At 43.1% G+C, this 288,358-nt stretch overlaps 5 protein-coding genes and 1 pseudogene across 13 annotated transcripts in view; 3 read left to right on the top strand and 3 right to left on the bottom strand.

Moving 5' to 3' along the window:
- Positions 1 to 3,239, bottom strand: part of LOC311100506 (uncharacterized protein) — a gene marked incomplete at its 5' end in the record, with an annotated part of 5,954 nt that extends 2,715 nt beyond the window's left edge. Inside the window, 3 exons of the mRNA XM_084141428.1 lie at positions 1 to 2,941; positions 3,041 to 3,089; positions 3,205 to 3,239. The exon at positions 1 to 2,941 is cut by the window's left edge and continues 77 nt beyond it. Of these exons, the coding sequence (XP_083997554.1) occupies positions 1 to 2,941; positions 3,041 to 3,089; positions 3,205 to 3,239 (3,025 nt within the window). The remainder of the gene's footprint in view (positions 2,942 to 3,040; positions 3,090 to 3,204) is intronic.
- The window catches only part of LOC311100987 (dystonin-like), a gene marked incomplete at its 3' end in the record, with an annotated part of 186,503 nt that extends 85,260 nt beyond the window's left edge, over positions 1 to 101,243 (bottom strand). For 2 of the 5 annotated variants that reach the window (XM_084141990.1, XM_084141992.1), the window contains exons 1-26: positions 23,177 to 23,971; positions 19,142 to 19,308; positions 17,550 to 17,662; positions 17,030 to 17,136; positions 15,387 to 15,506; positions 14,794 to 14,889; positions 14,553 to 14,680; positions 12,994 to 13,087; positions 12,667 to 12,821; positions 12,014 to 12,473; positions 11,686 to 11,832; positions 11,446 to 11,517; positions 11,173 to 11,334; positions 10,443 to 10,547; positions 10,076 to 10,171; positions 9,859 to 9,984; positions 9,488 to 9,640; positions 8,932 to 9,213; positions 8,458 to 8,641; positions 7,081 to 7,238; positions 5,465 to 5,643; positions 4,879 to 5,017; positions 4,498 to 4,691; positions 4,109 to 4,355; positions 3,897 to 4,004; positions 3,705 to 3,803 (exon numbers count right to left, since the gene is read on the bottom strand). In XM_084141990.1, the coding sequence (XP_083998116.1) occupies positions 3,705 to 3,803; positions 3,897 to 4,004; positions 4,109 to 4,355; positions 4,498 to 4,691; positions 4,879 to 5,017; positions 5,465 to 5,643; positions 7,081 to 7,238; positions 8,458 to 8,641; positions 8,932 to 9,213; positions 9,488 to 9,640; positions 9,859 to 9,984; positions 10,076 to 10,171; positions 10,443 to 10,547; positions 11,173 to 11,334; positions 11,446 to 11,517; positions 11,686 to 11,832; positions 12,014 to 12,473; positions 12,667 to 12,821; positions 12,994 to 13,087; positions 14,553 to 14,680; positions 14,794 to 14,889; positions 15,387 to 15,506; positions 17,030 to 17,136; positions 17,550 to 17,662; positions 19,142 to 19,308; positions 23,177 to 23,878 (4,593 nt within the window). In that variant the 5' untranslated portion in view covers positions 23,879 to 23,971. Of the gene's footprint in view, positions 1 to 3,704; positions 3,804 to 3,896; positions 4,005 to 4,108; positions 4,356 to 4,497; positions 4,692 to 4,878; positions 5,018 to 5,464; positions 5,644 to 7,080; positions 7,239 to 8,457; positions 8,642 to 8,931; positions 9,214 to 9,487; positions 9,641 to 9,858; positions 9,985 to 10,075; positions 10,172 to 10,442; positions 10,548 to 11,172; positions 11,335 to 11,445; positions 11,518 to 11,685; positions 11,833 to 12,013; positions 12,474 to 12,666; positions 12,822 to 12,993; positions 13,088 to 14,552; positions 14,681 to 14,793; positions 14,890 to 15,386; positions 15,507 to 17,029; positions 17,137 to 17,549; positions 17,663 to 19,141; positions 19,309 to 23,176; positions 23,972 to 32,130; positions 32,224 to 36,885; positions 36,964 to 41,949; positions 42,040 to 55,705; positions 55,768 to 100,804; positions 101,019 to 101,129 lie in introns of those variants that run through there. The other 3 variants (XM_084141991.1, XM_084141994.1, XM_084141993.1) reach the window with 2 other exon arrangements.
- A 5,586-nt stretch (positions 101,244 to 106,829) lies between these two features.
- LOC311100689 (E3 SUMO-protein ligase ZNF451-like) lies at positions 106,830 to 128,833 on the top strand. 3 transcript variants are annotated; one of them, XM_084141644.1, is made up of 14 exons: positions 106,852 to 106,898; positions 107,448 to 107,520; positions 109,448 to 109,531; positions 109,681 to 109,794; positions 109,928 to 110,036; positions 110,232 to 110,382; positions 110,491 to 110,617; positions 111,187 to 111,346; positions 111,647 to 111,794; positions 122,247 to 123,757; positions 123,865 to 123,942; positions 127,694 to 127,771; positions 128,319 to 128,346; positions 128,571 to 128,833. In XM_084141644.1, exons 2-13 carry the CDS (start codon positions 107,470 to 107,472, stop codon positions 128,330 to 128,332), a joined length of 2,625 nt encoding a protein of 874 aa, XP_083997770.1. In that variant the 5' UTR covers positions 106,852 to 106,898; positions 107,448 to 107,469; the 3' UTR covers positions 128,333 to 128,346; positions 128,571 to 128,833. The 3 variants fall into 3 exon arrangements, with proteins under 3 accessions (XP_083997769.1, XP_083997770.1, XP_083997768.1); XM_084141643.1 differs by lacking the exon at positions 128,319 to 128,346 and having other exon boundaries at positions 106,830 to 106,898; positions 107,461 to 107,520; XM_084141642.1 differs by lacking the exon at positions 128,319 to 128,346.
- A 232-nt stretch (positions 128,834 to 129,065) lies between these two features.
- LOC311101135 (BAG family molecular chaperone regulator 2-like) lies at positions 129,066 to 131,405 on the top strand. The gene is made up of 3 exons (XM_084142201.1): positions 129,066 to 129,270; positions 129,824 to 129,933; positions 130,672 to 131,405. The coding sequence occupies exons 1-3, from the start codon at positions 129,146 to 129,148 to the stop codon at positions 131,064 to 131,066; spliced, it is 630 nt and encodes a 209-aa protein (XP_083998327.1). The 5' UTR covers positions 129,066 to 129,145; the 3' UTR covers positions 131,067 to 131,405.
- A 4,869-nt stretch (positions 131,406 to 136,274) lies between these two features.
- rab23 (RAB23, member RAS oncogene family) lies at positions 136,275 to 153,856 on the bottom strand. 2 transcript variants are annotated; one of them, XM_084142305.1, is made up of 7 exons: positions 153,342 to 153,856; positions 146,622 to 146,862; positions 142,274 to 142,359; positions 141,355 to 141,511; positions 141,099 to 141,181; positions 140,907 to 140,999; positions 136,275 to 139,944 (listed from the first exon to the last, which is right to left on the bottom strand). In XM_084142305.1, exons 2-7 carry the CDS (start codon positions 146,774 to 146,776, stop codon positions 139,811 to 139,813), a joined length of 708 nt encoding a protein of 235 aa, XP_083998431.1. In that variant the 5' UTR covers positions 146,777 to 146,862; positions 153,342 to 153,856; the 3' UTR covers positions 136,275 to 139,810. The 2 variants fall into 2 exon arrangements, with proteins under 2 accessions (XP_083998431.1, XP_083998430.1); XM_084142304.1 differs by lacking the exon at positions 153,342 to 153,856 and adding an exon at positions 151,257 to 152,035.
- On the top strand, positions 150,348 to 265,499 carry LOC311100901 (DNA primase large subunit-like; annotated as a pseudogene). The gene is made up of 13 exons: positions 150,348 to 150,423; positions 152,391 to 152,497; positions 152,699 to 152,805; positions 154,062 to 154,192; positions 163,847 to 163,932; positions 164,111 to 164,230; positions 216,782 to 216,849; positions 223,334 to 223,406; positions 225,087 to 225,264; positions 252,021 to 252,147; positions 252,487 to 252,569; positions 260,408 to 260,476; positions 264,987 to 265,499. The product of its transcript is annotated as a DNA primase large subunit-like (transcript).
- The last annotated feature ends 22,859 nt before the right edge of the window (positions 265,500 to 288,358 follow it).

The raw sequence follows: 288,358 nt of genomic DNA, 5'->3' as shown, positions 1-288,358 counted from the left end.
GTGTTAACAAAAGCTCAGTCTTCAGTTTGGCAACCTCATTGTCTTTGTCACACTTATGGTTGGTCTCCACTTCCTTTACAGTCCTATGTTCACTCTTAATTGTAACTTTTTCTTGAAGACCTCTGACCTCCTTGGCATATGAAACAACCTGCTCATTGAGGGATCTTGCTTCCTTTTCCTTTATTCCTAGTTTCTGCTCACTGTGTGTTAACATTTGTTTAAGCTTTGTGACCTCTTTTGAGTTTTCCTTATAGATGTTTTCCAGCTGAGTAATGCTAGAGTTAAGTAGCATTTTCTCTGTTTCTAATTTAGCAATTTGCGATTTTGCTTTAAGCAAGTCATGGCTAAGAGCAGTTCTCTCATTTTGTACTTGCTGCATTTTAATATGAAGCTCATCTATTTGCTGTAGAGCCTCCTGCTTTAACTGCAACGTGCTCTCATTTAAGATTTTCAACTGTTCAATTTCTTGCTGGAAATACTTGGTGTTAATCCCGGCTGATTCTGCAGTGTGTGAATGCTCTCTGGATTTCTGATCCATTTCCAGTTTGATATGAGACTCCTGTAATGCATGCTTTTGACTCATCTCAGTCTGCATTAATTGCAGCTGTCTCTCATATCCCTGCTTCTGAAGTTCAAGTTTGCTTTTCAAGTCCTCCAGCATCGCTTTACAGTTCTCAAGTTGGTCTTCCAGCTTCTGGGACCTCATTTGCAAGGCTGAACCTTCCGTTTGCTTTCGCTTAACCTCCTCTTGGGCTTGTTCCAGCTTTCCCTTGAGCATGGTGACGTCAGATGCCAATGAAAAGGTTTTCTCTTGGGCTGCACTTCTCTCCCTCTGAAGAACAGTGATTTCCTGTTTGAAACTGGATGAGGATTTGTCAGAGCTGGCAGTGATTTCTTTCATTGTCAACCTACTCTTCTGAAGATCTGCCTCGAGCTCTTTGACTTTAGACTGGCAGATTTTCCCTTCCTGGGTCACTTTTATTAATTCATCTTTTGTTCTTCTCAGGGCAGAACTCATCTCCTCGAGTTCTGCTTTCAAGGTAACCAGTTCTTGGTCAGCAATTGTCTTGTTTCTTTGAAGGGCACTGATTTCCTGCTTCATATTCACTGTAATTATTTCGGAACTTCCAGTCATTCCTTTCATACTCTGCTTGCATTGCAAAAGCTCACCCTCCAATGCCTTCACTTTAGCCAGATACCTCTGGCCCTCATTTGACTCCTTCTGCAGCTCTGTCATTGCTTTCTTCAGTGTAATGTTCAGATCATTCACTTCCCCCTTTTGCTCTTGGACTGTCTTATTGGCCAAATTCCTCTCGGTGCCAACAGAGCTAAGCTCAGCCTTCAGATTCCTGATTTCCTTCTCGTAGTTGGTGAGGTTCAAGCTGAGAGCTTTGTTTTTCTGCTGCAGTTCAGCTGTTCTCTTCACCTCCTCGTTGTAGTCCCTCAGTTTGATCTGAAGCTCATGGGACATCTGAGATTTCTTTAACAGCTCCTCCTCAATGATTTTCACCTGAGATTTGGTGCCATCCACCTGAGACTTTAATATGTTGATTTGCTGATTTTTGCTTCCCATTTCCATGGTGATATTGTCCAGTTGAGCTCTCGTCTTTTTCATGTTGACTTCCAACTCCATATTGATCTTCTTAAGCTCATCTACTTTCTTCTGCAGTTGCGCGGCCACCATTCCACCTTTCTGAAGTTCTGCTTCCAGGTTTTTGGATTTGAGTTGTACATCTTGTTCAGATCTTATCTTTAAGTTGAAATCCTCTTTGGTTTTTTGAAGCTGTTGTTTCCAGTTCTCCGTTTCACTTTTCAATGATTTCATATTTTGTTCAGAGAATGATTTTTCTCGTTGTAATGACTCCACACTGACCTTAAGACTTCTGACCTCATTGTCTAATGACAAGTTCATTCTCGTCAGTTCACTGATCTTGAACTTCAACTGGTCTGCCTCAACCTGTGTGGAGGCCAGCTCTTCCTCTAAACACTGCATATTGTGACTACTCTCCTGTTCCATGGAGTTCCTCCAGAGCAGTTTTCCTTGGTTGATCTTTAACTGTTCCTTCAGGCCTTCAACCTCTGTCTTGTGGAACATTGCTTTCTGTTCCAATGAAGACTTATCCCTCTGGAGAGTTTTGACTTGCTCTTGAAATACATAGATGGAATTTCGCAGCTCTAAAGATTCCTGTCTGAACTCCTCTGACTTTTGTCTGTCTGATTCCATGTCCAGCTGAAGGTTCCTCAACCTGGTATTGGCATCGTCCAACAGCTCTGTGAATTGTTGCGCTTTGTCCTCTGCTATTTTCTTTCGCACCAGCACAGAGTTCAGTTCTGACTTAAGTGTCTTGATCTCAGTCTCTGCTGTTTTCTTCACCATGGCCAGATCCTGTTTCTGCTGCTGGACCTCTGCCTCCACCTCTGCATGGATCGTCTGGATACTGTGGGTGACAGAGGAATGTTGCATCCTCTGCAGTGTGCGATTGTGTTCCTCAAGATCCTGAACATCGCTGTTCTTCCTCTTCAAGTGGTCCTCCAGTTTCTTCCGGGCCAGGGTGCTCTCCTCGATGTTAATCTTCAGCAGACAAAGACTCTCCTCTAGAGAAGACCGTTTGGCCTCTGACTGCTGGAACATCTGTCGTGCGTTACCTAACTCTTGCTCAATGGCTGCTTTGCCCTTCACAACCGTCTCTAGTTTCAAACGGTACTGCTGAGCCCCATCCTCGGCCTTGGACTTCTGGAGGGTCAGGTCCTCTATGGTACTCTTATGCGTCTCTGCCTCTCCCTGTAGAATGGTCAACTGGGTTGTTCTCTCAGCCAATGAGGTTTCCAGTTCCTGTACCTGCTGCTGGAGCTTTCCAATCACCTCCTCCCCTGCTGCCTTTTGGAGCTCCCAGCTCTCTGTCCAGGTGAGGTACTCTGTTCTTTCTGATGCTTTCCTTTTCTACAATGCAAAACATAACAAGTCATCCACTACCTCATACTTAACAATGAAAATAAAGTGAAAGTTATGTTCATGGTATGATTATTCTAACATGCTTACCAAAGTGAGGATTGTTGCAGCGCTGTTAATTGTCCCCAACAAATGCCACCTTGAGAGACTGTTTCAGACTCAATGAGATAGAGGAGACAGCTTCCTCCCAGAGAAGTCACCATCACCAGAAACAATACAAAAGAATGGCTCTTTTGTATCAGCGTTAAGCAAACCATCTACATTCATCAGTGCTGAATGGATGACACATATTATAAACTGGTTGGTTCGAGCCCTGAATGCTGATTGGCTGACAGCCGTGGTATATCAGACCGTATACCATGGGTATGACAAAACATTTATTTTTACTGCTCTAATTACGTTAGTAACCAGTTTATAATAGCAATAAGGCACCTCAGGGGTTTGTGGTATATGGCCAACATACCACGACTAAGGGCTGAGTCCAGGCGTTGCGTCGTGCATAAGAACAGCTCTTAGCCGTCGTACATTGGCCATATACTACACTCCCTCGGGCCTTATTGCTTAAGTATAGCAGTGAAGAGAAATAAACCCTTTGAGTTGAAGCATCATATTTATGGCTTTAAAGGTGAGGTTCCCATTAATTCAATATGTCTGGGAGTCAACCCTGTTAACACAATAATGTGATGGGGAGAGAAAAGGCATTCCAAAGTATGCAAAGCGCTTCTAACAATCTAATATTTCACCAATCCCCTACCTCTTCGCCTTCTGTTCTCTTCAACGTCTCACTTGCAAACTTTACATACTGCGTCATGGAGGTGACTACGGCCGTGTAGCGAGTTCTGAGCTCCATGAACTGAGGTGAGGGTGGAAAACAAGGGTCACTTTCCTTAGCACACACAGCACACTCAGCACCTAGTCTACTACGGTTCCATTCCAAGGTTCTCACCTCCTGAATGATAGCATCAGCCGAGTTCTGCATCCTCCGTCTCTTGAGCGGGGACTTGTGCTGGGAGTCAACCATGGCTCTGTAGGTCAACAGCTGTAGCTCATAATCCTGAAAACACATTGGGGAATATTACTAATCTGGTGTTCAAGTGCTCTTCATGCAGACATATCTGTCAGATGTTCCAGGTCAAAACAGTTACAGAGATAACTTACTTTAGCGCCAGATGAGTACTGCTCGGAGTACTTTTGGCATTCATCAATTCTGCTCTGCTTATGTTCCATTTCTGCAACGAGGACCTTCTGTTGGTTTACCAGCTCAGCGAGCGCCTTGCTGTCCTCTGGCTGCTTCTCCTGGGTCTTGAGCTGAGCAGCCTCCATTTCTCTGACCCACTCATCCAGACTGCTGTAGGAGTCTTTGTAGTACTTCAGAGATTTACTGATGCCCTCCAGGTCCCGAAGTCTAATATAATAAAGGAGCCTTAGTATTCGTAAAAGGTTATTTTTACATTCCCCTTGTTCAAGTAGTGTTCCTCACTACTATTTACTGGTGTATGGAATCAAACTCTGTCGCTCAACATTTGAGCTAACCTGAAAACACTAACCTGCTCTCAATCTGGGAGTGGACATTGTTCCACCTTTCTTCCAGCTGGTCAGCCTTCTCCTTGTGCCAGTCCAGGTCAAAGTCCCGCTCGTTGTGGGCCTTGAACATGCGTTCGCTGATGCCACGGGCCTTCTGCAGCCCATCCTCCAGGTCATGGAAGATCTCCCTCTGTTCGTCGATCTCTGAGCGCCATTGCTAAAACAGAGTAGAGCGAAGTGATGGCTCAACTATGAATCATGTCTTAATAGTGGCTCTCAAGGACCGGATGCCACAAAAGAACAATTCATCTCCATCAATCATTTTGCCAACCTGAGAGAAAAGACTAAATAGGATATATTGCCATTTTAAATGTCTATAAAAACCTAGTACCAAGGGAGCTTACCTTGAGTGTGCTGACGACTGTGTCGATGGAACTCAGGTCAGAGTTCACGGCGTCTTCCTCAGAGAGTTTGGCCTCATAGAGCTTCACTAGAGCCTCCGCACTCTGGCTGTGCCTCACCACCAAGCTCACTGTCTTCAGCCTGCAGAGACACCACAGAGACAGTGTGACATTTTGTAAAGCATCTGTAAAGTCCTTATAAAGGGTTTATGAAGGCTTCATAAAGGCTTTAAAGTTGCGTTTAAAGTGGGACGATAAAAACTAATTGCAAATGCCTTGTTGATTTAGAATGTGCTGAGAATATTCTAGCCCTCTACTGAGGAGGACCATAACAGTGTCTGAGCCCTCTACTGAGGAGGACCGTAACAGTGTCTGAGCCCTCTATTGAGGAGGACCGTAACAGTGTCTGGGCCCTCTACTGAGGTGGACCGTAACAGTGTCTGAGCCCTCTATTGAGGAGGACCATAACAGTGTCTGGGCCCTCTACTGAGGAGGACCATAACAGTGTCTGGGCCCTCTACTGAGGAGGACCGTAACAGTGTCTGAGCCCTCTACTGAGGAGGACCATAACAGTGTCTGGGCCACTTACTTCTCAAGGTAGATGGCAGACATGGAGTAGACTTGGCTCATGCTTTGGATGAGGACGTTGAGGTCAGAGGAGAGGGTGGGGACAGCGGGAGAGGCCCCGGCCTGTCTGAGGAACATCTCACACTTCTCCTTCACGGTCTCCAGATCCTCCTTCAGCTGGTCCAGCTCTGCCTTCTTCTTCTGCAAGGGACAAAGTTGGAGAGGTTAAGTCAATGTGAACCGATCACACCTGGGTCAAATACATACAGTACATGAAATACTTGATAATTTCTGAGGTGTGCTTGGTTTGTCTTGAAGTTAACACTTATGAGACTATTCCGTTGGTTCCATTGTACCTGGCAAAGTAAATCAACCACAGACGTATTTTACATAATGTATTTGACCCATGTCTGGAAAATATAAGATTAATAATGTGTATGACAGAGTGATGATACAGCCTGAATAGTGAGTTGTAATATGACAGAGTGATGATACTGTCTGAATAGTGAGTTGTAATATGACAGAGTGATGATACAGTCTGAATAGTGAGTTGTAATATGACAGAGTGATGATACTGTCTGAATAGTGAGTTATAATATGACAGAGTGATGATACAGCCTGAATAGTGAGTTGTAATATGACAGAGTGATGATACAGTCTGAATAGTGAGTTGTAATATGACAGAGTGATGATACAGTCTGAATAGTGAGTTGTAATATGACAGAGTGATGATACAGTCTGAATAGTGAGTTGTAATATGACAGAGTGATGATACTGTCTGAATAGTGAGTTATAATATGACAGAGTGATGATACAGCCTGAATAGTGAGTTGTAATATGACAGAGTGATGATACAGCCTGAATAGTGTTGTAATATGACAGAGTGATGATACAGTCTGAATAGTGAGTTGTAATATGACAGAGTGATGATACAGTCTGAATAGTGAGTTGTAATATGACAGAGTGATGATACAGTCTGAATAGTGAGTTGTAATATGACAGAGTGATGATACAGTCTGAATAGTGAGTTGTAATATGACAGAGTGATGATACAGTCTGAATAGTGAGTTGTAATATGACAGAGTGATGATACAGTCTGAATAGTGAGTTGTAATATGACAGAGTGATGATACAGTCTGAATAGTGAGTTGTAATATGACAGAGTGATGATACAGTCTGAATAGTGAGTTATAATATGACAGAGTGATGATACAGTCTGAATAGTGAGTTGTAATATGACAGAGTGATGATACAGTCTGAATAGTGAGTTATAATATGACAGAGTGATGATACAGTCTGAATAGTGAGTTGTAATATGACAGAGTGATGATACAGTCTGAATAGTGAGTTGTAATATGACAGGGTGATGATACAGTCTGAATAGTGAGTTGTAATATGACAGAGTGATGATAGTCTGAATAGTGAGTTGTAATATGACAGAGTGATGATACAGTCTGAATAGTGAGTTATAATATGACAGGGTGATGATACAGTCTGAATAGTGAGTTGTAATATGACAGAGTGATGATACAGTCTGCATAGTGAGTTATAATATGACAGAGTGATGATACAGTCTGAATAGTGAGTTGTAATATGACAGAGTGATGATACAGTCTGAATAGTGAGTTGTCGCCCTACCTCTTGCTCTGTGATGCGCAGGACACTTTGCTCCAGGTCGTCTCTGTCCAGTGGGGTGCGGATCTGTCGGATTAAGTGCTCCTCTTGGGCCTCCAGACGCATGCGGAAGTTACGCACCTCAGAGATATACAGGTTGTACACAGACTCCTCGTGTTCCTCTGTCCAACACAAGACCACAGAATAAGTACACCTCTGGCATCATTAATACAATCTGGCACCATTATTGCAAAGTGTTTACAAACAATCTGTTTATTACTCATTAATCATGCAGATTAATTAGTGGGCAATCAAGCAGATCAACACCTACTTAACGTTGTCTGCAGGAGATTCTACTACCTTTGGTGACATAACACCAATAATCTTAAACAGACAATCATAAGTCTAGGGGAAATGTACACCATGCTTCTACATCTGCATTGCTTGCTGTTTGGGGTTTTCGGCTGGGTTTCTATATAAGCACTTTGTGACATCTGCTGATGTAAAAAGGGCTTTATAAACACATTTTATTTGATTTGACATTTTATTTTATTTGACACACACACACACACACACACACACACACACCCCCCCCCCACACACACACATCTGTACATCCACACACACACAAACACACTTTTCCTACAGTTCTGGCCATGGGAACCCGGGCAGGTTCAAACATAATTCCATAAGGTATTAGCTTTATGCCTAATAGGCTTAAAGAACTATGTGTTTTCCTCGAGGACTGCTGCCAAAACATGTATCAGCAAGCTCCTGTTAGCAGGGACAGTAGAGGCTAGCTAATAGTTGACATACTTTTGTATATATAGTGTATCTTAGCTTAGCCTTACCTCTCTCTTCAGACTAGCATAGATAAACCTTGCCTCTCTCTAGACTAGCTTTGCTTAGCCTTGCCTCTCTCTGCAGACTATCTTAGCTTAGCTTAGCCTTGCCTCTCTCTAGACTAGCTTCGCTTAGCCTTTCCTCTCTCTGCAGACTATCTTAGCTTAGCTTAGCCTTGCCTCTCTCTAGACTAGCTTCGCTTAGCCTTTCCTCTCTCTGCAGACTATCTTAGCTTAGCCTTGCCTCTCTCTAGAATAGCTTCGCTTAGCCTAGCCTTGCCTCTCTCTAGACTAGCTTCGCTTAGCCTTTCTCTAGACTAGCTTCGCTTAGCCTTGCCTCTCTCTGCAGACTAGCTTAGCTTAGCCTTGCCTCTCTCTGCATACTAGCTTAGCTTAGCCTTGCCTCTCTCTGCAGACTAGCTTTGCTTAGCCTTGACTCTCTATAGACTAGCTTCGCTTAGCCTCTCTCTGCAGACTAGCTTAGCTTAGCCTTGCCTCTCTCTGCAGACTATCTTAGTTTAGCATTGCCTTTCTCTAGACTATCTTTGCTTAGCCTTGCCTCTCTCTGCAGACTTGAGCAGCTCCTCGTAGTAGTCCTTGCAGGCCAGCACCTCTCTCTCTAGCTGGGAACAGTCTGCCACAGTGAACACCTCTGACTCCTTGCTGTCCTCCAGGAAGTCCTCAAAGTGGGACTGCAGGTTGCTAAGGACCTGCTGGTGCTCGCCTGGCAACATGGTCTTAATCTGGGGAGAACAGGGGAAAACACATGAGACAGACCCACACCTTGAAACCTTATAGAAATGTTCTCTGAAAAGGTACAGCCAGCACAAACTGCAATATAATGATGAAATTGCAGGTAATGTTGGTGAATATGGGAAACATTAGGCTCAATAACAGTAATTATCTTTTCTGTGAAGACCTAAATGAGACGATGACACGTAATTATACCTCTATCACTGTAATACTAGGGTTTAAGTGTTGCTAATGGGGACTTATCTTGAGAAGTAGATTAAGTAGATAAGCATTAACGTACTGAGGAAACGTTCCAGTTGCGGATGGCTCTGACGTCAGCCATTAGGTAGTGCCAGGAGACCACGCTCTTCATTTTGATGTGGGAGTGGTGCCACAGAGCCAGGACATTCTGGTACAGCTGCTCAATTCTGCTGGCCTGGTCCACAGCCTCCTTGTTGGGTGGAGGCACGGTGAAGCAGACAGAGGGTACCATGGCCTCGTTCCCAGACGGACTGATCACCTTCCACTTGGCCCGGTGAGAGTTACTGGCCAGGACACACTCGTCATCTTTATAGATGGTGATCTAGGAGAGACGAAGTGAGACATGACAAATCAAAACGACTCTACCATTTCACTCTGAAATCTATCCAAATCAACTCAAAGTATCAAACTTTTGATCTGCTATCTAAATACATCTACCTCGATTTAACATGGCTATAAACATTCCTTAGAGATCAATGCACATCTTGTTACTACAGAATATAAGTGTGAAGACTCAAAGTATGCGACTTGTGATGAACTACTTGAATAGACCGAAAAAGAACAGTATTACATATCTTTAAAAAGAGACATAGCACCTCTATTTGTCGGTAGTCACAGATGGCTTTGACGGGTATGGAGGACCTGACAGGGGTATCTGGGTTCCTAGGCTTGAGCTGGACGATGGCCTTGGCCTTGCCCACCAACCCAGCCACTGTGCTGCGGTACTGGAGGAGCTGTTCCTTCTCATCCTGTTCCAGCACCAGTCAAACACAGGGGGATTACGATACCACACCAGCTCTCACAGGGATAGTTAGTTCATCTTTAATGGTAGGGTATTCATTTGGAACCATATTTGGATTTCTGACCATGTCAGTCCACGAGATTGATCCATGTGTCTCATTTAACAACATAGTTTGGGAATGTGGCTAATGATTGTGTACCAACCAGTTTTTATTTGCCAGCTTACCATGGACTCCTGAATGTGATCCTCCAGCTTGTGTACGCTGCTTGTCCGATCACAGCCATACTTTCTTTGGATGTCACCTTGTAGGCTCTTCAGGTAATCCGTGGACTCTTTGGCATCATTGAAAAACTATATGGAAGGGAAAAAGATGATCAGATGAGCTTTTTGCAACTAGCAGGCCTCCATCCATTTGTTTGAGGAAAGCAGATAACAAACTCACCTCAAAATAGACTGTGTTGTCTTTGAGGTGCTGCTCCACACAAGAGCAGAGCTGTAGGATCCAACTCCACTGGGTCTGCATGGCTGCTTTGTATGCCTGGAGTATTCCACACATAAACATGTTAGAATTAAAAATACTGTATAATTGTTCTTGTTGGAACAGGTTAGTGAAGCAATTGAAATATACAATATTATTGAGCACTTATGCCGGTTTTGATAGCTGAAAATGAGTAATAATATTTATATTTTAATGGACAAATTACCACATTATCTGACAATTACAATCTAACGGATTTATCATAAAAGGAGTTTATATCACATGGTTCTGGAGTGGTTATGTGACATCTGTAAACACAGACAGGGCTTACTTCAATAGTTAACCTGGCAGGGTGGTTCTCCTGCAGAAGGTTCTCTGCCCTGTCCTGTACAGACTTGATCACCTCCTCCTTTTCATCCAACTCTCTCATCAGATCCTAACGAGAGCGAGAGAGAGAGAGAGAGAAAGAGAGAGAGAGAGAGAGAGAGAGAGAGAGAGAGAGAGAGAGAGACAGAGAGACAGAGACATCACACTGCATCCACGGAATCCAAACATGGCCTGAGAACAATCCCCTCCCCTCTACTAACACCATGATTTGCAGGAGCACGTACATGCATTTCTAAATGCCAGCTGGAAATAAAGTAGTTTGGAGAGATGTCAAACTGATTAACTGAATCAAGCTGAATAGAACGTCAGTAATATAGACTCCCAGTGGTATTTTCTAATGGTATGCTGTAAGCCCAAAACAAGCCCCTGTAATTCCTTTCCACCTATGCGAAACATGAGAAAACACATCACCCTAGGAGATATGATCACCTCAAGGTCCCTTAGGTCTAGAGAGTCAAACCCACTTCCTTGTGGAAAGGCTATACATGCCAATGGTGGATCCATGCCATTAATGAATAGCTCTACGGTTTCACTTAACCGTTTATAATATTCAACTCATTCTAAAATATCTACAATAATGAATATGAACTGAGTTATGCTCAGATGTGCCCGAATAGCCAAATATTCTATTAACAAAATAGAAATACAATGAGCTGAACAGTGGAGGGACTCACAGCGTGGTACTCTGTCTTCTTGGAGATGTTGCCGTTGCGATCGCTCCAGTCGAAGGCGACCTCCTCCTCCTCTTTCTCATTGAGCCAGATGAGTTCCATGGTGGCTCGCGACACAAAGTCATGGAGGCTCTCCAGGTTCTTCTGACGCTCCCGCGAACAGTTCTACAGAAGCACAGAACCATGGGAAATAGAATCTCCATGTGGTATTCAACAAAGCAGTGAAGGGATTATTTTGTTACCTAGGAGTGCCAAGGATTTTAATAGGATACTTACCAGTAACTTCCCATACTGGGTTTCTAATTTGTCCAGTTTCTCAGAATAACCTAGTTTTTGGGTCATCTGAATCTGAGATAAAGAGACATACCATATGTTTATATTTGTTGCCATTTAAAAACCTTGCAGCATTAAGGAGTTTACACTCAAAACAAAACAATTGAATGTGATGCACAGAGATATTTTGAAGTTTTTTCCAGACTAGAATATCAGAATAGGCTGACAGTTGCTTGTACATACCTCACTAAGTTTGGCTTCTTTAAGGCTCATTTGAAATTCTTCGATGGTTCTGTGAACCTCTTTGTGGTTCTCTAAATGTGTTTCCACACTTGGCAAATCGGACCCCCAATCTCCACGATCCAACTGCACCTTCAAAGGAAGACAAAACTATTCAGAATTGGTCTCAAATGTCTAAATCACAAATATCAAAATGTACAGAATTATACTAACATTATAGTGAACAGGTCTCTTGTAAAACATATATTTTAATCTCAATGAGACAACCTGTATAAATAAGGAAAAATAAATAAAATCGACAGCTGACACCGGAGCTTCGCTATGTCCTCACCTGCATCTCCTCCACCCAGTTGATCAGGTCCTGCACAAAGTTCATGTTGACCTCATCCTCGGTCATGTTGGGGTCCACTAGCGAGGACTTGCCCAGGGGCTTGCGGATCTGCATTTGTTTGAGGTGCTGGAGGTCCCCCGGGTCCATACCTCCGCCCCCCATGTAGGCCTGCACCGAGCCGGGCTGCATGCCGCCGGGGGTCAAGGCGGGGCTCAGGGCAGGGGTGAGGCCCGGGGTCAGGATGGAGGTGAAGGTGGAACCGGGGGTTCCCAGGCCTCCAGGGGTGAGGGCTGGGGTGAGGCTGGAATTGAGGTTCGAGGAGGAGAAGCCTGAGTTAAGACTCTGAGTGATGCCTGAGATCATCATCTTGGTCTGTTCGGTTGTCAGGGTGCGTCCTTGGCTGTACACAGAGGAACACTCTGCCCTCAGGCCCAGCAGGTCGTCACGAAGCTTGGATACCCTAGATCATACACAAAAGTTACACAACACACAATGACATGTTTATTAATATAGTTCATGATTTATCATTTATCAGTTTACATGAGGTGCTTATCATTCAGAATGTTTTGTTGTTGAAATTCCCTACACTATGTTACAATCAACATTTCACAACAAATGTTTCCTTAATTTCTAAGAAAGCAGTGAGTTTGTACCTTTGAACAAGCTGATCAGAGTAGTAGTACTTCCCGTCCAGTAGAATCTGGATATCCACCACCTGCTGTCTCAGCAGGTTTTCACATTCCAGAAGGTGCCCAGCAGTCTCTGCCTCATTCTGGAACTGGACCCCAGACTCTAACCTCTTAGCATCCTGAGAATTTTTTTTGGGTCATTTACTTTTCTATTACAAAGTTCAATAACAATAATGATATTAAAAAATAAAGACACACAAAATTTGCCTCAACAAATAAACATAAGTAAAAGCAGGACCTGGAGTATTCTGAGGTTGTGTGGTAAACATGCTGTTCCAATGTGGTACTTACAGACTGCAGAGCTGCTCTTGCTAATGCTAGTTTGTCCTCTCCTGTGACACAGTCCCGCTGGACCCTGGTGGCAATCTGCTGCAACATTTCAAGCCTAAAAGACAAGTCAATTTACATAAATATTGTACAGAAGTAATTTTACCACATAAACAAAACAGATGTGGCAATGCAGTGCCATCAGAGTTCCATTTGAAAATCGCCTCTGCAGAAAAAAATCAACAACAAGAAAACTCTGACAGCCCTGACTTCTAATGGTTAACCTCACCTTGGTCCATAGAAAGAATTGTTATTGAGAAACACTGGAAAGGCTGGGGTGCTGGAGAGCAGTGGCTCCATGGCTGGTCCTGAGAGGTTCTCAGAGGAACCCAGGCTGGTCAGAGTGCTGTTGCTAACTGATGAGACACTGCTGTATCCCATGTTGTATGCCATGTTGCTGTGCATGGTGGAAGACTATAGGACTATACCGAGCCACTCAGAGAATCACACTAACTAGCTAATTTCTCTTCCATCTAAGACAGGAACTCCAGCACAGACTCAGCCCCAACGATATGCGACACACACACACAGGTCCAACTGGCACAGAGGGTTTTCGTCTCCCCTCTTTTATAGGCCTGTACTTGTCCTCACGTTCAGGAACCCACCCTTAAAGAATATGTTGCCCTAGGCCACAGAACCTCATGGTATCATTTGCACAATCCATTACAGGTTCAGACAGTAACAGTTGATGGTAACAGGAGTCATCTTTTTTGTGTGTCTGATTAGATCACCATGGGAACCAGAGATGCAGACATTCCTTTTCTCTTTAACAGGGGGTGTGGCACTTACTACTGGGCCTCTATTGGTCTGCATAGACAATCATTATCTACATAATATCACACAACATTACCTGATATCAACAAGCCAGGTGATTTCCAACATAAATAGTACCTGCAGTCCAAGAATGATAGATGCATGATGACATGGTAAGAGTACAAGAGTTGCCTGTGACTGTGTCAGAATGTCAGCTCATAAGCAAACTGATGTTGACAAAAAATTATGGGCACACCCACCATCAGCACTTAAAATCAAAAGTACCTAAAAAAACATCACTGAATAGCTTAAACCGATAGGCATGGACTCACACCACAAGTAATGCCTACAAACCTGACAAGAGACATGGACAGTGTGTTTTAGATATAAAGAGATACGAGAAAGACGCATGATTTTACAACACCTCAGTTTGAAGAACTCAGCAGTTCACCAAACCACAGACCACAACATGTAAAAGTGTAAAGACTATGTAATTTAATGAACCTCAGAATAATCCAATTACTGCACATCCTTAAACAGAAATATGACACTAAAGTCTAATAATAAAAAAGGGTGTCTTAAATCAAGAGCACTCACCACTGACCCTGAAACCAATCATTAAATACCTTTTGGCATAGTCATTGCAATCGGTTCAAATCTTCAATCTTAGTTAGCTCTGACTTATTGCTATCATGTAAGTATGGGATCGGTATTATAAATCACAGCAGTGTGTGGTGCTCCTGCAGTATGAGAAGGATGATCCTTCATACCTGTCCACCTCAGGCCTCAGACTCTTCTCTCTCTCCAGCATGGCCACGATCAGTTTGCCCCATTCCTTCTCCACATCGTTGGGGTGATATCCCTGAGGTAGCTGGATACGACCAAACTCGATCCACACCTGTACCCCAACACACGCACAGCAACATCTTAGTGAAGTTCATCGTAGTTTGTTGGTTCAGAAAGAGTTTACAGGCACTAAAGAACAACCGAGTGTATGTCGCGGTAGCATACCTCGAGCATTTTGTAAAGATGCTTGATTTTGCTCTTCTCAATTTCTTTCAGCGGGATTTCATTCTCTTTAAACTGCAAGTACTGTGTATAAAGTGCCTGTAAAAAAATAAAATAATAATAATTTTGTTCAATGTTAACATAGCAAAATATCTAAGAAATATAGAATCAATACATTTTGTCTATGCTATTACATATTCATCTAATCTCAGTGTGTATACTCACACTCGTCTGCTTTGAAATGGCTGTACCACACAGAGCTCCTGTCGTCTTAGCAGCTGTGGACTATTTGAAGTAAACGGAGAAGCTCTCTGATACCCGTCAATATCGCTTTAATATTTCATTAACATGAGAGGGACGCTACTTATTGGCTATTTGAAGCCTCAGAGAGCTTGGGTACTTCGCCTCAGGCTTTCAGGGCCAAGCACTATAAACTGATATCCAGCTAACTGAAAACCAACCAGACAAACACACCAGACATTGGATGCTATTTGGAGGTAAATTCTTGATCAAACTAGGGCTAGTTCTACCATTCAGTATGGCTGAAAATTCAAGCTGCATTTGATCTGTAATCAAATTGTATTTTTTTGCTTTACCTTGAGTTCTACTGGGTTGTTAGGGAACGCTCTGTCTGACATCACTGCCACGTTGTGTTTGAGCCACTGGCTCAGATAATTCACCATGTTCTGGTACTCTACCCATTTTATATCAACATCCTGTCAAGAAGAAAATCAGATTATTAAACATATCAGTTTTCATCCTTACATTGGCTCATGCAGGGATGGGTGCATTTTCTAAATGGACCAAGTTCTTGGTGTAGAGCGTATTGTGTCGTTCAAGCAATACATGTTAGAGCTATAGGGCATCTGCAAATATTGGCATTGTACAATGTGCAAAACAACAGCTTGTCATAATATTGCTTTGAATATTTCGTACTATACAAACTAATCTACAACAAGAAGTACAGATGTAGGAACATAATTTGATAAATCTGTTGCAGGAGAACTTTCCTGCAACGCAGGAAATTTAAAACTTGTAGTGAATTTGAGGTTTAAAAATGCTTCTGACATTTTTTATTTCTACTTTGAAATTTTATATCTGATTTTTGCTTAGGAAAAATGTATCAACCCCTACAAAAATGTCCATTAATTATAATCCACATAATAATTCACATTTACTGTGGCTGCAGGATTATTTTCCTGCAGTAGCAAACTGGGTCAAATTAAGATCCTACATCTCTAGTTAAGGTTCTTTACTGTGGTTACTAGAGTACTCACAGTTTAGCATTCTTCCATAGCCTCTAAACAACATTTACACAATGTTCTGGGAGGGGTTCCAGCACTTAAATATTCCCTTTAAGCATCCATCTCAGGCTTCCAGACTTATTTGCCTCAACAAAGCCAGACGGAATAAAATGCCTTCTCTTAGACATATGAGTGATGCAATGGAATGCATATGTGCATATAACATCCGTGCCCAATCACAGCCAAGAATCAAGTTTAGAATCGCAGTCGAGATCCAAGTCAAGAATAAAGTCAAGAATGTATGCCAAAGTCATGCCAAAAGATGTATAACTGGTGTGAGTTCAAAGGATGTAAGTGTGAAATATACTGTACATGCAGTGGTTGATTTAACCATGGTGAAGTCCCATGGTGATAATCAAATTCATAAAAGCACATTGTACTGGTTTTGCTTTCAAGAGGACAGCATAGACCGCAGTCAATGGCTACAAAGATACAAGTCAACCCATGATGACAATAGGAAATTGTTGCTTTGTATTGAGATGTGTATTTTGCCTTCATCATACAGTATTTGAAATATAAAACTATTTTCTAACTACATTTACATTTTAGTCATTTAGCAGACGCTCTTATCCAGAGCGACTTACAGTTAGTGAGTGAATACATTATTATTATTATTATTTTTCATACTGGAATCGAACCCACAACCCTGGCGTTGCAAACGCCATGCTCTACCAACTGACCTACATCCCTGATGGACACATAACCAAACTTGTGTTTGGTTATGTGTCCATTGAACTTGAGAATGATTGGACTGCAAATAATCATGTGACATTGACCAGGGCTACAACAATGTGTACTGTTGGGGGTACTGGAGGACCAGGGTTGGGAAACACTGACGTAGAGTGTACTGGGTCATACTGAAATCCGATCCCATAACTCTACTCACATAGGACACTTAAGTGCACCGTACAATAATCTGTTCATCATGTACGTACATTTGCATTGATACCGTCAACACCATCAGGTACTTTAGGGAAGACATCATACAGTGTGGAGACGTATGTGATGACCGACTTCTCATCAGGAGTCTGCACATCCACATCTGGTGAGAAAAGGTGAAATAAGACCCAATACACAACGTGATCGTCGTAAGGTACATGATACAATGGAGTATTTATAATCACACATGAATACAATGGAGTATTTATAATCAGACATGAATACAATGGAGTATTTATAATCAGACATGAATACAATGTTTGATTTGAATCTCATGTATCTCATCTACGTGTTGTGTCTTTTTCATTTTGTAAAGCATCGTCCATATAATAAAACAAATAACAGTCAGTAAGTAAAGCTGTGCTTAGAAGACATCTCCTCCCTCTGGTAATAATGCATTGCATTTCTTCCAGCTGATTTACCGTAGCAGAGAGGTGTCTATGGCTTGGAGAATGTTAACCTGCAGTGGCAAACAAACCGTTAGAGAAGAGCATGTGGATAAACAGAAGAACTCACCCTCAGGGTCCAGTAGTCTGGCCACCCCAAGCCGTTCAGCCACACCAAAGGCCTGTTCTAAGTTTGACCGGCTAGTCTGGGCCGACACTCCGGCCATATCCACCAGGTCAGGCCTGCAATGGAAGAGAACATACCAGTGGGAGCTCGTTAAGATCGACTGCTTTCTGTTTTATGAAATGTTAATATGCGATAATGTTGGAAGAGACAGGGCACAAATGTAGTATTTTGGCAAATAATCATTTAGGGTGGTTTGCATTGTCATGTTTTAGGTTATTTCGGCAGTTTCAGCACACACTATACTTCTTGAATAGTTTTGTTTAATTAGCAAGGAACACAAATATTTGTTTGGAGGAAAGTTTTAGTGTGATGACTAGCAAATGTAATATGAGCCTGTAACAAAATGTAATATAAGCCTGTAACATAATGTAATATAAGCCTGTAACATAATGTAATATAATCCTGTAACATAATGTAATATAAGCCTGTAACATAATGTAATATAAGCCTGTAACATAATGCAATATAAGCCTGTAACATAATTCAATATAAGCCTGTAACATAATGTAATATAAGCCTGTAACATAATGTAATATAAGCCTGTAAAATAATGCAATATAAGCCTGTAACATCATGTAATATAAGCCTGTAACAATTTAATATAAGCCTGTAACATAATGCAATATAAGCCTGTAACATAATGTAATATAAGCCTGTAACATAATGCAATAAGCCTGTAAATAGTAAGCTAACTACAGAGGAAATGCCTAGGGACAGAGTGCAGTCCCAGACTTTCCAGTGAAATAAATCTGTTTTTGCTCAAGAGACAAGGACAGTTAGGCCAGCCCAACATAGGTCAATGGTTAAGTAAAACATGACCCACACATACATCAATAACTTGTGTTTGGTTATGTGTCCATTGAACTTGAGAATGATTGGACTGCAAATAATAATGTGACATTGACCAGGGCTACAACAACGTGTACTGTTGGGGGTACTGGAGGACCAGGGTTGGGAAACACTGACGTAGAGTATACTGGGTCATACTGAAATCCGATACTATCTAACTGAAAAGCCAACAGCCCCCTAATGACTAGTCAAAACCACTAAGTACTGCCTCATTGGAAAGATGGGAAACAGAGAGGTCTATGATTCAAAATGTGGTGGTGAACCGCAGACATGACTCAGCAAGTCAACAGAGGAGGAAAATAGTTATGTTGTTATGTATATTGTTGTTGTTATACACTGGGAATATACTTCTAAGGTGATATTACAGTTAAACCCTGATGAAAGACTAATGACGGGAAAAATGTTTGAAATATCCATTAAAAAAGCATTGTAGAGCATTCAAGAAGGCCACTGCGCTGGAATATATTTTTCAAATAAAAATATCGGTGATACAGGGGTCTCTTTTTCAGATACAGGTTCTGTATCTCAAGTGTTTCCTGTATTTGTGAATGATGGTGTTACCTGTATTTGTGAATGATGGTGTTACCTGTATTTGTGAATGATGGTGTTACCTGTATTTGTGAATGATGGTGTTACCTGTATTTGTGAATGATGGTGTTACCTGTATTTGTGAATGATGGTGTTACCTGTATTTGTGAATGATAGCGTTGAACAGCCTCCCGTCCCTCCAGGAGGTGGTGAAGTTGTCACAGCGTACGCCGACGTAGCCCTCGGTCATCTGCTGGGACCACATCAGCAGACGCTCCTTGGCTGTCATGTCCTCCGACTCCCCGCAAACATGGATCTCCGAGATCTGGAGAGGAACAACACAAACAAGTTAATACAGCTGTTAGTGTCATTACACCTACAGCACAGGTGTAGGATCTTCATTTGAGCCAGTTTGCTACAGCAGGAAAATAATCCTGCAGCAACAGGAAATGTGAATTATTATAATTAATGGACATTTTTGTAGGGGTTGATAGATTTTTCATAAGGGAAACATCAGAAGCCTTTTTAAACCTCAAATACACTACACATTTTATATTTCCTGCATTGAAGGAAAGTTCTCCTGCAACAGGGTGATCAAATGAAGATCCTACATCTGTACCATCAAACACCTAAATTACCATCAAACATATGGATGAGACAGACCAAAAAATACTTCAGGGACATTTTTCAGATGTCAGGAACAGCATTACTAGAGTCACACGTAGAATAACTAATAACAACCTACATTTTCTAACACACATGATCATGTGCTGAATGAATGAATACACATGATAATTGTCTGCACGAAATCCAAGACATACAGTACACCTCCATATTTCCATATTTGGTTGTAAAATGTAAAATTGGCAGTGTAGACATACAGCTGGCTAATAAATAAGGCATTTGTTGGCACGGGTTAAAGAGTGAGGGTGTAATGACCTAAAACCAAACACATTCCCCTGTTGCTTCAACTCAGTTGACATCAGGTAGCAATTACATGTATCTGGAGCTGGAAGAACAACATCATCACCTCTGACCTTGACAACAGGAAGTGACCTTTGAACCACTCCTGCTGTGTTGTCATGTTTCATGTTTCGCTTAGGCAATGCTGACCTAGTTACACTTTCACAATCTGGTGGATGAGCTAGAAAAGACGGACATTGAAACTAAGGTTGAGAGAAATAATGTGAGATATTGTAGCAGCCTTGTTCAGTAGATTTGGGGGCATGCTAAAAGGATCATATAAATTGCTCAAATGACCCACATGACCACAAGGTTGTTACACTTTCCTATACTTGGAATTACGTCATGGGAAATAGTGGTCTTGCCGCGATAAGCTGCTTCCTTTGGTTTTTACATTTACGTTTTAGTCATTCAGCAGACACTGTTATCCAGAGCGACTTACAGTTAGTATATTCATTTTAAAGATAGCTAGGTGAGACAACCACATATCACAGTCGTAGCAAGTACATTTTCCCTCAGAGTAGTTATTAGCAGTCAGTGCTAGTGGGGAAAGACAACTACCTTATTTTCTCTCTGTTTCCCCTTTCTTTCTTTTTTTTACATCAAATGGAATATGGGATATTTCTCAGAACTGCTGCTGTATGCATATCAGGATTACTCAGATTAACCACTAGGTTTTAACAGGCACATTTGACACATTTGATTGTTCATTATTGTGTTGGTTGACGTATTCTACGTGATCAAGTGCAAGTGGGTCTAAATTCAATGAAAACTGGTAACTTGTCTTTGGGATATTTTACTTTAGAATCTGAAAGCTGGAAAATGGAGTAGCAAAACACAGACATTGACATAAACTGTGTCTGAGAAGTAAGTTGCATGGACTCAGTAATCATAACATCAACATTTCAAGGAGATTCAAAGAACAAATAACCTCTCCAAATGCCAGCTGTTTATCACTGAAGTATACTACATCACTAAGATCAAATAAGTTGACAGCAAACACATTGTATACACACAAAATTATTATTTTTTTCTCCATAAAACAAGGTTTGATAGAACCCTAGTAGCCAAGCTCGAGCTGAGGTGAGGCTCACAAGAAACACTGCTGAGTGAAATATCTTGTGAGGAGAATGAATAGCAGTGAAACAAGTTAGTTAACTACACAGCGCTTTGTAATGATCTATGTGTCCATGTGTTGTATATTACAGCTCTACATCACAGCATGTGATGATGCCAGTTATGCTGCTGTTTGACTCAAAAGGGATCTTCCACTATGTCATTGCATAAATATAGTGGTCTTCTGAATGGTTTTAGAGAGAAAATGGCGGTTAGCAGTCTGCCAGTACAGTATAGGGAAAGATTGTGCCGTGAAGCCAAATCACACATCAACTCAAACACTGTCTCCATGCAACACCACTGCAATGGAACAACACTTCACAGAAGAATGAAAACATACGAAAGCATCTGTACAGATGTAGGATCTTATTTTGAGCCAGTTTGCTACAGCAGGAAAATAATCCTGCAGCAACAGGATATGTGAATTATTATGTGGATTATAATTAATTGACATTTTTGTATGGGTTGATATTTTTTTCATTAGGGCAAATCAAGTCTGAAATTTCAAAGTGGAAATTACAAACTTTAGAAGCCTTTTTAAACCTAAAATCCACAAGTTTGCGTTTCCTGCTGTGCAGGAACATTCTCAGTAACAAAACAGTGATCAAATTAAGATCCTACATCTGTATCATGTAAGACCAACCAAACCAAGTCACCAGCTGTACAGTATTATACAGTTACATCAGGGCCATAACCAGGGTTTGAGTTTTAGTGAAGTCCGGGATGGGAGAAGGGGGGTTGGGGTTGAACCTGCAGTAAATGAGTTCAAGCTTTACCGCTATTTGGAGAACAGCAAAAAACAAGCAAAAAGACCACAGCCAATATCACATTGGTTGCTGTAACTTCATTCACCTCTGTCCATCTACAAACACATTGTTAGCTATACAATTGTAATATTATACCCTGATAGAGGGAAATATGAGAAATGAGTCACACTGACACGTAGCATCAGTGACGAACAAAAACCTATGACATTTTTAGAACTGTATTGTTTGCATGTTGATTGCATTTTAATGTAGGCCTATAGGGGAGATAGGCCATGTGGAGATGTTCATATTGAAACATATCATCTATTTTTGTTTGACAAGATTACTACAGATTTATCAGGGGACCCCACATGGGGCTGTGGCCCCAAGTTTGGGAACCACAGTGCTAACCTTTCTCTCTGCTTGCATCCTCTCTCTCTCTCTCTCTCTCTCTGTCTCCTCTGCTTCCTCCTGCATGCATTGAAGCCTACCTTAGCCTCACCACTGAGTGCCACATGCCCACATCACTGTTTGTCTCAGTGGCCTATTCTCTATAAAGCAAATGTATTATGTAGCTTATTTTTTATGTAGCATAGTTTTTGCTGCTGCTGAGGTAGGCTCCGTTTAATGTTAGCTTCTTACTTCATCCTTCTAACTGGCTAAGTAATACTAGCCAGAGCCCTTCAACGTTACTGCAATAGAAGTCTCTAGCCACCTGACTGACTGACATATCTACAGTATAAGCGACTATTTACCAGTTGTGCACTCATTCTCCGAGAGTCGGATTTTGTTTGTTTGGGGATGTCTGAAGACACGGCAGGCGACGCAGGATGGTTTTTAAATTGCCTTTTGTCCGGCATTTCACAAACACACTGTCAGCAGCGTCTCTAGTTGGCTACTTGAGCAGACTGTGAGCTGGGGTAGCTCGTTTCACATCTCAGGCGCTCAGCCTGTGCTGCGAGAGCGCGGAGTTAGCCGTTTCAGAGAGTGGTGAATGAGCTGCTAAATAAGCACATCCGGGAGACAAATCCAGGGGATGCAGGCAAACATAACGAACAAACCAGTCTTCCTGTTTCCACTCGTTCGCAAAGAGGCAGACGAGATTAGACCTGTCAGATCAAGAATATATGCGCTCTGAGCTTTGATCAACGCTGGGAGCGATATTTACATGCTGACCCGTTTTTCTTTATTGGTACAAAATATATATTTAAATGTTTTTCAAATTAGAAAACATTACCGAGGTCAGGAACTCGGTGTCCTCATATGTAGTTATGGCCATTGTTACAATAGCAGGCTACTGATACAGTAGCACATTACATTTTAGTCCACACATATTGGCTGGCTATAAATAGCTTGTGCTTGGTTTACCTCTTGTTGGGCGGATGTACACTTTGCAGATGCTTGGAAAGACGGCAGATAATCTGGAGAGAGGGACCCTCTTCCGAAATAGCAGGTGTGGGCCCTCCTCCTCTTGTGAACTTGAGTGCTCCATATGATTTTGGGGAGCTCTTCTAGGTTCCCCGATCTGTCGTTGTCTCCTCTCAGGGTCTGGACCATATGCTCCACGGCTCCGAATGTCACCGCCCGCCTCAACTTCTTATGTGGCAGCTTCTTTTCCAGCAGGCCGTCCTTAGGAGCGATACTCCTGGAGGTCTTGGTGATGCCATGGAGCTTTGCCTCTCTGTCTGTCTGGTGTGCTGAAATTTGGCTCGACTGCAATGCTAACTTCTTCCCAAGAGGAACTTTGTGGACCTCCCCAACATTTGGCCTGGGTCTGGGTGTCTCCCCTTCCGGTGCTCCCTCCATCCCAACCTGGCTCTCCCTGATGCCCATGTCTGCTTCATGCTGGAGCTCTACCCTCCTGGGGATATCCTCCTCACTCTGGACACTCTCTCCCCCTAGGCTACGGAGTGATTCCGGCCGCTGAAACTCCCCCAATTTCCTCTTCTTCTTCCTTTGGAAGTAGCGCCGGCCACGGAGCTCTTTGGACTTGGGGCTGAGCGGAGCTTTGGTGGGGTCCACATAACATTCCTCCTTGGGGACCCGCACACAGCCACACACGTTGCCCATTACCCTTTCTATAAACGGTGTTTAGTTCCTTCTAACTGTAGTTTTCACGCCGGGATTCCGCTAGTGAACTTAACTTGATCCAGAGCTCCATTATTCCACTGAGAGGCAGCCATAGTTCTCCTCCAAGGGGGCGGAGAGGAAGTGATGGCAGGCAGCCCGGCAACAGACCCAAACACCCCTCCCCTCCACACAGAGATGGGTTGCCTGGGGAGAGAGAGTCTGTCTGTCTGTCCGTATGCCTGCCTGTCTGTCGCAGACTCCCAGAAGAACAAAGTTGAGATGCCCAGGCACTTCCTTCCGTCACTGCTCTCTTCCGTTACTGCTCTCCTCTCCTCTCGACTGCTCTGCTCTTAGGAATCCTCTAAGTCTCTAACCTTTGAAATGTTTCCTTGGCCCGGCTAATCCAACACAAACACCATAAATGCACCACCGGAGAAGAAGAGGCACAGCCACGTCCCAAACGATTCTACCTCACAGCTGACAGAGAGAGAAACAGCCCCTGACTTTGAATACCACTGCCTTATGCATTACTGACCCATTACTAGCCTCCCACGTATAGGCTACTTTCTGTCCCTAACACTAAAACTGAAACTAAATCATATAAAAAACAAATATAAATGTTTTTATATAACTTTAAATAAAAACAAGTAAATTAGATTTTAAACTAACTGAAACTAAACTAAATTTCCCCAAATGTATCTGTCTGTAACGAGGCTGCCTGTCTGAGGGGGGCAGGGTTGGCAGAGAGGGAGAACAGCAGGACAAGATCAGATGGCTGGCGGGTGTCTGCTCTGCCGGCTGATGGCCACTGATTATACCGTATGGGAAAACTTTGCTCAGCAAGTTGGTCTGCCCTGATAGGCCGTACCAAGCAGAGAGAATCCCTGCCTATCATAGGGGCTTTTAAAATAACAGGACAGCATGGGTCAACAAAAGCAGTCGACGCAAATCCTGGCAGCTAACAACGCACTATCACTTTGTCTATCTGTATACAATCGCAAAGCCAGAAGTGGGGCTTGAGTCCAAAGGTTTAAACAAAAACTATTTACCAGCTATACTATACGACCTATAGAACACACATAGATTATATGTAATTATATATGTGACTTGTGTAGCAAGTACGGTCCATGAAAGGCATATAAAGCTTGTGATTTCTGTTTAGTATATTCAACTAAATGTTCCTAACTATCACCAGTGAGTTGACAGATAGTTAAATTGGCAAGGCCTCAGGAAAAGCGTTTATTGAAATAGTAGAAATCATTTATTTGCATAGCCCAACTAAAAAGAACTGTCCACCAGGCTCTGACACTATTCTGACGGCAGTGACATTTCCCCTGAAGGTTCCATTGCTAGGCCCTGCAGTTGACATACTGTATACCTGGCTGGCTACAGTACATTCGAAATACACAGTATACTGCACAAAAGCCAAACTACTTGATCAACCATAACACAAGAGCAGCCTATATTTACTTTCATGGAAAATCTGCTTTATATGTTAGTGTGTATATACACTGAACAAAAATATAAACACAACATGTAAAGTGTTGGTCCCATGTTTCATGAGCTAAAATAAAAGATCCCAGAAATGTTCCATAGCCTCAAAAAGCTTATTTCTCTCAAATTTGTTTATATCCCTGTTAGTGAGCATTTCTCCTTTGCTAAGATAATCCATCCACCTGACAGGTGTGGCATATCAAGAAGCTGATTAAACAGCATGATCATTACACAGGTGCACCTTGTGCTGGGGACAATAAAAGGCCACTATAAAATGTGCAGTTTTTTCACACAACACAATGCCTCATATTTGAGGGAGCATGCAGTTGGCATGCTGACTGCAGGAATGTCCACCAGAGCTGTTGCCAGAGAATTTAATGTTCATTTCTCTACCAAAATGTTGTTTTAGAGAATTTGGCATTACATCCAACTGGCCTCACAACCGCAGACCTCATGTATGGCGTCGTGTGGGCGAGTGGTTTGCTGATGTCAACGTTGTGAACAGAGTGCCCCATGGTGGCGGTGGGTTTATGGTATGGGCAGGCACAAGCTACGGACAACAAACACAATTGCATTTTATCAATGGCAATTTGAATACCGTGACCAGATCCTGATGCCCATTGTGAGGCTCATTTTGTTTAAGGTATCTGTGACCAACAGATCTGTATTCCCAGTCATGTGAAATCCATAGATTAAGGCTTAATTTATTTATTTAAATTGACTGATTTCCTTATATGAACTGTAACTTAGAAAAATCTTTGAAGTTGTTCCATGTTGCGTTTATATTTTTGTTCAGATATATATATATATATATATATATATATATATATATATATATATATATATATATATATATATATATATATATATATATATTCATGTGGTGTTTAAATAATATCTGAGTTTTGACATACTGTAATTTCTCATTCCGTGCAAACCAATGTGGAAAATATAATTACAGTCTTCCAGCATTGAATAAAGTCTTAAAATACAGGCCTATATTTCACTGACTCATCTCAGATGTTTTTTTTTGCAACATCATTCTACTTTAACCTTTCATCCTTTTTATTCACCCGTCTAACAGGATGTAAGCGCTCCCAGCAAATGCCTGTCTTTAATCTCTTGTTGGATCTTCAGATGACGAAGGCTAGAGAAGGAGGGAAGAGAGAGAGACATGTTCATTAAAGTAAGATGGCAGACTCAATCCTATCACATGTAGTATGTCCCCTGGTGAAACAAGTCCAAAGCCTCCATAGATTGGTTTCTGTCAGCGAGATTGGTTTTCGTGTGCCTCTCCGGCCCCCAGTTTATTGAGACAACTGACAGGACCTTGAGCGTAACCCTTGGAGACTTTGACTGTCAGTCAGATGACACTGTAGAGACCAAAGAGCTACAATATGATGATGCATCATCATGGCAGTGTATGCAGGTCTCACTGCATCGTCACGGCAGTGTATTCAGGTCTCACTGCAACATCACAGCAGTATATTCAGGTCTCACTGCATCGTCATGGCAGTGTATTCAGGTCTCACTGCAACATCACAGCAGTATATTCAGGTCTCACTGCATCGTCATGGCAGTGTATTCAGGTCTCACTGCATCGTCACGGCAGTTTATTCAGGTCTCACTGCATCGTCATGGCAGTATATTCAGGTCTCACTGCATTGTCACGGCAGTGTATTCAGGTCTCACTGCATCGTCATGGCAGTATATTTAGGTCTCACTGCATCGTCATGGCAGTGTATTCAGGTCTCACTGCATCGTCACGGCAGTGTATTCAGGTCTCACTGCAACGTCACAGCAGTATATTAAGGTCTCACTGCATCGTCACGGCAGTGTATTCAGGTCTCACTGCAACGTCATGGCAGTATATTAAGGTCTCACTGCAACGTCACAGCAGTGTATTCAGGTCTCACTGCAACGTCACGGCAATATATTCAGGTCTCACTGCATCGTCATGGCAGTGTATTCAGGTCTCACTGCATCGTCACAACATTATATTCAGGTCTCACTGCATCGTCACGGCATTATATTCAGGTCTCACTGCATCGTCATGGCAGTGTATTCAGGTCTCACTGCATCATCACAGCATTATATTCAGGTCTCACTGCATCGTCATGGCATTATATTCAGGTCTCACTGCATCGTCATGGCAGTGTATTTAGGTCTAACTGCATCATCACGGCAGTGTATTCAGGTCTCACTGCGGATGTGCAATATGCTTCTTATTGTAGTGATTACAGCAGGGACTTCTTGTATACATCATGTAAACACACCTGGGAGACTGCCTTTGTAAACCAATTCTCAACAAAACAATCTGGAATGCTTCAATCGCTACAGTCTATAGCTTCACTTCCTATCATACCATAGAAGGTGATGGATGAATGACAGATGACATTCCTAAAAGGAAATATATCATATAATTAACACAATGCCATTGGACGATAATGACTGAATGGCTGGACCATCCTACTAAAGGTAATAGCAACTTGCTCCTCCCAAAATCTTTCCGATAGAGTCACGTAGCATCAAAACAGGGTTGGGTTCATCACTATGTCACACTGCTTTTCTGCCAGCTGTATATTTTTTTGTATTTTACCCCCAATTTCGATCTTGTCTCATCGCTGCAACATCCCAAAGGGCTCGGGAGTGGCGAAGGTGGAGTCATGCGTCCTCCGAAACATGACCCGCCTAACCACGCTCCTTAACACCCGCCAGCTTAACCCGGAAGCCAGCCGCACCAATGTGTCGGAGGAAACCCTGTGTAGCTCAGTTGGTAGAGCATGGTGCTTGCAACGCCAGGGTTGTGAGTTAGTTTCCCACGGGGGGCCAGTATGAAAATGTATGCACTCACTAACTGTAAATGCTCTGGATAAGAGCGTCTGCTAAATGACTAAAATGTAAAATTAAACACTGTTCAACCGGGGTCAGCCTGCAGGCACCTGGCCCGCCACAAGGAGTCGCTAGGGTGCGATGAGCCAAGTAAAGTCCCCCCCGGCCAAACCCTCCCCTAACCCGGACAACGCTGGGCCAATTGTGTGCCGTCCTATGGGACTCCCGGCCACGGCCGGTTGTGGCACAGCCCGGGAATGAACCCGGGTCTGTAGTAACGCCTCTAGCACTGCGATGCAGTGCCTTAGACCGCTGCACCACTCAGGAGGCCCTGCCAGCTGGGTTTTAACTCCACACTGAACTGATCAACATGTTTTCCAACTGCCCGGCAACGCTGAAAAATCAAGAAGCTACAGGCCCACAGTCACTAGCTAGTACAAATTCCCAGCGGCATGCGCAAGAGTGACAGGGGCAGGTGTAGGCACACATCCCGCTAGCTACCTGGCAGTATGTTTTATGATTCCAAGCATTAGAACATTCTTTCATTATTGCCATATTTGTCCTTCTTCAACAGGAACTTCAAACGAATCACTTTCAAATTATTCAGTCTCTTTTTGTTTTTACCAGACCTCATGGAGTCTGGGGTGTCCAGGCAATAGAGGAGAGACAGGAGAGATGTTGAGGCATGCAACTGGACACTACAACGCTGCTCTCTGTCTTTTGAATTGGTATTGTACACTTATGGAGAAATACACTCCCCTATGTATTTAATTGGACAGTGAAGCTAAAACTTTGGCTCTATACTCCAGCATTTTGGATATGAAATCAAACGTTATATATGAGGCGACAGTACATAATGTCACCTTTTCTTTGAATTAGTTTTGGTTGTGTTTCGGATTATGTTGCGCCCAATAGATATGAATGGTGAATAGTGCATTGTGTCATTTTGGAGTCACTTTTATCGTAAATAAGAATATAATATTTTTCTGAACACTACATTAATGTGGATGCTACCATGATTACGGACAATCATGAATGAAGCGTGGATAATGTTAGGGAATAGGGTAGTTTAGAGATCACACTACAGCTCACTACCACTTCCACACTCCATTCCCCCAGGGGGCAGCAGCAACCTTGTCCAGGTGCTGAGCCTGGTTGATAAGCACATCAGGTGCAGCCAATCAAGGAGAAAGTCAGTGAGAGTCCCAGCTGGAAAGGCTGTGAAGCTGCTGATTTTCATTGGTGGCTATGAGGCCTTTCGTTTGGTTATGAGTCTTTAGTTTGGGCACAACCTTTTCGTACATATTTAGGTTTCGTCACCATCTGAACAAATAATAATCAGCTTTGACTGGCCGACCAAGAGGTGAAGAAGGAGCTGGCCCTAAGGGAAGGTGGCTGTCTCCTGGGCGCATGTACATTCAACACCTGGTTGCATAGGCTTACTTCTCATATTTATGCATACATCAAATCAGGTTACAGACCAGGTAACTAGGCCTAAGACCCCTAGGCTTAGCGAATCAAACAATATTAGCAGGCTAGTTAATCGGTTTTGTAACATAAATGATGACTGAGGACGTTACAGAAGCATAAATATATCATACCCTCCCCTGTTATTGGTAATGGTGAGAGGTTAGCATGTTTTGGGGGCATGGTCTTTGTGCATCTCAGAAACATATACTATTCTTATTTATAATAAAGGTGACTCCAAAATGACACTATACATTATTTACCATTCATTTCTATTGGGCGCAAAATAATCCGAAACACAACCAAAACAAACTGCAAATGTATCCAACAAGTTTGTAGAGTCACAAGCTTGATGTAGTCATTGCGTGCTAGGAATATGGGACCAAATGCTAAACTTTTGACTACACTTAATATACTGTATAAGTGAATTTGTCCAAATACTTATGACACCTTCAAATGGGGGGACTAAATACACAAAGTGCATTAATTAGTAAACGGTAAAACTGATATGTATGAAAATATCCTAAAATAAAAGGTGACATTTGATCTCAAATCCAAAATGCTGGAGTTACGAGCCAAATTAAAAGTGTTAGCTTCACTGTCCAAATAAATACGTAGTGGAGTGTACAAACTAATGCAGATAAACTATGGCTTACTGTAAGTGCATGCTTCCTCTTGTCTTTCTACCATGGTGTGGTTCTAAGTTAGGGAGTCATAAGGCTAGCTGCTGCTAACATTCCTCTCCCATACTGTAACCCAGTGGAGTCAAGCTTGCAGGCTGACTCTGCCAGATATATTAATAATCCATAGCAGGGGCCTGAGAGAGACAGAGAGACAGAGAGACAGAGAGACAGAGAGACAGAGACAGAGACAGAGACAGAGACAGAGAGAGAGAGAGATAACTAGCAGTGTGCCAGATATATTGTGCCAGATATATTAATAATCCATAGCAGGGGCCTGAGAGAGACAGAGAGACAGAGAGACAGAGAGAGAGAGAGAGAGAGAGAGAGAGAGAGAGAGAGAGAGAGAGAGAGAGAGAGAGAGAGAGAGAGAGAGAGAGAGAGAGAGAGAGAGAGAGAGAGAGAGAGAGAGAGAACTAGCAGTGTGTGCTTCACTAGGCCTCAGAAAGGCAACAATAGATCCTCCTAGTGCTGCTACTGATGGTACCATCCACCCCCTATTGTGCAGGCGTGTGTATGTAGGTTGCTGGTTTGAATCCTTGAGCTGACTAGGTGAAAAATCTGTCAATGTGCCCTTGAGCAAGGCACATAACCCTAGTTGCTCTGGATAAGAGTGTCTGCTAAATGACTACAATGCATCCATTGTTTCCATGTGAATGTACAGCTGCAGCAAGACAGTCTGTGTGGTACTAGACAGACATGGGCACAACTGTTCTCAGGGTGTGGGGCCTGTGAAAACACTGGAAGGAGGGACACTGAAAACAGATGAACTTTAGGCGATCGTCAGGCTGAATAAAGGGACACTTCCTCTAATAAAAACGATCTATTTTCCTGCACTTATCATCACACAATACATAACACTGGAGGGAGGGACATGTTGTTTGCATTGTAATGTCCAACCTCTTCCCTCCACTGAAGCACAAACAGTACACAGACCTAATGACCATTTCAGCTCAGATAACTATTAAGCTCGGGGAGCGAGTGCAAGTCTTCAAGTGTCCAGCAAGGTTACTAATCAGGCTATTGCAACACCATTTTCAACATCCACCTGTCATTGTCACCGGGTGATTTCACTGGGGAGCTTTTACATTTGTAAGTGGAGAACTTGAAAGACCCGTTACTACCCTAAGTGAATATCGACACATTTCAATCACCAGTCATCAATAAAATATGTACAGAGTAGGTCATCCTTCTTATTCTATCACTTTTAACAGCCATTATAACTGGGGCATGTATGTGCCAGCAGGCAATCAGACATAGACGTAGGCCTACATTACAATAACCATTGGCATGACACTTTGTTAAGACTGCTTTGACATCTTGTGGCCAAAGAAGGAACAACAGCTATACAAGGAGAAACTGACAGTTTAGATTGTTCAAACTGAACCAAACGTCCCACAGTATGTTATGCAAGCTAATCCCAAAACATGCGGTGCTGTATTGAGATTAAGCAACACGCTAGCTTTTCAATCACACTGGCTTCAATATACTAGAATTTACTGTAGATTTAAGAGAGACATAATACCTCAATCCAGAACCCCTTAAATGACAACTATCTTACTTTGGTCTAAACAATAACCACATCTCATAGCTCCATGCATGACATGTCATCCTAATCATAAACCAAATTAACAATAATAACACACTGGAATATTCCCATATACTGATTCTTATTTGCTGAGTAAAAAATATGGAGAAATGGAGAAAGGATCGAGCACAGTGATTCACACAGCCAGAGAATGAAGTGCACAGCATGTGTGATTTGAGACTGAATCTGACCTGAAAATGCAGAATTATGGTCCATATCAATCCCAGCGTCAATTTGGGATTCCCATCTGTGATGTCATCATTCCGGATGTTAACCAGCTTGACCTGAGGACAACAGTTATAAACAGCTGTGTAATAAGCATGAAACACACAAGTGATGCATTCCAAACCTTCATCAACTTCTACAGTATAAGAAATGTTTCATATCAATTCGCAAAGCACCTTTACTCTTAGCACGCTAAGGTTAACATCCCTGAAGAACTGCTGAAGATGTCTCTATTTTTCAAAACCTAATAATATGTCTTCAACTGGAATTTGTTCATCAGTATTAGTGTCGTACTCACTGTAACAGGTCATTTAGAAATCCTCATTAACATAAATATGCATAAATATTCTGAGGGTAATGTCTATCTTCTTGGAAATCCCCAAAACAGATTCTCTCCATCTGCTAGTGCTACCACCCTCTGATGACTCAATACTATACACGTCAGCTACTACAGCGAATTAAATCACTGCAACACTTCACAAAGAGCTGCAGTTAGTTTCAGAATGGGTGGCAAGGAATAAGTTAGTCCTAAATATTTCAAAAACTAAAAGCATTGTATTTGGGACAAATCATTCACTAAACCCTAAATCTCAACTAAATCTTGTAATAAATAATGTGGAAATTGAGCAAGTTGAGGTGACTAGACTGCTTGGAGTAACCCTGGATTGTAAACGGTCATGGTCAAAACATATTGATGCAACAGTAGCTAAGATGGGGAGAAGTATGTCCATAATAAAGCGCTGCTCTGCCTTCTTAACAACACTATCAACAAGGCAGGTCCTACAGGCTCTAGATTTGTTGCACCTGGACTACATTTACGTTTACATTTTAGTCATTTAGCAGACGCTCTTATCCAGAGCGACTTACAGGAGCAATTAGGGTTAAGTGCCTTGCTTAAGGGCACATCGACAGATTTTCACCTAGTCGGCTCGGGGATTAGAACCAGCGACCTTTCGGTTACTGGCACAACGCTCTTACCCACTAAGCTACCTGAGACCCTACTGTTCAGTCGTATGTTCAGGTGCCACAAAGAGGGACCTCAGAAAATTACAATTGGCTCAGAACAGGGCAGCACGGCTGGCCCTTAAATGTACACGGAGAGCTAACATTAATGATATGCATGTCAATCTCTTATGGCTCAAAGTAGAGGACAGATTGACTTCATCACTACTTGTATTTGTAAGAAGTGTTGACATGCTGAATGCACCGAGCTGTCTGTTTAAACTACTAGCACACAGCTCGGATACCCCACAAGACATGCCACCAAAGGTCTCTTCACAGTCCCCAAGTCCAGAGCAGACTATGGGAGGCGCACATTACTACATAGAGCCATGGATACATGGAACTCTATTCCACATCAGGTAACTGATGCAAGCAGTAGAATCAGATTTAAAGAAACTGATAAAAATACACCTTATGGAACAGCGAGGACTGTGAAGAGACACACACACAGGTACAGACACACATACACATGATAAGACACGCACTCTACACATACGTACACATGGATGTTGTATTGTAAATATGTGATAGTGGAGTAGTAGCCTGAGGGAACACACTAAATGTATTGGGTAAAGTGTTATGAAATGTAATGTCATGTAATATTCTAAATGGTATATAACTGCCTTAATGTTGTAAGAGTCTGGGATCCATAATAAATACAAATAGCAATTGAAGCGGTGCCAATAAATCCTAGTCCACACCTACAGTGAGGGAAAAAAGTATTTGATCCCCTGCTGATTTTGTACGTTTGCCCACTGACAAAGAAATGATCAGTCTATAATTTTAATGGTAGGTTTATTTGAACAGTGAGAGACAGAATAACAATAAAAAAATCCAGAAAAACGCATGTCAAAAATGTTATGAATTGATTTGCATTTTACTGAGGGAAATAAGTATTTGACCCCCTCTCAATCAGAAAGATTTCTGGCTCCCAGGTGTCTTTTATACAGGTAACGAGCTGAGATCAGGAGCACACTCTTAAAGGGAGTGCTCCTAATCTCAGTTTGTTACCTGTATAAAAGACACCTGTCCACAGAAGCAATCAATCAATCAGATTCCAAACTCTCCACCATGGCCAAGACAAAAGAGCTCTCCAAGGATGTCAGGGACAAGATTGTAGACCTACACAAGGCTGGAATGGGCTACAAGACCATCGCCAAGCAGCTTGGTGAGAAGGTGACAACAGTTGGTGCGATTATTCGCAAATGGAAGAAACACAAAATAACTGTCAATTGCCCTCGGCCTGGGGCTCCATGCAAGATCTCACCTCGTGGAGTTGCAATGATCATGAGAACGGTGTGGAATCAGCCCAGAACTACACAGGAGGATCTTGTCAATGACCTCAAGGCAGCTGGGACCATAGTCACCAAGAAAACAATTGGTAACACACTACGCCGTGAAGGACTGAAATCCTGCAGCGCCCGCAAGGTCCCCCTGCTCAAGAAAGCACATTTACAGGGCCATCTGAAGTTTGCCAATGAACATCTGAATGATTCAGAGGAGAACTGGGTGAAAGTGTTGTGGTCAGATGAGACCAAAATGGAGCTCTTTGGCATCAACTCAACTCGCCGTGTTTGGAGGAGGAGGAATGCTGCCTATGACCTCAAGAACACCATCCCCACCGTCAAACATGGAGGTGGAAACATTATGCTTTGGGAGTGTTTTTCTGCTATGGGGACAGGACAACTTCACCGCATCAAAGGGACGATGGACGGGGCCATGTACCGTCAAATCTTGGGTGAGAACCTCCTTCCCTCAGCCAGGGCATTGAAAATGGGCCGTGGATGGGTATTCCAGCATGACAATGACCCAAATCACACGGCCAAGGCAACAAAGGAGTGGCTCAAGAAGAAGCACATTAAGGTCCTGAAGTGGCCTAGCCAGTCTCCAGACCTTAATCCCATAGAAAATCTGTGGAGGGAGCTGAAGGTTCGAGTTGCCAAACGTCAGCCTCGAAACCTTAATGGCTTGGAGAAGATCTGAAAAGAGGAGTGGAACAAAATCCCTCCTGAGATGTGTGCAAACCTGGTGGCCAACTACAAGAAACGTCTGACCTCTGTGATTGCCAACAAGGGTTTTGCCACCAAGTACTAAGTCATGTTATGCAGAGGGGTCAAATACTTATTTCCCTCATTAAAATGCAAATCAATTTATAAAAATTTTTACATGCATTTTTCTGGATTTTTTTGTTGTTATTCTGTCTCTCATGGTTCAAATAAACCTACCATAAAAATTATAGACTGATCATGTCTTTGTCAGTGGGCAAACGTACAAAATCAGCAGGGGATCAAATACTTTTTTCCCTCACTGTATACACCACAATGGGGCTCTATAGTGTGGTGGTTTATGTACTGCTACACAATGAATGTGATGTCATGTTGTCATTCTAATAAACTAATGCAGTTTAATATTGTTCCCTACATTCAAACATAGTCTACATTCATCATTCCATATGCAAAGTATTTGTATTGTAGTTGATTGTCTGAAACTGCTACTGTGCTGGCTTTCAACCTAATTTGATTGAATACACCCTGATGTTTAAAACATTGCCTTTCATTGATATGCATGACAATCCCTGTCATGAGCGGAAATAAATGCAACTTTATTTGATTATGCACTGAATTCTTCTGATTCAGTTGTTCAGCAATAGTGAAACTGGAAACAAAGGCAATTTACATGGGCATAGCTGTTTGTAACATCCAATCTTATCCCTTCCCACAGTTCATTAGAATTGTGATGGCACATCTACCCTAAGTATGATACTTTATAGCCTTACATCCACAGCAGGATAGAACAAAGGCAAGTGAAATTGTAATTTGTCTGTTTATGAATATGAATGAAGTGTGACTGGGGCCTGGTGTGTCATTAAAACAATGGCATAATTGAATGATCTATGAATCCTTTGTCTCAGGCCTTGGGTTGCTTTCACTGACGTCATGTCTGGCAGGCTGTCGCTGAGCACTGCACACTGTTCTCCATCCCTATCACTTCCTGACTGTGGTGGATGTGGGGGAGGGCCAAACAGAGACGTAATCACCCTTGGGAGATGGTTTCCGCATGTCCTCTATTGAGTCCCGATGAGGGCGGTATTGAAGCCTTTATGAGGTAATGATATTGGCTAGCCCTGTCATGTATGAGCAGTGTTACCGTTTTGATGTGGACATACAGTACCAACACGCTCTCACTGTCTCACTGCAGAATTAGACGTTTATTCACTTTTCTTCAAACATAACATTTCGAAGTTGCTCCAAACGTCAATTTTCGAAGTGTTTTTGACACCCTCGGTTGCTCCTGCCGCTCTGTATCGTTCCATTTCTTCTAACATCAAATTTCGAAGTTAACGGTTAAGTTTAGGCAGTTATTCTGAATGGTTAAGGTAAGGGTTAAGGTTTGGTATAGGGTTAAAACAGTGTCCCCTCCCCCATTGGGATTGAACATGAAACCTTCTGATCCAGAGTCATGGAATTACGCCCATCCCCGCCCATGCACTAGCCTACTTGATTGTAACAGCGCTCACTGTTGCCCCTAGTGGTCGGTTTTGAAGGCATTTCCCGATGACCTCAGGACATGGATAGACGTCCAATTTCGAAGTCAATCTTTAACGATCTCCCTGGACATACAGTATGCTTGTTTAATAGCTTTACATGACGAATTGGTTAACAGAAATTCCTCTACACATTTTATGTTCTAGCATTCCGGCACATGTGATTGGTTCTTACCTGCCGCCTCCTTAAGAAGTCCAGTGCTATCTGTACATTCTGGAGTCTATGGAACCGCATCCTCCCTTTCTCCCGAGGCTGTGGGCATAGAGGAGGAATGGGAAGAGGGGGACATGTTAGTGACTTTGCCATGTGGTCTCTCCCTTTCCAAGGACCAGGGACTCACCACACCATTAGTAGTATGAGGACACAGGCAATGCTGCTGCCAGGGTCTTACCCACTCGTCTGCTGAGGGAATGCGAGAAAAAAACAAAAGGGAGGGAACCAACAAATCCGGATCCAGGGTGGTCATTGCTGCCCAATTCCACGTTAACAGAGTTACACTGAGACTCACATGTTACAGTTTAGAATGTATGTCAAACAAAAACCAATGATTGCAAAGTAAAACAAACCATACAACTCTATGCACAATAATTACTTTTAACAATTTCCACTGAACATTTTACAAAAACACATTTACTTGAAGAACATTCTCTTACCAAACTTTGCATCTGCACTTTTCTTCAAGTTCTTCATTCTTTTTTGTTTGACATACATTTTAAATCGAAAAATCTGAGTCTCTCTCAGTGTCACTGTTATCGTGGAATTGACCTGCTACAAATCACTGCTATTACTACACAATGTATTTACTAGATAGAAAATACATTTATCTATGTCCTCCCAAACTGAACTGACAGAACACATCATCTGACATATTTCACCATTCACAACTACAGTAATAACTAATGACAAAAGGCTAAACATGAAGCTATAAACAAGTGGGTCTGAGTGATAAACTCATTCCAATGAGGACCATTGAAACAAACAATAAATACATTTTCTAAATCCAAAAAGCATCTAGGATTAATTTAGCTGTGCGGTAAAACACCTGAGAATGTGAATTCAGGACACGACTGAGCAGAGAGACAAACTCCTGTGACAGACACCCGTGGACAATGGGAGGTCACAGCGTGAGGTAATGAGATGGAAACTGCGTCACAAGCCAGCCAGTCCCCTGACAACCCAGGATTGAGCTGCAGCACAGCCCTCTGGATTCAGTCATTACTCTCCTGGCTGGCCAAGAGGCGGAGGAATCCCTTTCACCTCAATGGCGGAGTGACAACATTCACAAAAGCCTTGTCCTCAACGGCTCACTCTCATTTAATTTGGCACGTTCAGTCAAGTGGCTTTGTTTTGGTATACACTGAATACAATAGAAAGCCACTATTTGATGAAAAATGTCCAATGGTTCATAAAGGTTGACATTCAGTTTGATTGTATGGTTCAATGATGCACAAAGCTATTGAGGTTGGACTTAAAGACCCAGGCGGAGATCTTATGAATCACATAACAATATGATTGAGTTGTACCAGCGCTTGCAATCCTATCCAAGACTGAAGTGCATGGTGTTTCTCTTTCACTTTACAATGGCATGCACAATACCACCGTTTTTTTGTTGTTGAAAAAACCCAATGAATTGAACATGAGCCTGGGCCTTTAGCTCATAAGCCAAGCACATTTCCATCATGGAATCCATATCAGCTTGTCAGCTAGCATCTCTAAAGCAATACAGTGGGGCTACTCCCTATTCTACACAGCAGCATCAAGCACAGTGTTGCGCACAAACTTTTATCATAGAATCTAAGAGAAAGAAAACTTGACCTAGCCATATAAACGGATTGCTATAGTGCTTACTAGGGTCCACTAAAGTAAAAAGCCTGCGGTGGGATTGTTGTTCCACTCTCATTAATGTCCACGGAACGTGCTGCATTAGTTGTGTTACAAGGGGGAGGATGGCGAACCACACCTACCCCCTTATCATCATCCTGCGCATCTCCATGCTGCTCAACCGCACATGCTTCTGCCGAACTCACCAACCGCAATGTCTTGAGGAAATCACGCTCCCTTGGCTTACCAGACCGAGTTAACGTGAGCGCAGGAAAGAAACACACAAGTGGGAGACAAATAGACATGGACACAAGTTGGACAAATGAAAAGGAGGACATAAAGTGAACAGGAAAGAAACATCCAATATGGAAGAGAGGAGGAAGAGGGCAGAGAGGAAACAGGATGTAAACAAAAGAAAGGAGATATCTACTTCGAGGAGAAAAATCAGCTTCACCTATTTTAGAGGGAACCTAATTTCTCCTCACATGAGTTACAGAGATCCTGCTGCACACCACCAAACAACGGTGATGTCAAAAGTCAGAAATGATTGTGATTCATTTTCATATTCTAATGCAGGCTTCTCCAACCCTGTTACTGGAGAGCGCCAACGCTAATCTAGCGCACCAGATTCTAATAATTAGCCGGTTGAGAAGCTGAATCAGGTTAGTTACAGCTGGAAGGGTAGCTCTCCAGGAACAGGGTTGAAAAGGCCTGCTCTAATGTGATGACATTTTGAGTGATCCGAACTGAAGTGATAACAAACAGCCTTAATCAAGATTCCTTGTCTACCTCTCCTTTCCATCCATCATTTCTATCAAGCAGTGTTTTGTTTGGAACACAATGACATCACAAACATTGTAAACTAGCATCCCACTGGGCACAGACGTCACTTCAACGTCTAGTTTTGATTTAAATTTGGTTGAGTTGTCAACTAACGTGAATCTAATATGAAATCAACAAAAATGTTACCCTGTCATTGGATTTAGATTAAAAGTTCGGTGAAAAAATTACTACATTCCCTTACGTTGATGACTTTTTGCCAATCCAATCAGTTTTCCACGTTGAGTCAACATCATCATATTGAATTTTTGGGTTGAAATGACGTGGAAGCAACGTTGATTCAACCAGTTTTTGACAAGTGGGATTGCAGTTAGTTTCCCCCTAGCCTTGAAGCATACATGGTCTTGGGGCGTTTTCACATATCTGATTGACACTATAAATGTAGGATATACTGTATATGTGGACTTTAAGTGTATGTAAAAACTAAATAAATTCTGGTCCTTGCTCAAGAGGTTCAGGATCTAGGACCCGATTGATAAACAACAAAGTGATATAATATGTCTGGTAAAGTGGACCCTGAACTTTCACAAAAATGTATTGTGTGAAGCAAATTGTACTTTTGGAGAATTCTCAAGAAGGCACTGTGATACTGCACCAGGGTACAGATTAATATATGGAAACGCCCTTTACGTTAAATCATAATCACACAATGGAATTAATTGTGTTACCTTGGGGTTTAGCAGCAAGGCAAACCATAGCCTATAATGTAAATCTCAGTTCTAACTTTTCTTTCAAGAACACAGGTACATTTCCAAAATTAAACCGTCTAGCACAATGAAAAATGGCACCCTATTCCCTATAAATCAAATCATATCAAATATTATTGGTCACATACACCACCATTCAAAAGTTTTAGAACACCTACTCATTCAAGGGTTTTTCTTTATTTGTACTATTTTATATTTGAGATTCTTCAAATAGCCACCCTTTGCCTTGGTGACAGCTTTGCACACTCTTGGCATTCTCTCAACCAGCTTCATGAGGTAGTCACCTGGAATGCATTTCAATTAACAGGTGTGCCTTCTTAAAAGTTAATTTGTGGAATTTCTTTCCTTCTTAATGCGTTTGAGTCAAACAGTTGTGTTGTGACAAGGTAGGGGGGGGGGGGGTATACAGAAGATAGTCCTATTTGGTAAAAGACCAAGTCCATATCATGGCAGGAACAGCTCAAATAAGCAAAAAGGAATGACAGTCCATCATTACTTTAAGACATGAAGGTCAGTCAATACGGAACATTTCAAGAACTTTGAAAGTTTCTTCGAGTGCAGTCGCAAAAACCATATGATGAAACTGGCTCTCATGAGGACAGCCACAGGAATGGAAGACCCAGAGTTACCTCTGCTGCAGATGATAAGTTCATTAGAGTTACCAGCCTCAGAAACTGCAGCCCAAATAAATGCTTCACAGAGTTCAAGTAACAGACACATCGCAACATCAACTGTTCAGAGGAGACTGTGTGAATCAGGCCTTCATGGTGGAATTGCTGCAAAGAAACCACTACGAAATGACACCAATGAGAAGAAGAGACTTGCTTAGGCCAAGAAACACGAGCAATGGACATTAGACCGGTGGAAATGTGTACTTTGGTCTGGAGTCCAAATTGGAGATTTTTGGTTCCAACCGCCGTGTCTTTGTGAGACGCAGTGTGGGTGAACGGATGATCTCCACATGTGTAGTTCCCACCGTAAAGCATGGAGGAGGAGGTGTTATGGTGTGGGGTGCTCTGCTGGTAACACTGTCTGATTTATTTAGAATTCAAGGCACACTTAACCAGCATGGCTACAACAGCATTCTGCAGCGATATGCCATCTCATCTGGTTTGGGTTTAGTGGGACTATCATATATTTTTCAACAGGACAATGACCCAACACACCTCCAGGCTGTGTAAGGGCTATTTGACCAAGAAGGAGAGTGATGGAGTGCCGCATCAGATGACCTGGCTTCCACAATCCCCCGACCTCAACCAAATTGAGATGGTTTAGGATGAGTCGGACCGCAGAGTGAAGGAAAAGCAGCATATGTGGGAACTACCTCATGAAGCTGGTTGAGAGAATGCCAAGAGTGTGCAAAGCTGTCATCAAGGCAAAGGGTGGCTATTTGAAGAATCTCAAATATATTTGGATTTGTTTAACACTTGTTTGGTTACTACATGATTCCATATGTGTTATTTCATAGTTTTGTTGTCTTCACTATTATTCTACAATGTAGACAATAGTAAAAATAAAGAAAAACCCATGAATGAGTAGGTGTTCTAAAACGTTTGACCGGTAGTGTACTCATATTTAGCAGATGTTATTGCGGGTGTAGCGAAATGCTTGTTTTAATTTGAGAAAAAAAAAAACGTTATGGGCTAATAATGTAAGACAAAAAAACGAAATACTGCAAAGTTGCTTAGGAGCTAGAAGCAGAGCTGTCATGTCTGTTGGCACCATCTTGTATTTTTGCATGGGCTCTGGTAAAAAGTAGTTCCCTACGGAATAGGGTTCCATTTCAGACATACCCTCTGATTCATCATGCACACATGATGAGGAATGATAACAGGCTAGAGCTACATTACCATGACAACACAGTACTCACCAATGACTGGCCAGTCAGGACCTCCAGCAGTGAGATCAGGTTATGTCCATCTCGTAGGTCTTCATACAGGTCATTTACATGCTTTCGTACCTAAGGCCAGAGGAAAGGAACATTAATATATTAATATAATATATGCCATTTGGCAGATGTTTTTATCCAAAGGGACTTACAGTCACGCGTGCATATATTTTACGTACGGGTGGTCCAGGGAATCGAACCCACTATCCTAGCATTACAAGCGCCATCAAATAAAATCACATTTTATTTGTCACACGCGCCAAATACAACAGGTGTAGACTTTACCGTGAAATGCTTACTTACGAGTCCTTTCCCAACAATGCAGAGTAAAAAAGAATAAGAAAAATTTGCACAAAATAAAAAAGGAAACAGTAACACAATAGAAAATCAATAACGAGGCCATATACAAGGAGTACCGGTACCGAGTCAATGTGCAGGGGTACGAGGTAGTTGAGGTGATTGAGGTAATACAGTATGTACATGTGGGTAGGTTACTAGGCAATCAGGATATATAATAAACTGAGTAGCAGCAGAGTATGTGAGTGTGAAAGAGTGTGAAAGTGTGTGTGTGTGTGTGTGTGTGTGTGTGTGTGTGTGTGTGTGTGTGTGTGTGTGTGTGTGTGTGTGTGTGTGTGTGTGTGTGTGTGCGTGCGTGCGTGTGTGTGTGTGTGCGTGTGTGTGTGTGTGTGTATGTGTGTGTGTGTGTGTGGTGTATGTGGCATCAATATGCATGTGTGTGTGTGTGTTTTGTGTGTCAGCGTATGTAGTGTGTGTGTGTGTGCGTGTGTGTATGTGTGTGTTGGAGTTTCAGTGTAGAATGTGTGAGTATGTGGGTAGAGTCCAATGAGTGTGCATAGAGCAGGTGCAAGAGAGTCAATGCAAATAGTCCATTTGATTAACTGTTCAGCAGTCTTATGGCTTGGGTGTAGAAGCTGTTCAGGAGCCTTAAACATGATGAGAGTGCATACCTATTGGGATACTAAAATCAGACCTGTGTCAAATAGTATGTCAATTTAGCTTGGAGTTTGCACTTTTGAGACTACTCTATTGGTTCCATTGTAGCGTGTAAACTAAATCAAGTGCATTTCAGGTATTTGAAAGTATTTTACATAATGTACCGTATTGGTCCGAATATAAGACGACCCTGATTATAAGACGACCCCCCGTTTTTCAACACAAACATTTAGAAAAACAGATTTGCAGACTAGATTTGCCGAACAAAGAACTTCATTTTATTTTAAAATAACAATATTAAAAACACAGTGAATTAAACACAAAGGCAAACTATGTACAGTATGATTCAAAATTAATATCAAGCAATAATAAAGCAACATTTTTAAATAACAGAGAAAATACAGGCCACACATTTAACTAAACTTAACAAAAATTCGCCAAACTTCTCCTCCGATGTCTCTCTATCCCTCACACACGTCCTCTGCCCCGCTGTGTTCGCTCTCGCTGTCATCGCTCCCCAGCTGCTCCGCTTCCACCGGCTCCTCCCAAAGCACGTCGTCCTCGCTGCCGTCCAATGCATTTGAGATGCAACATTTTTTAAAGCCATCGATGATGCTCTGTGAGGGAATAGCATCCCATGCATGCAGGATCCATTCACACAGTAGACGGACTGACGGCTTCTGTATTTTCCCGGTCGGTGTGAGTGCGTGGTTGCCAGACAGGAGCCACTCTGTGTATTTTTTTCGCAGGTTATCCTTGAAAGGCTTGTTCACAACTACGTCCAACACCTGTAGCTGGCTTGTCATTCCCCCTGGTATGATCACAAGATCCCCGTTCATTGCTCGCACCTGACTTTTCACGGGCTCAGTCAGATACGCATTTGAGCTCTCTGGCGATTTCCAGGGCCTTAACCTGGATGACAGCTCTGGTAATGGGCATTCCCTCACTTCTTTTTTCCCTGACATATTCAAAAACCCTCCGGTCAACCTCAATGAAACGACCACTTTGAGGACCACGGAAGGATTTTCGCTGACTGTTAGCATCTTTTAGACGTTGTTTTTCTGCTCGCCATCTTCTTACATTACACTCAGTGACCCCGAATGTCTTGGCAGCTTGGCAGTTGTTAGATGACTCTGCCTTATTGACAACCATTATTTTGAAATTGGCATCATAGCTCCTCCGCTGTTGTTTATTGACCTGGCCCACTTTTGAGCCACTTGTCTCTAAATGGTCAGCCTGTCTTTCCATCTTTAAACACCGGTAACGGGCTGGTTGTTAAGGACGCCTCTTCCCTCCGTCCGGAACGAATTTTTGGCGCCATCTGTGCCCGCGAATGTGTATTGACATTTAAAGGGAGCGCCGAAGAAGAGAAACTGCGCTCTGAATACTAGACCCCGAATATAAGACGACCCGACTTTTTTGGACCTATTTCGAGGGGAAAAAAGGCCGTCTTATATTCGGACCAATACGGTATTTGACCCAGGTCTGATTTCAATCTCAAAGCATTTACAGTATATTGCCTGACTGAAACTGCAATTAGGCTCCCTTAAATTACATTATGTTGACATTTCCTGACCGTATTTTAAAGGCTGTGATTTATCACCATATAATTAGCATATTTTACAAGCTTAACAAATACAGGCTGAGTGAGTAGTCACCCATACAATGGTAAAGTAAACTTTGACAGAAAAAGTACAGACATTCAACCTTTGAATGTGCTCTGGATTAAAGTTAGGGTCAAATCATTATACTACTATCATTCCTGCATACAGAGCAGCTGCCCCTCCCCCTTCCCATAATTCAATCTGAGCCGTTGATATACTTCTACTCTGTCAAAAACAAACAAAAGCCACGTCTCTCCATGTGCTTCTTTTAACACATGCTGACCTTTTGAGTTATGCATAACCTGTTTCAGAAAACCTGACTAACAGGGGCTAATCTGTCTTTCTTCACAAAAGGCTTGTAGTGACAGTGATAGCACCGTGCTGAGTTGGTTATATAGTTAGATGAAAAGGAGAAGACTGGCCAAAAATGATTTACAGCACAGCATGTCAATTTAAACAAGAATCCAAAAAGCTCCACTGACTGTGACTGACATGCTGCAAAGAGGCTGGGAATCAGGGTTATATGGTCTTAACATTTCTCTCAAAGATGTAACAGCAAAGGCTTTATCAGAATAATTCCAATCAGGTTCCTGGCCCCTCCCCTTCAGAGACTAGAGCCCTGCCTCTGAATAACAGAGGAAGCACATATCCATGGTTCATCCTGCCCCACACTCAACAACTCCAGACCAGTTCTAGGCTTTCCAGTAGGCCCATCTCCCTTTCTTCCTGTCCTGAATACCACCAGGCCTGTGAAATCCCCCGGCTGCCCGGTGACCAGGCGACAGGCTCCTCTCGTCTCCACCACATAACCCCAGCTAACAGGCACAGTTGTATTGTTTGTATATCGTTGTATTTTAAATTTGTGTGACTGTCTTTGTCTATCAGTGTCACGGATTCAGCCGAGGCTGCTCCTCCTCCTTGCTCGGGCAGGCTTCGGCGTTCGTCGTCCCCGGAGTACTAGCTGCTACCGATCTATGTTTCGGTGTTTGTCTTGTTTGGTCTTTATTGTTTACACCTGTTTCCAATTATGTTGCATTGTATTCCCTTTAAAATCCCCTGTCTCTCCTAGTTTATTATGTGTGATTGTTTTTCGTGAGGTCGGCAGTAGCTGTTGTGTGCGAGTATTGTTCCTCCCTGTTAGGAGGTTTTTTGGTTTTGTACTTTCTATACTGTGTTCAGTAAAGTACGTCTGCCAGTAGCTCGGTGTCCTGCGCTTGACTTCGTTTACCGCATACACGTCAGCCTGACAATCAGTGTATCAGTGTTTTGTTACTTGTCATGTTTTGTGTTTTCAGTGGACCCCAAGAAGAGTAGCTGATGCTTCTGCAAAAGCTAATGGGGATCCAAATAAACAAATACACAAATAGTTGTGGGGCCAAATTAGTCCCGCTCCCCTGTTACTAGTTTACCTATACCAGGTGGCAGGCTTCTCTTGTCTCCACCACATAATCCCAGCTAACAGGCACAGCTGTGGGGCCAAAATAGTCCCGCTCCCCTGTTACTAGAGGGTCAGCCAAATATTTCCCCCCCACTGTTACTCAGCACCGTTTAAATCCAGCAGACAATGTCCCTGGGGGTAAGGCATGTTGACCCAGGCACAGATGATCTAGAGAATGATTTTCTTTCCTGTGGCACAGTTTACTCTCAAATTCAGATATTAAAGGCCCAGTGCAGTCAAAAACGTGATTTTCCAGTGTTTTATTTACACTGAACAAAAATATAAACGCAACATGTAAAGTGCTGGTCCCAAGTTTCATGAGCTGAAATAAAAGATCCCAGAAATGTTGCATATGCACAAAAAAGCTTACTTCTCTAAACTTGTGTGCACAAATTTGTTTACATCCCTGTTAGTGAGCATTTCTCCTTCATCAAGATAATCCATCCACCTGCAGGTGTGGCATATCAAGAACCTGATTAAACAGCATGATCATTACACAGGTGCACCTTGTGCTGGGGAAAATAAAAGGCCACTATAAAATGTGCAGTTTTGTCACACAACACAATGCCACAGATGTCTCAAGTTTTGAGGAAGCTTGGAATTGGCATACTGACTGCAGGAATGTCCACCAGAGCTGTTGCCAGATAATATAATTTTCATTTCTCTACCATAAGCTGCCTCCAACGTCGTTTTAGAGAATTTGGCAGTACGTCCAACCGGCCTCACAACTGCAGACTACGTGTTACCACGCCAGCCCAGGACATTCACATCCGGCTTCTTCACCTGCGGGATCATCTGAGGCCAGCCACCCAGACAGCTGATGAAACTGTGGGTTTGCACAACCGAAAAATGTCTGCACAAACTGTCAGAAACCGTCTCAGTGAAGCTCATCTGCGTGCTCGTCGTCCTCACCAGGGTCTTGACCTGACTGCAGTTCAGCCTCGTAACTGACTTCAGTGGGCAAATGCTCACCTTCGATAGCCAATGGCACGCTGGAGAAGTGTGCTTTTCACGGATGAATTCCGTTTTTATCTGTACCGGGTAGATGGCAGATGGCAGATGGCATTGTGTGGGTGAGTGGTTTGCTGATGTCAACGTTGTGAACAGAGTGCCCCAAGGTGGTGGTGGGGTTATGGTATGGGCAGGCATAAGCTACGGACAACGAACACAATTGCATTTTATCGATGGCAATTTGAATGCACAGAGATACTGTGATGAGATCCTGATGCCCATTGTCGTGCCATTCATCCGCCACCATCACCTCATGTTTCAACATGATAATGTCGCAAGGATCTGTACACAATTCCTGGAAGCTGAACATGTCTCAACAGACATGTCACCAACGCTACCGAAGTTCTATCAACACATTGACTGTAGTACTCGCTCTGGGAAAACACTAGACCACTGCTACTCCCCCTTTGGAGATGCCTATAAGGCCCTCCCCCGCCCTCCCTTCGGCAAATCAGATCGCGACTCTATTTTGCTCCTCCCTTCCTATAGGCAGAAACTCAAACAGGAAGTACCCGTGCTAAGGTCTATTCAACACTGGTCTGACCAATCGGAATCCATGCTTCAAGATCGTTTTGATCACGCGGACTGGGATATGTTTCGGGTAGCCTCTGAGAATAACATTGACGTATACACAGACACTGTGACTGAGTTCATCAGGAAGTGTATAGGGGATGTTCTTCCCACTGTGACTATTAAAACCTACCCAAACCAGAAACCGTGGATAGATGGCAGCATTCGTGCAAAACTGAAAGTGCGAACCACCGCATTTAACCATGGCAAGGTGACTGGGAATATGGCAGAATACAAACAGTGTAGTTATTCCCTCCGCAAGGCAATCAAACAGGCAAAATGTCAGTACAGAGACAAAGTGGAGTCGCAATTCAAAGGCTCAGACATGAGACGTATGTGGCAGGGTCTACAGACAATCACAGATTACAAAGGGAAAACCAGCCACGTCGCGGACACCGACGTCTTGCTCCCGGACAAGCTAAACACCTTCTTCGCCCGCTTTGAGGATAACACAGTGCCACCGATGCAGCCCGCTCCCAAGGACTGTGGGCTCGCATTCTCCGTGGCCAACGTGAGTAAGACATTTAAGCGTGTTAACCCTCACAAGGCTGCCGGCCCAGACGGCATCCCTGACCGCGTCCTCAGAGCATACGCAGACCAACTGGCTGGACTGTTTACGGACATATTCAATCTCCCCCTATCCCAGTCTGCTGTCCCTACTTGCTTCAAGATGTCCACCATTTTTCCTGTACCCAAGAAAGCAAAGGTGACTGAACTAAATGACTATGGCTCCCTAGCACTCACTTCTGTCATCATGAAGTGCTATGAGAGGCTAGTTAAGGATCATATCACCTCTACCTTACCTGACACCCTAGACCCACTTCAATTTGCTTACCGCCCAAATAGATCCACAGACTATGCAATCGCTATCGCACTGCACACTGCCCTATCCCATCTGGACAAGAGGAATACCTACATAATAATGCTGTTCATTGACTATAACTCAGCCTTCAACACCATAGTACCCTCCAAGCTCATCATTAAGCTTAGGGCAATGGGTCTGAACCCCGCCCTGTGCAACTGGGTCCTGGACTTCATGACGGGCCACCCCTAGGTGGTGAAGGTAGGAAACAACACCTCCACTTCGCTGATCCTCAACACAGGGGTGCATGCTCAGCCCCCTCCTGTACTCCCTGTTCACCCATGACTGCGTGGCCAGGCACGCCTTCAACTCAATCAACAAGTTTGCAGACGATACAACAGTAGTAGGCCTGATTACCAACAATGACAAGACAACCTACAGGGAGGTGCTGAGGGCCGTGGCAGAGTGGTGCCAGGAAAATAAACTCTTCCTCAATGTCAACAAAATGAAGGAGCTGATCGTGGACTTCAGGAAACAGCAGAGGGAGCACACCCCTATCCTCATCGACGGGACCGCAGTGGAGAAGGTGGAAAGCTTCAAGTTCCTCGGCGTACACATCACTGACAATCTGAAATGGTCCACCCACACAGACAGTGTGGTGAAGAAGGTGCAGCAGCGCCTCTTTAACCTCAGGAGGCTGAAAAAATGTGGCTTGTCCCCTAAGACCCTCACAAACTTTTACAGATGCATCATTGAGAGCATCCTGTCGGGCTGTATCACCGCCTGGTACGGCAAACTGCACCGCCCGCAACCACCGGCTCTCCAGAGGGTGGTCCGGGGGCACACTGCCTGCCGTCCAGGACAGCTACACAGGATGTCACAGGAAAAAAATATAATCAAGGTCATCAACCACCCATGCCACAGCCTGTTCACCCCGCTATCATCCAGAAGGCGAGATCAGTACAGGTGCATCAAAGCTGGGACCGAGAGACTGAAAAACAGCTTCTATCTCAAGGCCATCAGACTGTTAAATAGCCATCACTAGCCGGCTACCACCCGGTTACTCAACCCTGCACCTTAGAGGCTGCTGCCCTATATACATAGACATGGAATCACAGGCCACTTTAATAATGGAACACTAGTCACTTTAATAATGTTTACGTACCACTTTACTAATCTCATATGTATTTACTGTATTCTATTCTACTGTATTTTATTCAATGCCACTCCGACATTGCTCGTCCTAATATTTATATATTTCTTAATTCCATTATTTTACTTTTAGATTCGTGAATTGTTAGATACTACTGCACTGTTGGAGCTAGCTAGCATGTCTCTACACCCACAATAACATCTGCTAATTATGTGTATGTGACCAACACAATTTGATTTGGTTTGATTTGATTGAGCATTTCTGGGATACTCTGGATCAACGTGTATGACAGCATGTTCCAGTTCCTGCCAATATCCAGCAACTTCACACAGCCACTGAAGAGGAGTGGGACAACATTCCACAGGTCACAATCAACAGCCTGATCAACTCTATGCGAAGAAGATGTGTCGCGCTGCATGAAGCAAATGGTGGTCACACCAGATAATGACTGGTTTTCTGATCCACGCCCCTACCTTTTTTTAAGCTAACTGTGACCAACATATGCATATCTGTATTCCCAGCAGTGGAGGGTCCTCAGAGGAATTTAATAAAAAATAAAAATAGTGAAACATTAAAAAAGTTATCCTTTTTAGATAAAACTATACTAAATATATTCCCGTCACCAAATAATTTATTAAAACGCACTGTTTTGCAATGAAGGTCTACAGTATCCCCAGCAGCACTCTGTATGGTAGCACCATGGTGTAGCCGGAGGACAGCTAGCTTCTGTAATTATGACAACTTCTGGAGGACATCCTCCAACCTATCAGAGCTCTTGCAGCATGAACTGACATTGTCCACCCAATCAAAGGATCAGATTATTAATCTAGTACTGAAAGCATAAGCTACAGCTAGCTAGCACTAAAGTGCATAAAGTGTGGTGAGTAGTTGTCTCAGAGAAAGACAATTGTTGAACAGTTTAGAACAAATGTATGTTTTCCTAAATTAAGGAGAGAGAGAGAGAGAGAGAGAGAGAGAGAGAGAGAGAGAGAGAGAGAGAGAGAGAGAGAGAGAGAGAGAGAGAGAGAGAGAGAGAGAGAGAGAGAGAGAGAGAGAGAGAGAGAGAGAGAGAGAGAGAGAGAGAAAGATATTTGGTTATTTTTGTATTTGCTAGCCTACTCAAATACCCGGCTCAAGCAGATGGATGCTATTTTAGCTAGCTGGCTATGGCTATCCAACACTGGAACTCTTCCAAGTCAAGGTAAGCTTTTGGTTTTATTAATTTATTGACACTGGGGCCCACCGATGTAACTGCTAAACTGCTTTCTGACTGTACACTGTACTGCATGATTGTAGCGGGTTTACTAACGCGTTAGTTCTAGTAGCTATGTTGACTATGACGTGACATCGATGTAGGCTGTGTGTAGTAGTTAGCGGTCATGATATGAAGGTTTGGATTGGAAAGGTTTTTTCCCATGGTTACAGACAAATGTTTGTGTGTGATCAGGGGTGTACTCATTCCGCCAATTCTGTTGAAAAACTTCAACAGAAGCAAACGGAACGAAACGGGGAAAAACATACCTGAATCTGTCCAATAGAAATTCACATTTGAATGTGCCACTGTCACCTTGATTACTAAAAATTCTCTCGACCTGTGCACCTACGTTGTAAACTTTCATTCATAGGCTAGGTTGTAGCAACCTCATGATGGGTACAGGGATAATTCAAGTATCATGTAGTAGCCTAAACCCATCGATGTTAAATTGAGCTGGGTGGATGGAATATGAATGACAGTCATCCAATATGCTGTAATAGAAATAAGGTCATGCTCTTAAGAAAAATGATCAGCCTCCCTCATCTTAAACGGCACCGACCGCCACTGATTCCCAGTCATGTGAAATCCATAGATTAGGGCCTAATGAATTTATTTAAATTGACTGATTTCCTTGTATGAACTGTAACTCAGTAAAATATTAGAAATTGTTGCATGTTGCGTTTATATTTTTGTTCAGTTTAGGGCTGTCCCCGCCGAAAAAAAATATTGATCGACCGAGAGTCGTCCTGTTCTTTCGACCAATCGATTGGTCGAAATATTTAACCTTATTTTTCCAAATATAGACAGACACACCCTATGTATTTGAATAAAATCAACTACATGTGAACTGAGCTTGTCTGATGCTTTAAGCACACCATTTGATTAAATAACGAAGACACACAAATTACTCAAGAAAGAGCCCGATGGTCACACTGTCTTAAAAAAAATGACAGCGAGTGCCTGTTACCGAAATCCCTCATTTGTTTAGGAAAAACATTCCCTATTCCCTCAACCCTTGCTCTCTTTACGTGAAACATGTAAGCATTGCATGCATGTGACCAATAGGGCCTGACCTATACCCTATCATATAAATTGGTTACATCAAACTCAGAACACATTAACACATGACAGACAAATGGATGCGGAAGACGTGAAAAATAAACTTAAAACGGACAAATGTTTACTGGTTGCTCAGGAGGGAAAGGGGAAGTCAGATCTGTGGAAGACATTTTACTTAGTTGTGGAAACTACTGGAGATTTGTGTGAGTATTATGTGTGCCAAACAGTTGCCATTAGATTACAATATTATATTTTTTTCTGATCATTTGGAACAGTGTAATCAACACTAAATAAATAAGTCTGTTCTAACGAAAATGAATACATAAAGACTTTATTACAGCAGACTAAAAACAGTTGCAAAGCTGTCATCAAGGCAAAGGGTGGCTATTTGAAGAATCTCAAATATAAAATATATTTGATTTGTTTAACACTTTTTTGGTTACTACACGATTCCATATGTGTTATTTCATAGTTTTGATGTCTTGTATTCTACAATGTAGAAAATAGTAAAAATAAAGAAAAACCCTTGAATGAGTAGGTGTTCTAAAACGTTTGACCGGTAGTGTATGTAAATGTTATATTTCAGTTTTGTATTTTTTATAAATTAGCAAAAATGTCCCAAAAAATTGTTTTTCGCTTTGTCATTACGAGGTATTGTGTGTAGATTGATGAGGAGAAAAAACAATTTCATACATTTTAGAGTAAGGCTGTAACAAAATGTGGAAAAAGTCAAGGGGGTCTGAATACTTTCTGAATGCACTGTATATTGAAATATAGGCCTAAGTAAGTTACGGTAATAAGACTAAACAGGATGCGCTCTTAGGCCTACAGCTCGATGGTGGTTATACAAGGCTGCTATACAAAGCCTACTAATGATAACGACATTATTTATTATTATAATGATGATCATAATAATTGTAATAATACAAATAAGGATATCAAGAAAAGGGAGGGTATAGGAGCGAGAGCTGCGTGCATATTATGTGACAAACAGGTGCTGTTAGATTACAATATAATTTTTCTGCCTGTTAGGAACAGTGTAAACAACATTAAATAAATTATAAGTAATACCAGTCTGAATAGCAAAGATTAATAACAGCAGAATCTGTGAAATTGGTTTATCCGACATTTTGCAGTTGCATGAGGCTTGGAGCTCACAGAATCAGTAGGCTATTAATTAAACAAACACTCAAACAGGCAACAGAAGCAAGATCTGTCTTATTTCTGTAGATACTGTATAAATGGATGATTTATAAAGGCAGGCACATTTAACAGTTAGGCTATTGATTATAGACCTAATTAAGTTGGGGTTTCATCAATTCTACAGCGCACTGAAGATGTTTGTATGTTTCAGAACCGCGGACAGCAACCGTATCCAACGCGGGAGGAAGTGCATTTGTTATAAAATAATATTAGATTTATTAGTGTTGCACCATTATTTTTTCAGAATATAATAATATACAATTTCAGTATCACATGTCTTAGAGTGATGGACTGTGCCATCCCCGTGTTCTCCACAATGGATTAGTCCACTGAGACAGGTGTCTTGTGCACCATTTTTTTGCGACCAACAGTCTATCAACCAAACATTCGACCAGTCGACTAAATGGGGTCAGCCCTAGTTCAGTGTATATTTCCACACTATAAGGTTGGAATAATACTGTGAAAATTTGAAAATTATGATAATGGCCTTTTAGTATAAGAGCTGTTTGAAAAGACCAACTGAAATTTCAGCCTGTTTTGATGGGATGGAGTTTTGGCCTTCCTAGTGACATCACCAGGCAGTACATTAGTTAATAGACCAATAAGAAAGAGAGTTCCACACCTCTCTGCCAATAACTGTTTTCTCCTCCCAACTCAGACCACTCCCAGACAGTCTTGCTTGAGAAATTGCTCTTTACTAAGAATCTATTTTTGTTTCTTGTTGACCATTTAAATGAAAACAATCACAGTAAGGTACTTAATTGTTACCCAGAAATTATTTGATATTGAGATAAAAACGGCTGCATTTTACCTTTAATATCTGAGGTGATTGGGAAAAATTATGAAAATATGACATAATTGAACTCATATAGCCTTGATATTCCTCCTCCATCTGTGGTATAAACAGAGCCTTGTAATTAATGCCACTGTTACAACATTACTCAAACTATCCAGCACCAATGCCCTAGCATCATAAAAATGTCACAGCTGTGCCATGTGTTAGCTTAGTGGGTTTACAACACCAAATCAAGCAGGCTAAATCACTTGAATATGTGACAAAAAACGGGATTATAACTTGCTCCCTAAGCACGTTACACAATAAACAGACACGGATTTGCATGCATAATAACGAATTGCCTTGAAATATTTCATGCTTGCTCATATACTGCCTCACAATATCGAAATTAATAATTTGTGAAGACAGTGAGACAGAGCATGCAGACAGTTGTTGCTCTGCCTCTCTGACTAGGTGTTCCCTAATTCCACATTCCTTCTGAGTAAACAAAAACGACTCGGTACATGTACACTGCACCATGGGATGGGTGGAAGAAGACATGTAGCCAGGACTGACACTGGCAAGCTAGCAAAAACCATCTCCCATTGGCACCTCTGCTAAAGATCTGTCATCAGTAGTGGCACTAAGTGGCTGAGGATAAACAAACGTATTTAATGGATTATTCCCCTTATCAGGTAATTACACAGTATATTTAATCGTCATGGAAACTGACAGGGCTAAAACATGAAACAGCCTGTCTTTCCATTATCATTACCATCATACCATCACTCTTTTATCTGTATGTTGTATAAACAGTAACCATTTCAACACAGAATGGCTGAAAGGTGATGACAGAGAGGTGGAGGTACAATACGGTAATTAGGCAGTGAGGCATGTGAGAAATCCTCTACCTATGAGACCAGACTCATACACAACAAGAGTCCTACTGCCATGGGAAAAGCAAAACAGATTCATCTACATGCCTAGACTGAACCCAGCTACCACTGTAACTATGATGAATTGGATTAAAGGAAGAATCCACTCAAAAACGATATGTTGGTATTGGACTTTCAAGAAGCAAAGTGTCACTTGCTACATCATCATGATAATTTGGCAAATGACACTTTTCTTCTTGAAAATCCTATATCTTGAAAACTTGACTGCTGACATGCAAAACATTTTGGGTCTGTATTAACAGTGGACTAATGAAACAAACTACCAACATATCGTTTTTGAGTGGATTTTTCCTTTAAGACTAGTGCAGGCCACAATATTAAAACAAAGGCCTAACTTTCTCTCTCATATTACAGTAAGTCTCTTAGTAGATCATTGAAATGGAAGGCCAAATAAAGTCTCCCCAATCCAATAAAAGGAAAGATTAATAGAATTAATGGTACACTATTAGAAAAAATGGTTCCAAAAGGGTTCTTCGGCTGTCCCCATTGGAGAACCCTTTTTGCTTCCAGGTAAAACACTTTTTGGTTCCAGGTAGTAGAACCCTTTTGGGATCATGTAGAACCCTCTTTCAAAAGGGTTCTACATGGAACCCAAAACGGTTCTACTTGGAACCATGTAGTACCCTTTCCACAGAGGGTTCTACATGGAACCAAAAAGTGTTTTACCTAGAACCAAAAAGGGTTATCCTATGGGGACAGCTGAAGAACCCTTTTAGGTTCTAGATAGCACTTATTTTAATAATAATAATAATAATATAATATGCCATTTAGCAGACGCTTTTATCCAAAGCGACTTACAGTCATGCGTGCATACATTTTTTTGTGTATGGGTGGTCCCGGGGATCGAACCCACTACCTTGGCGTTACAAGCGCCGTGCTCTACCAGCTGAGCTACAGAGGACCACATTTTTCTAAGAATGTGTTTCTAAAAGAGGCTCTGTGGGCATACAATTCTTACCTTCAGGAGATGTTGGTTTATCCATTTTGTAAAAGTCTTTTTCTGCACTCTGTCTCTTTCATCTGAGGAAAAGACACACACAAAATACATTTAGGAAGGTACTTTACATACAGTACATACAGTAAGCATCACAGGAGGATGCAGAGGGGAGAACGGCTCATAATAATGGCTGGAACGGAGCTAACCATGTGTTTGATGTATTCAATACCATTCCAGTCATTACCACACACACACACACACACACACACACACACACAGCACACAGCACATACACACACACACACACACCATATCACACACACACACAGCACATACACACACACACACACACACACACACACACACACAGGGAATGGTAATTTACATGACAAGCAGAATTGTGACATGGTATGTGTGATTTACTACATAACTCTACAGTTCTTTAATGAGCCCTTCATTCCTTTTATCAATATCCAACTACTGTATACATATGATTTAATTATGATTTTTATTCGGATCCCCATTGGCTGTTTAAGAAGCAGCATCTATTCTTCCTGGGGTCCACACAAAACATAGCACATGAAAAAAAACTAAAAACATTATTAGATAAAATACGACTATCCTAATACGCTTACTTACACATGTGGGTTCATTTCCAGTGAATATACTAGTCTCCAGAGAGATTGATATTTTTGGAAGGGTAGTTGAAAAGAAGTAACTTCTATGCATGAGGCCTAGCTTCCATTACTCATGATTCAGTATTGTACACTGTCGACCACATTATTTTGTTTTTCCTGTATCCATGACATCCAGGCTGGCCGCTTCCACATGCAGCCTCTAACAGACATCAGTCTCTCTGGGATAGAAAATGGAAACATAAAGGCTCAATTGTGAGCTGTCAAGGCAAAAACTATCACCAGGTATGCTACACAGACAAAAACATTTGCTTGGAGAATCTAACAACACAGACAAAATCCCTATTTTATATTTCTGTATCATTATTAGCCTAACAAAATCCATTACTGCACTGCAACACTGCACATGGACGGTAGGCTACTGGTCCTGAGACACACAGCTTGGGGGAGAGACCCTCCATACTTATTACCTGTCTCACACAGGAAGACTGAGAGAGAAGGCTGCAGAGTGGGATTCAGGATTCAGGCCAGATGTCTTTTTTTTAAAAAATCTCTCTGCCTAAAGGTCCATCTGATACAAGCCCTCATAGGCATTATTTGACACCAATCACAAGCCCAGAAAATCACATTAAAAGCATGACATTAAAAACATGACATTATAAATTTCACATTAATCAAAGCCTCTGGCTCAGCTTTGAAAACAACCACAACAACAACAACAACCCCATGCAATCTGCATCTTCTTGGGCTTTGTAACCAACATGCAAATATCACAGAGAAGCTAGTCCTTTTACAACGCAGCATTTTAACACAACAGGATTTAGCTTTGGGAGGTTTTAAAGTCCCCCTCTAAACGGGAAACTAGGGCAAGCTTCAACGCTCAGTCAGCAATTGAAATTCTCATCCCGGATGAGGATTGGAGGAAAGCGAAGCAGGAAGACATATGATACTGACCCATGCAGCACATCAACGTCACCAGGTGAGCGCTGAGCTCCCCCTCACTCCCCAGCAGGTGCCACATCTCCCTAGCCATTGTTAGCTCCCGTGGACTCCGGAGAGAGTGCATCATGGTCCCGGCAGAGGCATGGAATGTGTGTGAGCTACCAGCGTTACTGAAGGAGCAGAAACAGACTCCTCCTGTCTGCCTACTTCACTGCCTCTAAGGCAGCCTGCCGCTACTACAGTTCTCGTCAAGCCATCCTGAACAAGTTCTGTCAGGTTTTCCACCGCAACTCAATGGTTTTTTACATGGTTAAAGTTTACTTAAGGCCACAGCACAATGCTATTGAGGAACTAATAAGCAGGGGCGCAACTTTCACCGGGGACAGGGGGGACATGTCCCCCCCCCCCCACACACACACACACACACACACATTCTGAAATTGCATTTTTGTCCCCCCCCCCCAGTTTTATCATTGGAATGTGATACAAAATGAGGCAACGGTGTGCTTTAGGAACATGTGGACGCCTCAGAGTGGTTTGGAGTGTTTATCCGACTGGATAAAAAATTTATAATACGTTTTTAAAAGTTATATCCCCCCTGCTAATAAGGCTCCTTAAGAAAAGGAGCAAAGGTATTTGTCAGATTAGAAACAGATTTTTTAGGATGACACTTTAACCTGAAAAGGGAAGGCATCAGTTTGGAGAATACTTTTGCAGTAGAACATAGGAATAGACATAACAATTAAAGATTCAATATGCAGAAATCGCTCCGTCATTTCCTGGTTGCTAAAATTCTAATAGTTTGCCTAATTTCCGTTTATCTGACAAAAAAAGCAGTCATTGTGTAGAGAATCATTGTACCATCTAAACAAGTGTGAAATATATTTTCCATAACTAAACAAATTGTATTTTCAACTGTTGGAAGCTGGTGTACAAAACCAAAAGTAAAATATGCAATACAAAACATAAGAATGGGAAGCATAGAAATAGTGCACATAGAACAGATCTACCACTTCTTAGACTTTCTTTCAATGAGAATGACAGATCTATAACTCACATGTCACAATCGTCGTAGAGAGTAGACCAATGCGCAGCGTTAGTTGCAAACATATTTATTATCTTTAGTGATAATACAAAAACAACAAAACGAAAACGTGACGTCCTCGGTATAACACAACCGACACGGCAACAAACCAAAACGGAACAAGATCCCACAAACACGAATGGAAAACAGACTGTTTAAATATGGTTCCCAATCAGAGACAACCAGCCACAGCTGACACTCGTTGCCTCTGATTGAGAACCACACTGGCCAACATAGAAATACAATACTAGAACACGACATAGAAACACAAACACATAGAAACTACACACCCTGGCTCAAAATATAGGTTCCCCAGAGCCAGGGTGTGACAGTACCCCCCCCAAAGGCGCGGACTGCGACCGCGCCTCAACAAAACCCAAACAGGGGAGGGCTGGGTGGGCATTCCTCCTCGGAGGCGGTTCCGGCTCCGGGCTTGCCCACCACCCTCCAATAATCCCCCCGTAACGCCCCTGGTCCGGTCCCGCTGGCTGGAGCTGGACTGGACATCGAAGGAGCGGATTGCTTAAGCTCCGTTGTGGAGCAGCTGACCGGTACCTGATCAGGCACCGGTGACCCAGGCACGGGTTGTGCCGGACTGACGACGTGCACCCCTGGCTTGGTGCGTGGAGCAGCAACGGCCCGGACCGGGCTGACGATACGCACCCCTGGCTTGGTGCGTGGAGCAGGAACGGGCCTTACCAGGCTGACGACTCGCACCCCTGGCTTGGTGCGAGTAGCAGGAACAGGCCGGGCCGGGCTGGCGACGCGCACCGTAGGCTTGGTGCGAGTGGCAGGAACAGGCCGGGCCGGGCTGGCGCCGCGCACCGTAGGTTTGGTGCGAGTGGCAGGAACAGGCCGGGCCGGGCTGGCGACGCGCACCGTAGGTTTGGTGCGAGTGGCAGGAACAGGCCGGGCCGGGCTGGCGACGCGCACCGTAGGTTTGGTGCGAGTGGCAGGAACAGGCCGGGCCGGGCTGGCGACGCGCACCGTAGGTTTGGTGCGAGTGGCAGGAACAGGCCGGGCCGGGCTGGCGACGCGCACCGTAGGCTTGGTGCGAGTGGCAGGAACAGGCCGGGCCGGGCTGGCGACGCACACCGTAGGCTTGGTGCGGGGAGCAGGAACAGGCCGGGCTGGGCTGGCGACGCGCACCGTAGGCTTGGTGCGAGGGGCAGGAACAGGCCGGGCCGGGCTGGCGACGCACACCGTAGGCTTGGTGCGGGGTGCAGGAACAGGCCGGGCCGGGCTGGCGACGCACACCGTAGACTTGGTGCGGGGAGCAGGAACAGGCCGGGCCGGGCTGGCGACGCGCACCGTAGGCTTGGTGCGGGGAGCAGGAACAGGCCGGGCTGGGCTGGCGACGCGCACCGTAGGCTTGGTGCGAGGGGCAGGAACAGGCCGGGCCGGGCTGGCGACGCACACCGTAGGCTTGGTGCGGGGAGCAGGAACAGGCCGGGCCGGGCTGGCGACGCGCACCGTAGCTTTGGTGCGAGTGGCAGGAACAGGCCGGGCCGGGCTGGCGACGCGCACCCTAGGCTTGGTGCGAGGGGCAGGAACAGGTCGGGCCGAACTGGCGACGCGCACCATTAACTTAGTGCGGGGAGCAGGAACGGGCCGGACCGGACTGGTGACGCACACCACTTGCTTGGTGTGAGGAGCGGGACTGGGTTTCGTCATAACCCTCCGCTCCCTCAGCTGCCTACCTAGTTCCTCTCGCCGTGCCTCTATTCTCACCTTCTCCCTTATCGCCTCCAGTAACTCTACCCTCTGCACCACTAACTCCTGCTCCCTCTGCACCAATAGCCCCCTTAACCTGGTGGCCTCCTCACCTAACCTCCTACTACGCCCTGTAGCTGCCTCCTGCTGCCCCGTCGCCCATGCCGTATGCCCCCCACTAAAAAATTTTTGGGGTTGCCTCTCGTCCGTCCGACGACGACACTGTTGACGCCGTTGCTCCTCTCTCCGTCGCGCCTCTACCGTCTCACTCCATGGACGGCGATCCATCCCGGCCTGGATTTCCTCCCAGGTCCAGGACCCCTGCCCGTCCAATATTTGCTCCCACGTCCAGGCTGCCTGCTCCTGGACACGCTGCTTGGTCCTGGTATGGTGGGATCTTCTGTCACGATCGTCGTAGAGAGTAGACCAATGCGCAGCGTTAGTTGCAAACATATTTATTATCTTTAGTGATAATACAAAAACAACAAAACGAAAACGTGACGTCCTACGGTAAACACAACCCAAACGGAACAAACCAAAACGGAACAAGATCCCACAAACACGAATGGAAAACAGACTGTTTAAATATGGTTCCCAATCAGAGACAACCAGCCACAGCTGACACTCGTTGCCTCTGATTGAGAACCACACTGGCCAACATAGAAATACAATACTAGAACACGACATAGAAACACAAACACATAGAAACTACACACCCTGGCTCAAAATATAGAGTCCCCAGAGCCAGGGTGTGACACTCACATTTCTATGTGAATTTGGTAAGGTCCGCCAAAAAGTTACATATTGCAGCTTTAAATGTCTTATGGGTATTTATCTGATGGATTAATTAGATTACATCTACTAAGGAAGAGAGCAGTTAATTAATAATGTAACGTAATCAACAAGTTGATTTATCTTGTGCAATAAGACTAAATAATGTCCAACAACCAACAGACTACATTTCTCAAACTACAAACATGTTCAAATGAAACATGTTCCCCCTCTAGTACAGCTGCCCAGACTATTTCTGTCAGCAGAATGACAAAATCTGGACAAAAACTCCATTCATCAAAACAATCACACTGCCAAAATGGCAATTTGTCTTGTTGCCCTAACATTATCTCTGTACTGAAGAGAACAACATGGGGTATTAACTATTTTCCGTCTCACACTGAGGCCGGTAAATTAACTAGACAATCACAATATTTTTTGTCAGATCCTTGACAAATCAAATTTTCTCTGCAACCAGTGGTACATCCCAGAGGAGTGAACCCATGCTAAAAAGACAGTTATAAAAAGATGAGACAGTATTTTCTATGTCAGATGTGACACATTTGTGAGGCTGATGTCCTTGAATTTCCAAGGCAAGCATATTTTAATGAATTCTAAATCCAAAATATTTGTCTGCATTTCCACAAAAATAGCACATCCTACAGTGCACCGCCCACAACAACGTCAATCACTGTTTCATCAAACACATAGAGCACACTCACTTGCGCTCGTTGGGCAAAAACTACAACACCAACTGAAATCAAGACAACCACACCCTTTCCTTAGGGCTGCATAAAATATGACGCCAAAATTACCATACAAAACAATGGCATGAGGTCATACATTGGTCAGTTTTGAGGCAGAATACTGATGGATGATTGGTCATATAGGCCTTTCCCTAATCCAGAGGTGTGTCAATGGTGCTGTCACTGTCAGTGGGTCTCAGATTACTTTTCCATGTGGTTCATTTATAAATATTATGTGTGTAAAGCTGCAGAGGATTCACTACTGGGCTGGGAGACTGGGACTGGGAATTGCTCCACATGTTAGCGGACAGAACCCAGAACCTATGTGAGAATTAGGGCTGTCCCCAACAAACAAAAAATCTTGGTCGACCGAGAGTCGTCCTGTTCTTTCGACCAATCGATTTGTCGAATTGTTTAACCTTATGTTTCCATATACAGACAGATACAGTCTACGTGTTTCAATAAAATCAACTACATACAGTACCAGTCAAAAGTTTGGACACACCTACTCTTTCCAGGGTTTTTCTTTATTTCTAATATTTTCTACATTGTAGAATAATAGTGAAGACATCAAAACTATGAAATAACACTCTTGGCATTCTCTCAACCAGCTTCATGAGGTAGTCACCTGGAATGCATTTCAATTAACAGGTGTGCCTTCTTAAAAGTTAATTTGTGGAATTTCTTTCCTTCTTAATGCATTTGAGCCAATCAGTTTTGTTGTGACAAGGTAGGGGGGGTATACAGAAGATAGCCCTAGTTGGTAAAAGACCAAGTCCATATTATGGCAGGAACAGCTCAAATAAGCAAAGAGAAACGACAGTCCATCATTACTTTAAGACATGAAGGTCAGTCAATACGGAACATTTTCAAGAACAAGTTTCTTCAAGTGCAGTCGCAAAAAACATCAAGTGCTATGTTGAAACTGGCTCTCATGAGGACCGCCACAGGAATGGAAGACCCAGAGTTAACTCTGCTGCAGAGGATAAGTTCATTAGAGTTACCAGCCTCAAAAATTGCAGCCCAAATAAATGCTTCACAAAGTTCAAGTAACAGACACATCTCAACATCAGCTGTTCAGAGGGGACTGTGTGAATCAGGCCTTCATGGTCAATTGCTGCAAAGAAATCACTACTAAAGGACACCAATAAGAAGAAGTGACCTGCTTGGGCCAAGAAACACGAGCAATGGACATTAAACCGGTGGAAATGTGTCCTTTGGTCTGGAGTCCAAATGAGAGATTTTTGGTTCCAACCGCCGTGTCTTTGTGAGACGCAGTGTGGGTGATCGGATGATTTCCACATGTGTAGTTCCCACCATAAAGCATGGAGGAGGAGGTGTTATGGTGTGGGGGTGCTTTGCTGGTGACACTGTCTGTGATTTATTTAGAATTCATTCTACAGCGATACGCCATCCCATCTGGTTTGGGCTTAGTGGGACTATCATTTGTTTTTCAACAGGACAATGACCCAATACACCTCCAGGCTGTGTAAGGGCTATTTTACCAAGAAGGAGAGTGATGGAGTGCTGCATCAGATGACCTGGCCTCCACAATCCCCCGACCTCAACCCAATTGAGATGGTTTGGGATGAGTCGGAACGCAGAGTGGAGGAAAAACAGCCAACAAGTGCTCAGCATATGTGGGAACTCCTTCAAGACTGTTGGAAAAGCATTCCAGGTGAAGCTGGTTGAGAGAATGCCAAGAGTGTGCAAAACTGTTATCAAGGCAAAGGGTGGCTATTTGAAGATTCTCAAATACAAAATATACTTTGATTTGTTTAACACTTTTTTGTTTACTACATGATTCCATATGTGCTATTTCATAGTTTTGATGTCTTCACTATTATTCTACAATGTAAAAATGTTTAAAAATAAAGAAAAACCCTTGAATGAGTAGGTGTGTCCAAACATTTGACTGGTAGAGCTTGTCTGATGTTTTAAGAACACTGTTTGATTAAATAATGAAGACACATAAATGACTCAAGAAAGAGCCCGATGGTCACATTTTGTTGAAAAAATTACAGGGAGTGACTGTGTGACTGGCGCACGTTGTCTCTCTCTCCTCCCTACTGCAGAGAACATCATAGCACGTGGTTACTGCGCTGTCCGTGATGACGCCGCAACATCATTTCAGCCATTTAGTTTATTACTTGTTTCTGACTGAAAAGTTATCTTGTTTAGGAAAAACATTCCCTATTCCCTCAACCCTTGCTCTCTTTATGTGAAACATGTAAGCATCGCATGCATAGGGCCTGGCCTATAGGGCCTGACCTATAGCCTATTATAATCACATCAATAAATTGGTTATAACAAACTCCGAACACAGTAACACGTGACAACAAAATGGAAGCGGAGGACGTGAAAAATAACCTCGAAACGCGCAAATGTTTACTGGTTGCTCAGGAGGGAAAGGGGAAGTCAGATCTGTGGAAGACATTTTACCTAGTTGTGGAAACTACTGGAGATCAAGAAAAAGGAGGGTATAGGAGCAAGCTTCGCGTGAGTATTATGGTGTGCCAAACAGTTGCTGTTAGATAACAATATAATATTTTTTCGGACCATTTGGAACAGTGTAAAGAACACTAAATAAATAAGTGTACCAGAGAGACTGTTCTAACAAACAATATATACATAAAGCCTTTACTACAGCAGACTAAAAACAGTTGCATGCATTCATGAATTGCGGTTTATTTACTGTTTAGGCTAATTATTCAAAGCTCCCTTTGTTATTTAATTTAAAACTAAAATGCTACATTGCATTACAAAGCATGAATGTCTCGTACGCTGTGTGATGGCATAAACAAATGAATGATTGATTGATTGATTGATTTATACAGTAGCCTATACATTTAATATATATTGAAATATAGGCCTAAGTAAGTTACGGTATTAAGACAGGATGCGCTCTTAGGCCTACAGCTCGATGGTGGTTATACAAGGCTACTATACAAAGCCTACTAATGATAACGACATTACTTATTATTATAATGATGATTGTAACAATAACAATAAGAAGGAGATCTAGAAAAAAGGAGGGTACAGGAGCGAGTGCTGTGTGCATATTATGTGACAAACAGATGCTGTTAGACTACGATATTATTTTTCTGCCTGTTTGGAACAGTGTAAACAACACTAAATCAATTATAAGTAATACCAGTCTGCTCTAACGATTTAAAAAAAAAAAACCTTTATTACAGCATAGCAAAGATTAAAAACAGCCAAATCTGTGAAATTGTTTCATCCGACATTTTGCCGTTGCAGTCAATGTGACTCCGACTAATATTTATATATTTCTTAATTCAGTTATTTTACTTTTAGATTTTGTGCATTGTTGTGAATTGTTAGATACTGCTGCACTGTTGGATCTTGGAGCACAAGCATTTCGCTACACCCGCAATAACATCTGCTAAATATGTGTATGCGACTAATACGATTTGATTTGACAGTTTTTTTGTGCACCATGAATAAAAACGGCCTATCGACCAAACAATCGACCAGTCGACTAAATGGGGTCAGCCCTAGAGAGAATGCTGTTCATCGACTACAACTTAGCCTTCAACACCATAGTGCCCTCCAAGCTCATCACTAAGCTCAGGGCCCTGGGTCTGAACCTCTCCCTGTGCAACTGGGTCCTAGACTTCCTGACGGGCCGACCGCAGGTGGTGAAGGAAGGCAACAACACCTCCGCAACGCTTATCCTCAACACGGGACACCCACAGGGATGCGTGCTCAGCCCCCTCCTGTCCTCCCTGTTCACCCATGACTGGGTGGCTACGCATGTTTCCAACTCAATCATCAAGTTTGCTGACGACACAACAGTGGTAGGCCTGATTACCAAAAACGACGAGACAGCCTATAGGGAGGAGGTGAGGGCCCTGGCGGAGTGGTGCCTGGAAAATAACCTCTCCCTTATTCCGGACTCTGACATTGCTCGTTCTGATATTGGTCGTTCAGATATTTCTCAACTTTTTGGTTATTGTTTTTCTAGAAATTACTGCAGTGTTGGAGCTAGAAACATTTCACTGCACTTGCGATAACATCTGCAAATCTGTGTACGCGACAAATAAACGTTGATTTGAACTGCACGAGAGACGACAAAATATCCATCCCGCCTCTACCCTTTCATTTGAACACACCCTGAGGATATAAACTGGTTGCAGTGACATCACTGTGAGTGCTATGACATCACTGTGAGTGCTGATCAGTTTTGCCTGTTAGATAAAATGAAAAAGATTACATGGACTGTCACGATCGTCTTGAAGCGAAGTAGACCAATACGCAGCGTGTTGAGCGAACATGATACTTTATTACCGTCAGATAATAAGCACACTAAACAAAACAATAAACGACTCGTGAAGTCCTCAGTGACAATGACCGAACACGGAACAAAAACCCACAAACACAAAGTGAAACACAGACAGTTAAATATGGCTCCCAATCAGAGACAACCAGCACACAGCTGACACTCGTTGCCTCTGATTGGGAGTCACTCAGTCAAACATAGAAAATGACGAACTAGAAACACCCAACATAGAAACAGAACACATAGAATGAACACACCCTGGCTCAACATATAGAGTCCCAGAGCCAGGGTGTGACAGTACCCCCCCCCCCTAAAGGCGCGGACTGCGACCGCGCCTAAATACGAGCAAAACAGGGGAGGGCTGGGTGGGCATTCCTCCTCGGCGGCGGCTCCGGCTCCGGGCTTGCCCACCACCCTCCAACAAACCCCCCATAGCGCCCCTGGTCCGGTCTGACCCCGCTGGCTGGATCTGGACTGGACATCGACGGAGCGGATTGCTTACGCTCCGTTGTGGAGCAGCTGACCGGTACCTGATCAGGCACCGGACTGACGACGCGCACCCCTGGCTTGGCGCGTGAGGCAGGAACGGACCGGACCTGGCTGACGATGCGCCCCCCTGGCTTGGTGCGTGGAGCAGCAACGGACCGGACCGGGCTGACGATACGCACCCCTGGCTTGGTGCGTGGAGCCGGAACGGGCCTCACCGGACTGACGACTCGCACCCTTGGCTTGGTGCGTGGAGCAGCGACGGGCCGGACCTGGCTGACGACTCGCACCCCGGGCTTGGTGCGAGTAGCAGGAACGGGCTGAACCAGGCTGACGACTCGCACCCCTGACTTGGTGCGATTGGCAGGAACGGGCTGGACCAGGCTGACGACTCGCACCCCTGGCTTGGTGCGAGTGGCAGGAACGGGCTGGACCAGGCTGACGACGCACACCCCTGGCTTGGTGCGAGTGGCAGGAACGGGCTGGACCAGGCTGACGACGCACACCGTAGGCTTGGTGCGAGTGGCAGGAACGGGCTGGACCAGGCTGACGACGCTCACCGTAGGCTTGGTGCGTGGAGCAGGGACAGGCCGGGCTGGGCTGGCGACGCACCCCGTAGGCTTGGTGCGTGGAGCAGGAACAGGCCGGGCTGGGCTGTCGACGCACACCGTAGGCTTGGTGCGTGGAGCAGGGACAGGCCGGGCTGGGCTGGCGACGCACACCGTAGGCTTGGTGCGTGGAGCAGGGACAGGCCGGGCTGGGCTGGCGACGCACACCGTAGGCTTGGTGCGTGGAGCAGGAACAGGCCGGGCTGGGCTGTCGACGCACACCGTAGGCTTGGTGCGTGGAGCAGGAACAGGCCGGGCTGGGCTGTCGACGCACACCGTAGGCTTGGTGCGTGGAGCAGGAACAGGCCGGGCTGGGCTGTCGACGCACACCGTAGGCTTGGTGCGTGGAGCAGGAACAGGCCGGGCTGGGCTGTCGACGCACACCGTAGGCTTGGTGCGTGGAGCAGGGACAGGCCGGGCTGGGCTGGCGACGCACACCGTAGGCTTGGTGCGTGGAGCAGGAACAGGCCGAACCGTACTGGGAACACACACCACAGGCCTTAAACGGGGATCAGGAACGGGCCGGACCGGACTGGCAATACACCTCAGTACCTCTCGCCGTGCCTCTACAACTTCCTTCCCTCCTCTCGCCAATGGCTCCCGTAACCCGGTGGCCTTCTCTCCTCGTCTCCCATTTCGCCCTGTGGCAGCCTCCTGCTGCCCAGTCGCCCATGCCGTGTGCCCCCCCCTAAAAAATTCTTGGGGGTGCCTCTCGTCCGTCCGACGATGGCACTGCTGACGCCGCTGCTCCTCTCTCGCCAGGGCCTTAATCCTACCCCAAGGTCCCTTGCCCCCGAGCATGTCCTCCCAGGACCACGATTTGCCCACCTGGGCCATCGCCAGCCTCTCCATCTCCTTTCCTGGCGCTTCCTCCCATGTCCAGTCTGCCTGCTCCTGGACACGCTGCTTGGTCCTTTTATGGTGGGTTTTTCTGTCACGATCGTCTTGAAGCGAAGTAGACCAATACGCAGCGTGTTGAGCGAACATGATACTTTATTACCGTCAGATAATAAGCACACTAAACAAAACAATAAACGACTCGTGAAGTCCTCAGTGACAATGACCGAACACGGAACAAAAACCCACAAACACAAAGTGAAACACAGACAGTTAAATATGGCTCCCAATCAGAGGCAACGAGTGTCAGCTGTTTGCTGGTTGTCTCTGATTGGGAGCCATATTTAACTGTCTGTGTTTCACTTTGGGTTTGTGGGTTTTTGTTCCGTGTTCGGTCATTGTCACCGTGGACTTCACGAGTCGTGTTTTGTTTTGTTTAGAAACTTTAACTAATTAAAGTCATGTTTGTTTCTCACGCTGCGCCTTGGTCTACTCATTACTACGACGATCGTGACATGGACGGGGTGACCTGATCCTAGACTCTGAGACGCTTGATACATACTGTCTGGGAATATGAAACAATGAAAACAAGGTGACCTGTGGGTTATGCAAAATTCCCCGTACTTTAGTATAAAACGCAATGGCATAAGCACGCCAATGCTCAGCATTGATGCTTTTGAAAAGGTCAAAAAGGTTGACAGTCATTGCAACTAGCAAACAGCTTTCCTCCCAATATCTGTTTAAATGCCACAGTGTGTCCTTGTTAAAGAAATAAGACAGTGCTTAAAATCCACCTCTACCATAGTAGTGTAGCAGACACTTTTATCTGCAGTGCTGCTATATCACTCCTTCTCTCTCTCGCTCTCTCTGTACGTATATCTCCCGTTCCCTCTCTCTCCATAACTGTTAAGTAAATCACAACTGCCACTGGGTAGAGCGGAGCTAGGCCTTCAGGACATTACAATTTGTGATCCCAGTGGCCTTACTGAGGCTGCTTACTGCATAATACATGAGCAGAGACCGAGACTCATTCATACAAATGGGGTCCTCAGGGAGTGTCCAAGGCAACACCCTTCCTAGCTCAACAACATCTTTGTATGCATCTCTGTGTGTGGATGAATTTGCTGTATCATTGACCACCAAGGCTCATTCAGGGCTTTACAGTGTGACCATTTAACTTGCATATGCGCCTAAATATTTTGCTGTGCGACCTGGAATTTTAATTTAGGAGCACCAGTGCGCCTAGAAAAATGAAGGATTCTAGCTTTAATACCTCAAATATTTTTCATTGTGCTCCTAAATTTCTTTGTGTGCGCTTACATTTTTCAACTTAGGCGCACACATGCTCCTTGTAAAAAAGGTCAGCGTAGAGCCCAAGTCTGAAATCCTCCCTTATAAACATAACATCAAATGACCATGAGGAGCAGTTTATTCAAACATATAAAAAAAAAAATCTGTAACGTATTCACATGACATCATGAGTGGAAATTGCACATGGAGACTGTAGTAGCTGGTTGGATACAGTAGTAGCTGGTTGGATACAGTAGTAACTGGTTGGATACAGTAGTAACTGGTTGGATACAGTAGTAGCTGGTTGGATACAGTAGTAGCTGGTTGGATACAGTAGTAGCTGGTTGGATACAGTAGTAGCTGGTTGGATACAGTAGTAACTGGTTGGATACAGTAGTAGCTGGTTGGATACAGTAGTAGCTGGTTGGATACAGTAGTAGATGGTTGGATACAGTAGTAGCTGGTTGGATACAGTAGTAGCTGGTTGGATACAGTAGTAGCTGGTTGGATACAGTACCACTGAGTTTGTGGAAAGTGTGTCCTTCTGAGGCAAAGAGAATGGTAATCTTAAGAGAATAGTGCCCTCTTGAGGAACATAGTCCTACACTCATATCACTTCTTCTAAATCTTACTTCAATCTTCTAAAATAGTGAAAATGAACCTCATAAAAGCAAGCCAAACTATAATATTACTTACCAAAATGTGTGATAAGGTATATTATATATAGAGAGTAATCAGAGTCTACTTATACCACCACATTACTAGTAAAGGTCAGGTCTGGAGCTTTTAAATACCAGTCCTAGTTTTACAGCTGGATGCTCCATTAAAGTCAGAGCTTATAATTTCAGTCCCATCTGATCTACACAGGCCTGCTTCCTACCATCAGATAAAACATTATGACTATCAGCTGATGACTATACTACCTTATCACAACCTACTGGCACACAGTCAGCACTCACACTCACCAACACATTATTATAACCATATTATAATATCCAATAAACTGTGTGATGTTGGACTTGGACTTCTATTTTATTTAACCATGAAGTACCATCGAAATTGACAAGTGAGCCCTTGCAATTCCCCCTGCTATTAAATTGTTATGTCTCTGTGTCCAGTATGAAGGAAGTTAGAGGTAGATTCGCAAGCCAATGCTAACTAGCGTTAGCGCAATGACTGGAAGTCTATGGGTATCTACTAGCATGCAGATGCCCATAGACTTCCAGTCATTGCCTAGCAGATACCCATAGACTTCCAGTCATTGCACTTACGCTAATTAGCAATTGCGCTAGTGCTAGTTATCAACTTCCTTCAAACTGCATGCAGAGACATAAAAATGGTATCCACGAGTTCATCTGACTCTGGGGAAGTACATAAATGGCCTCATTGATAAAATCTCGAAGTATCTCTTTAACCAGGAAAGTCCCATTGAAATTGACACGTGAGTTACTGGCAATTCCTCCTTATATATTATCCATTGCCTGGTCAAATGAATGACCCTTACTTGAGCCCTTCTCCACGACATTGAAGTTGATCCAGCCGGTTAACTGCAAGTTCAACACAAGCACACACACTGCAGGACCGGCAGACCAACATACTCCTCATTAGCACACATGGTCTGGATCCCCCTACAAAACAAGGGCTTGGTCACTGACAGACGAACAGAGTGGCCCTCTCTTGAGGCCCTCTCTTGATTTCTCATGCTCAGCTGTTTATGGTTGGAAGTGCTACAGTCCACCCAGGGCCATGGGAGTGTGTTAAATGTGTTACCTAACAGCTCTTGACCTCTGACTTGACTGGGTTGATGTTTGTAGTATCACAAGTCTACATCAATCTGTTACACTTTCTCTGTTGCCAGGTTCCACTTGGAAGGTTAGTCTTTGGAGTCTAAAGCCAAAGAAGAGGGTAGCTTTGAAAAGTACCTTTTTAACCGGTCAAAACATTGGAACTTCATGTGAGGTGACAAAATGCCAGAGCGGAATTTGTTAAATAACATTGCAATAACTGCACGTTAAATTGGTCATATATCATTATACCATTGATTTGTAAGTTGCCGTCTTTCACATGGGACATTAAACGGGTGTCCTGACTCTCTGTGGTCATTAAAGATCCCATGGCACTTATCGTAAGAGTAGGGGTGTTAACCCTGGTGTCCTGGCTAAATTCCCATACCATCATGGCCACCTAATCATCCTTAGCTTCCAATTGGCTCATTAATCCTCCCTCCTCTCCCGTGTAACTATTCCCCAGGTCGTTGCTGTAAATAAGAATGTGTTCTCAGTCAACTTACCTGGTAAAATAAGGGTAAAAAAAATAAAAAAAATAGAAGTTTTAATTTGAACTTATACCTCAGTGTTTATTCTTTAACAACGGTGATACAAAACGTTATGTGAACTTTGGAATGACTCACAAACAAAATCCCAGCTTGTCCAGCATTGCAACATGCCAGGAATAAAGTACTACAGATAAGAGGTGTCCATTTAAGGGAAGATTATCATCTTGACTGCCTGACAATAACAAAAGGACTGTGACCGTTCAACCTTACAGTACAACTGGTTTCACTTACAACTACTTTCATCTATATTTTTCGTAGCTGTCTATTTACCACCACAAACCGATGCTGGCACTAAGACCGCACTCAATGAGCTGTATAAGGCCATAAGCAAACAGGAAAACGCTCATCCAGAGGCGGCGCGCCTAGTGGCCGGGGACTTTAATGCAGGGAAATTTAAATCAGTTTTACCTCATTTATACCAGCATGTTAAATGTGCACCAAGATGGAAAAAAAAACTCTAGACCACCTTTACTCCACACACAGAGATGCGTACAAAGATTTCACTCGCCCTCCATTTGGCAAATCTGACCATAATTCTATCCTCCTAATTCCTGTTTACAAGCAAAAACTAAAGCAGGAAGCACCAGTGACTCGGTCAATAAAGAAGTGGTCAGATGACGCAGATGCTAAGCTATAGGACTGTTTTGCTAGCACAGACTGGAATATGTTCCGGGATTCTCCGATGGCATTGAGGAGTACACCACATCAGTCACTGGCTTCATCAATAATCCGTACGTACATACCCCAACCAGAAGCCATGGATTACAGGCAACATCCACACTGAGCTAAAGGGTAGAGCTGCAGCTTTCACGGAGTCTCTAACTAACTCTAACCCGGACGCTTATAAGAAATCCCGCTATGCCCTCCAACGAACCATCAAACAGGCAAAGCGTCAATACAGGACTAAGATTGAATTGTACTACACCGGCCCCGATGCTCGTCGGATTAGAGCATCCTGACCCACCCACCCCCTCTTTTACGCTGCTGCCACTCTCTGTTTATTATCTATGCATAGTCACTTTAACTCTACCTACATGTACATATTACCTCAATTACCTCGACTAACCTGTGCCCCCGCACATTGACTCTGTACTGGTACCCCTGTATAAAGCCTCACTACTGTTATTTTACTGCTGCTCTTAATTATGTTATTTCTTTTTCTATTTTCCTTTTTTCCTTTACTCTTATTTTTGTTAAAACTGCATTGTTTATTTATTTTTTAGATTTTTTTTGTATTTTTAGTATTTATTTTATTTTTTATTTTTTTGGGGGGGGGGGGGTGGATCAGCTTAATATTGCAGATATATTGTATCTTCTATAAAACTGCATTGTTGGTTAAGGGCTTGTAAGGAAGCATTTCACTGTAAGGTCTACACCTGTTGGATTCGGCACATGTGACAAATAAAATGTGATTTGATTTGATTTGATGACATAATATCCCACCATTTTTTAAACTTAGGCCTACATGTTTCCTTCAACTCTCTCAAGTAATGTGTGTTTTAGTTTTTTTGTATCTCTGTTTTGCTTTTTGTACTGTATTGATGTGTATTGATGTGTATATTTTGTGTATATTTTGTAATTACAGGGCTCATCTGTAAAAGAGACCTTGGTCTCAGCATGACTCCCTGTCAAAATAAAGGTTGAATAAATAAATAAAGAACAATTTCACGTCAGTCCTCCATGCAGAGCATGTTAATGTTAAGTCGGGAGTAAACACTTGTCCAATACGAATACAGACTTTGTCACGCTCTGGCTCCGGGACTGTGTATTTTGAGCCAGGGTGTGTTCATTTGGTTGTGTTTGGTATTGGTTGTGTTGTGTTTCCTTGTTTGGTCGTGTGACTCCCAATCAGTGGTAACGAGTGTCAGCTGTCGGCTCGTTATCTCTGATTGGGAGCCATATTTAAACTGTCAGTGTTCACCTTAGTGTTGTGGGTTTTTGTTCCTTGTCAGTCATTATAACTGAGGACTTCACGATTCGTCGTTGTTTTTTTTGTAGTGAGTACTTTAATTTAATAAAGTCATGTTCGCTCAACGCGCTGCGCTTTGGTCTCCCTCATTAGACGATCGTGACAGAAAAACCCACCTTAACCAGATCAAGCAGCATGAAGAAGAGAGAGGATGGACTTGGGAGCAGTTGAGTAGGAGTCTCGACTGGGCCAAGCCAAGAGAAGAGGAGAGAGGTTGGACTTTGGAGCAGTGGGGGGATAGTCTGGCGAGAACGATGGAGGCCTGGTCCACGAAGAGGAGAGAACCCCAGAAAATTTTTAGGGGGGGGCTCACGACGTCGGACCAGCAGGAGGCCGCGATAGAGCGGTCCAGTGGGTTGCCGGAGGAGGCCGCCGGGTTACGGGGGCCACTGGTCGAAGAGGGGATGGAGGAAGTAGAGGCACGGCGAGAGGTACTGGCGTGTGTTGCCAGTCCGGTCCGGCCCGTTCCAGATCCCGGTGTAGGGCCAGTGGTGTGTGTCCCCAGTACAGTCCGGCCCATCCAAGCTCCCCGCACCAAGCCAGTGGTGTGCGTCGTCAGCCCTGTCCGGCCCGTTCCTGCTCTCCGCACCAAGTCTATGGTGCGTTTCGTCAGCCCTGTCCGGCCCGTTCCTGCTCTCCGCACCAAGTCTGTGGTGCGCGTCGCCAGCCCAGTCCGGCCCATCCAAGCTCCCCGCACCAGGTCAGTGGTGCGTGTCGTCAGCCCGGTCCGGCTCAGTCCTGCTCCCCGCACCAAGACAAGGGTGCGAGTCGTCAGCCGGATTCAGCCTGTTCCTGCCACTCGCACCAAGTCAAGGGTGCGAGTCGTCAGCCGGATTCAGCCCATTCCTGCTACTCGCACCAAGCCAAGGGTGCGAGTCGTCAGCCGGATTCAGCCCATTCCTGCTACTCGCACCAAGCCAAGGGTGCGAGTCGTCAGCCGGATTCAGCCCATTCCTGCTACTCGCACCAAGCCAGGGATGCGAGTCTTCAGCCTGGTGAGGCCTGTTCCGGCTCCACGCACCATGCAAAGGGTGCGTATCGTCTGCCAGGTCCGGTCCATTCCTGCCTCACGCGCCAAGCCAGGGGTGCGCGTCGGCAGTCCTGATCCAGCTAACTGGGTCAGATCGGACTGGGGGCACTACGGGGGGATTGTAGTAGGGTGGTGGTCAAGCCCGGAGCCGGAGCCGCCTCCGAGGAGCAATACCCACCCAGCCCTTCCCTATTTGGGGTGTAGGCGCGGTCGGAGTCCGCGCCTTTAGGGGGGGGTACTGTCACGCTCTGGCTCCGGGACTGTGTATTTTGAGCCAGGGTGTGTTCATTTGGTTGTGTTTGGTATTGGTTGTGTTGTGTTTCCTTGTTTGGTCGTGTGACTCCCAATCAGTGGTAACGAGTGTCAGCTGTCGGCTCGTTATCTCTGATTGGGAGCCATATTTAAACTGTCAGTGTTCACCTTAGTGTTGTGGGTTTTTGTTCCTTGTCAGTCATTATAACTGAGGACTTCACGATTCGTCGTTGTTTTTTTTGTAGTGAGTACTTTAATTTAATAAAGTCATGTTCGCTCAACGCGCTGCGCTTTGGTCTCCCTCATTAGACGATCGTGACAGACTTTGATTTTCTGTTGCATATCGTTTTGCTCTGGCGTGTGTGCCCTAATAAATATGACCCTGGTCAGACATCCAGCAGCCTGGTAAAAACCTGGACAGGTTTAGTCTAGTGTTTCGTTTAGTCTACTCAAGGTCCCTCTCTTCTGTCGCTCATTCTGACTTCTGACTACATGGAAGGAGAAGCCATCAAAAGTCACATGACACGTGCCCAGAGCAGTATTTATAAACTCACACAAAAATTCCCACAGGCCAGGCAGATTATTCTGAGGGAGTGAAAATAGCAGCAGCACTGCTTTCAATGACAGGAGCCCCCCTTTTGCTCTGGCCCCCGTTTTGCTCGGGCGTGTGTGACATACTGAATATGACCCTGGTCAGACATCCAGCAGCCTGGTAAAACCTGGACAGCCGTTGATCCGGTGGGACAGTTGGTGTGACTTGTGGAGAAGAAGTGTACAGGCACGGCTATAAATAGCGACTACAGTTAAACCATGTCATGTGTGCCCTACTATCTGTGCCATTTCAATAACATCCTTTCTTACCTCACAACAGCCTAGCTCAGGGGTTTTCAAGCTGGGGTCCCCAAAGACTTAAAGATATGTTAAATACATTTTTTTTTTTTTGGGGGGGGGGGGGGGTTATGTGAAAAATAATGTTTTTTTTTATGAATATCGCTAGCTACAGCAGAATACAATCGTGGATAAAAAATGTATGTCTCTGCATCCAGTATGAAGGAAGTTAGAGGTAGTTTCACAAGCCATTAACGCAATGACTGTTCATCCAAGTCTGGGGAAGTAGATGAATGGCTTCATTGCCAACATTTCGAACTATCCCTTTAATATGAAGGAAATTACAGTAATTGGGGCTAATTACTGTGTTTTTTCTGTATAGAAAATTCTTAGGTGGGCCGTCTAAGTGGTAATTTTCGGGATGTAAAAACAATTGCAGTGTCAACTTAAACTACCAAAACCAGATAGAAAGCATGCAGAAAATATATTGAACTGTGTGTATACTATATATATATATTTTTAAATACTATCTTTGAGAACTAACAATCAAATTAAAAGCTAGACAGGGAAAATCAAAAATGACAAGAACCGGGCATTCAGGGCACATGCCCATTGATTTTGATATAATGTTTAAGCAGAGGAACAAAGCATTAGCCATGACAAAAGGCATAGAATTGCAGGAAATTTGCTTTAAACTGCTAAATGTTCTCTCAGCTCAATGGAAACATTTGTAGAATTGCAGAAAATTAGCTTTACAACAGCAACATTTTCTCTCCGCCGTCAAGATACCTTTATAGCTGATAGGCTATGTTAGAGTTTAGCTACAGTTCCAATGAACTGTGGGGAGGTACAAATAATGAAACTGTCTACCAAATATAATCATTTAAACATGTTGATTACCTCTACTTGCCATTATCATTCACCTGATGGTAAGACAAGACATGATTTTCTTTTTTTTTGCTAACATATGATGGGGGTTTGCCTGGGCGGGGTTTCCTGGGCAAGAAATGTTTGAAAATCCCTGGCCTTGCTCACCATACAATTTGTGGCATATACAAACAGGGAGTTATTTTATTTAATCGTGGTCTGGGTATTTAGTATGTTTTATAGCTTATAACCAGTCATATACTGAGAGAGAGAGCGCATTCTGGAAGCTATTTCTGTTGTTATCTACAGAACATCAAACCATAGTGTCCATTGGTTGGCTGTGTAAACGATGTAGCAGGTTTAGTCTAGTGTTTCGTTTAGTCTAGTCAAGGTCCCTCTCTTCTGTCGCTCATTCTGACTTCTGACTACATGGAAGGAGAAGCCATCAAAAGTCACATGATAAGTGCCCAGAGCAGTATTTATAAACACACAAAAAGTCCCACTGGCCAGACAGATTATTCTGAGGGAGTGAAAATAGCATCAGCACTTCTTTTAATGATAGGAGCCCCCAAAGATAGTGGTGGGAAAAACAAGTCAAGGAGACACTACCATGGCACTAAACATTGTTCTTTCCATTCCGTCTCAGGCCTCCCATTCACACACAGGTTGAAGTAAAGAAATTGATAAATGTCACAGGGGCCTTTCCCTGATAAGCTACTGTACATGCCTGGCACAGCCGACCGCTGCCACCCTTTGGCAGCCACTTCAGTCAGGAAGCCTAAAATAAAGTACAGCTCAGTGCAGAAACAGGCATATTCTCTCATTCACAGTAGCAGAGCACAGTACAGCACAGTCCAGTACAGTCCAGTATAGTCCAGCACAGTACAGTCCAGCACAGTCCAGCATAGTCCAGTCCAGTCCAGTCCAGTACAGTCCAGTATAGTCCAGCACAGTCCAGTCCAGTCCAGCATAGTCCAGTCCAGTATAGTCCAGCACAGTCCAGTACAGTACAGTCCAGTATAGTCCAGCACAGTCCAGTCCAGTCCAGCATAGTCCAGCACAGTATAGTCCAGCACAGTCCAGCACAGTCCAGTACAGTACAGTCCAGTCCAACACAGTCCAGTCAAGTCCAGTCCAGTCAAGTCCAGTCCAGTCCAGCACAGTCCAGTCCAGTCCAGCACAGTCCAGTCCAGTTCAGTACAGTACAGGCCAGTACAGGCCAGTCATCCTCCACTGTGCTTGAGTCCAGACACTCAGCCTGATGTGAAAGGAAAATCAAAAGGTGCATGAGAAACAGCTTAACAATACCACAACCCTATAACTTCCTATTAACAATACCACAACCCTATAACTTCCTATTAACAACACCACAACCCTATAACTTCCTATTAACAATACCACAACCCTATAACTTCCTATTAACAACACCACAACCCTATAACTTCCTATTAACAATACCACAACCCTATAACTTCCTATTAACAATACCACAACCCTATAACTTCCTATTACCAATACCACAACCCTATAACTTCCTATTAACAATACCACAACCCTATAACTTCCTATTAACAACACCACAACCCTATAACTTCCTATTAACAATACCACAACCCTATAACTTCCTATTAACAATACCACAACCCTATAACGTCCTATTACCAATACCACAACCCTATAACTTCCTATTAACAATACCACAACCCTATAACTTCCTATTAACAATACCACAACCCTATAACTTCCTATTAACAATACCACAACCCTATAACTTCCTATTAACAATACCACAACCCTATAACTTCCTATCAGTGCAGTAGACACAACATTGTCACAGGTGGCCATGCTGGACCGTCTCGTTAGACAGCTCTCTTTACTCTAGTTTCCAGCCATTAATCTATAATTAAAAAAATATGTTGTCATTTAGCAGACACTCCAGTCCAGTCAAGTCCAGTCCAGTCAAGTCCAGTCCAGTCCAGCACAGTCCAGTCCAGTCCAGCACAGTCCAGTCCAGTTCAGTACAGTACAGGCCAGTACAGGCCAGTCATCCTCCACTGTGCTTGAGTCCAGACACTCAGCCTGATGTGAAAGGAAAATCAAAAGGTGCATGAGAAACAGCTTAACAATACCACAACCCTATAACTTCCTATTAACAATACCACAACCCTATAACTTCCTATTAACAACACCACAACCCTATAACTTCCTATTAACAATACCACAACCCTATAACTTCCTATTAACAACACCACAACCCTATAACTTCCTATTAACAATACCACAACCCTATAACTTCCTATTAACAATACCACAACCCTATAACTTCCTATTACCAATACCACAACCCTATAACTTCATATTAACAATACCACAACCCTATAACTTCCTATTAACAACACCACAACCCTATAACTTCCTATTAACAATACCACAACCCTATAACTTCCTATTAACAATACCACAACCCTATAACTTCCTATTACCAATACCACAACCCTATAACTTCCTATTAACAATACCACAACCCTATAACTTCCTATTAACAATACCACAACCCTATAACTTCCTATTAACAATACCACAACCCTATAACTTCCTATCAGTGCAGTAGACACAACATTGTCACAGGTGGCCATGCTGGACCGTCTCGTTAGACAGCTCTCTTTACTCTAGTTTCCAGCCATTAATCTATAATTAAAAAAATATGTTGTCATTTAGCAGACACTCTTATCCAGAGTTGACTTACAGGAGCAATTACGGTTAAGTGCCTTGCTCAAGGGCACATCGACAGATTTCTTTCACCTATTCAGCTCGGGGATTCGAACCAGCGTCCTTTCGGTTACTGGCCCAACGCTCTTAACTGCTAGGCTAGCTGCCACCCCTCGACCTGCTCTGTCTGCATCAGAAGTAAGTGTGTTGTCATTTAGTCAGAATCACAATCTGATGCGCTAACAGACGTGTTGTCAGGAGGGTGAGGAATCCAGATGAGAGGAAGACAAAGAGATGGAGGACAGAGGGCGAGAGAGAGAGACGTCCGAGGAGGAGGGTGCATTCCTCTCGTTCCTCCTCGGTGAGAGAATCATGGTCTCTCTTCAGGGCAGGACAGCGTCTGAAGTATGTGCTCTCTAGAACAGAGGAACAGACAGCCAGGCAGGTTCTTCACAGCACGCTGCCTGGCCCAGACTGCCTTCAAAGGCACACTTCTAGGCTTCAACGGGCACCCCTCTAGTCTCTAGCCTGAAGGCCAGGCCCCACAGAGCTAAACAGGAAATCAAGTTAGAGGAGAAGCATGCTGCCTCTCTCTCATTCCCTCTCATTCTCTCTCTCTCTCTCTCTCGCTCTCTTTCAATCTTTCTCTCTCTCTTTCTCTCTCTCAATCTCTTTCCCTCTCTATCTCTCTCTCTCTTCTTCAATCTCATTCTCTCTCCCTCTCTTTCTCTCACTCTCTCCCTCCCCGCCTCCCTCCGTCTCTCCCTGTCAGAGCCGGTTCACTGATTAGAGAGGAGGTTGTGTGTGGAGGAGGATATTCAGTATGAACCATGTCTGATGTCATTTCCCACATCCTCCTGCTGCCAACAGACTTCTCCTCAGCTCCTTCACTGAGATGTCATATTAGGCAGCCTGTCTTGATTCTGCTGATAACACAAGACAGAGGAGGGAAATCCTGCCAGATGATAATACAGGGTTTTATACATATAGGATGAAATAACTAAGGTGTTCAGCTATACTTCGATAACATTCTCTCCCCCTAAATATGCTTGAAAGAAAGCTCTTCACCAATATGGCCGTCGAGAACCTGGGTGACAAGCTGCAACCGGCATTGACTGAAGGTGAGGCTGGTACAGTGCCCTTAGACATGATGAGTTATGAGTTATGACCGCATGAGCCACTCAACAAAGTCAAGGAGAGGTGAATCAATCTGTAATGAGTGCCTGCTTTAATGATGCCTGGCTGAGGAAAACACACACACGTACACACAGACACAGACAGACACACACACACACATAGACAGACACACACACACACACACAGACAGACACACACACACAGACTAAGTGATCCCCACCTCTCTGTTTTGCCAGACCGCATCAGATACATGGGGTTACATATTGTAAGACAGAAGACAGAAGGGCGCTGTTTCGGTCGATCGGATGCTATTTTGGACTAAGGTGCGACGGTAACCTACTTTTTAAAAGTGATTTGTTTTGCAATCAGATTAAAACGTCATGAGTGGTTGTATTCATGCCACATTAAAAGGTAGGCTAATACATTTTACAGTTAAATTACATTGTGTTACTATAAACCCACACTAGAACCGCTAAAGCAGTCATTTAGACTGCTCATGAATTAAACAAATTATTACTCTGCCATTTTTAAAGTCATGCCCCACTCCGTCTTGACTTTTCCTAAATAAGTTTACATAACACACTGTTGGTGTTAGAATCTTAATATCATAAACAGAACTGGAGTTATAACCAGTTTAAGGAGGGCATGTCATTTTTTATATGATTTTCCCCCGTTGCCCCTCCTTCCCTCGACAGTAGGTCCTGCTCCCCTCCTTCCCTCGACAGTAGGCCCTGCTCCCCTCCTTCCCTCGACAGTAGGCCCTGCTCCCCTCCTTCCCTCGACAGTAGGGCCTGCTCCCCTCCTTCCCTCGACAGTAGGCCCTGCTCCCCTCCTTCCCTCGACAGTAGGCCCTGCTCCCCTCCTTCCCTCGACAGTAGGCCCTGCTCCCCTCCTTCCCTCGACAGTAGGGCCTGCTCCCCTCCTTCCCTCGACAGTAGGGCCTGCTCCCCTCCTTCCCTCGACAGTAGGGCCTGCTCCCCTCCTTCCCTCGACAGTAGGGCCTGCTCCCCTCCTTCCCTCGACAGTAGGGCCTGCTCCCCTCCTTCCCTCGACAGTAGGGCCTGCTCTCCTCCTTCCTTCGACAGTAGGGCCTGCTCCCCTCCTTCCCTCGACAGTAGGGCCTGCTCCCCTCCTTCCTTCGACAGTAGGGTCTGCTCCCCTCCTTCCCTCGACAGTAGGGCCTGCTCTCCTCCTTCCCTCGACAGTAGGGCCTGCTCTCCTCCTTCCTTCGACAGTAGGGTCTGCTCCCCTCCTTCCCTCGACAGTAGGGCCTGCTCCCCTCCTTCCCTCGACAGTAGGGCCTGCTCCCCTCCTTCTTCCGATAGTTGAAGATGCCGTGCACAGTTCATAATCACCCCGATAATTGCCTCGAAAGTGAAACTAAACTATATCGAAACTCATTTCACACATATAATAACAGATGAAATAAATGAAGTAGGCTTAAGTATGATGGGGGAGAATGGATGAGTTGATGAGGGGAAGCGAACAATGCATAATTATGTAAGAACCAATTGTGAATGAAGAACAAGGCGGGCCATTCTATTGTATTGATCTATTCTAATTAAAATCTCAAAATGTTATGTACTCTATCAGTCTATTCTGGCCTACTTGGAGTACACAGTGAGAGCATGTGTAATTTACAACGGCAAGAAGACCAAGACGAATGGATGCACTCAATAGCGTTGCTACAAAATCTTAATGAAAACTACTCAGATTGTGGGTAAGAAATGAATCACGATGACATCTCTGATGAGTATTCTTCTGATTCTGAGCCTCAAACTGCACCTACATCTCTGAGGCCTAAGCGCAAAAAAGCCAGAACTGTGCGCAGTGAGCAAGTGCCCACGCCACCACCAAATGAAACGGTGAGACTGAGCAGGTGCCCACGCCACCACCAAATGAAACGGTGAGACAGGAGAGAGGAAGGCACTGTTTGAAATAGAACAAGCTGGTGAGAATTCTACGGGCTTTTATGAGCACAGAATGACATCACTGAGAGAGCAAGCCCTACATCTCAAGCAAGAAACAGAATCAGCAACGCACTCAACAGCTTTCAGTGTTTAGGCTATGTGACATGAACATGCTCTAACTGATAACTGACTTTTTGACTGCTGTCATATCAACACTTACACTACCGTTCAAAAGTTTGGGGTCTTTCAGAAATGTCCTTGTTTTCAAAAGAAAAGCAATTTTTTTGTCCATTAAAATAACATCAAATTGATCAGAAATACAGTGTAGACATTGTTAATGTTGTAAATGGCTATTGTAGCTGGAAACAGCTGATTTTTAATGGAATATCTACATAGGCGTACAGAGGCCCATTATCAGCAACCATCAGTCCTGTGTTCCAATGCCACGTTGTGTTTGCTAATCCAAGTTTATCATTTAAAAAGGCTAATTGATCATTAGAAAACCCTTTTGCAATTATGTTAGCACAGCTGAAAACTGTTGTGCTGATTAAAGAAGCAATAAAACTGGCCTTCTTGAGACTAGTTGAGTATCTGGAGCATCAGCAATTGTGGGTTCGATTACAGAATCAAAATGTCCAGAAACAAAGAACTTTCTTCTGAAACTCGTCAGTCTATTCTTGTTCTGAGAAATGAAGGCTATTCCATACAAGAAATTGCCAAGAAACTGAAGATCTCGTACAACGGTGTGTACTGCTCCCTTCACAGAGCAGCGCAAACTGGCTCTAACCAGAATAGAAAGAGGAGTGGGAGGCCCCGGTGTACAACTGAGCAAGAGGACAAATACATTAGAGTGTCTAGTTTGAGAAACAGACGCCTCACAGGTCCTCAACTGGCAGCTTCATTAAATAGTACCCGCAAAACACCAGTCTCAACGTCAACAGTGAAGAGGCGACTCCGGGATGCTGACCTTCTAGGCAGAGTTGCAAAGAAAAAGCCATATCTCAGACTGGCAGATAAAAAATAAAATATTAATATGGGCAAAAGAACACAGACACTGGACAGAGGAAGATTGGAAAAAAGTGTTATGGACAGACAAATCGAAGTTTGAGGTTTTTGTTTCACAAAGAAGAACATTTGTGAGACGCAGACAAAATAAAAAGATGCTGGAGGAGTGCTTGATGCCATCTGTCAAGCATGGTGGAGGCAATGTGATGGTCTGGGGGTGCTTTGGTGGTGGTAAAGTGGGAGATTTGTACAGGGTAAAAGGGATCTTGAGGAAGGAATGCTATCACTCCATTTTGCAAAGCCATGCCATACCCTGTGGACGGCGCTTGATTGGAGCCAATTTCCTCCTACAACAGGACAATGACCCAAAGCACAGCTCCAAACTATGCAATAACTATTTAGGGAAGAAGCAGTCAGCTGGTATTCTGTCTATAATGGAGTGGCCAGCACAGTCACCGGATCTCAACCCTATTGAGCTGTTGTGGGAGCAGCTTGACCGTATGGTACGTAAGAAGTGCCCATCAAGCCAATCCAACTTGTGGGAGGTGCTTCAGGAAGCATGGGGTGAAATCTCTTCAGATTATCTCAACAAATTGACAACTGGAATGCCAAAGGTCTGCAAGGCTGTAATTGTTGCAAATTGAGGATTATTTGACGAAAGCAAAGTTTGAAGGGCACAATTATTATTTCAATTAAAAAACATTATTTCTAGCCTTGTCAATGACTACATTTCCTATTCATTTTGCTATATTTCCTATTCAAACTCATTTCATGTATGTTTTCATGGAAAAGAAGGACATTTCTAAGTGACCCCAAACGTTTGAACGGTAGTGTATATTCATAATGCCATTATTGCTTTTGTGGTGATTTTCACTATTATCAAGCACACTTGGCACTTGTAATGATGTTTAGGCTACTGATGTTTTCATAATTTGACTGTGCATCTTGCTGACCGTGCGTCTTGGTGGTTGGGGTATTTATTTTTATTTTGTTGTTATAAAAAGAAGCTTATACCGGGTTCCAACACCAATGCTTTCTGTTTCATAGTTATAACAAAGGCACTCAACGAATACAATTTAATGAACACGTTATTTTTATATATACAGTACTAGTCAAAAGTTTGGACAATCCTACTCATTCCAGGGTTTTTCTTTCTTTATTACATTGTAGAATAATAGTGAAGACATCAAAACTATGAAATAACACATATGGAATCATGTAGTAACCAAAAAAGTGTTAAACAAATCAAAATATATTATATATTTGAGATTCTTCAAAGTAGCCACCCTTTGCCTTGATGACAGCTTTGCACACTCTTGGCATTCTCTCAACCAGCTTCATGAGGTAGTCACCTGGAATGCATTTCAATTAACAGGTGTGCCTTCTTAAAAGTTAATTTGTGGAATTTCTTTCCTTCTTAATGCGTTTGAGCCATTAGACCGGTGGAAATCTGTCCTTTGCTCTGATGAGTCCAAATTAGAGATTTTTGGTTCCAAACGCCGTGTCTTTGTGAGATGCAGAGTAGGTGAACGGATGGTCTCCGCATGTGTGGTTCCCACCGTAAAGCATGGAGGAGGAGGTGTGATGGTTTAGGGGTGCTTTGCTGGTGACTCTGTCAGTGATTATTTAGAATTCAAGGCACACTTAACCAGCATGGCTACCACAGCATTCTGCAGCGATACGCCATCCCATCTGGTTTGCACTTAGTGGGACTATCATTTGTTTTTCAACATGACAATGAACCAAAACACACTTCCAGGCTGTGTAAGGTATATTTGACCAAGGAGAGTGATGGAGTGCTGCATCAGATGACCTGGCCTCCACAATCACCCGACCTCAACCCAATTGAGATGGTTTGGGATGAGTCGGACCGCAGAGTGAAGGAAAAGCAGCCAACAAGTGCACAGCATATGTGAGAACTCCTTCAAGACTGTTGGAAAAGCATTCCTCATGAAGCCGGTTGAGAGAATGCCAAGAGCGTGCAAAGCTGTCATCAAAGCAAAGGGTGGCTACTTTGAAGAATCTAATTTGTTTAACCATTTTTTGGTTACTACATGATTCCATATGTGTTATGTCATAGATTTGATGTCTTCACTATTATTCTACAATGTAGAAAATTGTTAAAAAATAAAGAAAATCCCTTGAATGAGTAGGTGTGTCCACCTATGGAAATCAAATGCCCGTCCAACCTATTCGTTCTGGCGCCGACCCTGCCTGTGTCTAGGCAGCAGCAGCTGCGTGGGCCACACCAGAGTGTGTGTGTGTGTATGTGTGTGTGTGTGTGTATATGTGTGTGTGTGTGTATATGTGTGTGTGTGAGCATGTGGTAACTAACTGAGCTGCTTCAGAACGCAGAGTCCTTGTCATGTTACCCAGCTTAAAGGTAGAGACTGAAAGCCAAGGAGGGAGAACTGAAAGCTTCTCCATTAGCTTCATCAGGATAGTCTTTGAAATGTGATTTAGGAGATGATTGTGTGATACCCTCAAGCCATTAGCTCAGCCTTTTAGGCCCATACAGTATATTTTAAACTAACACTGTGAGGGCTTACAGTTTGTGACCAGTTTGTGGTAGAACTGCTACCCTTCTAGCACCTCTTATAGAATACTAGTGCACGCTGTCAGTAGGAGTAATATCTTGTATGGAGCTAAACAGCACAGAATAACACACCCGTCTACTATCCGAGTCTGGTTGCTATTGGTGTATCCATGGCACGTAATGTAAACAATGTGACTTGTTACAATGCTATGAAAGAAGTGAAACAAGCTGTTTACATAGGAAAGACATCTATATGGTGACAGACACCGTCCCTGACAATGTCCCCACCCATGTTTGTGTGTGCAGTTGACTGACACCAGCATAGGAAGGACAATGTGACAGTGAATTGTATCTAGGGTTGCAAAATTCCAGGAACTTTCAACAAATTCCCTGGTTTTCTATAAATCCTGGTTGTATAGTTCCGGATCTCCTGCTTATTCCCTTCCTATTCCGGGAAACCTCCAACCCGGTTTTCCGGAAAACCAGGGAATTTATTGAAAGTTCCCGGAATTTTGCAAACCATAATTGTATCTGTTCCAAGGTTCCACTGGTCCCTTAATCTTATCACCAGTATCGGTTTGTTTTGACAGACACAACGTTAGGCAGGACAAGAGATACGGCACAGAGTCACTGTTGTCCCTGACTAAAGAAAATATTATTGCTTCACTGTCTTGTAGGAGCTGGGTACACTAGGTTCCCATTTTTTTTATGTAAGCAATTGTTCAGACCTGTGTGCAGTAAACACATTTTAAAGCATTACATTTCAAATATACATATCATGAAATTCTGGATTTCTTATTCGTGAAAGCACAGAAACAGCCCTGCTGATACAACGCTGATACTAGGGGTCAAATAACCAACACTGAAAATAATGGCATGCATTTTATAACAAGTAAAAGAATGAGTGTCTTCAATATCCTTCTGTATTCACTCTCCCTCTGCTAAACAGAGAAAATAACTAAAATAATTCAATCATTTCCGTCAATCGTTTGTTTAGACCAGAAGCTGAGGACAGAGAAAATCAATTTTCCGCAGCTGGGATGCTCCTTGCTATCCGGAATCCTTAGGACGTCCCTACCCCATTGAAGTTGACATTTAAAATTGTTAAGGTAAAGGCTAAGGATTATGGTTATGGTTAAGGGTAGGGGTAGGGGTTAAGGTTAGGGTTAGGGTTAGGGTTAGGGTTAGGGTTAGGTAAGGGTTAGGGTTATGGTTAGGTAAGGGTTAAGGGTTTAAGATTAGGGTTAGGGTTTATGGCACGGACCTCCCAAGGATCTCGCTTAGCACTAACCCAGCTGGGATGGGAGTGTTTCCTTCCCAGCATCCTCAGCTGTGTGAAGAGCAGCATACTGCTGCAGTACAGTGGGTGAGTAAGCCAATGGTCACAGAGTATTATCCCAGAGGGGAGGGGCAGTGACTCACCATATGACCTCACACAGACAGTGCTGCCACTCTGAGCCAGCCAAGGCCAAAGAGTGAGGTGCTGTCATGCTACCATGACAACTCATAAACACGCATTTGTCCATATTAGCAAACATGATTTCCCTTTCTTACAGCAAGGACTATCTACTGATTCTGCATTCACTTTTAACATTATCTCCTCAACTAACAGAATGGAATCAATATAATGGATTTGTATTCAGCTAAAGTTGAGAACTTGGTTGTTTCAAAATGTTGCAATCATCTCACAATACATCACAATGCCATCCCTCTTCACTTTCAGAGACAAAGAATGAGATCAGCTCCAGGTGTTCACAGTGAATGACAAATACATCATTAAAATGGAAAATGACCTATGCCCTCAGACATTCTATAAAGACAAGATGGCTTTGCGTATTGACGCAACAACCATAGGCTGCCCATAATCATACTGTCAGTTTGATAGAACCAAAACATTAACTGGTTTGCTGATCTTATGTCTTGGAAGCTATTGATGTCTGGAGTAAAAACAGTAAGATATCCTAACTAAGAGCTCAGAGTCTGACTCATTCCTCCCACACAGTAACTACATCTAATCGGTTCAGATCAATACAGGGCTTGACAGTAGGACTAATGAAACCAGGTCAGTAAATGACCGCCTTGTTGTCGGCAATGTTGCTGTTTCTTCACGCGGTTTCTTTCCCTCTTGTGTGTAGTGTACTGTGCAAACCAAACACCAGCCAAATAGTGAAAACATTTGCATTAGTCTACACATAGGCCTACTGTATTTAATGTATAATTATACCGGATCAACGGCCCAACCCGATCAGGACAAAGTGTTCTGTTCTATAATTGTGTACTAATGTGGGTGGTTTGGCATTGCAAACTTAAAACTCCTCATTCGGCTCAAACAAAGCCTTCATCTACATCAACTATGATGGTGTCAAGTCCAAGCATGTTTTAAATGGAATTAATGACACTTTTGGTAGAACGCTACCATCCATTAGGCCTACTGAATACTAGTGTTACTATAAATATTATGGAGAGCTATGTTAACAGGTTGAAAGTAAGATCTGTTAGCCTTGATTTTTAACTGGCGCAAATCTGAAGTGACAGCTAATGTACATTCAACATTCATTCAAATGCTTTTTAGAACACAACCTTAAGTAATATTTGCCTTTACATTACACTATACAAACTGTCAACTGAACACACCATACATTACACATAAACGGGAACAGAACAATGCCTGCCCAGTCAGCAGACCAGTGTTTGCTCACGTTTGACTAAGCACTAAAATAGAAAATACTCCTGTCAAACACAACGGATCTACAAAGGATGTCACGTTCGTTGTATAAAGGATTGGACCAAGGTGCAGCGTGGTATGCGTACATAGTCATTTATTATATAAACACAGACAAAATAACAAATATCCAACAGAACGTGAAGTTCAAAAGGCTAAACATCCAACAAGCCAAACAGAAACAAGATCCCACAACATAGGTAGGCAAAATGGCTACCTAAGTATGATCCCCAATCAGAGACAACGATCGACAGCTGCCTCTGATTGGGAACCACACCCGGCCAACATAGAAATACACATTCTAGAAATTCACATTCTAGATAATACCCATATATATTCACACCCTGACCAAACCAACTAGAGATCTCTATGTCAGGGCGTGACAAAGGAACAGGTCCAAGAGCAATAATTGCATACTTCAGGAGCCTAAAGAGTAACTAGATTGGGGCTATTAAACCATTTCTAATGCCATTTTCGCTTCTTTTATCACCATGAAGTGCACGTAAACTATGGCATCATTTCAACAGTCCTCTCAAATTGACTTTGAAGAGTTGGGTTAAGAGAGGTTTTCAACAGCCAGACACACTCAATCTAATCTGACAGAGAGTTAGCCTAGCCGTGCCTCATCTAAAGTACGCACGCAGTGTTTTGATTTCTCTCTCTCAGCGCCATGGTCACATGGTCAGGGAGCAAGTGAGCGGAGGGTCGGGGTGGCCACATGGGTCTGACAGGATTAGGAATTTCATGGCCTAGTGCTGAGTATTCACCCTGCTTGGGTTTCCTCTGGGAATGTACACTTCAGTAGTCACACATCCCACACTATCACAGTACGGCCCAGACAAAGGATCTTAACCACCATCATATTGGGAGCATGGCACACAGACTGGGATTTGGACACAATGTCTGGACACACTGTGTCTTTTGTACAGTAACAGACAGCGTCCATAGAAGGAGCCTGCTCTTCTGTATGTGTGGCCCTGGCCCTGGCCCTGGGCCTGGCCCTGGGCCTGGGCCTGGGTCTGGGCCTGGGTCTGGGCCTGGGTCTGGGCCTGGGTCTGGGTCTGGGTCTGGGTCTGGGTCTGGGCCTGGGTCTGGTGTGATGAGTGGGCTGTCAGACTCGGAGGAGAGCGGGACGATAGCCTCGGCACAGGGAACCTGGGACAAAAAACAGTGAGATTTCCCACATCTGAAATAATGTGTTTTTTCTGTAAGTGTAGCCAAATGGGACATCCCTATTGGAAGAGACTGTATAGCGGGCTTCCATAGGCTTAGGTCATTACAATATCACGATTCCACTGAAGAATGTAGATAAAACATCAGGGACGAGGCTGTAAATACCAAGGGCAGATGCAGACTATTGGCATATGAAAGAAACATTGGAAACTTGCCATGACATGGCTCAAGCTCATATACATGGCTCAAGCTCACTTTAACTATAACAAATATCATCAGGTCCCACAGCAATGTTGTTTTCTATAACGTATGTCACCGTTACAAATATCATCAGGTCCCACAGCAATGTTGTTTTCTATAACGTATGTCACCGTTACAAATATCATCAGGTCCCACAGCAATGTTGTAGGAGTGATAGGGTGGTTGTTACCTAACTTTCTTTAGGCATTAGCTTTGTATACAAACTCAAACCATCCCTCCCCTGATAATTCTAGCATTAGATTACACAGTTATTTCCATTGTGAGTGTATTAGCAAATCCTTGAAATTGTGAATTCCCTCCCTATAACAGTTGTAATTACATAGTAATAATGCATACAGTTTTAAATATATATTGTACATGATGTGTGATGTGTACCTAGTGTAGCATGTAGCATGTGATGTGCAGCATGAAAAGTGTAGCATGTAGCATGTGATGTGTAGCATGAAAAGTGTAGCATGTAGCATGTGATGTGCAGCATGAAAAGTGTAGCATGTAGCATGTGATGTGCAGCATGAAAAGTGTAGCATGTAGCATGTGATGTGCAGCATGAAAAGTGTAGCATGTAGCATGTGATGTGCAGCATGAAAAGTGTAGCATGTAGCATGTGATGTGCAGCATGAAAAGTGTAGCATGTAATGTATAGCATTAAACATGTAGCATGTGATGTGCAGCATGAAAAGTGTAGCATGTGATGTGCAGCATGAAAAGTGTAGCATGTAGCATGTGATGTGCAGCATGAAAAGTGTAGCATGTAGCATGTGATGTATAGCATGAAAAGTGTAGCATGTGATGTGCAGCATGAAAAGTGTAGCATGTAGCATGTGATGTGTAGCATAAAAAGTGTAGCATGTGATGTATAGCATGAAAAGTGTAGCATGTAGCATGTGATGTGTAGCATGAAAGTGTAGCATGTAGCATGTGATGTGTAGCATGAAAGTGCATCATGTAGCATGCAATGTATAGCATGAAAAGTGTAGCATGTAGCATGTGATGTGTAGCATGAAAGTGCAGCATGTAGCATGCAATGTATAGCATGAAAGTGTAGCATGCAGCATGTGATGTGTAGCATGAAAGTGTAGCATGTAGCATGTGATGTGCAGCAGGAAAATCCACCAAAGTGCAGACTTTAGAGTAGCAGGATCAGGTATTGGCATCTAGTGTACTTGTTATGCACCTGTGTCATGAGGTACAGTAAGACATGTACAGAGGGGGGGTACAGTCGAACAGTGTGTCTTCAGGCTCTCTACACAGGACGCTATGAGGTATCTCCACCTCCCATACACTGTAGCCTACATGAATGTGTTGGGGTCCAGGACTAGGGTTTATACATCAAATCAGGAAACTTTAATTTACCTTCATTGCTTGCCTAATAGATTACAATGATCCAGGATCAATCTGACATCGCTGCTACACCGCAAACTATGTAAACAGGTGTTTTATATAACCAAAGTCAAAGCCATAACACAACATCTGAAGTTGAACAGATGAACAGATGATATAATGCAGAGTTGAGGCCCACATTCTGGGAATATTTGAAGACCTACTGGAACCTCTGTGTCCTGGCATGACCTTGTGAGGCTTTTCTTGACGGTAGGAAAAGCTTGAGTCAGGATGAGGTGCCATCTTTCTTGTTAAGAATATAACTTTGTTTATAAGACCTTGTTACACAGTATAGTAACTGTGCTAATATATTGGTATGACTACACCATGATTCTCTTTCAGAAACCCGTCTCCAACACGGTATCCGTAATAGAGAGCGTATGAGGTTATTGCTGAGTCACTGAAAGGCTTTACGTCACTCGCTGCGCAGCTACTGTACATGGTGTCAGAGTGAAAACCTGGGAGGGGAGACAACAAGACAAGGTTCTCCTCCTGTGGTTGAGATGCTACATTTTTGTGTTGCTAACTTGCTACAGTATAGGATAGAAGATGACAAAATGGCAGGTTTTCAGGCATAGCCACCTCAATCAGCCTGTAAGCCAAGTGCAAAGTCATTGGATGTAGGCCTACTCCACTAGATATCTGTGCTGGTAGCATTTGATTCAATTTGCCGTTACTGTAATGGATAAACTAACTGCAGCCACAAAACAACACTACACTAATGCCATTACTCAACATTGATTCCCTGTCAAAATAAAGGTGATATAAATAAAATAAAATTGGACATTTATTTCAGGCTAATGCGATTTACCATGTGATTTCATTAGACATTCTAAAAATGTAAGACTAGTAAATTACTAGTAAAACATAATGTGCATGATGTACCTAAACTGAAAAAGTGCATTCCTGTCCACACACACACACATTCAAATTGCTACAAACCCCCCGTCCGAACTCTACAACAGCCATTCAATGGACAATGTGCTTGACGTTTTGACACATCTTTGAATTGAATGAAAGAACCCAGTCAGTCGATCCCAACAGAGAAAAATGAGGCACACGCCCACTCTCAATACATCTTCAGGTTTCTTAGCAACGGTAAACAGTTCTTATCAACTGTTTGAAAAGACCACAATGGCTCCCATCATTGCCCATGACTAGAGTCCCATCTAGAAAGGCTTTACTAGAACACCGTGTTCCCATGCACTAACTCACTGTCCTATGCAACAGCCATTGTATATGTTCAAGAAACCGTGGCTTGAAATCTAGACGATGCTCGAATTTACAGACCTTTTGTGTATGACGCTGTATTTTATTCCAGTTCAAAAGTATGGGATTTCTACATTTTGAAAGAAACCGGTCTAATCCTTCCATCTTTGATAAAACAGCGGTGGATTAGTGGAGTACCGACCCAAAGAAACCCCTTCTAATGCCCAATTAGTGAGGTATGGGGACGGACATTCTTACAGGACTTGAATCGTAAATATGACTGGTGCCTATTATACTGCAAATCTGAGGTGTATATAACCAACGTGCAAACGCCCAAATTATTTCAATTTCAAGTGTATTTTAGAAATCATTGTTTTCAGGTTAGTGAGTCATTTTCTCTCAGGATAGACTTGAGTTTCCCATTAAGGGTTGATATGAACAGCTGACCTTCCAATGTCACGTCACAGTGCCACTGCGTAACACTGCCATCATTAAAACCAAAGCATGTATCCCTCCACACAGAGGCTGTCGCCTCAGCATACTCAGCATGTGAAATACAATGTATCTGATATCGTTAGCAATGTCAACATCCGCACACCAGAGGTGTCAAACCGCGCACTTCCAATACTTAACATGTGCATTGTGAAAACCTTCCTGTGCATTTCTGTAGCCTAGGGCTGGGCAATTTAGCCCAAATATCATATCACAATATTTTCTCATGTTTGACAGTATGGCGGCATTCAACTGTATTTTATGCTTCTGAATAATACAAGTTCTAAATATGTTTTATTAGTAGTGCATGACCCTAGGATGGCAACAAATTAATTATTAGTCGTTTTATGGGCTTCCGCCATTCTGATCATTTTATACACAACCAAACTTTGACAAAACTGACAGTGAAGTAGTGCAATTTGTAGAACTGTTTCATTTATTTAGCACTGTATCAATATATCGTTATAAAAATCCATACCGGTATACTGTTATTCACGATATACCGGCCAGTCCTACTGTAGCTTAACTGTCTGCACAATGAACAAGAGGTAACAGCATCTGCAATGATCTACGGTTCTTTTTCTCCATGGTTTCAGTAGGGAACAGTAATACCCATTTAGAGGGATGAAACTTGAGGACCACAGTAAAAGCTTTTTTGTTGGAGAACAGATGTGTCACTGTTTCTGTTTCTGTACTCTCCAACAGAGCTGCCTATCAATTTCAGGAATGTTTCAACCGAACGATATGAAATAATTTGCTGACTTTGTCCATGGCACAGCTACAGTATATGCAGCAGGCTAGTAGTACATGAATTTCAGCAACCACCATAGAAAAATATTTTAAAGTTCTATGACTGATTGTTCGCTCAAAGCTAAACAATGACAGAGTGACCTGAGTAGATCTACATCTTTAGCATGTTACGCAACTTTGACCACGCCTGGTGTTTCAACATAGATGTCTATTCGTACTAATGACAGGGACAGATGAAGGTGTCACATGCAAGATGAGCTGGTGGAAATCCATCCTCCCAACTGAGCTGTTGATTGTTCCATTGTATAATTTTACTGTTATTCTGGAGAGGACGCATATAAGCCGCACCTTTGTTTAAACCAGGGATGGGCAACTGTCGGCCCGTGGGCCGCATTGCGGCCGTGGCCCCCCCTTTGTAGGCCCGTGGATCAGTGCATCAGCAGTTTTTCTCTTGTTATGTCAGTCACTGACAGTCACTCAATTAGCCCATGTCAGTTAACATTTTCTTGATTAATAAATTAGTCTAGCCAGCTATCTAAACTTGTAGTAATCATGGTCGAATTACAGACCGGGGGGCCCCCATTGATTTTGTTAGTTACTCTCACTCAGATATCATATAAAGAAACTGCAGGAAATTTGCTGTAAAACTGCACAAGTTTCTCTCCGCCCCATGGAAAAATGAGTAGAGTTGCATGAAATTAGTTATAAAATTGCAAAATCTTCTCTGCCCATGGCAAAATGTAAAGAATTGCAGCAAACTTGCTTTAAAACTGTGACACCCCTTGGCATAATGTGTAGAATTGCAGGAAATTAACTCTAAAACGTTTTTTCTCTCCGCTGTCAAGAGGGGTGGCAGCTAAAATGTTTTGCTCGCAAGACGGGGGGTGGCCCCCAACAGAATGTCACTTAGTTCCGCCAGAAGGCCGGCTCTGACTGCATGTGTGGGTGTGGATGTGGGTAGTGTGGGTGTGGATGTGGGTAGTGTGGGTGTGGATGTGGGTAGTGTGGGTGTGGATGTGGGTACAGACCCGTGAGCCACTGCAGACCCACATGATGAGTTCAGATTTGTTTGTGGCCCCCATCCCCATCAAAGTTGCCCATCCCTGGTTTAAACCATCCTAATTATTGATACAACTTCTCTTCTGGGGGAAAAACCACTTTACTGCTAATGCTGGGGCCAAGTTTATTTTCCTCTTGTTCCTATGGCCAATGATATGTTGCTAGTTTGTTTTGTTTTACTCACCATTTGTTTTGTTTGGTAACTATTATTGAATAAGATATAGCTAAATAAGTGTTTCATTGATGCACAACATGTCACACGGAGAGAAGCTTTAGGGAGACTTGACGCTCTCTGAGCTTTATAGATGAACAACAGACAAAGGCTGTATAAAGACAGTTATAGAGAATGTTCTCAACATCACTGAACTGCCCTACAGCCTAGAGTCATTCCTTAAAATAAAATAACATTCATTGACGAGACTAAGACATTGTTCAAGTTACAACAACATTTATTGTGGGCATCAACAACATGTTTTGGGGTGTTGTACTTTTTCAGAAGGAACACCCAAGGGTTTGTTGAATATTAATTATTTAGCTATCTGGTAGATAAATGTCTGATGAACAGTTAATGTGTTGTTCACTCGTGGTTGCTATTTTACCAAAACATTCATTATGATTCAGTATTGAACTTCCTCCTTGTTCCCATTATAACTTTGTACTGAATCCTCAGAAAAGGTAATTCACTGCTATGTGGCACATTAAACATAACTCAGATCATTAACATTTTACTGCAGTGGGCTAAATCAGAGTCACACAGAGTGTTTCTTGGTAGTCTTAAACAAATCTACTTTAAAACAAAAGTATACACCTCACACACATGGTTATGGGCTTTAAAAAAAGAAGACACCTGTACCATGTCAGATATAGAGTTGAAATGTATTACATTTTGAGTTTGCATCCCAATATTACACTTTATATACATCACATAAAACTGAAATATAACAGAACTGTTTAGCTTAGAAACACCAGATTTTCAGCGTTTTTTTTGTTGGTTTAATTAATTATCAAATTATGAAAAATATTAATAACATTCCACCCATGAGGCCACTAGGTCATTTGACTGAAGGAAAGGGGTCTACGGATATGCCTTGTGATGATTTCAAACAGGGATATTCCTTCAGTGGTTGGCAATGCATTGCAAGGCTATTGGCCTGTCCTTTAAAGCTGCAGCACAGCTCCCTGGCTGCAGGTGACAATGACATTGGTCACTAGTATTCAAATGTTGGGCTCAAATCAATGTTGGGCTGGCAACACTTTACAATAACTTTATTTAATAAACTATTGATAAGTAGTGTACATATTAAATGATTATTTCTGTATTATTAAACATTACCAACATTTACAACTATTTTATACACTTTGAGAAGTATTTCTAAGCATCAAAGTAAATAAATAATATTAATAAGATGTTGAGAATGGTTGCAATTCATAACATTATGGTAACCATAATAAGTGTGGACCAAAGTAATTTTTTTACATTTTAGGGAGCGCCAATTATAAAACAGCTTGTTGTCTGGCCTAGCACCTGGAGACAAAAGTCAGACACAAATTCCAAATGATGCTACATCATATGATTGCATTAGGCTCTAGTCAAGGACCATTAAGCCAGGTCACAGCTGACTGTTTGTTGCTGTCATAGCAACAGCTGAGAGAGCGAGAGAGAAAGAGAGAGACAGAGACAGAGACAGAGACAGAGACAGAGACAGAGACAGAGAGAGAGAGAGAGAGAGAGAGAGAGAGAGAGAGAGAGAGAGAGAGAGAGAGAGAGAGAGAGAGAGAGAGAGAGAGAGAGAGAGAGTGAGAGAGAGAGAGAGAGAGAGAGAGACAGAGAGAGAGAGACAGAGAGAGAGACAGAGAGAGAGACAGAGAGAGAGAGAGAGACCACCTAAATATGCATTGTTAGTGACCACTGGTTAACAAGGAATCACAGTAACATACACAACTAACCCATTCACACGGATTACCTTTTCTCATTCACTGCTTGTTCAAATGGTGCAGATAATGTGGGGGAGATGGAAAATATAAAGTGGAAAAACCATCGCTGTAGGAGACGGAGTGTATTCGAGTTTCACACTATAGGCCTGGTCAAAGATTATGTGTAGGGGGATGATGTCATCTAGCTAGTGGAGAATGCTTTGCTGTAGACAGGATATTGAAAATGTAATGTCTTCTGCAGGTTTCCAGTAATAATTGTCCTGTCAGCCTGAACGTAATGCTTGATGGACTGATGTAAGTTAATAGGCCTGCTGCATCTTTAGCTGATGGACCATGGTCCTCTCTTTGTGTCGGCCTACATCAATGACAATTTGGTCAGACTAGAGTTATAACAAAATAGGGGCCATCAACGCAACAATATTAAATCCTTCATAGATTAAGTATGTTCAAGACAAGTAAATAACATCTCCTGCGTTATATTTTATTCAAATAAATAAGCATCTCCATAATTAATAGGCCTACCAAAATATAGCCTATTGTAATTACGAGACTGCTTTTTTTCATGTGACAAAAGTGACAGTAAAACGTTGTAAGGCAGGATTCTTTCTTTACATTGAGCAACACCCCTCCTCCAAGAAATGCATTTGCCAACAGAAACAAAATTCTAAATCAATCTAGGCCAATGTCGCACAAATCCAAGACAGTTTGGCTATTTACAAGTGCTAATCATAACCTTCATAATTCTAATATAAACTTGCAGGGCTGTAAACTACAAGCAAATAGCTTAGACGTTCATGTTTCCATTCACCCCGACCCACTGTCCGACCCGCTGCCATCAAAGCTCATTGCTTGCTGACATACACTTGTTTAGGGCTGTCATTCGGTCGTAGGCTACCACGGGGCAATTTTCCCATACAGGGCTATTTGTTTCATATCAAATCATTGAAGGCCTATCAATTAACGCATATATCCAATCAGTATAGGCTAAAGTAATTAGCATACCTTTGTATTTTTCGAGGACATCCTCATACGCTTGAAGGTATTCCTTTTCGTCCGCGAGCATATAACCCTCCGGTGTCGCGTTGTAGTGAGCCATTACCGGGGCTCCACCATAGAGCTCTACAGGCTGGACATTCACCAGCCGCTGGGGTGAATGTGTAGCCTAGTTGCGGGACAGGGATCCGGACGGAGGAGTGATCCGCGCTGTCGTTCCATGCAAGGAACCGCCCCTATCCCCCCTCCCATCCCGATGAAACCACCAATAGGCGAGACTGCCTCTCTGGTTTCATGAGAATCTCGGTTGTGTTCTGTGACAGTCTGGGAGGGAGGGAGGGAGAAAGGGCTGCTGGACAAGAGCAATACTAATGCAGGCCCCTCCTTGTACCAACATTCCAGTAATACCAGCAGGCTAATGCGACTGTTCATTTTTCAAAATCAGTCATCATGAACTGCTGTGTTTAATAAGCATTAATATGCACTGATACCATGCCAGTAATTTCAAGCCAGTCCACAATGTTTTCATTCCATGACATCTATAGCTACATAGTTTAAGCATAAACTCTATCCAATTGTTTTACTTGGTTGGCATTGCCTTATTAAAGATATAGGATCTTAATTTGATCACTTTCTCAGAGGAGGCAAATAATCCTGCAGCAACAGGAAATGTGAATTATTATGTGGATTATAATTAATGGACATTTTGAAGGGGTTGATACATGTTTAGTTAGGGTAAATCAAGTCTGATATTTTTTGTGGAAATTATAACATTTTAGCAAGTTAGCATGTCCTGCAACAACAGAGTGATCAAATTAAAAGATCCTACACCTGTAGGCCTATTTTTAATCCAACATACTTCAATAGAGTCAAGAAAATGATTATAAAAGGATGACAACTGTCATAATTCATAAATCAAGGCCTATATTGTATTTGTTATAACATAGAGATGCTTCAAAATAATGTCCCACTGATCAAAAAACTGCGATGATTTGTGTTATACATATATACACTGAGCTGGAATATTGTATATATTTTCCATCTCTGTTGCATGAGTCAGCATGTAGCCCACATGCTATAGCAGGCAGAGGAGATGTCCTCACAGGTCCTAACACTAAAAGGGTTTTGTTTTAGAGGAAATGCAGTCTAGAATGAATAGATGATGCTGTTGATAATGCATTTCAGCACAGTCCAGGGTCTATTCAACCAGATTATTTCCATAAAATAGAGAATCAATAGGCCAATGCTTTCTAAGGAGAAGTGACCAGGACTGGTATGGACAACAATCACAGACATGAATAAGATTAACAAAAGGGGTGAAATCAGAGGGTAAGTATTTCACAATATCAGACATCATTAGGAAAGGGTCAGATGCATCTAAATGTATGTAAATTGTTAAGTATTTTGTCTGTAATGTATTTTTCGCTATGTGTCGGGCCCCAGTAAGACTAGCTGTCGCCATTGGCGTCGGCTAATGGGGATCCTATCAAATCAAATCCACCTGAACAATGACCACACCCTGCCATAAGGAAGATTCAGGACTGGTGAATTGAAGGGATAGTTCAACCAAACTATATTAACCTAATTATTTTTGAACTATTAAGTCATCTATGGATCCTGAGATTCAGGTAACAAAAACGCTGGGTTTTAGGCCTACTCACATCGTGAACAAAACAATAAGACATCAAATAGCATTTCATACCAATCAACACGCTAAAGGTCGTACATGTGATAGGCAATAGCATATGTATCCTTATAATAACACAATGTTGGTTCTATGATCATATCAGGCTGGATTATGATATGATAGACTGCTGTTGCTCCATTTTTATCAAAGCCAAATATTCTGTTGAGGAATGTCATAAGTGGGCGAGACAGCACACCCTGCAGATATCCCCATATCCCCATTACCATTGCCAACCAAATACTTGCCTTTATAGTTATGGTCCTGATCATATGACTAAGGATTAATTCCTGAATTGAAAACTGCATAGGCCTATCACAGCCCTGTCAAGGCTACTGAACTGAAACTATGGTCCGAGAACAGTATTTTTGCAAAAAAAGAAACAAAAAAACAATGCATTTAGCAAGGTCGCCCCTGGAATGTATCATTAATAGACCTACTCTCATTTGTTTCACAGACTGCATTTGCAGTAAGCCACATGGTTCAAGTACTGTGAAATTCCCAGAGTATGGTATAGAAGTCAGTCAAATGATTCCTATCACATTAAAATGATTTTTTAAAATTATATAATGAAATAAACATAATCAGACCAACATAAAAGTTTTACTCATAAAGGCCCTGCACCTGATAAGCCTGTGTATTAAAGGATTACAATGAATATTCCGATTCTAGTAGCCTAATGCACAGCCTTATGCACAGGCAATGATGACTACTCGTTGCACTTTCACCTAAAGAACTCAATCTCAACAGCCATTGGACGGTCAATAGAATAGAGGATTAATGTGAGCATTCCAACACAGCATATAACGTACCTCACCTACAGGTTTTTCCATGCATTTATTAATGTGTGTTATAGACTATCCTTATGAGACAGAAGCTTAATTATTAGATACAGAAGCCTACAAACATGTATGGCTTTGTCTGAATTGGACATGTATCAGAAGTGACAGTGGCTGACTGGATCCTTATCCTTATATATGGGACCCTCCAGCAGCCATGTCTGTCTATACTGTAATTGCCCTTAGACCATTTATATGGAGAATAAATATAACCTGTAGCCTACACATCAGAGTTGCTATGTGCCATATCTGATAGATGTGCAAAATCTATAGGCTTTGGTGTTATATTATCAGCAGCACAATCAACAGGGCTGGCTCCAGGCATAAGCAGTCCCTTAAGGCCCCAGCGGTAGTTTAGGGACCCCCCCCCCCCCCCCCAAAAAAAAAAAATGGTGGTTCTCAATTTGGTTCTCAATTTACTGTTGAGAGTTAGAATAGGTGTAAGTTCTAAATTTGGTTGTGGATCACCAATTTTTCACTTGTTATGTCAGTCACCTGATATTCACTCAATTAGCCATGTCAGCTAACAATTTGTTGATTGTAAAACTGAATTTTGTTTCTCAAAATCTCGCTTAGACCACCCAAGAGGCTAGAACCAACCATGATAATCAATGAAGTATGGACACTCACCTGCAATCCTGAGCACCGCTCTCTCTGCTGGATCCAAAACGGATCCTCCCTGAATTTGTCGCTTATGTCGCTCGTGTCTGGGTAGGTTCCAGGGTAACGTGTCCCCCGGTGCCGGTGAGACCGACCCAGATTTAAGACTATAATCATCTTCGTCCGAGAAATCCGCCGATGAAGACATGGAACAGTGAAGGGAAGCGTTGCCAGAACCGGAGCTCTGTTGAAACAATAGAAATAAATTATCAATGTGTTGCTCGCTCCATCGCAACACAAATATGACAACACACATATGAGCGCAGTCATAAAGACACAATGTAACATGTCTCACCATCGCTGCTCCTACGGTTGCCTAAACGGATGTACGTAATGTAAATGTACATTGCTCCAGGGAGGCACCATAGCGTGAGCCACCAGCTCGCCTAGCAATGATCTCTGATTCAACAACAAAAAAAGCTATAGCAGAAGCAGGCAGTGAGAATGAAAATCAATTGTATCTGGCTCCCCCGCCAGGCCAGAAATAAGACTTACCGCTGTATACATAGTATCAGTTGATTATATCGAAATCCTTTATCCACTTGCTGTAAACTCAGACAGCGGCAGGGCAGGCCATGTTATTTTTTATCAGAACCACACCCTTCTAGCAATGCACTCTGCTCATTACATTAGGCTAGTCTCCCTTTTGGGTTGAGAGCCCGAAATGATGTCAAGTCCCCAGAGAGTGTGAACAGATTGGGCCATGGAGATTAGAATGCGATGCGAGAGCTGTAGCATGTCAACGCGTCACCATCCTAGGATACAGAAGAGGGCGGATGGAGACTGGAGGAGCCAAGCGCTCTATTTCTGATTATTCAATCGGCAAGCTGTGGCCAATGACGCGGTCTTACAGCACCATCCTGGGTGGGTGCGTGTCTAGTGGTGACTGCGTAGTCTCCACGTTTACCGTTCAAAACCAATCAGAAATCCAGAGACTGGTCCATGAGCATCCTTTGTCATGCACAGTCGGGTTGTTGTTTTGCTGCCTGATGCGCATGTGCTCTGTTTGCCATTAATTAGAAATGTTGCTATTTTACAATGAATGTGCAATTTTAGAGCACTGTCCTTATAATCATTATGTTCAGACGATCTGGCTCTTGTCTGTCCGTCTGTCTGTCTGTGTAGGCCGTCTCTCTGTGTGTCTAGGCTCTGTGATAGGGTAACTGAGCAGGTACATAACAAATACTTATCCACACCGTGTGATGACACATCGAGGCAGGGTGTGGCTGCTCAAATAGTAATAGGTTATACAGTTACATGTTGAGTTCGATTGCACAATTATAGAACAGTATTGCTGTTTAAATCATTTTAGTCATTTAGCAGACGCTCGTTTCCAGAGCGACTTACAGTTAGTGAGTGCATACATTTTTCATACTGTGGGAATCGAACCTACAACCCTGGCGTTGCAAGCGCCATGCTCTACCAACTGAGCTACAGGAGGAACAAGAGTAGGACATTAAAGGCACAGTGCAGTCAATATTCTGTTTTTCCTGTGTTTAGTATCATATTCCACAACAGCTTACAAAACACACACTGTAAAAGTGAGACTGTCACTGTTTCCAAATGCTAATGTTTTAGCATTTGTGGCACAAATCCCATTCAAGTCATAGGACCGATATTAGCATTTTTCACGCATCATGTTCAAATCATCCGAACGTATCTAAAATTGATTGTGAATCTTATCAAAGTCACTTATAGATGATTTGAACATGATGCGGGAAAAATGCTAATATCAGTCCCATCACTTGAATACGATTTGTGCCACAAATGCTAAATGCTAAATGGGATTTGTGCCACAAATGCATTTAGAAACACTGCCAGGTAAACTAAAACAAAGCATGGATTGCTGTCATACTTTGTCCATAGACTGCTTGCAGGGTAAAGAAACCAATAGGGGTAGCCCCGACCAGAATTTTAACCTGAGTCCAGCGACTGTTAAGCCACACCTTGGGCATGGCATGGGGAAATTTGCAAAAATGTCTACTTCATATTCATAATCTCCAGCACCACCCCAACAGCATGTGAAAATTGCAAGTTTTTGTATTTTGTTATAAAAAAGACAGAGGAAGATAAGGGTTTCCAATGAAGTCATCACTGTGCATCGTGTGATTTTAACCCATTATGAGTAGGCATTACCTACTAATTGTCTACTAATTAGTTTATCATGTCAATGGAAACACATATCTTCCTCTATCTTTTTTATAACAAAACATAGAAACGTGAAATTTTCACATATGTTGATGTGGGGTGGTGCTGGAGATGATGAATATGAAGTAGAACATTTTTTAAATGTCCCATTAACGGTTTAGGTGTTGGCTTAACAGTCGATGGACCAGGGTTCAAGTCCTGGTTGGGGCTAACCCTGAACTCACTACACGGGTGTCAGAAGTGGGATGGTGCCCAGTGAGGCCAGGCGTGTACAGGTGAGGGACTTGGTATAGTGAAGCATGCAGACATACTTTCCAGAAGGAAGGGAGTAATGTAGCGACCCTAACCCGATATCTAGCGACCTTGTCAAGGTTCGGACCTCTTGTCTTAAAGGGATAGTTCACCCAAATTAGAAAATTACATGCTCTGCCTTAGGACAAGCGGTCCGACTCTGAAGACCTATATTATCTTTATTGTGATCATAGCCTGGAAGTGTCAAGAGAAACCCACCACCTAAAACAAAGCATAAACTAAACACTTGTTTTAAGAGATTGCCAGGCCCGCCCTCCACATACTTTGCCTTATGACTCAAACTGAATTATTCAGCTGCTCTATCTATCTATCTATCATTCGCTACATTGCGGGGAAGAAACTAAAGTCCGTGGGCGTGGCGTAGCGTTTGGCCAGAGCACGGGGTTTGGGTAGCCAACCACATACTTCGTGAGTCGCCAGCAAACAGTCTTACTCAATTTAGTTTTTTTATCTGTTAGGCTACAAGTCCACAGCGTTGAATATTGGTAATACTTCCTGCTACAAGGCCACAGCATTCAGAATTATGTCAGAAATAAGACAATAAAGATTGCATTCTCCATATATGTTATGTTGGTTAGCCTAATATTTGCTTCATATTGTCTTGCCTGTGAATTGAAAAAGTCACATAGCAATTTAGAATGATTATGTACATGGTCTTTTTTGAGAACTTGAGGGTACAATAGAAAAGCATCCATCAGTAAATGTTAATGTTTACAGAAACCACACATATTATACAATTGGGATAAGCAACATTCAAATTGACATTGCTCATCTATTATAGGATAGGCATATGTTTAATTATAGGAGGTAATTGTAATGAATATTGGCCATCTGAAACAATGTAATCATAACACAAAGAGGACTAGAAATCTTAACGTCATGCATCTCAGTTGTAACTTGAAAGTCCATACTGAGCAAGATTCATCCAGAATAAACAAAGAAAATGTAGACACACCCAAAAGCACACATGTACTAACATTTTGTCTACATCCTGTTTCCCCCCCCAGTAGCCTAATGAGTTTGGTATATGGTGAGGTTTAAGGGTTGTAGCCTACAATGGAGATGAATGTTAATGTAAACAATCGAGAATAATTCGGTTGCAGTATTATTATGGAATTGTACTAGGTCAAATGTTTGTTTGGTGCGTGTGTCAACATGCATGAGCAATATCAAGAAATTGCAGAACTTTGAAGGCTTCAACTTCAAACAGCATTGCCAAGAAGGCCATACTATTGAAGGCAAACTGTTGCGTGAAAAACATCCAATAATTGCATCGTTGTTAATAGGGATTACGAGCGCATTTGATGTTGGTTACTTGAATTTAAGGACCCATATCATCGATGTAGGCTATATTTGTCAATTAAAAAATATAAAATAAATTGGCCTACTGATAATTGACCATGGCAGATTTAATTTAGAATGGATGCCCTAAATGACAATGACTGGCATTAGGCTATAATTACGCAAGAATATACCTACGGGTTTGCGTGTTGGGGTGACTTGTACTGAGTGATAGAAGTCTGGAAGGACTCTTTTCTTCACTTTTCGTTTCCTCACAGTTGTGGACGAGTCACTCTGATGATCACTCTGGGGAATTTCGACAAGAGGCTTTTCCTCTGCCACTCGAGCGCGTGCCCTCCTGGCATGGCGCGGACTGTGCCTGAAACCCTGTAAAAACATCATGTCCAAAAGGGAGGGAGAAAAAGATGCCGAAATTGTTTAATATGCTTGAGACATTTAACTAGTTGGATGATCAAGGTATTATTATGGATCACACTGACAAATATTGTCATTAATGGATGGAACTGGGGTTTTGGATTTCTATAGAACCTAATAGGTTAAATATGTAATTAAGTTGTTGTTTTTAATGTTCAATTTGTAATCGCCTATGTCGGCATGTTTTGTCAGTTTTAATTACAATGTGGATTATTTTTCCAGAATAGTCAAGATGCAGAAAGTGCAGAATCATTCACATTATTTATTGATCACACATGCGCAATGCGCATAACACAGTCCTAACAATAGCGCACCAATACAACTCCAAAAAGTATACGGTAAAGTATAATAAAAGTAACACAGAGCACCATATAGTTGTACTTCCTTCACAATATTGTATTTGAAAGACAACATTGGCTACTTACTGACCTTGACCAAAGTAAAAACGAATGATTACCTCTGATCGAAAATGATGCGTCCGGAGACCAGCTTCTAGGACAAATGAAAATATGTTTAACACACTCGGATACCTTCAAACACATCCCATAAGCACACGGCTACATTTAGGCTATCAAAATGATATCATAGACTACCATTAGACAAATTAAGACTGTGAATAAAGTGGAAAATATATATTTGGTCACTTATAGAAATAGATGTTTTAATCCTCAAGGCCATGCACATAACAGTCAGTCTACACTAAACTGTAGCCAATGCTATGTTTATCTGCTGAAAATAATGGCAAATCAATTGTGTCAAGTAGCTTAAAATAGCACAGGATACACTTTAGGCTATATCCTTTTTTAACAGGTCATCGTGTGAAAATGTTTGAACATATTACAGACATGCCACGCATTTGATTTGGTGGATTAGCCGCACTGCTTGAAGATGCTGACGACGCCTCTACTCACCGCGACTCCTTGAGCGCCCTGAAAGCACAGATTTTATAGGATGTTTCCCGTTACGAAGCCTCCGATGCCAGCAACAGAAAAAAAGAATTGTTGCAATAGTTCCTAGCAATAGCAGCAATAATAGCAAAACAACTTGAATACTATACGGTCTCAATAAGACCAAAAACGCCGCAGCAATCATTATAAAACGCGATGTAGGGCAGCGCCTCCTGCGCACAGACAACCAGGTCCGTGTTTGCTGCCCTAAATACTGAAAGCGAAGGTAATATTATTGACAGGATATAGTGAACGTCTCATTGCAGCCTGAAACATAGGCTAGACTACAGACTATCCTTCAGTTCTATTGATTTCAATAATGTAAGGCAACAACCCATGACTCAGCAGAATAGCTTTTTTTTAAGCTCATGAAGGGGGAGTGAGCATCGGCATCTGAGCTCAGCACAGCAAAGATGCTGCATATGGCTTGAGTATCATGATCAGTCTCCATCATCAATCTGGTTAAATGTAAAGTCTCTGATACATGATAAATTAAAATACTGATTAAATATGCTAGGCGATTTATAGGCTAAGGCTAAGCTATAATAACACAGGCCTAATTGTCATGTAATTACTCTGCTAAATAGAGAATTGTTAGTAGGCCTATGCCAAGCTAGGCTAAAGCACAGAGGAAAGGTTTTTGACATTACAATTATGTCTAAATTGGGCTTTATCGGTTTCCTGGATTAAAGACAAGGCAAATGCGTCTGATAGACCACCTGACTCCAAAGTAAAATGTGTATTTGTTTTCTGAAAAATAATTGCCTTCATAATTAATTAATTAATTAATTAATGACGACACGACAATTTTTATGTTTCCCCCCAATGCGACAGCAGCCCTGCGAAACTCTGTGGCCCCGCCGTGCGCTTTTCCTTAGAACTCCAAATCCCAACAACACCCACAGAAAATCAACATCCCTTTTGCACGAAAATTCTACTTGGTGAGTGTCCGCTCGTGCTTATTATTTTCATAATGTACTTAAACGATATCTATCTAGTTATCACACTACTTGGGTGGCTAAATGGTTTGACCTAATATATACGTTTATAATGTCTGCAAGGTATAGCTACGGAACTGCTTGTTATGCACTGTGACCTGCCAACTATCGTTAGCTAGCTAGCTAGCTAGACCAAGGAAGCTGGCTAGTTGTTGTGTTTTCTTCGATAACGTTTCAACTAGTTTAGCTAGCTAACTAGTCAGCAAAAGTGTTGAATTGGAGCAGTCATTCACAGTAGCGCTAGCAGGGATTATAGCTAGGTAGTTAGTGTTGAACACACGTGATGGCAGATTAGAGAAGGCTTGCATGAAAACAAACAATTTGTGACATTGTAATTGTAGCTAGCTATCATTGTTTTACATTGTAGCTATTAACATTGTACCTATTGGTCATCATAGCCCAGCCAGACATACTGACAACTGGATAATGATGTTGACAAAGTTGAGTTGATTATCAGTGGATTCGATTTGGATGAGTTGTCTGTTTATGTAGTTTTTTACTCCAGATAAAATCTATGTCCTCCCCGACTGGAACAGAAGATGAAGATGAGGTGGAGTTTGTGTCAGTAAGTGATTTGTAATTTGCAGGAACAAAGGTTCAAAGGTTTCTCTACTATGTTGTCATTGCGTCATTCCATGTAATTTCAGCAAGCCATGACACCCACTATCATCTCATATTGTTCTGAAATCGTTTCTGTAGTTAGATAAGATTAGCTAGCATTCCTGCAACATTATTTTGTTTAAATGTAATCTCTGAGTTTATTGATTTCACCCAAATTGGCCATTTTAATTTATAGGATTCATATAATATTTAATAAATATAGTACCTAACATCTGATTTGGACCAAACGTTTTTTTCTAACAATGAGTAAGACATGAGGAATCCAAATACATTTTTAAAATCCACCCACGGACCCCCCACGCCAATTCCAACCCAACAGTGCTTTCAGAAAGTATTCACACCCCTTTACCTTTTTCACATTTTGTTGTTACAGATGGAATTTAAAAACCTCTTAGATGGGGATCCATAATAAATACAATAACCTAAAACACAAGGCCAAATCTACACTGGAGTTGCTTACCAAGAAGATAGTGAATGAATAATAATGGGCAAATGTTGCACAATCCAAGTGCAAAAAGCTCTTAGAGACTTACCCATAAAGACTCACAGCTGTAATCGCTGCCAAAGGTGATTCTAACATGTATTGACTCAGGGGGTTGAATACTTATCTAATCAAGAGATATTAGTGTTTTATTTTTCATAAATGTTTAACAAATGTTAGAATTTTTGTTCCACTTTGACAGAGTATTTTGTTTAGATCGTTGACAAAAAAATGACAATTAAATCAATTTTAATCCCACTTCGTAACAACAAAATGTGGAAAAAGTCAAGGGGTGTGAATACTTTCTGAAGTCACTGCACAGTATCAGTTCTCTATGTCTGACAAGTAGTATAGAGCTGCGGCTCGGAGTACTGTTTCTTCATCCAATTAGCAATTGAAGTTGTTCGGTTCAGGTCCCATCCTACATCCTGATATTACCAGGTTCTGACCACTAGATGGTGCTGTTCCTGCTATTAGGTGAATTTATTTTTAAAGGTATAGTTCACCCAAATTACAAAATGACATTGTTTGACAGGACACAACAGTTCACCTGACACAAGACTGAATCCAAACATTACACTGTTAATTTTATGTGCATTTGACATTTACTGTACTTTTTGCCGCATTTGTTGATAGCCGTGTTCCGCAGCAAATTTTCTTCACAATAGACAAACATAGGTTAATTATTTTCAGAACAACCCAGGGTATGACGCCATGTCATCTAGTAAATGTACATCAAACATAGTGATCATAAATGTTGACACTGTATATGACATGAGTTTTATGATATGGAAATGTGAAGTGCACATTTGGACTCACAGGTGTTTGGCTTGCTTGTATGACATCAAAGTGGTATTTATTATAATCCTCAGTCTCATCTTTCAAAATACATTGAGTCCTTTTAATTTACAGAATTTTCCTCACTCAGACAACCAAAAATGTGCAAAAGTTGCCCAATTAGCAGGAGGGATGTGGGCAGCTTCTTGTCGCGTACAGTGTTCAAGTTCAGAAAGGCTGTCAGTCAAAACCCATATAGAGCTATGAAGCGCAGAGCCTGAGCTCTGATGTAATTTATAGCATGTTACTGTACAGCAACTGTGTTCCAATTTAGGTTTTATCAGTTTTCAAATCTGCCATTTTCAACCCATATAGGGGTACAAGTGTAAAGGGCTACAAATGTTCATCCTATGCATTAGTTGAATTGAAATTGACCCAAATTTGGGATGGTTTGAGTCAGATTAGGCCATCTACTACAGTTCCCATATTCTTATACAACTGTCCCATATTCTTATACAAAAATGTGACACTTTCAGACAGTGTCTAAGTGAGTCAACAGTGTCTTAAAGACAGTATCAGACAGTGTCTCATCCATTGAACTATCTCATTTCAGGAGGCTCCACTCAGACCTGTACTGGAGTGTATTGATTTACTGAGTGAGGGCGAAGACGACGGAAGTTTACCAATGGCAGAGACAGTGAGTGTGTCAAGTGAAAGATAAGAAATTAAATCCAAACAGTAATGACATATGGAAAGGTTATTGGAAGACCAGTTAAAAAAGTAAAATGTTATTGTTATGTAAGTAGTACGTTCTGTTCACCTTTTATTAATTTTTTGATTGTGAAGACTGAAGATGAGATTGAGCGACAGAAGTCTCAGGTCACCTCCACTCTGGACAGACTGGCTCAGCAAGTGGCTGTGGAGAAAAAGGAAAGATCAGAGAAGTGTAAAGCCTTCAAGGTAAGGACACTTCAAGCTGGTAAGACATTCATATTAGCCATTTGAAGCTTGTTGTGCATTTGTCTTTTGTGGGTTCTATTGTCTCTTTGCACAGTTCTTAATATTGGTCCTGTCTCTGCTCTCATTATTTCAGGAGAAGCAAATCTCACAAAAGGCTAATGGGCGGCAGGAGCTGGCATTTAGTCCCAATGGACACGCATATGATGCCAAGCGCTGTGTGGACATGTGGTTAAAGATGCCAGGTAATGTATTTTTTGTACTAGAGTTCTGGACCCGTATTTATAAAATGTCTCAGCGTAGAAATGCTGATCTAGGATCTAAACTGATCAGCACGCTTATTCCGAGACATTTAATGAACGGCCTCAACTAGCACACATGAAGTTTCATTTAATTTGTTAGAAAAGCAGCATCTCAGTCTTACCATTGTCTGTTCTCAGGTGTGAAACCTGGGGTCATCAATACAGGAGATAGCTGGAGACGCAGACAGGTCCCCTTTCCTACCAGTAGCTCATCCACACATGCCTGTCCAGTGATCAGCTGTGGTCGGGTTTATGACAACGTGCCTCTCCTGGAAGGCCACTTGAAAAGGTTAGATAATATGAGATTTATATTTCTGTAACAATTATACATAATAAACAACCAACTTTTATTTTAGTCACGAGTTGCCCTGAGAAAGCCTTTTTTTTGTGTTTGCAGGTTTGACCACTCTCCTTGTGACCCGACCATCTACCTGAAAGGAAGCACAACTGAGCGGTTTGCCTGTGTTGCCTGTGGTCTGCATTTTGAAACCAAAGAGGCTTGGAGGGTGCATCAGCAGTCAATGGTTGGTTGTGCCTGTAAAATCAACCACTGTTGTTAGAAGATGACAGCACTTTCAATTGTGTTCAGTCACATGTCATTCAAATGTGCTCTATGCAAGAATTCTGCCTGCCAATATTCCTAACGTAAAGGAATCAAATACCATGAGGGAAAGATTTAATTTCTGAGTGCCGTTTGAAACTATAAAGTAGCTTTTTACCTGCAAGTAGTCCGTCTGGCCGATCACCTTCAAACAGTAGTGCCTTCCTGTTTCACAATTGGAGGTTGAAAACTAAACAACGTAACAATACTTCACATTCCTGCAACAGCTTTTGTTATTGGATGGAGGAACTGGATGTCCATCTCTACCAAAGCAGTAGAGGGCAGTATTTAGCTGTGATATACACTTGGTGGCACTAGATACCAATGAGGAAGATACATTATTTGGGGCTGTTGCCATACTATTATGTCTCTTAAAATTAATACTTTAATATCCTTGTTTAAGTTTTCAACCACAGATATTGCGTACACATTTCAATCCAGCTAAAAAAGTATTAACTTTTATTGTGTGGGGATTATTTTATTTTTGTTTAGCTGTCCTCCTCTCCTAATGAAGACCATGACCACAGTCAGACCTGCCAGTCCATCGTCTGCTTCGCCTGCCCTGCCTGCTACCTCCTGTTCTACACCAGGGACGAGTGCCTCCATCACATGTCGGCTAAAAACCACTTCTCTCAGTCCATCATCATGAGTGGTAAGCCTTAACTGCCTCTTCCACTGTAAGTATCTTCAAGCATGTAAACAAGGATATGAATCTGCATCGTCACTAAATATTACTCCCAGGAAAATTGTATTTAGGCAGAAAGAGCAAAGATACGCGGCATATGGACTCTTTATGCTGTTAATGGCATTACTAGTTATCTGCTATGTAGAGCAAATATTTTGTGTGAATGAATAGTGCTTGGACAGGATAACATAGCCAATACACTGCTATTAGCTTGTATGCTCTATTGAAACATGTAACCAGCTATTTTGTTCTCTTTCTGGACAAAAGAAACTAAAGGGACAGCATTGCCAGTTCCCATTCCACGATATGCGAAGAATCGTCTTATTGCTTTATGTAAGGAGGTTTCATTCATTGTGAGATGTACAACATGCCGAAAGGGGCTTAACTCACACGTGGAAGCACAGGCCCACTTCAAGTAAGTGTGTATCTGTATGTGTTGTTAGTGTACTTTTGAAGTCAGTATGTGTTGTTAGTGTACTTTTGAAGTCAGTATGTGTTGTTAGTGTACTTTTGAAGTCAGTATGTGTTGTTAGTGTACTTTTGAAGTCAGTATGTGTTGTTAGTGTACTTTTGAAGTCAGTATGGTGTTAGTGTACTTTTGAAGTCAGTATGGTTTTAGTGTACTTTTGAAGTCAGTATGGTGTTAGTGTACTTTTGAACTCAGTATGGTGTTAGTGTACTTTTGAAGTCAGTATGGTGTTAGTTCACTTTTGAACTAAGTATGGTGTTAGTGTACATGCAATTACATGGTTGTTACATAGGCAGGTATAATTACAGTGTAGGTACATATTGTTCATACACATTGTTTGTCTGTGTATTAGAAAATGAATCAATAACAGACATACACAATTCATACACATTCAAGGGTTTTTCTTTATTTTTACTATTTTCTACATTGTAGAATAATAGTGAAGACATCAAAACAATGAAATAACACATATGGAATCATGTAGTAACCAAAAAAGTGTTAAACAAATCAAAATATATTTTATATTTGAGATTCTTAAAATAGCCACCCTTTGCCTTGACGACAGCTTTGCACACTCTTGGCATTCTCTCAACCAGTTTCATGAGGTAGTTACCTGGAATGCATTTCAATTAACAGGTGTGCCTTCTTAAAAGTTAATTTGTGGAACTTCTTTCCTTAATGTGTTTGAGCCAATCAGTTGTGTTGTGACAAGGTAGGGGGGTATACAGAAGATAGCCCTATTTGGTAAAAGACCAAGTCCATATTATGGCAGGAACAGCTCAAATAAGCAAAGAGAAACGACAGTCCATCATTACTTTAAGACATGAAGGTCAGTCAATACGGAACATTTCAAGAACTTTGAAAGTTTCTTTGAGTGCAGTCGCAAAAATTATTAGTTACCGGAGTGTAACTCCAGTTCTATGAGTGGAGCGGAGCCCCATAGGGGAGCTCTGCTCCTAGTGGTTTACCCTCTGCCCTAAGGCAGCAGCAGCCTGAGACAAAATTATGCACACACCTACAGCCAATAGGAGTACAGGTGTCCCTATAAGAGGGGATGCCTCCCCTCAATCAGCCTCCCGAGATATCTTTCTTCAGCGAGACTAGAGAGGGTCGGCAGGGCCTTAAGTCCTATGGGGCTCCACTCCACTCATAGAACTGGAGTTACACTCCGGTAACTAATCGTTCTATATCGTGGAGCTCCGCCCCATAGGGGAGCTCTGCTCCTAGTGGTTTAAGGCGGAGCGTAGCGCTCCAAAATGTACTCCCTGCCGAGCCTAACACTTCGCATCGAAACGAGAAAGTCAGGCCTAGCAATGGCTGCAACCGAGTCCCGCAGTACTGCAACTAAAAACCCCTACGGGCGTCACAATATACCGCGTCATCGGTTAAAGACCCGCCCCACCTAGTCCAATGGCAATGCCAATGACTAGTGGGCAGATCACCAGAATAGAAGCCATACTAACCTGTACTAGCAGATAGATGTGCCTCAATATCCTGTGAAAACACTACCGACCACTAATGGAATGACATCAAGTGTCACTCTACATTGTGAACGCGGTAGACCGCCTCACTCACTCAATGGAATCCCAGAGATTAGTGGGCAGGAACAAAAACATGAGTCATACTAACTGAACAAGCAGATAGATGACCTCACATTCTGTAATCAACGCATGCCTCTACTGTACTGACCCTGTCAGTCAGGATTCATGCCACAAAATATGTTTTCTATCCAAAGCGGACCTGGTGGAAACCTTGTCCATAGTCCTGCTTTTCCCTCTCTTCCTAGCTCAAGATCTCCCTTCAGCAATGCTGAGTACAGACCGAGCCAAAGAGTTAGAAAACACATCTGTCAAAAACACGTCTTCCTAACCAAAGCGGACCTGATGGAAACCTGTGTCCACAGTCCTGCTTCTCCTCTCTTTCTTGCTCAAGATCTCCCTTCAGCCACGCTGAGTACAGATCGAGCCAGAGAATTAGAAGACATATCTAAGAGATAGAAACGGATAAATGGAGACGGCGTCGACCAGGATGCTGCTCTACAGATATCCTCTACTCCTGTTCCTCTGAAAAGGGCAGTAGAAGCCGCTACTCCACGAGTGGAGTGAGCTCTGATACCCTGAGGCAATTGCCGCCCTGCTACCTCATAAGCTGTCTCAATGCCTTCACAAAGCCAGTGAGACAACCTCTGTTTTGAAAGTGGTCTACCTAGTGCAGCCGCACCGTGACACACAAACAACTGAGGCGATGACCTAATCGCTGCTCTGCGCTCGACGTAACACGCCAAAGCGCGTACCGGGCACAGGCGATGGAGCTTTTCCTCACTCCTCTCTCTATGAGGAGGAGGAGAAAAAGCCCACAGCTCCACGGTCTGTGACCTATATGAACTCTTAATAACCTTCGGCACAAATGCCGGGTTAGGACGTAACACTGCTCTGCTCATGTCACCATTGATGGCCAAGCAGTCAGGTCTCGTCGAAAGAGCACACAAATCACTGACCCGCTTAGCTGTAGTCAAAGCGAGCAACAATGCTATCTTTATAGACAGCATCTTGAGGGGTATTTGATTCAATGGCTCGAACGGCGACTTACATAGCGCTTCGAGTACCAAAGCCAAATCCCACTGAGGAAGCGTGACTCTAGGTGTTGGCCTAAGTCGCCGCGTTCCTAATAGGAAGCGTTTCACTAGAGGGTGGCTAAAGACATTGTCTCTGCCAAAACCCTCATGACAAGCTGAAATCGCTGCTGCAAACACTCTAATCGTGGCAGGCGATTTTTGCTTATCAAACATGAGCTGTAGAAAAGAGAGAATACTCTCCACCTGACAGCTCATGGGGTCTACACCTTGTGTGACACACCATCGTGAAAACACGTTCCATCTACTGGCATACATCTTAGAAGTGGAACTGGCACGTGAACCCTGTATGGTCCTGATCACTGCATCAGATAACCCACGGCGCTCTAGCCTGTCCCTCTCAGCAGCCAGGCTTTCAGTGGTTGGCCGATTATGGGCAATTTCCCTATCGTGCCAGCCGCCTGAGACAACGCGTCCCGTCGATGTGGAATTGGCCAAGGTGGCGCAATCAACATCTGACTCATCTCCGCAAACCACGGAGACCCCGGGCGATCGGGCGCTATCAGTATCACTGACAGCCCCCCTGACCTCACCCTGGCTAGCAGTGGGAGAATGCAGGACAGCGGAGGGAATGCATACAGGAGAACTCTCGGCCACGGTTGGTGCGCAAAGGCGTCCCTTCCCAGTGGCGGTTCGTCCTGTTCCCTCAGAGAGAACCACAGAGGACATTGCGCGTTCACGCGTGACGCGAATAGGTCCACCTCGGCTCTCCCGAATTGTTCCCAAATCTGGAGAACAATGTCTGGATGCAGACACCACTCGTCGTCTCGAGGACCCCCTCTTGACATGAGGTCTGCTCCTACGTTCAAGTAGCCCGGAATGTGTGCTGCTCTCAATGAGCGAAGGTACTCGTGAGCCCACAGCCACAATTCCTCTGCCGCCCGATGGAGAGCAGGAGATCTGACTCCTCCCTGGCGATTTATGTGGGCTACTGTGGTCCGGTTGTCTGACCAGACCAGCACATCGCGACCCCGAAGGGTAGACGTGAAGTGGGTCAGAACCAGTCGAACCGTTTCCAGCTCCAGGAGGTTGATGTGACGACCTGATTGAGGCCACACACCTCCTATCGCTTGTGTCTGACATGTCCCTCCCCATCCCGTCAGGGACGCATCCGTGAATACTGGGATGTGAGAGGACACCTTTCCTATCGGGACTCCGTGCGTGAGAACGCGCGAGTTTCTCCAATAGTTTAGGTCTGCACTGAGCGAGAGGGGAACCACCACCAACCGATGACGTTGACGCAATGGGTCTAGTCTTAGTTGGGCGAACCATCGCTGCGTCCTGCGCATATGCAGGAGTCCCAGCGGAACCACAGAGTGCGCTGACGACATGAGACCCAAAAGTGACATGATCGACAGCGCCGTCACCGTGTGATTCGGACGGCACTTCCTTAGGGCTAGCAACAAGGCTACCCTTCGGGGGTCCGAAATTCGAGCCCTCATCCTCACAGTGTCTAGCTGTATTCCCAGGTAGACAATCTGATGAGTGGGCCAGGGCGCGCTCTTTTTCCAATTCACAGCAAACCCCAGACTTGTGAGATGCATCACTGTCTGTGTTGTGTGAGTGATCGCCAGCTCTGCTGACGGGGCGAGAACCAGTAGGTCGTCCAGGTAGGCTAGTAGCCGTATTCCCTGACGACACAACGGTTCTAATGCCGCCTCCACACACTTGGAAAATGTGCGAGGTGCCAGGGCGTACCCAAATGGCATCCTCGTGTATTCGCACGCCACCCCTTGAAAGGCGAACCGCAGAAACTTCCTGTGACGCGGCTGAACCGGCACATGAAAGTACGCGTCCTTTAGGTCTATGCTCGTACAAAAGTCCCCTCTCTGGACACATTCCAGCAGACGTTTTGTCGTTAGCATTCGGAAGGGCCGGTTATGCTCTCGTTGAGAATGCGTAAATCCAAAATCTGCCTCACTCCCCCCGTCTTTTTGGGCACTAGGAAATAAGGCGAATATAGCCCTTTGTTCCTTTGCTCCCGGGGAACTACTGTCACCGCCTCCTTCGCCAAAAGTTCCGTAATCTCTGTCATCAGAGCGGCCACTTTGTCTGGCGTTTTCATCACCGTCTCCACCACTCCCCTGAACGGGGGTGGGGTCCGGTGGAATTGGAGAGCATAACCCTTCTGCAACGTCTGTTCTAGCCAGCGTGAGAGGGTGCAGCTTTTTTGCCACTGCCAGCAATGCAGAGAAAGTGGCTGGGCGCGAAGCTGTGGTGCATCCAGTAGGAAGGACCTGTATTCCTCTATGGCCCTTACCGCCACTGTTCCCCAACATTGAAGTGGTGGAACAGCCCAAGGTGGGCCTCCCGTAAAAGGGAGAGGAAATGCGTTCTGAGAAAGAAAGAGGAGTAGGGACGTCTGTTAAACCCGTAACCGTCGTATTCCTGCCCTCCTTGAACGCATCGCGGGTCTGAATTGCGCTGACCGAGGCCACAGCCTGCGGCAGGGCACCATCCCCAGCAAGCGATTGCGTCATCTTAGGGGTGACTGCAATTCGCTATCAGAGCCCTTCACTACAGTACTCCTAGAAGTCTGTAGTATGAGGTCTCTATGAGGTAAAACAAGGCGGCGCCTTGATACCTTCTTAACTTTCACCTTCTGTGTGTGTTCAACTCTGCACCCCTGGTGGGTTGATTCACGCTCAGTGTGGTGAGTACTGGCTCGTTCTGTCAGGGGAGCTGATACTTTGGTTATACCCATAACGCTAGTAATCCTGCCCTCCGTGAACGTAGCATGGGTCTGAATCGCATTAACCGAGACCTTGGTCTGCGATAATGCGCCGTCCCCAGATAGCTGCTGTGTTACAATGCCTGGGGGCGCCGATACTCTGGGCACCTTGGTGACCGCGGTAATCGGGCCCTCCGTGAACGCAGCATGGGTCTGGCTCGTACTAGTGGAGACCTTAGTCTGTGCTAGTGCGCCATCCCCAAATAGCGGCTGCATCCTCATGTCAGAATCTGACCGGGACTGCTGCCTTCTATGTAAAGCACTTCTTATACGTGAAGTGTGATGTGACGACCTGATTGAGGTCTTCTGGATACCTACTCTTAGTGCCTGTTCAGCAACGCACCCTCGGTGGGCTGAACGGCTCTTAGAGTGGTAAGGAAGAGAGGGTGAGATTTGAACGCTCTCGGACGTATTATGGAAAAGAGGCTCTTTTTTGACAAAGTCAGGTGGAGCCAACTCTTTATTAAACACATCAACAAAGGCATTTACATCAACACCCGTCCCTTCAACCGAAGGGTGGGGGGGAACAGTGGGCACGTTCGACACCATCGATGCGTCCTCCATCCTCTCCCCCGCGTCCCGTCACGTACGCCTCCTCTTGCCTCCCTTGGAGGGCCAGGTCGGCGTCCTCGTCACCTCCCTCGCCGGCTGTAGTGGGGCTACCGTAGCTGCTGGGAGGGCCGAGCCCGCTCCCTTGCTGCTCGTGGCCGCCGGATGACGCCGATTACGCCGCCTCGTCGTAGACCCCGGTCTACTTAGAGGGGCGGAGGTAGATGGCCTTTGGGGAGGAGGGGGGCCGAGTCGTCCTGCCAACGGCAGGTGCTTGGCCAGCTGCTTCTTCTCCTCCTCTAACTTTGAAAAACGCTCCGTCGCCTCTTTGACTGCGACCCCAAAGAGGCCGTCGTCAGAGAGGGGGGCGTTCAAGAGAGACGTCCTGTCTGCCTCTTTCATGGAAGTCAATGACAACCAGAGGTGTCGTTCCCCGACCACCGAAGTGGCCATGGATCTCCCCGCGCAGACTGCGGACGCCTGTGTAAGGTGGAGTATGGCGCCAGAAATTCTGGACGCCTCCTCCACCTCCTCCGGTGCCATCTCTGTCTTACCCGTGGTTAAACGGGACAGAGAGGCCGCCAAGAGGGCAATGTTGTTAGCTGCTGCTACAGCTTGGGCTCCCAACCCAAAAGACTTCTCTAACAGCGACGCTGTGAGTCGGTCCTTCTGGGATGGCAACGTGGCCTTCTTGGAAGAGGGCCAAGGGCTCGAACCCGGTACGAGATACGCCGCCATGGCGCTCTCTAACCTGGGGATTCCCTGACCCTGAAACCTTCCTTCCACTCTCGTGAATGGGAGATACGCTTTTACAGGCGAACGCGCCGCTAAAGGTACCTCCCACGAGCCCTCAACGTACCTAGCCAAAGAAGGCATGGCAGGAGCCACTGGCTCTGCCGCCTTCCTTGGCCTGGAATAAGGACCGCCCTCCATCATATCAACCTCCGGTGCGGAGGGAAGAGGGGGCAGCCTTATTGCCAGCCGTTGAGCAGCTCTCTCAATGAGACCCGGAAAATCCGCTCTCAGAGAGGCTGCAGCGAAAGAGAGAGCTTCTGATCTCTCAGAGCTCGTATCCCCTTCGCTATAGGGACTACAAGCCCTCTCGCTCTCCAAAGGAAAGGGGGGCTTGAAAGTATGAGGGACGGGGTCCGACTGTTCCATTGGAATGCCAGACCCTTCCTCAAAATCCCTATCTTCCCCCGAGTCTGCGCCGTCGGACGACGCCTCTGAAGCAGAGGCTAGTATCGACAACACATCCTCAAGGGGGGTGTCCTCCCTGAAAAACGCCCAACGCTGCTTCCTCTCCTTTAAAGAAAGGAGGGCGCAGGAGGCGCAATTCGGGGGACTGCAGACGCCTTCCTTGGCATGCTGGGATCCCAAACACACGAAACATAGGTCGTGGTGGTCACCGGCCACCATGGAAGTGCATCTGCACTGAGCTCTGAAAAGAGCTTTTGGGGGTGGAAAATCTCCCGGTGTGCTCATTTAGACGACGTTGATGACTGGAATATCAACAGCGTTTTTTCGTCCTGAGTCTTCGTGCTTCGTCTCTTCTTGGCTCTTCAGTCTAGTCATCCAGTCGCTGAAGAAAAAGGGAGGCTGATTGAGGGGAGGCATCCCCTCTTATAGGGACACCTGTACTCCTATTGGCTGTAGGTGTGTGCATAATTTTGTCTCAGGCTGCTGCTGCCTTAGGGCAGAGGGTAAACCACTAGGAGCAGAGCTCCCCTATGGGGCGGAGCTCCACGATATAGAACCATATGATGAAACTGGCTCTAATGAGGACCGCCACAGGAATGGAAGACCCAGAGTTACCTCTGCTGCAGAGGATAAGTTCATTAGAGTTACCAGCCTCAGAAATTGCAGCCCAAATAAATGCTTCACACAGTTCAAGTAACAGACACATCGCAACATCAACTGTTCAGAGGAGACTGTGTGAATCAGGCATTCATGTTGGAATTGCTGCAAAGAAACCACTACTAAAGGACACCAATGAGAAGAAGAGACTAGCTTGGGCCAAGAAACACGCGTAATGGACATTAGACCGGTGGAAATTTGTCCTTTGGTCTGGAGTCCAAATTTGAGATTTTTGGTTCCAACCGCTGTGTCTTTGTGAGACGCGATGTGGGTGAACGGATGATCTCCGCATTTGTATTTCCCACCGTAAAGCATGGAGGAGGAGGTGTGATGGTGTGGGGGTGCTTTGCTGGTGACACTGTCTGTGATTTATTTAAAATTCAAGGCACACTTAACCAGCATGGCCACCACAGCATTCTGCAGTGATACACCATCTGGTTTGGGCTTAGTGGGACTATCATTTGTTTTTCAACAGGACAATGACCCAACACACCTTCAGGCTGTGTAAGGGCTATTTGACCAGGAAGGAGAGTGACGGAGTGCTGCATCAGATGACCTGGCCTCCACAATCCCCCGACCTCAACCCAATTGAGATGGTTTGGGATGAGTCGGACCGCAGAGTGAAGGAAAAGCAGCCAACAAGTGCTCAGCATACAGTGGGGAAAAAAAGTATTTAGTCAGCCACCAATTGTGCAAGTTCTCCCACTTAAAAAGATGAGAGAGGCCTGTAATTTTCATCATAGGTACTCGTCAAGTATGACAGACAAAATAAGAAAAAAAAATCCAGAAAATCACATTGTAGGATTTTTAATGAATTTATTTGCAAATTATGGTGGAAAATAAGTATTTGGTCAATAACAAAAGTTTCTCAATACTTTGTTATATACCCTTTGTTGGCAATGACACAGGTCAAACGTTTTCTGTAAGTCTTCACAAGGTTTTCACACACTGTTGCTGGTATTTTGGCCCATTCCTCCATGCAGATCTCCTCTAGAGCAGTGATGTTTTGGGGCTGTCGCTGGGCAACACGGACTTTCAACTCCCTCCAAATATTTTCTATGGGGTTGAGATCTGCAGACTGGCTAGGCCACTCCAGGACATTGAAATGCTTATTACGAAGTCACTCCTTCGTTGCCTGGGCTGTGTGTTTGGGATCATTGTCATGCTGAAAGACCCAGCCACGTTTCATCTTCAATGCCCTTGCTGATGGAAGGAGGTTTTCACTCAAAATCTCACGATATATGGCCCCATTCATTCTTTCCTTTACACGGATCAGTCGTCCTGGTCCCTTTGCAGAAAAACAGCCCCAAAGCATGATGTTTCCACCCCCATGCTTCACAGTAGGTATGGTGTTCTTTGGATGCAACTCAGCATTCTTTGTCCTCCAAACACGACGAGTTGAGTTTTTACCAAAAAGTTATATTTTGGTTTCATCTGACATTCTCCCAATCCTCTTCTGGATCATCCAAATGCACTCTAGCTAACTTCAGACGGGCCTGGACATGTACTGGCTTAAGCAGGGGGACACGTCTGGCACTGCAGGTTTTTTGTCCCTGGCAGCGTAGTGTGTTACTGATGGTAGGCTTTGTTACTTTGGTCCCAGCTCTCTGCAGGTCATTCACTAGGTCCCCCCGTGTGGTTCTGGGATTTTTGCTCACCGTTCTTGTGATCATTTTGACCCCACGGGGTGAGATCTTGCGTGGAGCCCCAGATCGAGGGAGATTATCAGTGGTCTTGTATGTCTTCCATTTCCTAATAATTGCTCCCACAGTTGATTTCTTCAAACCAAGCTGCTTACCTATTGCAGATTCAGTCTTCCCAGCCTGGTGCAGGTCTACAATTTTGTTTCTGGTGTCTTTTGACAGCTGTTTGGTCTTGGCCATAGTGGAGTTTGGAGTGTGACTGTTTGAGGTTGTGGACAGGTGTCTTTTATACTGATAACAAGTTCAAACAGGTGCCATTAATACAGATAACGAGTGGAGGACAGAGGAGCCTCTTAAAGAAGAAGTTACAGGTCTGTGAGAGCCAGAAATCTTGCTGGTTTGTAGGTGACCAAATACTTATTTTCCACCATAATTTGCAAATAAATTCATAAAACATCCTACGATGTGATTTTCTGGAATTTTTTTTCTCATTTTGTCTGTCATAGTTGACGTGTACCTATGATGAAAATTACAGGCCTCTCTCATCTTTTTAAGTGGGAGAACTTGCACAATTGGTGGCTGACTAAATACTTTTTTTCCCCACTGTATGTGGGAACTATTTAGACTGTTGGAAAAGCATTCCAGGTGAAGCTGGTTGAGAGAATGCCATGAGTGTGTAAAGCTGTCATCAAGGCAAAGGGTGGCTGTTTGAAGAATCTCAAATATAAAATATATTTTGATTTGTTTAACACTTTTTTGGTTACTACATGATTCCATATGTGTTATTTCATAGTTGACGTCTTCACTATTATTCTACAATGTAGAAAATAGTAAAAATAAATTAAAACCCTTGAATGAGTAGGTGTTCTAAAACTTTTGACTGGTAGTGTACATATTCAAGACCTCACTTCCTTCATATGGATAAATCATCTCATTTGTCATTTTGTTAACGTTATTCTTGGCTTGTTTGTTCCCTTCTTCCTCAGTGTGCAGTGCAGACAGGGCGGTGCCAGGGCTGAGGCAGAGAAAACAGTGGTGCAGGTCATGAAACAACTACAAGTGCTGGGCCAGTGCTCTGTGTGTTGCAAACTGTTCCTCAACCAAGGTCAAGTTGAGAGGCACAAAGAATTGAGTCAGCACAATACTGATGTCAACAGCACCATGGAAAGGGCAATTCTGCACTACAGCAACTTCTATGAAATCCAACACGCCAAGAGGGCTGCGGCTACCCCATCACAGAAGAGGGACAAGGAGAGAGGTGATTCTGTTGGATCCCCAGCCAAGCGGCAAAGACGTGGGGGAACTTTGAATGGCAGTGCTGGGCCCTCAAGGAGTGTCTCGATAGTGGCATGGTTCTGTGAATGTGGCCAGCGCTTTTCAGAGGAGGCCATGGCCAGCAAGCACCTTTTAGCTGCCAATCAGATCTTCCATCAATGTGGCGTTTGTGGAAAGCATATGGGTGAGTCGTCCATCACTCGCCTGCACATGAGCCGCTTTCACGGTGGTGCCCACCTCTCCAACTTCCTATTCCACTGTCGGCTGTGCAAGGTGGACATGCCACGTCACGAGGACATCCTGTTGCATGTGTCAGAGACCCACACTGGACACACTTACTTCAGGGAAAGAGAGGTATCAGACGAGGAGCCTGGTCCCATCCCCTATGCCAAACCCTCCACCAGTGGCAGACCCAGTGCTCCCACTGAGACCAGGACTAGAACTACAACTCCCACACGTCCCCCCAAACAGGCCGAGAGGTGGATGTGCAGAATGTGTGAGGACATCTTTGACTCGGAGCGAGCCGTGCACAAGCACTGCAGAGACGTGAGAAACCATAGTTTCCAGAGGTTTGCCTGTGGCCACTGCCCACAGAAGTTCTTCAAGGAGGACACATTACTCAGGCACTGTGTGAACGAGCACAGCAACCAAATAATGACACGCTACTTCTGCGGGCTCTGTGACAGCATGCAGTATGACACTGAGGGGGAGTTCCAGGAGCACTATAGGGGCCTGCACAGTAAGGACTACTACCTCATGGATGAGCCTGAGGTTGATAGACCTACTGAGGCCGAAAACTACAACTCCAGCCAACTGGCAACAACCAGTGAATGTCTGTGTCCATGCATGTCGTCAGAAAAGGACAAAGATGAAAGGAAGGCTACTTTCACACGATGCATGAAGCGGCTGTCCAGTGAAGACAAATGCAGCTTTGTATGTGCACCATGCGACATTAAGATGTCCTCCTTTGCCCAGATAAAGACTCATGTCCACTCTCAACACGAAGCCTTGGGGCTAGAGAAGATCTTTGACGTGGTGTGTGGATCCTGTCAGGAGAGTCATAAAGACGTGCCCAGTTTCCATAACCACTACCACTCCCAGCACTGCTTTCTGGAGCCCTGCTCCAGCTCCAGGGATGGAGGTGAGAGTCGTACAGAAAAGGCAGCAGCTTCCTCCGCTGTCAAGACACTGGCTGCTGTGGAGATCAAACCGGAAGTGAATGGCAAGTCTGCTTTGAGTTTGGACTATGTTCTGTGATTCATTTCCACTGCACTGACCTTCCTGCTCTTAGAAAACTGATTTGATTTATTACTGTATTTTATTTTATAGCGGAGGAGTTTGAAGATATGAAAAATGCCATCGCTGTGAACTTGGATGAGGTTAGAGATGACGCTGAAGCCCATGGAGGTGATGATTATTTTTTGTTTTCTGATCTGTTCAGTGATTTGGTGAATTACAGTGCCTTGCAAAAGTATTCATCCCCCTTAGCGTTTTTCCTATTTTGTTGTATTACAACCTGTAATTTAAATGGATTTTTGTTTGGATTTCATGTAATGGACATACACAAAATAGTCAAAATTGGTGAAGTGAAATGAAAAAAATAACTTGTTTCAAAAAGTTCTAAAAAATAAATAACGGAAAAGTGGTGCGTGCATATGTATTCACCCCCTTTGCTATGAAGCCCCTAAATAAGATCTGGTGCAACCAATTACCTTCAGAAGTCACATAATTAGTTAAATAAAGTCCACTACGTAAAAATGTATTCACACATGACTGTAAGTCACTTTGGATAAAAGTGTCTGCTAAATGCCATATTATTATTATTATTATTTATTACCTGTGTGCAATCTAAGTGTCACATGATCTGTCACATGATCTCAGTATATATACACCTGTTCTGAAAGGCCCAAGAGTCTGCAACACCATTAAGCAAGGGGCACCACCAAGCAAGCGGCACCATGAAGACCAATGAGCTCTCCAAACAGGTCAGGGACAAAGTTGTGGAGAAGTACAGATCAGGGTTGGGTAATAAAAAAATATCAGAAACTTTGAACATCCCACGGAGCAACATTAAATCCATTATTGAAAGAATATGGCACCACAACAAACCTGCCAAGAGAGGGCCGCCCACCAAAACTCATGGACCAGGCAAGGAGGGCATTAATCAGAGAGGCAACAGTGACCAAAGATATCCCTGAAGGAGCTGCAAAGCTCCACAGCGGAGATTGGTGTATCTGTCCATAGGACCACTTTAAGCCAAATACTCCACGGAGCTGGGCTTTACAGAAGAGTGGCCAGAAAAAAAGCCATTGCTTAAAGAAAAAAATAAGCAAACACATTTGGTGTTTGCCAAAAGCCATGTGGGAGACTCCCCAAACATATGGAAGAAGGTACTCTGGTCAGATGAGACTAAAATTGAGCTTTTTGACCATCAAGGAAAACGCTATGTCTGGCGCAAACCCAACACCTCTCATCCCCCCGAGAACACCATCCCCACAGTGAAGCATGGTGGTGGCAGCATCATGCTGTGGGGATGTTTTTCATTGGCAGGGACTGGGAAACTGGTCAGAATTGAAGGAATGATGGATGGTGCTAAATACAGGGAAATTCTTGAGGGAAACCTGTTTCAGTCTTCCAGAGATTTGAGACTGGGACGGAGGTTCACCTTCCAGCAGGACAATGACCCTAATCATACTCCTAAAGCAACACTTGAGTGGTTTAAGGGAAACATTTAAATGTCTTGGAATGGCCTAGTCAAAGCCCAGACCTCAATCCAATTGAGAATCTCTGGTATGACTTAAAGATTGCTGTACACCAGCGGAACCCATCCAACTTGAAGGGGCTGGAGCAGTTTTGCTTTGAAGAATGGGCAAAAATCCCAGTGGCTAGATGTGCCAAGCTTATAGAGACATACCCAAGAGACTTGCAGCTTTAATTGCTGCAAAAGGTGGCTCTACAAAGTATTGACTTTGTGGGGGGTGAATAGTTATGCACACTCAAGTTTTCTGTTTTTTTGTCATATTTCTAGTTTTTTCATAATAAAAAATATTTTGCATCTTCAAAGTGGTAGGCATGTTGTGTAAATCAAATGATACAAACCCCCACATGTTTTTAAATTCCAGGTGGTAAGGCAACAAAATAGGAAAAATGCCAAGGGGGGGGTGAATACTTTCGCAAGCCACTGTACATATACTGTAGACATTACATACAGTGGGGAGAACAAGTATTTGATACACTGCCGATTTTGCAGGTTTTCCTACTTACAAAGCATGTAGAGGTCTGTAATTTTTATCATAGGTACACTTCAACTGTGAGAGACGGAATCTAAAACAAAAATCCAGAAAATCACATTGTATGATTTTTAAGTAATTAATTTGCATTTTATTGCATGACATAAGTATTTGATCACCTACCAACCAGTAAGAATTCCGGCTCTCACAGACCTGTTAGTTTTTCTTTAAGAAGCCCTCCTGTTCTCCACTCATTACCTGTATTAACTGCACCTGTTTGAACTCGTTACCTGTATAAAAGACACCTGTCCACACACTCAATCAAACAGACTCCAACCTCTCCACAATGGCCAAGACCAGAGAGCTGTGTAAGGACATCAGGGATAAAATTGTAGACCTGCACAAGGCTGGGATGGGCTACAGGACAATAGGCAAGCAGCTTGGTGAGAAGGCAACAACTGTTGGTGCAATTATTAGAAAATGGAAGAAGTTCAAGATGATGGTCAATCACCCTCGGTCTGGGGCTCCATGCAAGATCTCACCTCGTGGGGCATCAATGATCATGAGGAAGGTGAGTGATCAGCCCAGAATTACACGGCAGGACCTGGTCAATGACCTGAAGAGAGCTGGGACCACAGTCTCAAAGAAAACCATTAGTAACACACTACGCCGTCATGGATTAAAATCCTGCAGCGCACGCAAGGTCCCCCTGCTCAAGCCAGCACATGTCCAGGCCCGTCTGAAGTTTGCCAATGACCATCTGGATGATCCAGAGGAGGAATGGGAGAAGGTCATGTGGTCTGATGAGACAAAAATAGAGCTTTTTGGTCTAAACTCCACTCGCCGTGTTTGGAGGAAGAAGAAGGATGAGTACAACCCCAAGAACACCATCCCAACCGTGAAGCATGGAGGTGGAAACATCATTCTTTGGGGATGCTTTTCTGCAAAGGGGACAGGACGACTGCACCGTATTGAGGGGAGGATGGATGGGGCCATGTATCGCGAGATCTTGGCCAACAACCTCCTTCCCTCAGTAAGAGCATTGAAGATGGGTCGTGGCTGGGTCTTCCAGTATGATAACAACCTGAAACACACAGCCAGGGCAACTAAGGAGTGGCTCCGTAAGAATCATCTCAAGGTCCTGGAGTGGCCTAGCCAGTCTCCAGACCTGAACCCAATAGAAAATCTTTGGAGGGAGCTGAAAGTCCGTATTGCCCAGCGACAGCCCCGAAACCTGAAAGATCTGGAGAAGGTCTGTATGGAGGAGTGGGCCAAAATCCCTGCTGCACTGTGTGCAAACCTGGTCAAGACCTACAGGAAACGTATGATCTCTGTAATTGCAAACAAAGGTTTCTGTACCAAATATTAAGTTCTGCTGTTCTGATGTATCAAATACTTATGTCATGCAATAAAATGCAAATTAATTACTTAAAAATCATACAATGTGATTTTCTGGATTTTTTTTTAGATTCCGTCTCTCACAGTTGAAGTGTACCTATGATAAAAATTACAGACCTCTACATGCTTTGTAAGTAGGAAAACTTGCAAAATTGGCAGTGTATCAAATACTTGTTCTCCCCACTGTAGCTGCAGGTAGCCTTGCTGTTAAGAGCATTGGGCCAGTAACCGAAAGGTCGCTGGTTTGAATCCCAGAGTCACCTAGGTGAAAAATCTGTTGATGTACCCTTGAGCAAGGCACTTAGCCCTAATTGCTCCTTTTATGTCGCTCTGGATAAGAGCGTCTGATAAATGACTAAAATGTAAAACAGCTATAGAAGGTTTCTTGTATTCCGATCTGTTCAGTGATTTGGTGAATGACATCTGCCATAGACATTAAATAGCTATAGAAGTTTCTTAGAAATGTTTCCTAAAGTGCTGTTTTTTTAAACAGATAATCTCTTTTTTTGTCCATTTACATTGTGTTTCAGGTGAATCTGATGAGGAGATGAAGTGTGCCTTGGCTTTAAGTGTGGAAGAAGCAAGAAAGCCAACTGTCTTTGATATTGGTGTGTAATGCCTTTACTTATCTTTGTTTATTTGAGGACCATTTCAGTAGTTACATTTCAGTTTGCACGTTAGGGTTGGGTGATATTTGGGGATACCTCTTCTACGATATGCTACTTCAAATATCACGATATCCGATAATTGTTTTGCGCCGGTAATAACTAAGTAATTCCAGACTGTGCAATTATAGTCGCATCTCATGAAATAATCTTTGTGTGGCGAAAAAAATAAGGATTAGTTAATTCATTTAGACTTCATTTTCAACATATTGATACAGCCTAACTGGTAAAACTGCACAGTTTTTGATTTGTAAAGTTCAAATAGAGTATCGTCTTGCACATCACAATATATCGTCTTGCACTTCACGATATATCGTCAATGTCAAATATCATGATATTCGATTTTAGCATATATAGGCCAAACCCTATTGCATGTTGCCTTATTTGAATGGGCAGAAAGGTTCTGAAGAGCTTTGAAGCTGTTGCTCAATCTCGTCATGTAGGTGTAGCAAAATAAAAACAAGATGATACCTCTCTTTTTTTTAACCAGCGTTACATGCTTGAAGAATAACCTTAGTGTGAGTATGTCTAATCAAATCATAGTAACGTTTAATGCACACTGGGACATTCAGATAGTTGGTTGTTTATAGTTGCTGTAGAGAACAGCATGAACACTTTTTGGATGGTTTTGAGAATGGTCAGTGTGTGTTTTTGCGACAATTATATTTCTTATTTAAGTTGACATCATTTGATTCTTTTTTTTCCTGTTGTGCCACCCTCCTCCCCCAATTTATCTTCACAGAGATGGAGGAAGCTCTCAAAAGAAGCCTTCTTGAATACTGATCAGCAAATCGTACTTTCTGGTAGCCTATTATTTTGATTTATGGCACGTGTAACATATCAGCTACTTTCAAAATCGTTATGCTTTAAGACACCCTTATACCTATGTGATTACACAGTAATAACTGTAGTAACATATGAACTGTAAAGATTGTGTTGAGGCATACCGTGTATGCATCTTTATCACATGTTCAGAGCATTTTTTAAATAAAGGTGTTAAGTATTTTCCTTGTCTCTTTCTTCGAACTTTTAACATTAATCATTGGATGTTGTCAAGGCAATTAGATTAGGTCGTTCTACTGGCTGCAGTGCAGAAAGAATCCCACCCTCTTGAACGTTCCAGAAGTGCACTCCTCAATCCTGTCCGATGGGTCGGTAAAAACAGCAAGGGAAGTTCCAGCCCATGTTTGGAAATGTTTACTCTGGGGCGCTGTCTGTCAAGCAGAAACCTCTAGATTGTGCTCTTGGGACCACCTAGTGCACCGTTAGGTGTCCATTGGAATTTATACTCGAGAGAGATCATTATACTGACTAACTATGGCTCAAGCGAAAATCCACCAGGCTAAAATGACTGAAGCCGCTAAAGGCAAATTCAGCAGATCAATGTCTATGGCAGATCGCTCCGGACGACTACTTGAAAGTTTGGACCAGCTGGAAATAAGGTAGGCTATTTTACAGATAGCTGGCCTGGCGGCACAAGCCTGAAAACTGTATAGAGAAGACAATGCAGCCTTGTTGTAAATACAGTGCACACACTTGTCTTTGTAGGCTATTGTAACGCTATCATATAGATTTGTTTGTGTAGTTTCTTTGAAGAATACACACACTATTCGGCTACACAATCTCTACATGTGCTACTATGGTTCCATGCAACAGCTGGTTTAAACAGATTCTAAAGATAGAAAGCGGTAAAGGGTGCCAGTGGAAGAAGGAAGAACGTTCCCTGAATAGTGTGCACACTGTAGTGTACAACATGACCGTATCATTTACGACGGTGGTTTATTTGAATATTTTACGGTATCAGGCTGTGTTGTCCTTTAAAATAACAAACTCATAACCTTATTTAAACAGCTGTAATAAATAAAAAAAACCCACTGAGAAACAGTTGTAGAATATGCAATGGGATGAATAATATGATCACAACAGTCTCTGAGTCACGTACTAACACTAACCATATCCTATTGAAATATCTCATGACAATGACATCTGTTTTAGGGTGGAGGCTTTACGCGAAACCGCAACTTCAATGGAACAGGAGAGAGAGTGCTTACTTGATATGATCCAGTCCATAAAGAATAGTGAAGAAATGCGCAGTATTTGTGACGGTATGTGTTTGACAGCCATCAGATATCTCAGGTTGGATAACTTATGCCTATATTGCATACATTTGGTTGAAATAAAGAGACACTTCACTGGTTGAAATTCTTATTTAAAGTGATAATTCACTCACTGATGTTTTTAGATCTCAAAAAGGGTCTTATGTTGAGTCCAAGTCCTGTCATGACTTTTGTAAATCCAGCTATATAGCCTACCTCAATCCAAAATGAATGGAAAAGTTAAGCACCATGCAATTCCCCATGTGGGGTGGCATAGGCCTATAGCCAATCTACTTTAATGGCATAGGCAGGAATTCTTCTTGACATTCGAACTTCTGTATGGTTTTGGTACTTCTGACAAACTTTTACTTTAGTGAACTATTCTGTTAAAGGTGTAATGCAGCCGTTTTTATCTCAATATCAAATATTTTCTGGGTAACAATTAAGTACCTTACTGTGATTGTTTTCAATTAAAATGGTTTAAAAAAAATGTATATATATATTCTTAGCAAAAATAGCAATTTCTCAACCAATCATTTTGCTAGTACTGTCTGGGAGTGGTTTAAGTGGGGAATACTAAAAATGTGCTGTTTGGAACTCTCTTATTGGTCTATTATCTAATTTAGCTCATGATTTCACAATTTTACAGTATTATTCCCAATATATATAAAACATTGGAAAATACCATTTTTGAGTGCACTGGGCCTTTAACACCTACCTCAACACTGTACTACATCTCTTTTTCAGGAGAGAGAGAGGAACTATCTTTAACTGCTAACCGTCTTCTGGGTAGGACGCTGACAGTTGAAATATCAGTGGAAATCATAAGAAATGCCACACAGGAGGATGCGTTACGCAAGGCTACCTCTTTGATTGATGAGCTTGCTGCAAAGTTGCTTGACGACATGGATGGTGCCAGAAAGTGCCTAATGGCACTGCACGCTGCCTGTGTGACCGAGGCACCACCGGTTCCTATCGATACAAAATTCCAGACGATCGTCATCACCTGCGCCCTAGAAGATCAGAAAAAAATCAAGAGGAGGCTCGAAACTCTGATAAGGAACGTGGATAATGCTGAGAAGAATATCAAGATAATGGATCATCAGAAAGTGGATGACTTAAACAGTGCTAATGGCAAATGAAGGCACTCATTCTGATTAAACTCCCCTAATAGCCCTAATCAATAGAAAGTAATAATACATTGGGAGACCAAACTCCTCATTACCATACTATTACTTCCCATAATTACTAAAATATATAATCTGCCTGTCTTCCTGTCATGGCATAAGGCATGTGCATATCAATCAGTTGCCTTGAACATTTGAACAGTCCTTATGACTACCACTGTATACATGACTGTAAGTCGCTTTGGAAAAAAGCGTCTGCTAAATGGCATATTATATATTATTATATTATACAACTACCCCTAATGTCACATTCAAACCCTGTCATAATAAATATTGCATATAAAAAGTATTGCACTCCTTAACAGCACTAACATTGTCACATTATTGTTTTGAATGTTAGTTCAGTTACCTTATGTAGTTTCAATAAGCACTGCTTTAGGCATTTCAAAACACATCTACAGTGGGGGAAAAAAGTATTTAGTCAGCCACCAATTGTGCAAGTTCTCCCACTTAAAAAGATGAGAGAGGCCTGTAATTTTCATCATAGGTACACGTCAACTATGACAGACAAATTGAGAATGTATGCACACATGACTGTAAGTCGCTTTGGATAAAAGTGTCTGCTAAATGGCATATTATTATTATTATTAGAATAAAAAAAATCCAGAAAATCACATTGTAGGATTTTTAATGAATTTATTTGCAAATTATGGTGGAAAATAAGTATTTGGTCACCTACAAACAAGCAAGATTTCTGGCTCTCACAGACCTGTAACTTCTTCTTTAAGAGGCTCCTCTGTCCTCCACTCGTTACCTGTATTAATGGCACCTGTTTGAACTTGTTATCAGTATAAAAATACACCTGTCCACAACCTCAAACAGTCACACTCCAAACTCCACTATGGCCAAGACCAAAGAGCTGTCAAAGGACACCAGAAACAAAATTGTAGACCTGCACCAGGCTGGGAAGACTGAATCTGCAATAGGTAAGCAGCTTGGTTTGAAGAAATCAACTGTGGGAGCAATTATTAGGAAATGGAAGACATACAAGACCACTGATAATCTCCCTCGATCTGGGGCTCCACGCAAGATCTCACCCCGTGGGGTCAAAATGATCACAAGAACGGTGAGCAAAAATCCCAGAACCACACGGGGGGACCTAGTGAATGACCTGCAGAGAGCTGGGACCAAAGTAACAAAGCCTACCATCAGTAACACACTACGCCGCCAGGGACTCAAATCCTGCAGTGCCAGACATGTCCCCCTGCTTAAGCCAGTACATGTCCAGGCCCGTCTGAAGTTTGCTAGAGTGCATTTGGATGATCCAGAAGAGGATTGGGAGAATGTCATATGGTCAGATGAAACCAAAATAGAACTTTTTGGTAAAAACTCAACTCGTCGTGTTTGGAGGACAAAGAATGCTGAGTTGCATCCAAATAACACCATACCTACTGTGAAGCATGGGGGTGGAAACATCATGCTTTGGGGCTGTTTTTCTGCAAAGGGACTGTAGTGTCTGAAGGTCTATTGATTTTGCTGATGTTTGCAAATGGTGTAATAGATGAACTTTACTCTGCTTTGCTGAAGCATTTGGAAAAGCATTGCTACATAGGTTTCTTGGAATAGAGGACATTTGGAGATATGTGAAAGCCGGGGATTGGTTTATTAAAATCACGCCATACTATGTCACATAGGATATAAATACCGTGTCTTAAACAAAGGACTGGGAGAGAGACAACATATTGGATCAACAGATTGGCCGTTTCTCTCCAGATATCTGCAGATGTCTGTAAATTGATACTGTGATCTTTGATACAATAAACCTTTATAATCAAAGTACAGTGTAAGCGGACTTCTTATCATCACGGCATTATCAGCAACGTTTGTCTTTACACCACAGGACCAGGACGACTGATCCGTGTAAAGGAAAGAATGAATGGGGCCATGTATCGTGAGATTTTGAGTGAAAACCTCCTTCCATCAGCAAGGGCATTGAAAATGAAACGTGGCTGGGTCTTTCAGCATGACAATGATTCCAAACACACCGCCCGGGCAACGAAGGAGTGGCTTCGTAAGAAGCATTTCAAGGTCCTGGATGGCCTAGCCAGTCTCCAGATCTCAACCCCATAGAAAATCTTTGGAGGGAGTTGAAAGTCCGTGTTGCCCAGCGACAGCCCCAAAACATCACTGCTCTAGAGGAGATCTGCATGGAGGAATGGGCCAAAATACCAGCAACAGTGTGTGAAAACCTTGTGAAGACTTACAGAAAACGTTTGACCTGTGTCATTGCCAACAAAGGGTATATAATAAAGTATTGAGAAACTTTTGTTATTGACCAAATACTTATTTTCCACCATAATTTGCAAATAAATTCATAAAAAATCCTACAATGTGATTTTCTGGATTTTTTTCTCTCATTTTGTCTGCCATAGTTGACGTGTACCTATGATGAAAATTACAGGCCTCTCTCATCTTTTTAAGTGGGAGAACTTGCACAATTGGTGGCTGACTAAATACTTTTTTTCCCCACTGTAAATTGTTTTGGTTTAACCATCTTAATGTGATAATTTACATCTTAAGTGTTAATCCTTGACATGGTTTTTTATTGACAGAAATGTTTTGCTACTCTCAGGTCGTTACTGTAATCCTGTGTCACAACCGAACTGAAAACACAAGGCAAGGTACTGAGACAGTTAATCAACGGAATGAAGTTAATATATTTATGTAGAGATGTGTTAGGTACATATGTAATTGTGAATGACCAGTCCAGAAATAGCCAAAGTAACTAGTACTATCTGTGAGAGCTCTTTGCTGTGACAGATGGACACAAACCTCATTAGAGATAATGTACCATTTCAATACATCATGAATAGGCATTTCGCATGCAGGTGCAAAGTAAGCAACATGAGCACATTCACATATGGAATAGGCTACTAGGCAGTAATTTTATATCCATTAACACACATTTAGATTTTTTAAGCAAGTCACTGATGTTTTGAATAAATAGGATTTATATATTCCACTTGCTGAAAGGTATTCCTATTCAGATTTTTTTGGGGATGGTCTCTCTGCAATGTTTATACCTGTTATTCTAACAAACCCCACACAATTGAAAAGGTGGGTAAAATAAACAAATATTCTTAGCAAATGCATAATTTCACATTTTTATTGTGTACGACCCAATGTGGTCCCGCTTTAAATTACGTGTCAAACGTGACTCGTAGCCGATGTGAGTAAGACCTTTAAACAGGTCAACATTCACAATGCCGCAGGGCCAGACGGATTACCAGGACGAGTACTCAGAGCATGCGCTGACCAACTGGGTAGTGTCTTCACTGACATTTTCAACCTGTCCCTGACTGAGTCTGTAATACCTACATGTTTCAAGCAGACCACCATAGTCCCTGTAGCCAAGAACACTAATGTAACCTGCCTAAATGACTACTGACCCGTAGCACTCACGTCTGTAGCCATGAAGTGCTTTGAAAGGCTGGTCATGGCTCACATCAACACCATTATCCCAGAAACCCTAGACCCACACAATTTGCATACCGCCCCAACAGATCCACAGATGATGCAATCTCTATTGCACTCCACACTGCCCTATTCCACCTGGACAAAAGGAACACGTACGTGAGAATGCTGTTCATTGACTACAGCTCAGCATTCAACACCATAGTGCCCTCTAAGCTCATCACTAAGCTAAGGACCCTGGGACAAAACACCTCCCTCTGCAACTGGATCCTGGACTTCCTGACGTCCTTCCCCCAGGTGGTAAGGGTAGGTAACAACACATCTGCCACGTTGATCCTCAACACGGGGGCCCCTCAGGGGTGCGCGCTCAGTCCCCTCCTGTACTCCCTGTTCACCCATGACTGCATGGCCAGGCACGACTCCAACGCCATCATTAAGTTTGCCGACGACACAACAGTGGTAGGCCTGATCACCGACAACGATGAGATAGCCTATACGGAGGAGGTCAGAGACCTGGCCGTGTGGTGCCAGGATAACAACCTCTCCCTCAATGTGAGCAAGACAAAGGAGATGATTGCGGACTACAGGAAAAAGAGGGCCGAGCACGCCCCATTCTCATTGACGGGGCTGTAGTGGAGCAGGTTGAGAGCTTCAGGTTCCTTGGTGTCCACATCACCAACAAACTATCATGGTCCAAACACACCAAGACAGTCGTGAAGAGGGCACGACAAAGCCTATTCCTCCTCAGGAGACTGAAAATATTTGGCATGGGTCCTCAGATCCTCAAAAAAGTCTACAGCTGCACCATCGAGAGCATCCTGATTGGTTGCATCACTGCCTGGTATGGCAACTGCTCGGCCTCCGACCGCAAGGCTCTACAGAGGGTAGTGCGTACGGCCCAGTACATCACTGGGGCCAAGCTTCCTGCCATCCAGGACCTCTATACCAGGTGGTGTCAGAGGAAAGCCCTAAAAATCAATGACTCCAGCCACCCTAGTCATAGACTGTTTTCTCTGCTACCGTACGGCAAGCGGTACCAGAGCGCCAAGTCTAGGTCCAAAAGGCTTCTTAACAGATTCTACCCCCAAGCCATAAGACTCTTGAACAGCTAACAAATGGCTACCCAGACTATTTGCATTGTCCCCCCACCCCCTCTTTTACACTGCTGCCACTCTCTGTTTATTATCTATGCGTAGTCACTTTAACTTTACCTACATGTACATATTACCTCAATTACCTCGACTAACCTGTGTCCCCGCACATTGACTCTGTACCGGTACCCCCTGTATATAGCCTCGCTACTGTTATTTTACTGCTGCTCTTTCATTATTTTGTTAAAAAAAAATTAGTTATCTAATTTTTACTTAACACTTATTTTTCTTAAAACTGCATTATTGGTTAATGGCTTGTAAGTAATCATTTCACTGTAAGGTCTACACCTGTTGTAGTCGGCGCATGTGACAAATACAATTTGATTTGACATCAAATTTGACATAAATATGTGCTTTATGAAGGGTGGCATAAGCACCGCTTAATAAAGGCCATATAAGTAATTCAATTGAGGCTTCACAAAGGATTTATAACCCTGTCATACATCTTGGTAGAGCATTGCAACACCAGGATATTGGGTTCGATTCCCGTGACCACCCATACGTAAAAATGTATTCACGCATGACTGTAAATCACTTTGGATAAAGGTGTCTGCTAAATATTACATACTGAACAAAAATATAAATGCAATATGCAACAACATCAACGATTTTACTGGGATACAGTTCATATAAGGAAATCACTCAATTGAAATAAATAAATAATGATCTAATCTATGGATTTCACATGACTGGTAACTGACTGAATTATAAATGAATTTAAATGGTCAATATAAACATTGTATTTTCAGGAGACAAAAATTATTCAACCATAACACGTTTACAAACAGCATCTGTTATAAAGGGATGGAGTGTGATTTACAATATTTACTGAGCAGTCATCTTTAAAACAAAATAGTTAAACATATTTTTGTTTTAAGATCCATAAAGAATGAGGACAAGGCATTGTGGCATTGGACCGTGGTTCCACATTCCTTCACATGGAAAAAAAATAAAATAACATAAGGCAAGCATGTAACTTTTCATACAACATTTACTGATATATAAACAAATAGGCTAAATTGATAGAGAACTTTTTCTATATACAGTAGAATGTACTTATAAACATGGGGGCCATTTTGATTTGTGAATAGTATTAATGGGTGACTAGAAGTTATTATGAAGAGCACAGTATAGAGACAATAATGAGACTTTTTTGTTTGTCTTACAGTGAAATGAGAGCAAAAATGTCTTGCCTCAGAAAAAGTCAACATAGCGGTTAGAGAGTGGTAACAGAACACTATCCAAGCATGATGCCTAGGCGAGAAAATGAAGACATTACAAAGCTCTCCTCAGAGCATGACAGTAGTTCTGTTCATCATTTAAGAACATTCAATCAAGAGACATTCAATCATGGAGATGTTTTCACTTAAAAATACAAATTGGATATTTATTTTGTAAACAAGTGTTTATTTCTCCCAAAATTAACGTAACAAATATAAAATGTAACAAATATAAATCTTAAGACTCAAATATGAGCACATTAAAGATGTTACCATTGATTGTACCACAGTAGAAACACAAAGCACATATTTAAATGCAGCAATATGTAACATGTAAACAATTTAGATTGCTAGTATCCTATGAAAGTGTTAAGACCAAATAGTGGGCCAGTTACAATGACCAGTACAAACACCTGTGCATGAATTGTGTGCACTAACCAGATAAAGAGGGATATTAATGAGTTGTATGTTCTGTGTAGCAAAACCCTCTTCACTGGCTCATCCATCCTATAAGTTCACAACATTATTTAACTTCGTGACTCAAATAGTATTTCCTCATATAACAGCACATTCTACTAGTCTGTTGTAATTCAACTGCAAAATCACTCCAACCTTTCTCTTTAAAATATGTACATTTCTTACAACAATGAAATAAGCTTTAGAAACTATTTGGCACTATGTTAATGAAGGTGTTAAGCAGCTCATTGTTAAGATTCATATAAAAATACCTTTCAGAACAGGATGAATAATTATGTCTGAGTCTTGTAGGGCTCTATTGTCGGCTGGCGTTGAGGAGGTGCAAGCATCAAACGCACATTTGTTTGCAATTTCGTCATGTAAAAACTTGCACTGGCATTTTACCGGTCTAACATCAGTTGCTTGCGCTGAGGTGGGTGGCAATATTTGAAGTGTGTCCTTAAAAACAATTTCATGAGTGCTATAGGTACGTTTTAAGATCCACAAACAGAAGGTGGGGCGGCAGTTAGCCTAGTGGTTAAGAGCGATGGGCCAGTAACCGAAAGACACGCTCCTCCAAACTATTCAGTCCTCCTATAATGCCATAACGGCAGATTCTTTTGAGAATCTGCCTCGCACATAGGCAACGATTCAATTGACAGCAGCCTAGTATTTTGTATAGACTTGCGAATGTTATGTGTAAAGACATTTAGACCACGTGTGCACAGTGCCATGGAACAAGAAGCGATTTATGATATAACGCTTCTGACCCGATCCTATTTAGAAACATTGTTTTTGGTTTAACACAATACATAAAATACCATAAATACACAACTTGAAGCCACCACATATTTAGCCATGGAGCACGTTCTGATTGGCCAGTGAGGGGCCAAGCCTCAACCTACAACATGTTTATTCATCAAAACCAAGCCCTTTCGCGCCACAGCCAGCTACTGCACCAATAATTCCGGTTGTGAAAATAGCAAAAATATTTGACACATCCCGAACCTATAATGCTACCGCCAGCGCTAAGACTTACCATTGCGTTAGGCTTGTTAAAATAGAGCCCTTAGTCTTTATTCATGATACACACGGAGTGTACAAAACATTTCCATGACATAGACTGACCCTGTGAATACAGGTGAAAGCTATGATCCTTTTTTGATGTCACTTGTTAAATCCACTTCAAATCAGTGTAGATGAAGGGGAGGAGACAGGTTAAATAATTATTTTTTTAAGCCTTGAGATGGATTGTATACGTGTGCCATCCAGAGGGTGAATGGGCAAGACAAAAAAATATTTAAGCACCTTTGATCAGGGCACCGGTTTGAGTGTGTCAAGAACTCTAACGCTGCTGGGTTTTTCATGCTCAACAGTTTCCTGTGTTTTATCAAGAATGGTGCACCACCCAAAGGACATCCAGCCAACTTGACACAACTGTGGGAAAACATTGGAGTCAACATGGGCCAGCATCCCAGTGGAACGCTTTCAACTCCTTGTAGAGTTCATGCCCCGACAAATTAATGCTTTTCTGAGGGCAAAAGGGGTGCAACTCAATATTAGGAAGATGTTCCTAATGTTTTGTACACTCAGTATATTGAACCATATTCCATTAATAATTTAGAACAAATATGGTACAAAGTAATCTGTATATGTCTTACAATACAAACATTTTGCACAGATGAACAGTCAAATGCACAAATGGTCATCTATAAAAATCACATAATATGAACGTACAAATACGCCTTGTTAGTGAACTAGAATGTAACCCTCCCCTACACCATGTTGAAGGGTGTAAATGGGGAAACCCTGCCACGCCCAACTACAATTTCCCAAAAGATCTGCTTCAAGCATTCCATTCATGCTACAACATAGCATCTGTGTTGGGTTGTAGTACCCATTACAGCCACCAGAACCACTATTATTACTCTTGCCATACTTGCGCTTTATATTTCATACATCTATCCATGAGAAACGAAGGCTGCACTTGATCTGTAAAGATGCTCAAAAGGCATGGTAGTCACAATACTCAGGTGCATATTAGATCTACAGATGTTTGATCTTAATTTGACCAGTATTGTCAGAGCAAATATAATCCTGCAGCAACAGGATTTGAACTTTTTGTGTTGCTTGATCGGTGGTTAGACTATTAGCTGGCCAAAATTAGGCTACATGAAGTGCAATACTGTTAATATAACTGTCTTATAAGTGCAGATTTTTTGTGAATTTAAGTCCATCATGTAGCTCATTTGCAGGGCACTTCTCAGCAACAAAAGAGTGATCAAATTAAGACCTACACCTGTAGGTTATGCTCAAATGTATATATAATACCATATCCTATGCAGACTTTGGTCAGTGAAAGAATGTACCCCCATAATACACAGCCAATCATCAATCGAGACGCTTACACTCACACATGGCAGTCAAAACATACAGTATTGTAGGGAATGGATTAATTCTAAAGAAGGCTGCAGCTACCAAAGGGGTTTTTGCTTTTCTTTGTCCTCTGTTTGTTGGGTCGCAAGCTGATGACTTCTCGGCCGTTGCTGGAGTTCTGACTAGATAGGTTACTACTTGTGGTGTTGAAAACTCCTGTTAGGGTAGAGATGTGTAGATGTGTTAAGTGATACAACTTTAAATGACTCATTGCTGACACACAAAAGTTCTAAGAGCACTCTTATGAGATCCCTTGGATGTCTATGAGCGTGGTCTGAAAAGCTAAGAAATTGAGAATTATAATGAATACCGCTTTGATATCATTCAAGCAAACCACACACCCGTGAGTCCAAATCTGCACTTCACATTTCTATATAAAACACATTGTCTTTACTGATGCGTAGACATTTAGGCCTTCGTGTTGAAGCCAACTAGAACAATTTGGACTGCAAACACGGCAAACATATTTAGCAACACCGGATGCATTCTAATGTTGCTATTATTCGTTGCTGTATGCTATTTAATGTACGGTATCAATCCACAATGGACCAGGACGGGAATATTCCGTGCCCTCCAGCCGAATTAGAGTTGATAACGACCGTCAATAGCCTACACAACTTGTGACAAACTCACGCAGGTATTAAGCCATGGAGAACACTGATTGGCCAGTGAGTGGTCAAGCCCTTGTCACACCTAGAACTTATTTATTCATTCATTCATCCAAACCCGGGCCCCTTTCACGCCACCGCCAGCTATTGCGCTCATGATTCCCGCTGTGAAAATAGCATAAATATTTCTGACACACCCACAACTCTGAAAGCCACGCGAGAAGATTTACCATTGCGTAAGATTTGTTCAACTAGAGCCGGGAGATACAGATTTCTTACTCAAACTTTTGTTTTTTTAGGTCTTATGTTGTATGAACCCCACATTTTTCATGAATGTTGTCATGTTACCAAATGTAATTGACAATGTATAGTAAAGATAAAATGAGAGGGGGAAGATCCTAAATGCAAACTATCTTTGCAGAACAAGACAAATCTCTCTGTGGCACTGTCCATTCCAGTGCCAGAGGTCTGTACTGACTGGAGACTTGACATGGTTATCAGGATGCTTACCAATTTTATTGCTAGTTGTATGGACTACCTCGGGCTCCTCTGCTGTTTGCCGCTTCAGTCGCTGCAGATACTTATCTGCTAGGTATTTGAAAACTGAAAAGAAGAAATGTCATTTTTTTATGATTCCCATTGCATTCTTCCTAACATAACAGTTATTTACCTGGTCAGTTGTACACGTTTTCTTTGACTCACCTTCATTGACATTGAGGTCCTCCTTTACGGAGGTTCGGTAAAACCTCAACTTGAGCTTCTTGGCCAGACCTTCTGCCTCCTCACTACAGTACCAGGAGGAAAAGAGAAAGGGTTACTGGTCAATTCTGCCATGCTTGATCATGTCTAATCAAGATGTCTGTTATCCAAGCCATGCATCTAGAAATGTCCATTTATTTATCGATATATCACAACAGGCCAAGTTCAAGAAGGCAAATGGGTCTAATGGAAGTGTTACTTTTTGATCACCGTGTCATCCAGAAGGTCAATCTTGTTCTGCACCAGGACAGTGGGGATGTTTCCCACCTCGATCTCCACCTTCTCCCACCAGCTGCTGATGGCCTCAAACGACCCCCTGTCAGTGGTGGAGAAGACCAGTACACACGCCTGGGCACCTGGAGCACATCATGCATGGCTCAGTAATGTATACAGCCATGTCATTGTGGAATGCTCTGCCACCAGAGGTTACTCAGACAAAAAAAAAGCAAGTTTAGCTTTTAAAAAAAAAATATATACATTACAAAAAACATACCGTATCACAGCCCCTTTCCACTTTCTAAAAGATCTAATTTAACTGTACATAATTATATGAATAGTGTGTAAATAGTATGTCTTGACAATAGATCATTCTTACTTTATTTTAAATATTATCTTATGTTGTTCTTGTCAACAACTGTTCTGTACTCTAATGTAGGCTATTTAATGTTTTGTGTGGACCCCAGGAAGAGTAGCTGCTGCATGTGCAACAGCTAATGGGGATCTAATCAACCTAAACGTACACGGGGCAGCATGGCAGCTGTCACCACAATGCTAAGAAATGCTGGATCCTCAGTTATTTGTTTGTACATAAGAAGAAGCTTTCAAATCAAATAACTGATTTTGTAATGGGTTTTTTTAACGTATTATTTGTATTGTTGAAATTCCATACACTCCAGTTTGCATTTCTTGTGTTAGGAGAGGGTGTAGCTGCCTGGGACATACAATAACAGAAATACAATATGGACATGCTAGTTGAATCGTTCCCTGTGAGGTCATCTTGGTGCAGTTTCACAGCTGAATCCATACTGAAAAATGACCTGTTGAAAAGTGAAAGGCTGTCTTTCTGGCAGACCCAGTGGAGGAGGTTCATGTCCTTCCCTGGGAGGGAGGAGTCTTACCGCGGTAGTAGGCCTTGGTGATGGCGTCAAACTCTTCCTGCCCTGCCGTGTCCCACAACATCAATCTCACATCTTCATCATTCACTCTGTGGAAAAAAAGGGGGTTTCAATACATGGTATTGTGAGTTTCTCAATGTATAGACAGAGCAGTATCAAATGTATACATTTCTACTTGACTGTCATATCAAACTATTCATTCAACAGTTCTGCGCTATATGTTATAGGCGAGATTGACGCTCAGAAGACTGTCCTCCACAACTTTATTGTTTTATAAAAACAATGCTTCAAGCCTTCAGTGAGCGCACCTCCATCTGACAATTGTTTTATTCAATGCAGTTAGAGTTTCAATGTTTTCAGGGTTTCTCTGAGAATTTCCTGAGAATATCCATGCTTCCGCGTACATCTGGGCACTGCATGTCCATTATCTGTGACCGAAGCCATTGTCACGCCATATTAATAAACAACTATCTGAATGAAATACCGCTTGACACTTTACATTGGAGTTATGGGTTTGCCTCACATTTGTTAAGCATAAAAACAAGAAAATAGACTTACTGGAAAAATAAAGAAAATGTGTGCTTTTGGGCCAAATCCTTAAGGACTCTAGGGCCAAAACACAGTTAACTAACAGTTTCAGTTAGACATAGATGCCAGGTATCTCTTATAAAACAACGTGTTAAGAGAATAAAGAGATCGTCTGTGCAGCCAAAATGCATGTACAGTTGAAGTCGGAAGTTTACATACACTTAGGTTGGAGTCATTAAAACTCGTTTTTCAACCACTCCACACATTTCTTGTTAACAAATTATAGTTTTGGCAAGTCGGTTTGGACATCTAATTTGTGCATGGCACAAGTAATTTTTCCAACAACTGTTTACAGACAGATTATTTCACTGTATCACAATTCCAGTGGGTCAGAAGTTTACATACACTAAGTTGACTGTGCCTTTAAACAGCTTGGAAAATTCCAGAAAATGATGTCATGGCTTTAGAAGCTTCTGATAGGCTAATTGACATCATTTGAGTCAATTGGAGGTGTACCTGTGGATGTATTTCAAGGCCTACCTTCAAACTCAGTCCCTCTTTGCTTGACATCATGGGGAAATCAAAAGAAATCAGCCAAGACCTCAGAAAAATAATTGTAGACCTCCACAAGTCTGGTTCATCCTTGGGAGCAATTTCCAAACGCCTGAAGGTACCACGTTCATCTGTACAAACAATACGCAAGTATAAACACCATGGGACCACGCAGCCATCATACCGCTCAGGAAGGAGACACGTTCTGTCTCCTAGAGATGAATGTACTTTGGTGCGAAAAGTGCAAATCAATCCCAGAACAACAGCAAAGGACCTTGTGAAGATGCTGGAGGAAACAGGTACAAAGGTATCTATATCCACAGTAACACGAGTCTTATATCGACATAACCTGAAAGGCCGCTCAGCAAGGATGAAACAAAAATAGAACTGTTTGGCCATAATGACCATCGTTATGTTTGGAGGAAAAAGGGGGTTGCTTGCAAGCAGAAGAACACCATCCCAACCGTGAAGCACGGGGGTGGCAGCATCATGCTGTGGGGGTGCTTTGCTGTAGGAGGGACTGGTGCACTTCACAAAATAGATGGCATCATGAGGAAGGAAAATTATGTGGATATATTGAAGCAACATCAAGACATCAGTCAGGAAGTTAAAGCTTAGTCGCAAATGGGTCTTCCAAATGGACAATGACCAAAGCATACTTCCAAAGTTGTGGCAAAATGGCTTAAGGACAACAAAGTCAAGGTATTAGAGTGGCCATCACAAACCCCTGACCTCAATCCTATAGAACATTTGTGGGCAGAAATGAAAAAGTGTGTGCGAGCAAGGAGGCCTACAAACCTGACTCAGTTACACCAGCTCTGTCAGGAGGAATGGGCCAAAATTCACCCAACTTATTGTGGGAAGCTTGTGGAAGGCTACCCGAAACGTTTGACCCAAGTTAAACAATTTGTAGCCAATGCTACCAAATACTTATTGAGTGTATGAAAACTTCTGACCCACTGGGAATGTGATGAAATAAATAAAAGCTGAAATAAATAATTCTCTCTACTATTATTCTGACATTTCACATTCTTAAAATAAAGTGGTGATCCTAACTGACCTAAAACAGAATTTTTACTAGGATTAAATGTCAGGAATTGTGAAAAACTGAGTTTAAATGTATTTGGCTAAGGTGTATGTAAACTTCCCACTTCATTTTTATTTTAGTGGTCACTCAGGACAGTACGGTCCCCCAGATCTCTTGGTATGGCTGCTATTGTATGCACCTCGTCGGATTGTACTGCATATCTGTAAGAGATGTACTGTGTATTTTTATGCATCTTAATATACATACTGTATGTATATTAGGGATGTGCACAGTTATTTGAATATCCGAACGGACGTTAGTATTTGAATACTTGTGAGTATTCATTTTAGCGAATAAATTAAATTAAAATATCCATGTGACATTGTTACATACAAGGACAGACATACTATGACATTTCAAATTATTAATTTAATAAAACAAACTTTTCAATGTATTTTTTTTTAAAACGGTAGCCGACCGGTAGCCTTCACCTGTGTAGTTTGTTGTTTATGTCGGCCAATCAAAACAGCAAAGACGCTCAATGTGGAGCAAGTGGAGTGAGAGTTCACTAATGCAGTGCAAGATGGAATAAAATTACGGAATTAAAAATTAGTGAAATTAGAAGGAGTAGGCTACAATGAGCAACCAACAGGTAGGCTGTTGTTTTATCTGAATGGGGTTGGGGAGAAAGCGCAGAATGTAGCCTTAATTAGCCTAGCTAGCTATAGCTGGCTAGCTTAGCTGGCTTACCTAGGCCAGGGTTTCTCAAAAATAGCATACAAGGAGTTTTACTATGACTTGGGTCGCGCATGGGGGTCCGCAGTGGTACTGCAGGAGATCTGTAGCCAGATCTCAAAATATATATTTTAAAAAATGATCCCTCCCCCCATGAGTACTATTAACAACAGGTTAAACACATTTTGGCCAAGGAATCCATGAAATAAATTTAGAGTGTGTAACACAATAAAATGTAATATTATTAATCTACAATTTATGTTCTTAACCCTGGGCAACATGGGCCTGAGAGGCTCACAGGGATATTGGTAACCAGCGTACTCCACCAATTATTCATTTTTCAACTCAATATATATTTATTTATTTGTTACATAAATGCACTGTAATTTCAGCTTTGAAACAGGAACGTTTTCTTTCTGCCTCGTGGAAAAATGTGTAGAATTGCAGGATATTCGTGTTAAAGCTGCAACAACAAAACATCTCAAAATATGTAGAATTACAGGAAATTAGCTTGAAAACTGCTAAATGTTCTCTCCGATGCCAAGAGGTTTGTCCAGCCATGCACTACCCAAGACATAGTAAAACAACTTGTATGCTATTTTTTATTCTCACTCGAGTTGTGTACAGATTATGAGGCGGTCCCTGATTAATTTGCAATCCCAAAAGGAGTCCCCGGCACCAGAAGGTTTGAGAACCCCTGCTCTAGGCTACTCCAGTCAACACAGGCACTGTTATATGGGATGATAAATAACATGGTGTCTGTAGCCGAGTGGCCTTGACTAGTGGCTACTACATCTCTCTATCCTTTGGGGCGGCAGGTAGCCTGGCGGGTAGGAGCGTTGGGAACGGTTGCTGGATCGAATCCCCGAGGTGACAAGGTAAAAATGTGTCTTTCTGCCCCTGAGCAAGGCAGTTAACCCACTGTTCCCCGGGCACGATGACGTGGAAGTTGATTAAGGCAGCCCCCCGCGTTGGACACATTTCAGTTGAATGCATTCAGTTGTACAACTGACTAGGTACCCCTCTGTCTGCTCCTCCCATCTCACACACATTGGTCCCTCTGCAGCAATCGAGCGCCAGCTTCTCCCTCACGCAGAAGTGCTCAGGTTAAAACGTAAGTTTCAAAAACCACATGTATTATTTCATATTCAACAAAAGTTCATTACATTTACATTTGAGTCATTTAGCAGACGCTCTTATCCAGAGCGACTTACAGTTAGTGAGTGCACACATTCTTTTTTTATTTATTTTTCATACCCCCCGTGGGAATCGAACTACCAACTGAGCTACATCCCTGCCGGCCATTCCCTCCCCTACCCTGGACGACGCTGGGCCAATTGTGCGCCGCCCCATGGGTCTCCCGGTCGCGGCCGGCCACGACAGAGCCTGGATTCGAACCAGGATCTCTAGTGGCACAGCTAGACCACTTCGCCACTCGGGAGGTTCATGATACTATTTGAATAGTGTATAGGCTATGTAAGACACACTAACAATGGGAAATCTCCTTACAGTAGCTGTCTCTCCAGGAAGTCAACACCGATGGTCTTCTTGTAGTCCTTGGTGAAGATGCCCTTGCAGTAGCGCTGGATCATGCTGGACTTCCCCACCGCACCGTTGCCCACCACCACCACCTTGATGGCCACTTCCATGTCCTCCTCCAACATGGCTGTGTGTTGCTGGGCTTTCCTCACACTTCCAGGCCGTCTGGTGTTGCTTTAGGAGGGCTGCCACTGGATCACTTAAACACCTCCTGGTAGAGACAACGATAAACCGGACTTTTAAGGTCTTAACATTGTTATTTTCTCTGCACAAAACCCTTGTCGTTCTGCAGTTCGAATATCCAAGTTACAGTCTCACCAACTGACGAGCCCAGCCCACATAAAAACATCCCTCTGTTTGTTCAGCAATATGATGTATTATGTTTGGATGAGGAGAACACTTTCTACCTCACTGCTCCTCAGTCTACCCATAAAACCCTCACTAGCTGGCCCTCTGTTTTACAGCCGAGTGTAAACACTAGCTAGTGCATCCCGGCTGCAGCCCTCTGAGGTAACGTCAGCTGATGGTTACATGCTACAGTCAGCTACACGTCGCTCAGTTACTGCCTCCATAGCTCTGCTCCCACACACTTTTCCATTAGGTAGCTGTCTGGGCCAGGCCGCCAGGGTCTGGCTAGGAGAGGGTGTAGCTGACGTGGCAGGCATTCAAGAGAGGAGAGGTAGCTGCCTGGGCCTGGCTAGGAGAGGGTGTAGATGCCTGGGCCTGGCCCTCGCTAGGAGAGGGTGTAGATGCCTGGCCCTCGCTAGGAGAGGGTGTAGATGCCTGGCCCTGGTTAGGAGATGGTGTAGATGCCTGGCCCTGACTAGGAGAGGGTGTAGATGCCTGGCCCTCGCTAGGAAAGGATGTAGCTTCCTGGGCCTGGCTAGGAGAGGGTGTAGATGCCTGGGCCTGGCTAGAAGAGGGTGTAGATGCCTGGGCCTGGCTAGGAGAGGGTGTAGATGCCTGGGCCTGGCTAGGAGAGGGTGTAGATGCCTGGGCCTGGCTAGGAGAGGGTGTAGATGCCTGGGCCTGGCTAGGAGAGGGTGTAGATGCCTGGGCCTGGCTAGGAGAGGGTGTAGATGCCTGGGCCTGGCTAGGAGAGGGTGTAGTTGCCTGGGCCTGGCTAGGAGAGGGTGTAGATGCCTGGGCCTGGCTAGGAGAGGGTGTAGATGCCTGGGCCTGGCTAGGAGAGGGTGTAGCTGCCTGGGACTCGCTAGGAGAGGGTGCAGCTGACATGCCAGGGATTCAGTCTTGTTCCAGATGACTAGGATATGCTGTTTTATGGGAATTTACATCTTACATCTGAGCAGGGAAAAATCCCCACAACCACACCCATGACAGTCTGCCAAAACCTCTTGCATGGTAATGTGATCGACAACGTCACAACATGTTGGCCTAAAAGTATCAGCTTGGTAGCAAAATAACACTAGAGGCTAGTGCTATGGGTCTATCATTATCATTAGCGTAGATACAAAAACAAAACATTGTGTTCACAATGTGAAAAGCTCTGGTTTGACTTAACCTCAACAGACTATGCAAGGAATGTCTTGTGGATCTGTCCAGGGTTCCACTGACTGCACACAAAGCGAAGGTAGGCCTTTTTCCCCCGAGTTTAAACTCTCAGAGATGTTTGTTATCCAACATCAGCTAATCCTATTCATAAAGTGGATGATCCAAGATCCAAGCCACACTGTAAACAGGCTGGCTTCTCAACCACAACGAAAGCTACAGTACCAGTCAAAAGTTTGGACACGCCTACTCATTCAAGGGTTTTTCTTAATTTTTACTATTTTCTACATTGTAGAATAATAGTGAAGGCATGAAAACTATGAAATAACACATATGGAATCATGTATTAACCAAAAAAGTGTTAAACAAATCAAAATATATTTGGGTGGTCCTCTGTGGCTCAATTGGTAGAGCATGGCGCTTGTAACGCCAGGGTAGTGGGTTCGATCCCCGGGACCACCCATACATAAAAATGTATGTACACATGACTGTAAAGTCGCTTTGGATAAAAGCGTCTGCTAAATGGCATATTATTATTATTATTATTATTATTATATTATTATTATTCAAATAGCCACCCTTTGCCTTGATGACAGCTTTTCACACTCTTAGCATTCTCTCAACCAGCTTCACCTGGAATGCTTTTCCAACAGTCTTGAAGGAGTTCCCACATATGCTGAGCACTTCTTGGTTGCTTTTCCTTCACTCTGCCGTCCGACTCATCCCAAACCATCTCAAATTGGCTTGAGGTCGGGGGATTGTGGAGGCCAGGTCATCTGATGCAGCACTCCATCACTCTCCTTCTTGGTAAAATAGCCCTTACACAGCCTGGAGGGGTGTTGAGTCATTGTCCTGTTAAAAAACAAATGATAGTCCAACTAAGCCCAAACCAGATGGGATGGCGAATCGCTGCAGAATGCTGTGGTGGCCATGCTGGTTAAGTGTGCCTTGAATTCTAAATAAATAATAATTATAATAATATGCCATTTAGCAGACGCTTTTATCCAAAGCGACTTACAGTCATGTGCGCATAAATTTTTACATATGGGTGGTCCCGGGGATCGAACCCACTACCCTGGCGTTACAAGCGCCATACTCTACCAATTGAGCTACAGAGGACCATAAATCACAGACAGTGTCACCAGCAAAGCACCTCCACACCATAACACCTCCATGCTTTACGGTGGGAAATACACATGCGGAGATCATCCGTTCACCCACACCGCGTCTCACAAAGACACGGCGGTTGGAACCAAAAATCTCTAATTTGGTCTCCGGACCAAAGGACAAATTTCCACCGGTCTAATGTCCATTGCTCGTGTTTCTTGGCCCAAGCAAATCTCTTCTTCTTATTGGTGTCCTTTAGTAGTGGTTTCTTTGCAGCAATTCGACCATGAAGGCCTAATTCACACAGTCCCCTCTGAACAGTTGATGTTGAGATGTGTCTGTGACTTGAACTCTGTGAAGCATTTATTTGGGCTGCAATTTCTGAGGCTGGTAACTCTAATGAACCTATCCTCTGCAGCAGAGGTAACTCTGGGTCTTCAATTCCTGTGGCAGTCCTCATGCGAGCCAGTTTCATCATGGCGCTTGATGGTTTTTGCGACTGCACTTGAAGAAACTTTCAAAGTTCTTGAAATGTTCCATACTTACTGACCTTCATGTCTTAAAGTAATGACGGACTGTCGTTTCTCTTTGCTTATTTGAGCCGTTCTTGCCATAATATGGACTTGGTCTTTTACCAAATAGGGCTTTCTTCTGTATACCCCCCCCCCCCCCACCTTGTCACAACACAACTGATTGGCTCAAATGCATTAAGAAGGAAAGAAATTCCACAAATTAACTTAAGAAGGCACACCTGTTAATTGAAATGCATTCCAGATGACTACCTCATGAAGCAGGTTGAGAGAATGCCAATAGTGTGCAAAGCTGTCATCAAGGCAAAGAATCTCAAATATAAAATATATTTTGATTTGTTTAACACTTTTTTGGTTACTACATGTGTTATTTCATAGTTTTGATGTCTTCACTATTATTCTACAATGTAAAACATTTTTTTTAATGACTGGTTGTGTACCTACTAACCAAACCATGTCCCATTATCCAGACTGTCACAAATTGCCATGTTGTCAACACACAAGCCAACACAATACAGACTAACCAAACAACATGGAAGATTCTAGGTAGATGAGGCTACTAGGCGACTGGAACGACCACAGATTGAGTTACAAAGTAGAGCCTCTCCCACAACGTCTCATCAAAGGTAACTGAATACAGAGCTGGCTGTAACTTAGCTGCAAGCAAGGACACACCAGCTTCATTTACCATTCGCTCCGATTTTGCACAGACTGTTGAAATGGCATGCACTTATATGAATTTAGCCCAAACTGCAGCTGACACAGTAAAGCTTGCCAGAACTTGATGTTCCACTGTATAAAAACGTATTTCCTTGGCTACATTGACTCTTCAAATACACTTTGCTTGTATAGATTTAGCTTAAAATCAGACATTTGTCTTAGAGGAACGTGCTGTTATGTCTAGACCTACCTGTAGGCTGCATAGTTAGATTGTCAGGTTTGTCACTTTGAAGGAACACACTGGTAACCAGGCATACACATCCACAGTGCTCGTGTAAACACCCCACTAAGGTCACAACATGACTTCAAACAACATCAATATACCTATTATTAACGTCTTCATTAAAAACTGCTTGGTACTACGGCCTACTTTAAATCAGAAGACTGTTAATTGACAAATTGCCAGAACAAGAACAGCATCTGCTGATGAGGTTTACACTTTAGAATGGCACTACTCGACATCATCATCACCAGGGAATGCTGCATGCAGTGAGCTGAGAGAGGATGGGGTCATATTGCAAAGGTGACTTGCTGATAAGTGTTTGAAAAAATGTGTTTTTTAAATCCACGAAATAAGATGTCAGATTCATGATTTTATAGTAGCTAGCTAATCATGTTATTTGTTCAGAAGCTGTCCAACGCTTGATACAAAGTCTTACTCATGAGGATCAATGAAACAAAAAATATAATTAACAATATTGTATAATTTCGAGTGATACACTCGTAACATTTCTCTTACCTGCATCCAGTTACATGACCGTCTGGCTCTTACAGCTGCAACAGGCAACAAACAGCACGAGACTAAAACAAAATACAATTGCTGCGCAATGAAAGAGAATAGCGCCTGTGTTTTTATTTATTTACCAAACGAAATATAACAAGCTATAATAAACTGTAACGTAGTAACAATCAAATCGTTGCAACAATTTGTAAAGCTAACTTAGCGAGCTAGTCATGTAACGTTAGCTAGCTAAAGAACGATGGATTGTCAGGTCTCCACGTTCAGCTAACTTTCGCTAGCACGTCTCCTTGTAGGCGTAGCTACGAATAGCAGCTAGCTGGACTTGTTAGCACTTAACACTCTAGTTTATGTCATAAATCACAATAACTAGCGACACAACAAGAGGAGACGAACATCCACGCTTTTCATCGTTGTAACAAGTCGTCTAATCCTATTTCACAAAGCGACAACTTTAATTCAATAAATTGTTGTTGCCTTGCTAGCTATATTTGCTTGGCTCTCTCCCACAGCTGCAGTCCGGTTGCTATAAACGCTTTTGGTTTCCGGTAGCAGAAGCGCAGTTCACTGCAACTCAATGGGTCCGTTTCTGAACTACAGCGCCTGTAAAATAAATTCCTCCTAGTTGATCTTGAGTGTGTGTGGCTCGGTTGTGTTGTGACCATCCTAGTGTCGCTACTCCCCTAGGTACTGATCTATGGTCAGTTTTACTAGTTATATTTTCTATCTACCTTGGAGTTTGATTGAAACGTTGTTCTGATCCTAGATGTATGGTTAGAGGTGGAACAATGTCATGAGAGGCGGAATCGGAGTGTTGAAACCTGTAATTATGTCTTGCAGACTTTCCAACACTTTCCAAGGCCCTGATTGGGTTTCTCCCGTTTGTCATTTTCCCACACTGTGATTCGAACGCTCTGTGGCACAAATCAAGAGTAAACAGAAGCAAATCTAGCTCTCTTGATAAAACAAGTAAAGCGAGTTACCGGTAAATTGTTGGAATTGTAGAAATTGCTTGTATTCACTAACTTATTGTTTAACTTGTGAAATCTGAAGACGTAAACCTGTTCATATTGACAGTGTCACCTATATATACATAACATTACATGGGGTTTTGATCTTGTTTTGTCATTCCAGTGTTGAAGACGGTTGAAAACCTTGCAGTGAGCTATGTGAAAACATCTGAACAATATACCAAGAAACTGGATGCAGAGTTCTCCAACTTGAACTTTCCCTACCAAATAGTACAAAATGATGCGCAATATGAATCAAATCGAGACATTCAGAATTCCATAATAAGTACATAAAGAAGATATTAATATTGTGTATTGACTTAAAACTTTCATCAAAGGTAACCTGAAAACACTGGTGAATTGCTGGTGGTGAGGAAGAGCTTGAGATTGTAATGGTTTCTTTTGGGATGTTGAGATTATTTCTTTTTAAAGCCCGCTAAGGGTGACAGGAAACCTCAGATTGGCCCCAGTGAATATGAGAAGCGACGAAAGGACCACATCTCCCACTTCGTTCTCCGGCTTGAATACTGCCAAATAACGTCTAGGAGTAAACCATGAATAAAGTCTAGCGAACCTACCGGTTCCAAGTGGAAAAAGCATCTACTTAATTTTTTCCAATAGAAATAACACCATTCTCCATACACTGTAATTTACAACTTGATAAGAGCTATTGATAATAGCTAGGTAAATTAGTAGTCTGTTTTGGATAAGAGAATTGTAAATATAAATGACACTTGTTTTAGATCTATTTGACCTTATCGCTTGCGACTAATGTGAAACCAGTCATATGGCAGCAAACTGAAGTTTATATTTCCCACACTGTTTATGAAATGCTGTGCCATTATGAAGAATTGAAATTGTACGGCCTTTTAACTTGCAGGGATGGGAACTCTAACGTCTTAATTATAGGCTACCTGACTTTCTGTCTGCTATTTTTATCCAGTTAAATATTAGCGACTATCAGTATCGACTGTCAGTATGCAGAGTAACCACACATATTCAACTGCCAATTTACTGTTGGTTCCCTTCAGTTGGTATACATTATTATTCCATTTAATTATGTTGTTTCATTTACCTTAATTTTCTTCCTCTGTAAATTCCGTCATGGCCGTGTGGTTGTTGCTGAGGATCTTTACTAACAGTTGATATAAAAAAAAGACATGTAGGCTAATTAAATCATTATGGAGCGTAGACCAAACCGTAACAGTTAGAACCCAACGCATGGCGCAATACTTGGCTGTGTCATCACACAGCTCCCTGGTTAGTGCAGGCAATAGACGAGGGTATAGCCTACTATTGTACACTGTTCTAACTATTATACTTATATGTACACTAATCTTCCAACATTACCATGGGTTGAAGAACTGAATGTGGCAATTTTCAGAATGAATCAAACCACCGTTTTCTTTCTTTCGTGCGGATCTTCGTCAGGTCTTTCATTGATCCCTAAAACTCTGAACCGTTCTCTTGCTATACTCTATTGTCGTCAAAATTCGAACTAAATGGTACACCGTATTTAAAGGGATGGCTTAAGATAAATGTACTGAAAACCCTATTGAATGAAAACTCCACGAGAAAATCTTGTCCAGCAAGTAGGGCGGTTTTCAGCGGTAGAATAACATTTTTTAAGAACTCGCAAGGTAGCCACACCTGCAGAGGGCGTTACGCGACTGAATACGGTAAGTCTGAATACCAAATACTGAGAAGTGAGTAGGAAAGGCATACATTCCTAAATCGGAATCGGGCCCTTATTTTGTAAATTGAACAAACAGTGTTCATTTTTAAAATCTTATAGAGAACATCTCAGACGGTGGTTTATCCAGCAAGAGATCTACCTTTTCCGTTATCGATTCAATGACCTGCCTTCCAAATACAAAAGAGAATTTCTGCATTGCAATAATCTTCACTATGATACGGTGAGGCTATTTATATTGTGGAGGGAAATACACATTTTACTCGCATATGTGAGCAAAACACGTCTGACACCAATATAATGACGGGAATTGGCATAACCAAGCAATTGGTTCATCCATGTCCTCTATTGGTAAACGCAACAAGTGTTTGCACTGGTGCAAAATTGATTTGACTTGTATTATATATATATTTTTTTTAAGTAACAGGTAAACTTAGCTAAATGTAAATTCTCAGTAAATCTGGGATGTATTCATTAGTTCAATAGAAACTCTAGTTTTCTTTGCAAAAAGTTTTTCCGTTTGGAGTAAACAGTTTCCGAAAAAAACGTTTTGCACCAGAATCCGACTAATTTTTTACATTATGTTGCTCTACCGTCTCTTATGACCGAACAGAGCTTCTGGACATCAGAACAGTGATTACTCACCTTGAACTGGACGAATAATTTTTATTTTATGAGTGGGACAAGAGGGATTTTCTCCAAACACCCGACAGGCCCCTCATCCCCTTCATTAGCAGTAGAAAGAAAAGGAGATATCGGGGTGTTTGGTAAGGAGCGGGCGACAAGTGGCTATTCTGCCTTTGCGATCGATACTATTGGCCAATTTACAATCGCTTGATAATGAAATGGACGAACCACAGGCACGAATATCCTACCAACAGGACATTAAAAACTGTAATATCTTATGTTTCATCGAGACAAATCAAATCAAATCAAATCAAATTGTATTGGTCACATGCGCCGAATACAACAGGTGCAGACATTACAGTGAAATGCTTACTTACAGCCCTTAACCAACAGTGCATTTATTTTAAACAAAAAAAAAGTAAAAATAAAACAACAACAAAAAAAGTGTTGAGAAAAAAAAGAGCAGAAGTAAAATAAAGTGACAGTAGGGAGGCTATATATACAGGGGGGTACCGTTGCAGAGTCAATGTGCGGGGGCACCGGCTAGTTGAGGTAGTTGAGGTAATATGTACATGTGGGTGGAGTTAAAGTGACTATGCATAAATAATTAACAGAGTAGCAGCAGCGTAAAAAGGATGGGTGCAAATAGTTTGCAGTGCAAATAGTCCGGGTAGCCATGATTAGCTGTTCAGAAGTCTTATGGCTTGGGGGTAGAAGCTGTTGAGAAGTCTTTTGGACCTAGACTTGGCACTCCGGTACCGCTTGCCGTGCGGTAGCAGAGAGAACAGTCTATGACTAGGGTGGCTGGAGTCTTTGACAATTTTGAGGGCCTTCCTCTGACACCGCCTGGTATAGAGGTCCTGGATGGCAGGAAGCTTTGCCCCAGTGATGTACTGGGCCGTACGCACTACCCTCTGTAGTGCCTTGCGGTCGGAGGCCAAGCAGTTGCCATACCAGGCGGTGATGCAACCAGTCAGGATGCTCTCGATGGTGCAGCTGTATAATTTTTTGAGGATCTGAGGACCCATGCCAAATCTTTTCAGTCTCCTGAGGGGGAATAGGCTTTGTCGTGCCCTCTTCACGACTGTCTTGGTGTGTTTGTACCATGATAGTTCATTGGTGATGTGGACACCAAGGAACTTGAAGCTCTCAACCTGTTCCACTACAGCCCCGTCGATGAGAATGGGGGCGTGCTCAGTCCTCTTTTTTTTCCTGTAGTCCACAATCATCTCCTTTGTCTTGGTCACGTTGAGGTAGAGGTTGTTGTCCTGGCACCACACGGCCAGATCTCTGACCTCCTCCCTATAGGCTGTCTCATCGTTGTCGGTGATCAGGCCTACCACTGTTGTGTCGTCGGCAAACTTAATGATGGTGTTGGAGTCGTGCCTGGCCATGCAGTCATGGGTGAACAGAGAGTACAGGAGGGGACTGAGCACGCATCCCTGAGGGGCCCCCGTGTTGAGGATCAGTGTGGCAGATGTGTTGTTACCTACCCTTACCACCTGGGGGCAGCCCGTCAGGAAGTCCAGGATCCAGTTGCAGAGGGAGGTGTTTAGTCCCAGGATCCTTAGCTTAGTGATGAGCTTAGAGGGCACTATGGTGTTGAATGCTGAGCTGTAGTCAATGAATAGCATTCTCACGTAGGTGTTCCTCTTGTCCAGGTGGGAAAGGGCAGTGTGGAGTGCAATAGAGATTGCATCATCTGTGGATCTGTTGGGGCGGTATGCAAATTGGAGTGGGTCTAGGGTTTCTGGGATAATGCTGTTGATGTGAGCCATGACCAGCCTTTCAAAGCACTTCATGGCTACAGACATCAGTGCTACGGGTCGGTAGTCATTTAGGCAGGTTATCTTAGAGTCCTTGGGCACGGGGACTATGGTGGTCTGCTTGAAACATGTTGGTATTACAGACTCAGTCAGGGACATGTTGAAAATGTCAGTGAAGACACTTGCCAGTTGGTCAGCTTGCAAACTATTACAGACTACAAAGGGAAGCACAGCCATGAGCTGCCCAGTGACACGAGCCTACCAGACGAGCTAAATTACTTCTATGCTCGCTTTGAGGCAAGTAACACTGAAATGCATGAGAGCATCACCTGTTCCGGACGACTGTGTGATCACGCTCTCCGTAGCCTATGTGAGTAAGACCTTCATACAGGTCAACATTCACAAGGCCGTAGGGCCAGACGGATTACAAGGACTTGTACTCCGAGCATGTGCTGACCAACTGGCAAGTGTTTTCACTGACATCTTCAACCTCTCCCTGTCTGAGTCTGTAATACCAACATGTTTCAAGCAGACCACCATAGTATCTGTGCCCAAAAACACTAAGGTAACCTACCTAAATGACTTCCGACCCATAGCACTCACGCCTGTAGCCATGAAGTGCTTTGAAAGGCTGGTCATGGCTCACATCAACACCATTATCACAGAAACAATTTGCATATCGCCCAAACAGATCCACAGATGATGCAATCTCTATTGCGCTCCACACTGCCCTTTCACACCTGGCCAAAAGAAACACCTATGTGAGAATGCTATTCATTGACTACAGCTCAGCGTTCAACACAATAGTGCCCTCAAAGCTCCTCACTAAGCTAAGCACCCTGGGACTAAACATCTCCCTCTGCAACTGGATCCTGGACTTCCTGACGGGCCGCCCCCAGGTGGTAAGGGTAGGTAACAACACATCCGCCACGCTGATCCTCAACACGGGGGCCCCTCAGGGGTATGTGCTCAGTCCCCTCCTGAACTCCCTGTTCACTCATGACTGCATGGCCAGGCACGACTCCAACACCATCATTAGGTTTGCAGATGACACAACAGTGGTAGGCCTGATCACCGACAATGACGAGACAGCCTATAGGGAGGAGGTCAGAGTCCTTGCCGTGTGGTGCCAGGACAACAACCTCTCCCTCAACGTGATCAAGATAACGGAGATGTTTGTGGACTACAGGAAAAAGAAGAGGACCGAGCACGCCCCCATTCTCATCGACGGGGCTGTAGTGGAGCAGGTTGAGAGCTTCAAGTTCCTTGGTGTCCACATCACAAACAAACTAACATGGTCCAAGCACACCAAGACAGTTGTGAAGAGGGCATGACAAAACGTATTCCCCCTAAGGAGACTGAAAAGATTTGGCATGGGTCCTCAGATCCTCAAAAGGTTCTACAGCTGCACCATCAAGAGCATCCTGACTGGTTGCATCACTGTCTGGTATGGCAACTGCTCAGCCTCTGACCGCAAGGCACTATAGAGGGTAGTGCGTACGGCCCAGTACATCACTTGGGCCAAGCTTCCTGCCATCAAGGACCACTATACCAGGCGGTATCAGAGGAAGGCCCTAAAAATGGTCAAAGACTCCAGCCACCCTAGTCATAGTGTCACGTCTCCTCCCGTTGCTCCCCTCCGGCGCTCTGATTCGCCGGTCTACTGAGCCACGGGTCTGAGCGCACCACCTCGGCAACACCGGAATGGAAACCCAATGCACCCTAATCACCTCCAGCGCACCTGCACCTCATCATCTCATCACTACCCCTATATAGCCCTGGACTGTTCAGTGTTGTGTTGTGTGTGATTGTTATTGGGTTGTTGTGTCCTCGCTCTTTGTTGTTCTCTTGCTCAGTGTTAAGTAAACCTTTACATTGTTGATTCCTGCGTCTGCATCTTCGTATCCTCAGTACTCGTCACAGAATCACACACCAATCACGAAGATGGATGCAGCAAGGAATCCTCCTGGAATTTCCCAGCGCCTCGACCAGCACCAGCAGCAGATTGCGCAGCTGAACGCCGCCATGCAGGAAGTGCTCCAAACGCTGCATAAACGGACCATCGCTCCGGTTCCACCTCAGGGAGCGGTGAGTGCACCCAGTCCACCTCCTCCCGGGCTATCACCAACGTCTAAGGGACCCCTCGCCCTGCCGGAGCGCTATGACGGGAAAACAACGAAATGTAGAGGCTGCCTGCTACAGGTTTCACTGTATCTGGCGCGTCAGCCTGGGGGATCTCCATCGGACCAAACCAGGATAGCTCTGGTGATTTCGCTACTGAAGGGAAAGGCGCTGGATTGGGCCACGGCAGTCTGGGAAGGAGGTGAGGCCGCGGCGCTTCCGTACTCCACCTTCCTCGCTCGGTTCAGGGCGGTGTTCGATCATCCCATGGAGGGAAAGGATGGGGGTGAGCGTCTCCTCCGGCTACAACAGGGAGAGGTGGCCGTGTGCGAGTATGCCCTGAGTTTTCGCACGGTGGCGGCGTCTACCGGCTGGAATGAGCGTGCTCTGCGCACAGCCTTCAGGAGAGGCTTACGAGAGGACATCACGACGGAACTCGCATGTCGGGACGACAAGATCGACCTTGATACCCTCATCGCCACTTCCATTCGTCTTGACGACATGTTGAGAGACTGATGACGTTCCCAACACCTCCCGGAGCGTCGACGCTCACCCCATCTGAGCCATGGAAGCCGCCCTGCCTCCGAGTCCTCACCCATGGAGGTGGGCAGCAGTCCCTACACCACCACAGACCACAGATCCCCTGGCAGCTCCCTATCTAGGTGGTATGACTCCCGTCGCCGCTCCGTGAGTGTTCCGTCATCACCTGTCACCAAACCATTGTTTTTAGTTCCCCTAACGGTGAATGGTTCTTCCTTCTCTTCGCTTTCTACGGCCATGATAGATTCCGGATCAGCGGGGAACCTTATCGATAGGGAGCTGGTCTCTGAATGGGGGTTGCCCACTGTGCCACTGCCTTCTCCGCTACACGTCACCTCGCTGGACAATAAACCACTTGGATCAGGCACCATTATGCACGTCACTCTCCCCATCACCATCACCATTCCCACACTACCGGAGCACCACGAGGAGCTGTCCTTCCACATTGTCACGTCACCCCTTCACCGGATCGTCTTGGGATTACCCTGGCTCAGACTTTACAACCCCACCATCAATTGGATCAACAAGAGGATCACAGCCTGGTCCCCCTCATGCCGGAGGACTTGCCTGCCGGTGGTTTGTTGTTCCACGTCAGTGGAGAGTTCGGAGTCCGCCCTCCAGCCCAACATTCCACGTGAGTACGCAGATCTCTCCGATGTCTTCTCTGCCTTCAAGGCTAAGTGTCTCCCTCCTCACAGGCCGTGGCACTGTGCCATTGACCTGCTGGAGGGACAACACCCCCCGAAGAGTTGCATTTACTCCCTCTCCATAGCAGAGACTGAGGCCATGGAGAAGTATGTGGCGGAGACCCTGAAACAGGGGTTCATCAGACGCTCTACCTCTCCTGCCTCCGCCAGCTTCTTCTTTGTGGCCAAAAAAGACGGAGGACTGAGACCATGCATTGACTACCGGGGGCTGAACGCAGTCACCACCAAGTACCGGTACCCCCTCCCTCTGGTTCCATCGGCCATCGAGCAGCTGCGAGGGGCCCGGTACTTTACCAAGTTGGACCTGAGGAGTGCCTACAACCTGATTCGAATCCGGGAAGGAGACGAGTGGAAGACAGCATTCAGCACAACCTCAGGCCACTATGAATACTGCGTCATGCTCTACGGCCTCGCCAACGCACCTTCCGTGTTCCAGTCCTTCGTCAATGACATGTTCCGAGACATGCTGAGTAGACAGGTGGTGGTGTACATTGAAGATATCCTGATCTACTCGGCTACGTTCGAGGAGCACGTCAGGGACAACAGAGCGGTCCAACTCCGCCTCCGGGAACACAGCCTGATGGTGAAGGGGGAGAAATGAGAATTCCACCAACAGGCCATCTCCTTCCTGGGATACAGGATCAGTCCTCAGGGGGTGTTCATGGAAAGAGCGAAGACTGACGCCGTCAGGTCATGGCCAGTCCCCACCACCATCAAGGGCCTACAGAGCTTCCTTGGCTTCGCAAATTTCTACAGGCGTTTCATCAGGTCCTTCAGCTCCATAGCCGCCTCGCTCACCTCTCTCCTTAAGGGGCCTCAGAAGCTGGCTTGGAACCCTGAGGCTGACGCTGCCTTCAAGAGGCTGAAGGAGCGGTTCACCACAGCACCCCTCCTGAAACATCCAGATCCAGCTCATCCTTTCATCCTGGAGGTGGACGCATCTGAGGAGGGCGTGGGTGGGGTCCTCTCCCAGCGGCAAGGTAAGCCAGAGAAAATGTATCCCTGTGCCTTTTTCTCTAAAAAGCTTACCCCCGCAGAGAGGAACTATGGAGTTGGAGACAGGGAGTTGTTGCCGGTGGTCCTCGCTCTGGGGCACGTGTATGTACCCACCAGGGTCCGTGACCGCCTGCTGATCTGGGCGCACACCACCCTTACGGCAGGGCACTCCGTCCGGTATGGCCCACCTTGGCTACTGTTGTATCCCGCTATATCAACTCCTGTTCTATATGTGCCCAAACAAAGACACTTCGGAACGCCCTGGCAGGCAAACTAGTTCCTCTCCCAGTGCCTCAGCGACCTTGGTCACCCCTGTCCGTAGACTTTGTCACCGACCTCCCACGTTCGGGCGGCTTCACCACAGTCCTGGTGGTCGTAGATTGGTTCTCCAAATCATGCAGTTTTTTGCCACTAACTGGTCTTCCTTCTGCTCTCCAGGTCGCTGAGGTCCTGTTCCAACAGGTATTCCGGCATTCCCGGAGGACATCGTCTCGGACCGTGGCCCCCAATTCACCTCCCGAGTGTGGAAGGCTTTCCTGGAGAAGATCGGGTCCACGGCCAGCCTCACTTCCGGGTATAGGCCTCAGTCAAATGGGCAGGTGGAGTGCATGAACCAGGAGCTGGGGAGGTTTCTTCGTTGCCACTGTCAGGACCCGCAGGGTGAGTGGGCGAGGTTTCTACCCTGGGCAGAATATGCCCAGAACTCCTTCGTTCACTCCTCCACGGGGCTCATTCCCTTCCAGTGCGTCCTGGGGTACCAGCCGGCCCTGGCCCTTTGGACACCCAACCAGACCGATGCGCCCGCTGTCGACGAGTGGTTCTGAAGGGCCGGACAGGTCTGAGACGCGACCATGTCCATCTCCAGAGGGCCATTCGTCGGCAGTGGACCAAGCCGACCGCTACCGCAGTGAGGCCCCCATATTCCAGCCTGGTGATTGTGTCTGGCTGTCCACAAAAAACCTCCCTCTCCGCCTGCCCTGCAAGAAACTGAGCCCCCGGTTTGTGGGGCCGTTTAAGGTCCTCCGGCGGATAAATGAGTTATCGTACCGGCTGCTCCTTCCCCCTCACTACCGTTTCTCACCCACTTTTCATGTGTCTCTCCTCAGGCCGCTGGTTCCTGGTCTTCTGGCGGATGCCGTCCCCCGGGGTACACCCCTTGACGGGAGTCCGGCATATGCGGTGAGGGACCTGCTGGACTCCAGGTTCCGTGGGGGACGGCTCCGTTACCTGGTGGACTGGGAGTCGCGTGTCCGGGGGAGGTACTGTCACGTCTCCTCCCGTTGCTCCCCTCCGCCGCTCTGATTCGCCTGTCTACTGAGCCAACGGTCTGAACGCACCTCCTCGGCAACACCGGAATGGAAACCCAACGCACCCTAATCACCTCCAGCACACCTGCACCTCATCATCTCATCACTACCCCTATATAGCCCTGGACTGTTCAGTGTTGTGTTGTGTGTGATTGTTATTGTGTTGTTGTTCTCTTGCTCAGTGTTAAGTAAACCTTTACATTGTTGATTCCTGCGTCTGCGCCCTGCCTCTTCGTATGCTCAGTTCTCGTCACACATAGACTGTTCTCTCTGCTACCGCACGGCAAGCGGTACCGGAGCGCCAAGTCTAGGTCCAAGAGGCTTCTAAACAGCTTCTGCCCCCAAGCCATAAGACTCCTGAACATCTAATCAAATGGCTACCCAGACTATTTGCATTGCCCCCCACCCCTCTTTTACGCTGCTGCTACTCTCTGTTTATTATCTATGCATAGTCACTTTAATAACTCTACCTACATGTACATACTACCCCAATTACCTCGACTAAACGGTGCCCCCGCACATTGACTCGGTACCGGTATCCCCCGTATATAGCCTCGCTACTGTTATTTTACTGCTGCTCTTTAATTAATTGTTACTTTTATTTTGTATTATTTTATATTGTATTTTTTTGTTATTATATATATATATATATTTTTGGTATTCTTTCTTAAAACAACATTGTTGGTTAAGGGCTTGTAAGTAAGCATTTCACTGTAAGGTCTACACCTGTTGTATTCGGCGCATGTGACAAATAACGTTTGATTTGAATACACCCCTGGTCCTGATGCTGTTTGGACATACTGTATTTCTGGTATTGTTTCAGACCTGCCAGCAGATGGTGCTGTCAGCTCGCAATAGTATACATGTCTTAAAATGTCTGCTGTGGGGAGAGTTGTTTTTGCAATGGTTCTATTTTAATTTGAATCTCATTATTTTACTTCAAGGTGCATTTCATGAGATGTGTTGCAGCTAATTGCAATACATTTAAACTTGTAAAAGATGAATCAATTGAACTTTAAGAAGTAAATGGGATGAATTTACAGTAGTGTATAAAACATTCTCCTTTTCATTCTATTTGACATGACCATTGAGCGAACACTGTTTTTTAGTAATGCAGTATGGCAACGAGGGAGGTGACCCCCACCCACCCCAATTACTCTTGGCGGTTAGTGGTAAACTAAAATAGATTTTTGCACTGTGAAAGGCAAGCAAAAGGTGTTCATCACCTGCATGCCCAGAAGGAGATAGGTAAAACATTTTATATATAATTATATATAATTATTTGAGTGACAGGTGAAAAAGTGTTTGTTATGGCCGCAGGTTCTACATAGCTGGCAGCCGTTCTTTGTTAATGGTTATGTCTTGGAGATGGGCGACAAGGTTCTAACTCCGTCTGCCCTTAAGGTTAGCTGTGTTTACCTCTTAGTGTTTATGCCTGATGCTCTGTGATTATAAAGGCTCTGATGCATTCTGGGTCTTCAGTGTAAGATATCCCACAATGGCCAAAACGGACTGAAACCGGGAGGGACTAATGTATACTAATGAATACGACCCAGCTCTCCACACTCACTCACCTTACCATGTGTTTACACCTTACTTTATTGATTTAGACACATACCAATCAGATAGGTCATCGGCAGACCGGGGACACATTGTCTATCATTTGTTTAGGCCTAAGAGGACACTATTGACGGGGAAGTGTACTGTACAGTCTTCATCTCACTCCAGAGAATGCAACAACATTACATTGTTAGCTATACAATCAAGTGTCACTATGCTTCTTTCTGTCACTGAATGCCCACCACCTTTTTCCTAATGTCTAGATGAGAAGAAAAACCTGATGGACAAACTCGTTAACTCAAGTTTTGCTGTCAGCGGGATCACGGTTGAGGACCAAGACTTCTACAAAGTGAGTTATACATTTTTTGTATTATTTTCTACAAACATGACAATATTCTATTAGAGAACATACAAGTGCATCCCTGTGTAAAGATAACAAATATTATATTGGGAGGCAAAATATCTGGATGAGCAAGTTATGTTGAATGTATAACCTCATACCCCCTTTCCTGTTTATTTTTTTCAAGGTCCCATTCCAAGATGCATTGGATCTGGTGGGAACCAGGAAGGTGTACCTGAAGGGGGGTTATGTCTTCATCCCTCACCAGGACATTGTCACCACCACAAGACTGTCCAAAGCACTCGCGGTAGGGAGATTTTTGTAGACCTCAGTTTAGTTTTTTAATCCCAAAAAAGAATTACTACATGGCATGTAACCTGTATGTAATTTGAGTTTAAAGGTGTTCACATCACATAATTCCCAGCCTGACATAAGCTGTTCCTATAGGACTTTATGGAGGTAACTTCATATTATCCTTCATACTAGTAACTTCATATTATCCTAGGAATACTCTGCCCCTCATTAGAAGTCTTAAATCCACGGAGAAGCGAGGGAGGGATATGTTTAGTACGCTCAATCCATTTATTCATTCATTAGAATTGGGGGGTGGCTATTTACTGGGGGCTATTCCTTCTCTGCAGGCCATATTTACTGGGGGCTATTCCTTCTCTGCAGGCCATATTTACTGGGGGCTATTCCTTCTCTGCATGTCATATTTACTGGGGGCTATTCCTTCTCTGCAGGTCATATTTACTGGGGGCTATTCCTTCTCTGCAGGTCATATTTACTGGGGGCTATTCCTTCTCTGCAGGTCATATTTACTGGGGGCTATTCCTTCTCTGCAGGTGGAGGAGGGCTCTAACGATGATACCAAAATCGAAAGGAATAACGCATTAAATTAAACTGTGCATTTGTAGTTCTCACAATGCCATTATCACACTAGCTCACAGGGAAAAAGGGATCTCAAATGTCTCTGAGTGGATATCTACCAAGGCCCTGTGTTATGGAGCAATGCCTTCTCTGAATAGTAGAACATAAGTCTGAATAAAAGCTTTGGTACAGTAAATGTAAGCAGTATAGAACATCTTTATGAATGAAATGCATATTTAACATAGTATATTAGAAGATAATGGTCGGCGTGCTTTGGTTAAATGACCGTTCATGCATTTAGCTGTTGTGCTAGTTTGATATGGCCTGTCTTACAGCATGTCTTTGGAGAGCACCAGCATTAAAGCCCCCAGCCCTGACAAGAAAACGATGAATTCCATTGTCAAGGTCCATTGGTCAGACAGTCCGATCAGTCATACATACTTAAACAATGCAATCTAAGATGTCTGCAGTGCATTGTCATTTGCCTACAATGGAGTAATTACCTGCATGGATGTCAGTGAGCAATGAGTGGGATGTCTGATGAGATGATGGTGTGTGTGTTGGGATGACGTGGTTGTGTGAGCGATTGGAAGGCAGTGGGACTGGATAGCTTTTTCCGGCCGTTGATGGGAGTAGGCGGGAAATATGATGGTTTCTTTAGGCCCGGCTGAGAATGGATGACAACGTACACTTGTGTAGGAGTTACAGATAATTCCTGCAAGCCTCCGTCCTCCCCCTCCACGGACCAGACTGAGATTAAAACCAGGCTGAGATTAGAGAGATGTTCTGAGGTTGGCCCTTTAGAAAGCAGAATAACTGTGTTATAGGCTAGACTGCAAGGCTTTTCTCCCAAAGACTGATAACAGTATGCAGCCTAGGCCTCTTTGTTGGAGCCCCATTCCCCTTGGCCTATGTCATTATAGCATTCTTTATTGTGCTCCTTGCTACATGTATAGTAGGTCCTAATTGGCCATTTGGAAGTTTCCATTGGAAAAAAGATTTGCTGTTGCTGTAATATAAACTGCTGTGAGAGATGGTTTATTATATGGGAAAATCACATGATTACTTACACCAACGTGTTTAGTGTTGATCGTGTAGATCTGAGCTCTGCTGATAGCCATATATAAAGTGTTGTATATCAGGTGCTGAGAAATATAAACAACTGTCAAATGTGTTTCCAGTAAGCTTCTCTGCTTTACGATACATCATGCAGTATTTGTGTAGGCTGGCCTGTAGTAATTGAAGACAGTCAGTGCTAAGAACAGGTACTGGGGCCTTTTTAGATGCTACCAAAAAGAAATAATATATACAGTTGAAGTCGGAAGTTTACATACACCTTAGCCAAATACATTTAAACTCAGTTTTTCACAATTCCTGACATTTAATCCTAGTAAAAATTCCCTGTCCTAGGTCAGTTAGGATCACCACTTTATTTTAAGAATGTGAAATGTCAGAATAATAGTATAGATAATTATTTATTTCAGCTTTTATTTCTTTCATCACATTCCCAGTGGGTCAGAAGTTTACATACACTCAATTATTATTTGGTAGCATTGCCTTTAAATTGTTCAACTTGAGTCAAACATTTCGGGTAGCCTTCCACAAGCTTCCCACAATAAGTTGGGTGAATTTTGGCCCATTCCTCCTGACAGAGCTGGTGTAACTGAGTCAGGTTTGTAGGCCTCCTTTCTCGCACACGCTTTTTCATTTCTGCCCTCAAATGTTCTATAGAATTGAGGTCAGGGCTTTGTGATGGCCACTCCAATACCTTGATTTTGTTGTACTTAAGCCATTTTGCCACAACTATGGAAGTATGCTTGGGGTCATTGTCCATTTGGAAGACCCATTTGCAACCAAGCTTTAACTTCATGACTGATGTCTTGAGATGTTGCTTTAATATATCCACATAATTTTCCTTCCTCATGATATCATCTATTTTGTGAAGTGCACCAGTCCCTCCTGCAGCAAAGCACCCCCACAGCATGATGCTGCCACCCCCGTGCTTCACGGTTGGGATGGTGTTCTTCGGCTTGCAAGGTATCCCCTTTTTCCTCCAAACATAACGATGGTCATTATGGCCAAACAGTTCAATTTTTGTTTCATCAGACCAGAGGACATTTCTCCAAAAAGTACAATCTTTGTCCCCATGTGCAGTTGCAAACAGTAGTCTGGCTTTTTTATGGCGGTTTTGGAGTAGTGGCTTCTTCCTTGCTGAGCGGCCTTTCAGGTTATGTCGATATAGGACTCGTTTTACTGTGGATATAGATACTTTTGTACCTGTTTCCTCCAGCATCTTCACAAGGTCCTTTGCTGTTGCTCTGGGATTTATTTGCACTTTCGCACCGAAGTACGTTCATCTCTAGGAGACAGAACGCGTCTCCTTCCTGAGCTTTATGATGGCTGCGTGGTCCCATGGTGTTTATACTTGCGTACTATTGTTTGTACAGATGAACGTGGTACCTTCAGGCATTTGGAAATTGCTCCCAAGGATGAACCAGACTTGTGGAGGTCTACACATTTTTTTCTGAGGTTTTGGCTGATTTCTTTTGATTTTCCTATGATGTCAAGCAAAGAGGCACTGAGTTTGAAGGTAGGCCTTGAAATACATCACAGGTACACCTCTAATTGACTCAAATGATGTCAGTTAGCCTATCAGAAGCTTCTAAAGCCATGACATCATTTTCTGGAATTTTCCAAGCTGTTTAAAGGCACAGTCAACTTAGTGTATGTAAACTTCTGACCCACTGGAATTGTGATACAGTGAATTATAAGTGAAATAATCTGTCTGTAAACAATTGTTGGAAAAATTACTTGTGTCATGCACAAAGTAGATGTCCTAACCGACTTGCCAAAACTATAGTTTGTTAACAAGAAATTTGTGGAGTGGTTGAAAAACGAGTTTTAATGACTCCAACCTAAGTGTATGTAAACCTCCGACTTCAACTGTAGAATAATATTATAGGTGAAGTCAGAAGGTGTTCCTAATTCTAAAATGGATTTAAAAAATGTTATGTTTGACATTTTTGCAAATGTATAAAAAATAAAAAATATCACATTTACCTAAGTATTCAAACCCTTTACTCAGTACTACGTTGAAGCACCTTTGGTAGCGATTACCGCCTCGAGTCTTCTTGGCACACATGTATTTGGGGAGTTTCTCCCATTCTTCTCTGCAGGTCCTTTCAAGCTCTGTCAGGTTGGATGGGGAGCATTGCTGTACAGCTATTTTCAGGTCTCTCCAGAGATGTTAGATCGGGTTCAAGTCCGGGCTCTGGCTGGGCCACTCAAGAACATTCAGAGACTTGTCCCAAAGCCACTCCTGCGTTGGGGCGGCAGGTAGCTTAGTGGGTAAGAGCGTTGTGCCAGTAACCAAAAGGTCGCTGGTTCTAATCCCTGAGCCGACTAGGTGAAAAATCTGTCGATGTGCCCTTGAGCAAGGCACTTAACCCTAATTGCTCCTGTAAGTCGCTCTGGATAAGATCGTCTGCTAAATGACTAAAATGTAAATGTCTTGGCTGTGTGCTTAGTGTCGTTGTCTTATTGGAAGGTGAACCTTCGCCCCTGTTTGAGGTCCTGAGCGCTCTAGAGCAGGTTTTCATCAAGGATCTCTCTGTACTTTGCTCCGTTCATCTTTCCCTCAATCCTGACTAGTCTCCCAGTCCCTGCCGCTGAAAAACATCCCCACAGCATGATGCTGCCACCACAATGCTTCACAGTAGGGATGGTGTCAGGTTTCCTCCAGACGTAACGCTTGGCATTCAGGCCAAAGAGTTCAATATTGGTTTCATCAGACCAGAGAATCTTGTTTCTCATGGTCTGAGAGTCCTTTAGGTGCCTTTTGGCAAACTCCAAGCGGGCTGTCATGTGCCTTTTACTGAGGAGTGGCTTCCGTCTGGCCACTCTACCATAAACGTCTGATTGGTGGAGTGCTGCAGAGATGATTGTCCTTCTGGAAGGATCTCCCATCTCCACAGAGGAACTCTGGAGCTCTGTCAGAGTGACCATCGGGTTCTTGGTCACCTCTCTGACCAAGGCCTTTCTTCCCCGATTGCTCAGTTTGGCCAGGTGGCCAGCTCTAGGAAGTCTTGGTGGTTCCAAACTTCTTCCATTTAAGAATGATGGAGGCCACTGTGTTCTTGGGGACCTTCAATGCTTTAGAATGTTTTTGGTACGCTTCCCCAAATCTGTGCCTCAACACAATCCTGTCTCGGAGCTCTACGTACAATTCCTTCGATCTCATGGCTTGGTTTTTGCTCTGACATGCACTGTCAACTGTGGGACCTTATATAGACAGGTGTATGCCTTTCCAAATCATGTCCAATCTACAGGTGGACTCCAATGAAGTTGTAGAAACATCTCAAGGATGATCAATGGAAATAGGATGCACCTGAGCTCAATTTCGAGTCTCATAGCAAAGGGTCTGAATACATATGTAAATAAGGTATTCATTTCTGTTTTTTATTTGCAAAAATTCCTAAAACACAGTTTTCGCTTTGTCATTATGGGTTATTGTGTGTAGATTGATGAGGAAAACAATTTATTTAATCCATTTTAGAATAAGGCTGTAATGTAACAAAGTGGGAAAAAGTCAATACTTTCCGAATGCACTGTATGTATGTGTGTATGTATATAGAGAAAACAAATACTGAGATATATTGTATGCTCAAAAAAAGGGACAATTATTTTATTCTAATACAATTCCTCAGAGAAATAGATTTTGTTTAACAAATAATAAAATAAAATAGACTCACAGAAAGTTAAACAGTAAACAGACTATCTTGGAAGACATAAATGTCTGGTGGGCATGATGAAGTACCAGGTGAATAATATAGAACTGAGTGTTATGTTTATGAGACCATGCTTTTATTTTGGAATCCACAACCCCTTATGAACCCCCCCCCCCCCTCGGTTTATTGGCATGGGACCGACATCATTAAGGGACTTCATGACAGAACACCAAGCAGCTATCATGTCACGCCATAGAGACATTTTCCATTAGTTATCCCAATAACTAGTTCTCCTACTGTTCTGGTTCTGTCTGTGAGATTTGGTCATTCTGTTCTGTATATTCTCCTCAGCCCCATGATAACAATGAGCGTAAGGATTGACAATAATATAAAGAGAGATGAGTGGTTCTACAATCCTTAACTCATGACCTCTGGTAATTGGGTTTAGTGAATCAGTCCCCCTCTTACTTTGCGTAATATAGTGTGTGCTGTATGGTTGTATGGAGTGTGTGGGTGTACCAGGGTGAAGTGGTCTGTGAAGTGTGCGGGCAGTACTGTATGTTCTGATTGCAGGCCTGCTGCAGGGCTGACCAGGGGTGGTCCTACTTTAGAGAAGGCGACTGGGGTTGCACACATTTTACTTGTCTCTGTGTGAAACATAGCGCACATGTTTATCTGGACTTCTTTATTTGTCTCTATCCAACATAGAAGTAGATTGCATGTTGTTTTTACAGGTTGGTTAGATTTAGGCTACAAGACCAATTTCCTTTCCAAGTTAGTAAGTTTGCCTCGCTATTACTACTTTCCTATCCTTGGCTTGCATTATTTATGTTTTCCATTTACAGTTGAAGTCAGAAGTTTACATACACCTTAGCCAAATATATTTAAACTCAGTTTTTCACAATTCCAGACATATAATCCTAGTAAAAATTCCCTGCCTTAGGTCAGTTAGGATCACCACTTTATTTTAAGAATGTGAAATGTCAGAATAATAGTAGAGAGAATTATTTATTTCAGCTTTTATTTTTTTCATCACATTCCCAGTGGGTCAGAAGTTTACATACACTCAATTATTATTTGGTAGCATTGCCTTTAAATTGTTCAACTTTGGGTCAAACGTTTCGGGTAGCCTTCCACAAGCTTCCCACAATAAGTTGGGTGAATTTTGGCCCATTCCTCCTGACAGAGCTGGTGTAACTGAGTCAGGTTTGTAGGCCTCCTTGCTCGCACACGCTTTTTCAGTTCTGCCCACAAATGTTCTATAGGACTGAGGTCAGGGCTTTGTGATGGCCACTCCAATACCTTGACTTTGTTGTCCTTAAGCCATTTTGCCACAACTTTGGAAGTATGCTTGGGGTCATTGTCCATTTGGAAGACCCATTTGCGACCAAGCTTTAACTTCCTGACTGATGTCTTGAGATGTTGCTTCAATACATCCACATCATTTTCCTTCCTCATGATGCCATCTATTTTGTGAAGTGCACCAGTCCCTCCTGCAGCAAAGCACCCCCACAGCATGATGCTGCCACACCCATGCTTCACGGTTGGGATGGTGTTCTTCGGCTTGCAAGCAACCCCCTTTTTCCTCAAAACATAACGATGGTCATTATGGGCAAACAGTTCTATTTTTGTTTCATCAGACCAGAGGACATTTCTCCAAAAAGTACGATCTTTGTCCCCATGTGCAGTTGCAAACCGTAGTCTGGCTTTTTTATGGCGGTTTTGGAGTAGTGGCTTCTTCCTTGCTGAGCGGCCTTTCAGGTTATGTCGATATAGGACTCGTTTTACTGTGGATATAGATACTTTTGTACCTGTTTCCTCTAGCATCTTCACAAGGTCCTTTGCTGTTGCTCTAGGATTGATTTGCACTTTTCGCACCAAAGTACGTTAATCTCTAGGAGACAGAACGCGTCTCCTTCTTGAGCGGTATGATGGCTGCGTGGTCCCATGGTGTTTATACTTGCGTACTATTGTTTGTACAGATTAACGTGGTACCTTCAGGCATTTGGAAATTGCTCCCAAGGATGAACCAGACTTGTGGAGGTCCACCATTTTTTTCTGATTTCTTTTGATTTTCCCATGATGTCAAGCAAAGAGGCACTGAGTTTGAAGGTAGGCCTTGAAATACATCCACAGGTACACCTCCAATTGACTCAAATTATGTAAATTAGCCTATCAGAAGCTTCTAAAGCCATGACATCATTTTCTGGAATTTTCCAAGCTGTTTAAAGGCACAGTCAACTTAGTGTATGCAAACTTCTGACCCACTGGAATTGTGATGAAGTGAATTATAAGTGAAATAATCTGTCTGTAAACAATTGTTGGAAAAATTACTTGTGTCATGCACAACGTAGATGTCCTAACCGACTTGGCAAAACTATAGTTTGTTAACAAGACATTTGTGGAGTGGTTGAAAAACGAGTTTTAATGACTCCAACCTAAGTGTTTGTAAACTTCCGACTTCAACTGTATGTGCTCTATACCATACCTCTCTATATAGTAGGGCTGTCCCAGACTAAAAAAAATATTGGTCGACCAAGAGTCGTCTGTGGTTTCGACCGATCGATTGGTCGAAACTTTAAAATCGTGTATCTTTCCATATAGACACATCCTATGCGTTTTCATCAAATCAACTGTATGCATTGAGCTTGTCTGATGCTTTAAGCAAACTGTTTGATGAAATAATTAAGACACACAAACGACTAGAGGGAGTCCAACCGCTATTGATTTCATTGTGCCGGGTTCAGACTCTTAAAAAAAGACAGCGAGTGACTGTGTGCCTAGCACCTGTTGTCTCTCTCTCCTCCTCCCTGCTGCAGCAACCACCACAACACATCAACATTGTGTATCGCACTGTCCGTGTTGCTGAAGCTGCAACATAATTACAGCCATGTCTGACTGAAAAGTTCTGTTACTGAAATCCCTCATTTTTTTAGGAAAAACATTCCCTATTCCCTCAACCCTTGCTCTCTTTACGTGAAACATGTAAACGTCGCATGCACGTGACCAATAGGGCCTGACCTATAGCCTATCATAATCACATCAATAAATTGGTTATAACAAACTCGGAACACCGTAACACATGTGACAGCAAAATGGATGCAGAGGACATGACAAAAACTCAACGGGGGGATGTTTACTGCTTGCACAGGAGGTAAATTGGGAAGTCAGATGTGTGGAATAAATTTGACTAGTTGTGGAAAATACTGGAAATCAAGAAAAAGAAGGTATGAAACAAGCGCTGTGTGCATATTATGTGTACCAAACAGGTGCTGTTCGATTACAATATAATTTTTCTGACCGTTTGGAACAATGTAAACAACGCTAAATAAGTTAAGTGTACCAGAGAGTCTGTAATGTTTATTTATTTTTTATTTTTTGTAAAGCCTTTATTACAGCAAAGACTAAAAACAGTCGCATTGATTCGTGAATGAACAGTTTAGGCCTATTTATTGTTAACGCTAATTATTCAATTGTCGCTTTATTTTATTTAAAAACGAAAATGCTTGATTGCATTTCACATCATGAATGACTCTGTGTGATGACAGGAACGAGTAAATGATTGATCGATACAGTAGCCAAATAAGTATTGAAATATAGGCCTAAGGTAGGGTATTAAGACTAAACAGGATGCGCTCTTAGGCCTACAGCTCGATGGTGGTTATACAAGTTTGCTATACTAAGCCTACTAATGACATTACTTATTATTATAATGATGATCATAACAATAATAATAGTTATAATAACAAGGAGATCAAGGAAAAAGGAGGGTTATTATTATAAATATAATGTTTCTGACAATTTGGAACAGTGTAAACAACACTATAAATTATTAATAATACCAGAGAGGCTGGTATAATGAAAACAAAAGTGTAAAACCTTTATTACATCATAGCAAAGATTAAAAACAGCCGAATTTGTGAAATTGTTTCATGAGGCTTGGTGCTCACGGAATCAGTAGGCTATTAAACAAACACTCAAACAGGCAACAGAAGCAGGATCTGTCTTATTTCTGTAGATATATATGGATGATTTAGAAAGCCAGGCACATTTAAATTAGGCTATTGATTATAGACCTAATTAAGTTGGTTTCCTTTCTCACTTTTCTTAGACAATTAAGGCAAGGGCTGTTGTCTCGTCTCCTAACTCTGCTGCTGCCTCCGCCGCATTGTTCTCAACACTAATATGCTGGTTAACTTTGTTATTATGCACATAGCAACATGGTCTAGGAAAAGGCGCCAATTCAACAGCGCACGGATGTGTTTCAGAACCGCGGACAGCGACAGCTATGCAACGCAGGAGAAAGCGCATTTGTTATAAAATAATATAATTTGTATTTGTGTTGCACCATTGTTCTTGCATAATATAACCATATACAATTTCAGGAGCACCTGTCTTAGACTGATGGACTGTGCCATCCCTACGGCCTCCACAATAGATCAGTCCACTCAGACAGGCACGAATCAGACAAGTGTCTTGTACACCATGTTTGTTAAAAATTATTCTTATTTTTTGGCTTGCTACTGCTCGGTGGACCAACAGCCTATCGCCAAACAATCGTCCAGTCGACTAAATGGGGTCAGCCCTACTATATAACTAGATTGTGCTATTGCCACTGCAGTACTAGGCCTAAATCACGAACTAGTGCACAGAAGGTCTTGGCAAGATGGGTGGAATCTGTATAACCCCAGTACTTGTATGCCATCCGGCTCATGCATGCACATGCTTCAGTATACCCTTCACATTTCTCTTCAGATGTGCAGCGCGACATGTCGTCCCCTGTGGCACACCTCAATGAGATCTCCCGCCTCACACCATCTCTGGTGTTATTAGAGCCCAATGTCTCTGGTGTTATTAGAGCCCAATGTCTCTGGTGTTATTAGAGCCCAATGTCTCCAAGGCCATTTCCACTGGGAGTGACCCTAAAAAGCCTATTGTAAGAAGTGTCCTGGTCTCATTTGATCTTGTGGATTATTCATGTAGAGACACGACACAGCCATTACTGTCTCCTTCCTCTCTGTAGTGGAGGAGAACAGAGGAGCTTGAGGCTGCTGCCATTGTGTGAAGTAACAAAAGCTGCCAAATCTGTAAAACGGAGGACCTGAGGTTTCAACTGGGAGAGGAACCTTTAGTTTGTGGGGAAGTTATGTGACATGTTCCCAATTGTATTTTTTAGATAGAGCTTCTATGTCAAAGCTTCTACAATACTTCACACATGGTCCTTTACACACTATCAGATCACATCATCCAATTTAAAGTGTAGGCTATGTGGAGTATGGCATCTGCTGTTGAATACAAGCAACATAAATGTTCTAGAAATGTCAATTTACTAATTCATAAGGAAATGATTACCATAAATTGTGTTAAGTTTTACATTTAACTGTACATTTCAGCTGCAGGAATTGTTCGCTTAGTTGGACATGTAGCTACCACCTCATTAGTATGCAAACGTTTAGATATGAGGTGTGACTCAGTATATAACATGGGTTCTGTAGTGGTAATTCGAGGTACAGTCTTATGACCTCTAAAATTCAAACTAGAAACTCCGTCATCGTAGACAATGTGGCAGAGGATTTAACTGCTGCTATAACCAGGGATATTAAAAAGTGCGCATGATATGCAGAATAATAATACATCTCACGGCTTTGGGAACAGAAAGTACTTTTTCCTGAAATTGCCCACCCAAAGCCTGTGTCACGAACGTTGAAGGACGGGTCAGAACAAGGCGCAGCGTGAAATGCATACATGTTTATTTAACTGAATAAACATACAAAACAACAAAAGGCAACGAAACGTGACGTCGGAAGGCCATACATGAACAAGCCAAAACTCACCGAACACAAACAAGATCCCACAACACAGGCAGGAAAACTGGCTGCCTAAGTATGATCCCCAATCAGAGACAACGAGCGACAGCTGTCTCTGATTGGGAATCACACCCGGCCAAACATAGACATACAAAACCTAGATCTAATCATAGATCTACCATAACATCGAACCTGGAGAGGGGCTGACGTCTGGGTCTGGACTGGAGCCGCTGACCGGAGCTGAACTGGACCCCGGTGGAGCGGACTGCTCTGGCTTCGGAGTGGAGCCGCTGACCGGAGCTGGACTGGGCACCGGGGGAGCGGACTGCTCTGGCTCCGGAGTGGAGCCGCCGACCGGGGCTGGACTATGCACCGGTGTAGCCGACTGCTTTGGCTCCGCAGTGGAACCATTGACCGGAGCTGGACTAGGCACCGGTGGAGTGGAATGCTCTGGCTCAGGAGTGGAGCTGCTAACCGGAGCTGGACTGGGCACCGGTGGAGCGGACTGCTCTGGCTCCGTAGGGGAGCTGCTGACCGGAGGGGACCGTCGCTGGAGGTCGGGTGAGTTGTGTGGTTGGAGGAGGTGTAGAAACGCCACCTCACTTCCATCGCTCCAAAGTACTCACCATGTGCACCATTGCGCTGCTGAGTGCCTGGATCCTGCTCGCCTGCTGTTGGATACGTTGCTCCCAAGATTCGGACGGACCGACTGTACCTGCTGACTCCATTTTAGGTGCGTGTTTCTGTCCTGGAACTGGCTGTGCCGGACTGGGAACACGCACCACTGGCTTGGTGCGGGGAGCAGGCACAGGCTGTGCCGGACTGGGAACACGCGCCACTGGCTTGGGGCGAGGAGCAGGCACGGGCTGTGCCGGACTAGGAACTGGCGTTGGATATGTACGACTGTACCAGTCCTTCTCTCTCCGCGCCCAATCCTCCTCCAGTGAGGACTCCTCCGGGAGCCCCCACGAGTTAGGGAACAGAAACTCATCGTCGTCGTCATCCTCCGACTCCCCCGTGTAAAACTGTTCCCACTCTTGTTCCCATGGTCGTAGGGACTCCAACTGGAACCCCACCGGGTGCAGTGGTCGGGGCTCTTCTCTCTCGATCCGCAGGTTTTGGAGGACCTCTAAAATAGTGTCCTCCTCCTCTCTCGTCAGCCCTTTCCCGGCCTCCTGCTGCCTCTTCGTCCACCCCGTGAGCCCCCCCCCTCAACATTTTCTTGGGGCTGCTTCTTGGGCTTCCTCCTCGGCCTCCTTCTGTATTGCCGTTGCTCCTCTCTAACCTGGGCCTCCACTGTCTCCTCCCAAGGACGGCGATCCATCCCCACCTGTGTCCAGGGTGTCTGCTCCTGGGCATGCTGCTTGGTCCATTTTTGGTGGGATCTTCTGTCACGGACGTTGAAGGACGGGTCAGACCAAGGCGCAGCGTGAAATGCATACATGTTTATTTAACTGAATAAACATACAAAACAACAAAAGGCAACGAAACGTGACGTCGGCAGGCTATACACAAACAAGCCAAAACTCACCGAACACAAACAAGATCCCACAACACAGCCAGGAAAACTGGCTGCCTAAGTATGATCCCCAATCAGAGACAACGAGCGACAGCTGCCTCTGATTGGGAATCACACCCGGTCAAACATAGAAATACAAAACCTAGATCTAAACATAGATCTACCATAACATCGAACTAAACATGCACACCCTGACCAAACTAACTAGAGTTATAGAGGTCAGGGTGTGACAGCCTGATTAATTAAAAAGCTCAAAGTCTGGAAACAACAGTACTTAAAGTTTGCATCAAAAGTCAATCATCAGACAAAGTAGTGGCTGAGGTTTCACTCAATTAGGATTTGCTGAGAGATTCAAAGGAAGTCGTTCTGTGTTCATTACTCAAAGCCCTGTACTCGTTTTTAGATAGACGCAGGGCTGTTCGATGTCGGTCCTGGCGAAATGCTTCTGTTTTTCATCCTCTCCCTCTATTAAAGCCGAAATCGCACGGAGACGCAGTCAACATTTGCACGCGAGAGCGTCAATTCACACACTGCGTAGCGTTTGCCAACTTAATATTCATGAGAATCCATAATAAACAGTCGTATTTGTTATGTTCGCTATGTAGCCCTTGGGAATTATTGTTGTGTTCCTTTTGACTCACTTTATATGTCCTACGGGAGCCACCGTACCTGCCTGCGCTAAACAGTTATGTTAGTTTACGAACGTGAGGAGGGTTGTAGCTAGTTATAAAGAATTTAGCTAGTCTTGTTCGTCTACATAACAAGTGTCTTGAAATCGGAGTTCCTCGGGTTTCCAAACCGTAGACTACTTAGGCTATATGCCTTTGATCGAAATCAACACCTGGACTACTGTTCAGTCGTGTGGTCAGGTGTCACAAAGAGGGACTTACAATTGGCTCAGAACAGGGCAGCACGGCTGGCCTTTAATTGTACATGGAGAGCTAACATTAATGATATGCATGTAAATCTCTCATGGCTCAAAGTGTAGGAGAGATTGACTTCACTACTTGTTTTTGTAAGAAGTGTTGACAAGCTGAATGCACCGAGCTGTCTGTTTAAACTACTAGCACACAGCTCGGACACCCATGCATACCCCACAAGACATGCCACCAGAGTTCTCTTCACAATCCCCAAGTCCAGTCAGACTCTGGGAGGCGCACAGTACTACATAGAGCCATGACTACATGGAACTCTATTCCACATCAGGTAACTGATGCAACACCTTATGGAACAGCAGGGACTGTGAAGAGACACACACACAGGTACAGACACAGGCATACGCACACGGGCGCTAGGACATGCACTCTACACACATACATTGTGGTATTGGTGTATGGTGATGTTGTGTATATGTAGTGTTGTGGCGATGTTATATGATGTACTGTTTTATCTTTTGTTTTATGTGTAATGTAAGTGTCTTGGTGTGTTTGGACACCAGGAAGAGTAGCTGCTAGCTAATGTTAGGCTGCAATTGTTTTCAAATATGTAGCCTATTTGACTGATGAACCTTAGCTTACAGCCCAATACATTTTGAACTACATATTTAGTTTACTTAGCATAGGGAAGATAATAACAATTCCTTTATTTTCATTTTCTACAAACGACCCAAGCAATTTATCTGCTTATTTTACCAGCATTGCTCCGCGTAGACTTGAGAAAAATAGACGTACTTTCTAATTTGACGAGCTATAACGCCGTTGACGCTTGCGGCCCATCTGTTTTCTCTCGTTCACTCCTGTGCATTCTAATTCCAGCGTGTACACAAAACACTTTTTGTTTGATTTGGACTAAGGTGACTAATTCAGACCTGGGACACCAGCTGAGTGCAATTAGCTACCAGGTAAAAACAAAAACCAGAAGTGTTTCGGCCCTCCAGGACCGGAATTGAACAGTCCTGATAGGCCTAGATCTCGCTCTCTTCCCCACACTCTGTAGTGTCCTCAAACTCATCTTTGGACCTCAATGCTAGTTCCACTGTGTTGTTTTTCTTCATTTTTCCGCTCTAATCAGGGACTGATTTAGACCTAGGACACCAGGTGGGTGCAATTCATTATCAGGTAGAACAGAAACCCAGCAGGCTCTGGACCTCATAGGGTAAGAGTTGAACACCCCTGCTGTAGTGTAAACCTCTTTCTAACAAAATTCTTCATGAATCTGCCTAGTCTGAGTATTTACAATTCAAGGCACACTTAGCCAGCATGGCTACCACAGCATTCTGCAGCGATACGCCATCCCATCTGATTTGCGCTTAGTGGGACTATCGTTTGTTTTTCAACAGGACAATGACCCAACACACCTCCAGGCTGTGTAAGGGCTATTTTATCAAGAAGGAGAGTGATGGAATGCTGCATCAGATGACCAGGCCTCCACAATCACCCGACCTCAACTCAATTGAGATGGTTTGGGAAGAGTTGGACTGCAGAGTGAAGGAAAAGCAGCGAGCAAGTGCTCAGCATATGTGGGAACTCCTTCAAGACTGTTGGAAAAGCATTCTAGGTGAAGCTGGTTGAGAGAATGCCAAGAGTGTGCAAAGCTGTCATCAAGGCAAAGGGTGGCTACTTTGAAGAATCTCCAATATAAAATATATTTTGATTTGTTTAACACTTTTTTGGTTACTACATGATTCCATATGTGTTATTTCATAGTTTTGATGTCTTCACTATTATTCTACAATGTAGAAATAACACATATGGAATCATGTAGTAACCAAAAAAGTGATAAACAAATCAAAATATATTTTATATTCGAGATTCTTCAAAGTAGCCACCCTGAGTGGCGCAGTGGTCTAAGGCACTGCATCTCAGTGCTAGCTGTGCCACTAGAGATCCTGGTTCGAATCCAGGCTCTGTCGTAGCCGGCCGCGACCGGGAGACCCATGGGGCGGCACACAATTGGCCCAGTGTCGTCCAGGGTAGGGGAGGGAATGGCCGGCAGGGATGTTTGTAGAGCATGGCGTTTGCAACGCCAGGGTTGTGGGTTCGATTCCCACGGGGGGCCAGTATGAAACAAAAATGTATGCACTCACTAACTGTAAGTTGCTCTGGATAAGAGCGTCTGCTAAATGATGTAAAATGTAAAATGTTAAAATAAAGAAAAACCCTTGAATGAGTATGTGTCCAAACTTTTGACTGGTACTCTATCTATCTATCTATCTATCTATCTATCTATCTATCTATCTATCTATCTATCTATCTATCTATCTATCTATCTATCTATCTATCTATCTATCTATCTATCTATCTATCTATCTATCTATCTATCTATCTATCTATCTATCTATTTTTTTAAGGAACCTCTTTTCCTGAGAAAGGTTTCAAGGTGTTATTTTTCACACTTGCATTTGAGCCAGGGCTGTTCCAGATATCTACACGGTACAAGTTCACTGTCTGACACTTCTTCCAATATGATTTTCATCCATCAAACAGTGAGACGGTATCGGGAGGAAAAACTCATCCCGAGTGTCTAGTGCGATTTAACCTGCCAATTGATTTCAACTTTACTCTATGGAAACTATTGAGTCTCATAAAAAGTCTCATTCTGGGTTTGATTTATGGCTGGGTCTCTGCCGTATGAAGATTGACACATTTCATTTTTCTTCCAACGGCCAATATTCTGAATGCCATCTTATAGAAAACGTCCAGGCAGCATATGTTTTCATTTGGAGAGATGGATTAGAGTGATGCCTCATACAGCCAGCACACAGCTTCTTGATGCACTGCATGAGTGGCAATTCCTGACTGGCAATGTCTGTATCTGTCTGCCGTGGACACTAGTTTACAAAAATAATAATTTAGATGACTTCTTTGATTGACAGAAGAGCAGGAATACTGGCCAGAAATGAAAATCATTCCCTAGCTGTCACAATGCGTCTGTCAGGAATGCAAACGAGACTTGTGTAACATGGAGGCTGTTAGAGGCAAAAACTGGTTTGCCATCTACCAAAAGGCACCTTTAAATATGACATAGGCATCCTTAATTAACAGACTAAGTTTACACTACAGCAGTTTCCATAGAGTAATGTTAAAATCAATTGGCAGGTTAAATCGCACTAGACACTTGGGATGAGTTTTTCCTCCCGATACCGTCTCACTGTTTGATGGAAGAAAATCATATTGAAAGAAGTGTCAGACAGTGAATGTGTAGATATCTGGAACAGACCTGTTCCAAATGAAAGTGTGAAAAATAACACCTTGAAACTGTTCTCAGGAAAAGAGGTTGCTTAAAATATTTGTTATATATATATATATATATATATATATATATATATATATATGGTAGTGTATATGTATGCGTGTCTTTCGGAGGACAAAGCAGAAGTATCATTTCGGTTGGACCTTGTGTACAGTTGACTACTAAAGTGATCTTGATCTTAAAATGAATTTAACTAAATTAACAGCAAACACTTCCTGCAGTGTCAATGTTGTTGTTTGTGCCCATCTTGGCCCTGCGCTGTTCCCAGGTCTTCAGCTTCACTTTCAATGTTTTTTCTCTCTTGAGTCACTGAAGCCATAAACTATTTATCTTTGGATGTCTGTCAGAAGGTTCTGCACGGCACTGATCTGGACCTTTCCCCCCCCCAAACACATTGTTTTGTGCAGCCGTTTGGTTAGGGCCTGAGCTGAAGTGCTTTCTTATGAAGCCTGTGACCCTGTGCTCTGTAGTGCAATGTGAGGAAGTTCAATGAAGCTGGCTTGTTCCGCGCGAAGAGAAAATAATGGAAACACAACTTTGGAACCAACACTTTACCCACTCAAACTTAAGTCCTGTTTCCTTTTAAGGGATGGCTGGAGGAACCCTGTGGCTTGTATTACTTGTTTTTCCTGCCCCCTGGCCAGTCAGACTTTGGGTTAAATTGATTCACATACTAGCCCACTGTAGGGTGCCAATTACTGTGTGAAAGCACTGTTTCATCATTGGATTCCGGGTCAATCTATTGTGCACATTTATCAGAGGGTGGAATTTTGAGGATCTTCGGATGTTGTGCTGTTGAACTTGTGCCCTTGATGAACAAGTAGCCTATGAAATGGCTGACCAAAGGGCGTTCGTTTTCTGCTAAGAGACGGTGGTATTTCCATTAAGTTGTGTAATTCTCGGCTCTATTAGTCACAGCTGATCAGACTATTCACTAAGAAGACATAAAAAAAAAATCTGAAAATGATCATTGATTTGGTATAGGGAAAAAGGAAACATTCCACAAGGCCTGTGCTAGTACTGCCACCAGTGAGTAGGGCTGTGTGTGTGTGTTTGGTTGATATTGGATTGAGATCCATCAATAAACAGGGTATTCATAGTCCCAGCATTCATTTTGATGAACCACCGCTCACGTGGGCTCATAACAATGATGGTGATCTGCATAATCATGCTTTTTATCTGCCACAATTATTACATCAATATTTTAACAGGGAAAAACAGACTGAGACCTGGATCTCTTTTACGGCTGTGCCCTGTGTAAACATGTTGACATGTACAGTTTTAGACATACAGACAAGAACATTTCAAACATACAAAACAAAAACACAATTCAACAGAAACAATCACAGACAACATCATATTGATCCTCCATAACATTTTGCAAACCGCATCAAGAGACAAATGGTGATATACGCAAATCACCCTGACCTTATTGGTGTCCACCATTTTCTTGTACAGTATAGATAGGTTTTGTGTGCTACTAGGAAATATAATTATTTTATGCCAGTTTGAGCCAATGACTAAGTATGAATGGACAAAGCCATCAATCACGTGACACCATTCATTCCTATGTGAAGACTCAATACCGTATTGAAGCCAAATGAAGTCGCTTAAGATGGCGTCTCATGGCGACATAACTTGCAGTTTGAGCTACTCCAGGGAGTGACGTTGCAGGCTAGCTCAGTGCTGCCCCAAGTCGAAGGCTGACCAGGGTACTGCAGGCTGCCATTAGCAACTAAATTATCCTTAAAGGAAAACTCCACCCAAAAACTATCTTTTGGTATTTGTTTCAGTAGTACATTGCTGACATAGTCCCAAAATGTTTTGCTTGTCAGCAATCAAGTATTCAAGATATGTAACTTTCAAAATACAGAAATCATCCCCGTGTGATGCTTTTTGCAAAATTCGTCATACGGGGATGATTTCTGTATTTTGAAAGTTACATATCTTGAATACTTGATTGCTGACAAGCAAAATCGGCTCAAGGACATGCATCTGGTGTATTAGAAGCAATTATTGGTACCATGATTGTCTTCTACATTTTTATTTATTTACATGAAGATTGACCATGAAGATTGCCATTTTTCCATTCACTATAATGGGGGATCCTGTTTTCTGATAACAATGCCTGCAGTACCGCGGTCGGCCTTGAACTTCTGTGGCTTCTATGATAGGGAGCAGTCGTTCTCCCCTGATTTGTGCCAGGTGCACCTCAGACTGCAATCCTCCTCCACAGGAGCTAGCTGGAGAGAACATGTCTAAATCATGTCACTCTCCACTCGCATGGTGAAGTGTTAATTCCTCAGAAATTACCGTCGCGAGCGGGCAAAATATCCTACTTCAGCCAACACCTTAACACCGGATCATCGCAACTAGCTAGCTGCAACCAAATGGATGTTGTTGGCTAATCACCACCGCCCTCGAAGCAAGCACCAGTTAGCCTTGAACTAGCCTCGAGCCAGGCCCATCTCCCTGCTATCTACCACTTTGTCAACCGGACGGGACCTCCTAGTGTCGACACGGAGCCCAGCCGATCCATCACGACTGGTCTGCCGACGTAATCGTCTGATGTGGTTTCAACAGGCTTCCCGTTGCGATGACCACGAAGATCCATCTGCTAGCCCCGGCCCGCTAGCACACGCAATCAACAGCTGTGCTTCCTGCTCGCCTGTGCTGTAGCAGCCATTCGAACTGCTCCCGGTCTCACCAATTGCTGTTCACTGGACCTTATGATCACTCAGCTGCACAGCTGATGCCTGCTGGACTGTTCCTTTACACGGTACCCCAATCCTGTCTATCTGTCCTGTTTATCTGTTTAGCCTCAGCCCAAACTTTCGTCGCCATTACCAGTTGTTGTCTTAGCTCTCTCGAATAACACCTGTGATTGCTTTATGCCTCTCTCCCATGTCAAAATGCCTTGCCTATTGCTGTTCAGGTTAGTTCTTATTATACAATTTCACTGTAGAGCCCCTAGTCCCGCTCAACCAGCCTCAGAGAGCACCTTTGTCCCACCCCCATACACGCGGAGACCGGCTCAATCGGTGCCTCCAGTGATGCTATGTCTTTCATCATTACCCAACGCTTAGGTTTACTTCCACTGTACTCATATCCTTCCATATCCTTGTCTGTACATAATGCCCTGAATCTATTCTACAACACCCGGAAATCTGCCCCTTTTATTCTCTGTACCCAATGCACTGGAAGACCAGTTCTTAAAGCCTTTAGCCGTATCCTTATTCTACTCCTCCTCTGTTCCTCTGGTGATGTAGAGGTTAACCCAGGCCCTGTAGCTCCCAGTATCACTCCTACTCCCCAGGTGCTATCATTTGTTGACTTCTGTAACCGTAATAGCCTTGGTTTTTTGCATGTTAACATCAGAAGCCTCCTCCCTAAGTTTGAGTTACTCACTGCGTTAGCACACTCCGCCAACCCTGATGTTTTAGCAGTGTCTGAATCCTGGCTTAGGAAGACCACCAAAAACTCTAAAATGTCCATCCCTAACTACAACATTTTCCGTCTAGATAGAACTGCCAAAGGGGGCGGAGTTGCAATCTACTGTAGAGATAGCCTGCAGAGCTCTATCATACTATCCAGGTCTGTGCCCAAACAGTTTGAGCTTCTACTTCTAAAAATCTACCTCTCCAGAAATGTCTATCACTGTTGCCGCTTGCTACAGACCCCCCTCAGCCCCCAGCTGTGCCCTGGACACCATATGTGAACTGATTGCCCCCCATCTATCCTCAGAGTTCGTACTGCTTGGTGACCTAAACTGGGATATGCTTAACACCCCGGACGTCCTACAATCTAAACTAGATGCTCTCAATCTCACACAAATTATCAAGGAACCTACCAGGTACAACCCTAAATCCGTAAACATGGGCACCCTCATAGATATCATCCTGACTAATTTACCTTCTAAATACACCTCCGCTGTCTTCAACCAGAATCTCAGCGATCACTGCCTCATTGCCTGCATCCGTAATGAATCCGCGGTCAAACGACCACCCCTCATCACTGTCAAACGCTCCCTAAAACACTTCAGCGAGCAGGCCTTTCTAATTGACCTGGCCCGGGTATCCTGGATGGATATTGACCTCAGTCCGTCAGTAGAGGATGCCTGGTTGTTCTTTAAAAGTGCTTTAAATAAGCATGCCCCATTCAAAAAAAATCTGAACTGAGAACAGATATAGCCCCTGGTTCACCCCAATGTGCAACCCCTGGTTCACCCAAATGTGCAACCTGTAGCACTAACTCCAAAAAGTTTTGGGACACTGTAAAGTCCATGGAGAATAAGAGCACCTCCTCCCAGCTGCCCACTGCACTGAGGCTAGGAAACACTGTCACCCCCGATAAATCTATGATAATCGAGAATTTCAATAAGCATTTTGCTATGGCTGGCCATGCTTTCCACCTGGCTACCCCTACCCCGGACACCAGCTCTGCCCCCCCCCCCCCCCCCCCCCCCCCCCCCCCCCCCCCCCCGCTTCTCCTTCACCCAAATCCAGATAGATTATGTTCTGAAAGAGCTTCAAAATCTGGACCCCTACAAATCAGCTGAGCTAGAGAATCTGGACCCTTTCATTCTAAAATTAGCAGCCGAAATTGTAGCAACCCCTATTACCTGTTCAACCTCTCTTTCGTATCATCTGAGATCCCCAGAGATTGGAAAGCTGCCGCGGTCATCCCCCTCTTCAAAAGGGGTGACACTCTAGATCCAAACTGTTACAGACCTATATCCATCCTGCCCTGCCTTTCGAAAGTATTTGAAAGCCAAGTTAACAAACATATCACCGACCATTTCGAATCCCACTGTACCTTCTCCGCTATGCAATCTGGTTTCCGAGCTGGTCATGGGTGCACCTCAGCCACACTAAAGGTCCTAAACGATATTATAACCGCGATCAATAAAAGACAGTACTGTGCAGCTGTCTTCATCGACCTGGCCAAGGCTTTCGACTCTGTCAATCACTGCATTCTTATTGGCAGCCTTGGTTTCTCAAATGATTCCCTCACCTGGTTCACCAACTACTTCTCAGATAGAATTCAATGTGTCAAATCGGAGGGCCTGTTGTCTGGACCTCTGGCAGTCTCTATGGGGGTGCCACAGGGTTCAATTCTCGGGCCGACTCTATTCTCTGTGTATATCAATGATGTCGCTCTTGCTGCTGGTGACTCTCAGATCCACCTCTATGCAGACGACACCATTTTGTATACATCTGGCCCTTCATTGGACACTGTGCTAACAAACCTCCAAACGAGCTTCAATGCCATACAACACTCCTTCCATAGCCTCCAAATGCTCCTAAAGGCTAGTAAAACTAAATGCATGCTCTTCAATCGAACACTGCTTGCACCCGCCCACCCGACTAGAATCACTACACTTGGCGGGTCTGACTTAGAATAAGTGGACAACTACAAATACCTAGGTGTCTGGTTAGACCATAAACTCTCCTTCCAGACTCACATTAAGCATCTCCAATCCAAAGTTAAATCTAGAATCGGCTTCCTATTTCCCAACAAAGCCTCCTTCACTCATGCTGCCAAACATGCCCTAATAAAACTGACTATCCTACCGATCCTTGACTTCGGCGATGTCATTTACAAAATAGCCTCTAACACTCTACTCAGCAAATTGGATTTAGTATATCACAGTGCCATCTGTTTTGTCACCAAAGCCCCATATACTACCCACCATTGTGACCTGTATGCTCTCGTTGGCTGGCCCTCACTACATATTCGTCGCCAAACCCACTGGCTCCAGGTCATCTATAAATCACTGCTAGGCAAATCCCTGCCTTATCTTAGCTCATTGGTCACCATAGCAACACCCACCCGTAGTATGCGTTCCAGCAGGTATATCTCACTGGTCATCCCCAAAGCCAACACCTCCTTTGACCGCCATTCCTTCCAGTTATCTGCTGCTAATGACTAGAACGAACTGCAAAAATCTCTGAAGCTGGAGACACTTATCTCCCTCACTAACTTTAAGGATCAGTTGTCAGAGCAGCTTACCGATCACTGCACCTGTACACAGCCCATCTGTAATTAGCCCACCCAACTACCTCATCCCCATATTGTTATTTATTTTGCTCATTTGCACCCCAGTAACTTTATTTGCACATCTTCTTCTGCACATCTATCACTCCAGTGTTAATACTAAATTGTAATTATTTTGCACTATGGCCTATTTATTGCCTTACCTCCATAACTTACTACATTTTCACACACTGTATATAGATTTTCTATTGTGTTATTGACTGTATGTTTTGTTTTATCCCATGTGTTACTCTGTGTTGTTGTTGTTTTTATCGCACTGCTTTGCTTTATCTTGGCCAGGTCACAGATGTAAATGAGAACTTGTTCTCAACTGGCTTACCTGGTTAAATAAAGGTTAAATAAAAAAAATATAAAAAACCTCTCATGGGCTTAATGTAATGTTGTCATCTCTTAAATCTGTTGACTGGGCCTTACCACTGATGTCAAGCACCAACATGCCAAACACCATTTTGTAGTTCCACAGGATTATCAAATGCAACTAATTTGTTCTCAGATTGTCTAGCTTTGTGCCATCCTGTCTTTACGTACACATGGTACTATATGTTGTACTGGGGGGCGGCAGGTAGTTAAGAGTGTTGTGCCAGTAACCGAAGGATCGCTGGTTCTAATCCCCGAGCCGACTAGGTGAAAAATCTGTCGATGTGCCCTTGAGCAAGGCACTTAACCCTAATTGCTCATGTAAGTCGCTCTGGATAAGAGCGTCTGCTAAATGACTAAAATGTAAATGTACTGTTAGTGAATATTCCAACAAATCTGTTTTGTGTTGCTTAGACTTTATGATACAAGTATTTTCCCTTCCAAATACATGTACTCTTACCTGGAATAATTATAGAATATCAGTTACCCTCTGTAGTGAATGGCATGATCTTGAGGACAAGTTCCCCCCATGGCCCATAGAAGCCTCATCAACGAGCTTGGAAATGGGTCATGTGAAATTGGAACATGCATGACATGTTCAAGGCAGGTTGATGAGTTTGATCCAAGTACTTGTGTTTTATTCTTTGGGAAAACCCATTCACATAAAAGCCTTCAGATATCTATGATGAATTTGACTTCTATGTTGTGTTTTGCCCGTAGAACAATTACTTTGATACATTTGTCACAAAGGTGATGCAAGTTAAAGGAAAGGGTTCACCCATTTTGAATGTTATTGTTTTTGTGCATCTCTGAATGATGTTCTATCGATTCCCTGGGTCGTTTCATGTTTTCACATGTATCTAAGTTATTGGTGTTCAAGCAGGCAGAAATCCGGCCGGTATGACGTAGCAATGTGATAAAGTCGCGCTCACTACACTGGAAGTTAATAGGAATACGACTTTTAGATTGCGAAAACGTCTATCATACATGTCAGATTTCAATACTGGCCGATGTCATAACTTGTTTATGTCTTCTCTCAAATGTTTTTGTGAAATTCCCTGTGTCATTTAAGGGCGGGTCTAGCACATATTTCCTATTTGTCTGCCTCTTTAGTCCAGGGTGCATTGCCAGAGATATTATAGAAAGGAGATAGGAATCCAATGAATGAAGGAACATAACGCCCCACCCAGCAGACTGTCGACCAATTGCGTTCACATTGTCATGCGATTGCGAAGCTAATCGTCACACAATCCCTTCTCAAAGTGTGTACAGTGTATGTCGAGAAACGTGCCTATTTTCCTCAAGTACATTTTAGTCATTTAGCAGACACTCTTATCCAGAGCGACTTACAGTTTGTGAGTGCATACATTCTTCTTCTTTTTTTTTCTTCATACTGGCCCCCTGTGGGAATTGAACCCACAACCCTGGTGTTGCAAACACCATGCTCTACCAACTGAGCTACATCCCTGCCGCTACATTCCCTCCCCTACCCTGGATGATGCTGGGCCAATTGTGCGCCACCCCATGGGTCTCCCGGTCGCGGCCGGCTACGACAGAGCTTGGATTTGAACCAGGAACTCTAGTGGCACAGCTAGCACTGCGATGCAGTGCCTTAGACCACTGCGCCACTGCGAATCTCACGATTCCAAAGCTATGTGATATTACAGATAACAAGTTAATTATCTCACATCTCAGAAAATATTTGTAATGTTTGCTTGCTAGCTAACGTAGCTACAATGTTCTGTTTGTCACATTTGTAGCCTAGAGCTCACACAGAAAACAGTACAGATGTAGGATCTTAATTTGATCACCATGTTGCAGGAAATGTCCTGCACAGCAGGAAATGCAAACTTGTAGGGTATTCAAGGTTTAAAAAGGCTTCCAAAGTTTGTAATTTCCAGTAAAAAATGTCAGACTTGAGTTGCCCTAACAAAAAATGTATCAACTCCTACAAAAATGTAAATGTTATTATAAACCACACAATAATTCATATTTCCTGTTGCTGCAGGATTATCTTCCTTCTGTGAGAAACTGGTCAAATTAAATGCAACTCTTTTCCCTAGATAAATGATTAGACTACTAAATATAGGCAGTGTGGTGGTGGGGAAATTAGAAATTAAAAAGTATTGAATTAGACTTGTTAATTGTCTAGTAACAAAACCTACTTAAGCCATGTTAGTTTGTCATTCTGATCCACTACTACACCATACTCTCGTTCTCCTTTCTCAGAGCACTGTCATTTACACACTTTCTTTGTTCTTTCTCCATCACCCATCCACCTCCTGCAAGCATCCTCTTTGAACTGGCCTATTTAAAATGATTTAATTTTCTGATTTATCTTGCCTGGCTCCCGGCAAAGGTGACCTTGAGCTGCACCACAGTGGGGAGTTAGTTTAACGGGCATCCTGTGGAGAGATGGATATAAAGTATCGCTGAGTTTAGTATCGCTGCCCACCGTCCGGGCAGCCCTAACCACTTATTCCAGTGCGTTTGAATATTTAGCCAAGCTTTGGATTTGGGAGCTGCTGAAAGTCAAATTTATTTGTGTGATGCAGTCAGCCTCACAAGTCAAATTTGGTACTGGGTTTATGGCCAGAAATATGCGATGAAGATATTAGACTAGAGGGAGGCTTGAGTTGGCACCCTACTTGTATTTTAATAGGTCTCAAATCCTATATAAAGCTGCTATACCTAGGTCCATTCACTGCTCTTTCATTGATAAGTGACATGCCACAATACGAGACTTACACTAATGTTCTTAGTGAAGCAAACCATATAAAAAAAAACAGGTATGTTTTTGTTTTGTACATTTAAAGTATTTCATTAGAGCACACCTCCTAGGAGTCAACAACAATTTAATTGAATGTCACTATTGGGAGGGTGGAAATGTTTCCAGCTTTTTCGTTTAAAGTGCCAACAATCCAATTTGACCTCTCAGTCCAGATTCCAATTTAAGATGCACTGACTCCTGTGTTGACGTCTCTGTCTGGGGCACGGAGCTGGAGGGTGCTGTAGGATGGATGTTTCATGATGGAGACGTAAGATGGATTCTCCATCAGTGCAGCCCCTCTTCGACAGCAAGAGAAAAGCCATCCTGAGAATTTTAAGGTTTATTTTACTTGCGGTTTGTGTGATTAATGGGTTTGCATCTGTGACGTGTCTGTGTGTCTAGGCGTCAAGAGGGCACCCGTTGGTGACAGGCCAGTAAGAAGGCAAATGTCATTTTAGCCAATGACAGCTCTCGCATTGCAGCGGTCACAAAGCCTGGGACAAGCAGACAAATCAAGTATCCTGTCTGCAAACTCAAACGACAGGTAAACATGGCAGTCATTATTAGGGGGCAGTCAACATTGTCCTGTCTGCAAACTCAACTGACAGATTAATGTGACTGTCAATATTGGGAATCACTCAGTTAGCAAACCTCTGATTTCATTGTGCTGTCAGTCATGTGGTGGGGATGACTGTTTTATTGCACCATTACAATAAAGCCTGGTGATGACAACCCTTTGTTGTTAGGCCTATATCGTGACCAGGAGTTTTGAATAGGAGTTTAAATTTGAAGGTCTGTTTCTTCTGATTGGAAGATAGAATTTCCACGTTGTCTGTCCAATTGCCCATGAAGTAGCTAGCCTATATTAACATGTGGTGACAATTCAACATTCTTTTTTTTACATTTTAGTCATGTAGCAGATGCTCTTATCCAGAGTGACTAAGTGCATTCGTCTAAAGATAGCTATGTGAGGTAACCTGCAACATCCATGATGGTTACATAGGGCTTATTCTCACTGAATATACAGTGGCTTGCGAAAGTATTCACCCCCCTTGGCATTTTTCCTATTTTGTTGCCTTACAACCTGGAATGAAAATGGATTTTTTTGGGGGTTTGTATCATTTGATTTACACAACATGCCTACCACTTTGAAGATACAAAATATGTTTTATTGTGAAACAAACAAGAAATAAGACAAAAAAACGGAAAACTTGAGCGTGCATAACTATTCACCCCCCCAAAGTCAATACTTTGTAGAGCCATCTTTTGCAGCAATTACAGCTGCAAGTCTCTTCGGGTATGTCTCTATAAGCTTGGCACATCTAGCCACTGGGATTTTTGCCCATTCTTCAAGGCAAAACTGCTCCAGCTCCTTCAAGTTGGATGGATTCCCCTGGTGAACAGCAATCTTTAAGTCATACCACAAATTCTCAATTGGATTGAGGTCTGGGCTTTGACTGGGCTTTGATTCCAAGACATTTAAATGTTTCCCCTTAAACCATTTGAGTGTTGCTTTAGCAGTATGCTTAGGGCCATCGTCCTGCTGGAAGGTGAACATCCATCCCAGTCTCAAATCTCTGGAAGACTGAAACAGGTTTCCCTCAAAAATTTCCCTGTATTTAGCACCATCCATCATTCCTTCAATTCTGACCAGTTTCCCAGTCCCTGCCGATGGAAAAACATCCCTGGTGTTCTCGGGGTGATGACAGGTGTTGGGTTTGCGCCAGACATAGCGATTTTCTTGATGGCCAAAAAGCTCAATTTTAGTCTCATCTGACCAGAGTACCTTCTTCCATATGTTTGGGGAGTCTCCCACATGCCTTTTGGTGAACATCAAATGTGTTTTTTAAGCAATGGCTTTTTTGTGGCCACTCTTCCATAAAGCCCAGCTCTGTGGAGTGTACGGCTTAAAGTGGTCCTATGGACAGATACTCCAATCTCCGTTGTGGAGCTTTGCAGCTCCTTCAGGGTTATCTTTGGTCTCTTTGTTGCTTCTCTGATTAATGCCCTCTTTGCCTGGTCCGTGAGTTTTGGTGGGCTTCCCTCTCTTGGCAGGTTTGTTGTGGTGCCATATTCTTTCAATTTTTTTATAATGGATATAATGCTGCTCCGTGGGATGTTCAAAGTTTCGGATATTTTTTTAGAACCCAACCCTGACCTGTTTGGAGAGCTCCTTGGTCTTCATGGTGCCGCTTGCTTGGTGGTGCCCCTTGCTTGGTGGTGCCCCTTGCTTGGTGGTGCCCCTTGCTTGGTGGTGCCCCTTGCTTGGTGGTGCCCCTTGCTTGGTGGTGTTACAGACTCAGGGGCCTTTCAGAACACGTGTACAGTTGAAGTCGGAAGTTTACATACACCTTAGCCAAATACATTTAAACTCAGTTTTTCACAATTCCTGACATTTAATCCTAGTAAAAATTCCCTGTCTTAGGTCAGTTAGGATCACCACTTTTATTTTAAGAATGTGCAATGTCAGAATAATAGTAAAGATAATTATTTATTTCAGTTTTTATTTCTTTCATCACATTCCCCGTGGGTCAGAAGTTTACATACACTCAATTAGTATAGCCTTTAAATTGTTAAACTTGGGTCTAACGTTTCGGGTAGCCTTCCACAAGCTTCCCACAATAAGTTGGGTGAATTTTGGCCCATGACAGAGCTGGTGTAACTGAGTAAGGTTTGTAGGCCTCCTTGCTCGCACACACTTTTTCAGTTCTGCCCACACATGTTCTATAGGATTGAGGGCTTTGTGATGGCCACTCCAATACCTTGACTTTGTTGTCCTTAAGCCATTTTGCCACAACTTTGGAAGTATGCTTGGGGTCATTGTCCATTTGGAAGACCCATTTGCGACCAAGCTTCCTGACTGATGTCTTGAGATGTTGCTTCAATATATCTACATAATTTTCCTTCCTCATGATGCCATCAATTTTGTGAAGTGCACCAGTCCCTCCTGCAGCAAAGCACCCCCACAGCATGATGCTGCCACCCCCGTGCTTCACGGTTGGGATGGTGTTCTTCGGCATGCAAGCATCCCCCTTTTTCCTTCAAACATAACAATGGTCATTATGGCCAAACAGTTCTGTTTATGTTTCATCAGACCAGAGGACATTTCTCCAAAAAGTACGATCTTTGTCCCCATGTGCAGTTGCAAACCGTAGTCTGGCTTTTTTATGGCGGTTTTGGAGTAGTGGCTTCTTCCTTGCTGAGCGGCCTTTCAGGTTATGTCGATATAGGACTCGTTTTACTGTGGATATAGATACTTTTGTATCTGTTTCCTCCAGCATCTTCACAAGGTCCTTTGCTGTTGTTCTGGGATTGATTTGCACTTTTCGCACCAAAGTACGTTCATCTCTAGGAGACAGAACGCATCAACTTCCTGAGCGGTATGATGGCTGCGTGGTCCCATGGTGTTTATACTTGCCTATTATTGTTTGTACAGATGAACGTGGTACCTTCAGGTGTTTGGAAATTGCTCCCAAGGATGAACCAGACTTGTGGAGGTCTACAATTTTTTTTCTGAGGTCTTGGCTGATTTATTTTGATTTTCCCATGATGTCAATCAAAGCGGCACTGAGTTTGAAGGTAGGCCTTGAAATACATCCACAGGTACACCTCCAATTGACTCAAATGATGTCTATTAGCCTATCAGATCCTTCTAAAGCCATGACATAAATTTCTGGAATTTTCCAAGCTGTTTAAAGGCACAGTCAACTTAGTGTATGTAAACTTCTGACCCACTGGAATTGTGATACAGTGAATTATAAGTGAAATAATCTGTCTGTAAACAATTGTTGGAAAAAATACTTGTGTATGCAAATTACTTCTGGAGGTAATTGGTTGCACCAGATCTCTTTTAGGGGCTTCATAGCAAAGGGGGTGAATACAAATGCACGCCTCACTTTTCCTTTATTTATTTTTTAGAATTCTTTGAAATAAGTGATTTTTTTTTCATTTCACTTCACCAATTTGGACTATTTTGTGTATGTCCATTACATGAAATCCAAATAAAAATCCATTTAAATTACAGGTTGTAATGCAACAAAAAAAAACGGAAAGGTGGATGAATACTTTTGCAAGGCACTGTAGTTATCGGGTCAAAATTTCAATTTACATACAGTACCAGTCAAATGTTTGGACACACCTACTCATTCCAGGGTTTTTCTTAATTTTTTTACTATTTTCTACATTGTAGAATAATAGTGAAGACATAAAAACGATTAAATACAATGGCAAGAAAAAGTATGTGAACCCTTTGGAATTACCTGATTTCTGCATAAATTGGTCATAAAATTGGATCTGATCTTCATCTAAATCACAACAACAGACAAACACAGTCTGCTTAAACTAATAACCCACAAACAATTATATTCATGTCTTTATTGAACACACCGTGTAAACATTCAGAGTGCAGGGTGGAAAAAGTATGTGAACCCTTGGATTTAATAACTGGTTGACCCTCCTTTGGCAGCTATAATAAACCAAATGTTTTCTGTAGTTGCGGATCAGACCTACACAACGGTCAGGAGGAATTTTGGTCCATTCCTCTTTACAAAACGGGTTGAGTCCCGTATAGCTCAGTTGGTAGAGCATGGTGGTTGCAACACTAGGGTTGTGGGTTCGATTCCCACGGGGGACTAGTATGAAAATGTGTGCACTCACTACTGTAAGTCGCTCTGGATAAAAGCGTCTGCTAAATGACTAAAATGTCAATCGGGTTGAGGTCAAGTCTCTGACTGGGCCATTCCAGAAGGTGTATTTTCTTCTGTTGAAGCCATTCTGTTGTTGATTTACTTCTGTGTTTTGGGTCGTTGTCCTGTTGCATCACCCAACTTCTGTTGAGCTTCAATTGGAGGACAGATAGCCTTACATTCTCCTGCAACATGTCTTGATAAACTTGGGAATTCATTTTCCCGTCGATGTTAGCAAGCTGACCAGGCCCTGAGGCAGCAAAGCAGCCCCAAACCATGATGCTCCCTCCACCATACTTTACAGTTGGGATGAGGTTTTGATGTTGGTGTGCTGTGCCTTTTTTCTCTCCACACGTAGTGTTGTGTGTTCCTACCAAACAACTCAACTTTAGTTTAATCTGTCCACAGAATATTTTGCCAGTAGCGCTGTGGAACATCCAGGTGCTCTTTTGCGAACATCAGACATGCAGCAATGTTTTTTTGGGACAGCAGTGGCTTCTTCCGTGGTGTCCTCCCATGAACATTCTTGTTTAGTGTTTTACGTATTGTAGACTTGTCAATAGAGATGTTAGCATGTTCCAGAGATTTCTGTAAGTCTTTAGCTGACACTCTAGGATTCTTCTTAACCTCATTGAGCATTCTGCGCTGTGCTCTTGCAGTCATCTTTGCAGGACGGCCACTGCTCGAGAGAATAGCAACAGTGCTGAACTTTCTCCATTTATAGACAATTTGTCTTACCGTGGACTGATGAACATCAAGGCTTTTAGAGATACTTTTGTAACCTGTTCCAGCTTTATGCAAGTCAACAATTCTTAATCTTATGTCTTCTGAGATCTCTTTTGTTCGAGGCATGGTTCACAACAGGCAATGCTTCTTGAAATGTTGTGAGTGTTTTTTATAGGGCAGGGCAGCTCTAACTAACATCTTCAATTTCGTCTCATTGATTGGACTCCAGGTTAGCTGACTCCTGACTCCAATTAGCTTTTGGGGAAGTCATTAGCCTATGGGTTCACATACTTTTTCCAACCTACACTGTGAATGTTTAAATGATGTCGAATCAAATCAAATCAAATTGTATTTGTCACATACGTGTGTTTAGCAGATGTTATTGCGGGTGTAGCGAAATGCTTGTGCTTCTAGCTCAGACAGTGCAGTAATATCTAACAAGTAATATCTAACAATTTCACAACATATACCCAATACACACAAATCTAAGTAAGGAATGGAATTTAAGAATACATATATGGACAAGCAATGACAGAGCGGCATGGACTAAGATACAGTAGAACATTATAAAATACAGTATATACATATGAGAAGAGTAATTCAAGATATGTAAACATTATTATTCTTGTCTATTCAATATAGACAACAAAAGTACAATCATTTTGGTTTTATTAGTATAAGCACACGGTGTATGTCTATTGTTGTGACTTAGATGAAGATCACATTTATGCAGCAATCCAGGTAATTCCAAATGGTTAAAATACTTTTTCTTGCCACTGTAACACGTATGGAATCATGTAGTAACCAAAAAAGTGTTAAACAAATGAAAATATATTTTATATTTGAGATTCTTCAAAGTACCCACCCTTTGCCTTGATGACAGCTTTGCACACTCTTGGCATTCTCTCAACCAGCTTCATGAGGTAGTCACCTGGAATGCATTTCAATTAACAGGTGTGCCTTCGTAAAAAATTTCTTTCCTTCTTAATGTGTTTGAGCCAATCAGTTGTGTTGTGACAAGGTAGGGGGGGGGGGGGGGGTATACAGAAGATAGCCCTATTTGGTAAAAGACCAAGTCCATATTATGTCAAGAACAGCTCAAATAAGCAAAGAGAAACGACAGTCCATCATTATTTAAGACATGAAGGTCAGTCAATACGGAACATTTCAAGAACTTTGAAAGTTTCTTCAAGTGCAGTCGCAAAAACCATCAAGTGCTATGATGAAACTGGCTCTCATGAGGACCGCCACAGGAATGGAAGACCCAGAGTTTCCTCTGCTGCAGAGGACAAGTTCATTAGAGTTACCATCCTCAGAAATTGCAGCCCAAATAAATGTTTCACCGAGTTCAAATAACAGACACATCTCAACATCAACTGTTCAGAGGAGACTGCGTGAATCAGGCCTTCATGGTGGAATTGCTGCAAAGAAACCACTACTAAAGGACACCAATAAGAAGAAGAGACCTGCTTGGGCCAAGAAACATGAGCAATTTACATTAGACCGGTGGAAATTTGTCCTTTGGTCTGGAGTCCAAATGTGAGATTTTTGATTCCAACCGCCGTGTCTTTGTGAGACGTGATGTTTGTGAACGGATGATCTCCGCATGTGTATTTCCCACTGTAAAGCATGGAGGAGGAGGTGTTATGGTGTGGGGGTGCTTTGCTGATGACATTGTCTGTGATTTATTTAGAATTCAAGGCACACTTAACCAGCATGGCTACCACAGCATTCTGTGTTTCAACAGGACAATGACCCAACACACCTCCAGGCTGTGAAAACGGCCCTAGAAGCTCAATATGAGTGCACATTATCATAGCCAAAGCTAAACTACTCACTTTGCGAATAATTGGGATTGTATGACTCTAACATACATGGCCATCACCAGTATGTGTAACCTGAAAGAATTACTGTTAGAGATGATGACCGATTTGTAGTTATTTAAGGTGTATTTTAGGTTAGCCACCAATTGATTTGCAGCATCAGGGCTGTCACTTTCAGCCTGCTTCTGTTTCCTGATGTATGTTGAGTGAAGTAGCCTAGAGGACCTCTTGAGGACCATTAGCAACAACAGGCGCTGATTCATTTGGCTCTACTCGCCAGGCATGCCACGCCAGGGATATAACACTCTGGCCCCGTCAAAACATTTATCAAGTCTCCTCTGCCGTCCCTGCCTCCCCCTCCTCTCCTTCCTCAGTGTCTGCTCACTCATTGAAATGCAGAACAACAATCACTTTGTTCAAAAATAATTTGCCCATGCTCTTGTAAGAGGCATGCCTTGGGGGACATGGGGGTGAGAATGGTCTTTTCCGGTGTCTAAATGAGTCGCCTGGATGTCTGCGCTGGACAGGTTGTCATCAATTTGGGTAATATACCCCTACAGAGTGTGAGATGGTGTTGATTAGGAGGAGACTGATGGTTCACGTGATATTTGTTGTGCTGTAGAAGTCCGGTGCAGGGGCTAGTGTTGCTGCACTGCTGCCTCATCACAATTAACTGCAATGTTACCGTATGCCTCAAATTTGAGCTGCTTTTTGACATTTGATATATAATGATGTACTTTGTTGGTGTTTTAATGATGGGACTGTTTCTAGGTGGTGGAAAATGATGTAGCTATGTAACCCCCTATTGGGTTCTTATTCCGAACTGAGGTCACCAGGAAGACGGCACCAGCCAGTCTGTGATATCCTATTCCACCTGTAAAAACGCCACCTGGGGTGCGGCTGAAGACTCCTTTCCTTACACCTGCTGAGCAATTAACCGACATTTCATTTATTGGGGGGGGGTTATTAAACAACTAATTGACTGACGTTGGTTCAATTACATGAATTTCATGTAGTTTTTTTTCAGCCCAACGTGCCGTTTCTCTAGAGAGAAATCAAATAATTCACGAAATAAATCCAGTCAAGAACTATGTGGGACGCTGGGCTGAAGGGAGTTGTACAGTGAGGGAAAAAAGTAATTTGATCCCCTGCTGATTTTTTACGTTTGCCCACTGACAAAGACATGATCAGTCTATAATTTTAATGTTAGGTTTATTTGAACAGTGGGAGACAGAATAACAACAAAAAAATCCAGAAAAACGCATGTCAAAAATGTTATAAATTGATTTGCATTTTAATGAGGGAAATAAGTATTTGACCCCTCTGCAAAACATGACTTAGTACTTGGTGGCAAAACCCTTGTTGGCAATCACAGAGGTCAGACGTTTCTTGTAGTTGGCCACCAGGTTTGCACACATCTCAGGAGGGATTTTGTCCCACTCCTCTTTGCAGATCTTCTCCAAGTCATTAAGGTTCCGAGGCTGACGTTTGGCAACTCGAACCTTCAGCTCCTTCCACAGATTTTCTATGGGATTAAGGTCTGGAGACTGGCTAGGCCACTCCAGGACCTTAATGTGCTTCTTCTTGAGCCACTCCTTTGTTGCCTTGGCCGTGTGTTTTGGGTCATTGTCATGCTGGAATACCCATCCACGACCCATTTTCAATGCCCTGGCTGAGGGAAGTAGGTTCTCACCCAAGATTTGACGGTACATGGCCCCGTCCATCGTCCCTTTGATGCGGTGAAGTTGTCCTGTCCCCTTAGCAGAAAAACACCCCCAAAGCATAATGTTTCCACCTCCATGTTTGATGGTGGGGATGGTGTTCTTGGGGTCATAGGCAGCATTCCTCCTTCTCCAAACACGGCGAGTTGAGTTGACGCCAAAGAGCTCGATTTTGGTCTCATCTGACCACAACACTTTCACCCAGTTCTCCTCTGAATCATTCAGATGTTCATTGGCAAACTTCAGACGGCCCTGTATAGGTGCTTTCTTGAGCAGGGGGACCTTGCGTGTGCTGCAGGAGATCAGTCCTTCACGGCGTAGTGTGTTACCAATTGTTTTCTTGGTGACTATGGTCCCAGCTACCTTGAGATCATTGACAAGATCCTCCCGTGTAGTTCTGGGCTGATTCCTCACCGTTCTCATGGTCATTGCAACTCCACGAGGTGAGATCTTGCATGGAGCCCCAGGCCGAGGGAGATTGACAGTTATTTTGTGTTTCTTCCATTTGCGAATAATCGCACCAACTGTTGTCACCTTCTCACCAAGCTGCTTGGCGATGGTCTTGTAGCCCATTCCAGTCTTGTGTAGGTCTACAATCTTGTCCCTGACATCCTTGGAGAGCTCTTTGGTCTTGGCCATGGTGGAGAGTTTGGAATCTGATTGATTGATTGCTTTTGTGGACAGGTGTCTTTTATACAGGTAACGAGCTGAGATTAGGAGCACACTCTTAAAGGTACAATGATTCTCTACACTATACTTGCTTGTTTTGTCACAAACTGAAATTAGGCGAACTATTAGAATTTTAGCAACCAGGAAATGGCGGCGCAATTTCTGCATAGTGCATCTTTAATTGCGGTTGATTTGAATAGGCACTTATTTAATCTTTTTTTATTTATTTAAGTTTCTGTTGAAATTATAGCATCATTACAGCCATTATTGTAATTTCCCCAAAATATTACAATTAATTTGATGACATAGGCCCATTTGTTTGCCTTAGTGACTGTCTAAACAACTGAAACTGAGTCTAGGCCATACTCTACACTGATATGACAACAAATGATGGGCGTCCTTTAAAGCTAGAGGATGCAGAACTTCCAATGGAATTCAGGCACGTTCAGTGACTGAATATCTCCCTGCTCTCAACCTCTTTCCCTAAAGCTCTCCAGCCCGTTAGCCCATCCCCAGACCTGCCAACATGTGTAAACATCAGACAGCCATTATGAAGTGTTGAGAGGTCCCTCTGCCCTCAGGGACATAACCTTCATTTGGCGTCAAATCGCTATTCTCTGTGCCTTGGCCTTTTCTTCGCTTTTATTATTGTACTGCACATTGTCTCCCAGGCCACACACCTTGCGTTTGTGTCTGACATGAAGTGCATATGACATATAAAATGCACATGACGTACAGTGGGGAAAAAAAGTATTTAGTCAGCCACCAATTGTGCAAGTTCTCCCACTTAAAAAGATGAGAGAGGCCTGTAATTTTCATCATAGGTACACGTCAACTATGACAGACAAAATGAGAAAAAAAATTCCAGAAAATCACATTGTAGGATTTTTTATGAATTTATATGCAAATTATGGTGGAAAATAAGTATTTGGTCAATAACAAAAGTTTCTCAATACTTTGTTATATACCCTTTGTTGGCAATGACACATGTCAAACGTTTTCTGTAAGTCTTCACAAGGTTTTCACACACTGTTGCTGGTATTTTGGCCCATTCCTCCATGCAGATCTCCTCTAGAGCAGTGATGTTTTGGGGCTGTCGCTGGGCAACACGGACTTTCAACTCCCTCCAAAGATTTTCTATGGGGTTGAGATCTGGAGACTGGCTAGGCCACTCCAGGACCTTGAAATGCTTCTTACGAAGCCACTCCTTCGTTGCCCGGGCGGTGTGTTTGGGATCATTGTCATGCTGAAAGACCCAGCCACGTTTCATCTTCAATGCCCTTGCTGATGGAAGGAGGTTTTCACTCAAAATCTCACGATACATGGCCCCATTCATTCTTTCCTTTACATGGATCAGTCGTCCTGGTCCCTTTGCAGAAAAACAGGCCCAAAGCATGATGTTTCCACCCCCATGCGTCACAGTAGGTATGGTGTTCTTTGGAGGCAACATTTACATTTACATTTTAGTCATTTAGCAGACGCTCTTATCCAGAGCGACTTACAGGAGCAATTAGGGTTAAGTGCCTTGCTCAAGGGCACATTTACGTCATTTAGCAGACGCTCTTATCCAAAGCGACTTACAAATTGGTGCGTTCACCCTATAGCCAGTGGGATAACCACTTTACAATTTTTTTAAATTTTTTTTTTTGGGGGGGGGGGGGGGGGGGGGTAGAAGGATTAATTTATCCTATCCCAGGTATTCCTTAAAGAGGTGGGGTTTCAAATGTCTCCGGAAGGTGGTGAGTGACTCCGCTGTCCTGGCGTCGTGAGGGAGCTTGTTCCACCATTGGGGTGCCAGAGCAGCGAACAGTTTTGACTGGGCTGAGCGGGAACTATGCTTCCGCAGAGGAAGGGGAGCCAGCAGGCCAGAGGTGGATGAACGCAATGCCCTCGTTTGGGTGTAGGGACTGATCAGAGCCTGAAGGTACGGAGGTGCCGTTCCCCTCACTGCTCCATAGGCAAGCACCATGGTCTTGTAACGGATGCGAGCTTCAACTGGAAGCCAGTGGAGTGTGCGGAGGAGGGGGGTGACGTGAGAGAACTTGGGAAGGTTGAACACCAGACGGGCTGCGGCATTCTGGATGAGTTGTAGGGGTTTAATGGCACAGGCAGGGAGACCAGCCAACAGCGAGTTGCAGTAATCCAGACGGGAGATGACAAGTGCCTGGATTAGGACCTGTGCCGCTTCCTGTGTAAGGCAGGGTCGTACTCTCCGAATGTTGTAGAGCATGAACCTGCAGGATCGGGTCACCGCCTTGATGTTAGCGGAGAACGACAGGGTGTTGTCCAGGGTCACGCCAAGGCTCTTTGCACTCTGGGAGGAGGACACAACGGAGTTGTCAAGCATTCTTTGTCCTCCAAACACGACGAGTTGAGTTTTTACCAAAAAGTTATATTTTGGTTTCATCTGACCATATGACATTCTCCCAATCCTCTTCTGGATCATCCAAATGCACTCTAGCAAACTTCAGATGGGCCTGGACATGTACTGGCTTAAGTAGGGGGACACATCTGGCACTGCAGGATTTGAGTCCCTGGCGGCGTAGTGTGTTACTGATGGTAGGCTTTGTTACTTTGGTCCCAGCTCTCTGCAGGTCATTCACTAGGTCCCCCCGTGTGGTTCTGGGATTTTTGCTCACCATTTTTGTGATCATTTTGACCCCACGGGGTGAGATCTTGCGTGGAGCCCCAGATCGAGGGAGATTATCAGTGGTCTTGTATGTCTTCCATTTCCTAATGATTTCTTCAAACCAAGCTGCTTACCTATTGCAGATTCAGTCTTCCCAGCCTGGTGCAGGTCTACAATTTTGTTTCTGGTGTCCTTTGACAGCTCTTTGGTCTTGGCCATAGTGGAGTTTGGAGTGTGACTGTTTGAGGTTGTGGACAGGTGTCTTTTATACTGATAACAAGTTCAAACAGGTGCCATTAATACAGGTAACGAGTGGAGGACAGAGGAGCCTCTTAAAGAAGAAGTTACAGGTCTGTGAGAGCCAGAAATCTTGCTTGTTTGTAGGTGACCAAATACTTATTTTCCACCATAATTTGCAAGTAAATTCATTAGAAATCCGACAATGTGATTTTCTGGATTTTCTTTTCTCAATTTGTCTGTCATAGTTGACGTGTACCTATGATGAAAATTACAGGCCTCTCTCATCTTTTTAAGTGGGAGAACTTGCACAATTGGTGGCTGACTAAATACTTTTTTTCCCCACTGTATATAGTGCACATTTTAGTCCCTCTTTATCCGTGGAGTGAAAATATGGAAACTGGTGACTTTTCTTTTGCCGTTTGTCCTTCAAGATGCCTTTCTTTCTTTCCTTTGTCCTCCAGCACTTTTAGTACAGCACCTTGTAGATGGGAGTACTGTCGCAACCTGACATATCATTTTGTCACTGCGTTAAGGCCTCTTGCTGGTCCCTAGAAGCAGGAGAGGTGTGTTTGGAAGCAGACTGGTTTTTTTCTTCCTTCTAAGATAGGTGACCTTCAACTCACCGTTGATCCAGGGAAGAAATTGCTTCTGTTATCTACTGTGATATTTCTGTCTGATCAAATAAATGAGTGCTGTTGTTTTTCATCTATTTCCTACTACTTCCTTCTCGGTTGAGTTTTAACAATCTGTTAAATATATACAGGCCTTTTGTAGGGTGACTATAATTCAATAAGGTCATTGGGGTTTATATAGACTTGAAATGGTATTGAAGGGCTTATTTTTTGCTGATTTGTGTTTTTCCTGTGAGAAGTGAGTGAAATGAAAATAAGTATTGAATAATTTCATTCCTTGTTGTTCTCAATGGCAAATGGATGTAGATAGCAGTTGATGCTTTGGAATTAGTTCAAATGCTAATCCTTTTGTACAGTTTGCGCAAATTATGTTTGTAAACGGAATCATTATTTGCCCTTTTCTATTTCCTGGAGTTAAAGCCACACTCTAAGACATGCATAGATGTTCTGATGCAATGTCCACCTTCCTACCTTTGGTTAGATGATTTCATGAAAATCTCAGTAGATCCATTTGTGTAAGTGAAGTGATGATCCACAGCGTTCAGACTTCTAAATGGCCCTGCAGCTCTCATCAATTCATATGTCAGCCGTCTACATGGTCTGCCGAGCTTTAATGCCAACTCGGCACTTTCACTGCTGTCCCTGAGCCTCCCTGAATTAGCATAAAATGACATTTTGCTGTAATGCTAACAAGACAGTTGGTGTTCATTCAATCAGCTCCTGAAAGCTCCTCTGTTCTGACTGCCATCATGGGGCTTCGTGGCTGAAATAAAATAAATAATTGCTTATGCAGCAAGCTTGTGACTGGTCACCAAGGCCACCGTGTGATTCATAATGACATTTATTTTCAATAGTCTGTGAAAGTAGGGAGCTGAAGACCGTTACTCCCTCTGTAGGTTGATTTAACTCCTTAATATCACCCGCTGGCAACACAAGATATCTAACAACATTAATTTAGTTATTCACAATATTGTTGGCAGTATTGTTGAGACTCCCTAAACGAATTCATTTGCCTTGTGTTTGGCATAATGTCTGAGTCTTTGTAGTAGAATAATCCCGAGTCTTTGTAGTAGAATAATCCCTCACCTGTATTCATTTTCCTCCAAGGTGGTAGTGTTGGGATGCTCAAGGCTTGGAGCGAGCGTTTCTTAGCAACCAGTCCTCAGCTCACCTGTCATTGCAGGCTTTAAACTAGTGCCCTCAGAGACCCATACCCCCAGATCAACGTCTCTATTCTAAATTATTAGGAACAATGCCATGTGCAGTGTCATTGTCAGAGCATGTTAAATTAACAGTGTAATTTATTCGTACACAAACAATACATGAGTGAAGCCGTCAATATTGAGGTGTGTTTTTAAAGAGCTGGGTGTAATCATGCTAGCGCAGGGCTTGATTAACCATGAACACACTTTGCGATAGTCCCCATTCACTGTTCATGAACACATTTCCCAATTCTAAATGAACTTGATATTTTTTTGCTAGTTCTCCGATAACCATCAAATCTGGTGAAATGAATGTGCACAGAAATAGCCAATATTGTTGATCTCTTGCAGTGGAGCAATTTCACAGCACCTCTACTCAGTCCCTTTTGCTACAACATCCATATCTTTGTTGGACAGATACCCTTCGACGGTTCCAGATGGTTAATCTTGTTAAGTCAATTTACGTATTGCTGTTTGCTTATCGAGATTCTGATGTCTCTGTCAACAAGGGGAAGATGACATTCCATCTTATATCCAGACCATTCTAATCCAATAGCCAATAGAGAGTGACCTCTTGGGATTTGCAACAGCATTGGTAATCGTCCTGCTTACAGCATTTCACGCCCCTAAAATTCTTGGAGAATGTGTATCACGGTTCAATAAGGTTATCGCCAAGTCTAGATTGATGTCACGAAACGATATGAAGTATTAATACCTAAGCTGATTTGATGGGGAGATATCAAACAGTGGGAATTTCTGTGCTGCTTGAGAATTAAATGATGCATAGATATCCCAAAGGTCAAAAATTGTGGCACATTTAGTTTTTTCTTGCATGCTATCAATGTCCGTTTTTTTTTCTTCTTACGGACTGACCTTTAAGTTTGCCACACCATTAGCAAATTCTGCAACATGTAATTGCTATTGCAGATCATTGGCTCATGTTGAAATCATTTGCATAATAATTAACACTTTTGACACTACTGTATTTTGGACACCAATACCCATCAATGTCCCATGTTCTTTGCCTGTCATTTTGTCAAACGAGGAAAGGTCCTTACTGAAGTTTTCTTGACTGAAAGATGATATCTTGACTCCTCTCTTCCTAGATCTTCTCCAAAGGGATCTGGTGTTTCTTGTCTTGCCACATGTAACCATTTCTCTGCGATCGTAATATTTGAGAAATCTTTCAAACCTGGAGAACCGCAGTCTAGGGAACTATTTAGATGCATGCAAATGAGCCTTGGAAACCGCTCTAAATCACTCCCCCTCCTCCTCCTGACCCCTCTCCTTCTCCTCCTCCTCCTCCTCCTCACCCCTCTCCTCCGCCTCATCCCGCTCTCCTCCTCCTCACCCCTCTCCTCCGCCTCCTCTCGCTACATGCTCAGGCTTGGCAAGGCATTTTCATGGAGCTCCAGTCCAAGGTACTGATGACCCAGGCAGATGAAGAACTGGAGCCAGGACTAGTGACGGCTTCCTCATCTATGCAGCATGAAATCTTTCACAGTGCTACTGAAGTGTCAACATTGACATCACTGTGGTACTTTTCATTTTCCTATAGGGCTCTTGGCTGGTTTAGGAATCTCAGCAGTCAATACCATAGGTCTGAGGCTAGTTTAACTTCCCTCAGTGTTGCAATAACGCTTTTAACCACCATCTGGCCATCTGTGCGTGATCTCATTAAGATCTCCAACTGATTTTATTTGCTTTCGGATACATGGCCCCAGTGAGTCTGAGAAGGACAAAGTTGGATTCTAGTTTGGAGGCAGTTTGGCTCCCAAGTACCCCAAGTCTGGCTTCCAGGCCCCCTCTGTATCGATGTACTCTGGATGTCCACCAAATGGCACATTAGGGAACAGTTATGTATGCACGCATGGCTTATTATTATTATTATTATTATAGTTACTATGCTCAAGCATTGTGGTCCCTTATACTAATAGTCTAGGACCCCCATACTCAACTGGTGGACCGTGGTCTGGATCTGGACCCAGAATGGGTCAATATGGACCGCGGGTCCCGACTACAAAAAAACTTGTTCGGGCTTCGACCCCTGGTATCATATAAACACACATAAGACATGGATAAATGTGTAGAACTGCAGGAAATTAGCTTTAAAACTGCTGAATATTCTCTCCGCCAACAAGAGGGGTGGGAACAGTTTGGGGTTGCATGGGTTGTGAGGTGTGGGTTTGTTACTACGCCGATAAATTACAATATCCATCCGGACCTTTGCCACATAGGAAAGTTGTGTGACCGGACCTTCTCAAATAGTACTTGAGTACCCGTGGTCTAGGAGCAGTGCCTAAAGCAATTCTGTCAGCATCTCTTGAAACCCTAAAGTGATGAGCTTTTTCAAATTGGCCAAATCTTTCTACCTGTGTGGCAGTTTGTCAGAGACCATTATTGAATAGAATTCATAATTCTCATGGTGAAGATGAGGAAAAACTGTTTTTATTCTACAGTTTGGCCTGTTGGTGCAGCTGTTTCATTATGCAGTCCATTTTCTTTCCAGTGAAACATGTTCATTTGTGAAAGGCATTTTCCCCCATGTTCTCTCTCAAGTACTTATAAACTTCAGAAAGCAACCTATGTACGCCAATTATAGTGAGTGATTGTAGATGATGAAATGTAGAAACAAGATGTTCCATTTCTTTCTTCATTTTGCTGAGGTTATTATGACCTAACCTTTCTGCAAAGACTGACATGTTTTCCATGAAACAGTCAATACAATTACCATCCAGTTACTAACAGTGCAGGCAGCAGGAAGAAACACTGAGATTTTATTTTATTTTCCACATTGGACTCACTGAAAGGACAGGGTCATATAATAGTCTCTGAGTCATATAATAACAATTGTGAGCCACAGGGTAAGTAATGAAACCCGTTCTGGGAAGTTCTTCTATGGCTTGGCTTGTGTGGGGGTCATATCTCATTAAGAAGGACAGACCCATATAGAGGGACTAAATGGCTGTCTGCGAAGACTGTGGGAAACATCAGTGCTGAAAAACTCTGTATTGTCATTTAACAACACAGGGAGGCATTTCAATTGGTGTGCGTTTAGAAGTCAGTGGCCAAATGTACTTAAAGGCTCACCACAGTTATTTGCTCATAATATGTAAACAAGTGCTCTCGTGATGTGCAAACCAAATGTTTTTCTTCTGAGTTATATGATTCCACCCCCCCCCCATAATTTTCTGCCAATAGGACACTGGAACCTTTCATATTGGTATGAAACTTTAATGTTAAGATCATCTTCAAGTTTAAGACCATGTTAAACAGGTAGAATACTGAAATACTCTGGTTGTCCTCTTTCCTTTAATCAAATTGTTCACCTAGTGTTGTTGTTCTCTACTTGTAGATTTGGGGCTATTCACGTTTTACAGAAAATGTTGTTGTTACACAGCCAAGTCCTCTTCCGCTTTGGCTTCATGAAGATGTATATTTAGTAAATATGAAGTGTCAGGGAGGCTTCGCAAAAAAGAGATCAGAATCCAATCCAGTATCCAATCAGGATCAAATAGCCTTATGAAGCCAATACAGCAGAAAGTGATTGCCATGGTAATGAAGCTGGGGAGGGAGGACACTCACCGGCCTCAGGTCAGCCTATGAGATTTCTCAATATGTCTGGCTCCTCCACAACGGGACAGGCTGACCCCACTCTGCTAGACTTCCAAAAGCGTTCGTCGTCCGCCTATTTCATGGCAATTATCCGGATCACCAACTGCTGGAATGGAGAATTGGCCCTTTCATTCTACCCCTATAAGTGCACCATTGTGGCTGTTATAATGGCCATTCTCTTCCGTCGAGGACAGTGAGGAGACATCACAGAAAGTGTCATTTAAAGTGTGTGAAATTCAAAGCTGCTTCCCCATCGGACTACATTTCCCCACTCTGTCATTTTGATGTCAAGAGACAAATATTTCCCTTCCTCTTTTCAGTTTGTCTTTTTTCACTCTTGCATCTGCAGATGTTAGGATGAAGTAATGCTGTACGGCATCAACGTATGGCTGAGGTTTCAAGCAAGCCCAATTGTTATGTTCTGATAAGCCTTTTGGGATCGAGAAAATGATGAGGATTAAAAACAGGCTAACTAAACTTCACCCCTTTTTTATGGTAGTCATTGTTGATTGCAGAAACCCCATATGATGGTTGAATTAGTAATATATGCTTAAACTGGACCTGCACAACATGGCCTAAGTTTAAATGCTTATAATTAATGCCAGCATGCAGGTGATCAATAAACATGAAAAAAGGTTGAGCAGCTGTTGTAGCTAGGTGTACAGAACAGAGGGAGGGGAACACCGCCACCAGCTCCATGAGACAAGACATCCTTTACTGTTTTTCAGCATCAGAGTTTTTTGGACGTCTGGCTCTTAATTTCTGAAAAGTGCTCTGATCTGGCGGCGATGAAAAGGGGCAGTGGACTGGCCACGGTATCCAATTTGTCGCCGCTTCAATAGCTCCCAACACCACATCTCTTAAAAATATATGGGGGTCTTTCTATAAATAATGGGGCCAATGTGTGACATTGGGATCAGAATTTTAAATGGGTTGAAATAAAAATGATTTTCATGCAGTTCCACATGTGTACATAGAGGAATAAAAGTGAATACATGCAAATTGTCCCATAACTCCACCTATACAACAACATAGGTCTAGGACTATACATCCTTTAAGCTGGGTTGATACAGACATTGGCAAGCACTTAATTGTAATTGTCAAGGACCTCAGTGTTATACAGTTGTATATATAGGGCCTAATTGTCACGAATTCAGCCGAGGCTGCTCCTCCTTCTTGCTCGGGCAGGCTTCGGCGTTCGTCGTCACCGGAGTACTAGCTGCCACCGATCGATGTTTCTGTGTTCTACTTGTTTTGTCTATATTGCACACACCTGGTTCCAATTACGATAATTTGTTTCCCTATTTTACCCTCTGGTTCCCTCATGGATCAGTGGAGGAACACATCCAGCAGCACTCGACCATGCTACAGACTCTTGGCACAGCCATGGATCGAGTGGACTATGGAGCGATGGGAGACTACTATTCACTCCACACCACTGTCCACCCCTTCACCACCTGGATCCAGTGGGATTCGGCACTCGCTCCCGAGGGCATAGGATGGAACAGCTGCCGGGTGCCAGGGGTTTCTGCTCCAGGTGGCGCTCTACCTGGCAACCATCCACCCGGCTCCCTCGGGATACGAGAGCGTGTTCACCCTCATCTCCTGTCTGTCGGGGAAAGCGCTCGAGTGGTCCAACGCTGAGTGGGGAGGAATAGACGCGGCATCGGTGCGCTATGAAGATTTCACCCGCTGTTTCCGGTCGGTATTTGATCATCCACTGGAGGGGAGGGCGGCGGGGGAACGGTTGTTCCACCTCAGACAGGGGAAGAGGAGTGCACAGGACTTCGCACTGGACTTCAGGACCTTGGCAGCCAGCGCGGGATGGAATGAGAGGGCCCTGATCGACCATTACCGATGCAGCCTACGGGAGGACGTTTGTCGGGAGCTGGACTGCAGGGACACCACCCTTAACCTGGACCAGCTGGTGGATTTATCGATACGACTGGATAACCTGTTGGCTACCCGCGAACGTCCGGATCAGGGTCCGTCCAGTCCATTCCCCACCACTTCCGACTCTACACCGATGGAGCTCGGAGGTGCTGATCTAAGGGTGACCGGAAGGGGGGCTGTTTCCTGCACCAACTGTGGCCGCAGAGGACACACTGCTGGTCGGTGCTGGAAAGGGTCCTCAGGGAGTCGAGGCAGCAGGCAGGGCACTGGTGGACCATCCCAGGTGAGTAGGCACCCGACTCACCCAGAGCTCCCTGTTGCGCACATGTGTGTTCACGTAGAATTTCCTGAGTTGTCCCCGCATTCCCAGCATAAGGCGCTCGTAGATTCAGGCACAGCTGGGAATTTTATGGACTGTCTATTTGCACATAGATTAGGGATCCCTATTGTGCCTGTTGATGTGCCCTTCCTTATACATGCCTTAGATAGTCGCCCTTTAGGGTCAGGCCTGATTAGGGAGGTCACAGCTCCACTCTGGATGAAAACGCAGGAGGGTCATGAGGAGAGAATTAGTCTCTTCCTGATCGATTCTCCTGCGTTTCCAGTGGTGTTGGGGCTTCCCTGGTTAGCCTCTCATGACCCCAATATTTTGTGGCAACAGAGGGCTCTCAAGGGATGGTCCCGTCAGTGCTCGGGGAGGTGTGTAGGTGTTTCCGTAGGTGCAACTACGGTGGAGAGTCCAAACCAGGTCTCTACTATGCACATTCCTCCCGAATATGCCGATTTGGCTCTCGCCTTCTGTAAAAGGAAGGCGACTCAATTACCACCCCATCGACAGGGGGATTGTGCGATAAATCTCCGGGAGGGCGCTGCACTTCCTCGGAGTCACGTGTATCCTCTGTCACAGGAAGAGACGGCGGCTATGGAAACATATGTCTCCAAATCTCTGGGACGGGGATACATTCAGCCTTCCACTTCCCCTGCCTCCTCAAGTTTCTTTTTTGTGAAGAAGAAGGATGGAGGTTTACGCCCGTGCATTGACTATCGAGGTCTCAATCAGATAACGGTGAAGTACAGTTATCCACTACCTCTCACTGCTAGTATGACGGAGTCATTGCACGGGGCGCACTTCTTCACCAAATTGGATCTCAGGAGCGCGTACAACCTGGTGCGTATCCAGGAAGGGGATGAGTGGAAGACGGCATTTAGTACCACCTCTGGGCACTATGAGTACCTCGTCATGCCGTACGGGTTGATGAATGATCCCTCAGTCTTCCAATCCTTTGTCGATGATATTCTCATATACTCCGCTACACGAGCCGAGCATGTGTCCCTGGTGCGCAAGGTGCTTGGTCGACTGTTGGAACATGACCTGTACGTCAAGGCTGAGAAATGTCTGTTCTTTCAACAGTCCGTCTCCTTCTTAGGCTACCGCCTGTCCGTGTCAGGGGTGGAGATGGAAAATGACTGCATTTCAGCCGTGCGTAATTGGCCAACTCCAACCACGGTTAAGGAAGTGCAGCGATTCTTAGGGTTTGCCAACTACTACCGGAGGTTAATCCGGGGCTTTGGTCAGGTAGCGGCTCCCATTACCTCCTTGCTGAAGGGGGGACCGGTGCACCGGCAGTGGTCAGCTGAGGCGGACAGGGCTTTTGGTCACCTGAAGGCTCTGTTCACCTCGGCTCCCGTGCTGGCTCATCCGGATCCCTCCTTGGCATTCATAGTCGAGGTGGACGTGTCCGAGGCTGGGATAGGAGCTGTACTGTCTCAGCACTCGGGTATGCCACCAAAGCTCCGCCCCTGTGCTTTCTTTTCGAAGAAGCTCAGTCCGGCGGAGCGTAACTATGATGTGGGGGACCAGGAGCTGTTAGCTGTTGTTAAGGCACTGAAGGCGTGGAGACATTGGCTTGCGGGGGCAAAACACCCTTTCCTCATTTGGACTGACCACCGCAATCTGGAGTACATCCAGGCGGCGAGGAGACTGAACCCTCGCCAGGCAAGGTGGGCCATGTTTTTCACACGTTTTGTTTTCATCCTCTCGTACAGACCAGGTTCCCAGAATGCTAAGGCAGACGCTCTGTCCCGGCTATATGACACAGAGGAGCGGTCCAGGGAGCCCACTCTCATACTTCCGGCTTCTTGTCTGGTGGCACCGGTGGTATGGGAGGTTGACGCGGACATCAAGCGGGTCGTGTGTACGTGGGTCGTGTGTACGTTCCGTCTGATGTTCGCGATCGATTGATCTATTGGGCTCATACATCACCCTCTTCTGGTCATCCTGGCATCAGTCGGACAGTGCGCTGTCTTAGTGGGAAGTACTGGTGGCCTACTTTAGCTAAGGACGTGAGGGTTTATGTTTCCTCCTGCTCGGTGTGCAAGGCACCTAGACACCTACCCAGAGGAAAATTACAACCCCTACCCGTTCCACAATAGCCGTGGTCACACCTATCAGTGGATTTCGTTACGGACCTTCCCCCGTCACAAGGGAATATCATGATTTTAGTCGTTGTGGATCGGTTTTCTAAGTCATGCCGTCTCATTCCTTTGCCCGGTCTCCCTACGGCCCTACAGACTGCGGAGGCCCTGTTTACTCACGTCTTCCGGCACTACGGGGTACCTGAGGATATAGTGTCTGATCGGGGTCCCCAGTTCACACCAAGGGTCTGGAGGGCGTTCATGGACCATCTGGGGGTCTCGATCAGCCTGACCTTGGGGTTTCACCCCGAGAGTAATGGGCAGGTGGAGAGAGTAAACCAGGATGTGGGTAGTTTTCTGAGGTCCTATTGCCAGGACCGGCAAGAGGAGTGGTCGGGATATATTCCCTGGGCAGAGATGGCCCAAAACTCCCTTCACCACTCCTCCACTAACCTGTCTCCATTTCAGTGTGTACTAGGTTATCAGCCGGTCCTGGCACAGTGGCATCAGAGCCAGATCGAGGCACCTGCGGTGGATGAATGGTTTCGGCGCTCAGAGGAAACCTGGAACGCTGCCCATGTACGCCTGCAACGGGCTATCAGGCGACAGAAGGCGAGCGCCGACCGCCACCGCAGTGAGGCCAGGTCTGGCTCTCGACCCGAAACCTGCCCCTTCGACCTGCCCTGCCGGAAGCTGGGTCGGTGGTTTGTGGGGCCATTTATAGTCCTGAAGAGATTGAACAAGGTTTGTTATAGGTTACAGCTCCCTCCTGATTACGGTATTAACCCCTCGTTCCATGTGTCTCTCCTCAGGCCGGTGGTAGCTGGTCCGCTCCAGGAGTCTGAGGTGCGAGAGATCCCTCCGCCCCCACTGGACATCGAGGGGGCACCGGGGTACTCGGTCCGTTCCATCCTGGATTCGAGGCGTCGGGTGGGGGGCCTTCAGTATCTCGTGGAGTGGGAGGGGTACGGTCAGGAGGAACGGTGCTGGGTTCTAGCTGCCACCGATCTATGTTTCTGTGTTCTACTTGTTTTGTCTGTATTGCACACACCTGGTTTCAATTACGATAATTTGTTTCCCTATTTTACCCTCTGGTTCCCTCATGGTGTTGTGCGTGATTGTTCGTTGTTTTGTTGTCATTGACATGTGAGTCTGTATTTTTCTTCCCTGCGTGGAAGAGATGTGTTTTTACTTGTGACAAGTAAAGTACGTCGTTGACTAAGTTCTGTGTCCTGCGTCCTACCGCTACACACTGACGCATGACACTAATATAGAACCCCTACCCCCAAAAAAGCATGCAAAAGTAGGCCATTACCACTTTAAGAATAGTCCATTTTGTAGGCCTTGCCAATGCATTAATATTACAATTATTACATTCAAAAATACGTACGAATAATGCGGACATTGTGACTAAATAGATTGGATGCATGCATGGACATTTTTCTGTAGCCTATGTGGCATACACAGGCACACATAATAAAGCTATGAATAGCGGCAGCATTAATCTCACCATCGCTGTTTTTAGAAAGTGACCAAAAACCATGTTCCTTTTTTAATGGAAGAATTTGTATGGAAAGCCAAGTTGAAGCCAACATTAGATGTTGTCATCCTCATAATAACCGCATGTGGTTTTACCGCAACAGAGTAGCACAACACCATTCAATTGAAGCGACGGGAAACAAACGAAAGTGGCCACATCTCTCAGAAAAACAGATCAAAAATGAAACCACAGATAATTATACTTGTAATTATTGTAGCCAATTTGTAATAACTTTTCAAGCACCAAATCGAGGAAATGTCTGATTTTCAAGGTAGGCCTATTCCAGTAGTTTAATTTCTGAGCTCCAAATTCAAATTCAAATAGTCTACTTCAAGCCCCTTGTATTGTTTAAAATGGCAGGTGTAACATGGAAACATGTTATTTCACTACCAGATCATAGTGTGAAGAAGCCTACTAGGCAATGTAATTTGTTGTCTTTCTATCCAGAATAATCTATAGGAATAGGGTTGGGTGTTGCGCAATAGTCTATCCTACACAATTGCCACAGTAGACTCCGAGGCACAAAAACATGAAAACATGAACTCATTACCTTAATGCTTTCTCTGTTAAATCTAACGAGACCCTGTTGTAAATCAAGCAGAAAACAACAGATGATCAACATCAATTCGCTAGGGATATTAGATCCAACCTGTATCCAGGCACAACAGTCTTCACCGGAGTAACGAATGAGACACCAAAATATTCTGGACAATCCTCGCAAACACCTATTTTCCAGCACTTGTTGCATCACATGCGCTATCACAACAGCTGTTTGTCACTTGATTGTCATTTGGAGAATTCCTTCCTGGATCAGATGATGATGCGTGAAAATGTCAGGGTGTAACTAATCAGCTGGACACCAAATGCACATCAACAACTTTTATGCATAAATATTGAAGAACCACATTAATGACAATATCAATTTAGGTTTTAAGTATCAAGGTAAGGTGACTCTTCCGGTTGACGCGTTCGATTTTACAATGCATATATTATTTTGGATTTGTGTGTCCATAAACTGTTTTCACCCTGTAACATAAGGAGACATGAAATGTTAGACTGCATTTCTGAGATCTCTATACAATAAAACAGTCTGACAGATAGATCCAGGATTCTTACAAGGTTCAAGTTCAGTGTCACACTTTTTGTTATACAGATCTGTCAAGATGCCAACCATGATAAAGGGTTAAACGGGTTTTAAATCAACTTGTGAATTTGATTGATCCCCCTTTTATCTTAATGTAATGACATGACATGTATTTACTGATTTATTATCAATTACTTATCAACAGCTGTAACAAGTTGTCAAGTGTAGGAAATCCTCACTGGTGCCCTAGTTTATAGAAAGACCCACATCCTGTCATGCTGGCTTTAGCATTGATTGATGTCCCTTGTGGGGAGTTACTTATGAACTTAATTTTGGGGGGCGAAAGGTCATCATCAAATCAAGCTTTATTTATACAGCACATTTCAGACATGGAATGCAACACAATGTGCTTCACAGGAAAAAAACGAATAAAAACAATGAAAATAAAAACTTTAATATTTACTACACAACAAACATAAGAGGATAAAAAACTAAAGAATAACAATAAAAACTGAAAGACTAAAAAGCACCCTGAGGAAAAGCAAAGCTAAAAATGTGTGTTTTATGATCTTTTTTAAATATGTCCACAGTTTCGGCCCCCCTCAGGTTCTCTGGCAGGCTATTCCAGAGGCTGGGGTCATAGTACCTAAAGGCTGTCTCTCCATGCCTCTTGGTCCTATGCTTTGGGATAGTTAAAAGGCCAGTGCCAGAGGACCTGAGGGACCTACTGGGTACATATCTTAAAAGCATGTCTGACATGTATTGGGGTGCACAATCGTGGATTGATTTAAAAACCAATAGAAGAATCTTAAAATTAATTCTAAAACTCACAGGCAGCCAGTGCAGAGACCTTAAAACCAGTGTAATGTGTGCTCTCTGTCTGGTCTTGGTCAGTACCCGTGCTGCAGCATTCTGAATGTTTTGAGGTTGACCAATGGCTTTCTTGGGTAGACCAGACAGGAGAGCATTACAGTAGTCAAGTCTGCTTGTAATAAAAGCATGGATGAGTCTCTCTGTATCAGCCTGAGAGAGAAACGGCCGCACCTTGGCAATGTTCCTCAGGTGGTAAAAAGCTTTCAGTGGCCATTTTGGATCTCAAGTCAGATCCATATCTCAAAAGTTTAGTATCTCTGCATCTGTTCTGACGGCCTGAGGACGTTTCAGACTTTCTTGGGATTTATTTATTGTAAAATTTTACAAACACAATTTAACAATGACTGAATCACGTTAGAGCTTGGGGCGGAAACGTCCAAATGGAAGCTTTCCCAAGTCAGATGCTTATTGGATGTTCGTTAAAAAAAGTTAGAGGCTGTGAATTGTGGAATTTGTGTAGACAGGGATAAAAGGCACTTCATGGTTGAGTTTCATAACATCTCTTGTGTAAAACATGAATTACATCGCTGGGTTGGCGTCCCATTTCTTCCAACTGGCAAGGATAAGAAAAAACACTTCCTCTCCATAAGCCACCAATTGACATCATTTCAATGAGGATGTTAAACTTTGTTAAAAAATCGCCAGCGTATATCCTATGCTTTTTAGGTTGAAGTATTATTACAGTAACATTTGAATTACTGCAGCAACTTTCAGCATCGCTCACTGATGTTTTCTAAACACGTTGATGTGCTGCTGTAGCTTGCGCCTTTTTACCACTTTTGCATTTCTCATGTGGTGTCCTTTCTTTTGCAGTTGACAGCCCGCTCTCTACCGGCAGTGCAGTCTGATGAACGACTCCAACCTCTGCTTAACCACCTCAGGTAATTGGCATATTGATTCCTCTGCTGATGCTTTAAAATAAAATAACTGGTGAATTCACAACTTGAGGCTTTGTTGAATAGCAGTTCAAACAAAGAGCAGTGAGAAACGCTTCTTAAACACTCAATGCAGATGTTTTTATATCAAATCATTTCTATGTAACAATTAAGTACCTTTGTGTAATTGATTTCCATGAAAATTAGCAAAGATAGCTTTTTAGCAAAAACACTTTCTCAAGCAAGAATTTTGCTAGGACTGTCTGGGAGTGGTCTGAGTGGGGAGGGGAAAACTAAAAGCAAGCTTTTATTGGCAGAGGTTTGAAACTCTGTTTCTTATTGGTCTATTAACCAATTTACCGCCTGGTGATGTCACCATGGAAAGCAGAAACCCCCGCCCATGCAAACTTGCTGATTAGAAGGTCCTGTGTAGATTGTATTTTCAACCAGCAACTATCAGGAAATCAAATGTTTTCACACTTTTACAGTGTTGGTTTCATCAGCTGTTGTACAATATGACATAAAACTGAGAAAACATCTTAAAGTCCCAGTGCAGTCAAAAAATGTGATTTTCCTGTGTTTTTATATATACTTCCACACTGAGGTTGAAATAATACTGTGAAAATGATGATAAATACCCTTTTAGAGTAAGAGCCGTTTGAAAAAACATTCAGCCTGTTTTGGTGGGATGGCGTTTTGGCCTGCCTTGTGACATTACCAGGCGGTAAATTGGTTAATAGACCAATAAGAAAGAGTTCCAAACCTCTCTGCCAATAACAGCTAGTTTTCTTTTTTCCCTTCCTCACTCAGACCACTCCCAGACAGTCCTAGCAAGGTTCTTGCTTGAGAAAATGCTCCTTACTAAGAGCTATTTTTGTTTCTTTGTTTTCAATGATAATAGTAAAAAATCACAGTAAGGTGCTTAATTGTTACCCAGAAATGATTTGATATTGAGATAAAAACAGCTCCATTGGACCTTTAATTAAAATAAATAATATTTTTAAGTTGATTTCTAGGGCGACTCATTCATTTCACAAATGCTCCCAAATCCTCTTTGTGCCATTTTTCCCAGAAAAGGCCTAACGTTCCTAACACCAGATTCCCTCTGAGAAAGTGTCTCCTCTGCCTCTCAACACTGTGATAATGGAACGCAAACACCAAACCTAATGTGTCAACTGGAAGCCAGAGCTTTTGTTTTTAGAGCCAGGCCCCGAGAGTGCCCACCCACCCATGACCGACAGACTGCCTGAGCAAAATAAAGCCAAGGAATCCCCCTGATTACTAGACTCTACTCCCGGGGTAGGCAACTAGATTCAGCCGCGGGCTGATTTGTGATGGAGCGGATGGTCGGGGGTCCGGAAAATAATAATAATAATTAGTAAACTGCAAATTGACTACAACTAAGCCCAAAAAGGGATTTTATTTGAAAATATATTTTTTTTTGTAGAAATGCTTGAACAGATTTCCTAAATTAAACCCATTGTTAGCTGAATTCCTGGTGATTTGAGTCTTTTTTGACCCCAAACTAAAACCCCTCACTGTCTTACTCTTTTAACCCCCTCACTGTCTTACTCTTTTACCCCTCACTGTCTTACTCTTTTAACCCCCTCACTGTCTTACTCTTTTATCCCCTCACTGTCTTACTCTTTTACACCCCTCACTGTCTTACTCTTTTATCCCCCTCACTGTCTTACTCTTCCCCCTCACTGTCTTACTCTTTTACCCCCCTCACTGTCTTACTCTTTTATCCCCCTCACTGTCTTACTCTTTTTTATCCCCCTCACTGTCTTACTCTTTAGCTCCCTCACTGTCTTACTCTTTTAACCCCCTCACTGTCTTACTCTTTTACCTCCCTCACTGTCTGACTCTTTTACCCCCCACACTGTCTTACTCTTTATCCCCCTCACTGTCTTACTCTTTTATTCCCCCTCACCGTCTTACTCTTCCCCCCTCAATGTCTTACTCTTTTATCTACCTCACTGTCTTACTCTTTTATCCCCCTCACTGTCTTACACTTTTATCCCCCTCACTGTCTTACTCTTTTATCTCCCTCACCGTCTTACTATTTTATCCCCCTCACTGTATTACTCTTTAACCCCCTCACTGTCTTACTATTTTACCCCCCCACTGTCTTACTCTTTAACCCACTCACTGTCTTACTCTTTTACCCCCCCACTGTCTTACTCTTTTACCCCCTCACTGTCTTACTCTTTTACCCCCCCACTGTCTTACTCTTTTACCCCCCCACTGTCTTACTCTTTTACCCCCTCACTGTCTTACTCTTTTACCCCCCACTGTCTTACTCTTTAACCCACTCACTGTCTTACTCTTTAACCCCCCCACTGTCTTACTCTTTAACCCCCCCACTGTCTTACTCTTTTACCCCCCCCACTGTCTTACTCTTTTACCCCCTCACTGTCTTACTCTTTTACCCCCCCCCCCACTGTCTTACTCTTTTACCCCCCCACTGTCTTACTATTTTACCCCCACACTGTCTTACTCTTTTACCCCCCCACTGTCTTACTATTTTACCCCCCCCACTGTCTTACTCTTTAACCCACTCACTGTCTTACTCTTTTATCCCCCCACTGTCGTACTCTTTTACCCCCTCACTGTCTTACTATTTTACCCCCCCACTGTCTTACTATTTTACCCCCCCACTGTCTTACTCTTTAACCCCACTCACAGTCTTACTCTTTTATCCCCCCACTGTCGTACTCTTTTACCCCCTCACTGTCTTACTATTTTACCCCCCCACTGTCTTACTATTTTACCCCCCCCACTGTCTTACTCTTTAAACCCCCCCACTGTCTTACTATTTTACCCCCCCCCACTGTCTTACTCTTTAACCCACTCACTGTCTTACTATTTTACCCCCCCACTGTCTTACTCTTTTACCCCCCCACTGTCTTACTATTTTACCCCCCCACTGTCTTACTCTTTAACCCACTCACTGTCTTACTCTTTTACCCCCCCCCCCACTGTCTTACTCTTTTACCCCCTCACTGTCTTACTCTTTTACCCCCCCCACTGTCTTACTATTTTACCCCCCCACTGTCTTACTCTTTAACCCCCCACTGTCTTACTCTTTAACCCACTCACTGTCTTACTCTTTTACCCCCCACTGTCTTACTCTTTTACCCCCTCACTGTCTTACTATTTTACCCCCTCACTGTCTTACTATTTTACCCCCCCACTGTCTTACTCTTTAACCCACTCACTGTCTTACTCTTTTACCCCCTCACTGTCTTATTCTTTCCCCCCCACTGTCTTACTATTTAACCCCCCCACTGTCTTACTCTTTTACCCCCCCACTGTCTTACTCTTTAACCCCCCCAATGTCTTACTCTTTTACCCCCTCACTGTCTTACTATTTAACCCCCCCACTGTCTTACTCTTTTACCCCCCCACTGTCTTACTCTTTAACCCCCCCACTGTCTTACTCTTTTACCCCTCCCACTGTCTTACTCTTTTACCCCCCCACTGTCTTACTCTTTAACCCCCTCACTGTCTTACTATTTACCCCCCACTGTCTTACTCTTTAACCCACTCACTGTCTTACTCTTTAACCCCCCCAATGTCTTACTCTTTTACCCCCTCACTGTCTTACTATTTAACCCCCCCACTGTCTTACTCTTTTACCCCCCCACTGTCTTACTCTTTTACCCCCCCACTGTCTTACTATTTTACCCCCCCACTGTCTTACTCTTTAACCCACTCACTGTCTTACTCTTTTACCCCCCCCCACTGTCTTACTATTTTACCCCCTCACTGTCTTACTATTTTACCCCCCCACTGTCTTACTCTTTAACCCCCCCCACTGTCTTACTCTTTAACCCCCTCACTGTCTTACTATTTTATCCCCCCACTGTCTTACTCTTTAACCCACTCACTGTCTTACTCTTTAACCCCCCCACTGTCTTACTCTTTTACCCCCCCACTGTCTTACTCTTTTACCCCCTCACTGTCTTACTCTTTAACCCCCCCACTGTCTTACTCTTTAACCCCCTCACTGTCTTACTCTTTTACCCTCCCACTGTCTTACTCTTTTACCCCCTCACTGTCTTACTCTTTAACCCCCTCACTGTCTTACTCTTTTACCCCCCCACTGTCTTACTCTTTTTTCTCCACTCTTTCATCCCCCCTCTCTCTACTTTCTGCATTCTCTTTCTTTCTTCCTCCATCAAACTCTTCTACACATGCTCTCTTTCAATGGCTTTCTGAAATCGCCTCTAGCGTAGTCCCTTCGCTCTGTGTTGGAATGATCCAACCTGGGCCCTACAGGTGCAAACCTGTCATGGCTTTCAGGAAAGGACCCACCAGGGAGTCCTGGTTTAGATTAAAGCCCCTCCACCTGCCTCTCATTGGCCATCTAGCCCTCCTGTTGCCTTCCTGCACCTGCCAATGATTGTAAAGGAGAGCTGAACAATGGAGGCTTTCCCCAAAGGCAATTCTACCAACCAGCGGTGTCTATTCGTTTTTAATGGAGCCCGATTGAGGCCTCTTTTAATTGGATGCGTCATTTCCGACACAGAGGTTGTTTCGACTGCAGAACGGTTCCCACTGTGTTCCAATGAAAGGCTATGCATGCTGGGGCAACCAGATAAGGTAGTGTCATGGGGCCAGCTTGTGCACACGAAACAAACCTGTGTCCTCAAGCAAACCAGCTGTTGAATCGTAACGGATAAACAAGAGGACTTGGACCCAGAAGCGATAGCTGGCAGGGCCACACTCCATCAGAATTGAGCAGGCAGCATAAGCCCAAAGCCCGTGCTTGAGTATTCAGTGGACCGTCGGTCGCTAGGTCCCACAGCTGATTCCCTTTCACTTTGAGACTTTCTGTGGTAAAAGCTAGATTACCAGTGAAGGGTCCGGTTTCATCTGCGGCTAAGGCTGTCTTTGTATCGCTGGGCGCCACAAATGTGACTTAACAGATTTAAAAAGGCAGCTTCTACAGTGTATCATTGATCCCCTTTACAATATTTTGACTGTAATGTGCACCACCTCTCCTTTAGAATTGTAAGGCATACTAGGAAAACTCAAGAAATGAATACTACATACGTTGTGAATCATTTCTGCATCATATTTTATTAAATATACAGTATTATAATTCATATGAATAATTTTATATGAAATTACAAAGCTATTAGATATTGGCCTAAGTTAACATGATAAATCAATGAGATTAAATGTCCTCATCTAAGAAGTGTGCCAATATGGTTTGGAAGCTTGTGTTTGAGAGGCAATGGCACTGATCTTTTAGCCCTACTCAGGTTTACACTGTTTTAGTGATGCCTAAATGACCTTGTTTAATCACATTTCCTCTAAATGATCGCCATCTGACCCAATATATTGTGTAAATGTTGCCTCATGGGCGATTAGGTGGTCAAGGCATCCAATCAAAGTCACACAGGATATGGTTTTACAAACCTGATTAGCCTGTAACCTGGCTGTTTTTGCTCCATTCATCGAGTGGCCTTTCAAATGGCATTTAGTCTCAATTTCTTGGTCACCTGGATTAGGTCAGTGCCAGAAGGTAGGGGCTCTGTGATCAAAGGGTGAGAAGATGCACCTCACATGTATAAAGCTTTCAGAGGATAATTATGGTTTTGACCTTTACCTATGGCATCAATCCAAGAGGGCCAAATTAGGCCATTTGAGAGTACGCAAAAAAAATATTGAAGCAATATTTTTGCTTGAAAGTGTGTAAATTTGAATATCTTCCTGCAATTTCCAGCCAGTTAGGTAACCCTATTTGTTTTGCTAACAGGGTAATATTAGAGGTAGTCCAATAAAAGGGGACTGTCTCCGTTGATCAGTTTATTATTTGGCAAGGCACACTAACGTTGCACAAAGACAAGTCAGTTAATTTATGGAGGGCTCCTGCTCAAATGCTAGGCACTGGGAAATCAATCACACAGATATCGATCAGTGGGATTGATCTTGACCAATGTAACATTTTGCTGGGAGGGACAATAAAAATGGATACAACTGGAAAACATGCAGGATGAATGTTACTTTTGATTTATTCCAGAAACTTGGTCACTGGTTTTGATTCAGTGGCGCTTTAGCCGCTTAAAACACATGAAACCATATTGTTCTTGCCCCCCGGTGTGCACCAAATGTACTTCTCTATAGAAATTGCGCAAAATGACTCTGCAAGCTGCCATTCAATGAATACGTCTGACTGTATTTCTGTATAGTGCAACAATAGCTTTCTATGAGGTACAATTACCTTCCTGTATAGTAAAATTACACGTTTTATACAACGACTGCTGAGAGTAAGCTGTTATTATCATAGCCCCAGGTGATGGAACCAATGGACCCAAAGTCCTAAATGGACCCTGAGACCGATCCATGTCCTGCTGTAGCACTTTTTAGGCTAATGATGACAATGAGTTCTTTCTCTGGAACTGTTGTGATAGACTGCTGTAATCTGTTTTCTCTTTCTCTCTACCTCTCTCTTGTTGGTCCATTGCTGTCCTTGTAGCCATGGCTACATGGGTCAGGACTACAACATACAGAAGAGTATTGGGAAAATTTATTTGGAGCAGATCGATCCGGTGAGTATGCATTGAAACACAAAGGACACATTTATACTAGGGAGGACAAGGAAGATGGAGAGGACGTTGGTTATATCAGAACAGAAATGTAAACCGTCATAGCAGTAGTTTTCTGTCCACCTATCTCAGTATTGGTTTCCATCACTTGCCATCAGTGGTGAAGTGGTGAAGCCCTTTACGCACCCTTTCTTTTTTTTTGCTTGAGCGTTTACCCACCTTTTATGGAAAAATGCATTGATCGCATAGGGAGCTTTACTTTACCCACAGAAATACGCGGTCAGCGTTTACCCAACTGTTTTATTACCACTACATCACTGCTTGCCGTAATCAGACATCCTTAAGATCACCACTAAAACAAGTAGCTAGTTCTCACCATCTTAAAGACCTTTTTCAATAATTGTCCATTGATTGCACAGGGTCATGTCATGCTTATAAGTTTTGGCAAATGTCTTCACAAGAATTACTGCTTGAAACATAACTTTTGAGGCAATAGTCCTCGCATTTCATGCCCAATGTCATGCCCAATGCATTAGCGAGGCAGACCGTTCTCTACATTGACATTCAGAAGGGATTCCGAAGGGGTTTTAATGAACCATTGTGGTCTCTATGAGGGGGAATTAAACTGATCAAGGCCACAGCTCAGCTCAGACTCGCTGTGCATTCTTCACTTTCTCCATTTCAGAGACCACTGCTGTTCCAATTAAGTGGCCCGTCAGCAAATGCTAATTTCGTCCTTCAGATTTACCCGCTCTCAAACAGAAGTCATGTTTCCACTTGTAAATAGTAGCCCTTTTAAAGCAAGATCTGGCGCATAAACAAGAACATTTCCATTCAATCAAATGACTCTACTCCAACCGGAAATGTCACCCACAATGCTTTGTTTAAATATTCTCTTTTTCTATACAAAACATATTTAGTACTCAATTTCTCAATGGCAAAATCACACATCATTCTTTTTAAGTGTGCTGACGCAGGCATGCCATGGAGGTGAACCGGAAATTGAAACTATACCACAGCTAGGAGTCGATCAGGGAAGCAGCTTTGTTGGCTCCACTGGCGAGACATTCCTCTACTACTTGGTCCTGTCATGTGAGAACGAATGAGAACGAGAGGGCTTTAAGCTGTTTGTGAAGTGGTGCTCAACAGATGGAAGAGGCTGGCTGTGGCCTTGGGTCTACATTTTTCTATTTTCTCTCTCTCTCTCTAATCGGCACCTGTAGAGTTGGCTTTAGGCTCAGAGTGGCTAATCCAGAACCTTGTGATCACCAGACGGCTGGGCTAGACAGGCACCGCCGCTCATCTCTCCTGCAGCGCTACTAAATAAGCTTTCCTCTTATGAGCCATTTAATAATGATATGTATGTATGTAGAGGTGTGTGTGTGTGTGTGCTTTACATGATGTTGAGCTGTATTCACAGTACCACCACAGCTTTAAGTGATAAGGATGCCAGGTCTAGAAAAAATCAGGAGGACGTTTTTAGCTTAGTCTGGATTATGATATTGCAGGCCACATAACAAACTGACTGCATATTGGTGCATTCAGAGAGCACAGATGGAAATATGGAGTCATTGGTGGATGAAACGGTTCATTCATTGCAGCTTTTCGGTTGCATTGCCGCCATGGTAGAGTTAGGTAATTTACTTTTGCCTGCATATCTAAATGTGTCCCCTCTTCCTTCACCTATTGGCCAAGTCCTACCGCCTGTGCATGAGGCAGCTCCACCGGTCGCTGAGGGACCGCCACCACCTCCGCCACGGCGGTCGCATGCAGTACGGACATTTCCTCAAGGGCATAGGCCTCACTCTGGACCAGGCCCTGCAGGTCCGAGTTCATTAAGGGCAAAGTGGACGGAGACAAGGTCAACTTCTTGGACATGATTGAGTTTTTAAGTAATTGAAACACATAGAAAGCAGCTCCAAGCAGAGACAACAATATAGTACATACAGTACATGAACATTATTGAGGTGGTCCTCTCGGCTGGGTAACAATATTGCCATTTCAATTTCTCTACTAGCTATATTTTGAAGTATGAAGGCAATGACTCCTAACCTACAAGGTATTCATAAAGAAAGGCTCAATTCCTCAGCGGTTGTTTGTATGGCCTAGAGGTCCCCAGACTGGATATTTGTATTGATGGTGGAGATGAACTTTCCTTCCTCCAGGATCTTAATGATACAATTGTGAGCAAATGCACCTCGGTTATGAATCCATCTTACTTTCATGTCTACGGTACATTCATTAAGAAAATGACTGTCCTCAGCGGGACTAGTCTCTCCATGTCTCCACTTCTCATTCTGCATCTGAACGGTTCTTTCCAATTGATCTTCAATCACCAGAACCCTGATGAGGTTCCCATCTCTACCTGAAGGGAGGGGTCTGAAGGCTGAGACATTTGAATATAATTGCCTCTGTCAACAGATTCAAGTGCTCATTCATGCTGTTCAGCTGTAAATTCCTTTATCGTTGAAGTGGAATTTCACCTCGGTTAGGCTCAGCTGGAGAATGACACCCCCCCCAATTCTAGTCTTGGCCACTCAATATCGGCTGGATCTCCTACTCTGTTAGTAAAACTCACCCTGATAGTGTTTCCCTAGGACAAGTGTGGTGGTTTCTATTTTCTAGTTGCAATGCACCTATCGTTATAATGTTAGTGGCTATTTCAGGTAAGAACTTCAATTTGCGGGACTATGGCAAGCGTGCTGAGTGGCTGATTGCGCAAACCTGTTATGTGATCAGTTATGGTGGGAAATAGAAGAAAATAAAAGCAGCAGTTTTAGGAACTTTGGAATTCTAGTATGAACAACGCAATTAGCATGTCTTTGAGGAAGTTTGCTCGCTCTTTTTAGACCCTCATTTTCAGGAAGATAGAGAATTCATACCATGGGTGAGGGATTTTTCAAATCTGCATTAATAACATGCATATGAGGATTCTGCCAAGTGTTATTCCCGGGTTGTATGCATAGGCTTAAATGTATCAACAGCACAGGCGTTATGCTGCAAGAGAAGCATCATTGATTTACGGGGACCTTTTTGTTCATTTTATATTTCTACTTTAATATTCAGTTGAGATCGAATATGGAATATGAATAATTTTATGGATTAAGAAAACATGATTTGGTGAATTGTCACAATGTAACACCTTTATTTCTAGGCCTCCATTGTTCAATACATTCTCTGCAGTCAAAGCACTTTAAAAGCATAAATTATTCATTTTGTGATATATTCTTCTCATTTGCAAGATAACGCAGCTCATGAAGAAAGAAACAAACAGCCTTCCAGAGGTACGGTATTGGTGGGGGATGGATAAGGTGTGTCTATATTCACCTCGGATAATGTCAAATGAGGTAAAACACAATGGTTTTCTTTCTACAGAAACTGCATTTTTACTGATTATGTTTAAAATGGTGTGCAATGTTCTGTGATAACAGCGCAGAGAAAATAGGTGCCTGTGCCACTTTCAAGGAAATAAGATGTCACGTTGTAAACAAATGAATGAATAAATGAAGATATAGCAGAATAGTTTTGGGACAATAATTGTTTTGAAACACCACCTGACAAAAATGTCCTCCAAAGAGAAATTACCACTGATTTCAGTTTCACAATATAAACTGACAGGCCCAACACGGGTAGCTAGAATCAAACAGGTTTTTAGAAATTGGAATTGTCATAAAGGTTTTGATCAGAATAAGACTTGATACAAGTTAGACTAGATAATGATAGATATGAACATTAGTCTTCCATGTACATGCCTAGATTTACACTGTGGTCAGTGTCCCTCTGGCTGGAGTCGAACCACATGAACCAGTGACACCATTTGACTGGCACTTAGTGAATTTCTAGACTTACACTGCAGTGTATGCTTACTGAAGCTACTCTTTTGATTTTCACATTTGCACAAAGTTGGGAGGGAAAAGTCAGGTGAAATAAGTCAATACTGTATATTTTCAAACACCTGGAATACAATTATTCCTGTGCACACTTTTCTGTGAACACTTCTCTGTGCACACTTCTCAACATTCTTTGGGACTCATTTAGGCATCAAGTAGATTAGGTTAATTCTAAGACCAATCAAGACTGGCTTTTTCCACTCAGACTACAGCAGTCCTCTTAAGAACCAAACCTTTGCCACGCTGTACTGGCTTCTACGGAGACATGCCAAAGTTCAAAGAGTTGCTGGCTTCTATGGAGACACGTCACAGTTCAAAAAGTTACTGGCTTCTATGGAGACATGCCACAGTTCAGAGTTACTGGCTTCCATGGAGACACGCCACAGTTCAAAGAGTTACTGGCTTCTATGGAGACACGCCACAGTTCAAATAGTTACTGGCTTCTATGGAGACACGCCACAGTTCAAATAGTTACTTGTGCTTTGACTACTGCTAAGCCACTTTCACACACTCTCAAAAGTAATAATGTTGTTTTTCCTATTCCTCCAGCTTCACATCCCCCATCCGACAGTAGTCTCCCGCCATTTATCCTGTAAGCGGCTCGTAGCCCGGTTAGGCGGACACATTCTCTGCCGGTCATGGAACGTCACTCCTCAAAGTGCCCTATTTCCAGAGTGGCTGGGTCCCCTCGGTCTGCCCCCTCAGGTGTAACCTGGATGGCCATGCACACAAAGCCCAGGCCCTTGTTCCATGGTGGCGGAAAGGCAGGCTGGTGCCAGGCAGGTCACTGCTGTCCCAATGACATATGTGCCTTGTCAGGGACTGCACTTTGTGGCAGGCTGCACAAAGCCTCCCCATTAGAAAATTATGGACGTGAACGTGATCTTTCCATCGCTTTCTGCGTTTCTCCGGAATATATTAATTTGGATTAATACTCTTTGGTGCTGCTGTTTTGCGGTTATGTTGCCTCGGGGTACTTGGCTATGATTTCCGACGTTAAGTTGAGGTTAATTATTTGTCAGCCAACTGACACTCTTAAAATGTCCACAAAGCGAGAGCTAGGCTTCGTGTAGGAATTGCACTCCCAACAGTATATTAGTAGAAGCAGTCCCAAGCTGAGATGTGCTATTAGGAGAAACGGAAGTAATCAGCTCAGACGTGGCACCTGGTGATGAACTAATGTGTGTATGTTCCATTATTGATTAAGTTCAGCATGAAGCTGATTGGTGTAAATAAATCATGGCAAGAAGCCCCTTTGCCCTCTCACAGCTCCTTCACAGCCCTCTACGTCCTCAGAGAACCCTCATCAATATTGCATATTGCACTGTCTTACGCCTCTGCACGCGCCATATCAATAGCCTGGACCATGCTAACCTTTTCTTCTTTGTGGTTGGAGGCCAGGGGCCGAACGGCCTGGGATCCTCTGACTGGCTCTCGTGGCCCCCGGGTCTCCACTGTTGCTAAGCAGACAGTGTTAACATTTATGTTGATGGAGCATGGACAATATGGGGTGCATCAGGGTGAAACTCATTAGAATGGCTCACTGGCGGACCAATCTGCAGAGGAGCTAATACTCCTGACTGGCCAGGGAGGTGTCCATGCCCAATCTACATGAGTGATCCCAATTTCATTTCCGAATTGTATTCCATATAAAGATGAAAGCAGAAAGTCTTAACCAAAGTGCATTTTTATGTGCTGGCGTTCACTTATTTTTTTTGTCTAGCAGCTGTTGGTAGCTTATGTAGCAGCTGTATGTTGGATAATATTTTATAGCTCCTGCGGGTGGAATGAGCCTATAAGCACAGGCATACGGACATGTGGAGGTGTACTGTTGACCTCAAGAAGCTGACATCAACACAGATATTATGTTGGATGTATATCCAGGTCTACCTACAGGCAATAAAAAATGCCAACAGCTACATATAGTCAGAGTAAAATTGTACATCATAAATGTCTTATTTCCTGCTCACCTGAATTAGACTCGAGTTACTTTGCTGACGCCTCCCAAATCAAATATGATTTAGTTTGATTTGGAATTCTCTAGTTTGTTTGTTTCTAGGGATCATTCACAGGAAGTGTAATGAAATTGGTTGGAAAGGAGATGAGCATAGATAATCAACTGGCTCCCTAATGCCAGGCTAGACCCTAATGCCAGTTTATTACTGTTTTGAAGCTCACCAATTAAGCAGAATAAAAGGTGTGTGACTCGTTACAAGGATAATAATTAATCATGTTTACAAATATCAGTACATTAGCAAATGGACAGTTACACTAATTAGGAACTCCAACAACCAACGTCGAAGCCAACATTTTAAAAAGATGAATGCAATTATTTTACGGATTCCAAGGATCTTCAAAACTAAGTCAGTTGAAAGGGGGAATTCAAAGCCTTTTTTCTTGCCACCTTATTTTGTCTCTGGGTTTTGAGGGAGAAACGGTGTTTCAAGAATTCATAGTGTCTCCTTGTTTCAGAGGCCCCTAATCCAGTAATTATTAGTGTAGTCTTTATCATCAGTGCTCTGGCTCTGTGATAATGCCTGCGGAATGAATTAGCGGCGTGTTGTTTTAAGACAAGGTGAGACCTAGGGAGCATGCTGGCTAATTACATAGTTGGTCAACTTTTATCCTTGTTTTATTCGCTCTGAGCTTTAGATAGCCTTGCTTTATTAGCTCGGAATAGAAATATTGACTTTTTAATTAAACCGTAAAACAGTTTCATTCTACGTTCGTCTTTTCTTTGTATTTGTGTAGTGAATTTAGAGTCGGGTGTTTGCTTATAGACAGCTGGCAGGCAGACGACAGTGGATGGTTTCATAGGTGAGGTGTGGAAATTGCAGTGCTGCTGTCGTCACAAAGCTTTTCAACATTGCCAGTGTCTTTTCTACTCTAGCAAAGTAACCTTTAAAAACAAATGCATCACTAGCAATAGGCTTTGTTCTGTGGGGGCTGTTGAAGGATGACCACTGAGACTCAGAGGGCTGAGGGAGGAGAAGCAGCTCCCTTAACAACCAGCCTAAGGAGTCCACCAGGAGAGGGGCATCAGGATTCTTAATGTTCTCCACTGGTGAGCAGCAACGGCCCAGCACGGCTAGATTCTGCCTAGGTTGCTGCTGCTGCCTACCGCAGTGTATCCTGGGATGGTCTCCAGACTTCAGTCGAAGCCTGACGTGATGTTTTAGAGCTAGGCTACGTGTAGGAATTGCACTCCCAACAGTTTAGCTGAATTGATCAGCTCCCGCAGTGGAAGAAACACCCACGCTAACTTTCTCTGCGGGTGGGGGTCAGACGAGTTCATGTTCAGACCGCATCTGTAATTGAGAAGCATTTCAAATATTTAGACATCGCTGTTGGTATGAGGATGATAATTCATGCCTATTGCAGCGTAAAATTGCATCGGCCCAATACTTGTAATGTGAATCCTAATATTTTGTTCACGTATGCATATAGCAGTATCCTAAATAATGGTGTTTGTTCTGTGCCAATTAGTGCCAGGATATTCTACAACTACTGTGCAGAATAGCTGTGCTTAGTAGCAGGGTAGTCCTCACAATCTTACTCTCTTCTTTATTGCTCTACTGTCTACCAAGGTCTGCTTTACTGTACAGTGTATCTTGATGTGTTATCTTCAGGCAGGAAGTGGTGCATAATTTATGGTAAAAACACTGTCCCCTTTCCAATATCAAAGGTAAGTGGTGTTCAGCAAGCACCGGATTGGTCCAGAGATAATGGGCCCAGGTGGGTAGTATAGCATCCCCATTCCTTGACACACACACACACACACACACACACACACGCAACACACACACACACACACACACACACACGCAACACACACACACACACTTGCAAAGCAGCTGCCTGTTTAATTAGATAACTCTCCTCCTCCTGAGACATCAGTCGACAGCACCAACGAGGCCTCCTCCATCAAGCAGCCCTAACTGCCTGGCCTAGATGCTGTTTACTCAGCAAAACCCACCTGCACCTCCATGACTTCCCACCACTAATTGACAGAGAGAGGAGACAATCAAGGGTGGTAGGGTGTGAAGTGGGTGGGACTCACCACTGCTATATCTGTGGAGGTTTCAAGCAGGTTAGGACGCTGAAGAAATGTGTCCTTGACTGAAGTAGCTGCCTTACTTGAGTTGCTCCAGTGGAAAAGTAATTCTGTCATCCTAAGTCATTCTGAGTGATCCTTGGCCGTGACCCTACTCTCCGAGGGTGTCTCTGCAAAAAAATTAAAATCACACCACACACTTGTACATGTGTGAAGCAGGAGAAATATACTCATACCCTAGTTTACCTTTTGAAGTAATTCTGTGTCCAAAGCTTGGTTCAATCTATTTACGCAGCAAGATCAAGATAGTGGGATTGTTGACGTTGGTTTTTTCTGATCAGAGTCATGTTATCATATTATTTCACTGACTGTCAAGGATGCATCGCAACTCTAAAGTGGCATCCTCTTCTCGTCTCCTTTCCTACATCTCTCCACTAATCTGAAAAAAAGGATAGGCCTTGGACATACTGCTTTCACCTATCAGGCATCAGGGAAGCTATATCTGTTGCACTGCCTCCACTTGTACTTTAACATTAACAATGTTTATCTGCAGTGTGTTGTCCTCAAAGGTTCTGATAATGCCAGTTGGGTTTTAAAAACTTTCTTGCATAATTAGCACCCTGATGATCTTTCCCAAAATTAAAACTTGGATTATTGAACATTTTGTGCATTGTTTTGCATGACTCATAACTTTGCGGACATTGGGTAACACATTGCTAGTTTTTATTTATTTTAATTATTAAAGTTGTGGTTGAAAGTGAGAAATGAACACATGAAGCCAACTAGAACCATCAGGAAGGAGGTACTTGCTAGGAGTGTTGATGTTTCTGCCTGGATTAGCCTATAAAATGTACTAATTGGATATGTTAACAGTTTCAGATAAGGATTTCTTCACCTACAAAAGGTGAATGAGTAGAACCAACATCGTTTTGGGCTTGTGGCTTATTATGTCAGTGTGCTTGCTTATGTCATTGATGTAGTCTACTTTGTTTCAACATCATGTACCTGCCTACAGTTGAAGTCGGAAGTTTACATACACCTTAGCCAAATACATTTAAACTCAGTTTAATTTAATCCTAGTAACAATTCCCTGTCTTAGGTCAGTTAGGATCACCACTTTATTTTAAGAATGTGAAATGTCAGAATAATAGTAGAGAGAATGATTTATTTCAGCTTTGATTTCTTTCATCACATTCCCAGTGGGTCAGAAGATTACATACACTCAATTAGTATTTGGTAGCATTACCTTTAAATTGTTTAACTTGGGTCAAACATTTCGGGTAGCCTTCCACAAGCTTCCCACGATAAATTGGGTGAATTTTGGCCCATTCCTCCTGACAGAGCTGGTGTAACTGAGTCAGGGTTGTAGGCCTCCTTGCTTGCATACACTTTTTCAGTTCTGCCCACAAATTTTCTATAGGATTGAGGTCAGGGCTTTGTGATGGCCACTCCAATACCTTGACTTTGTTGCCCTTAAGCCATTTTGCCACAACTTTGGAAGTATGCTTGGGGTCATTGTCCATTTGGAAGACCCATTTGCGACCAAGCTTTAACTTCCTGACTGATGTCTTGAGATGTTGCTTCAATATATCCACCTAATTGTCCTTCCTCATGATGTCATCTATTTTGTGAAGTGCACCAGTCCCTCCTGCAGCAAAGCACCCCCACAGCATGATGCGGCCACCCCCGTGCTTCACGGTTGGGATGGTGTTCTTCGGCTTGCAATTATCCCCCTTTTTCCTCAAAACATAACGATGGTCATTATGGCCACTTTTTTTGTTTCATCAGACCAGAGGACATTTCTCCAAAAAGTACGAACTTTGTCCCCATGTGCAGTTGCAAACCGTAGTCTGGCTTTTTTATGGCAGTTTTGGAGCAGTGGCTTCTTCCTTGCTGCGCTGCCTTTCAGGTTATGTCAACATAGGACTCGTTTTACTGTGGATATAGATACTTTTGTACCCGTTTCCTCCAGCATCTTCACAATGTCCTTTGCTGTTGTTCTGGGATTGATTAGCACTTTTCGCACCAAAGTACGTTCATCTCTAGGAGACAGAACGCGTCTCCTTCCTGAGCTTTATGACGGCTGCGTGGTCCCATGGTGTTTATACTTGCGTACTATTGTTTGTACAGATGAACGTGGTACCTTCAGGCGTTTGGAAATTGCTCCCAATGATGAACCAGACTTGTGGAGGTCTCCAATTTCTTTTCTGAGGTCTTGGCTGATTTCCTATGATTTTCCCATGATGTCAAGCAAAGAGGGACTGAGTTTGATGGTAGGTCTTGAAATACATCCACAGGTACACCTCCAATTGACTCAGATTATGTCAATTAGCCTATCATTTTCTGGAATTTTCCAAGCTGTTTAAAGGCACAGTCAACTTAGTGTATGTAAACTTCTGACCCACTGGAATTGTGATACAGTGAATTCTGAGTGAAAAAATCTGTCTGTAAACAATTGTTGGAAAAATGACTTGTGTCTTGCACAAAGTAGATGTCCTAACCGACTTGCCAAAACTATAGTTTGTTAACAAGAAATGTGTGGAGTGATTGAAAAACGAGTTTTAATGACTCCAACCTAAGTGTATTTAAACTTCCGACTTCAACTGTATATACCCATGCATGACAGAGGCGGAACAGTGTATTCTGTTCTCCAGTAGTAAATAAACATTAGTGTTCGCTAAAATAGAGTGATGCTCAATGTTATGGTATTTACTATGCAGGTATTTGTTTATTTTCATTATATCCTACAATGAGACCAAAGACACCTATTATAACAGTCCTGTTTCTTTCTCCCTTCACTCCTATTCATGACTCAGTCCTCCATAAATCCACTTTGTTTTCCTGTCATCTGATACTTTCTCATTCACTGCCCTTGATTGAAACCGGGTAATTAGGTAATTGACCCAGGAACCTTGAGTGTGTCTGGCGACGCCGTACATGACTGGCTGCGTGCAAATACCTTCCAAACTTCAATTCCTCCTTGAAGGAGCCTACAGGTTTTTATTATTCAAGTCACTCCCAGGATGTAATCTCTGTTTCTGTCTAGTTCTGTGCTTAATGTCTCTGCCGAGGCATTAGTCTTTAGAGCACTCTTGCTTTTGCTGTCTGCTCTTGATACATTTCACACAGCCAGAGGTAAAAGGCAGGGGAGCTGTGTACTCTGTTCGCACCCTGGAAGCCTGAAAACAACGCTTCTGAACATAGGTGACGATTGCTAAGAAACTGGTGCCACCAAAATAACCTACGCTATAGGCTTGGATTCTCTAAAGGAACTTTTACAAAGTTGGATTAAAACTGGATGGATTTGAAGAAGACTTTACATATTAATATATCCAATATCCTCAATGCTTTTTACCTTAATCCACAGCCAGGTTATATCCTACAGTTCCAAAAATGTAAGACCACATGTATTTATCATCCATAAAGGCAGGAAGTGCCTAACAAGTACACTGAGTCTTCCAAACATTAGGAACACCTTCCTAATATTGAGTTGCACCCCCCCACCCCGCCCCTCACTTTTGCCCTCAGAACAGCCTCAATTCGTTGGTGCAAGGTGTTGAAAGCGTTCCACAGGGATGCTGGCCCATGCTGACTCCAATGCTTCCCACATTGTCAAGTTGGCTGGATGTCCTTTGGGTGGTGGACCATTCTTGACACACACACAGCGTGAAAACCCCAGCAGCGTTGCAGTTCTTGACACAAACCGGTGCGCCTGGCACCTACTACAATACCCTGTTCAAAGGCACTTAAATATTTTGTCTTGCACATTCACCCTCATAATGGCACACATACACAATCCATGTCTCAATTGTCTCAAGGCTTAAAAATCCTTCTTTAACCTGTCTCCTCTCCTTCATCTACACTAGGGTTGAATGGCGGGAACACGGTTACCGAGATTTACCGGGATTTACCGCCCAAAACCACTCCCTTTTCCCGGATAAATAACTGCGAGGTACCGGTAAATTACAATAAATGATTTATATGAACAGCATAGCATGAAATGGAACTGTTAAATTATATGCGATGTCTAAATCTGGCTTCTCTATGGCCGCTGCATGATGAATCAATGCTCAGGGTGGGGACAGACAGACCATCTCAGTATGGAGCGCAGCTCACAATGCATGTAGACCTATTATCTCAAGGTAACTTTTTTTATTGTGACAGGTAGGCCTACATTTTCTGCAGCATAGCCTATGCTACAGTAATATATAGACCGAATGTGCGTCTAATTTACCCATCTCCATCTGGCTTTCGGGAGCCACCTTGTTTTTTTAATTGTAAAGATGTATTTTTTTACTGCAGAGTTTTAAAACAGCCTATCACTCGAATATCATTGCTTTAAATCAGTGCATGTGCGAATACTCTCTTGCACTCGCTCGTGCTCACACACACCTACCTGACAGGTCTTGAGAGGATCTACAGAGAAGAATGGGAGAAACTCCCCAACTACAGGTGTGCCAAGCTTGTAGCGTCATACTCAAGAAGACTCAAGGCTGTAATCGCTGCCAAAGGTGCTTCAACAAAGTACTGAGTAAAGGGTCTGAATACTTACGTAAATGTGAAATGTACGTTTTTGATTTTTAATACATTTGCAAAAATGTCAAAAAACATGTTTTTGCGTTGTCATTATGGGCTACTGTGTGTAGATTGATGAGAAAAAACTATTTAATCAATTTTAGAATAAGGCTATAACGTAACAAAATGTGGAAAAAGTCAAGGGGTCTGAATACTTTCCGAATGCACTGTATATATATTAAATTAAAATCTAATTTACTATCCTGTACTTGTAACTTTGTAGGCAGCATGTGCTGCACCAGAATCACATGTTCTCTTCAGCTTTATCATGGCTTAAACTATGTGCGTAATTCCAGTCCATATAATACAATGCAGTACAGTAATACAGTTCACACTCAAAAAGATTAGCCTACTGGAGCTAGTTTTTTGGGCTTGGGCTCATTAAGTGTATTTAATGGCTCATCAGGCTCAGGTAGCATCAGGTTTTAATTTTCATGCTTATCAAAGCTCTAATCAAATCCAGACATTTATATGCTTTATAACGCTTTGAATAAACACTTCCGGTTTTGGCGGGAAATACCGGGTTACCCGGGAGAAAAGTGATTTAAAAAATATTCAACGCTGATCTACACTAATTGAAATGAATTTAACAAGTGACATCCATAAGGGATCATAGCTTTCACCTGGATTCACCTGGTCAGACTGTCATGGAAAGAGCAGGTGTTCTTAATGTTTTGTACACTCAGTGTATGTAGCTTGTATCGTCAAGCTATTTACCCCTCACTAATATAATGCTCAGAACAGAAGGCTGCTCTTTTCCTAACAGCAACAGCAGACAAATAAATGTGCATTTTGGGAAGAGCCATGATGTTTTGTGGAGTCCCTCACCTTCAATGGTGCACCCTTTATTTTACAAGGTGTTCTTTGTCATGAGGCTTGTAGCGGTGATTAAAATGAAACATGTTTTAATGGCATTATACATAAAATGGATTAGGGCTAGTGCCACATCAGTCACAATGGACTGTCTCTGAGGAGCCACAGCAAGGCTTACACACACACACACTACTAATCCCTTCTATTCTAGCCCTGTTTCTCAAAGTGTGTTGGACTGGAGATGTTAGCAGCCTCTACAGGAAGCCCCCAGGGTAGACACTGCATTAACCAACAGGCTTTACAGTAAGCCCCCAGGGTAGACACTGCATTAACCAACAGCCTCTACAGGAAGCCCCCAGGGTAGACACTGCATTAACCAACAGCCTCTACAGTAAGCCCCCAGGGTAGACACTGCATTAACCAACAGGCTGTACAGTAAGCCCCCAGGGTAGACACTGCATTAACCAACAGCCTCTACAGTAAGCCCCCAGGGTAGACACTGCATTAACCAACAGGCTGTACAGTAAGCCCCCAGGGTAGACACTGCATTAACCAACAGCCTCTACAGTAAGCCCCCAGGGTAGACACTGCATTAACCAACATACTGTACAGTAAGCCCCCAGGGTAGACATTGCATTAACCAACAGGCTGTACAGTAAGCCCCCAGGGTAGACACTGCATTAACCAACAGGCTGTATGGTAAGCCTTCAGAGTATACACTGCATTAACCAATATGCTGTTCGGTAAGCCTTCCGGGTAGACACTGCATTAACCAACAGCTGTGTCAACGTCCCCTCAGTAAAATGGTGTGGCGGTTTTGGCGCCAACGTCTTTGTAAGGCAGGGTTTACACATACATACACACACCACCAGTCCAAGTGAAGGGTTCAACCCGTTTATTACTATCAGGTTTCAGCAGCGTTCCCGATATACCAAATTCAAAACAGACAGAGTAAACACTTCGTCACCAGTGGACGGTCCTCCAATCTTGGTCTTTGGGGGTTCAATACGTATTGAAATCATAAGTTCCTATCTTCCGTTAATCCTCCTTCTCCACCATACGTTCTGTCTCCCCAATAACCTCCTACTCCTTCACCTGCCGGGGTCAAAGAAAAGACAAAGAGAGAAAACCCAGGGCGTGGTTAAGTGGAGACCTTGATTGGTTTCACCTGTCTGCAGTTTGGCTCTGATTACTTCACATTGCTGTCCGTGGTCCTGGCAGCCAGAAAACAAAGAAACCTCGCAGGCACTTACCGTCCCTCCACCACACGACCCCTGAAACCGCTACAATGGGTAGAGGACTGTTTGGGGTTAAATGAAGTTAAACCAGCTGCACGCTACTATGACTTGCATGTTTTTACTCCCTTTTGTCACATTGAAGCCGACTTCTTAGGAACAGTTTCCTCTGTGGATGTTTGAAAAGGCTTTGAAATGAGAGCCTCATTGTTTGCCTGCATTAGTCTTTTGTTGTTTTTGGTAGGTGTGCGAAATAAAAATCTGAATGCTAATGAGGCATTTTTGGTATTGAATGAATTAGTTTTGTAGATGAATAATTTTAAAATGGACAAAGGTTCACATTGTGATTCATCATTGGATTAGATAGCTTTTCTGTTAGGATTACAATTTAGCGTCAGACGTGCCTTTTTATCAGCCCCACTACAACTAGCCTACATATCGCATTCGAACATTAGGTCCAAAAGGCTTCTTAACAGCTTCTACCCCCAAGCCATAAGACTCCTGAACAGCTAATCATGGCTACCTGGACTATTTGCATTGTCTACCCCACCCCCTCTTTTATGCTGCTGCTACTCTCTGTTTATTATCTATGCATAGTCACTTTAACTCTACCTACATGTACATATTACCTCAATTACCTTGAATAACCTGTGCCCCCGCACATTGACTCTGTACCGGTACCCCCTGTATATAGCCTCCCTACTGTTATTTTATTTTACTGCTGCTCTTTAATTATTTTTATTTTGTACTTATCTATTTTTTACTTAACACTTATTTTTCTTAAAACTGCATTGTTGGTTAAGGGCTTGTAAGTAAGCATTTCACTGTAAGGTTGTATTCGGCACAAGTGACAAATACAATTTGATTTGATTTGAAAGAATAGCAGCTCTCAGAATTTGATGTCTTGAAATCAGCTTCCCTAAAGAAAAGCTTGCAATTTCAAATAAGAGCTTGCTGCCTATTTATTTCAGCTGAAATGTTCAAGCTTTGTTATGAAATAACAATGCACTTCCTCCAATGAGCATTTGCATACATTACCTTGGAAGTAGTTGACATGAATACAGTAATTAGCTAGTGTTATAAAAGCAAGTGGGGTGTGCAGTGGAAGAAAGACAGGCTTTGTGTGAGGCAGTCTTTCAGTGGAGCACTGAATGGATGAATGGCTGACACTCAATAGCTACGCCTCTGTATAATTAGACTGGCGTCATCTAGCTAATGCCATTGTTGTCCTTGGAGCTGAGCTCCTTGTGAGATGCTCTGATGACTGAATGGACCAGTAGGTAGTGATATGGGGGGGGCTAGTTACATATCGTGATTATTATTTTGGACGATATTTTCTTTTTATATAGAGTCAACATGTTATCAGCACTTATTTCCATGACTGATCAAAACACATTTTCTCATGCTTTTGTCTCTCTGCAGCAGACATACACTGAGTGTACAAAACATTAAGAACACCTGCTCTTTCCATTAGACTTACCAGGTGAATCCAGGTGAAAGCTATGATCCCTTATGGATGTCACTTGTTAAATCCACTTCAATCAGTGTAGATGAAAAGAAGGAGACGGGTTAAAGAAGGGTTTTTAAGCCTTGAGACAGTGTATTCGGAAAGTATTCAGACCTCATTCTAAAACGGATTAAATTGATGAGGAAAAAAAACAATCTACACACAATACCCCATAATGACAAAGCAAAAACAGGTTTTTATAATTTTTTGCAAATGTATAAAATAAAAACATATCACATTTAAGTATTCAGACCCTTTTACTCAGTACTTTGTTGAAGCACCTTTGGCAGCGATTACAGCCTTGAGTCTTCTTGGGTATGCCGCTACAAGCTTGGCACACCTGTATTTGGGGAGTTTCTCCTATTCTTTTCTGCAGATACTCTCAAGCTCTCTCAGGTAGGATGGGGAGCGTCGTTACATAGCTATTACAGGTTTTTACAGGTTTCTGCTCTGACATGCACTGTCAACTGTGGGACCTTATATAGACAAGTGTGTGCCTTTCCAAATCATGTCCAATCAATTTAATTTACCACAGGTGGACTCCAATCAAGTTTTAGAAACATCTCAATGATGATCAATGGAAACATGATGTACCTGAGCTCAATTTCGAGTCTCAAAGCAAAGGGTCTGAATACTTATGTAAATAAGGTATTTCTGTTTTTTATTTTTAATAAATTTGCTAACATTTCCAAAAAACTGTTTTCGCTTAGTCATTATGGGATATTGTGTGTAGATTGAAGATGTCACGTTCGTTGTGTAAATGATCAGACCAAGGTGCAGCATGGTATGCGTACATGTTTAATAAAGAAGTAAACACTCGACAAAACAACAAAAAGCAACGTAACGTGAAGTTCTAATGGCTACATAAACAAGCCAAACCAGAAACAAGATCCCACAACATAGGTACAGTGAGGGAAAAAAGTATTTGATCCCCTGCTGATTTTGTACGTTTGCCCACTGACAAAGAAATGATCAGTCTATAATTTTAATGGTAGGTTTATTTGAACAGTGAGAGACAGAATAACAACAAAAAAATCCAGAAAGACGCACGTCAAAAATTTTATAAATTGATTTGCATTTTAATGGGGAAATAAGTATTTGACCCCCTCTCAATCAGAAAGATTTCTGGCTCCCAGGTTTATTTTATACAGGTAACGAGCTGAGATTAGGAGCACACTCTTAAAGGGAGTGCTCCTAATCTCAGTTTGTTACCTGTATAAAAGACTCCTGTCCACAGAAGCAATCAATCAATCAGATTCCAAACTCTCCACCATGGCCAAGACCAAAGAGCTCTCCAAGGATGTCAGGGACAAGATTGTAGACCTACACAAGGCTGGAATGGGCTACAAGACCATCACCAAGCAGCTTGGTGAAAAGGTGACAACAGTTGGTGCGATTACTTGCAAATGGAAGAAACACAAAATAACTGTCAATCTCCCTCGGCCTGGGGCTCCATGCAAGATCTCACCTCGTGGAGTTGCAATGATCATGAGAATTTTGAGGAATCAGCCCAGAACTACACGGGAGGATCTTGTCAATGACCTCAAGGCAGCTGGGACCATAGTCACCAAGAAAACAATTGGTAACACACTACGCCGTGAAGAACTGAAATCCTGCAGCGCCCGCAAGGTCCCCCTGCTCAAGAAAGCACAAATACAGGGCCATCTGAAGTTTGCCAATGAACATCTGAATGATTCAGAGGAGAACTGGGTGAAAGTGTTGTGGTCAGATGAGACCAAAATCGAGCTCTTTGGCATCAACTCAACTCGCCGTGTTTGGAGGAGGAGGAATGCTGCCTACGACCCCAAGAACACCATCCCGACCGTTAAACATGGAGGTGGAAACATTATGCTTTGGGGGTGTTTTTCTGCTAAGGGGACAGGACAACTTCACCACATCAAAGGGACGATGGACAGGGCCATGTACAGTCAAATCTTGGGTGAGAACCTCCTTCCCTCAGCCAGGGCATTGAAAATGGGTCGTGGATGGGTATTCCAGCATGACAATGACCCAAAACACACGGCCAAGGCAGCAAAGGAGTGGCTCAAGAAGAAGCACATTAAGGTCCTGAAGTGGCCTAGCCAGTCTCCAGACCTTAATCCCATAGAAAATCTGTGGAGGGAGCTGAAGGTTCGAGTTGCCAAACATCAGCCTCGAAACCTTAATGACTTGGAGAAGATCTGCAAAGAGGAGCGGAACAAAATCCCTCCTGAGATGTATGCAAACCTGGTGGCCAACTACAAGAAACGTCTGACCTCTGTGATTGCCAACAAGGGTTTTGCCACCAAGTACTAAGTCATGTTTTGCAGAGGGGTCAAATACTTATTTCCCTCATTAAACTGCAAATTAATTTATAACATTTTTGACATTTTTGACACACATTTTTCTGGATTTTTTTGTTGTTATTCTGTCTCTCACTGTTCAAATAAACCTACCATTAAAATTATAGACTGATCATGTCTTTGTCAGTGGGCAAACGTACAAAATCAGCAGGGGATCAAATACTTTTTTCCCTCACTGTTGGCAAAATGGCTACCTAAGTATGATCCAATCAGAGACAACGATCGACAGCCTTCTCTGATTGGGAACCACACCCGGCCAACATAGAAATAGATAACATAGATCTACACATAGATATTCACACCCTGACCAAACCAACTAGAGATCTCTATGTCAGGGCGTGACAGATGAGGAAAACAAGTCTGTAACGTAACAAAATGTGGAAAAGGGGAAGTGGTCTGAGAATGCACTGTATGTGTGCCATTCAGAGGGTGAATTGGCAAGACAAAATATTCAAGTGCCTTTGAACGGGGTATTGTAGTAGGTGCCAGGTGCACCGGTTTTTGTGTCAAGAACCACAATGTTGCTGGGTTTTTCACACTCAACAGTTTTCCGTGTGCATCAAGAATGGTCCACCACCCAAAGGACATCCAGCCAACTTGACACAACTGTGGGAAGCATTGTATTCAACATGTGCCAGCATCCCTGTGGAACGCTTTCGACACCTTGTAGAGTCCATGCCCCGACAAGTTCAGGTTGTTCTGAGGTCAAAAGGGGGAAGGGGGTGCAACTCAATATTAGGAAGGTGTTCCTAATGTTTTCTATACTCAGTGTATAGTGAGCAATATGTTTGGGACATCAAATCGCGGTATCGAATCCCAATACATATAATATCGCAATACATATCGTATCGGCACCTAAGTACAGTGCATTCTGAAAATGTTCAGACCCTTTACTTTTTCCACATTTTGTTCCGTTACAGCCTTATTCTAAAATTGATTAAATTGTTTTTTCCCCCCCCTCATCAATCTACACTCAATACCCCATAATGACATTTACATTTACATTTACATCATTTAGCAGACGATCTTATCCAGAGCGACTTACAAATTGGTGCATTCAATTTATGATAGCCAGTGGGACAACCACTTTTTTATACTATTCCAGATATTCCTTAAAGTGGTAGGGTTTCAAGTGTCTCCGGAAGGTGGTCAGTGACTCCGCTGTCCTGGCGTCGTGGGGGAGCTTGTTCCACCATTGGGGTGCCAGAGCAGCAAATAGCTTTGACTGGGCTGAGCGGGCACTGTGCTTCCGTAGAGGTAGGGGAGCTAGCAGGCCAGAGGTGGATGAACGTAGTGCCCTCGTTTGGGTGTAGGGTCTGATCAGAGCCTGAAGGTAAGGAGGTGCAGTTCCCCTCACAGCTCCGTAGGCAAGCACCATGGTCTTGTAGTAGATGCGAGCCTCAACTGGAAGCCAGTAGAGTGTGCGGAGGAGCGGGGTGACATGAGAGAACTTGGGAAGGTTGAACACCAGACGGGCTGCAGCGTTCTGGATAAGTTGTAGGGGTTTAATGGCACAGGCAGGGAGCCCAGCCAACAGCGAGTTGCAGTAATCCAGACGGGAGATGACAAGTGCCTGGATTAGGACCTGTGCCGCTTTCTGTGTAAGGTAGGGTCGTACTCTGCGAATGTTGTAGAGCATGAACCTGCAGGATCGGGTCACCGCTTTGATGTTAGCGGAGAACGGCAGGGTGTTGTCCAGGGTCATGCCAAGGTTCTTTGCACTCTGGGAGGAGGACACAATGGAGTTGTCAACCGTGATGGCGAGATCATGGAGCGGGCAGTCCTTCCCCGGGAGGAAGAGCAGCTCCATCTTGCCGAGGTTCAGCTTGAGGTGGTGATCCGACATTCACACTGATATGTCTGCCAGGCATGCAAAGATGCGATTCGCCACCTGGTTATCAGAAAGGGGAAAGGAGAAAATGTATTGTGTGTCGTCTGCGTAGCAATGATAGGAGAGACCATGTGAGGATATGACAGAGCCAAGTGACTTGGTGTATAGAGAGAATAGGAGAGAGCCTAGAACTGAGCCCTGGGGGCACCAGTGGTGAGAGCACGTGGTGCGAGACAGATTCTCGCCCGCCACCTGGTAGGAGCGACCTGTCAGGTAGGTAGCAATCCAAGAGTGAGCAGCACCGGAGATGCCCAACTCGGAGAGGGTGGAGAGGAGGATCTGATGGTTCACAGTATCAAAGGCAGCGGATAGGTCTAGAAGGATAAGAGCAGAGGAGAGAGAGTTAGCTTTAGCAGTGCGGAGAGCCTCCGTGACACAGAGAAGAGCAGTCTCAGTTGAATGACCAGTCTTGAAACCTGACTGGTTTGGATCAAGAAGTTCATTCTGAGAGAGATAGCAGGAGAGTTGGTTAGAGACGACACGCTCAAGAGTTTTGGAGAGAAAAGAAAGAAGGGATACTGGTCTGTAGTTGTTGACATCAGAGGGATCGAGTGTAGGTTTTTTGAGGAGGGGTGCAACTCTCGCTCTCTTGAAGACGGAAGGGACATGGCCAGCGGTCAAGGATGAGTTGATGAGCGAGGTGAGGTAAGGGAGAAGGTCTCAGAAAATGCTCTGGAGAAGAGAGGAGGGGATAGGGTCAAGCGGGCAGGTTGTTGGGCGGCCGGCCGTCACAAGTCACAAGATTTCATCTGGAGAGAGAGGGGAGAAAGAAGTCAAAGCATAGGGTAGGGCAGCGTGAGCAGGACCAGCAGTGTCATTTGACTTAATAAATGAGGATCGGATGTCGTCAACCTTCGTTTCAAAATGGTTGACGAAGTCATCCACAGAGAGGGAGGAGGGAGGGGGTGGTGGAGGAGGATTCAGCAGGGAGGAGAAGGTGGCAAAGAGCTTCCTAGGGTTAGAGGCAGAGGCTTAAAATTTAGAGTGATAGAAAGTGGCTTTAGCAGCGGAAACAGAGAAAGAGAATGTAGAGAGGAGGGAGTGAAAAGATGACAGGTCCGCAGGGAGTCTAGTTTTCCTCCATTTCCGCTCGGCTGCCCGGAGCCCTCTTCTGTGAGCTCGCAATGAGTCGTCAAGCCACGGAGCAGGAGGGGAGGACCGAGCCGGCTGGGAGGATAGGGGACATAGAGAGTCAAAAGATGCAGAAAGGGAGGAGAGGAGGGTTGAGGAGGCAGAATCATGAGATCGGAGGGAGAAGGATTTAGCGGAGGGAAGAGATGATAGGATGGAAGAGGAGAGAGTAGCGGGAGAGAGATAGCGAAGGTTGCGACGGCACATTACCATCTGAGTAGGGGCAGTGTGAGTAGTGTTGGAGGAGAGCGAGAGAGAAAAGGATACAAAGTAGTGGTCGGAGACTTGGAGGGGAGTTGAAGTGAGATTAGTAGAAGAACAGCATCTAGTAAAGATGAGGTCAAGCGTATTTCCTGCCTTGTGAGTAGGGGGGGACGGTGAGAGGGTGAGGTCAAAAGAGGAAAGGAGTGGAAAGAACGAGGCAGAGAGAAATGAGTCAAAGGCAGACATAGGGAGGTTAAAGTCACCCAGAACTGTGAGGCGTGAGCCATCCTCAGGAAAGGAACTTATCAAGGCATCAAGCTCATTGTTGAACTCTCTAAGGGAACCTGGAGGGCGATAAATGACAAGGATGTTAAGCTTGAATGGGCTAGTGACTGTGACAGCATGGAATTCAAATGAGGAGATAGACAGATGGGTCAGTGGAAAAAGAGAGAATGTCCACTTGGGAGAGATGAGGATTCCTGTGCCAACGCCGCGCTGACCAGATGCTCTCGGGGTATGCGAGAACACATGGTCAGACGAGGAAAGAGCAGTAGGAGTAGCAGTGTTTTCTGTGGTAATCCATGTTTCCATCAGCGCCAAGTAGTCGAGGGACTGGAGGGTAGCATAGGCTGAGATTAACTCTGCCTTGTTGGCCGCAGAACGGCAGAACGGCAGTTCCAGAGACCTGGAACTCCACATGGGTCGTGCGCGCAGGGACCACCAGATTAGAGTGGCAACAGCCACACTGTGTGAAGCGTTTGTATGGCATGTGCAGAGAGGAGAGAACAGGGATAGACAGACACATAGTTGACAGGCTACAGAAAAAGGCTACAATAATGCAAAGGAGATCGGAATGAAATTAACGAAACATCTGGGAAAGCGAGAGAGCGGGGCCTCCCTCACTTACGTTTCACTGAAACACTCAAATATAACTCTCCCAACTTCCACTTTAGAAATTATAATTGCTGTAAACTACAGCGGTTCAATGTTTTCTAGGAATAGACTCTAACTTAGTTTATTCAGCTAGCTAACTTGGTACAGTATTCTTCAGTGAAAACCGTCCAGGGCACTGAATCCTATGACGCCATAGCCAACTAGCATACCAGCCTCCAATAACACGGTTTAGCACCAATACTCGGTTACAACAAACCACCAGTGTGTTAACATGCCAAGCAGATCATTCGTGACCGTGTCTAACGTTGTGTAAAGTTTTGGGTTAGTTTTGACAGTTTGAGTGAGTACGTCGTCAACTTATTCAGCCAGTTAGTTAGCTAGAATAGTTAGCATACTAGCTAGCCATTGCTCTCTGCCAACGAACCAACCCCTCCTCCCACGGCACGAACACACAGAGAGAGCCAAGCTAACGTTAACTAGTCACCCATGTCCCGAATTCCCTTGAACGACTCTGGTTAGCAGTATGTAAAAACAAACAAAAATAAATGTAGGTTATAACTTACACTTAGTAGCTACTGTTAGCCAGTTAAGTGCAAAGCTAGCCACTGAATCGATTCAGCCAGTTCGCGTCTGTCCCAACGGAGAGAAAGCGTCTCCAAATATTAAAGCTAGGTCGTTCCAGCTATTGTTTAGTTAGCTATCCAGGTAGCAACAAGATAGCTACATTTCGAGTACAGTAGCTACTAACTACCTAACGTTAACACTTCAGAAAATGAGGTTAGAAAAACAGCTGAATGGTAGGTAGCTAGATGGTATAATTACAGGTACTCTTAAGCGTGAAATAACATTGGAAACAACTATCCACAGTTGCTAATAATTACCAATAGCTACCCACTAGCAAGCTACCTTTATTGGTCCAGGTAGTGGGTTAGCTAGCCTCGTGCTTCACCGGGCTCAGCCGAATACAATACTTACCTACAATAATTACCTACAATAACCTACAATAACTACCTAGATAAACTACCTACAATACCTAACTACAATACCTACAGTGGGGAAAAAAAGTTATCCCACTTAAAAAGATGAGAGAGGCCTGTAATTTTCATCATAGGTACATGTCAACTATGACAGACAAATTGAAGAAAAAAAATCCAGAAAATCACATTGTCGGATTTTTTATGAATTTATTTGCAAATTATGGTGGAAAATAAGTATTTGGTCACCTACAAACAAGCAAGATTTCTGGCTCTCACAGACCTGTAACTTCTTTTTTAAGAGGCTCCTCTGTCCTCCACTCGTTACCTGTATTAATGCCACCTGTTTGAACTTGTTATCAGTATAAAAGACACCTGTCCACAACCTCAAACAGTCACACTCCAAACTCCACTATGGCCAAGACCAAAGAGCTGTCAAAGGACACCAGAAACAAAATTGTAGACCTGCACCAGGCTGGGAAGACTGAATCTGCAATAGGTAAGCAGCTTGGTTTGAATAAATCAACTGTGGGAGCAATTATTAGGAAATGGAAGACATAAAAGACCACTGATAATCTCCCTCGATCTGGGGCTCCACGCAAGATCTCACCCCGTGGGGTCAAAATGATCACAAGAACAGTGAGCAAAAATCCCAGAATTACACGGGGGGACCTAGTGAATGACCTGCAGAGAGCTGGGACCAAAGTAACAAAGCCTACCATCAGTAACACACTACGCCGCCAGGGACTCAAATCCTGCAGTGCCAGACGTGTCCCCCTGCTTAAGCCAATACATGTCCAGGCCCGTCTGAAGTTTGCTAGAGTGCATTTGGATGATCCAGAAGAGGATTGGGAGAATGTCATATGGTCAGATGAAACCAAAATAGATCTTTTTGGTAAAAACTCAACTCGTCGTGTTTGGAGGACAAAGAATGCTGAGTTGCATCCAAAGAACACCATACCTACTGTGAAGCATGGGGGTGGAAACATTATGCTTTGGGGCTGTTTTTCTGCAAAGGGACCAGGACAACTGATCCATGTAAAGGAAAGAATGAATGGGGCCATGTATCGTGAGATTTTGAGTGAAAACCTCCTTCCATCAGCAAGGGCATTGAAGATGAAACGTGGCTGGGTCTTTCAGCATGACAATGATCCCAAACACACCGCCCGGGCAACGAAGGAGTGGCTTCGTAAGAAGCATTTCAAGGTCATGGAGTGGCCTAGCCAGTCTCCAGATCTCAACCCCATAGAAAATCTTTGGAGGGAGTTGAAAGTCTGTGTTGCCCAGCGACAGCCCCAAAACATCACTGCTCTAGAGGAGATCTGCATGGAGGAATGGGCCAAAATACCAGCAACAGTGTGTGAAAACCTTGTGAAGACTTGCAGAAAACGTTTGACCTGTTTCATTTCCAACAAAGGGTATATAACAAAGTATTGAGAAACTTTTGTTATTGACCAAATACTTATTTTCCACCATAATTTGCAAATAAATTCATAACAAATCCTACAATGTGATTTTCTGGAAAAATTTTCTCTCATTTTGTCTGTCATAGTTGACGTGTATCTATGATGAAAATTACAGGCCTCTCTCATCTTTTTAAGTGGGAGAACTTGCACAATTGGTGGCTGACTAAATACTTTTTTCCCCCACTGTACCTACAATCTTAATACATGGTTTAAGCTTTACTCGACACCATATAAGCCAAGCTTACCTCCCGCCAGAGAGAGACACTCTCTCTATTTACATCATTCTTAGCTAAGCTTGGCTTATATGACAAAACAAAAACAGGTTTTTAGACAGTTTTGCACATTTATTCAAAATTAAAAAACATAAATATTACATTTACATAAGTATTCAGACCCTTTACTCAGTACTTTGTTGAAGCACCTTTGGCAGCGATTACAGCATTGAGTCTTCTTGGGTATGACGTTACAATCTTGACACACCTGTATTTTGGGGAGTTTCTCCCATTCTTCTCTGCAGATCCTCTCAAGCTCTGTCCGGTTGGATGGGGAGCGTTGCTGCACAGCTATTTTCAGGTCTCTCCAGAGATGTTCGATCAGGTTCAAGTCCAGGCTCTGGCTGGGTCACTCAAGGACATTCAGAGAGTTGTTCCGAAGCCACTCCTGCGTTGTCTTGGCTGTATGCTTAGGGTCGTAGTCCTGTTGGAAGGTGAACCTTCACCCCAGTCTGAGGTCCTTAGCGCTCTGGAGCAGGTTTTCATCGAGGATCTCTCTGTACTCTGCAGAGATGGTTGTCCTTCTGGATGGTTCACCCATCTCCACAGAGGAACTCTAGAGCTCTGTCAGAATGACCATCGGGTTCTTTTTCACCTCTCTGACCAAGACCCTTCTCCCCCTATTGCTCAGATTGGCCCGGCGGCCAGATCTAGGAAGAGTCTTTGTGGTTCCAAACTTCTTCTATTTAAGAATGCTGGAGTCCACTGTGTTTTTGGGGACCTTCAATGCTGCATAAATGTTTTGGTACCCTTCCCCAGATCTGTGCCTCAACACAATCCTATCTCTAAGCTCGTCTGACAATTCCTTCGACCACATGGCTTGGTTTTTGCTCTGACATGCCCTATCAACTGTGGGACCTTATATAGACAGGTGTGTGCCTTACCAAATCATGTCCAATAAATTGAATTTACCACAGGTGGACTCCAATCAAGTTGTAGAAACATCTCAAGGATGATCAATGGAAACAGGATGCACCTGAGTTCAATTTCGAGTCTCATAGCAAAATGTCTGAATAATTATGTAAATAAGGTATTTCTGTTTTGCTTTATTTCTAAAAACCTGTTTTCGCTTTGTCATTATGGGTATTGTATGTAGATTGCTAAGGATTTTATTTTTATTTTATCCATTTTAGAATAGGGCTGTAACATAACAAAATGTGGAAAAGGTCAAGGGGTCTGAATATTTTCCAAAGGCACTGTATGGTGAAATTATCATATCATTTTAGTCCTTTAGCAGACGCGCTTATCAAGAGCGACTTACAGTTGGTGAATGCATACGTTTTTATTTATTTATTTTTATACTGGCCCCCTGTGGGAAACGAACCCACATCCCTGCCGGCCAAACCCTCCCCTACCTTGGACGACGCTGGACCAATTGTGCGCCGCCCATGGGTCTCCTGGTTGCGGCCGGCTGCGATAGAGCCTGGACACGAACCAGGATCTCTAGTGGCACAGCTAGCACTGCGATGCAGTGCCTTAGACCACTGCTCCACTCGGGAGTTCCCTGGCAAGTCCCAGTCCTACCAGTAGATATCTGGAAGGCACCATGGGAGTTGACAAAGTACACATGTTAGGCTACTTACTAGTGGCTTGTGACCTTTCAATCAAAGTGATCAACTTCTCAGTGTGTTTCTGTGATTTCGTGTACAGTATGTGCTTGTCAAAGATCCTTTACTATCTGTTCTCCATGTTCAAAGGTTAGTGTAAAACTCTTCATTGTGCAATGTCGCTCATGAATATGCATGAATTGCAGTTAAGTCGTAACGGAGGACATTTTTACACAAATGTCTACGCACCGACAGAGAGCTCCTAGAACGATTTTAATACAGTAGGCTGTGATCTTTAAACTGGAAATGGCTTCCTAAATCCTTAAGAGCACCATATAATTAATATATGATCGGTGAGTAGTTTTTATTACTCCTTATATTGCCACTATGTAGCTAGTCACCTTGTCAAGTTCAGGGGTTTTATTACAACTTTAATGGATTATGATGAGTACAATCGTGATTAATGTTTTCTCGCTCTCCCACAGCCAGCTGTTGATTTTACCATCAGGGGGAGGCCGTATTTCCCTTTTGAGCGGCTACGGGAGTACATATGATTGGTAAATTGAGTTCACCGCTGAGATTGAATGCAGTGACCCCCATCGAACTCAAACACTGTAATGGTTTCTTAAGCACACGCCATATATTTTGGAGCAGGACCGGAGGCGGAGTCGACGGTATGGACCGTAGGTCTGTCTGCAGAGCGAGAGCTGTGGCTATGGAATGCAAAGATGAGATTCGGATGGTTTAGAGGCTCTGCCACTGTTGGAAGCGGTTCTCTAATTATATAGTGAGTTTTGAGCACGTTTTTCCATATGTGCTTGTCATGACATTAATTACGATTGTACTCATCATAATCCATTGAAGTTGCAATAGAACCCCTGAACTTCATGAGGTGACTTGCCACATGTACCTTTTTTCTACAAGGGTTGATTATTTTGATTGTGTAATCTGCCACAACAATGGGTCCACAATTCAGTAGGGACTTTCCAACAACAGGTTGTCTGTAGTGTATGGTCCTATAATGTGGCTGTGTGATTGCCGTTTTTACTGATTCAAATCGGTCTCCTTCATGTTAATGCATTTGACAAATGTCAACACTTGTCCGCGTTCATTCCTAGGGGTGAGTGAAAGATCACAGCATGTATGTGAAGAGGTGTGCAGCCAGCAAAAGGGAGAAGATTGAGGAGGGGAAAAAGATGGAGGGGGGGAAAGAGATGGAGGGGGGGAAAGAGATGGAGGGGGGGAAGAGATGGAGGGGGGGAAAGAGAAGGAGGGGGAAAGAGATGGAGGGGGGGAAAGAGATGGAGGGAGGAAAGAGATGGAGGGGGGGAAGAGATGGAGGGGGGAAAGAGATGGAGGGGGGGAAGAGATGGAGGGGGGGAAAGAGAAGGAGGGGGGAAAGAGATGGAGGGGGGGAAAGAGATGGAGGGAGGAAAGAGATGGAGGGGGGGAAAGAGATGGAGGGGGGAAAGAGATGGAGGGGGGAAAGAGATGGAGGGAGGAAAGAGATGGAGGGGGGGAAAGAGATGGAGGGGGGTAAGAGATGGAGGGAGGAAAGGGGCCACATTACCCATAATCCAGTCACAGCTGTCTGGAGTTTGGCGACACCTCTACTGCAGGTTCCCTCTAATAGCTTGATTTTTCATGGCGGAAAACACCCTGCCACCACCGACATGATGTACGACAACATCTCTGTTTTCACCCCCAACCTCCCATTGCGCCGTTCCTGATCCCTCTTTCACTACAACCCCATGTCTCACATCTCTCGCTCTCTCACACTTTTTTCACACCTCTCTCTCTCTCTCAATCTTTTGCCTTCCAGTTTGACAAAGCATATGCCTACAGCATCCGCCACATGTTCGGGAAGGAAGGCAAGCGCACAGACTACACCCACTACAGTTGCATGAAGGTGATTTTGTCAAACCCACCCAGCCAAGGCGACGAGCACGGTGAGGCATGGGCCTGGAGACGTGCTGCATGAAAAGGGTTATGTTTGCATGCAATACAGTTTTCCTATGAACCCAGTCATAGCAAATGCAAGGCATGTGTTTTGATTTCAATGTCTAATCGTTTGATGCATGCAAAAAAAACTATTGTCCTGGCATAGGAACTGGTCCCTCTGTTACGATGTTCTTCTGAGGCAAACCAATGTGGTTCATGTTATTGATAATATTATTTCAGCGGGTATTGTGAATCTACCATTCCCTCAGTTCAGATTTCTCTCTCTCTCCCCCATCTAACCCCCACCCTCTCCCTCTCCCTCTCACTCTGTGACATGGTGGTTGCAGGGTGTCCATTCCGACACAGTGACCCAGAGCTGCTGAAGCAGAAGCTGCAGTCCTATAAGGTCTCCCCCAGCGGCATCAGTCAGGCGGGTTTGGCCCAGAACACAACACCCTCTCAGATCTCTGTTGTTAACCTGAACCTCAAGCTGAACCCTGGCAAGACGGAGCTGCTCTTCCTCCCCGGGAAGGACTGCCCGTTCCATGATCTCGCCATCACGGTAGACAACTCCGCTGTGTCCTCCTCCCAGAGTGCGAAGAGCCTAGGCGTGACCCTGGACAACACCCTGTCGTTCTCCGCCAACATCAAGGCGGTGACCCGCTCCTGCAGGTTCATGCTCTACAACATTCGGAGAGTGCGACCCTGCCTTACACAGGAAGCGGCGCAGGTCCTGGTCCAGGCACTTGTCATCTCCCGTCTGGACTACTGCAACTCGCTGTTGGCTGGGCTCCCTGCCTGTGCCATTAAACCCCTACAACTCATCCAGAATGCCGCAGCCCGTCTGGTGTTCAACCTTCCCAAGTTCTCTCACGTCACCCCCCTCCTCCGCACACTCCACTGGCTTCCAATTGAAGCTCGCATCCGCTACAAGACCATGGTGCTTGCCTTTGGAGCAGTGAGGGGAACGGCACCCCTGTACCTTCAGGCTCTGATCAGTCCCTACACCCAAACGAGGACATTGCGTTCATCCACCTCTGGCCTGCTGGCTCCCCTTCCTCTGCGGAAGCACAGCTCCCCCTCAGCCCAGTCAAAACTGTTCGCTGCTCTGGCACCCCAATGGTGGAACAAGCTCCCTCACGACGCCAGGACAGCGGAGTCACTCACCACCTTCCGGAGACATTTGAAACCCCACCTCTTTAAGGAATACCTGGGATAGGCTAAAGTATTCCTTCTAACCCCCCCCCCCCCCCCCCCAAATTGTAAAGTGGTTATCCCACTGGCTATAGGGTGAACGCACCAATTTGTGAGTCGCTCTGGCTAAGAGCGTCTGCTAAATGACGTTAATGTGCCCTTGAGCAAGGCACTTAACCCTAATTGCTCCTGTAAGTCGCTCTGGTTAAGAGCGTCTGCTAAATGACTAAAATGTAATGTAAATGTAAATGTTAACCCATGGCACAATGCAACATCAGCTCACTGCAGTTGTCACTAATATGTTCAGACAATCTCATCTACATGATTTACTTTGTATTGATGAATCTAATTTAACCTGGTAGTCGTATTGACATTTCTACTATCTTATTGACAATTAAAAAAATTAAATATATTTTATATATTAATAATAATAGACCAGTCCTAGATGCCAAAAAACAAACACACATTACAGACATAAAGTGAACAGTACAGTGTCACCAAAACTCAGGCTTACAAAAGTCAGACTCAAGCTGCTCCCCATGACAATACCAGAAAAATGGAAAGGAAGAAAGTTTCATTCTCTAAAAGTTAAGTGTACTATAGATTAGAATATGTATTCTGTACAGCGCAAAATGTAGATTGTCATCACACTTTATACAAGGTTGACAGATTTTTATTACACTAGGGAAAGTGAGGAATTAATTACTTTTTCCCAGATCTTAGTAAAACAATGCAGTTTTAATTTTTATACACCAGAAGCTGTTATCTGTTAACCATATTTTATCAAGTGTTTATTTAATACAGGTTTAACCAATTTTCTGAAGTCTAATTCGTTTCAGTTGACTTCAGGTGCAATTATCCTCAGGGATCGTTAGCCTCGTCAGTAGTGTTTGGGTAGTTTTAGCATTGATATCCTGCGTGCAGTTGAAACCTGCAGTGCTCCAGCCTAGAGCCCAGCTTTTATATACAATGGCTTGTGAAAGTATTCACCCGCCTTGGCATTTTTCCTATTTTGTTGCCTTACAACCTGGAATTAAAATGGATTTTTTGGGGGTTTGTATCATTTGATTTACATACTTTGAAGATGCAAAATATTTTTTTCTAGTGAAACAAAGAAGAAATAAGAAAAAACTAAAAAACTGAAAACTTGAGCGTGCATCACTATTCACCCCCCCCCAAAGTCAATACTTTGTAGAGCCACCTTTTGCAGCAATTATAGCTGCAAGTCTCTTGGGGTATGTCTCTATAAGCTTGGCACATTTAGCCACTGGGATTTTTGGCCATTCTTCAAGGCAAAACTGCTCCAGCTCCTTCAAATTGGATGGGTTCTGCTGGTGTACAGCAATCTTTAAGTCATACCAGAGATTCTCAATTGGATTGAGATCTGGGCTTTGACTAGGCCATTCCAAGACATTTAAATGTTTCCCCTTAAACCACTCCAGTGTTGCTTTAGCAGTATGCTTATGGTCATTGTCCTGCTGGAAGGTGAACCTCCGGCCCAGTCTCAAATCTCTGGAAGACTGAAACAGGTTTCCCTCAAGAATTTCCCTGTATTTAGCGGCATCCTTCAATTCTGACCAGTTTCCCAGTCCCTGCCGATGAGAGGTGTTGGGTTTGCGCCAGACATAGCGTTTTCCTTGATGGCCAAAAAGCTCAATTTTAGTCTCATTTGACCAGAGTACCTTCTTCCATATGTTTGGGGAGTCTCCCACATGGCTTTTGGCGAACACCAAACGTGTTTGCTTATTGATTCTTTAAGCAATGGCTTTTTTCTGGCCACTCATCCGTAAAGCCCAGCTCTGTGGAGTGTACGGCTTAAAGTGGTCCTATGGACAGATACTCCAATCTCCGCTGTGGAGCTTTACAGCTCCTTCAGGGTTATCTTTGGTCTCTTTGTTGCCTCTCTGATTAATGCCCTCCTTGCCTGGTCCGTGAGTTTTGGTGGGCGGCCCTCTCTTGGCAGGTTTGTTGTGGTGCCATATTCTTTCCATTTTTTAATAATGGATTAAATGGTGCTCCGTTGGCTGTTCAAAGTTTCTGATATTATTTTATAACCCAACCCTGATCTGTAGTTCTCCACAACTTTGTCCCTGACCTGTTTGGAGAGCTCTTTGGTCTTCATGGTGCCGCTTGCTTGGTGGTGCCCCTTGCTTAGTGGTGTTGCAGACTCTGGGGCCTTTCAGAACAGGTGTATATATATTGAGATCATGTGACAGATCATGTGACACTTAGATTTCACACAGGTGGACTTTATTTAACTAATTATGTGTCTTCTGAAGGTAATTGGTTGCACCAGATCTTATTTAGGGGCTTCATAGCAAAGGGGGTGAATACATATGCATGCACCACTTTTCCGTTATTTCTTTTGTAGAATGTTTTGAAACAAGTTATTTTTTTCATTTCACTTCACCAATTTGGACTATTTTGTGTATGTCCATTACATGAAATCCAAATAAAAATCAATTTAAATTACAGGTTGTAATGCAACAAAATAGGAAAAACGCTAAGGGGGATGAATACTTTTGCAAGGCACTGCATGAGCAGCTCAGTTTAGTGAGATTACAGCTTTGACCGCCTCAGCATTCGTGTCTTTTAAAATGAATCGGGGCATATTTTCAGCTGCACTTTTTAAGCACTTTCAATGTGTTCTCTCAACACATTAAACTGGGTTCAATGGTGCATGTAATGAAATGAAGTTGTAAGGCCTTGCTGTTACGTTCTCATGGAGTTATGGACCTTTGGGACATTAATTTAATTCATGGTCCCCTGTTAATTGGGCCATAAAGTTCACTGTTTAAAGTCTGGTATGAAGAACATATACACGCAGCCTAACGTCCCCCAGTATACTCTAGAAATACAATGTTCCAAAGTCCTTTTGAAGTGTCCTGATAGGCAATGACATCTAACAAAGGTTTCAAAAATAAGAAAGTGTTTTTTGTGGTAATGTTTTCCTATTCTACCTTGACTAACACAATGCAGTATGAGAGAGCAACCTGAATTGGCAATATATTTTAATTAGAGTCTAGTAATCATGTTATTGTGTATTTTCTGTGGAGATCTAGTTAGCGTATAACATGGTATACTACCGGATCAGTAATGTTAAGTCTAACTCTACTATTTGTATTTGTTGCATTTCCACATTTCTTTACTGAAAGAATTGACCATATACAACACTCATTTATATACCCATTATACCCATTTCAAATATTCCACACATTATTTCACACCAAAAGACCAGTCTAGACTTGAAATTGAGGGTTTGTATACAGCTCCTAGACATCTCTCTAGTGCATGTATTTTTTTAGACTGTTGGAGCTCAATTCAGCATCTGTGAATGTTTTGAGTACTGGTCAAAGTAGCCTTTTCATACCCAGATATTTCTATGTATAGAAATCTATAGAAATATAATCTATTTCTATCTACAAATAATAATCTGTGTACCAAGCAATCTATTGAGGATAGGGAAGGACTAGAGGACAGAGTGCTAATTTAGGTGAACAGCCAACCCAAGGGGAGCTCATCTCTCTTCAAATTAAATGAATCATTTCTCCCATGTCCCCCTCAGCAACCCCCTATAGAATCTCCCTCCCTGGTACGAGTAAGTACTCTACTTTGAGCAGAGGACACACTGACACTGTTTGTGGTTCGGCCCAGGAGGCCAATGCATGCACCATAGAGGCCTCTGAGCAGAGAGACAAGCTATGTAGGCAGCATTATTAAATGTGAGAGACTGAATCCAAAGTGAGAGAAATCAGTGGGAAGTGATTAATATGCATAACATCGGCCCTCAGTCACCCAGTCTGCCTGGCACTGCCCAAACAGACACTGCAGACCACAGAGGCCAGACTCGCCAAACACTGACGTGACATTGCCCGCAATAAGAATGTGAGCTAACGAGTCTGTCCTTCAGGTCAGAAGTCATTGGCAGTGCTTTCACCTTGGCACTTGGAGCAATAAACGCTAGTCATGGGCACCAACATGGAAAGTCTGTCTATCAGTAGTATTTTGCCCAATATTATATCGATAAATGTTGGAATTAAAATGCACTGTGTGAATGGCAGAAGAGGCACCATAAAGCTTGATAGAAACCCTAATGTAATGCCCTAACTGGTGAAAGGCACCTCGGATGACACCATGCATGATTAATATACCATTTGATCCCCTCTACCACTAGGGGCTTTGTTGTGTGTGGCAGAAACCCCAGAAACACATTTGACAAGCAGGAAGTGGAACATTGGCGTTTAATCTCTCCTTAAGGTTGATAATGCATTTGTGCACCTGTCAAACGTGTTCACACCTCAGTGTACAGGATTGTATGGAGAGGAATACGGGGTGTACTGAGAGGAATACAGGAGTGTATGGAGAGGAATACAGGAGTGTATGGAGAGGAATACAGGAGTGTATGGAGAGGAATACAGGAGTGTATGGAGAGGAATACAGGAGTGCACTGAGAGGAATACAGGAGTGTATGGAGAGGAATACAGGAGTGTATGGAGAGGAATACAGGAGTGTATGGAGAGGAATACAGGGTTTACGGAGAGGAATACAGGAGTGTACTGAGAGGAATACAGGAGTGTACGGAGAGGAATACAGGGTTTACGGAGAGGAATACAGGAGTGTACTGAGAGGAATACAGGAGTGTACGGAAAGGAATACGGGGTTTACGGAAAGGAATACAGGAGTGTACGGAGAGGAATACAGGGTTTACGGAGAGGAATACAGGAGTGTACTGAGAGGAATACAGGAGGGTATGGAAAGGAATACGGGGTTTACGGAGAGGAAAACATGGGGTGTGGAATCACAATATCTGAAGGTCTGGGCCGGTTTCCCAAAAGCATCTTAAGGCTTGGTTCATCGTTAGGACCATAAGATTGAATGGTTTTAATATTAACTTAACCTCTAAACGTCTAAGGGGTGGGTGGGTTCTAAGCTGATGTATGGAATTGTTTTAAGATGGTCATACCATGGATCGTTTAGCTATTTGATTTGGACTTTTAGGACCCCTTTAGGTATCAAACAAAAATATATACACTACCAGTCAAAAGTTTGGACACACCTACTCATTCAAGGGTTTTTCTTTTTTTGGGACTATTTTCTACATTGTAGAATAATAGTGAAGGCATCAACACTATGAAATAACACATATGGAATCATGTAGTAACCAAAAAAGTGTTAAACAAATCAAAATATATGTTATATTTTATATTCTTAGCCACCCTTTGCCTTGATGACAGCTTTGCATGCTCTTGGCATTCTCTCAACCAGCTTCATGAGGAATGCTTTTCCAACAGTCTTGAAGGAGTTCCCACATATGCTGAGCACTTGTTGGCTGCTTTTCCTTCACTCTGCGGTCCAACTCATCCCAAACCATCTCAATTGGGTTGAGGTCGGGTGATTGTGGAGGCCAGGTCATCTAATGCAGCACTCCATAACTCTCCTTGGTCAAATAGCCCTTACACAACCTGGAGGTGTTGAAAAACAAATGATAGTCCTACTAAGCGCAAACCAGATGGGATGGCGTATCGCTGCAGAATGCTGTGGTAGCCATGCTGGTTAAGTGTGCCTTGAATTCTAAATAAATCACAGACAGTGTCATCAGCAAAGCACCCCCACACCATCACACCTCCTCCTCCATGCTTCACGGTGGGAACCACACATGCGGAGATCATCCGTTCATCTACTCTGCATCTACTCTTGGAACCAAATATCTCAAATTTGGACTCATCAGACCAAAGGACAGATTTCCACCGGTCTAATGTCCATTGCTCGTGTTTCTTGGCCCAATCAAGTCTCTTCTTCTTATTGGTGTTGTTTAGTAGTGGTTTCTTTGCAGCAATTCGACCATGAAGGCCTGATTCATGCAGTCTCCTCTGAACAGTTGATGTTGAGATGTCTGTTACTTGAACTCTTTGAAGCATTTATTTGGGCTGGAATTTCTGAGGCTGGTAACTCTAATGAACTTATCCTCTGCAGCAGAGGTCACTCTGGGCCTTTCTTTCCTGTGGCAGTCCTCATGAGAGCCAGTTTCATCATAGCGCTTGATGGTTTTTGCGACTGCACTTAAAGAAACTTTCAAAGTTCTTGAAATGTTCCAGATTGACTGACCTTCATGTCTTAAAGTAATGATGGACTGTCGTTTCTCTTTGCTTATTTGAGCTGTTCTTGTCATAATATGGACTTGGTCTTTTACCAAATAGTGCTATCTTCTGTATACCACCATTACCTTGTCACAACACAACTGATTGGCTCAAACGCATTAAGATGGAAAGAAGTTCCACAAATTAGCTTTTAACAAGGCACACCTGTTCATTGAAATGCATTCCAGGTGACTACCTCAGGAAGCTGATTGTGCAAAGCTGTCATCAAGGCAAAGGGTGTCTACTTTGAAGAATTTGTTTAAATCTTTATTGGTTACTACATGATTCCATATGTGTTATTTCATAGTTTTGATGTCTTTACTAGTAAAAATAAAGAAAAACCCTGGAATGAGTAGGTGTCCAAACTTTTGACTGGACTCTAGGGGGTTTTAAGATGCTTTTGGGAAACCGGGCCCTGGTCAATAGCTTAAGGAAGAAAATAAAAAAAAGATGGTTGGGATTTTGTTCTTCACATTATCGTAACACAAACCCTCTAAATCACCTATTTTTGTTTGATATGTGCAAGTTCTCTCCCTCTTTTTATCATTGCTGTATTTAAGTGTCAAGCCATGGAATGTATTATTTCCAGTAATACTTGGAGCCTCACGTTAATGCCATGCTATGATGTTGCTCCATAATTGGCAACCGCAAAACACAAGGGCCTTAACACAAACGCTCCATCTATCATAGCAAATGTTAAATTTTTTCATTGTTGGTTAAGGGCTTGTAAGTAAGCATTTGACAAATAAAACCTGATTTTATTTTTATTTGAATTATTTCTGCAACTGCTTGTAGCTGCTAGCCAATGTTATTGGTCAACGTCAAAACCTCTCTTATGCAACATTCCTGTTTTATACAAATTATAATTAAAGATCTCTTTATAACTCCCAACACCTCTCATCTCTGTATTTCCCCTGCTTTCTTTCCTTCTTTTCAGATCCTGGAGTTGGTCAAGGGAATGCACTATCAGCTGGCCTGCCAGAAGTACTTTGTGCTGTCACACAGTGTAAGGACGCCTTTCATTTGGGGCAGGATGTAATTGGGGCGGCATGCCTGCCTTTGTGTGGGCCTGGGGGAGGACCCTGCAGCTCATGCATGAAGTCTCTGGAGGGGCCCCCAGCTCTGTAATCACATCCATCATTAGCTGTCATAGCCGTTTAAGTTGTATGGGTTTATTATGACACTTTAGATTAATTTAGCCCCTAATGAATATTTATTTGATCTAATGCCTTTTAGTGGAGGACCTTTTGGATCCGCAGTTTCAGTCACATTCAAGGTTATTAATATTCAATCCCTATTTAGGAGGGAGAATGTGGTAAAAAAAAAAAGATATGGTGTAACTTATTTTCATTCTTTGTCTGTGTGGGGTTGCTGTTATGCACGTTGATCATAGCTATTTCTCTTACATACCGGTAAATCTCGGGGTTTGGTCATGTTATTTTCTGCACGCTATAAAAGTGGTGATTTGGGAAGCGGGTCTCTCCCATACGTGTTGACAATTCGTCAGATTTTCCATGCTGCACTGTTCATTCTATTCAAATTGGAAGCTCGGCAGACTGACAGAATGAGAAGAGAGGTGGTGTTTTTAATTTTTCGGTGAGAAGGCAATAATCTAGAGATGTCAGTCAGGATTATCTCTAACACGTGCCCCTGTCCCTCAGCGTTCAACGCAGTTGAAGTGCCAGAATCCTGATGAGAATGTGGGCACGTTGCACCAAGATGTAAATGTTGACTATCTGCTATGTGACAGTTTAATTTGAGTCTGAGAAGGAGAGAAGGGAGCGGTCTTTGATGTGATGTGTTTGCCATCGCTCCACAACGCTACGGTGCAAAGTTTATTCAGATGCAGCTAATATCCTCAATCACATTTCAATCTGATAACCCAGGAAGGGTACATGTATAAGACTTTATACCTTAATCCCCAATATGTTTTAGGGGACAGATTTCTGATCAATCTGATTTAATAAGGTTTTAGACTACCTAGCCTTTTTTGGTTACTACCTATGTTCTTTTTGGTTAGTGTGAGAGTAAGAGCTAAAAGTCACTTTGAAAGTCGCTCCGATGAAAGTCACTTTGAAAGTCAGTCTGATGAAAGTCACTTTGAAAGTCGCTCCGATGAAAGTAACTTTGAAAGTCGGTCCGATGAAAATCACTTTGAATGTTGGTCCAGTGAAAGTCACTTTGAAAGTCGGTCCGGTGAAAGTCACTTTGCAAGTTGTTCTGGTGAAGTCACTTTGGAAGTCGGTCCGATGAAAGCCACTTTGCAAGTTGGTCCGGTGAAAGTAACTTTGGAAGTCGGTCCGATGAAAGTCACTTCGCTTCTTGAACAGGTAAAGGACACTATCTGCAGGGACCTAGCTACACACTTGGGTGGGTCACATTGTTCCTGTTTACCAGCCTAAATTATCTTTATTGGTTGAGGTAACACACAGCCTCCTACTGGCTTCAGCTCTACGTAACTTCTTTACAACAAAAGTTGCCTTACTTACAATACCAATATATCTAGACTAGATAGTCTCCCTAAGCTAGACCACCATTGCAATTCATCCCTTTGGTAATAAGCTTAAGGGTTATGATTCATATTTGTGGGGATTGTTTCTCCTCTCATTTAGTGTTGTAATATACGCACATTGTCACGGAGAAGGATTTCAATGCCTCTAAAGTGTTTTTCAGTGAATTCTGACTGACTCGTGAATTTATGAAATTCATGAGTCATATTTTAGTCCTGTCGTCCGAACTGCATGTTTGTGACATTTGTCATGACTTTCCCTCATGGGCTGAGGATCAAAGATGCCGTCTAGGCAAAGGTTTGAACACCCCCTTTTCTGGGGGCCAGTTTTATGACCGGTCGTACATTTCTTGCAGAAACTTTATTTTCCACGCCATGCAGTATTGGGAGAGGGAATTTCCATGTGAGACAAAGGAAGTCTTCCCGCCAAGACTCCAACATCCAAAAGTGGATAATGAAACAATATTCCTACTTAAAATAATGTGGGAAATGGTTGGTGGCGACTTAACGAACAATCATGTCAAATTCGTTACTATGTTGTGATGTCATTAAAGACGGTGGAACAACATAACTGTATCTCTGGGGGTGTACACTTCCCAGTTATGAGGTTTGCATCTAATTGTTGTATAAAACGAATGATTAAGTATAATAATACTTTTGTGAAGGTAACAATGTGATTTTAGCATTCTAGATGAGATGATTGTTCCCATATTGATTTGTTCTCAGTCAGTGGCCACGCCCAGATGAGCACAAACATGATGAAACGCCCCTTTTTCTACTCAAGTATAAAACCCCTCATGACAAAATTCACCTCAGACCGGTATAAGCCGGATGTTGCAAATGGTTGAATTTCTACAAGACCAAGCAGATTACAGTATAAGCCGGATGTTGCAAATAGTTGAATTTCTACCAGACCAGGAAGCGTGAAGCTGAAGCTACACATTACAAAATGGTTAGACCAGAAAGACCAGAAAACGTGAGATGTTAGTCCACACGTTTGAAATGGAGAAACTCTGAAACTCTCAACCTCTACACAAGGTGAAGAAGAAGACAATGCACTAGACCTTATCATCTCAGTCTGCAGCTGGCATGTATAGTCATCTAGAGAACTTACACTAAAGACATAAATTGGAAAGGACAATCCCTCTCAGACAACTGCTGGTACATCTGAAGTATCTATTCTAACAGATCAACTCTACGAACTACAGGGTACGCTGAAGAAATCATTCTAACCACTACTATGACCAGAAACTCTACCAAGGACATTGGGATCTCTGGTGGGCAAACCAGAGTCCTACATCATCAACTCAACTATCTAGGACAGCTACACGTAAATACAAGTTGCATTTCTAATCTGAATGAACAATGATTAGGGTTCTAAGCATTTGTATTTCCGTGTGCGTAGTTTACAAAGTAACAACGATAGTTTGAATCTCTGTCTCTCCCTTCCATGCATTCATGTTATTGTTAGTCCAGTCCACTAGGGACCTGTTTTCATTTTATTAGATTAGTAATCAATAACCTGTGTGTGTGTGTGTGTTTGTATTGTGTTATTATTTAGTTAGTTAGTAAATAAATAATTAAGCCAATTTGTGTATTGCGGATTCATCAATAAGGTTAGGGTTCTTGCAGGTTCAAGGATTATGCATCGTTCAGAATGAGACTGATAATAGGTAATTATTTAATAAGAGACTGTTATCGATATATAACATATATATATATCTTCAAAGAGTTTAATTCAGGAGATGGTAACTCGTTAAACAACATCTTCCGTGCTGCCCCAAATTCCTAATGAGTTAATTGTTACATGATTAATTTAATCGAGTGACAATTAAACATAGTTAGTTGATTCGATAAATAAGTCATACATATTAATATAAGTCACGTCACGTCACATTAATACGCAAAGCATAGCTGTTTTGTGTGGGGGGTCTGGGCCATCCCCTGAATCTACGGACACTCATCTCTAAATGCTCCAGTCATCATGGGGCACAAAGACGACCAACTCATTTCCCCCTTACCTGCGACTGGGAGAATTCAATCTCTGCCACATGCCCTACCTGGTTCCAGATCTGTTGGTTTGTACAGATAGATCACAGTCATTCCTCCCTCCTTGGCAGCGTTTATTAAAGGTCAAAATATAATACTTCACCGATTAAATATTTACACAGGGGCGATAAATTAAACAATAGAAAGAGTAATGCAATGGCATCCAGTGGAGCGCGCTCCGATATGCTTCACCTCGGATTACGGGAGGGGGGGGGGGGGGATGTGCTGCATCGAAATCATTCAAAGATTGATTTGTTTCTGGTCTCTGTTTCGGATTGTTTCATATTTATGCATTTTGTCATTTTTCAGAAGGCTGAGTGCTGTTTGCTGTAATGTGGTGACACTGAGACAGATCAGGGTGAAATGGACACAGCTCTCTACTCGTGAAACCTGTGGCTCTGGAGATGTTTCCCCCATTCCTTAAAAAAATAAAAATGTGTTTACTGGACAGACCGTGAACAGAGACAGGATAGTAAGCAGGAGAGATAATATATTTTTTTTCTTAGATCAATACTGAATTTGTTTCTTTGATTCTTGTTTTTGTAAGAAGTCTATTTCCATCGAAGGGCTGCTGAGATATGTAGGCGTACATCACTGGACCCAGTGGACACCCCCGCTGGTTCCAATACGGTCTAGTAGTTAGCTAGAATTTGCCTAGCTAGACAAAGGAATCGGACAATGATCAAGATGATGGTAGGAGAGAGAGACTAATCAGGGAGACTTCAAAGCCGGTGTGTTCCATCCCAATCACACAGCCTGGCTTAAAAGATGAGGGCGGAATTGGATCAGTTCACTACACCAGTACAATGCAGTTAGTAAAAGAACTGAAGCAGAGTTTTCTTTCTAACATGTCTGTCAAAGCTGACCATCGCTATTCTGTCTAGCTCATTAACATTTGAACCAGTATTATTTTTCCGTCTGACACCTTACAAAACTTTTTTCTGTTGTGTGTTGTCAGATTGAGGACTCTGGGTTCTCGCTCCTTCACCCCAACCAGTCCTTACATTTTAGTCATTTAGCAGACGCTCTTATCCAGAGCGACTTACAATTAGTGAGTGCAGAGAGCCAGAAGCTGCTAGGTGGTCCTGGGGCTGGGGTGGAGGTGAAGTGGGAGGACAACCCCGCCACCAAACCCCCCAACACCCCGCCACCAAACCCCCCAAAACCCAGCCACCAAACCCCCCAACACCCCGCCACCAAACCCCCCAACACCCCGCCACCAAACCCCCCAACACCCCGCCACCAAACCCCCCAACACCCCGCCACCAAACCCCCCAACACCCCGCCACCAAACCCCCCAACACCCCGCCACCAAACCCCCCAACACGCCCTCTTGACAGACAACAGGACCAGGGAACCTCTCTCAGGTGGCGGCAGCAGAAATGACAGAGGACCTGGATTCTTTCTTCCAAGATGTCTGACATTGTCTTACTCATCCCTGTTCACATTTCCCCACTGTCATTTTGAATAAAGCTCCCATCCAACATTTTATTATTTACAAAGAGTAATGATTTTCTATACTTTTCTAAAAAAGTTTAATTTAGCTTCTGTTTTACCTCCACATGTAGGTAGTCATAAAGTTGAATAATATGAAGATCTCCTCGTTTGTGGTTATTTGTTGGTTGACAAATGCAATACAATACCAATCAAAAGCTGAATCTTGACCTCAACCTCAATCTTGGGATTTACCGACAGTAGAACTTCAATTCTCAAACCTAAAACACATTGGAGCGGTTGGATGCTTTTTGAAGTTCATTACTGTGATGGATCTTCATAAAACTGACATTGGTACAATTCTGTTTATTTTTAAATAATCTGTCTGGGAATGGTATTGCATCAGTTTGTTCTCTTCTTCGTAGCCTAGCCAGGTTTAAACAACAATGGCTTATCGCCAGACTCCACGCTCTGGCAAGGAAAATATCCCAGCTGCCCCAGAAGCAATGTCATTGTTTTTCTTCACAAGGGATGGATAAAAGTAAACACAATTTCCACTGTTGTATTGCACTACCTTGGAATACGCGTGTTTATGCAATTTAACCAAAATCCACCCTGTCAGGAGATATTAGCATTCTTGTAAGGTCTCTTGGCCAAATTATATGTTGGGTGCCAATAACACAAGTGGTGTTGTGAACTAGTAATATTTTAAAATGTTTCTCACATACTTCATCGGTTATTCAATTCACATCAGCCCACAGAATATCATACAATATTAATGAATTCTGCAAAGTGTAACTAGTAAAACTTTATCAATTACAGTATCAGGGATAGGGAAATAAATGTGCTCATTGTTGAGAGATTTTAATATATTTCGTTAATGTTGAGTTTACACGCTATGGCTATTCCATGCAGCACTCCAGACAAACCTGGCATGACTATCTACTCAAAATAGCCCAGAGATCTTTACCAGTAATGGGTTGCACTGTTTGGCAAAACCCTTTATGACATGCTTTCCATGGTGGAGTAATTTATTTAAACCCTTGTGTGAGGAGGGCTTGGGTAAGCAAGGTCGACATGTTCAAGGTCACTAGATGCAGTTCATATTGGTCTTTACTGGAAGTTTTCCACAGCCCACGCTGCTAGCTATATAATGTCAAGCTTTTTTCTCCTCCCAAAACTTGTCCGGCTTTTTTTTGCTGATATCTACTTGGTTGAGAAAAATGTATTTACTATGACTGTGATATGTGGTTGTCTCACCTATTTATCTTAAGATGAATGCCCAAACTACGTTTCTCTGGATAAGAGCGTCTGCTAAATGAAAAATGTTTTAATTTGAAAAAGAGAAAGTATATATGGATAGATTGGCCGGTAATTCATGGACAAACTAGTCAAGATGGCCTGTAGTTAAAGCTGCAATATGTAACTTTTTGGGTGATCTGACCAAATTCACATAGAATTGTGAGCTATACATCTGTCATTCTCATTGAAAGCAAGTCTAAGAATCTGTTCTATGTGTGCTATTTCTATGCTTCCCATTCCTAAGTTTAGTTTTTGCGTCTTTTACTTTTGGTTTTGTACACCAGCTTCAAACAGCTGAAAAAAAAAAAAAGGTGATTATGGAAAATATATTTCACAGTGGTTTAGATGGTACAATGATTCTCTACACTATACTTGCTTAGTCACATAAACTGAAATTACATTGTAGTCATTTAGCAGACACTCTTATCCAGAGCGACTTACAGTTAGTGAGTGCATATATATTTCATACTGGCCCCCTGTGGGAATTGAACCCACAACCCTGGTGTTGCAAGCGCCATGCTCTACCAACTGAGCTACAGGGGACAGTATATATAACTATTAGAATTTTAGCAACCAGGAAATGGTGGAGCAATTTCTGCATAGTACATCTTTAATGCTTAATTTAATTGGATAATGGCTTATGGTACTGCAATAAAATATAAATACATCACAATATTAATTATAACTAGGTGCCTTGTGATTCTTTCCTTTTAGTCTACCCACAGCATGTCCACACTACCCTCTGCCCCCCCCCCCTCCCCATACCCCTCCCCCCTCCCTCCTAGTTGCTTCAGTAATGGCATTGTGCTCTCCTCCATCCTTCTCACTGTGCCCTATACAAGCTCTCCTCTCTCACTCATTCACTGTGCCCTGGCCTGTACAAGCTCCTCACCCCTCCCTCTGTGCTCTGTAACAAGCTCTACTGGCTAAATTTAGAGACCCAGAGGAGAGGGACCTGCATTGTGAATGTAAATGAGTCCCCTGGTAGGCCAGGAAAGTAATGGTGCCATTAAGGGACAAATTGAGCTAGTAAATGCTTACACCTTTGTGTAAATGTACACTTTGAATTTTTTTTGAGTGCTGTGTCCAAGAATTCATGCAATTCAGTTGAAGTCATGGAATGTTCAAGGACTAATGGTTAGTAGTAGAATGAGACCATACTTGCTTGACTTTTATTTTTGATAGCGGATGCTGTGCCTCTGGGTATAAAGTTTGGAGTTAGGTGCCATGGTTAGTGGTAGGTTCAACTGTTGCTTTTTACTTTGGTAGCTGTATTCAGAAAAATCTTCATGTATTTTTGTTTTTTAACTGTTATTATAATGTTATATAAAAGCGCCGCATCTACAGTTGAAATAGATAGTCTATCTACTAACCCTAACCCTCACTCTATCCTAACCTAACCTTCGCAAGCAGTTGACCATCTGTCATACTCCAGACTATCCAAATAAAGTGTGACCAAAGTGCCACTTAAATTTGGACTTAAAAGGGTTTCTCTACCTGGGCCCGGTTTCCCAAAAGCATCTTAAGCCTAAGTTCATCATTAGAACCTTCGTATGAGCATCGTTAAATCTCAGAGCTGTTTCCCAAAACCATCGTTATTAACGTTGCATTTGAAAAACTGCCTCGTAGAACAGCTAAGTGCGCAGTTGATGCTTTTTTGCCCTCCCACGTCACCTTATACACTACAGTTGAAGTGAGAAGTATACATACACCTTAACCAAATACATTTAAACTCAGTTTTTCACAATTCCTGACATTTAATCCTAGTAAAAATTCCCTGTCTTAGGTCAGTTAGGATCACCACTTTATTTTAAGAATGTGAAATGTCAGAATAATAGTAGAGAGAATGATTTATTTCAGCTTTGATTTCTTTCATCACATTCCCAGTGGGTCAGAAGTTTACATACACTCAATTAGTATTTGGTAGCATTGCCTTTAAATTGTTTAACTTGGGTCAAACGTTTCGGGTAGCCTTCCACAAGCTTCCCACAATATGTTGGGTGAATTTTGGCCCATTCCTCCTTTCAGAGCTGGTGTAAGTCAGTCAGGTTTGTAGGCCTCCTTGCTCGCACACGCTTTTTCAGTTCTGCCCACACATTTTCTATAGGATTGAGGTCAGGGCTTTGTGATGGCCACTCGAATACCTTTACTTTGTTGTCCTTAAGCCATTTTGCCACAACTTTGGAAGTATGCTTGAGGTCATTGTCCATTTGGAAGACCCATATGCGACCAAGCTTTAACTTCCTGACTGATGTCTTGAGATGTTGCTTCAATATATCCACATAATTTTCCTTCCTCATGATGCCATCTATTTTGTGAAGTGCACCAGTCCCTCCTGCAGCAAAGCACCCCCACAGCATGATGCTGCCACCCCAGTGCTTCACGGTTGGGATGGTGTTCTTCGGCTTGCAAGCTTCCCCTTTTTCCTCCAAACATAACGATTGGTCATTATGGCCTAACAGTTCTATTTTTGTTTCATCAGACCAGAGGACATTTCTCCAAAAAGTACGATCTTTGTCCCCATGTGCAGTTGCAAACCGTAGTCTGGCTTTTTTATGGCGGTTTTGGAGCAGTGGCTTCTTCCTTGCTGAGCGGCCTTTCAGGTTATGTCGATATAGGACTCGTTTTACTGTGGATATAGATACTTTTGTACCTGTTTCCTCCAGCATCTTCACAAGGTCCTTTGCTGTTGTTCTGGGATTGATTAGCACTTTTCGCACCAAAGTACGTTCATCTCTAGGAGACAGAACGCGTCTCCTTCCTGAGCGGTATGACGGCTGCGTGGTCCCATGGTGTTTATACTTGCGTACTATTGTTTGTACAGATGAACGTGGTACCTTCAGGCGTTTGGAAATTGCTCCCAAGGATTAACCAGACTTGTGGAGGTCTACAATTATTTTTCAGAGGTCTGGGCTGATTTCTTTTGATTTTCCCATGATGTCAAGCAAAGAGGCACTGAGTTTGAAGGAAGGCCTTGAAATACATCCACAGGTACACCTCCAATTGACTCAAATTATGTCAATTAGCCTATCAGAAGCTTCTAATATCATGACATCATTTTCTGGAATTTTCCAAGCTGTTTAAAGGCACAGTCAACTTAGTGTATGTACATTTCTGACCCACTGGAATTGTGATACAGTGAATTATAAGTGAAATAATCTGTCTGTAAACAATTGTTGGAAAAATTACTTGTGTCATGCACAAAGTAGATGTCCTAACCGACTTGCCAAAACTATAGTTTGTTAACAAGAAATTTGTGGAGTGGTTGAAAAACGAGTTTTAATGACTCCAACCTAAGTGTATGTAAACTTCCGACTTCAACTGTATCTCCACTAAACATAGAATCATATGGTTTATCCGTCTCTCTGTGATGGCTGATAACTTCAAACCAAAGTTGGCTATAAAGTTGCCAATGTCTTTGCAATTGATACACACAACCGAGATGACTGCATTAATATAGAAATACAGTAGGCCATAGGCCAATTTCAATCATATTGAAATACATTTCACGTTCAATAAATTAATAAATTTTTGCTACTAGTAATGCTAATTAGCTAAATGCTAATTCTGTCCGTGATGAGATTCGAACTCGCAAACCTTTGGGTTGCTAGATGTTTGCGTTAAACGCACACCCATCCACCCCGACCAACCACCCTACTTTCGTTTTTTGCCTTAAGTAACCATCTGTCTTATGTAACCATACCAAACGTAACATATTGTACTAATTTGAGTGTCCCAGATTTACATTTACTATGTTACGTCTAGTCTGAGACCAGGCTGCTCTGCGTGGGGTTTTGGGAAATGCATTTTACATCTTCGGCCGTTGTAGGAAAGATACATCGTTAAAACACTCATAAGCCTATGTTCCATCGCTGTCGGGAAACCGGGCCCTGGTTGTTTTCTGAACCCATACTTGAAGAGAGCTGTGGCTCATCAGGCTACAGTGCATTGCTGTCTCACATTTAATGCTGAAGCATTAACGTTTGGCTTGCTAGGAGCCTGCCTGCACCCTGCCACATAGCTGGAATTAAATTAGTTTTTGGAATCCGAGCATGGCGCTTGACAGAGAGGAGTTAAGCACAAATAATAAGGCGAGCGGATATGAACAGTGCACAGCCGGGCTACTGTCAGCAAAGACCTTGATGTTTCATATTTGGTGGAGCTTGACTGCTGCTTTTGACAAAGCTGTCCCCTTCTCTAGCGGCTTGGATCAGTTCACTAAGGCAGCGTTCCCCACGACAAATGGATTTACAATCATTAGCCATATTATAAACTTCACTGGTTCACCGAGTGATTAGTTCTCTTCCATTAGTCAATACATGAACTAGAAGCTTAGTGGGGATGGTTGAATGGGTGCATTCACTAGAAAAGGCTGATGGGAAATATACAATATATTCAGTAAAAGCAAGGCCCTGTTTCCTGAAACCCGAGGCACCTTACCCAGCTACACAGGGATAATTCCATTCCATTTATCTTGGGGAGAGTGAGATAAATGGGGCCCATGTCTTACATGTATGTACTGGGCTGCGTGTCGTGGTGTACAAAATGACATTTTCCAAAATGGATTTCATTTGAGGCTTTAATATTGTCTGGTTCCCCAGCAAATCCCAGTGCTGACGTTGTACACCTTTCAAAACCCATTGGCAATGTACAGTATACATTCCCTTGTATAAGGGTGGTCTTCTGACAGGCTAGAGCTGCTGAACATACCCTTGTGGCTTGTTAGCTTCCGAGGACCTCACTTCATGATACAAAAAGTTGGCGTAGTTTGGCTACAGTACATTAGATATCCCGTTTCATCAGTAAAGGCCCACACTATAGATTTACCTCGATTTATTACTAGCGTATTTGTTAAAACTTGGCTTCTTAGTTTGTTTTACGTCCTCCTTGCTTCAAAGGTTTAGCATTTGTGGGATTAAATGAAGTAGGCTACATTACATTTACGTCATTTAGTAGACGCTCTTATCCAGAGCAACTTACAGTTAGTGAATACATATTTTTTTTATACTGGCCCCCCGTGGGAAACGAACCCACAACCCTGGCGTTGCAAACGCCATGCTCTATCAACTGAGCTACATCCCTGCCGGCCATTCCCTCCCGTACCCATTGTGCGCCATCCATGAGTCTCCCGGTCGCGGCCGGCTGAGACAGAGCCTGGATTCGAACCAGGATCTCTAGTGGCACAGTTAGCACTGCGATGCAGTGCCTTAGACCACTGCACCACTCAGGAGACATGGAAGGATGTCCTGTGAAGGCAGGTCCTGTTTCTGTGTCCGCTGTGAAGTCTCAAGCTTATGGTCGGTAATGAGTTCCATTTGTCAGTCTTTCATGAGGATAATACTGTATGGAGTTGGAAGAGTTTGGAAGATTAATTGGTATGGGTTTGGTTCTATTATTCTCTATGCTTATGGGATTTTTAGGTAATGTTATAGATTCTGCTTGCCATGTTCACTGGTAGAAAAAGTACACAATTGTCATACTTTAAGATACCTTCATAGAAAGTCACCTAGTAAAATGCTACTTGAGTAAAAGTCTAAAAGTATTTGGTTTTAAATATAATTAAGCTTTGTTTGTAAATTATGTCTGAATGTTGGAGTGTCCCCCTGGCTATCGATAAATAAATAAAAACAAGAAAACTGTGTCATCTGGTTTGCTTAATATAAGTAATTAGAAATAATTAATACTTTTACTTTTGATACTTAAGCATACTTTAGCAATTACATTGACTTTAGATACTTAAGTATATTTAAAACCAAATACTTTTAGACTTTTACTCAATTACTTATATTAAGCAAACCAGACAACACCATTTTCTTGTTTTTATTTATTTATCGATAGCCAGGGGGACACTCCATCACTCAGACATAATTTACAAACAAAGCATTTGTGTTTTGTGAGTCCGCCAGATCAGAAGCAGTCGGGATGACCAGGGTTGTTCTCTTGATAAGCACGTGAATTGGACCATTTTCCTGTTCTGCTAAGCATTCAAAATGTATTGAGTACTTTTGGGAGTCAGGGAAAATGTATGGAGTAAAAAGTACATTCTTGTTTTTAGGAATGTAGTAAAGTAAAAGTTGTCAAAAATATAAATAGTAAAGTACAGATACCATAAAAAACAACTTAAGTAGTACTTTAAAGTATTTTTACTTTACACCACTGGCCATGTTAGTCTATCTTCTATGCAATTGTGGCCTCTGGCTTAATAGTTACACACTGTGGTTTTTAAAGCATGAACATAAGGGTGATGTTCAATTGTTTTTCTATACTATGCAATGTCAGTACCAGAGTCCGTTATGTTGATAAAAATATTCTCTTGTGTATGCTTTTATCGACTCTTTCTGTAATTCTTCCTCTAATCATGCAGAGAGTACACTGGAAGTGTCAGTTGTTTTGGTTCCACAGGGAATAATTTAGCACTTTGAAGCGCTTCAGTGTTGAATAGAGGGCTGTCACAGAAACAAGTGTTGTGTCCATTTTAGGACTTCCTCCTTCCTGTGCATCAAATGTTTGTATCTGCAAAGTACAAAGCGTATCGTAATGTTGTACATTGCTGTGAAATTGCTCCTTTTACCTGACACTGAAAGTCATAGTGATTGAACCCCATCCTGCCGGAGTCCAACGCCCGCTCCCTCTCTTAATGTGTCCTGACGTTGATTAATTAACAGGGGCTACCAGGGCACACGCTGGCCTGCTGAGGATTCCATTCATCTCCTGCTGCCTGGCTGCTTTCTCTTCATTTTAATTCTTCCCCCTCTCCTCTTCTTCTTCTGACCACCTTCCCACCTGAACTCGGATTTCCTGCAGAGGAATGAGAGGGGGAGAAGTCAGGAAGGCTTCAATGTTGTTAACTAATGTGTGGGTCTCTGTTAGTGAGTTTTGTTTGTGATGTGTTGACGTGAGGAGGGGAAGTTAGAGGCTGCTGAGGAGGAGGGAGTTGGAATAGATTAGATCGTGCAGCACAGAATTGGTGACAGTGAAAGCTGCACTTGCAGGGTGCTCAAAGCTGAGTGGAGAGGAAATGGAGAGACTGACAGGCACACAGACTGACGATGTGCCAGTGGACTTGCTAATTTCAACATGACGGTGTTCCATTACCATACAATCGACATGGTCCTAAGAGGCCTGCTGATGCTTGGGAGTAGAACCGGACATATTTTTAGTCTCCCTATTCCTTAAGAACCTGTGGTTTCAGAGTAACCAAACATGCTGCTAGAAAGTTTTGCGATTGGCACAATAGGATGATTGAAGGATGATTCAGAATGGTTTCTTCTTGTGCCTGGAGATAAGATGACAGTTCAGTATCCGAGTGTAAACGGTGAATTATTCCCTCTGAAAAATCAAGCAAATAAACAACTTACCTATGGAACTGAATCTGTTCCTTGAAGCCCAGAATGTCTGATCTCCTCACACTCGAACCAAGGGAAAATAACAAAGGACCTGTCATGTTTACATGACATTTCATTAGGTTGTGGGAACAGTGTGGGTTGTCCTGTGTGGCTCACGTGGTAGAGCATGGCACTTGCAATGCCAGGGTTGTGGGTTGGATTCTCACGGGGGACCAGTATGAAAATGTACGCACTCACTACTGTAAGTTGCTCTGGATAAGAGTGTCTGCTAAATGACTAAAATGTAAATGTTAAATTATAAGAGATGGGTTCTATCGTATCTGAAGATTATGCCTTTGTTAAATGTTTTTCATGACGAAATGGAATGTTGGTTGTTCAGGCCAAAGGGGGGATGTTTTATGATGTTATTTGAAATGTGCCGCTTGGAGGGTGACGCCCGAGGGGAGACTGGTGATTGGCCAGAAGAGGGAGTAGCCCCTCCCTTTGCATTGTTTATAAATAGGAGTTAAACGATGAGACGACAGAACGGCCATAACAATCTGGGAGGCGTTCTCCAGGCAACGCGTGTCTGTGAATTTATGCTGTAACCTCGTGGTATGAATAAAAACTTCTGACACGATGCAGCATAACGGACTTTTTGTTCATCAGCAATATTACCACCATTCATCATATACGACATAATGGCGCCCAACGTGGGGCATGGGTTTGCGTCTCCTCTTTGTTTCAGTCAACCGCCGGCCTAACTCTCTCTGAAGCATGGCCGAAAAAGGGTGAGTGTGTTCGTACCGCTTCGGAGTTTGTTAGATTGGATATGACTTGTGTACATTGAGGGGATGTTCCATATGACCTGGCCTCAGGTGGTGTTTGTTGCTGGTCGACTGAAGTCTGCTAAATTTATTTCATCGGAAACGACAGTTAATTGGAATTTAGAGCATTAAACGGTAGGATTTAAGTATTGAACGTGTATAATTCATTGGTAACGGGTGACAATGGGTTGGTAGAGAATAATGTTGGAATACGTATGCATTTTTAGGGCACCGTGAATCTGGAAAAGACCTCGAAACGAGGCGACTTGTAATAATTATTATTATTATTATTAAGTGGGCTACAAATCTTGGGCTTAGTTAGACTGAATCAGGTTGATTTCTTAAGCGGGAATTATGAAGTGAATTGGTGTATTTATGTTATACTCCGCCTCTGGTCGACGGGAAATTGGTTTGGGGATAACCGCTTGATATGAGATTCATCTTTCAAGGCAGCATAAAGTTAGAAGGAGATTATTGATGATCATGGAAAATGATTGGGCCGCGGTGCGGGGTGTTCATTGGTATAGCTAGTAGGCTGCAGTTAGCTGGAGGTTGGTGTTAATGCTGGATTGTTTCAGGCCACGTGGTGCCTTGTTGTTAAGGCTTGATTGTATGGTTCGGGTCACGTGGTACATCGTGGCGAAATGCTAAATGCTAAGGCTTGAGGCTAAAGGCTAATTTTTGTAAGGCTAAAGTGTGAATCATGCTACATCATGGTGGCTGGATGCTAGTGCTAATTGTGTTTTGTGTCACGATGTACCGTAGGCTAAGCTAACTGCTAAGGTTGAATGCTAATTGTGTTGCGGGCTATATGCTAACGGATATCCTTAGAGATTCCGTTGCGACGGGTGAAAGTCTCTTAAACTTGTTTATGTGTTTGTAAGTCAGGTTATATGTTTTGTGAGCGCTGGTAAATGTTGTTTGATTATAAGGGGGAAATGGGAATTACAGCTGGACTGTTATTATGTTTGGGGAGAGAGAAGAGAGAATCTTTCTTCCACGGTGAAAAGTATTTTTGAATGGTTATGCGCATGCGTTTAATTTTGCGACACTACAGTACCAAACGTGGGAGTTGGAGTTTATGGCACGAGATTAGGGAACGTTTTGTTTTACGGCACCATGAGGGGATGCTGAGACTCAAGTATGAGGTTAAAATGATATTTGCGCATGCGTGATTTTACGGGGTTAAAAACTACAACATGTGGTTATGTGCTAAGCCTACAAAGCACGGCATTATGGGTAAGGGTCATAGGTCCCATGTGACGCGGCAAGGGATAATAGTCACAGAATAAGAGAGATTTTGGGGAAAAATCTCTTAGGTGTTAAACGGTTGTTGTTCGAACGGGAAACTATTTGGCGAGATGTGGTAAATTTATAAATTAAATATATGTTGACGAAGTATAATGCATTGAATGTGGATAACTTGATTAATTGCATAAACTGCTGAAATCTTGTGTGTTTCTATGTTTTTTGAAATATGAGAGGAACATGGAATGGCGAGACGAGAGAGAGGAGGGGTGACGTCACATGACGTGACATCACATGATGCAGGAGAGGATCGGATCAGGCTAGTACACAAAATCATCCTAACCAGATATGTGATGTTATGACAATTTTACATCGGCTTGGCAAATACTATTTCATTAAAAATTGCATTTTGGAGGCTATGTGCATCACTGGGGTTTGATTACAGATGTGTTGAGAATCAAGGATGGATTGAGGATTATTCTTTAAATTTATGATAATTAGGGGTTATAGAGCAAGGGGTTAAAGGCTTTGTTTATGGGTATTTTAGTCTGAAGATTACTAACTTGCATTTACTTGCATTTGATGGGTTGTGGTAATATACTCAACACTAATTGATAAATTGGTGATATAGGAATAAAAAATTGGTTTTAAATTATTCATAATTTTTAATTGAGTTTTTAATGGGTTTTTATTTTTAATTAAAGGGTTTTTGAATAAGGCATTTAATTGAATGTTTTTAATATTCATATTTTATTTTATGTTAAAAAAAAATTGGGAGGAGGAAAATTTTTTTATTTTTATTTTTATTTTTATTTTTTTGAAGGTTGTTAGGGTTATATTAATAATTTAAGGGGGGAAGCCTATATAACTTATACAGTCTAGAATAAGATAGTTCACAATAAAGGAATATAAAAGGGTGTTACAATGGGGAAAAAGATATCAGGACTATGAGAGTCATTTCACGGGTGGAAATAGGGGTAATCCTTTAATTAAAGTGTTGCTAGGTTATCCGGCAAGTGAAACAAAAGTTGCCCTTCATTCTCAAACAAAAATTGATAAAATATGTCAGCGATAAGATAGGTTTAAAAAGTAGAGCTTAGGGATGTTTATTCTCAGCTTATAATGATCATCTAGCAGGGTGATTATGGCATCAGAGATGAAGACGAATACGAGCAGAAACAACGATGAAGATGAATTCAGAAGACGGAAGAAAATGGGATGTCTGGGAACTTAAGGAGATGAGGAGGATGAAGATGAGTGATTGAGAGAGGTCATGGGTGGATATGACTCTGATCAGAAGGAAGTGGCAAGAGAGGAAAGAAGGATACTGGAGACTTGATCTCTGATGAAAGTTGAACGAAGGAGACAAGAGATTCGAGTTCTGATGAAGAAAGTGATGAAGATTTGGAGATTAAAGGTGTTGTATGTTCAAGAGGATTTTATCCTACAATGACTGGCAAAGAAGAAATAGGAGATATAGACCGAGGCGTATCAGGCCTGGAGGAAGAGACGACTTTGGGAGAGGTAAGGGAGCTAGAGGAACAGCTCGAGACGCTGAAGATATAGAAGAGACAAGGAGAAAACCTGCGGAGAACATTTTTAATCCCAAGAATTGAAGAAGAACACATTGAGGTCAAGAAGAGCCCACTAGTAAGAAGATGATGGAAGATGATATTTCGAGGACAGAACTTGGAACTAAGGTTGAAGAATACTGATATGTCAACGATGAGAAGAACCGGACGAAGAAAACTCAAGCAAATACAACTTATAACTGGTGGTGGAGAAGAAGAAAATAAGTGTTGGTTATGAAGAATCAGAGTGAATCAAATCAACAATCACTGTTACAGCTTCAACTGAACAATATCAAAGGCAATTGTACCAGCCAAGGGGGGACCAGATGTTCCATATCGATCGTCAGTTTCTGGACAGACACAGAATTGGAGAAGAAGAAACAGAGGAAGATCAACGAGCAAGTGAAGATCACCGGTGCTTCAGGTGAACACTAAATATTCTAGAGTGCCGAGAATATCCGGAAGGGGTGCATTGCTGAGAGCCTTGATTAGAGAAGAAGAGAAAATAGCTAACAGTTGAAACAACCGACAATTAGAAGTGATAGTGAATAGGGGAAAACTTTGTGTTCAGCCTAAAGAGGTTAAACATCTCATTAATTGATAACTAATTAGGATAGGGATTTGAGGTAGTACTTACTCTTAAAGTACTAATATTAGAAGATACTGTTATTGTAGTGTTGGGAAGAGAATTGAATTGTACAATAAGATGTCCACTAGACGACTGTCAGACAGTCTGTCTGAAAAGTTAATAGGGGTGACTGTTTATTCTGGGTTACATTCTTACACTAAGAGATTTGAGGTTAGGCTAAAAGGTGTTTAGTCGGTTTTGCCAAGTCTGTGTGTAATGAGTCAGAAGCAGGTGGGGAACTTTCCCAATCACATATTCTAAAAATTTGGTGGTAAGAGATTTTGTCAATAGATCAGGGGAAAAGGTTTTAAATGTTATGAGAGAAAATATTAGATTAAAATAAGTTAGGAGAACTAGGGGTGAAGGGACTCTGAGACAGTAAGCTAAGTTTCAAAGTTAGTAGTGAGAGAGAACCGTAATGAATGACACTTTAGAATAGGAAGATCAAGGTAATTGTGGGTACCTTTTGTTATAATCAGAAGGTTTAAAGTTTAGAGGTAGAACTGAAAAGGGGAAAACTGGGGGAAAACTAGGAGTAAATAAGGACATTAACACTTCAGTCTATTAGAACAACAGGGAGAAGCAATTTAACTCTTTCAACATTGATAGGTATTAAAGTCATAAACATATTGCATTTGATTATAAGGGAACCAGTACAGCACCAATGTTAGGGGGAAAAATACTTATTAGGGTTTAAGATGGGGACGTTTCTCTCATATGGAGAGATAAATATGGAGAATAAGTATTGTTATCAGGACCAGGAGTAGAAGGAGGTATAGTTTGGAATAGGGTTAGGAGTGACTGTTCACTTATGTTGCGTAATATTATAGAGAAAGGTTAGGGAGAATATATGTGTACTTATTTAGGGCAAGCATTAGAATTTGTTTCGGTTAGGAATTATTGGTTAAAGGGCAATGTAATTCATAAAGTAACGCTTATAATGGAAGATTTGAAGTCTGTGGAAGTTTTCACAGTCATTGAGGGAGTTCAGGAGGAGTAGAACTGAATGGACAGTAGTCACTCCAACAGTAGATAATACACAGAGGATAATGGGAAATTTTGCACTAGAAGTAATTAGGGTTGATACAGCAGCTAAATCAACTACTTTAAGGGTAACTTTGGAAGGGATTAATGATACTATGGCAATAGCAAATATAGGAGTAGGATACTGACAACAATTGTTCTGAAATTAAAGAGGTAGCAAGAGGGACTCAGGAGGTTATGGTACGAATGGGGTTAAAATAGAGCAGATAGAAACAATATAGATTAATCTGAAATGGAGAATAGAGATTCATCATGGAAGCTGCAGTATGGGGTCTTTTGATTTTGATGACAGAGGGGGGGGGCATCTGATCAGTGCTGCTCGTTCCTCTGTTGTGAAAATTAGAGATAGATTAACTCATTCTGTAGGGTCAGTGAGGAATCTTGAGGGTTGATGTCTGTTGGGGATGCCAGCCCAAGACGTGTTAGACGGTCGCGCGGCCTCTGACGGGTGTGGGTAAATGTTATGCTTTGTCATGACTGTGGTATCGGCAACAGTCATTGACCGATAAAATAATGTAGTTGTCAGACCAGTAGGGTTTAAGTGTTCTTGGGTGAAAAGATTACCCTATGAGCATTGGTTAGAGGGAAAGTAAAATCAGGTAATTGCAAACCCTGAAGTATTCAGGTGAAATATTGAGGGATAAAAGTTGTGTTTGTTCTAATAAAACATATGAGGTAAGGGGTATGTTTATGGAAAGATCAGATTGGGATGTTAGATGATAACTTTGGATAAGTATGACCTTAAGGGTAGTAATGACAAATAATAGGTTACTTTTTATATATCAGGTAGTAAGAAGAGCAGGACTTTGATGGTTAAAAGATTAGCTTTTGACTGACAATGTGACTATGGGAATTTTAGAGGATAAGGGGAAATTATGATAGAGTATATTCTTACCCTATGGGGGATAGGATGTTGTTACAGGTCAACGTTGAAGATTCCATATGAGGTTTTACCATTATAAGAGGGATAGCATTGGACACAGCTAAATCTAGGGTTAAAAGGGTGACATTACATTTACATTTCAGTCATTTAGCAGACACATGGCGACATGTCATAGTCTTCAAGCCTATCATTGAAGAATAAGTTTAAGGGAGAAGGGGGGACTTCATTCATGGTATGGTGTAACATTTGGGAAGATAATATTGATAAATATTAGTGTATTCCTGTGAGTCCAGATAGTTTAGATAATATAAGGGAAGCATTTGAAAGGATTTGGTTGCAAGATTAATTAGGCCAGTAGGGGCAGTGATGGGTCAGATTCTAGTAGTTTAAGCTTTGATAACACTGTGTGATGTTTGTACTGACTTTTGAGAAAGTTATGAGATTGAGATAGGTTGGAGAAGTGGTGCCTGGAGACAACACTCAGATGCCGGTGTTGACTGTTCCGGATCTGGACGAAGACGGACGAGGGGGTCTAGATGGACTACTGAATGGATAAATATAATTTTGGATTATTTTATGATTTTTCAAGTTGGTTTTTCAATGTTAGTATGATTTTTAGTGTGATTTATGAATCAAAGGGGGGAATGGATAATGTGATTCATGCATCATTTATGTATCATTTTTTAAATTCTTAGGTGAAATGGAGGTTTAATTTGAAAGTGGTTGTTTTGCAAAGGATACTGTTTGGTCGTTTATTTTCTTGTCATTCCAGAAGCATGTGGGAGAAGCATGTGGAGATTGGAATACTCAAACAAAGACAATATGATTGGAGGAGAGGAAACAAGGATGGTGTGGCTGATTCCATCATCAACAAGTCCATTGGAAGAGGACACTACAGGAAGAGGAAGTGTAGTGGACTACATTCCAGTGTCTGCAATGAAATATAGACATATTTGATGTGTAATACATAATTGTGTCATATTCTTAGGTATTGATTTTAGTAGAATTATGTTTGATGTTATTGAATGCAAATGAGGATCGTAGATGCTTTTGTTTATTTCGATGGGGTTAGGGACAGAATGTTTAAGCAGGGAGAGATTCCCTTTCAGGTCCTATGGGTTGACCAGCCTGAGAGTGGATATTTATGGATAGGATTTTGTTTACATGGGTATTTAATTACATCATAGTTTCAAATGCATTTACATGAGTTATGAGGTTATCTGGAGTACCGACGGTGGTTGCCTGGGGCAGAGGGACGGTGAGAGAATTTTACTGTCTTGATTGATATGGATGGATGGCTGCTGGACAGTTTTTCGCTCTCACACTCCATAGAGATTTATTCATAATTCATAGTAATGTGTTCATACTTCATAAACAGTTGTTCATATGTCATAGTAATGTATTTATACTCCATAGAGATTTCTTCATGGGTCATAGTAATGTATTCACACTTCATAAACAGGTATTTCATAGAAAGGTATTTACACTCTAGAGGAGAATGTTTTTGGGTTTAAGGTTAAGAATATTCAATGAGATAAATGGTTAATAGTCATAATCTTATTCTGTTTGTTTTCGAGACGTTTATTTCGTCTCGAAAGGGGGGAATATCGTATCTGAAGATTATGCCTTTGTTAAATGTTTTTCATGACGAAATGGAATGTTGGTTGTTCAGGCCAAAGGGGGGATGTTTTATGATGTTATTTGAAATGTGCCGCTTGGAGGGTGACGCCCGAGGGGAGACTGGTGATTGGCCAGAAGAGGGAGTAGCCCCTCCCTTTGCATTGTTTATAAATAGGAGTTAAACGATGAGACGACAGAACGGCCATAACAATCTGGGAGGCGTTCTCCAGGCAACGCGTGTCTGTGAATTTATGCTGTAACCTCGTGGTATGAATAAAAACTTCTGACACGATGCAGCATAACGGACTTTTTGTTCATCAGCAATATTACCACCATTCATCATATACGACAGTTCACAAAATATGCTCAGTTGTGATGACATTTGTACAATGTTTAAGTTAGGTTGCACATTACATTCCCTTAATGTTGTAAGAATTAAATGTCAGTTTTTATGATGTTCATTGCATATTTGTTTTAGGTTTAACATAATATTCCATTGTTCACACTATACATTTTACCTTGTCTTTGAGTTCATTAGAACATTTCAAGAACATTTAGAAAATGTTATATTTAAGTTTTACCTAATAATATTAGGTAAATAATATTAGGTAAAACTTAAAAATAACATTTTCTAAATGTTCTTGAAATGTTTTTACCACAACATTCTCAGCATGCATATATGTAGCTCCTTAAAGCAGATTGGAATACATCACCATTAGGTTTCTATCCTGATGTAATGGCAATTCCCATTTGAGGACTGTATTGTAGGTGACAGAGACAAATGGCATTTGAATTTCATATGGTCTATCAGGACACAGAACACAGAAGTTATTAAAATGGTCCCATCCTCTTCATATGCTGTGTACTTTTAAAAATGTATTTTATGATTGTCTTTCTTTATCACGTGTTGAAAGTCTTAATTATCTGGCTGCAGTTTCCAAGATTGCAGGTTCAAGCCCACATATTCTGTAACCATGTTTCTCTAGAACATTTTTGGAAATTGAGGCTCAGATATACTCTACTAAAAGAGAGGATGTCTTTATTTTGTCCAGATTTATCAGTCAGAAATGCTGCATTTTTACTAACTGTAAAATTTTTTTAACATTGTGTAAAAATTCACTGTTCAACTTTTAAAAAATGCATCCGATATAATTCCTTCTTCGAGATGCTTGATATGGTTGCCCCGGCTGATTTTTCATGATCTGAAAAGCAAAAGTGATCCTAGATCAGCACTCATAGTCTTGGATACCTTGTAAATATGGGCCAAGAAGTATGCAGCATATAAAGAGGATGGGTAAAGTGATGGTGAATAACCCAGTTACCAGTTTATCCCTGGGTTAGTTATGTCTAAGAAGGCTAAAAAGGAAGCATGAAATTCCTGATTGACCATACTGCCATGGCTATATAGTGAAACAAATACTGTGAAAGAGAGCTTCCCTTGGCTTGGCTTGGGAATCAAACATGCAGATTGTCAGCATATGAAGTGTAAAAAATATGCATGATTAAATGCTGTTCAAATGTGCTATGAATGAAATTAAAATGCAATGTGTCTCTATATCACCAACAATACAGTCTCTTGTAATTTACCCACACTTTTCCCACAACCTAATGACATGTTCTGGGAACCTTTAAATGACTCAGAAAGGCTGTTTTGCCGACGTTCTTGCAACATCAAATGAATGTTTTGGGAACCTATCTCTTGTGAAGTCCCCAATGTTACCACAACCTAATGAAACATTCTGGGAACCTTTAAAGGTCCTGCACAGTCATCCTAATTCTCAAGTTAAAATAGCCTTTGAATGACCAAAACATCACCCATAATATTGTTACACTATTAAAATTATCAGAATTTAATTGTACCTTATCTTGTATATAACTATTAGCAAGCCTGAAAGAACAGGCTCAGTGGGCTGGGAGCTTTTATTCATTCATGAGTTTGCCTTGACTGACAGGTGTTGCCAGGTAACAAGGTAAACAATGAGTCACATGTCATTCTGATCCTAAATACTGTAGTATACCTCAACCTATTTTCTCTGCAAAATGCTCTCATGGTCAACAGAGCTGATCATGGACTGGTGGATATCAGACAAACAGCAGCAATACACATTTGCATTTCTATTGTTTTGTAACTAATTACAGAATACAGTTCACTGATTCTTCACAAGAATGAGTAAAGCCTGAGTCACCTTAGAAGCTTAGACATAAGGGAATGTACATGAAAACAGCATACAATGCAGCTTTATAAATGACAATATGTTCAGAATTGTATGTATTGATCAGACATTTATTTGATCATTTACAATAGGCCTGCATAGCCAAAACATTGATCAACATGAGGACTCATGAGAAATAAAGGTGAGAAATAATGTTGAGACATCATTTTACATAAATACATTTTATTAGCCTAACATAGGCACCCGGACACCCTACAGTGTGCAGGACCCCATTGATTTCTACAATTTGTAACACTCATCTCCCGTCTGAATGCTTGAAAAAAACAATACAAAGTCACAAAATATGAAGTAATATCACGTAAAAGTGAATTACTAAGGTTTTAGGAAATACAACCAACCACAGAGATTGAAGGGGAGGGGAGGGGAGAGGAGGGGGACCCATGTACCCTGCTTCAGTCAAGCAGGCTTCAGTCACACACTTGGCTTCAGTCAACCACTTGTCTTCAGTCATCCCCAAGATTGACGTGGGAGACAAATCCAGCTACGGCCTCCTCCTTGTCAGGCATCTCACGCTGGGCAGACAGGGGTCCTGGGATGGACAGCTCTCACAGCTTCCCCACATTCAGCGCTGGATCAAGGGTGACCTCGTTGAAGACGATATCCAGGAGCCTGTCCACGTAGCCTGTAATGCTTTTGAAAAGGGAAATGTCTGTTAAAAGGGTAGTGAATTTAATTTCCTTTTATTTACTGTTCTGAGTTATGATGCTATCAATTTGTTTATGTAGTGATCTACTCATTCTACAATGTGTTTTCTGGTATTGAAATGAATAACTATGACTATGTCTTCACAGGCTTCACAGCATATCTCCCTTTCTTTTCCTTGAGAAAGCTGATTTTGTATCACAGCATTCCTGCTGTGGTGGTTGCCTGGGAAGCTGTGCAGACAGAGTAGATGTTGGATTTTCTAACATGTCTAAAATCGTTCCAGCTTGATGACAGTGGAAAGAAAAAGGAGATGGAAAGTGAAATAATAAAACCTAATCATCATGATTAGCCCCAATGACACAAGCTACATCAACTGTAAGACAACAACCCACACAATGGAATGGCAAAATATGATTTTCAGGGGGTAAATTACAAATACTATACACACTTCAACTCCTTTTGTGGACAACTGTCACGATCGTCATACATAGAGGAGGACCAAGGCGCAGCGTTGAAGGCGAACATATTTATTTAGATAATGATCACACGATCAAAACAACAAAACGATGACGTGACAGTCAATGGTAATACCCAAACCAAATAAGAACAAGAAACCACAATGAATGAGTGCCAAACGGCTACCTAAGTATGACTCCCAATCAGAGACAACGAGCTACAGCCGTCTCTGATTGGGAGCCACCCTGGCCAACATAGATTTACAAAACCAGAAAGTGAAACCTAGAACACACATAGACTATACACACCCTGGCTCAACATATTAGAGTCCCCAGAGCCAGGGCGTGACAACAACATTGCTTCGTGTCAGCTGTGTGCTGGCAGTTCGCAGACCCAATGTAAGAATGACTATCAGGTTTGTTACTGAAAATATGCTGTTCACAAGTCAAAGCAGCCACAGTTACAGCCACTGTGTCAGACTCCTCAAACTCTGATACTTACATTCTGGTCAGCGCTTGCAAGATCCACTGATCCACTGTTAATGATGGTACAGCATCCGTCTTCAGGATTACCTTCCTGGCAAGACCCATCGAATGTTCTCCCCAACTTCACAAAATACAGGCGTTTTACATGGGGGGAGGGGACCAGTAACTTTATGATCAACTTTCTCAATGTACCAGCTAAAATCATTTTTCATACTTGTGTCAAACTACCATGAACTGATTTCATCCAAATATCATCCAATTTGATGATAAACATGATTTTCACTGTTCGGGACCTTTAAAGAACTTACTAAAATGTTCTGGAAACGTTCTTGTAATATTAGGTGAATGTTTTTTGCACTCTAAATGAAAAATTATAGAATCATCCGCACAACTGGACAGTTTTTGTGTTTTGGGAACATATATTTTGTGATGTTCCCACAATGTTCCAATGAGACTGTTCCCACAACCTATTGAAACATTCTGGGAACCTTTAAAGAACAGATTAAATGTGTTATAGGAGCGTTATTGCAACATCAGGCAAATGTTTTATGCAAACACAAACTTTTGCGGAATGTTCTGTAGTGGTTGTTACAGATGTTGTGTACAACATTTGAGTGAATGTTAGAACATTCCAATTATATTTCATCTAAAACATTTTTGATAAATATATAGATTTTATCAAAAACATTCTCTAAATGTTTTTCGGATGTTATCATCCTAATGTTAGATAAAACCCTAAATAGAACTTAATGGGAATCTTAGCTAATGTTATGGGAATGTTCCCGGTTTGCTGGGCTGTCCACACATTAACCAAGTGGTCCTCGAAGGCAAGGGGCCTGCTGTCGTTCCACATAGCTCTTAATGACCCTTAAAAGGTCTCAGAGACAGGCTCTGTCAAGTGTATGGAAGAGAAGATGCCAATAATAATTAACAGTGGTGCTAGCAATAAGGCAACCAATAAGATCCCTTTGAATGTTTCACATAGGCCGAAGTAGAACAACATGTTAGAGCATTGTGTTTCATGTGCTTTTTATTTTTCTCAAAACGTAGCTTTGTCCAAAACATAAGCCTGTAATAAATCATGTAGCTCGTTCCTTCAGTAGCGAATTCCCTTGTGATCAGCTGGTAAAACTCCATGGAGGATAAATAGTCCAAATACTCAACTGCCCCAATTTATTAATTGTACAAATGTTTGGACTATTCCTACTCTTACCCATTAGAGCCCGGTGGATAAACAACTGCCATAGCACTTACTACAAACATACAGTCTAAGATAACACAAATTTGGTTTTGACCTTTTCATACAGTCTGACACTGGAGAGACTGAGAGACTCCTTACAGAACGGTGCAGGCTTGTTTGGAAAGGCAAAGAGTAGCCTCCTTAAAACACTTGTAGAACAATTTACTCATATCACAATAATTATGGGTTATACACATTTTCTACTCTTCCAAAAAGAGGGTAAAGAAGCAGTTGTTATGTTGAGTTGATTCATGCATGTCCCTTTATGTGCTAAACCTTTTCTGTGCCCAGCGCAGCAGAATGGTATGTCTGTTCCTCTGCAAATTAGCCATTTCCCAGAGTGTCTGAGAAAAAACGAGTGAATTCTTCAGCCCTTGACCTCACACCTGTTCAAGGCAGTAGACTTCATGGCAGGAGTAGCGCACAGGAAGTGGGCCATCATGGCAGTTAGCATATTTTTGTGACAAAGGGAGGCCAGAGGGAATTGAGAGCCTTAATAATACTTTGGAGCACTGGCACCTCTTGAAGTTTCTTACCTGGCCCAGAAATGCAAATCAGGCTACTCTCTGAGGTCGAAAGGAACTGATTAACGGGCTGATCTTTCCCCCTGCCACCCAACTGTGAGAGGAACTTTTTTCCCTATACCCAACTTTGAGAGGTCTTTTTTTAACCCTATAACCAACTGTGAGAAACTTTTTTACCCTATACCCAACTGTTTTGCACTCCCTTCAACAAAAGTGAGTGCAAAACTTTTGTTACTTTTTGTCTTTTCTTTTAAATCAAAACAAAATGTACTAAATTACACAATACCCAGATGGCAAAATGCCATTAAGTTATCTTGTGCTAAATATTCTGATGAAGTAAATGGCATGTTTGTTGCAAGGCTCTGTTTTCAACACCACAAGAGTACAGTTTGAAAGCAGAGTAATTATCGAATGCCTCCTTACAATGATTAACAAGGAAATGAGTTCACCCTTGAATGTCTCTCAAGAAAGCAATATTGCATAGTTATCCTCTGGGTCTAGTTAAAAATGTTCACTGATTGTTCAACATTCTAGTACTTTGTCCTCACATGCTATTTGTCCTGCTCAACTTCCTTAGCAAACAATATTCTTACAAGTGCTGCATATTTGGCAGTTTAATTGCATTTGCTATAAATAAATAGATTGATCAAATCACTGTCTTAGCTTGCCACAGGGACAGATGACAAGTGCTGTTATAATTTTGAATGTGAGTGGGCCTATTGGAGCTGGTGAAATTACAAAGACTAATTTGTTCCCTAGTGTAGAAGTCCTTAATATTGACAGAAGCATCTCTAGCTACTTGATACTACATTTCATCTCAAGCTACTTGATACCACATCTTCCTATCATACATGTTTTCCATTA

The sequence above is a fragment of the Coregonus lavaretus genome (assembly GCF_964263955.1).
Source record: "Coregonus lavaretus genome assembly, chromosome: 25".
NCBI classification, from domain to species: domain Eukaryota; kingdom Metazoa; phylum Chordata; class Actinopteri; order Salmoniformes; family Salmonidae; genus Coregonus; species Coregonus lavaretus.
The sequence above is the reverse complement of the archived record's forward strand: the minus strand, read 5'-3'. Positions and strand labels throughout refer to the sequence as shown.

What these genes read in the sequence shown, in the direction of transcription:
- LOC311100689 (XM_084141643.1), top strand. Translation starts at nt 107,470, where the DNA reads ATGTCCTCCCCGACTGGAACAGAAGATGAAGATGAGGTGGAGTTTGTG. An exon ending in GGGTGCATCAGCAGTCAATG is followed by an intron (nt 110,618 to 111,186) that starts GTTGGTTGTGCC and finishes ATTTTTGTTTAG; the next exon opens with CTGTCCTCCTCTCCTAATGA. An exon ending in GAAGCACAGGCCCACTTCAA is followed by an intron (nt 111,795 to 122,246) that starts GTAAGTGTGTAT and finishes CTTCTTCCTCAG; the next exon opens with TGTGCAGTGCAGACAGGGCG.
- LOC311101135 (XM_084142201.1), top strand. Translation starts at nt 129,146, where the DNA reads ATGGCTCAAGCGAAAATCCACCAGGCTAAAATGACTGAAGCCGCTAAA. An exon ending in TTGGACCAGCTGGAAATAAG is followed by an intron (nt 129,271 to 129,823) that starts GTAGGCTATTTT and finishes CATCTGTTTTAG; the next exon opens with GGTGGAGGCTTTACGCGAAA. An exon ending in AATGCGCAGTATTTGTGACG is followed by an intron (nt 129,934 to 130,671) that starts GTATGTGTTTGA and finishes TCTCTTTTTCAG; the next exon opens with GAGAGAGAGAGGAACTATCT.
- rab23 (XM_084142305.1), bottom strand. Translation starts at nt 146,776, where the DNA reads ATGTTGGAGGAGGACATGGAAGTGGCCATCAAGGTGGTGGTGGTGGGC. An exon ending in GATGACACGGTGATCAAAAA is followed by an intron (nt 141,182 to 141,354) that starts GTAACACTTCCA and finishes CTGGTACTGTAG; the next exon opens with TGAGGAGGCAGAAGGTCTGG. An exon ending in TACAACTAGCAATAAAATTG is followed by an intron (nt 139,945 to 140,906) that starts GTAAGCATCCTG and finishes CTACCCTAACAG; the next exon opens with GAGTTTTCAACACCACAAGT.